Source organism: Pelophylax lessonae, assembly GCF_965119305.1.
Source record: "Pelophylax lessonae genome assembly, chromosome: 5".
In the NCBI taxonomy this organism is placed as follows: Eukaryota; Metazoa; Chordata; class Amphibia; order Anura; family Ranidae; genus Pelophylax; species Pelophylax lessonae.
Window position 1 is genome coordinate 433,069,531 of NC_138772.1, and position 288,358 is coordinate 433,357,888.

Genomic DNA, 288,358 nt, shown 5'->3' on the forward strand with positions numbered 1-288,358 from the left:
GTAATTTTTCTTCACAAATTTTGGCCAAAATTTATACTGCTACTTATCTTTGGTAAAAATAACCCAAGTAAGTGTATATTATTTGGTCTTTGTGAAAGTTATAGAGTCCACAAGCTATGGTGCGAATCATTGAAAATTGATCACACTTGATCACACCTGATGTACTGAAGGCCTATCTCATTTCTTGAGACACTAAAAAGTCAGGAAAGTACAAATACCCCCCAAATGACCCCTTTTTGGAAAGTAGACATTCCAAGGTATTTAATAAGGGGCATGGTGAGTTTTTTGAAGTTGTAATTTTTTCCCACAATGCTTTGCAAAATGAAGATTTTTTTTTTATTTTATTTTTTTTTACAAATTGCCGTATTAACAGGTTATTTCTCTCACACAGCACATGTATACTTGCAACTACACCCCAAAACACATTCTACTACTCCTTCTGAGTATGGCGATACCACATGTGTGAGACTTTTTCACAGCCTGGCCACATACAGAGGCCTAACATCCAACCAGCACCGTCCGGCATTCTAGGAGCACAAATTTCACATATAATTTCCTGACAACCTATCGTACTTTTGAAGGCCCTGGAGCACCAGGACAATGGAAACCCCTATAAAATGACCCCATTTTGGAAAGCAAACACCCCAACGTATAATTTTTGAGGCATAATGAGTCTTTTGAATATGTCATTTTTTTCCACAAGTTTTTGGAAAATGTGGAAAGAAAATGAAAACACATTTTTTTTTACACAAAGCTGTCCATTTATGCAATATTTCTAACACATAGCATGTACATAGCAAAAATTGCACCCCAAAATACATTCTGCTATTCCTCCTGAGTATGGCGATACCACATGTGTAACACTTTTTCACAGCCTGGCCACATACATAGGCCTAACATCCAAGTAGCGCTTTACACAAAGTTGTCCATTTATCCACTTTAAGACTGGGCCTATTTTTGACACTTGGTGTTTACAAGCTAAAATCATTTTTTTGCTAGAAAACTACTTGGAACCCCCAAACATTATATATTTTTTTTTAGCAGAGACCCTAGAGAATAAAATGGAGATCGTTGCAATATTTTTTATCACACCATATTTGCGCAGCAGTCTTCCAAATGCGATTTTTTTTGAAAAAAAATCACTTTTTTGATCTAAAAAATAAGAAAACAGTAAATTTAGCAAATTTTTTTTCCATAATGTGAACGATAATGTTACGCCGAGTAATTAGATACCCAACATGTCATGCTTCAAAATTGCGCATGCTCACAGAATGGCGCCAAACATTGGTACTTAAAAATCCCCATAGGCAACATTTTAAAAATTTCTGCAGGTTACTAGCTTAGAGTTACAGAAGAGGTCTAGGGCTTAAATTATTGCTCTCGCTCTAACGATCGCGGCGATACCTCACATGTAACACCGTTTACATATGTGGGCGGGACTTGCGTATGCGTTTGCTTCTGCGCGCGAGCTAACGGGGACAGGGCGCTTTAATTTTTTTTTTTTTTTTTTTCCTATTTATTTTATTTATTATTTTTTTATTTTTACACAGTTTAAAAAAAAAATGTTTTGATAATTTTTATTCCTATTACAAGGAATGTAAACATCCCTTGTAATAGAAATAGGCATGACAGGTCCTCTTTATTGTGAGATCTGGGGTCAAAAAGACCTCACACCTCACAACTACACTAAAAAAGAAAAAAAAAAAAAAAATTGTTGAAAGAGGAAAAAAAAAAAAGCAAAAAAAAAAAGCGGCCCTTTAAACCGGTTGCTAGGCAACGTCTTTTGACGTAGCTCCGGTCCTCCAAGACCATAGAGTTGAGTGAGGGCCATCTTGCCCTCACTCGACTTCCTGTCTCTGAGGATCCGGGACCGGATAGTTCTCCCCGCTGCCGGCGGGTCCGGTAAGCTGGGAAAACGTCTGGGACGCGGCAGGAGGGGGGAGGCACCTCTTCCCCTGCACCGTAAGGGTAATTCCGCGGCGAATCCGCCACTGGGACCACCCTTATCTGAAAGCCGACCGCCCGCCGTTTCAAAAAATACCGGGGTTATGGGGGCTATCTTCTGCCATAACCCCAGTATTTAGCTTTTAATGGCCGACGCATATAGTCGTTAGGCGGTCAGTAAGTGATTGCATGTATATGGCAAACAGGTGACGATGACTGATGGGGTGACAGGTGACGATGACTGATGGGGTGACAGGTGACGATGACGGATGGGGTGACAGGTGATGATGACTGATGGGGTGACAGGTGATGATGATTGATGAGGTGACAGGTGACGATGATTGATGAGGTGACAGATGACAATCACTGACCGGGTGACATGTGACGATCACTGATGGGGTGTCAAGTGACGATCACTGATGGGGTGTCAAGTGACGATGATTGATAGGGTGACAGATGACGGTGACTGATGGGGTGACAGGTGACGATGACTGATGGGGTGACAGGTGACGGTGACTGATGGGGTGACAGGTTACGATGACTGATGGGGTGACAGATGACGATGACTGATGGGGTGACAGGTGACGGTGATTGATGGGGTGACAGGTGACGGGGCGATGGTCACTGATGGGTGACAGGTGACGGGCGATGGTGCACGGCGGTACTGATGGCAGTCTCTGGTGATCGGTGAACTTTAGGCTACATTCACATGTGAGCGTAGCGATCACGGGCAGAATCACTGCGATTCTGCCCGCGATCCAGAAATCATTGCAAATGGCGGGGCGCCTGTGCGTTGCCCGCTGTGCGATGTTGCTGCGATTTCCGCCTGCCGAATCGCGGTAACATCACGCAAACAACGCATGACGCCCCAAATAAACTCTTGTACTTTTTTGGGCGTCATGCGATGTTTGCGCGATGTTACTGCGATTCGGCAGGCGGAAATGGCGGCAACATCGCACAGCGTTTGGGGTGCTATTGCAAATCACGGGCAACGCACAGGCGTCCCGCAATTTGCAATGATTTCCGGATCGCGGGCAGAATCGCGGTGATTTTGCCCGCGATCGCTGCGCTCACATGTGAACGTTATGGGTGTCAATTTCTGGGCACTGATGAGGTGACTGTTGGGTGACAGGTGACATTGGGGGGGCTGGGGACTGTGTGGGGACCTTTATTACTGTGATTTTAGTGTGATTTTACTTTTTACATGTGTACAGAGCAGTAACTCACTATTTCTAGCTCTTCTCCCCTCATACTGGAAACTGTGTGAGGGGAGAAGAGCTAGTAACAGTCAGTTACTGCTCTGTGTTTACATTTTGTGATCGGCTGTGAATGGATTCACAGCCGATCACTTAGTAAACAGTCACTGTCAGTGACTGTTTACTACCGCCGGTGACAGCTGTGTTCCTACGGAACACAGTGCCACCGACATGACCGCGCTGCGCGCTCCCGATCGCGCATGCGCGGTCATCTCCCGGCCGCCTCCATTGTGATCGGCTGTGTCATTGGAACACAGCCGATCACGTGGGAAACAGCCATGCCTATTGGCTGTTTCCCCCCTGCCGGTGACCGGCTGTGTCCCGGGGACACACCGACACCGGCAGTGCACGGCGGCGCGCCCGCGATCGCGCGCCTGCCGTGCTTGAATGGGCGGACGTCATATGACGTCCGCCCAGGATAATAGCCGCACCGTCCCGCCGTCATATGACGGCGGGCGGGCGGTAAGTGGTTAAGGTAGGATCAGACAAAGTGTCAGCCAACTGCCTATATTCTGTACAGAAAAAAAGTAATGTGTAATTAAAGAGTTTCAATTAAAACAAACTTTGTACTGATGCATAAACATGCAAGACTGTTCATGAAATTAAATGGCTTCTGTCTGTCATTCCCACAACATCAATTACCCCAATACTACAAAGACATAGAAGGAATAACGTACAGATCCATAATGGGCAATATTACATTATTTAACCACTTCCTGACCGCCAGCAGTACATATACTGCGGCAAATCGGCTCTGTCCCACAAAATGACGTAACTGTACGTAGTTTTTTGGAACCGCTAGTGGGGGTGCACGCACACACTGATTGGCTACAGGGGGACCCAATCAGTGCATCCGGCGGCCGCGATTCCTGCTGGGCACTCCCGACCGCTCCCCGTGGAGACAGAACTGCGGTCTGCCATTCTAAACATGGCAGGCCACTGTACTGTCAGTGATGAACACAGGGATCCTGTGTTCCGCCTATTTAGGAACACATGTCTCTGTGTTTATTCCGCAAGCCCATCCCCCACATGGTTAGAAAGCACCCCCTAGGGACACATTTAACCCTTTGGTGTTAACCCCTTCCCTGCAAGTGTCATTAGTACAGTAACAGTGCTTATTTTTTTGCACTGATTACTGTAGTAATGTCACTGGTCCCCCCCCCCCCCAAAAGTGTCAAAAATGTCAGTTAGGTGTCCGATCTGTCTGCCATAAAGTTGCAGTCCCGTTAAAAATTGCAGATCACAGCCATTACTAGTAAAAATAAATAAATAAATAAAAATGGTATCAATTTTTCCCCTAGTTTGTAGACGCAATAACTTTTGCACAAACCAATCAATATACCCTTGTTGCAGCAGAATACAGAATACATAATTTTTTTTTTTATTGAAAATGTCCAGAATTGTCTCTCTTTTTTTTGTTTATAGCGCAAAAAAAAAAAAAAAAAAAGTACATCAAATATCACTAAAAGAAAGCTCTATTTGGGGGGAAAAAAAGAACATCAATTTTATTTGGGTACTGCGTCGCACGACCGCGCAGTTGTCAGTTAAAGTAACGCAGTGCCGTATTGCAAAAAAATGGCCTAGCCATTAAGGTGTAAAACCTTCTGGTCCAGAAGTGGTTAAATACCATCCTCATGTAGCTAATTGTTTAGCAAGAATTTTAAAATCCACCTAAAAAAAAAGGAATATTAGTCTATAGGACTCAGGAAGGAGCAGTTTTTTGTCGGCCTTAGGAATTAGGATTAACAACGCTTCTTTCTTTACCAGTTCTATTTTAACTACAGAGTGTCTCTGATAAGTAAGTTTGAGGTATTTTTTGCTTTGCTATATAGAGAGCAATTCATGCATTCCTTTCTTCAGCTACATATTGAAAAATGGTGACCTCTAGTGGTATTTTTATAGTATGCAGAATTGCAAAGTAATGCAAATTGCTAACATTTTTGTTTCTTAAAAATATTATTTGCAAGTACATCACAAAAGCAACCTGTGTATTGCATCCTTCAAAAATAATGGAAATAAATATTTAAAACTGATTTCATCTAAATCTAAAAGTAATAATGCATTGCTAAGGTCATCAAAAGTTCAATATGCATCAAATGTAAAGTTAGATAACCAGACTCCAATGAATGGTATCCCTAATACCAAACTAGAGCTACCAAGCACCTCCTACTGTCCACATGGAACCCAGTACTAATATATTATACCTTTAAGCTGGTGCTGCGCTATAAAGTGCTAACTATCAAACAATCTTGTGCCTTGGAAACAAAACATATGCAATAATGTGCAACCAAAATACACAATAAAGCATACCTCCCAAAAGTTTTGAGATGAGAACACGGGAGACCTATTAGCAAAAGTATGTAGGCATAGGACACACACCCTGCCACGCCCCATAAAAGGAGAATTGTACAAAAAAATAATTAAGTAAACCCACAAGTACTTTTTTTAACCACTACCATTCCTTTATACTGGCTTCTGAAATTTACAAATGCAGCAATTTAAAAATTGGATGGAATGACATCGCCAAGAGCTAATTGAAGTGAGATGTCAGACAACTGGAGTCCAATCAATGAGATGAGATTGGAGGTGTTGGTTACAGCTGCCCTGCCCTATAAAAACACACACCAGTTCTGGGTTTGCTTTTCACAAGAAGCATTGCCTGATGTGAATGATGCCTCGCACAAAAGAGCTCTCAGAAGACCTACAATTAAGAATTGTTGACTTGCATAAAGCTGGAAAGGGTTATAAAAGTATCTCCAAAATCCTTGCTGTTCATCAGTCCACGGTAAGACAAATTTTCTATAAATGGAGAAAGTTTCGCACTGCTGCTACTCTCCCTAGAAGTGTCCGTCCTGTAAAGATGACTGCAAGAGCACAGCGCAGACTGCTCAATGAGGTGAAGAAGAATCCTAGAGTGTCTGCTAAAGACTTACAAAAGTCACTGGCAAATGCTAACATCCCTGTCAGCGAATCTACAATACGTAAAACACTAAACAAGAATCGATTTCATGGGAGGATACCACAGAGGAAGCCACTGCTGTCCAAACAAAACATTGCTGAACGTTTACAGTTTGCACAAGAGCACCTGGATGTTCCACAGCAGTACTGGCAAAATATTCTGTGGACAGATAAAACCAAAGTTGAGTTGTTTGGAAGAAACAAACAACACTATGTATGGCGAAAAAGAGGCACAGCACACCAACATTAAAACCTCATCCCAACTGTGAAGTATGGTGGTGGGGGCATCATGGTTTGGGGCTGCTTTGCTGCATCAGGGCCTGGATGGATTGCTATCATCGAAGGAAAAATGAATTCCCAAGTTTATCAAGACATTTTGCAGGAGAACTTAAGGCCATCTGTCTACCAGCTGAAGCTCAACAGAAGATGGGTGTTGCAACAGGACAATGACCTAAAACATAGAAGTAAATCAACAACAGAATGGATTAAACAGAAGAAAATACGCCTTCTGAAGTGGCCCAGTCAGAGCCCTGACCTCAACCGGATTGAGATGCTGTGACATGATCTCAAGAAAGCGATTCACACCAGACATCCCAAGAATAATGCTGAACTGAAACAGTTCTGTAAAGAGGAATGGTCAAGAATTACTCCTGATCGTTGTGCACGTCTGATCTGCAACTACAGGAAACGTTTGGTTGAAGTTATTGCTGCCAAAGAAGGTTCAACCAGTTATTAAATCGAAGGGTTCACATACTTTTTCCACCTGCACTGTGAATGTTTACATGGTGTGTTCAATAAAAACATGGCAACATTTCATTCTTTGTGTGTTATTAGTTTAAGCAGACTGTGATTGTCTATTGTTGTGACTTAGATGATGATCAGATCACATTTTATGACCAATTTGTTCAGAAATCCATATCATTCCAAAGGGTTCACATACTTTTTCTTGCAGTTGTAGTATAGGGCAAAATATACAAAATGGTTGTGAGCTATATATACAGTATATATACAGTTTATACAAAATTTGTAGGTTTAAGATTTCTGTCACATCACATGAGGAAATTAATGGTAATAAATGAATGGCATTTTTTTTTAAGTTAAGGCATTTTGTGACAACATTACCTCAGCCAATAAGATCTGAGGAAAACTTGTTTCCATTCAAGCGTCTGTGTAACTCGCTGATTAAGTCAAAACATTGCATTTCCCAGATCTACAAAATACTTACAACGATGGCCAAACCCAAGATACCGCCATACATGGAAAGATGGGAAAGGGAACTAGGAGCATGTTTGAATGAGCAGCAAATAGGAAATATTTTGAGAAAGGTACATAGCTCAACAGTAGATTTAAACATGGTTGAAATGAATTATAAATGTCTGGCAAGATAGTACATAACTCACAAAAATATCAGCCAGAAAAATCCCCTCTGTGTTGGTTGTTGGAGAGGATGTAACCTGGAGTGAACTATGGCCCATCTATGGTGGGAATGTCCAAAACGAAAGAAATACTGGCAGAAGATACTGCAACAAATATGGGAGATCACGGGTATAGACATCCTGGATGATCCGTGTTTTTTTTTTTTTTTTTTTATTTCATAGTGCAAAACAGCACAATAAAACGCTATAAGAGTACAGCGATATTACACTTGATGAACGCAGCAAAAGGAGCAATACCAAAAATGTGGCAAGAACCAGAAAACCCTACAATAAAAGTCTGGGTCAAAAGAGTAGAATATAGATATAAAATGGAACACTTGCATTGTAGTGGAGAAGATGAGATAGAGAAATTTTCTGACATCTAGAAAAGCTTGGTAGAGTTTAAGAACACAAGGAAATATGCTGAAACATGGGGTGTATGGGAGATGAAGCAGAGAAGATAAAAAAAATCTAAGGGGGGATAGGAGGGGGCGGGGGAAAGGAGAAGGGTGGGGGATGGAGCGGGAATAGTGGGTGGATTGTTGTAAAAATGTTTTTAATACTATAGAAAATTACTCAGAATCCCCAAACATTATAAATCTATCTATCTATCTATCTATCTATCTATCTATCTATCTATCTATCTATCTATCTATCTATCTATCTATCTATCTATCTATCTATCTATCTATCTAGAGAGAGAGAGAGAAAGAGAGAGAGAGAGAAAGAGAGAGAGAGATACCTATATATATCTATATATACATACATATATACATATACACTGTGTATATATATATATATATATATTATGTTATCAGAGACCCTAGAGAATAAAATGGCGGTTGTTGCAAAATGTATGTCACACTGTATTTGCACAGCGGTCTTTCAAATGCAATTGTTTGGGAATTTTAAAAAAACTAAACTGTAAAGTTAGCCCAATTTTATTGCATAATGTGAAAGAGGATGTTACGCCAACAATAATGATTTCTATTCTAAGCAAAAAATTGTTATTCTCATTTCTCTCATTTTTTTTTTTTTTACTTTACTTTTATTTGCATATACATTTACAAAAATGATTCCAAAAGTGGGATTTCACATATACACATTAATTTATAAAGAAAAGCAATATTCAATAACTGTAAACCTATAATATTTCCCCCTTTTCTATCCCTTACCAGTCCCCTCCCCCAGGGCTCCCTCCCCTTCCTGCCTGTAACTTCCTTCCTCCAATATTTCTACAAAGTGGTCATGTTTAGTCGTTTATTTCAGTATATTTAATAGATTTTTTTAAATCTATCCATTTTCCCCATTTTTCTTTCATGTTTATTGGAATCTCCTCTTGCGTATTACAGCTATATTCCATATTAAAGATGTTGTTTATTTTATTACACCATTTCTTTAATTTTGGACTGTCAACTTCTCTCCACTTTTTTGGTATTATTCCCTTTGCTGCGTTTAACAAGGTTGGGACCAGAGTCATTTTCTATTTTTTTAATGGCATTGTTGTTTTGTGAAATAAGCATACCCATGGGTCATTTGGTATTGTTATTCCTGTGATTTCCCCGGTCAATTGTCGGACCTTTATCCAAAATTCTCTTATTTTTGGGCAATCCCAGAACATGTGGTACATTGTTCCTGTATTACCACATTCCCGCCAACATGTATCTGTCTTGTCTGGTTGATAATTGTTTCTTAATTCTGGTGTAACATCAGAGGCGTAACTAGAACCTTCAGGGCCCCGATGCAAGAAACCATGAAGGGCCTCTCAGTCCCCTGGCCGGGGCCCTTCCCTTCAAGTCCGGGGCTCTTCCCACTAATCCTGGGGCTCTTTACTCTTGTTGCATGGCCTTTTATTACAGTCCCGCAGCAGTATCCTTTCACAAAGGGCCCCCTTCCTGCAATCTTGGGGCCTCCCCACAGTGGTGCAATGCCAGGGCCCGGTCCCAAGTGTGACCTTTGAGATCCTGGAAGTTCACCCACTGGTTTGCTACTGGGCCCCCTGGAGCATGGGGCCCGGTAGCAATTGCAACCCCTGCAACCCCTGTAGTTACGCCCCTGTGTAACATACCATCCTAACAGACATTTGTAATTTAGTTCTATTGTACTCACATCTTTGGCTATGGATCCTACCGCCTTCAGTACAACCTCTGATTCCTGTTTTAACAATTGTGCCCCTATTTCTTTCTCCCATTTTACCATGAGTGGAGGGTTCTCCAAGCTGTGCCACTCTGTCAGCATTTTATATATTTATGAGACTCCATGGTTTTGGGTGGAGGTATAACTTAATTTCTCGATGGTGTTGAGATTCTTTTCTGATCTATTGTTATTCTCATTTTATCCAGAATCGTGCAGCTCTAATGCTAGTGGATAGACAGAGCAGGTGATATTTGACCAATATGGCAGGTTGCCCTTCAATTTAAAGGCAGCAAAGTATAAACCATCTTCCCACCAATGTCATCATATCCTCTTGTTAAAACAATAGGTACACAAGGGACTCTTTTGGGCTTTTAGATTGTGACATTACATTAACAAGCAATTCAGCATTACTGTATAAGGCACAGGTGGTATCATTCTAATTGAGAGTGTCATTTGCATGCCTTTGGCATTCTTGTTCATTATCTCTGGGATATGAAAATGACTACCTATCCCCTCACTTTTGTCTATTTTTATTACTATTTTAACCAAATTACAATTAATCTAACCTAACCAAGGATATTGTGTTTTGGGTTTCCACTGCAAAAATATTAAAATGGTTGTAAACCTCAGACATGAAATATGAACAAGTCATATCACTCTATAGTGCGTACTTTTCTCAGTTAAAAGCACTAAGTGTTATTTCTGTCTGCTGTGTCCTTCCTCTGCTATCAGCAGGAATCAATTCTGACAAGTTTTGCTGACACCAAGAGAAAAATGGTGACAAGGGGGGGCCCGCCAGCTGATGGACAGCCTCAGCTCTCTTCCTGTGTGCTGTGTGGAGGGGGGTGTCCCTTCCCCCCAATTAGCTCTCAGAGCTCTCCTCAGTGAGCTCTGCAGTGTGTAACTTCAGATTTATGTCCCCTTTTCTCTGACAGCTCAGACAAGCAGTCCCCAGGTACACCCAGATGAAGATGCGAAGACCACTTATGTGTACAGAGGAAAAATGACAGGACACAGAAAGAAATCAAGGAAACAAACCGAGGTCAGGGCAGGCAGCAGGCAAGCACAACCAGTAGAGGAAGCCTGGGTCAGTACACAGGAAGTCAGACACTGAATACAAGTAATAATAGACAAACAGGAGCTCAGAGAACTAGGAAGTTGCTCAGGCAACGCAAGCTGCACTGAGCATGTGATATATAGGGAAGCAAACTGGGAGGCAGGCCAGGAAGAAAGAGAAGGGAATAAAGCAGGCGATGCCCATAGGTGAGCACAGAAGCCAAACAACACATGTGAATAGAGTCACTGGTCTAGCAGAACCACTGCAGCAAGGAGGTAAGAATTTCACAAGCAGGAAACTGCAAGCTAAACTGTGACACTTTTGACATGTTTTTGTTGTTATCACCGCAAAGTCCCATGGTTTTGATTTATGTGCCTAGTATAAATCATTTGGACCTGGAAACATAAAAATGCAAATAAATTTTAGTTAAAAACTTCTGCAGAGCTGCAGCATATACTGTAAGAGTGCAGAGCCTGCAAGGGCTATGAAAAATCTAAGCCATGTTAAAGTGTTACTAAACCCACAAGAGCAAAATCTGTCTGTAGATGCAGATTAGCATGCTTGTTATACTCGCTGTGTAACTTAGGTGATTAATCCCCGGCATTGTGTAAAAAAGTCCAGATAAGTGCAGTAAGTGTAGTTCAGCTGCACATGCTCAGTTTGGTCTCTATTGCTGGATAGAACATTTCCTGGTTTGAGCTGAGCTATTCAAGCCATATGGTATGAACATCACACATGTGGGCGTGTTTACAGATCCTAAATGACAGCCCAGTCCCTCCCTCCTCCTCCATCCCTAAAAAAGAACACAGTGAGTGGGATGTCACATCTTGATTGATGGATGATCCGCCTCCCATAAAAGCATGAGGACACAGGCTGTAGTGGATTTCAAGAGGTAATGATTCCATAAACGAGATAACACCACTGTACATGTTTTTGCAGTGTTGTTTTTTGACTTCTCAACAGCATCGGTTACAGCCTGCAGACGTGCATATTGAAGTCATAGGTATTTCTAAATTTTTTAAATTACATTTATTTCCCAATTTCTAATTCCATAAATAATACATATCATGCCAAAAATATGTCATGTTTTCTTTTTTTATATTTGTGGTCCTTCTTTCTCTCTTTCTGTGTCTTTCCTCTTTTTCTCCCTCCCTCTCTCCCCTGTCATCCTCATCCCACCTGGTAACTAACACCCCACTCCCTGCCATCCTCATCCTCATCTTCATTACACCTGGCAACCCCTGATACCTTGCTAACATCCCACCCCCTGTCATTCTCATCCTCAGCGTCATCACACTTAGCACCCCACTGATACCTTACTAACACCCCAACACCTGTCATCCTCATCACACCTGGCACCCTACTGATAGTTTGCTAACACCCCACCCACTGTTATCCTCATCGCACCTGGCAACCCACTGATACCTTACCAAAACCTCATCCCATGTCATCCTCATCTTTATCACACCTGGCACCCCACTGCAACCTAGTAAACACCCCACCCACTGTTATCCTCATCACACCTGGCACCCCACTGCAACCTTGCTAAACCCCCAATGACTGTCATCCTCATGTTCATCACACCTGGCACCTCACTGCAACCTTGCTAACACCCCACCCCCTGTCTTCCTCATTCTCATCACACCCGGCACCCCACTGAAACCTTGCTAGCACCCCACCCCCTGTATTCCTTATCCTCATCACACCTGGCACCCCACTGCAACCTTGCTAAACCCCCAATGACTGTCATCCTCATGTTCATCACACCTGGCACCTCAATGCAACCTGCTAACACCCCACCCCTGTCATCCTCATCATACCTGGAAACCCACTGATACCTCATTAACATCCCACCCCCTGCCATCCTCTTCCTGATCTTCATCACGCCTGGCAACCCACTGCAACCTTGCTAACACCCCACCCCCTGTCATCCTCATCACACCTGGCACACCACTGCAATCTTGCAAACACCCCATACCCTGTCATCCTCATACTTATCCTCATCACACTAGGCACCCAACTGCAACCTTCCTAAAGCCCCACCCCTGTCATCCTCATCACACCTGGCACCCCAATGCAACCTTGCTAACACCCCACCCCCTGTCATCCTCATCATGGGAGAAATGAAAACTCCTCCTACAATCATTCAGCATTCACTGATACAAGTCACAAGATTGCTCTAATTGCTACAGTATATACAGCTGATGAAAAAGGAATACTTTTTCAGAAGATTAAAACATATATATATATATATATATATATATATATATATATATATATATATACGTATATACAGATGCCCAAGTTAGGATGAAATTGTGTAAATATGTTTTCTTTCACACTCCTTGCCTCTTTCCCTCCCTCCATTCTTTCCTCCCTCCCTCCATATTAAGACTTAAAAGAATCCTGAAAAATAGAGTAGCTAAGTTGATGTCAGAAACTGCAAAATCATGATCTGAATGTCTCCCAGTAGTCTTATATAGACCCTCTGCCTTTGACAATTTACTTTAAGTGTTACTAAACCCAGATCCTGCATTCACTATATCTGGTCTCTTACAGTACACAGATCATGGAAATGCAATTATTTCCTAAATATAAACTGATAAATACCTGTTTTTGGTAACACTTTAGCTGGCTTGGCAACACTCTTCAATGGACTTTGGAGGGCACACATAAAATAGAAGGCGCTATAATTTAAAGCAACTCTGGGGAACCCTGGTGCTTTCCAATGCTCACTTACTAGGGCAGCCATAACTACTTGATTGATTATGCAGTCCATGTTTAAAGCTGGCCATCAAGGGAAAAAGTGTGGCTTGGGTACTTGTTCTTTGAGTTTAATTAAAGCAGAGCTCCGCCCAAAAGGGGAAGTTCCCTTTTAAGCACTCTTCCCCCCAGCCCAACACCCCCCCCCCCACATTTGGCATTACAGCAGGATGACTCTTGATTACTGGATCCTGCTAGTGTGAGAAGTACACCACAGGCTTATTTTTTCCACTATGCTTGTGTGTGAGAACTTGTTGCATGTTCTTGATATTCATAATAAAAAAGAATAAAAGATTCCCTGTAATTTGGTACGCGTAGTGCGGGGGAAGAGATAACGGCCTCTATTAGTATATGCATCTGTTTTTTGCTCTCACTAGTAAACCTGAAAGACTGATATGCCATCACAGCATTACCCATTAATTGAGAAGCATTTGGAGTCCATTCCGTGCAAAATGCCAACAGACTTAGGAAAGCTCTGAGCTGTCTTTTTTTTTTTTTTGTACAAGTTCGTTTTGATTTCCTTTTCCTTGTCTTTAGTGATCCATTTTGTACCTTGTGAAATTTAGATAAAAGAAAAGGCAACTTTTTACAGACTAATACACCACCATAATAATTTTTTCTTGTTTAGCTAGATGACACAACAAGCTCATTGATACTGTCACATAGCTCACTGGCGTCACAGCATAGCAATAAATCATCCACATATACTGTAACAACACCATGTGGATGTGCTAATGTGTCCAAAGACCCAAAACTTTTTTGAGCTTACCACTCTACCCAGAAGGGCAGAAAACACATACCTGAGGCAGCTAAGCACACACACATATTGCTTAGATCAAAAAGCAAACGCAAAAAATGCATTCTGAATGCAGAGGAACAAAGGACGTTTGCCAGATCATGAGGATTTGACATGATGTGTGAGTCAGCATCTATAATTTTGTTTAATTCTCTCAAATTCTGAACCATACAAAAGTTATTTTCAGACATTTAGATTTTTATTTTTATAGAAATGTTTTCCTTTATCCCATTATATCAAAGGTTAAGATCACCTTTCTCAACATTTTACATGATGCACTCATATTTAGGGTGCCAACATTCTCTCCCTTCAGTGTGTCTCATCAATGACCTCTACTTTCTCAAACAGCCCCCACATTTTTTCCTTGCCAGTGGGCAGGGCCAAATCAGGCAGCGAATTAGAGTTCTCCTCTTCCTCCACACTGTCCTATCAGAAGGCCGCCATTAGAAATAATGAAGCCTTGTATAAACTTCCTGCCAGGGCCTCTTCTTAGATACCCAGAGGAAAATGATGAGGCTTGCATGCAGGGCCGCTGATAGGGGGGGACCACCAGTCCTCCTGTAGGGGGCCCCGGCACACAGAGGGGCCCGAACAGCAGGGGGAATCAGTGTGGTCGGGTGGAGGGGCAAATACAGAAGGATGCCCCATGTAGCTCTCTGCATGTTTCTGCTGCAGGGAGAGACACAAACGCAGGGCATTTTTCCTGTAATTGCTTCCTCTGCCCCCTCCCTGTTCTACCTGTTTCTGATCCCCCGTCCAGTAAAAAAATAGCAAATTGTAAAGAAAATAATTTTTAAACATTGTAATAAATAATTAAAAAAAATTGTAAAATAAAATAATTAAAAAAATGTAAAAAACAATTAAAAAATGGCTAATTCACACAGGTCAACTGTTATGTTTGTGTCTGCTAATAATGATTTTAATGTATTTCAAGTGAAAATATTGCTTTGACATATTCAGGAAGGGGGTGGGGGGGCCTGCCAGGTTGGCTGTATGGGGTCCCATTATTTCTAACAGCAGCCCTGCTTGCATGTGGGTGTGGCAAAATTGTCTTAACAGTGTGAGAGACTAAAAAGTGTAGTTGCCAGGTGTATGTAATGTACAGGGTGCAGGAGTCATGAGTGGATAGCACACAGAGTGCAGGTGTCAGCAATGTGTTATGTACAAAGTGCAGAGGTCAGAACAGAGTAACGCACAGAGTGCAAAGGTCAGGAATACATAATCTATAGAGTGCAGGGATCAGAAGTGCATAAATTGCTTGGTCATTGACTAGTCTTGAAAGGGTCAGTGCTTGCAGACAAATACTTTTGCCCCTTAGGACATCTTTCACATGGTCGAAGGGCAGTAAAAAAAGACAACTAAGCCCCAATTTTACTGCCCCTGGCCACCTGCCTAAAGTCTAAAGTCCAGCTAGAGGAGGCTGTTCACATGCTTTGGTCTCGACAATTTGCATTACAGCAGTGGATTGTCCTAACATTTCAGGACTTCAAGAAATTAGATAGGCCGTCAGTACATCAGGTGTGATTAGGTCAAAATTTAAAATATCAAATTTATGAAACAAAATTACTTATTTTCAAAATTTTATAATAGAAACTAAAAACAAGTGAGTTTTTTTTCAACATTTTCACTCTTTTTTTCAATTATATCGCAAAAAAAAAAATAAAAAACCCAGTGGTTATTAAAGACCACCAAAAGAAAACTCTATTTGTGTGAGAAAAAAATGATAAAAAATTTGATTGGGTACAACGTTGCATGAGTAATTGTCATTCAAAGTGTGACAGTGCTGAAAGCTGAAAATCGGTCTGGGCAGGAAGGGGGTGAAAGTGCCCCGTATTGATGTGGTTAACATGGTCACTGTAAGCTGACACCTATGCTGAACAGGTGTCAGGTTGCTGTCACCCTGTTAAAAGGTCAAGAATATGGGTGGCTTTACAATGTTTTTAATGGAAGGAGCAGGCTTTTTACACAGTACAGGCACTTCTAGCAGCTGACAATTTTTCCTTCATTTCTACTGGGGCAAAACACATTCTTGCTCTCTTCTCCCTCACCTTCATCATTGCAGGAGCTTCACTTCACTTCACTGCTTCATTCAATTAAAGAGATTGAGTGCAAACTTCTCCCCGAATCAGAGCCATTATATCCAACACCCGCACTAACACAAGAAGCCCACAGGATTAAGATTTATTTACAGTGATGGACAGCGCACTTTTCATACCCATTGGCTGAGGGGGCAGAGGGAGGCGGTACAGGCAGTAACACCCCCTACTGCCTCCTCAGCCAATTAGTAGCTTAGTCCCCATCATATATCCCTCCCTTCTAACATCACCAAAAATCTTCCAAGTACCAGCTTGTCTACTATGTACATTATAATATGGGAATGTGCGCCGTTGATGAATGCCCTGGGGGATGTGGACCACACCCAAACCTGGAAGGAAAACTTTACACCCTATGTGATAAGGTAATCTCCTTACCAGATCTAATGGACCACTAAATTATAGGTGGTCAAACCAGGCATAACCTCTATCCATGAGAAATGGTCATCCAATGTTTCATCAAATTGATCATAAGGTGGTGGATAATCAGGCAAGTAAACAAACTTCCATTCATAAACACTAAGGGTGGTAATTAATCCTCACATTCATGGATCATAGAAAAGAGAAAGATGCTCCCATGTGTAAGATTCTGGTACCTTTGGTACCCTTACTGCCCATTTTCCATTTTATATTGCGTCCCACCTTTTTAGTTAGGTGGAACGCATATACCTTTAAGCCGGATGACATCATCGCTGAGCGCCGCTCTGAGCGGCTATTTCAATCGCCGGCTTTCTCTCTCACATTGTTCGTTCAATGTTACCGCATGCTCACAAGCCTTGTCTTATGCTGCCGGAGCCTCCAACTATTCTCTTTACCTGGAACAGACCGGAACCTCGCTACTGATCCCGTATCTCGCTACCGGATCACTCCCTCACTACCGGACCCCTCTACTTACTAACCTTACTAGTGATAAGTACCCCACAGGGGATTCCTCCATCTGGTGTTTCAACACATCTCTACATGACTACTGAGTGGAGATTCTGCAGCTGCAAATCCAGCTTACTATAAAAACGCAGGAGCGTTACAGATTGAACGAACCCAAAAAATGGATTCAGCAGAATTACCCACTCAAGTGACACAATTAACACAACAAGTAAATGCATTAATACTTGCTCTTACTGAAGTAAAAGATGAAAACCAGACTCTGAGACAGCAGGTAACCCGTCTTTCACAGCTTACTGCTGCTCAGCCCCCTGAACCTAAAATAAACCCTCCTCTAGTGTTTACAGGTGATCGGAAAAAATTTAGTGAATTCAAAAACGCATGTCAATTGCTTTCTTTGCTAAAACCTTGTACTTACCCTACTGATCAAATTAAAGTTTGTACCGTTATTTCATACTTAACTGGTGATCCACGGGCCTGGGCAGACTCTCTCTTTGAGAAAGATGATCATCTTCTCAACTCCTATCCTTTATTCCTAGCGGAACTCGCTAGCTTATATGAAGACCCCAATAGGCAGAGTACTGCTGATATCCAATTGAGGGCTTTAAAACAAGGAAGGAGACCTGTTGAAGACTTTGTAGCAGAGTTCAAAAGATGGACCCTTGATTCAGGGTGGAATGATACATCTCTGCGAACTCAGTTCAGACTCGGGTTGTCAGAAGCTGTTAAAGACGAGCTCGCCCGAGCGGATTTACCTGGCACCTTGGATGCCCTAATACAACTCAGTATCAACATTGACAGGCGACTGCGAGAAAGAAAGGTTAAGAAAATGGGAATGCCATTGTCTAGTCCTTCTCGGATTTCGGCCGTTGACCCTACTCCTATGGAGGTAGGAACCATACGCCCACCTTTATCAACTACTGAACGAGCCAGGAGAAGATCCAGAAACCTCTGCATGTACTGCGCATCCCCGGATCATTTGATAAGCGTCTGTCCCCTTGTCCGCAAAAAAGAGGGTGAGTGTTCACATGTCTTGCTAGGGGGATTAACGACTTCCTTTTCTAATCCCTATCTCTTTGTTCATTTAACATTACAGTGGGACCAGACTAGGATTACCACCAAGGCTATGATCGACACAGGATCTTGTGGGAACTATATCGATACACGTTTTGTTACTTTAAATAAAATACCTATTATTTCAAAACCTAAACCTGTCTCTGTTAGTTTCATTAACGGTATTCCGTTATCTTCTGGTCCAATCACCAATCAGACACAAGCACTCCTTGTCACTGCTAACGAGTCTCATACGGAGACCACCACCTTTGATTTACTATCATCACCCCATTTTCCCATTATTTTGGGACTTCCCTGGTTACACACACATCAACCAACCATAGATTGGGAAACGCGGACTCTAACTTTCCCTTCTCACTATTGTGAGATTACGTGTAACCTCCCATCTTATGGAAAGATCCTGTCTGTGGTGTCAGATGAGATTGCACCACTATGCTATCAAGATCTGTCTGAAGTTTTCCTTGAGAAAAATGCTCAAGTGTTGCCTCCCCATAGGGATTATGATTGCACTATCGATCTACTCCCTAACAGCAAATTGCCTTTCGGTCATGTTTATCCTCTTTTACAGGATGAACTCTCTCATCTCAAGGAATACTTGGATGAGAATTTGACAAAAGGGTTCATCAGACCCTCTACTTCTTCCACAGCTGCAGGACTTTTCTTTGTCCGCAATAAGGATTCAAGTCTTAGGCCTATTATCGATTATAGGCAATTAAATACCATTACGATAAAGGATCGCTATCCTTTACCGCTCATCCCTGAACTCATTGAACAAGTGCATGGGGCTACCTACTTCTCTAAATTGGACCTAAAATGGGCATACAACCTAATCCGAATCCGTGACGGAGATGAGTGGAAGACAGCATTCAGAACCAGATACGGATTATTCGAATATCTTGTGATGCCATTCGGGTTGTGTAATGCTCCCGCAGCTTTTCAACGGTTCATAAACGACATCTTTAGAGACTTACTTGATGTCTGTGTTGTGGTATATCTGGACGATATACTTATCTATTCTCGATCTTTGTCTGAACATATAAAACATGTAAGACTTGTGTTATCCAGATTACTCGCACACAATCTATACGTGAAATTAAAAAAATGCCTATTTCATAAAGAAGAAATATTATTCCTAGGATACATCATATCCAAAACCGGAATCAAGATGGATATGAGCAAGATATCCTGTATTCTGGATTGGCCTATACCAACAACTCGTAAGGCATTACAGCGATTCCTTGGATTTTCAAACTTCTATAGGAAGTTCATCAAGAACTTCTCTGCTATTGTGAGACCTCTCACACAACTTACAAGTATAAAGAAACCATTCAAATGGTCAGAAGAAGCAAATGGAGCTTTCCGCTTGTTAAAATCAAGCTTTACTTCTGCTCCCATACTACGCCATCCAGACCCATCCCTCCAATATATTCTGGAGGTAGATGCGTCAAACATGGCAGTAGGAGCAGTTCTCTCCCAACGACCAACAAATACTTCACCACTCCACCCAGTTGCTTTCTTCTCTAAATCACTAAGCAGCCCAGAGGTGAATTACCCAGTGGGTGAAAAGGAGTTGCTTGCCATAAAACTGGCAATGGAGAATTGGCGACATCTACTTGAAGGTACCCGATTACCAATACTCATATATACAGATCATAAAAACCTTCAATACCTCCAGACTAACAAAACTCTTTCCCACCGGCAGGTACGATGGTCATTATTCTTCCTAAGATTCAACTTCCTAGTGACCTACATGCCTGCAGACAAAAATAAAAAAGCGGATGCGCTATCACGATTAACCGAAGATAACTGCGCCGAAATCCCTTCTATTCCTATAATACCCTATGAACGTATTATTGGTGTTGTTCGTTCTCTGAAGGAAGAGATTTTGCACAGTATAGGATTGGATTCACCTCCACCACAACTAAGTACTGATGCAGAAGGCTTCCTCTATTACAACGACAAACTCTACATACCCCCTACTATGCGCACCAAGATCTTGGAATTATCACATGATGTGCCTATGGCAGGACATATGGGTATGACGAAAACCCTTAATTTGCTTACCAGGCAGTTTTGGTGGCCTGATATGAAGACGTCTGTACAAAAATGTGTTTCTTCATGTGACAACTGTGCAAGGTCCAAATGTGACACTACAAAACCATCTGGTCTACTCTGCAGTCTACCAATACCCCAGGTTCCATGGGAAGTTGTGTCCTTAGACTTTATAGTAGAACTACCACCTTCCAAAGGATTTAATACCATTCTAGTGTCAGTGGACCATCTGACAAAGATGGCACATTTCACTGCTATTCGCAGACTACCTTCATCTAAACAAACAGCGGAACTACTAATGAAACATGTGTTCAAGTTACATGGAATTCCAAAGACTCTTTTATCCGACCGTGGTTCACAGTTTATCTCCAAGTTTTGGCAAGCTCTATGTCAAATACTACGGATTGAGCGAAAGCTCACTTCTCCTTACCACCCTCAGACCAACAGACAGACTGAAAGAGTCAACCAGTGTATAGAACAATATCTGCGTTGCTACACATCATACCTACAGGATGATTGGGTGGACCTCCTCCCTTTGGCGGAATTTGCTTATAACAACGCAACCCACAGTACTACTAAGCAAAGTCCGTTCTACTTGAACTATGGGTTTCATCCCACACTTCTTCCACCACGCATCCTACCATCAAGTAACCCAGTAGCCTCGGATTATCTTACCCAAATAAAAGACTCTCTGGGTTTACTTAATACCACCATCTCACACGCTCATAGTCAACAAAAAAAGTACTACGACCTTCGTAGAAGACCTTCTCCGCAATATGCTATTGGGGACCTCGTTTGGCTATCGACAAAAAATTTAAGGTTAAAGATCCCTAGTAAAAAGCTTGGACCTTTATTTCTGGGACCCTTCCCAATTAAGAAACTCATTGGTAAAGCTGCAGTGCAACTCACCTTACCGGCAGATCTCAGAATACATCCCATCTTTCATGTGTCGCTACTGAAACCACATGTTCCTAACCAAGGAATAAGGCCTACCATCTTCCCTCCACCTCCAATACAAGTTGAAGGCGGAGAAGAATATGAGATTAAGGAGATTTTGGATTCTCGTATCCACAGAGGAAGACTCCAATATCTCATAAGATGGAAGAACTATGGACCCCAAGACGACACCTGGTTGGATACTTCTGATGTTCACGCACCTAGGCTTATACGAAGGTTTCACTCTAAATACCCGGAGAAACCAGTACTATGGGCCTTAAGGGGGGGGTACTGTAAGATTCTGGTACCTTTGGTACCCTTACTGCCCATTTTCCTTTTTATATTGCGTCCCACCTTTTTAGTTAGGTGGAACGCATATACCTTTAAGCCGGATGACATCATCGCTGAGCGCCGCTCTGAGCGGCTATTTCAATCGCTGGCTTTCTCTCTCACATTGTTCGTTCAATGTTACCGCATGCTCACAAGCCTTGTCTTATGCTGCCGGAGCCTCCAGCTATTCTCTTTACCTGGAACAGACCGGAACCTCGCTACTGATCCCGTATCTCGCTACCGGATCACTCCCTCACTACCGGACCCCTCTACTTACTAACCTTACTAGTGATAAGTACCCCACAGGGGATTACTCCATAACTAACTTACACTATCTACCTCTGCACATTAAGGACTGTTACTATCTATGCATACTAATTCTATCATCTGCACTGTTACATAGATTGCTAGCTCTTGAGTCTACTACCATCGATCCTTGCACTGGGTTAGTCTATCCTGTATATATCATCTGCTGTCCTCACCACCTGTTACCATACATGATCACTAACCTATCTGCATTCTACCTATTACCATCTACTACTCTCCTGAACATTTCTATCAAGTGCTTATCATTGCTGTCACTGCTCACACCTGTCCCTTCAGCACATCACCTCCATACTGTCATATACATCCCATCACTCCAGGAACATCTTATTGAGTGTGTGTATATCTGTATGCTGAAGCAGACAGGCCCACAGTGATGAGTCTGGAGAGTTGGATCTGGTGTTTCAACACATCTCTACATAACTACTGAGTGGAGATTCTGCAGCTGCAAATCCAGCTTACTATAAAAACACAGGAGCGTTACACCATGGTGTATTAAAAGATATGCCATTTATTTAAAATAGATCAATTGCACTTACAGCAAACTGGGCATGTGCAGGCATACAAGGATGATGTCACTGCGGTGTTCCTGTAGGCTTCACTCAACTAAACCGACTTCTGGGAGGAATGCCAGCAAGTCTCCAACCAGAGTCGAGAGACGTGATGTTGTCACCGCCGTAGACCACGCCCTACATGTTTTGTCATACATGAAGTCGTTGGGGAATTGGTCTGGGTCTTGAACCTGACTATTTTAATGGACATTTAAAATTTTTGATTATTTAATAATTTTATTGATTATGATCACTTTGATAATCATGTATAATTAATAGTTCTTTATTTTACTGTTATTAGCGCTGCAGTATTTGTAAGTCTATATAAAGGTATCCAGGGATTTTTTTCTCAGAAAATAGGTACTGGAACTCACTCATGCCCCCTTGCTGAACCAATGGAACAGTGGGTGTGGCCATATTTCACTAGCAGTGGGAGGATTTAAAGATGCAATAAATACCAGGAGTGCATTATGAGCAGAGATCAAGGGTGCGCTAACTACAGATTGCAGTGTTCTGGGGTGCACTACATACAGTGCAGAGTTCAGGGGTGCACATGTGCAAGGTGCAGGGTTGAGGAGTGCACTATGTAGCAATATTTCCAGGCATTGGGCCTGAGGTGGGTCTGCCATTGTTACCGGAATCACTTCCAACACATTTAAGTGTGAGAATTGAGACAATGACCATTCCAGCATCTTTGGTTTTTGTTGTTTATTTTATAATGGGGATGGGAGAAGGGAATGAGTGGGATACTCCTCTGGCTCAACTAGGTTTAACTGAGACACTTTGTAGAAAAATGCCTATTAGCGCTGCCCAGACGCCAGCTGAATGCCAACCAACGCTTCCTGGAGCTTTAAATACTGTTCTGCTGAAAGTGCTGAAACTTTGATTTTAACTCCTTGGTGAACTCAGAAGATCCAGGACTGTAATGATCCTTGACTCTTGACACTCTGTCTAGCTCAAAAGTCCTGTGTGTGACTCCCTCCAACCCTCCACTGACTGAGGTAGCTCCTTGTAACTGCTTGTACTGCTGCAACTCTTAACACTGCACACTTGACTCTTCAGGGCCCAACCGCTGGCGCCCCCTCTACACTTTCAGGGTCCTCTCACTAGGCAACCCCCTTAACACTTCAGGGTCCTTTCACTAGGCAACCCCCTTGACACTTGCAGGCTCCAGGATCCCTGGGACCTTCACCGGAGTGGTCCCCTCTACACTTGGCAGACCCCAGGGGCAGTTCACAGTACTCACAACCTTGGAAGGCTTTCCTGGAACTGAACCCCTCTTCCTCCACTGGTCCTCAGCACACCGGATCCTCTCTGCAGCTCAGCTTTCCCTTCTGGATTCTCAGGCAGCCACCCAAGACACCCGATCCTTCTGACAGGAGGAGAGACAGCCGTACTCTCCCTCCTGGGACTCTGCTTCCCACCAAAGACGCTGGCTCATGCACTCCCCTCAAACTTATACCCACTCCCAGAATCCTCTGTGGCAGAATCTGCCTTCTGGGGTAGATACAGGCCTGAATGAGCCACTGATTGGGTTTCCTCCACTGCCCAATGATAATCCTCCCTTGGAGCCAGTGGGGAGACTCCTCTCTCAGCAGCCACACCTGGGAGACATGACAGTCCAGCTGAAAATCATGGCCCTGCTGTTAGGCAGCCAAAGCCCATTATGCTTTTACCTAGCACCTACCAGGTAGGGTGCTACAGCTACATACAGAGTACAAGGTTTTAGGGTGTGCTATACACAGTGTGCAGGGTTCAGCTCTCTTTCATAGGCGGGCCCCATCTCACCCCCCCCTCCTCGGCTCTGACCTCCACACCATTCTCCCCCATCCCCTACCTCTGCACACATTTCCCTTCACAGCCCTAATCTTTTCACCCCCCAAAAAAATCTTCCTCGCATCTCATCTATCCACCCCAACTCTAGTACCTCTCGGCAGTGTAGGCAGTGTTGCCTCTCTCTCTCACTTGCAGATAGATCATTGGTCAGCATCGGTGCACCCAGGTGCAGATGGGGATCACAGTGCAGCTTACTGTGTGCTGCTTCATCCCACACTGCATCTGCCTCTATAGCTCCCTCCAGCTAGCTCCTCCCAAGTCCTTGAGTCATCGAGCCTACCTGAGTCACCTGACCCCAAAAAAAACACACAGGCTATTCTAACACAACATAAATCTTATCACTAGTACTCTAGCAACGCTAGGGTGTGCTACCCAATGCTAGGGTGTGCTACACAATAAATAGCCTTGCCGGCTGGATTTAGCCCGCGAGCCTTGTGTTTGACACATGTGCTCTAGTGGGTCAGGTGTTTGGTTTTGGATCATTGGGATACTATTGCCCTCTTCTGGCTGGCTTGCCAAGTTACTGTCATGGTACTTAGCCTAAAGAATGCAATACTGGCTCCTAGCTGCCCTTATCAAAATCACCGCAGTGAGTGAACAGACAAAAACACACTGGAAATGTTTATAAACCTGTTCTAAAGTTTATTACAGCACATTTATTTTTCTTGTACGCATGCTCATGTGAAAAGGAAGCCATGTTACAAATGTAATTTTAAGGTTAAAATGAAGTAATGTTTCAACTAAGCAATGCAGTACATGAGTATAGGCGGGACAGTTCCAATAAAGAATGTAGGAATGTGTGTATATCTGAGAGTTATTAGTGTTGTGTGCACAGTCAGTCAGTAAAGGGTAAAATATACAAAATAGTTGCGAAATATATACTGTACATACAAGCAAAATGCAGATTTGAATTTTATTTCACACAATACAACTGGTCAAACAAAGAAGTATAAACTATTGTGGGCAAATATTGTATGTACAAGTACTGTGAATTGCACAAGCATTTCAAACATTCTAGTGCTTTAATACAGTGTGTGATTCTAAACACAGAATGGTCTAATAGGTGAGCTACCCTCACCTCAACATCTCAGGGTAAAAAGGTTAGCTTTAATGCCTGCATTGCCTGATCCTATTTGACCCTCTCCTTTAGTGCAGTGTGTTGTTAAATTATGTGACTGTCTAGATCCACTGGGTTTTAGAATTATTCCATCATTCTGTAAAATGTTTTAGATAATTCCCAAATGTGAAGTCAGTAAGGGCTCACTGAAAGGCCTCGTTCATACAGGGGTACTGACACACCCTCATGCAAAGGGCTGCTTTTCCCAGCACAGGATGCACAGGTGCTCCCTGCATCTGCATGCAGGCAGTCTCATTCTTGTCTATTGTGATCCAGTGGCTGCACAGACACAGCCGCTGCTCACAATTTGACATAATTGCAGGTGCAAGGCAAGTCCCCAATTTCACATGGTATGCATCCAGGGTTATGCACCTGAACAGATGTCAAGTTGGGAGCAGCAGCAGCATCCCAATAGCCACAAATGTGACTGCCTACATGCAGATGCAGGGAACCCTGCCCTGTACATTCCTGGCAGGCAAAGACAGCCCTTCACACGGGGAAGTACTCTTCTTCAGTACACACTTGTGAACGAGGCCTCCCACTGTGAGCTACCGTGTCTGGGAAAGGAAGTATGTAAGATAGGTATGTATAAATGATTCATTTGGCTCAGTCAGAGGATGGAAAAAAAGTTTTTTTTATTTTATGATGCTTGTCTATCACTTGGTAACTGGATTTGAGACTTCTTTAGGATGTCATACAGGAGTCTTTATTACTATATGTTTCAGGCATAGCACATGGGAAACTTCCTCATCATTAGATGGCCCATCATCAGATATCTTTTATACAGTTCCTTCTACAATAGGCTTCCTGGTGCAGGGAATGTTTTTCTGGGTAATTAGCCTAAATAAAGGTTAAAAGAGAAGTATGAGATTTGGCTTTATACCCCAGTTATACTTGCTTAGGTGGGTACACTGAGAACCGAGCGATCGAACACCACCGATCACTCGGTTCTGACAGCTCCCGAGCAGAGAGCTGCTGACTGTCTGCCTCCTCCTTTCTCCCTGGAGCGCTGGGCTGTGGAGGGGCGGGAAGCGGCTAACTCAGCCTCTCAGTGGCTCACTGAGAGGCTGAGCCAGGTGTCGGTCCAGGCACCTGTCAGGATCAAACTCCGTGGTCATGACGATGCGCTGCCCGGATTGAGATCTGTGACTTCAGCAGAGAGCGGACTGTACTCCTGTAATCCATAGGAGATGTACAGCCAAACGAGCTTTGGCTGTATATCTCCTTTAAGTGAGTTTCTTATTTATTTCCTGCTTGAATAAGTCATTAATGTTTAGCTATGGCTAGAAGTTCAAACATTTTATCTATTAACCACTTCTGGACCAGAAGGATTTACCCCTTAATGACCAGGCCATGTTTTGCGATACAGCACTGTGTTACTTTAACTAAAAACTGAGAAGTCGGGCGACACTATACCCAAAAAAATGTATGTCCTTTTTTTCCCACAAATAGAGCTTTATTTTAGTGGTATTTGATCACCCCTGCGATTTTTATTTTTTGCGCTCTAAACAAAAAAAGAGCGACAAATCTGAAAAAAAATTAAAAATAAAAATATTTTTTACTTTTTGCTATATAACATTCCCCAAAAAAAAAATGTTTTTCATCATTTCAGGCCAATTTGTATTCAACATACATATTGATGAAATGTGTGGTCGCCGGACCCACTAATTGGCTCCCCCTGTGGCCAATGGGTGCGCACGTGCCCCCGCTAGCAGTCTCGTGAAGGTACGTCGTTTTGCAGGACAGGGCTGACCTGCCTCAGTAAAACTACAGAGGCTGGTCGGCAAATGGTTAAAATAGGTATTTGCCATTTTGCTAGGGTTATATGAATGCAGTTTACAGAAGTGAATGTATAAGCTTCCAGAGGGTGTCACCCTAGAGATGGCCTGAATATAGTTTACAGCAAAACTATTTTTGACCAGTGCCCACTTGTGGCAATTTTTCCAGTCTGAATAAGTAAGGGTCCTTTTCACACGGGCGATCTGATCAGGTACACCTGATTATAAGGTTGATGCATTCCAGTGGACTGGAAGATGTAAACAGACTTAAATCCGTTTACACCCACCTACCTCAGATCAAAGAACAATGGAGTTCCCCTTGGGGCGGGACTTTTAAGGCACTATGTAATATCAAGATACACAATTTATTTGAAAATTTTATTGAAAAAAGTATATACAAAACAAGAAAAAATGTTAAAATACTGGCAAGTTATACAGACATAACGTACAGCAGTGAAATGCACCACAAATAGACCGCGGGTAATTGACCCGACGCGTTTCGGAGAGGAACCCCGAACTCCTTCTTCAGGGGTGCCCGCAGGAAGTGGTCTAGAAATAATTAGTATGTAAGTCATGTGTCACTTAGACAAAATTAAATACAATATAGTATTTTAACAAAATTTTCAAAGCACTTACATATTCACTGTAGAGAATGAAGAAAACTTGCCCGCCTGTAAAGGCTAAAACCAAGAGGTCAGACTGCCGCAAGGTGCTAAACTGGGATGCCGTAAAGAAGTGCTCGATGTTGGACCCAAAAGAAACCTTCTCTGTGTGTCGCAGGTGGCTGAAAAACTGCTTGCAACCCCAATTCCCCAAAAGGGAAAGAGGGGGTAGGAATAGCTGGAACCCCCAGAACACAGTCCTGCTGAGCAAAAACCAAATAATTAGAAAAGATCCCCAATTTAGCTGAAAACGCAATAATGGTAGTAATTGCTTTTTTTGGAAAAAATCCCAAAAACCAAAAATTAATAAAAATCAGAAAACTTGTAAAATAAGAATTATTGTTTTGGGGGGAAAAAAAGGCCATCGTCTGTTGCTTAGGTAGTAAGAAACAACACAGATTAATTGTGATTGGAAAAATTGCACTGCGGGATTTTGCAAGTCCCAAAACCTATGGTTGAAAATACCAGAGGAGAGATATAATGAGTGTCCTCTTGTAAAAAATATGAATTCAACAAGAAAGAAAAAGAAAAAAAGAACAGAACTTGCCATCAGCATTATAGTACATCGGCAGACTGTTTAGCAAAATTTCTCAAAAAAAAAAATATAAATACCTTAGAGTCACTTGTAACGGGCAGACAAATCCAGCTTGGCAAAATAGATGTTATCTCATGCTCGGCAGTGGAACAAATGAGTCCAATGTCGGGCATGTAAGATATATAAGGAGCCTTGTCAATCAGCTGAGACTTGTCTTAGCCGAGAGACAATTGCAAACAGCTGGTTGCCTATGGCGTTCCCCGGGTCACATACGCCGGGCCTGCCCCCTGCCGGAAACATCCGGCGGAAGCTGGGCCGGCCTGTGCGTCCCACCGACACGGTGAAGGACTTCCGCCTGCGTGAGACGCAAGGCGGAGTCCACTGGGCATGCGCCTATAGCTCAAACAGAGCTAGATGGAATTGGGCTGTTGCCGCTGTTGCGGGCGCCATCTAGTGGCGTCCGCTTACCGTGCCGGGCTATTCCAGAGCCAGGATGGGAAACAAGTGTCTCCCCATCGTGCAGCTTCCATCCATCGAGACATCAGAGAAGGTTTCGGTCCTGTAAAAGAGTAAAATAAAGCAATAAATACCAAAAGACTGAATGCAAATGGTTGTCAACAAAGCATTATCCGAGTATAATTTTAGGAAAGGATATTTTTCAAAAATAAACAGTCGGCACCATAGTCGGTCAGGCTGACCTACCTGTGTACAAAGATTTAATTCGTGCATATGCTAAATTGCAAGATGTTATAGAATCACTCAATATTCACCATTACATGAAATAGAATTGCAAAGCATCTAAACAACCCTCATATTAATTTCATGTCAATAATTAGAAACATTGGATAACAATAAAAATAAAAAAGAGAAATTTGTGGGTCCGATACATCGATGACGTGTTTATGCTCTGGCATGGGTCACCTGAATCACTCAATGCTTTCATGGACAGATTAAACAAAAATGAGTTCAATTTGAAATTTACTATGAACTTTGACCCCTGCCATGTTACCTTTTTGGATGTAGAGGTGTCCAGGGGGGAGGATGGTGTTCTCCACAGTGGGCTTTTTCGAAAGCCCACTGCTGGCAACACCATCCTCCATGCCTCCAGCTTCCACCCCGAGACACTGGTGCGTTCCATTCCGTTTGGCGAATATCTTCGGGCCAGACGGAATTGCACGGACCTCACTGTTTTTCAAGGAGTTGCCAATGATCTGAGGAGTAGACTCCGAGCAAGAGGCTATTCCCCGACAACCCTCAAAAAGGCATACAGAAATGCCAAAGGAATAGACAGGAACACACTACTGGCCCCAAAAATCAAAAAACCGGATGATCACACCCTCAGATTAATTGTTAGGTACTCAGAGCAACATATGGAAATCAAAAAGATTATGACCAAACATTGGCATATGCTTGCATTTGACCCAATTGTAGGTAAACATGTCCCAGCATTTCCACAAATTACATATAGAAAAGTTCCAGCTCTTAAGGATCAATTGACACACAGCGAATTTGCTGCCCATGGAAACAGGGACCCCTGCAAAGCCAGGGGAACCTACATGTGTGGGGCATGCAAGTATTGTAAGTTCATGCACACTACCAAGAATCCCATTCTTCCGAATGGACAAATTTTCAGGCCCATGCACTTTGCCAACTGCCGCACCCACGGGGTGGTATATTTACTTCTCTGTGGGTGCGGTTGTTTTTATGTGGGCAAAACAAAACTGGATTTCACCAAACGTGCCTGCCGGCACATAAAAAGTATGAGAACCTGCGACCCTGAGCTTCCTCTCGGACGTCATACCAGTTTGGTACATGCAGGGAGGTTTCCCAGAATTAAGTTTCTGATCCTTGATAGAGTCCACCCCAGCTCGAGAGGGGGGGATTGGAACAAGACCCTCCTCCAGCTCGAGCTGAGGTGGATCTATCGCCTTAGAGCAACAGAGCCACCAGGACTTAATGAGATGGTCTCATACAAACCCTTCCTCGAAGGCTTCACATCCGGTGGTATGGAAATCTAATGACTCTGGTTTTCTGGATATGTCGCATTTCCCTTTTCTTTTTCTGCAATTCTTTTCTTTTTTTTTCTCTTTTTTATTTTTATTGTTATCCAATGTTTCTAATTATTGACATGAAATTAATATGAGGGTTGTTTAGATGCTTTGCAATTCTATTTCATGTAATGGTGAATATTGAGTGATTCTATAACATCTTGCAATTTAGCATATGCACGAATTAAATCTTTGTACACAGGTAGGTCAGCCTGACCGACTATGGTGCCGACTGTTTATTTTTGAAAAATATCCTTTCCTAAAATTATACTCGGATAATGCTTTGTTGACAACCATTTGCATTCAGTCTTTTGGTATTTATTGCTTTATTTTACTCTTTTACAGGACCCAAACCTTCTCTGATGTCTCGATGGATGGAAGCTGCACGATGGGGAGACACTTGTTTCCCATCCTGGCTCTGGAATAGCCCGGCACGGTAAGCGGACGCCACTAGATGGCGCCCGCAACAGCGGCAACAGCCCAATTCCATCTAGCTCTGTTTGAGCTATAGGCGCATGCCCAGTGGACTCCGCCTTGCGTCTCACGCAGGCGGAAGTCCTTCACCGTGTCGGTGGGACGCACAGGCCGGCCCAGCTTCCGCCGGATGTTTCCGGCAGGGGGCAGGCCCGGCGTATGTGACCCGGGGAACCCCATAGGCAACCAGCTGTTTGCAATTGTCTCTCGGCTGAGACAAGTCTCAGCTGATTGACAAGGCTCCTTATATATCTTACATGCCCGACATTGGACTCATTTGTTCCACTGCCGAGCATGAGATAACATCTATTTTGCCAAGCTGGATTTGTCTGCCCGTTACAAGTGACTCTAAGGTATTTATATTTTTTTTTTTTTGAGAAATTTTGCTAAACAGTCTGCCGATGTACTATAATGCTGATGGCAAGTTCTGTTCTTTTTTTCTTTTTCTTTCTTGTTGAATTCATATTTTTTACAAGAGGACACTCATTATATCTCTCCTCTGGTATTTTCAACCATAGGTTTTGGGACTTGCAAAATCCCGCAGTGCAATTTTTCCAATCACAATTAATCTGTGTTGTTTCTTACTACCTAAGCAACAGACGATGGCCTTTTTTTCCCCCCAAAACAATAATTCTTATTTTACAAGTTTTCTGATTTTTATTAATTTTTGGTTTTTGGGATTTTTTCCAAAAAAAGCAATTACTACCATTATTGCGTTTTCAGCTAAATTGGGGATCTTTTCTAATTATTTGGTTTTTGCTCAGCAGGACTGTCTTCTGGGGGTTCCAGCTATTCCTACCCCCTCTTTCCCTTTTGGGGAATTGGGGTTGCAAGCAGTTTTTCAGCCACCTGCGACACACAGAGAAGGTTTCTTTTGGGTCCAACATCGAGCACTTCTTTACGGCATCCCAGTTTAGCACCTTGCGGCAGTCTGACCTCTTGGTTTTAGCCTTTACAGGCGGGCAAGTTTTCTTCATTCTCTACAGTGAATATGTAAGTGCTTTGAAAATTTTGTTAAAATACTATATTGTATTTAATTTTGTCTAAGTGACACATGACTTACATACTAATTATTTCTAGACCACTTCCTGCGGGCACCCCTGAAGAAGGAGTTCGGGGTTCCTCTCCGAAACGCGTCGGGTCAATTACCCGCGGTCTATTTGTGGTGCATTTCACTGCTGTACGTTATGTCTGTATAACTTGCCAGTATTTTAACATTTTTTCTTGTTTTGTATATACTTTTTTCAATAAAATTTTCAAATAAATTGTGTATCTTGATATTACATAGTGCCTTAAAAGTCCCGCCCCAAGGGGAACTCCATTGTTCTTGTATCTTTATTTGGGATGTGGCACTCAAGGGACCACCCCACATGAATCAAAGTTTCTTTAACCTACCTCAGATCAGGCTAAAAAAAATGGAGGAGGCCCTCTTCTGTTGGAGCCAACCAGATCGGAGGCAGTTGGGTGTAAATGGACAGTGGCCACCCATAGACCAGATCGTAACGCAAACTGCCAGTGTAAAAGGACCTTTAAAAGCATTTTGCAAGGGTGAAACCATTATCATTATAATCAATACCAGCTCACTAGAACTGCCCTCTTAAAATACAGATAAACCCAGCAGCTGGGAACAATCTGCCTCCTACAGCAGAAAGAGATCAACTGTACATTCATAGCCAGAGTTTACAGGTGGAAATTTATCCTCAGAAGAGTTAAAAATATTTCTCAAACAAATTCATGTCCGAAAAAGTGCATATATGCACAGCTGAAGACTAATTTATAAAGTTGGAGGGGAATATATAAGAGGGACCACATGAGTGAAATCAGAAGGAAGTTTTGACACGCTGCACATATAGCACTACAGTATTAGGAGAATTGATTTTTGAATAGAACATACCACACCATATATTTCTGTTCTCTTTGGAGATTCATCACCTAGAGAAAAAGGGATTAGCTTGCAGATTGAGACTCCACAATATAAAGGAAATCAAGTAAGCAAGAGACATTTGGAGTTTGCATATATGCACTTTACCCATCCTGAAAACTGGAAAAAAAGCAGGTCTTCTTCTTGTAGGCAAATTTGAGGGTAAATGTGAAAGACCACCAATACTTGATGTCTCTTTGGGAAAGGACAGTGAGGAGAGGCTTCTGCTCCTTTGAATAGTGGACATTCCTAGATTCGCAAAGATCTGCACCAGTTGGCCTTGGCAAAGAAGCTGTGGTTGTGTAATTGATATTTTCATGATTTCCTCCTTGACTACGTAGAAGTGAGGTTTGACTACCACATCTTTTGGCGTTCCATTCCGCTGGGGGGGGTCCTAGAGCTCTATGAGCTCGGTCCAGCTCTAGCCTGTGCAGCGAAATATCCGGAGGGGGTCTTTAATGAACCACTGCCGGGACGTCTTTAATTGACTCAGGGAGGCCTCTAACCCTGAATTTATATCTCCTCGACCTGTTCTCCAGGTCGCCAATTCTGGAAAGAGCAGTGTCAAGCTGGTCCTGGAGGACCTGAATCTGCTGTGTATTCTGGATTGGCTCCCGCTACTGTAGTGTCCAATTTATGTTCAATTGCTTCAATTGTAGATCCCAAGTTCTGGAATTTAATGTCTCCTGTAAATTTAGCTGCTTTGCGGACTAAACCCCTGTCTAGCAACTCAGACAGATTTTGGAAGAGGTCTGCCGTATTCAAAGTCTCATTTGAGCTATGGCCCTCTGGCAGTGAAGAGGTTACAGGGTGGGCAGGGTTGACTCCTATCGGAGAAAGCATAAAGTCCTCCAATGTGTGCCTAATGAGCAATTCTGTAGAAGCAGGGGAGAGCCCTATAATCTGGTTATTACTTACATAGTCTGGCTGTATCATCATTGAAGTGGGTATCAAAGAGGGTCCCAGCTCTGTCTGTTCTTCCTCCATAAGAGCACATGGTTGTGCTGCACTCGAAATCTTGGAATCCACCGGAGCGTTGCTGGAGGTGAATAGAGGCCATAGGACCCTCCGGGCTGATCCCCCGTGTATGTTCTGGTGCGGGGGAGCTTCGCCTAGCTAGAGCTGCTGAAGACGCTCGTCTTGCAGGTTGTGATCAGTTGTGGGGTGTGCTGGACAGCCGGGACAGTGCAAAGCCCCAGCTTAAGCAGGCATCTTGGAAGCTCCCACATTTTTTTTTTTTTTTAATTACCTTTACGATCACTTTAAATTCTTTATTTATAGTGACAGTAGGAACATGATATGTAAGATAAAATCAGACATTCAATCAACAACATTGGTTTAGCATCATTAAGGGTTACATGGTACAAATAGTATGAAAGAGAATTTACCCAAAGCAGGATCATATGTATGGACCTGCAGAGGAATAATTGTGTAACAATGTTTCTCATCCTTTTTTCAGGCAAGGCACCCTTTTAAATTATGCACAATCTCAGGAAACACCAGACTAAGGCCTCATCCACATTGGTGTACTTAAGCATACACCTAAGCGAGGGCCACATCTGCCTGCACAGGATGCACAGGTGTCCAATGCATCTGCGTGCAGTCAGTTCTATACATGTAAATTGGGATGCATCTGCCGCTCCCAAATTGACATCTATGCCGGTGAGTGTCTCCAAACTCACACTGCCTGTGAAGACACACACCCACGCTGATGTTAAATTGGGAGCAGTAGCTATGACTGTACAGCCACTGCATTTATAGGTAGTTCCAAGGATTGGGTGGTCTCTCACCAACATACGGCATAAGTTCTGTAACCACAGAAACACTCTCAAAAGAATAGGGGACATAGCTTGTTCAAAACATACCCAGTTCTTGAAGTCTTCGTGTTTGCACCAGTCCAGATGAGTGGCTTAGTGATAATGCACTGGGTCAGGGAAACCTATTCCCCCTGATTGTTTGGACAAAATAAGGGTGTCTGTCTTTATTCGGTCCACAAGAATTGTACAAATTCTCTTTTCACTTGTTGTAGAAACTTAGGTGCGACAGTGATTAGGAGGGCCTGGAACAGGTATAGTAAATGGGGGAGCACAGTCATTTTTGGAATACTCCTTCTGAACCAGGTATGGGAAACCATTCACCATTTCCATTAATCTTTATGGATAATGAAAAGCAAGGGAAGAAGATTTTCCTGAAACCTAATTGTCAAGGTCTGGTTAAGGAAAATTCCCAAGTATTTTAGTTTCCCTGCTGCCCATTTGAAGGGGAAGTTTAACTAGTAGTCTGGGTGGAGGAATTGTAACGTTCAAGACTTGTTTCCTTATAAATACATTTTTTCATATGTATGCAACAAATTTTACAGGGAGAGGGGATTTTGATCTAAAAAAGCAGACCTTGCATTTTACATTTTCAACCTTGCTTTTCCATTATCTGGAATTCACAGCCTTTGCCTTCTGTGAGGAGAAATACCACTCACCAGGAGAAATGAGAAAGAAACAAATGTATTTAATTATTTATTTATTATCTTTATTTATTTATGTATGTCAGAATGAAGGTTATTTATGTATTTCAGGAGGAAAATATCTTGCAATTGTGCTGAGTACGATAGAAAACATGTCATCGTATTTTCGTTTCCCCAAAAGTCATCATATTTGCATTTCTGCCTTTATGTGTACCTCTGAACTATGACTCCATATAATTTCCTGGGGACCCTTGTTCTCATTTGTTCCTCCATTTCAAACATCCCCATAGACTTCCAGCAGTGTGGGTATTCACTCCTGTCTCTGAATTTTAAATTGGTACTTAAGGTTGATCTTGAAGTGACTGAATCCTCCCTCTAGTCTGCAGGAGCAGTTTGCCCTCTCCAATCTGAACAGAGGGTGGACCCCACTTTAATGTTCTCAATTATATGATGTTGGGGAGTAACCATTGACAGGAAATTTTTCCAAAAGTTTTTCTTTTGGAAAAATGTTTGGTGATTATGATAGACCCTTTTAAACCAAACTCAAATATAGTCTCAGAATAACTGTTTCACGTAGGAATCTTGAAAAAACGAATATTCATTTTTAGTGATTATAATGTGTTTGATGGCATAATGTTTCCGGCACCCTGCATGGGTTCAACAGTCATTGACCGAGCGCTCTGATCAGTTGGTCGGCTGCTGGTTTTCCAGCATGCCCGTTTGACAGCAGCTGGATGTTAGGCCGGCTTCTGTGGGACAGGCTGCTGTACACACGGGCCAAATGTCAGCCGGTTTCTGTTGAACCGGCTGATATTTGGCCTGTGTGTACCAGCCTTAACTTTAGATTGTTCGATTAAGGTTTGACAAGAAAACCTGGAAGCTGAAAATTCCAGTGTATAATGCATCTTGGTGCAGCGTCTAAAAATAATAAGCCAGCATTGATGGATTTCAGTTGCCCTAATATAGTTTGCACATTGTGACAATGTCCCAGAAACCATGTTTGCCATTGACTGCACCTATATTTTTTTGGAAACAAAGTCTAAGTGTGAATGCAGAATGTGAATCTTCAGCGACATGTTGCAATTCATGTAAGAAGTTTGCAGCAGAATGTAGTTTGCTGCTTTGTAGTTGCCAAGAAAATTCTCAACTACATCCTGAATGTTTTCCAAACAATTTTCTCTGGTCCCACTAACAGATCTTTGAACTACTTTTATATTGATTATGTATCTTGTGACAAACCCACAAACTCACAGGATACTGCAGGCTAGCCTCTTGCCTACTGACTATGGGCCCTGGCATTTAAGGAAACAGTACTCTTTGTGACGTGTATGCTGGGGGGGATCTTTGAAGTAATTTTACTTTGGATTCAAGTCCATGTCTCCCCAAGACACACAGACTCTGGGGCTCTAGGCCCAGGATCCCTGTTAGGGCCTAGCTGCCCATTTCCAATAAGGACTACTCCACACAGTCAGCCTCATAGAAGATGCTAATATCATCAGCTGAACCATCTGTCTTCCACACATTGTTAATTGTGCTAATTAACTCACCTATTGTCTGCTAAGGGATGTGTTTACACTTATAATAATATGTATTATTTTTGGGAGCTTGATGCCTGCAAGTCTGACCTGGAATGAGATCCCTGATTGTCCAGGTGGTTAATAGTGTCACCTACTGGATGCCTGCTAGAATTCTGTGTACTCCACCTAGGCTGGTTTAAGTGCGGAGTTAATTAGCATGTTAATTATATCATTGTCAGCTAGTAGTTGCTAGAGTGGGAGTAGCCATGAGTCTGCCCTGCCTAGTTATCTAAACCATTGTTTGATGTTTTGGGTAAATATTTGGGTGGTCACTGACATACTTCTTAAGTGTATTAGGCCATATGGTGAACTAGGAAAAAGTGGCTAGAAAATTATTTTCGTTCCCACACTTGGGCACTACTTTTTAAATGCATTTTTGTATAGACAACACCCCTATGGGCTTTATGGTAAAAGTTCTCCACAAAATATTCTGCAGTTTTTTGTCACGATCCATAAATGTATGTACTTGTGAACCAAAAATAAATAAATCTTATGGTGCTAGTTTTGCTTGTAACTTTATTTATAATCATTTTAGCAACACAAAATATCTCTCAAACTGACATTTACACATGTGCGTAACATTTACGACAGGTATTGGTGAATTAGTATACTCAAGGGGGAATGAAGACCATGACATATGGCAAAATTGTAGAAAATACGCTTCAATTTCACAGATTGGCACCAAGCAAACTTTAACATTCACATTGTAAATATATCAAAACTGAGATGTATTCATCAAAATTTTCAGTAGCACTGTGTAATCAAAGAAAGTGAAAAAAGCAGCATACTTTGCCACAAGTTGGCTGAAATTACTCAAAATGCAACCCCCCCCCCCCCCCTTAAAGCAGTAGTATACTCTGCTTTTTAACTACAGGTAAGCCTAAAATAAGGCTTTCCTGTAGATAAAATTAATATCTCCTAAACCTGCACGGTTTAGGAGATATTCGCCCTGCATGCAGCCGCTGACACCAGAGGCGCATGCGCTCTAAAGGTCCGGTGAACTTTCAGAGCTCCTTGCTGGCTCCTTGCCTCCCCCTTTTTTGAAGCTGCAAGCAAATCTCTCATGGTTTCTCTAGCTGCCACTTCAGCTGCCACTGTCCCAGAGCTAATCCATACAATGCCATCTTGGTGTGTGTCAAAAGGATTCAGCATGGAATCAAGGGTGGAACTTATTCTGGTCACAGCCTTTTCATCAGCATAAATTTGTGTGCTGTCAAGGTCTTTTTGCTTCCTTGTATGAGGACATTTACCTGCCATTGCCTCACATTGTCTTGCTATGGCAGCCCTTTCATTTTGCGACAATATTCAGCGATATACTGCAGCTCGATTCTGTGTTAACCCTATCCAACCACCCTTTGTCTTGGAACCCAATGGCCTGGTCACAAGCAATCGAGGCAAATCCATGGACACTTTGACATTGGACAGTTCACTGGCCTTTAACACTAAGCTCACTATGGCAAGAAGGATGTGGGAAGGGGAGGGCAAATTGACCATTTCCAGCCAGTATGCAGGTAAATACACAATCTTTTCCAAAAAGCCATGGCATCATCAAGCACACTGTTGACAGGTTAAGCTGCCAGTCTCTCACAAACAGGAAAAGTATTTATACCATGTCAATATATGAACTCCAAAAGGCAAACGTTGGGTTCTCTGCAATTCTTCTTTTCCCAAAGTCTACATATTTGGAACAAATTTTGTCAACTTTATCATTTGCACACAAAACATCTATTGTTCTGTCCTGAAATGCACATTTGATCTTATTTATGACACCCATACATTAATTTCCCTCCTCTGGTGGCAAAGAGTCTAAGAAGGTGAGAAGTCTGATGCATTGCAGACTCTCAGAAGATTGTGTGCCCTCATGCTTTGGCTGTAGTGATTACCATTGATCACTCCATTGATGGATCCTGGAGCAACAACTTCAGATTCATCGAGTATGTCTTGCAGTCCTGCACCCCCAAATCTTTTTCCTAGAATGCCCAGATAGGACGTGCATGTGTGAAATTCACCTAGTCTATTTACTACATGATGAATAAGGTCATTCCAATGGATTTGCTGAGCTTCGGCATGTATATCAAAAACTAACACTATATGGTCCAATTCTAGCTGATCAGCAATTTTGTCAGTTCGCTTCAGGATTGTGTTTACTGCTGACATCTCTTTCGGTGAAGCCTCAACGACTGGAAGATAATACAGCGCACCTTGAAGCAATGTATGGAAACCTGTCCAGCTTGGGATTGTACATCTTTCAGCATCTATGGCCTTTACAAAAACATATGCCAGTTCAGTTTGTGCAGCAAGCATGGTGTTGTGTGTACTTTGTTTTTACCTACCTGCTGACAATGTTTCTGCTTGTGAAAGAGTGTCGTTATGGCGTTTGCCTGCCACAGTATGGTACTTGTCCATTTTCTTACAAATTACTCAAAATGCAGGAAGCACGGGACCTTCACAAACTACTGGCAGGCCCATCCTGGACCTTTTTCTTTGTTGGACATTTATTTGTTGAAGTACTACTACCCAATGACACAGACTGACTTTTGTGATCATTATTAGCTTCAGGACACTGTGTAACCTGTTTCTCTGCTGCATCCAAGTGCTTTTTGTCAATGAAACGCTTGTAGCAAGTGGAGTGAAACCCAGCGTCTTCAGGAATATTGCTAATCTCCATTTCTAGACAATGCTTGTATGTTTCTGCTATTCTCTGACTCTCGCCCTGCAAGCCAATCCACTGTTTGATGCTGTTTCTGAATGTATCCCACCGTGTACAGGTAAAATCCTTTATTTCTTCTTTCTTTATGGACGTCAGATGCATATAACGTTGCTTATAATCCTTTTTATGGAGTTTTGAAGGAGGTCTGAATGTAATTTCCTCCTCTTCGCTACTCAGTATTGATGACAAGGTCACAGACATCTTTGACTTATGTTTAAATGTCATTCCAAATAAAAAGCGGCCACCTCATTGGTCTATAGCAGGAAGCACATGATGATTGTTCTGTAAAGCCTCATCACTCATGATCAAAATATGATTACGCAAGCAGGGAACTATTGCAGACTTTGAACACTGATAAAAAATAAACTGCAGGATTACAGATGGAGAACTCTTATTTTCTCGCTCAAAACCAATGGATCTTTTTACTGGAATTCACCCTATGGCCTATATAAAAAGCCGGTATTCCTGTTCAATAAAGAGTTCCAGATTTGCAGCTAAAACGAGTTCTGCCTAGTTCTTGGTTGCAATAGGCGGCTATAATATCTGATATCTATGTTCAAGACTGGAGGAAGCAGTATACTGATGGAAGCACTCAAGCACAGTGTGGGTCGGTTTCATCAAATATCTGATCTCTGGACCAAAAACTGGTTCCCTCACATATCGGATAACTGGACCGACAAAAACCTTCCTTAATCTTGGAAGCATTTGTCTCAAAATAGGAAAGTTCATCATTCCCACAAAATTTTTCATGAGTCTGACTTTTATATGGAGTGGAGGCAAAAATATTTTTTTTAGGTCAACAGGTGGTTCATGTGCCATGTTTTTCTATCCTGAAACCACATGGGATAGCAGGCAGCAACCTGACAACACCTTACTACACATAATAATCTAAAAAAATTCAAACCAAACACACCAAAATTGGCATTGAGCCCCGGTTCACACTTGTGCGTGTGCGGGGTTCGCATGTAATGTCGGAGCGCACTGCTCCTTCATTACATGCGATCGGCTGTGCGGTGCGAGTTTAGCCATACACTTTGTATGGCTAAATTCGCACCGCAGCTGCACCAAACACGCACAGGGACCCTTTTTGGAAGCCGCATCAGGATCGGATCGCACAGCGGTTCACACTTGTGCGATCCGATCCTGTGCGAACTGCACGATCGCACTGCGATATGCGATCAAACTGGGGGTGTCGTTAAGAGTACATTGACACCCCCAGCGTATCGCATATGGCAGTGTGAACTGCCGGGGGTGCGTGTGCGATGCGGGAACAGGCTGCGGATTTGCAGCCTTCCCGCACTCGCATAAATGTGAACCGGGGCTGAAAAGGCCACGGCACTTTATTGGTATTTGGAAACTTTTACAACCCAGTTCATCAAATTATTTGCTGTTAGTAAACATACAAATAATTTTAATAATATCATAACCAATAGCTCAGTTTTGAGAACTCGAGCTTAAAATTTAGAGCAATTACAACAACACCCCCCTTGAAATTTCAAGGTGGCAGATAACAACATAAAGTACCTGCAACAGGCAGGAGGAAGGGAGCTTTCTTAAAGTGATTGTAAACGATCACATTTTAAAACAACCAATTCAGCTTAAAATAGAAATGAAAGGCAAAACATTTGTGTATAGATATAAAAAACATTATAAATACATTTTTTCCCTTTTCTATAGGTAATCACATTCCCTCTGCTCTCAGCTGCATAGGAGCCGGGGGAGGAAAAGCAGCAGCACACTGACCTTCCCAGTGAGGGTGTTGTGCAGCAGGGGCGTGTCAGGACAAGTCTGGTCATTGAAAGGGAGCAGATTGAGCTCCCAGCATAGCTAGAGAACTGACAACGATATGCTCTCCTGCTTAGTGGGGTCAGTTTTTAATAGGAAACCAAGGGAACTAGCAGAAACACCAGGGATTTCACATAAAGGAAGCAATACAAAGAGAACAGGATACTCATACAAGTACATGGTACAGCTGGCACAGATCAGGAATATGAAGTGTTGGGGTAACAAACGCTTTAAAGTAAGAGGTCCAGCATGAGGAAAAAAACATTCCCCCAGGAGCTTATATATGGCCAGTGACCCTCCAGAAAATTCTAGGAATTCCTATTGGCTGGAATTCCTTCTGCAAAAACGTGTTCATTTTGGTAAAGAGTAAATGTCTCCAAATTAACTTCAACAATTTAAAACACCTTTTTACTAAAAAAAAATTAATAAAAAAAAACTTGAAATAAAGTAGGGGCGCCCACTATGCCATACAGGTGGGCCCAAAGGGGTTGTGCCCCCCCTTTTATATGGCATAGCAGGCTGCAACCCGCCAACACCTTACTACACATAATAATATAAAATAAAAACCAGCACACCACAATTGGCATTGAAAAGGCTGCGCCACTTTATTAGTATTTGCAAACTTAAGGCTCCGTTCACATCTAGGCGTTTTGGGGCGTTTTTGGGGAGTTTTTCTGCTCTAGGATCAGCTCTCAAAACGCCCAGCAAGACAAATCCTATTCATTTCAATGGCCCCTGTTCACATCTGAGCGTTTTGACGCTGTAAGCAAAACGCCCAACGCTCAAAAAAGTACATGAGCTTCTTTTTGGGCAGATTACAGGCGTTTTCCATTGGTTTCTATTCAATCTAAAAACGCCTGCACAAAAAAACGCCTGTAAAAACGCCTGTAAATAGCGTTAAAAATCGCGGTTAAAAAACGCGCGAAAACGCTACGCTCAGGTGTGAATGTAGCCTTAACCACCCAGTTCATCAAAATATTTTTTGTTATTAAACATACAAATCATTTCAATACTAACATACAAATCATTAATAACATAACTAATAGCTCAGTTTGGAGAGCCCAAGCTTAAGGCTGCATTCATACTTGAGCGTAGCGTTTTTTTACCGCGATTTTTACCACGATTTTCAGACGTTTTTTTCGGGCGTTTTTGGAGGCAGGCATTGACATCTATCAAAAACGCTGGTAATCACCCCAAAAAGAAGCTCATGTACTTTTTTCAGCTACAGGCATTTTGCTTAAGGCGTTAAAATGCTCAGATGTGAACAGGGGCCATTTAAATGAATGGGGTTTTACTTGTTGGGTGTTTTGGAACGTTTTTTTTAGCGTTTTTGGAGCTGAAAAACGCTCAAAAACGCCCAGGTGTGAATGGAGCCTAAAGGGGTTGTAAAGTCAGAAGGTTTTTATCTTAATGCATTCTATACAATAAGATAAAAAGCCTTCTGTGTGTAGCAGCCCCCCTAATACTTACCTGAGCCCACTCTATATCCAGCGATGTCCACAAGTGCCCCAGCCATCTGGGACTCTCTCTCCTGATTGTCTGAGACACAGCAGTTAGCTAATCAGGAGAGAGAGGAGGTGGGGCCGAATGGCAGCTCCCTGTCTGAATTGATACACTGAGCTACAGCATGGTTCGGGTTCCCCCACAGCAAGCTTCTTGCTGTGGGGACACTCAACAGGAGGCAGAGGCTAGGAGCGGCAAAGAGGGACCCGGGAGGAGGAGGATCGGAAATGCTTGGTGCAAAACCAACTGCACAGAGTAGGGAAGTATAACATGTTTATTTTAATAGAAAACAAAACGAGACTTTAAAATCACTTTAACGTTTACAGCAATTACAACACCGCCCCCTTTGGAATTTCAAGGTGGAAAATAACCAAAGAAAGTACCTGTGACAAGTGGGAGGGAGGGAGGTTGCTTAAGGTAAAAGGTCTGGTGTGAGGAAAAATTAATTCCCTCTGGAGCTTACTGTATATATGGTCAGTGACCTTCCAGAAAATTCCTATTGGCTGGAATTCCCTCTGCAAAAACATGATCATTTTCTTAAAGTGGAAATGTCCCCAAATAAATTCAACAATTGAAAACATCTTTTTTACTGAAAAAAACTTTAAATAAGGCAGGGGCGACCACTATCACATACAGGTGGGCCCAAAGGGTTGTGCCCCCCTTTTTATATTCCTTCAACGTGGCCATTTCTTTTCAATGTAATGTGACTCTCTTGCACAGTTATCCCAATTGCATATGTAATAATAGTACTTGGTATATCCAAGCTACATTCTACAGATATTCCAGTTGTATTTGGTGTACTGGATGTGCTTCAACAACAGTTCCATGTTTTCATATGTTTCTTTCATGTGTGCAGCATAGCCAGCAGGTATTGCAAATGCAGAAGATTTCTAAAAAAAAAGGGTATGTAACAGGTTATTCTCATGATTACCAGCCAAAAATCTAAAAAAAATGTGTTGTTTCTTGCAAACTTCCCCCTCACCATTGTGGGAGCACACTACCTGCATGAATTTTCCTGCTCCTTAACAGCCTCATAGGTTCTTGTCTGCCTTCTTATACAATTCCATGATTCCATTTGGCCATCAGACTCTAGTTATGTGAGAGGATCTCTTTAACACCAAGGGCAGTTTAAGAAGCACAACTGCAGCAATGGTATTTTATTCGTGTTGTGGAATAAAACATATAATCTGTGTTCGGTGTATTTCTAAATTTGTGCTGTGATTGCCTGTTAGCATACAAGGTTTGTATTTAATCAGCAACAAATACTATATGTCATTGTTGTGTGCCTATTACATTGTATGACCACTGGATGGCAGTGTTACATTTGTGAGTTCATGTTTTGTCTATGCTTCAAAGAGTAATAAAGAAGAGTTCCTGCTCAGAACAGGAAGCAGTGTTCAGTGAAACAACAGACTGTCTGCCTGTGTATTGTTTTAGCCCCAAAAGGTTATATCTAACAGGTTATGGGCCCAGGACATGTTACAGAAGCCCAGGATATAATACAGATTACCCCTGGATATAGCCAGATACAGTGAGCTAAAGCAAGTGAGTACAGGAGACAGCAAAAAAAAGACAAACAGCAGAAATGGCTGCTGCCATCCCCTCAGCAAAGTTCTCCATTGCAAATCTGACAAATCAGAACTACCAATCTTGGAAATTCAAGATGAGAATGCTGCTTATAAGAGAAGGTACGTGGAAATGTATAAATGAATCAAGACCTGCACAGCCCGCAGAGGAGTGGTTAGACAGAGATCAGAAAGCACAGAGCACAATCTCCCTGTGCATAGATGATGATCAAATCATACATATATGTAACTGTCAGACTGCTAAAGACATGTGGGAAGAGTTACAGAAAGCACATGAAAGAGTTAATCTCAGCAATAAACTGTATTTAATCAGAAAGCTCTATCAGACTAAGCTACAGAAAGACCAGGACACGCAGGACTATATAAAACAGACCTTAGAGATGGTGGAGAGACTGAGAGGGATTGGAGAAGAAATAAAAGATTTCCATGTTGCAGCACTGTTATTAAGTGGACTTCCTGAAAGTTATGAGACACTTGTCACAGCACTAGATGCACGTCCAGATGATGATCTGACACTGGAATATGTTAAAGGCAAGCTTGTGGATGAATACAAGCGCAAACTGAAAGCATGAGTAATGTGAGTGTGTGTTCAGAGACAGCTTTAAAGACAAAATTCAAAAATAAACACAGTAACTTGCAGCTAGAAAAGTGGGAATGCTTTGTGTGCAAGAAACCAGGACACCTAAAAGCAGATTGTAGAATCTGGAAAGCTAGAATGCAAAAACAAAGTGCATTGCAACAAGCTAAGAATGTCATAGAAACAAAGGAGTATGCATTCGGATCCAAAAATGGTGTCACCTCTGTGCAAGCATGGTGTGTGGACTCAGGTGCTACAAGTCACATGACAAATGACCGAAGTTTCTTCACTCAGCTTGATGAAAGCAAAACAGAAGGGATAACTACAGCTAATGGACAATTTATGAAATCAGTGGGAATAGGAGATGGCTTTCTATACTGTCCTATCTCTCCAGATATCACTAAAAAGATCCATATGAGGAATGTTCTGTATGTGCCAGATCTTGAAAGCAACCTTTTGTCAGTAAAGAAACTCACTAACCAAGGCAATGTAGTCACATTTCAGGGTGACAGTTGTATCATAACAAAAGGGGATTGCTTGCTTGCAAAGGCTAACATCATAGATGCAAAATACAATTTAAGGGGCCATAGACAACCCCTTGGAACGGCTGCAAAAAAGGGATGCTCAAACCAACTCAGTGAAAAAGTGAAAAACTTTATTAAGGATCAAAATTGAGACATGATCTAAAATAGCCCCATTATGGGGAGTACATTACAAATGTCAACAGGCTCAAAGATAGCAACAGAAGACATATATGACACATAAAAACAACGACACACTCACACAAGGCCGGCCTCACACATACTCCGGAAGATCAAACCAATGGGAACCCTGGCAAGCCGCATGCACTCCTTACGGAGTTTGTTGATGCGGTGAGCTCAGGGATCCATAGGTTAATCATGCCACAATATAAACTTGATCAAGATGTAATAATAAACTGAAAATGTACCACCAGATAACAAGGGATCATGACCTTCTTACATATTACCATTTTAGCAACTCAGCACTATACGGCTATCATTATATAATCAAGAGGTTCAGTCATAGACTATACAATTCACTATTAAATTTCAGCAGTGTGCTTAATAGCAGACTAAACTCTCATATCAAAATTGCGGATGCTGATAAATTTAGAATTTTCCCATGGGGGAGGCGGTGTCTAAAGGAATATCTGCAGACCAAGTAAACTGAATTGAAGTACATAGAGCCAATCCCGTTTTGATCGGGGGCAAATTTGTTATTTAGGAGGTGTTATACAGTTCCTCTTGTAAATGGGGCAACATTGTCGAGCCAACAGACGTTCCTCTGGAGCAGAAAGTCACTTATATTTTCAGAAATTGCAAGGTGCGGGAGCAGGGGAGAGACGCAGTACAAAGGATTTTCTGCGCGGGCTCACACCATTACTAGGCTGTATCTCATGGGAATGAATTTAATCATGGGCCAAATACTGGCCTTCCGTTAGTTAGCAGGTATCACCTGAGTGTCCATAGACAGCTTGGTGGTCATGGCCTTTTCTCTATCCCCCTATCAATGTATGATTTTATGCTCACCGTTCATTTAGGGCGTTTAAATCAGGTAGCCTTCTGCTCGTTTTTTCTGGGTAGCGTCTTGGTAAGGGCCCGGCATCTAGCTGCGACAATCTCACACGGGAAGAACGAGCAGCGTTACGTGATCTGAAAAAGGCTAATGATATAGTTATCAAAAAAAGTGATAAAGGAGGCAATGTGGTGCTGTTAACTGCTGATAACTATGAGAGAGAAGTAAGACGTCTCCTATCAGATGACAGCACCTACATAAAACTCCAACACAATCCGCTACCAGAACTAGTCTGTAATATAAACAAAAAGCTCCAATTTGCATATGAAGCTGGGCTAATTACTACCAAAGAAAAACAATATCTCCAGGTACAAGAATATAACATTCCTACTTTTTATGTTATACCAAAAATACATAAAAATCCGGTGGACCCCCCGGGCAGACCTATAGTGTCGGCCTGTGGAGGCCCACTGGACAAGATTGGAAAATATTTGGACTCGTTGATCAGGGATCTTGTTCTGGACCTTCCCTCGTATGTGAGAGACACGGGGGACGTCCTGAACAAGATCCAGGACCTCGAGTTCACCACTACAGTCCTGCTTGTTGGTATAGATGTTGAATCCCTCTATACCTCTATTCCCCATCCTTGGGGTTTACTATCAGTCTATCATTTCCTAGAGCAGAAATTCCCACAATTGGGCTCACAAAATGAATTTCTCCTGGAGTTACTCGAATTCTCCTTGCTTAACAATGTTTTTCAATTCTGTAACAGCTTTTTCCAGCAAATTAGAGGAACAGCCATGGGGGCCCCTTGGGCACCGTCATATGCCTGTCTGCACCTTGGTATGTGGGAGGAAGAAGTGGTGTACACCTCACCTATGTACCTCAGCCATGCTCTGACCTGGCTGAGGTACATAGATGATGTGCTCATGGTCTGGGCAGGTACACCACTCGACCTGGAGCAGTTCATGCTCGAACTAAATGCCAATCAGCGAAATATTCGATTAACCTATACAGTCGATAGGAAAGTAATTTCCTTTCTGGACTTAAATATTGAGCTAAAAGATGGAAGATTAACCACTACCACTTTTCGTAAACCAACAGCGGCAAATACCCTTCTAAGGGCCGACAGCCATCATCCTACTAGCCTAAAAATGGGGATCCCTGTGGGACAATTTTTTCGCATAAAACGTAATTGCTCATCCGGTGTGGATTACCTACAGGAATCTAAAGAGCTATATGCGAGATTCCGTGAGAGAGGGTACTCACACCGGATGATCAAACGAGCAAAGAAAAAAGCGGCAGCTAGGGATAGAAAGGAGCTTCTGAATCAAACTAAATCTAAACCAGAAAACCCTAATTTACCGCGCCTAATTACAAAATATGGCTGCCAGTGGAATGATGTGAGACAAATCCTCCAATCACACTGGCATGTCTTACAAAATAATGAACTATTAAAAAATATAGTAGGACCACATCCACTGCTAACGGCTAAAAGAGCTACGAATCTCAATGACCATCTGGTACATTCTGAGTTTACACGTGCTACGAAGTCAAATTGGCTCACTGAACTACAACCTCTTAAAGGAATGTACCCGTGTGGCCACTGTCAGATTTGTCCTCATGTAATAAAAACACAAACCTACACTGATTCACAATCTAAGACAACGTACAAAGTTGAATCTTTTATAAATTGCTCCACCTCCCGAGTTCTGTATATTATAAAGTGTCCATGTCATAAAATGTATGTAGGAAAGACGAAAAGGCAACTACGTATCAGAATAGGGGAGCACCTCAAAAGTGTACGCCTCAAGGAGGAGACTCCTATTGGCCTACACTTCGCTGAAAAGCATAGGAGTGACCCAACAGGCCTCAAAGTAATGGGCTTCTGGGCTTTAAAAATATCACCCAGAAGAGGCGACTTTGATAAAGTTCTTCTTAAAGAAGAAAAAGCCTGGATTTTCCGCTTAAAGACTTTGACTCCCCTGGGACTGAATACTGATATGAGTCTCAGTATATTTCTGGAACCATAGATATACGTAATCATACACAGCCCCCAGGACTAAGGGTGGGTTATCAAGGGCTAAATAAGGCAGATGATGAGGGAAAAACAGAGAGAAAAAGATCAGGCTATATATGAAAATGTAATGGAGAGTAATTTTAAAATCCACTACCCTGAATGTGACCACGCCTATATTGCCATTGTCCCACCAGTACGTTTTGATAGTCCATAGGGCACCCCCCTTAAAAAACAGCTACTTGGCCCGGGTCGATATACTCATTGGTTAAGTTCAGTATACACCTTTGTCCTTGGTGGAGTTTACCCCGACTTGGGACAACTCTACCATCACCTTTTTGTACTTGCCTTATTGTGTGATCCCTCTATCTACCTATGATTTCTGTCACAATGTAACTAATGGCAATGTTAAAAATTAAGAAATTTAATGAGATAGAGTTGATATCGTCCAGTGTTTTAAACTTGTTATGATAAGTCCCATGTAGATTGACCAGAAATTGGCCTTGTATCTTTAGCTGGGATCCTGAAGCCCAAGTGATCATCGATAATAGTCCTGGAGCCACGCCATAATCTAGTTGTGGATAAAAGTTTGAAGAGCATTACCTGTTTTTTACCACTAGATGGAGATTTTCCATCCGGTTTCTAATTGAGGTGGAAGGTGGTGATAGAGGAGTCCTTGCAGTGCCTCCACCTGTTGGCATTAGCCAATCACGCTAACTCCCTATTTATCCTCCCCTCAAACCTTCCAATGACGTCCTGACGAAGCGTGCGTCACGCACGCGAAACGCGTTGACGTCACACGCCGGCCCCGCACAACCCGGAAGAGCCACCAATGCGCTCCAACTCCTACTCACGGCGCGGAAGTTCAGTCTTAAACCTGGAACACGCCGTCCCCACGAGGTTGGCTGGAGTCGCAGCTAGATGCCGGGCCCTTACCAAGACGCTACCCAGAAAAAACGAGCAGAAGGCTACCTGATTTAAACGCCTTAAATGAACGGTGAGCATAAAATCATACATTGATAGGGGGATAGAGAAAAGGCCATGACCACCAAGCTGTCTATGGACACTCAGGTGATACCTGCTAACTAACGGAAGGCCAGTATTTGGCCCATGATTAAATTCATTCCCATGAGATACAGCCTAGTAATGGTGTGAGCCCGCGCAGAAAATCCTTTGTACTGCGTCTCTCCCCTGCTCCCGCACCTTGCAATTTCTGAAAATATAAGTGACTTTCTGCTCCAGAGGAACGTCTGTTGGCTCGACAATGTTGCCCCATTTACAAGAGGAACTGTATAACACCTCCTAAATAACAAATTTGCCCCCGATCAAAACGGGATTGGCTCTATGTACTTCAATTCAGTTTACTTGGTCTGCAGATATTCCTTTAGACACCGCCTCCCCCATGGGAAAATTCTAAATTTATCAGCATCCGCAATTTTGATATGAGAGTTTAGTCTGCTATTAAGCACACTGCTGAAATTTAATAGTGAATTGTATAGTCTATGACTGAACCTCTTGATTATATAATGATAGCCGTATAGTGCTGAGTTGCTAAAATGGTAATATGTAAGAAGGTCATGATCCCTTGTTATCTGGTGGTACATTTTCAGTTTATTATTACATCTTGATCAAGTTTATATTGTGGCATGATTAACCTATGGATCCCTGAGCTCACCGCATCAACAAACTCCGTAAGGAGTGCATGCGGCTTGCCAGGGTTCCCATTGGTTTGATCTTCCGGAGTATGTGTGAGGCCGGCCTTGTGTGAGTGTGTCGTTGTTTTTATGTGTCATATATGTCTTCTGTTGCTATCTTTGAGCCTGTTGACATTTGTAATGTACTCCCCATAATGGGGCTATTTTAGATCATGTCTCAATTTTGATCCTTAATAAAGTTTTTCACTTTTTCACTGAGTTGGTTTGAGCATCCCTTTTTTGCAGCCGTTCCAAGGGGTTGTCTATGGCCCCTTAAATTGTATTTTGTACTATTGCATTTGGCTGTGGTGGCCCCCCTCCTATTTTTTGAGACCAATTAGATTTCTAAAAGGTCTCTTGACGGTTATGTGTCCAGGCTACACAGGACACAGTAGTCTCACATTTTGGGTGCCCCATTGTTTCAAAATAGTCTTTGATCCACTAGGGATCACCTTTTTTTATACCCAATAAATGAGACACCGTCTCTAAAATGGATCATAATTGACGCATGGTCTAGGCAATTAATTGGTGTAAACCACCGTAAATGTAATACAGGTGTGGACTGCAATTAACAGAATACATCTGACTGGTAGGTAATTGCTCTTCATTCTTTCTTGTGCTGACTGGAAAGCTATATATCCACTGATTGTAGGTGGTGAATAGGGCATGGCTCCAGGACTATAGATTGGGCTAATATCTATTTTCTATTTTTTGTTTTTTGATGTTTGACTGCAAAGTTTGATTTTTTGAAAATGGCGTTTATGATAGGAGATTCCCTGGACGCTGAGATTAGAGCGACTTTTGACAATAAAGATACAGAGACCAATGGAGACTTAAAAAGTCTATTTCGGGACCACAAGCAGTTACTTGTGAGGTCCCTTAATAGAAAATGGGATGTATTGTCACTGGAATCTTACATCTCACAAGGTATTATACCTAGGGGCTTACGTGAAAGAGTAATTCCAGCCATGCACCTACACACAGAACGCTTCTTGGCGAAGTGGAAAACTGAGTGTATAGCTCACGGTATAAGGGTCATGGCTCTAATAGTGGAGGAGGAAAAAGCGCAATTAGAAGAAATACAAGAGGAGACAAGGGGTATACTGGAAAAATTAGAACCACTCAAAGAATTAGATGAGTTCCAGAAGCAGAATGAATACCTCAAAAAGGAAATAGAGAGGACCCAAAAAAGTCTGAAAAGTATTAAACAATCTAAATTCCAAAGGGATCTGGACGACTGGGCCCGAGGGGAAATTTTTGATCTAGCCTCAAAAAATAGACGCAATAGGTCCAGAAGAAGGGGAGGTAGTTATAGAAGTTACTCCAGTTATGAATCAATGCCGTCAGGGAGTGACGATGAAGACCGATCGGTCACTTTTTTAAGGGAAGGCATGGCGGAGGATGTCTCTCCGCCTGTAACCCCAAAGGGGATTTTGAAGAAGGGCCCCAAAAAACAAAAAGGAGGCAAAGACAAAGAAAGAGAAAAAACAGGAGGGCAAGGAAATGCTTGGGAACAAAGAACCAGACCACGCAATCGTCGGTAATATTTGAATCAATGCAGTCCCCAAATGGTGAAGAAATTCCCTCTACCCCCATTTCCACCACCAAAGGATTTGATGACCCTAAAGTCATCAATCTTTCTAATTTTGCTCTTAATGAATTTCATATTTCTGTTTTGTCCAAGGGCCTTTCCTTTTCACCCACTTCCAGTATGGACCACTTTGAGGTGTACAAAGACCTGTGTCTCTACCTCCGGAAAGTGTATTACAGATTGATACATGCCGGAGGTAGTGGAAGCAGTAATGACGTACAGCTAGACCCCAAAGAAGTAGAAGCACTTTCAGCCTTGGAGTCACTGTTAGACGAAGCCGGTGAATTCTCGGAGGAGGAGGAGTCTCCTATAAATAGCGATAATTTAAGAAAAAGTAACATCTACATACGCTCCACTAAGATGCCAAAATTTTGTGCCAACAAATGGTTAAATTCCTTTTTATTATTGGTAGAAGAAGACCTCAAACAGGTAAATTGGGACTCAGTCTCCTCCGACAATCTCACACGGGAAGAACGAGCAGCGTTACGTGATCTGAAAAAGGCTAATGATATAGTTATCAAAAAAAGTGATAAAGGAGGCAATGTGGTGCTGTTAACTGCTGATAACTATGAGAGAGAAGTAAGACGTCTCCTATCAGATGACAGCACCTACATAAAACTCCAACACAATCCGCTACCAGAACTAGTCTGTAATATAAACAAAAAGCTCCAATTTGCATATGAAGCTGGGCTAATTACTACCAAAGAAAAACAATATCTCCAGGTACAAGAATATAACATTCCTACTTTTTATGTTATACCAAAAATACATAAAAATCCGGTGGACCCCCCGGGCAGACCTATAGTGTCGGCCTGTGGAGGCCCACTGGACAAGATTGGAAAATATTTGGACTCGTTGATCAGGGATCTTGTTCTGGACCTTCCCTCGTATGTGAGAGACACGGGGGACGTCCTGAACAAGATCCAGGACCTCGAGTTCACCACTACAGTCCTGCTTGTTGGTATAGATGTTGAATCCCTCTATACCTCTATTCCCCATCCTTGGGGTTTACTATCAGTCTATCATTTCCTAGAGCAGAAATTCCCACAATTGGGCTCACAAAATGAATTTCTCCTGGAGTTACTCGAATTCTCCTTGCTTAACAATGTTTTTCAATTCTGTAACAGCTTTTTCCAGCAAATTAGAGGAACAGCCATGGGGGCCCCTTGGGCACCGTCATATGCCTGTCTGCACCTTGGTATGTGGGAGGAAGAAGTGGTGTACACCTCACCTATGTACCTCAGCCATGCTCTGACCTGGCTGAGGTACATAGATGATGTGCTCATGGTCTGGGCAGGTACACCACTCGACCTGGAGCAGTTCATGCTCGAACTAAATGCCAATCAGCGAAATATTCGATTAACCTATACAGTCGATAGGAAAGTAATTTCCTTTCTGGACTTAAATATTGAGCTAAAAGATGGAAGATTAACCACTACCACTTTTCGTAAACCAACAGCGGCAAATACCCTTCTAAGGGCCGACAGCCATCATCCTACTAGCCTAAAAATGGGGATCCCTGTGGGACAATTTTTTCGCATAAAACGTAATTGCTCATCCGGTGTGGATTACCTACAGGAATCTAAAGAGCTATATGCGAGATTCCGTGAGAGAGGGTACTCACACCGGATGATCAAACGAGCAAAGAAAAAAGCGGCAGCTAGGGATAGAAAGGAGCTTCTGAATCAAACTAAATCTAAACCAGAAAACCCTAATTTACCGTGCCTAATTACAAAATATGGCTGCCAGTGGAATGATGTGAGACAAATCCTCCAATCACACTGGCATGTCTTACAAAATAATGAACTATTAAAAAATATAGTAGGACCACGTCCACTGCTAACGGCTAAAAGAGCTACGAATCTCAATGACCATCTGGTACATTCTGAGTTTACACGTGCTACGAAGTCAAATTGGCTCACTGAACTACAACCTCTTAAAGGAATGTACCCGTGTGGCCACTGTCAGATTTGTCCTCATGTAATAAAAACACAAACCTACACTGATTCACAATCTAAGACAACGTACAAAGTTGAATCTTTATAAAGTGTCCATGTCATAAAATGTATGTAGGAAAGACGAAAAGGCAACTACGTATCAGAATAGGGGAGCACCTCAAAAGTGTACGCCTCAAGGAGGAGACTCCTATTGGCCTACACTTCGCTGAAAAGCATAGGAGTGACCCAACAGGCCTCAAAGTAATGGGCTTCTGGGCTTTAAAAATATCACCCAGAAGAGGCGACTTTGTTAAAGTTCTTCTTAAAGAAGAAAAAGCCTGGATTTTCCGCTTAAAGACTTTGACTCCCCTGGGACTGAATACTGATATGAGTCTCAGTATATTTCTGGAACCATAGATATACGTAATCATACACAGCCCCCAGGACTAAGGGTGGGTTATCAAGGGCTAAATAAGGCAGATGATGAGGGAAAAACAGAGAGAAAAAGATCAGGCTATATATGAAAATGTAATGGAGAGTAATTTTAAAATCCACTACCCTGAATGTGACCACGCCTATATTGCCATTGTCCCACCAGTACGTTTTGATAGTCCATAGGGCACCCCCCTTAAAAAACAGCTACTTGGCCCGGGTCGATATACTCATTGGTTAAGTTCAGTATACACCTTTGTCCTTGGTGGAGTTTACCCCGACTTGGGACAACTCTACCATCACCTTTTTGTACTTGCCTTATTGTGTGATCCCTCTATCTACCTATGATTTCTGTCACAATGTAACTAATGGCAATGTTAAAAATTAAGAAATTTAATGAGATAGAGTTGATATCGTCCAGTGTTTTAAACTTGTTATGATAAGTCCCATGTAGATTGACCAGAAATTGGCCTTGTATCTTTAGCTGGGACCCTGAAGCCCAAGTGATCATCGATAATAGTCCTGGAGCCACGCCATAATCTAGTTGTGGATAAAAGTTTGAAGAGCATTACCTGTTTTTTACCACTAGATGGAGATTTTCCATCCGGTTTCTAATTGAGGTGGAAGGTGGTGATAGAGGAGTCCTTGCAGTGCCTCCACCTGTTGGCATTAGCCAATCACGCTAACTCCCTATTTATCCTCCCCTCAAACCTTCCAATGACGTCCTGACGAAGCGTGCGTCACGCACGCGAAACGCGTTGACGTCACACGCCGGCCCCGCACAACCCGGAAGAGCCACCAATGCGCTCCAACTCCTACTCACGGCGCGGAAGTTCAGTCTTAAACCTGGAACACGCCGTCCCCACGAGGTTGGCTGGAGTCGCAGCTAGATGCCGGGCCCTTACCAAGACGCTACCCAGAAAAAACGAGCAGAAGGCTACCTGATTTAAACGCCTTAAATGAACGGTGAGCATAAAATCATACATTGATAGGGGGATAGAGAAAAGGCCATGACCACCAAGCTGTCTATGGACACTCAGGTGATACCTGCTAACTAACGGAAGGCCAGTATTTGGCCCATGATTAAATTCATTCCCATGAGATACAGCCTAGTAATGGTGTGAGCCCGCGCAGAAAATCCTTTGTACTGCGTCTCTCCCCTGCTCCCGCACCTTGCAATTTCTGAAAATATAAGTGACTTTCTGCTCCAGAGGAACGTCTGTTGGCTCGACAATGTTGCCCCATTTACAAGAGGAACTGTATAACACCTCCTAAATAACAAATTTGCCCCCGATCAAAACGGGATTGGCTCTATGTACTTCAATTCAGTTTACTTGGTCTGCAGATATTCCTTTAGACACCGCCTCCCCCATGGGAAAATTCTAAATTTATCAGCATCCGCAATTTTGATATGAGAGTTTAGTCTGCTATTAAGCACACTGCTGAAATTTAATAGTGAATTGTATAGTCTATGACTGAACCTCTTGATTATATAATGATAGCCGTATAGTGCTGAGTTGCTAAAATGGTAATATATAAGAAGGTCATGATCCCTTGTTATCTGGTGGTACATTTTCAGTTTATTATTACATCTTGATCAAGTTTATATTGTGGCATGATTAACCTATGGATCCCTGAGCTCACCGCATCAACAAACTCCGTAAGGAGTGCATGCGGCTTGCCAGGGTTCCCATTGGTTTGATCTTCCGGAGTATGTGTGAGGCCGGCCTTGTGTGAGTGTGTCGTTGTTTTTATGTGTCATATATGTCTTCTGTTGCTATCTTTGAGCCTGTTGACATTTGTAATGTACTCCCCATAATGGGGCTATTTTAGATCATGTCTCAATTTTGATCCTTAATAAAGTTTTTCACTTTTTCACTGAGTTGGTTTGAGCATCCCTTTTTTGCAGCCGTTCCAAGGGGTTGTCTATGGCCCCTTAAATTGTATTTTGTACTATTGCATTTGGCTGTGGTGGCTCCCCTCCTATTTTTTGAGACCAATTAGATTTCTAAAAGGTCTCTTGACGGTTATGTGTCCAGGCTACACAGGACACAGTAGTCTCACATTTTGGGTGCCCCATTGTTTCATAACATCATAGATGAACTCTATCAGCTGAACTGCAGTGAAATGGTTAAAATAGCCAAAGAGGATAAACATTCAAACTGCATCCACACTTGGCACAGACGATTGGGGCACAGAAATTCTGATACAATAAAGAAAATAGTTGAGAATAACTATGCAAGTGGTATTAAGATTAATCCATGTGATCACATAATGATTTGTACCAGCTGTATTAAAGGAAAAATGGCAAGGACACCTTTTTCCAAGCAGACCAACAGCAAATCCCAAAAACCTCTGGACTTAATACATTCAGATCTTTGTGGTCCAATGAAAACTATGACTCCAGGAAAGAAAAAGTACTTCCTGGCCTTCATTGATGAATACTCCAGGTATACCACAGTATTTCTACTTCACAATAAGGATGAAGTGCCAGAGAAATTAGAAGAGTATCTCGCTCAAGTAAACAATATTTTTGGCGGAATGCCCAGAGTACTACGAACAGATAATGGCTTAGAATATACAAGTGGTAAAACACAAGCCATTCTCAGGAAGCATGGAATTATGTTCCAGACAACAGTTCCATATAACCCAGAGCAAAATGGAGTTGCAGAGAGAATGAACCGCACACTGTGTGAAAGTGGGAGGAGCATGCTATTTGATGCTGATATGCCAACTACATACTGGGGAGAAGCTATCACAACTGCATGTTATCTTCAAAATCGTTTGCCGGGAAAAGCAACAACAAAAACTCCATATGAACTGTGGAACAAAAGGAAACCAGATTTAAGACACATCAGAATTTTTGGAAGTAAAGCCTATGTACACATTCCAAAAGAAAAACGTACAAAATGGGATGCATGTGCAAAAGAAGGTGTGCTTGTGGGGTACAGTGAATCTCAAAAAGGATACAGGATTTTACATCAAGACACGAACAAAGTAACAGTCAGCAGAAGTGTGATTATTGATGAAAGTTCTGTGTGCTCAAAGTTTGAACAACAGACTCAAACTTTTCAAACTGAGAAAGAATCAACATCAGTCACTCAAGAAAATAAGGAAAGTGATACAGAAATAGAAATAACTGCAGAAAAATCAAAACCTGAAACTGAACCAGAAATACCTTCAGTCAGAAAATCAACCAGAATCAATAAAGGTGTTCCAGCTGAACGTTTATCTTACATAGCTCGCAGAGCTGTTCAAACTGAACCAGGTTCATGGAAAGAGATGCAGAAACTGCCAATGCATGAGAAACAAGTATGGTATAAAGCCGCTGATGAAGAAATGACATCACTCAAAGATCTCCAGACATGGACACTTTCAGAGCTACCTCAAGGTAAACATGCCATAGGATGTAAATGGGTTTTTAAAACCAAATGTAACTCTGAAGGGAAAGTCTGTCGGTACAAGGCAAGGCTGGTTGCTAAAGGTTACTCACAGAAGTTCGGTGAGGACTATGATGCTACTTTTGCTCCAGTTGCTAAACAAAGTACTTTCAGAACACTAATGACAGTGGCTGCCATGAGTACAATGATTGTGAAACATCACGATATTAAGACAGCTTTTCTTAATGGTGATATTGAAGAAGAAATTTACATGTCACAGCCAGAAGGATATTTAAAAAAGGGACAAGAGCATCTTGTCTGCAAGTTGAATAAATCTCTTTATGGCCTTAAACAATCAGCTTGAGCATGGAACCTGAAGATTAATCAAGTTCTACTAAATGAAGGATTTACAAGAAGCAAAGCTGATCCGTGCCTATATGCTAAACAAGTAGACACTGAGTGGATGTATCTGCTAATTTATGTAGATGACCTGATCATTGCTCACAAAAACGACAATGAAATTGCTAAGTTAACAGGAGTACTCAACAAGCACTTTGAAACTAAAGACCTAGGTGAAGTGACATATTATCTTGGAATTGACATCCAGCGTGAGAAAGATGGAAGTTTCCTGTTGAATCAGAGTGCAAAAATTGAATCTATTCTTCAGCAATTCAACATGACAGAGGCGAAAGGAGCAAGCACACCTATGGATACAGTCTATCCAAAGTTAGAAGGAGAAGATGATTTTCTCGCATCCAATGAACAATACAGACAAGCAGTGGGGGCACTTCTCTATATTGCAACCACTACACGTCCAGACATTGCAGCCAGCATGTCTCTTCTTTGCAGGCGAGTTGATAAACCACGTCAAAGAGACTGGAATGCGATCAAAAGAGTTATGAGATATCTGAAACAGACAAAAGACTTAAATTTGAAACTATCAGCAAGTGGTGGTTTAAACCTCGTGGGATATGTGGACTCCGATTGGGCAGGTGATCACAGCACACGCAAATCCACAAGTGGTTACATATTAAAATTAGGAGACAGTACTATATCATGGTCCAGCAAGAAACAGATGTCAGTGGCATTGTCCTCTACAGAAGCTGAATACATATCTGCAGCTTATGCCAGTCAAGAAGTTGTGTGGTTACAGCAATTACTCAAGGATCTTGGAGAAGCAACATCAGAACCTACCGTCTTGTTTGAGGACAATCAGGCTTGCATTAAGCTTGCAACAAGTGAGAAAATTAATGGAAGAACCAAGCACATCGATGTCAGACATCATTACATTCATGACTTAGTTGATCAGAAAGTGATTGTACTTGTGTATTGTGAGTCGGAAAAAATGATTGCTGATGCTTTGGCAAAGCCACTAGCTAGAACCAGATTTGTGAATCTTAGATCAGAAATGGGATTGACATAGATAGAAGTTGTTGAGTGGGGGTGTTAGCATACAAGGTTTGTATTTAATCAGCAACAAATACTATATGTCATTGTTGTGTGCCTATTACATTGTATGACCACTGGATGGCAGTGTTACATTTGTGAGTTCATGTTTTGTCTATGCCTCAAAGAGTAATAAAGAAGAGTTACTGCTCAGAACAGGAAGCAATGTTCAGTGAAACAACAGACTGTCTGCCTGTGCATTGTTTTAGCCCCAAAAGGTTATATCTAACATTGCCAATAGCCGATCAGCAAGTATACAGCCAAAATCATTGGCTGTAACCTGCTAACAAACTCATGCTGTGGCAAATCACAGCACAGATCAGCAAGGAGCGCGCACACACCTTTGCCCAAAAGGAAGTGGATTGCGATGTACCCATATGTTGCTGTGCGTTGCTGTGCCTGGCTGTGCCACCCACTAGCAGTAAATGTACTGTTAGGGGGCGGCAAGTGATTAATTTATACATGCGGTAATGTTTAGGATTTGGTGAAGAGGTGTTATGTCAGCTCCTCACCACCTGTTTTAACTGCTAAAAACCTCTACTAAAATCTTGAATGGGTGATGCTTGGCAGGTAGTTTATATCTTTCCACAGACATGAAGCAAAGCATTGCAACCGCAGCATGTGTACAGGCCTTTGCAACTTTTGCAACCCAAAAGTGGAACTTCCGCTTCAGGTAGTCCTAACCCCCTGACATTCCACATTTGGCATGTCATTTTTTTTGGGGGGGGGGAGCGGGTACCCAGTTTTGACAGGTATCCGCTCCCACTTCCTCTCAGAGCACCGCGGCGCCCTGAGCGGAAGTTCTCCTCTCCCCCTCCCTCCCTGCAATCTTCTGGGACATGTCAGAGGTCCCAGAAGATTGCCGGCCAATCAAGACGTGCAGCACAACTTGCGCAGTGCGTACCCGGCTGTGAAGCCGCAAGCTGTCACAGCCGGTGATGCTGGCGCTGCCGAGACCAGAGGGAGAGGATCGAGGCTTCAGGCGGCCGCATCGCTGGACCGTGGGACAGGTGAGTGTGTGTTTATTAAAAGTCAGCAGCTATACTTTTTGTAGCTGCTGACTTTTAATAAACACAGAAAAGGCTGAAACTCCGTTTTAAAGTGATTGTAACGTCTCATTTTTTTTTCTATAATAATAACAAACATGGTTTACTTACCTGCCCTCTGCAGTGGTTTTGCACATGGCAGCCCAGATCCTCCTTTTCTCGGGTCCCTGTTCGCTGCTTCTAGCCCCTCCCTCCTATTGAATGCCCCCACAGCAAGCAGCTTGCTATGGGGGGAACCCGAGCCGAAGATCCATGTATCCATTCAGACACGGAGCCGCGGTTGGGTTCTGCCCCCTCTCTCTCTCCTCATTGGCTAACTGAGTTTGAGTGACAGCAGTGGGAGCCAATGGCACCACTGCTGAGTCTCAGCCAATAAGGAGGGAGAGTCCCGGAAGGTCGAGGCACTTGTGGAAATCCCTGAATCGAGAGGGGACTCAGGCAAGTATTAGGGGGGATGCTGCCCACAGAAGGCTTTTTATTTTACTGCATAGAATGCAGTAAGATAAAAAAAACCTTCTGCCTTAACAACCACTTTAAGAGGTAACAGTAAATACACGGCTCAATAGCGTGTTTTACCATCCCCCAACCACAAGTGTAATATAATCTTCCATAGTCAGTAATTTAATCAATACACTGGATTAATCCTTTAGCTCCCATTTGCCTGACTACACTAAACATGCAGAATCCCATTCTCTCTGACATTTTTTGCATCTGCAGAAGTCCTTTTCTAGAACTGGTCTCCCCATGCTTAGCTCAGGAAGCAAACACCTGAGGCCTTTTACAGTACATGTGCAAAAAGGCTTGTTTTCTTTAACCACTTATGGACTGGAAGATTTTCCCCCTTAATGACCAGGCCATTTTTTGCGATTCGGCACTGTGTTACTTTAACGAAAAATTGCGCGTTCGTGCGACACTGTACCCAAATAAGATTGATGAGTTTTTTCCCACAAATGGAGCTTTCTTTTGGTGGTATTTGATCACCTGTGTGATTTTTATTTTTTGCGCTATAAACAAAAAAAGAGCGACAATTCTGAAAAAAAATATATATATTTTTTACTTTCTGCTATATAATATTCAGATAAAAAAATGTAAAAATCAAATGTTTTCATCATTTTAAGCCAATTTGTATTCTGCTACATATTTTTGGTAAAAAAAAGATCCCAATAAGAATATTTTGATTGGTGTGCTCAAATGTTATCGTGTCTACAAACTAGGGGAAAGATGTATGTCATTTTTATTTTCTATTTTTTTTTTACTAGCACTGGCGGCGATCTGCGATTTTTAACGGGACTGCGACATTGCGACAGACAAATCGAACCTCTAATTGACATTTTTTACACTTTTGGGGGGAACAGTGACAATACTATAGTAATCGGTGCTAAAAATATACACTGTTACTGTAATAATGACACTAGCAGGGAAGGGGTTAACTCAGGGGTGATCAAAGGGTTAAGTGTGAGCCTAGGGGAGTGTTTTCTAACTGTATGGGGAGGGACTTGTGAAAAGAACACAGAGACCTGTGATCCTATATACAGTCAGGTCCATAAATATAGGGACATCGACACAATTCCAATCTTTTTGGCTCTATACACCACCACAATGGATATGAAATTAAACAAACAAGATGTGCTTTAACCACTTAAGCCCCAGAAGATTTTACCCCCTTCCTGACCAGGGCCTATTTTGCGATTCGGCACTGCGTGACTTTAACAGACAACTGCACGGTCATGCGACGCTGTACCTAAACAAATTTGACATCCTTTTTTTCCCACAAACAGAGCTTTCTTTTGGTGGTATTTGATCACCTGTGCGATTTTTTGATCATGCGCTATAAACAAAAAAATAGCGTCAATTTTGCAAAAATAACAATATTTTTCACATTTTTTTATATGAAATTCCCCCCAAAAAAATGTAAAAATCAAAATTTTTTAACATCTTAGGCCAATTTGTTTTATGCTACATATGTTTGGTTAAAAAAAAAAAAATCGCAAAAAGCGTATTTTGATTGGTTTGCGCAAAAGTTATTGTGTTTATTAACTAAGGGAAAGATTTTTGTAATTTTTGTTGTTTTTTTTTTTTTTAACGAGTAATGGCGGCGATCTGCGATTTTTTTTGCGGGACTGCGACATTGCAGCGGACAGATCGGACCCTTAACGGACATTTTTGACACTTTTGGGGGTACCAGTGACATTACTGCAGTAATCAGTGCTATACATATGCACTGTTACTGTAAAAATGACACTGGCAGTGAAGGAGTTAACTTTATTGGAGAGGGAGGGGTTAAGTGTGTCCCTAGGGGCATGCTTCTAACTGTGATTGGCTGTGGCTACTGGTGTAAGACCAGAGATCAATGGTCCTACATAGTAGAACCGTGTGATCTCCATTCTTACACAGGGAAGAATGACAGGCGACTTTGTTTACATTAGCCACCTGCCTTTCTTCCGGTGTAACGGTCGATCGCGAGTCACACGCGTGGGGGGGTCCGTGACCGCGCGGGAGCGGGAGCGCGCCTCCGGCGGCGCGCGCTCGCTCCCTAGAGCCTCACAAGCTAGCGACGTAGTACTACGTCGCTTTGCCTGTGAGGGGCTGACCGCCGCAGTAAATAGTCGTGCAAGCGGTTAACTTCAGACTTTAATTTGAGGGTATTTACATCCAAATCAGGTGAACGGTGTAGGAATTACAACAGTTTGTATATGTGTCTCCCACTTTTTAAGGGACCAAATGTATTGGGACAATTGGCTGTTCAGCTGTTCCATGGCCAGGTGTGTGTTATTCCCTCATTTTTCCATTTACAAGGAGCAGATAAAAGGTTCAGAGTTCATTTCAAGTGTGCTATTTGCATTTGGAATCTGTTGCTGTCAACTCTCAATATGAGATCCAAAGAGCTGTCACTATCAGGGAAGCAAGCCATCATTAGGCTGAAAAAACAAAACAAACCCATCAGAGAGATAGTAAAAACATTAGGTGTGGCCAAATCAACTGTTTGGAACATCCTTAAAAAGAAAGAACGCACCGGTGAGCTCAGCAACACCAAAAGTCCAGCGATACGGAAATCATTGCAAATCGCGAGACGCCTGTGCGATGCCCGTGATTTGAAATGACACCCCAAATGCTGTGCGATGTTGCCGCGATTTCCACCTGCCGAATGGCGGTAACATCGTGCAAACAGAGCAGCGGGTGTCAGCGGAGATGTCTCCCCTCCATAGAGCTGCATGGAGCATCCGATCCGGTCCACCTGAAAAATTGACAGGCGGATCGGATCGGAAAGCTCGTGTGAAAGGGGCCTTACTCTACATTCTACATTAAGCTCCATGGTGTGGTGCACACACTTGAAACTAACACCAGGTACAATAAAAAAGTGAGCACATAGAAAGTGCACAGGGTATACACATCATCCTCCTCCAAGGAAAAAGAACCCTGGCCCTGATCCCCTAGGGCAGTGATGGCGAACCTTGGCACCCCAGATGTTTTGGAACTACATTTTCCATGATGCTAATGCACTCTGCAGAGTAGTTGAGCATCATGGGAAATGTAGTTCCAAAACATCTGGGGTTCCAAGGTTTGCCATCACTGCCCTAGGGTGCAAGACTCCTGACAAGGACTGGGATACCTGTGGTCCACCCAACTGAAATCAAGCAGACTATATTGTTTAGGGGACTTTCCAATGCAAAGTCCACCCAAGCGCTAGCTGGGGTCCCCCTGAATGGAGACCTAATGAAACCTGATCGAAAGCCACATGCCCAGCCCCCCATAGTTGCCAACATTTGAAAAAAAATTCCAGGGACACTTTGTAGCACAGCTATCAATTACTTACCACACCCACTTCCCTGAAGCCCCGCCCCACTCCACATAATTAATCTCTGCCTACTTATCATCAGATTATAGGGTCTACTCAATAAAGCGAGAATTACAGGAAATTGAAAAGGGAATTTTAAACTTGAGGCCAAAGTAGCAAAGTTGGAATAATTCTCCCATTCAGCTGCACTACTTCTTCCTAAAGTTTAAAGTTCTCATCACAATTCCCTGTGTAGCGGGGTTAAACATGCCTAAAGACACTGTTTGATATGTGGGAAGGAACTAGGCTCCCTCTAGTGGTAGCTGCATGGAATTTCCCGGGCTGTGACTTCCTTTTCACAAGATGAAGAAACTACATCTCCCAGGCTGCTTTGCAAGATCCAGGAACTAGGCTCCCTCTAGTGGTAGCTGCATGGAATTTCCCGGGCTGTGACTTCCTTTTCACAAGATGAAGAAACTACATCTCCCAGGCTGCTTTGCAAGATCCAGGGTGCACGGCTGCACCGCACGGCACTATGGGGGAGGTTATTTAAAGGAGAGAGAAGCGCGCGAAGGGGGGGCCTTTCTGCGCTGGACTCTGAGGAACCAGCGAGCGAGAGTGAAGGACTGACATTGGATATTGGGCCAGAGCCTTTTAGCCTGGAGGGACGACGTGGAACCGTCCCATCTCAAGCACGAGGCACATTCCTGGAGGTCATACTGCTGTTTGCCGAGACCGGAAGTCATCCGCCAGAAGGACCCCGCGCGGCTGGCATATAGCCAAAGGACTGAGACCGCAGTGGAAGCGCGCGAAGGAGAAACTTCTGTTGGTGAGAGGGCACATGCCCAATAACTGACTTTATCTGCTGAAGAGACAGTTTTATCTACAGATAGCGGTAGCGCAGCAGGAGGTGATAAAACCCCGGGGTTTATCACCATACTCTCTCAGGAGACTCATAGACAAACAATAAGGTCTGTAAAGGAGTCGCCAGAGGCTTATCTCTCTCGCAGAAGTTATTGCTCAGTTACGCAGACACCCTGCGGTGACAACTAACAGCTCGTTGTTTTCTCTCTCTTGATCTTTATTCCTAATCTGGATTACAAATGAGCTCTATTCAATAACCTTGCTAGCGAAGATCAACAAGAAAGAAGAGAACTCTGGGGGAGGGACTCAGATAGGCCCACCTACCTGGTACTGTGTCTAGCCTTAATGCAGGAGGAGTGTGGGGGTATTCTTTTACCTTTTTAAAGCTGTTTTAAATAACCTTTTATGGACTTGTATTGTATTGTATTGTATCTCCCCTATTCAATTTGATATATAGTAAACTAAGTTTGGTTAATTACAATCTTGTGCGTTGTTCCATTGTGTCACCCAGAAGGACTACTATTCAAGAAGGTAACAAGGTATTGTTGCATAGTGAAGTATTGTATTCCAACCTGTGTATCTATTTGATAGTCCAGTCCTATTCTGGGTCAGTTGTGCCTGAGGAGGGATCGAGCCAATTTGATTGGGTTGTTAGGCAGGGTGTAGACCCAATAATATAATCAGCAGCTCCTGCGGGGGTGGTGCTACACGTGGGGGCTCGTCCGGGATTTCTACAGTCCTGCAACACAACCCTCTCAGCCCCAGAATCCCCTCCCCACGCAGAAATGGATCCTGTCGCTGCTGCTGAGTGGTGCAAGGAAGAGAATGTCATAGTGGAAAATGGCCTGGTGGTTGAAATCAAGGGAGAAGCCTGGACTGAAGAAAAGCTCCTCCCTGTTTTAAGGGCACTATCCACAGACAGGAAATTCTGGGTGATTGACATAAAAACTGACACCACTGCCCCACACACGTATGCACTGTGTGAGTGGAGGAAAGGGGTCCCTGATTATTTCAATGGAAACAGTGTAAAAACTATTGACCAAACAGAACTTTTCCTGATACATCCAGGAGTTCCTACTGCGGGTCCCTCATCCACCACCCCTGGGGTATCCAGCCAAGAAAAAGGTGTCCAAGAAGGGCATCCTGAGTCATCACCTTTGTCGACTTTTAGCTCAGAACTGTGTGCTGTTCTTGGGGAGATTGTGGCAAAATGTAGCAGGGACTCCTCGAGCTATCTGATGACTGGATATAGGAAGCTCCGGACATTCTCTGGGAAACAGCCTGTGCCTTCAGCAGAAGATGGGTTCGAAGAGTGGCTAGATACCGCCACTCAGGCTTTGGAGGAATGGGAGGTACCAGAACAGCACAAGAAGCAGAGGATCACAGAGAGTTTAAGGGGACCTGCATTAGAGGCTGTACGTAATCTAAAGCTTAGCAAGAAGAACTGCACTGCACAGGATTATTTGGACATTCTGCAAGATGTGTTTGGTCGGACGGAGAACGCGGCTGAACTTCTCTACCAGTTGGACCACTGTTATCAAGAAGAGGGGGAGAAGTTGTCCGAATTCATTAAACGTCTGGATAGGATTATCCACCAGATTCTGTTAAAGAAAGGAATAGACCCCCGGAAAATAGATGAGACTCGTGCACGACAGGTTCTGAAAGGGGCTCAACCTTTAGATCCCATTGCCATACTGTTACGAACTCGTCGAGATGGCGGCATTCTAGAATACCCCGATCTGATTCGAATGGTCAGAGAGGAAGAGGTCATGTTGGACAACAAGAAGAAAAGTCGGCAGTTTGACTCAACTGCCCGGGTTGGAGTGATAAGTGTGGAAGAGGGTGACTCTCAAGTTGAACTCCTAAAGACCCAAGTGTCTCAGTTGATAGAAATGGTGTCCATCCTGACTGGTCAGGTATCCACTCTACCCAAGGGGAGTATATCGGAGAGGCCAGATGAACCTGTTAGTCTCAGCACAGATCCAGAGCCACGGCCTGCAAGATTGTTAACTTGTTTCAACTGCGGGGGAGTTGGGCATGTTAGAAGGGTATGTCCCAGCTCAGGAAATGCTGCCGCGAAACCTCGCGAGCCAGCGGGAAACTTCAGAGGACACCGGTGAAGGAGTCAACCGGGTGTCCGCCAGTCTTAAGGGACTCCAGAAGTGGTGCAGGATCAGGGAAACTGAGTCAGGGGGTCAGACCCAAATATAACACCCCCAGTTCTAGACTCCGGGTTACTGAGGGAAGGAAAGTCAATGCACACCGGATTCGGCGGGGGCCTAGATCAAGGAAGAAAAAGGAGAAGAGGGCCAGGGTACAGAGAACTGAATCAGATAACAAGGCTACATCAAGAGAATTCCCAACTAACTTGGTCGGGCCCTCCCCAGTGGTCTCGGTTCAGGTGGAAGGAATTTACACAAGAGCCCTCCTTGACACAGGGGCCCAGGTGACTCTTTTGTATAGAGACTTCTATGATAAATATCTTACCCATCTACCTTTGCAGAAGTTGGAAGATCTGGAGATATGGGGTATTGGGACCCAAAGTTTTCCCTATGACGGGTATCTGCCAATCAAGTTGACCTTTGATCCATCAGTGGCTGGTGAAGCGGAAACCTTCGACACCTTAGCGGTGGTCTGTCCTCGTCCACCAGGGGCCAACAAAAGCTCTCTCATCGTAGGAACAAACACTGACCTGGTAAGGCGCCTTCTGATACAACTGGTCCAGGGACAAGATGCTCAGGCGCCAAGGATCCATCCCATGCTACGGCAGGCCTACCAACGATTAGTGTTGGAGCAAGAGACCCCCGCAGAAGGAGTTGGACGACTCTGGAAGCTGGATAGAGCAGAAAAGGTCTTACAGCCAGGAGAGGTGGCCTGTTTTAAGGCTTCTGTTAAACTCACATGGCAACAGCCGGGTCCCTTCATTATCTTTGAATCAGGTCAAAAGGAGAGACAGAGAGGGATAGAAGTGATCCCTGAGGTGATCCCTTTGAAGGTGTTACAGGAAAACCGTGGAAGGGTTTTAGTGAGTGTCAGAAACACCTCTATTACACCAGTGAAGGTACCGGCCAGAGTGCTCCTGGGCCAAGTCAACCCGGCTACCCCAGTTGCCCCCATTGATTTCAAAGAAAAGGAACAGGGTGAAGCGGTTATAGAGGAGCTTTGCTCTGGAAACGCTGCCCTCCCACCGGAATGGGTGAAGAGGGCCAAGGCACAACTTGCTCGATGGAGGGAAATATTCTCTAAGGACGAGTTTGACGTGGGATGTGCCAGGAGCGCCACTCATAAGATCCGCCTGAGTGAGGACAAGCCTTTCAGGGAGAGAGTCCGGCGAGTCCCCTTAGGTGACTTAGAAGATCTACGTCAACAGCTGGCAGAGCTCAAAAAGATCGGGATTATCCGAGAATCCAGGAGCCCGTATGCTTCCCCGATAGTGGTAGTCCGGAAGAAAAATGGATCTTTGAGGCTTTGTATCGACTACCGAACGCTGAACAGAAGAACCATCCCAGACCAGTATACCACTCCTCGAATCGAAGATGCCCTACAGAGTCTGTCAGGGGCGAAGTGGTTCAGTGTGATGGACTTAAAGAGTGGGTATTATCAGATCCCCATGCACCCTGAAGATCGGGAGAAAACAGCCTTCATCACCCCTGTGGGGTTCTTTGAGTTCAATCGCATGCCTCAGGGGTTGTCCGGGGCCCCTGCTACCTTCCAAAGGCTGATGGAGAGGACCGTTGGAGATATGAATTTGATAGAGGTACTGGTATACTTGGATGATGTTATCGTGTTTGGCAGAACTTTAGAAGAACATGAGGAGAGGTTGGAAAAGGTCTTGAAGAGGCTACATGAAGAAGGTCTGAAACTTTCTCCTGAGAAGTGCCAATTCTATCAGTCCTCGGTCCATTACCTGGGCCATATCGTGTCTGAAGAAGGGGTGGCCACTGACCCGGACAAGCTGGATGCTGTTGCTTCCTGGCCGAGACCCACAAATGTGACCGAACTCCGGTCATTCTTGGGCTTTTGCTCCTATTACAGGAGGTTTGTGGAGGGGTTCGCCCAGATTGCCCGACCCCTAAATGAGCTCCTGAAGAATGAAGAAGATGATGTCCCTGAGTTGGTAAAGCCGGCGAAGTCCACCATAGGCCCCCGGAAGGCTAAGGAATCCATCCAGGATCAGTGGACCCCGGAATGCGAAGGGGCCTTTGTCCAGCTGAAGGAAACCCTAACCACTGCCCCTGTGTTGGCCTATGCGGACCCCACAAAACCATATGAACTGCATGTTGATGCCAGCCGAGATGGGCTGGGGGGGGTACTTTATCAGGAGCATGAGGGTCATCTGCGACCTGTTGCCTATGTGAGCAGAAGCCTACTGCCTGCTGAAAGGAATTATCCTACTCACAAACTTGAATTCTTGGCCTTGAAGTGGGCAGTGGTTGACAAATTGAAAGACTACCTGTACGGAGCTGAATTCATTGTCAAGACAGATAATAATCCCCTCACCTATCTGTTGACTACGGCCAAGCTGGATGCAACAGGACATCGATGGTTGGCTGCCCTCTCTAGCTTCAATTTTAGCCTGAAGTATCGGCCAGGAATCGGAAATAGGGATGCAGATGCCCTATCCAGAAGGTTGCATGTTCCACAGGAACCTGCGGAAGAATGGACTCATTTGGCTCCAGAAGGGGTGCGTGCCCTATATCAGGGAACTGAATTTCGATCCCGAGGAGGGTCAAGAGCAGAAGAGATTGGGGTTTCGGCTATCGGAGTACCCAAATGCTACTGCCAGGTGACCCAAGTTGAAGGGGAGGGTTTGCCCCGGCTGTCCAAAAGGGACTTGCGGAAGGAGCAGTTGGAAGACCCTTTGGGAAAACTTCTCTTGGAAGCCCTGGAGATCCAGAGCCCTGAGTTGCTTCTAACTGACTCCCCTCAGGGGGCCCGTCTGTTGCATAGAGAGTGGACCCGGTTACAGATCAGAGAAGGAGTGGCCTACCGGAGAGGTCCATCTGAAGATCTGGAGGAGAAGTGGCAACTGTTCTTACCAGCTAAATACAGAGAGGGAGTTCTGGCCGCTCTTCATGATAATCATGGCCATCTGGGGCCCGAAAGAACCTTTCAGCTTGTCAGGGACAGGTTCTACTGGCCTTGTATGAGGGCCGAAGTTGAAGGATACTGTCATTCTTGTGTCCGGTGTATACAGAGGAAGACTCTGCCACGTCAAGCAGCCCCAATGGGCCATCTACAAAGTCAGGGACCCATGGAGCTGGTGTGCATTGATTTCCTTTGCTTAGAGCCTGATCTGAGTGGCCAGGGGAATGTCCTTGTGGTAACAGACCATTTTACCAGATATGCTCAAGCATTCCCAACAAGGGATCAGAAGGCCTCAACGGTAGCCAAAGTTCTTGTAGAGAAGTTCTTTGTACATTATGGGTTACCACAGCGCCTCCATTCTGATCAGGGAAGGGACTTTGAAAGCAGACTGATCAAGAGACTGTTAGATATGTTAGGCATTCAAAAGACTAGAACCACTCCCTACCATCCACAGGGGGATGCCCAGCCTGAACGATTTAACAGGACTCTTTTGGATATGTTGGGGACTTTGAGCTCAGAGAAGAAACAGCATTGGGGCAGGCACGTAGCTGCCATTGTGCATGCCTACAACAGCACTGTCAGTGATGCTACTGGATATTCCCCTTATCGGCTGATGTTTGGAAGGGAGGCTCGGTTGCCAGTGGATTTGGCCTTTGGCATTTCGCCTGATCATACCTCTTCAGCATCGCATAGAGGATATGTGGACCGACTGCGGAAGAGTCTGAAAGCGGCCTATGACAAGGCTCAGGCCACATCTGATCAACGTGGACTGCGGAATAAAAAAAATTTTGACCTAAAAGTTCGGATCCATGACCTGCAACCAGGGGACAGGGTTTTGTTGAGAAACTTGGGTGTCCCGGGAAAACACAAGTTGGCAGACCGCTGGAAGTCCCAACCTTATGTTATCTGTAAGCAACTGCCAAACCTTCCTGTGTACCAAATTCGGCCTGAGGGAAGTGTGGGTCCATTGAAGGCTTGGCATCGGAACCATTTGCTGCCTCTCTCTGAAGCGGTTCGTATGCCCCCTGTGGAAGACTTGTCAGCGGCCCCTTCGACTTCTCGCCGGTCCAGACCAGTTACCAGATCTCAGACGATGCTCCCAGATGAGGGAGAGGGAAGTTCTCCATCTGAAGATTTGGAAGATGAAGAGGAGGTACCCGACTGGTTGTGGTCATCTCAGTTGCCAGAACCCACACCTGCCTCCCTGTCTTCGTCTGACTTGGCTGATAGAGGAGCCCTTCGGGCAGAAGCCCCTGAATTCATACCCTTTCATATGCTTCCAGAAGAAGCAGCTGAGGATGAAGATCCTGAGGAGGAGGTTGCACCCTTCTCTGAAGAAGAACTGACCTCTCTTGAACCATCAGGTGCCTCTGTGTTGGAACATGAGGAGGGGGACATGGAAGAATCCTCAGAAGTGCCTGATCCTAGTACCTCTGAGAGCATGCCTCCACGGGAACAGAGGGAAAGGAGAGTCATTCACCCACCTAAGAGACTGACCTATGATCAATTGGGTGAATGTTCGGAAGAAGCTGTTTTTATCTCCAAAAGGTCTCCTGACCAGCCTAGTTCCTCCACTGTAGATTTGGTGGGGGACAACCCTAGCTCACCCCCAGGCACAACTGTACAAGCCACCCAAGTTTTGGGGGGTCTGTGAGAGATCATGAGAACAAAGTATTGAAGTAGAAAACGTTTGCATTTAAGTTTGTACATAAGGATATTGGGTTTGGCCATTATAATAAGCACAGTTTTTGATGTTCACAATTTGGTTTACTTTGTGAGTTAATGTTTGCGCACATTTTGTTGCTCTGACCTCACTATATGTTTTTTTCTCTTTCTCACCTTTTGATGTTTTTTTTTCAACACAAACTTTAAGATGTAAGTGTTTAAGAAATTGCAAAGGCACATGTGCTTTTTAAAGGAGCACTATATAAAAGCACTAGAAATCAGCACTATATTAACACTGTAGAAATCACTTATTTGCTTATTAATTGCACTTTATCGTTTTACTGTTGCACTGCTATTAGAATACAAAATTGGATGTATTCAGATTGACTTATTTCAGCAAAATGTTAATGTTTTTGTTGTATAATGCCAACCTATGCACTAGGGTACATACTGTTGACCTCTTTGGGGACCAAAGTTTCTCAAGTGGGGGGAGTGTGTAGCGGGGTTAAACATGCCTAAAGACACTGTTTGATATGTGGGAAGGAACTAGGCTCCCTCTAGTGGTAGCTGCATGGAATTTCCCGGGCTGTGACTTCCTTTTCACAAGATGAAGAAACTACATCTCCCAGGCTGCTTTGCAAGATCCAGGAACTAGGCTCCCTCTAGTGGTAGCTGCATGGAATTTCCCGGGCTGTGACTTCCTTTTCACAAGATGAAGAAACTACATCTCCCAGGCTGCTTTGCAAGATCCAGGGTGCACGGCTGCACCGCACGGCACTATGGGGGAGGTTATTTAAAGGAGAGAGAAGCGCGCGAAGGGGGGGCCTTTCTGCGCTGGACTCTGAGGAACCAGCGAGCGAGAGTGAAGGACTGACATTGGATATTGGGCCAGAGCCTTTTAGCCTGGAGGGACGACGTGGAACCGTCCCATCTCAAGCACGAGGCACATTCCTGGAGGTCATACTGCTGTTTGCCGAGACCGGAAGTCATCCGCCAGAAGGACCCCGCGCGGCTGGCATATAGCCAAAGGACTGAGACCGCAGTGGAAGCGCGCGAAGGAGAAACTTCTGTTGGTGAGAGGGCACATGCCCAATAACTGACTTTATCTGCTGAAGAGACAGTTTTATCTACAGATAGCGGTAGCGCAGCAGGAGGTGATAAAACCCCGGGGTTTATCACCATACTCTCTCAGGAGACTCATAGACAAACAATAAGGTCTGTAAAGGAGTCGCCAGAGGCTTATCTCTCTCGCAGAAGTTATTGCTCAGTTACGCAGACACCCTGCGGTGACAACTAACAGCTCGTTGTTTTCTCTCTCTTGATCTTTATTCCTAATCTGGATTACAAATGAGCTCTATTCAATAACCTTGCTAGCGAAGATCAACAAGAAAGAAGAGAACTCTGGGGGAGGGACTCAGATAGGCCCACCTACCTGGTACTGTGTCTAGCCTTAATGCAGGAGGAGTGTGGGGGTATTCTTTTACCTTTTTAAAGCTGTTTTAAATAACCTTTTATGGACTTGTATTGTATTGTATTGTATCTCCCCTATTCAATTTGATATATAGTAAACTAAGTTTGGTTAATTACAATCTTGTGCGTTGTTCCATTGTGTCACCCAGAAGGACTACTATTCAAGAAGGTAACAAGGTATTGTTGCATAGTGAAGTATTGTATTCCAACCTGTGTATCTATTTGATAGTCCAGTCCTATTCTGGGTCAGTTGTGCCTGAGGAGGGATCGAGCCAATTTGATTGGGTTGTTAGGCAGGGTGTAGACCCAATAATATATTCAGCAGCTCCTGCGGGGGTGGTGCTACACCTGCAATTCTAAAGTGTCAAATATGCTCAGGTGTGACCATACAAAAAATGTAATTATAAAGAAAGTACAAAGTGTAAATAAGTACATAAGTAAGTGCAAAGTGTAAATAAGTACATTGCCTGGACAATGTAAATTACCCGGGACAGGCTCCTATTTGCCGGGACTGTCCCGGCAAAAACGGGACAGCTGGCAAGTAAGCCCCCCCCCCCCCCCCCCAGACTTTCAGGTCAAGTCCAAGTACCTACACACTTCTAATCAGCGGAGAGTATAACTAAAGGAAACCATTTTTTTTATAGTTTTGGATAGAGTGGATAGGGATTAGAGCATGTGTTTTTTTTGCGGTCTGTGCCTGTCAGGGAGATTCTTCCTCTCTATTTGTCCTGCTTACGATTATCATTGAAAGTGAAATAAATAGAAAATCCCAAAATGTGGGTTGTCCCCAAAAAGGTAATCGAGGGGAAATCTTCCAATGGGGACACTAGTTCTGGTGACCTGGGGGTCCCCAAGGAATCCCCCTAATTTGTAGGAATTTCCCCTCACTTCCTGTTTGGCTATGGGGCAGGAAGTGAAGGGAAATCTCCCCAATAGTACACAGATGGTGAAAAAAAATCTGACAGAGGTTATAACCCTCCCTTGCTCTATCCAAAATAAAAAAGTTTTGCCAATAGTTTTACTTTAAGTGCATCATGCTGTGCAAAATAAACAAGAATAAATAAAATAAATAAAATAAATAAATATTAATACTTTAGGGTACAGAAAAGCTTGTAAAACAGCTGCTGAGATGTGAATGCAGGATTAGCTGCCAGTATTGCTGGGTGGAGGAAACAGTAAATCAGAGTACAAAAATCACAGCAGGCAGAATGGAATGCTGGGTAGAGGCAGGCTGAGCAGAGGGGCGTGGTCAGCATTACCTGCTTCTGCCGTACACTAACCTATTAGCCAGCCAAGACACAGTTCTGCGCATGCGCGCTAATTCTTGCTTCCGAGGAGGGCCGTGCACGAGCCCGTGGTTACGTCAGCGCGTCCGCAAGAAGCAGTGACGAGCAGGCAGGAGTCCGGACATGGCGTACGCATATCTCTTCAAATACATCATCATCGGTGATACCGGTAAGAGGAGATTGTGAACTGCCCAATGAGCTTCGGTGTGGTCAGCCCGAGCTGACGCTGTGTCTGAGGGCTCCGGTGTGGCGGGGCAGGGCTGCCAGCAGTGCGGGCGGGGCCGGCCGGTCCCTCATTTCCGCAGTGTTGGAGTCGTTGACGTGGTGGGTCGAGCTGTGCCAGGCCCGGGCGGGGGGGACATGGGAGGCCGTGTTGTCTCCCCGCTCGCCCGCCTGCATTCGTAGTGAGTGGAGGAGGAGTGCGGCCTGCCAGCTGGTGACACACTACAAGTCCCAGCATGCAGCTCCATCCTCAGCCAGGCCTAGGCAGTGCCACAGTCTGCAGCCTGGACAGGCACACACTGCTCAGTGTATTCACAATAAATCGGACGATTTCTGATCGGGGACACTGTACAGGACTCAGCATGGGGGGGTCACTGATATAATCAGGGGGTGTACAATGTGGGCTGATCACAGCGATCTCTGTGTCCCTTTGTGTTACATGAGTGTAGACCAAGCCTACCCCACACTACAATGACACCGTACCATCCCCATCAGACTGACCATACGCCGTACAATCACACCGTACCATCTCCATCAGACTGACCATACACTACAATCTCGCACCGTACCATCTCCGTCAGACTGACCATACACTACAATCTCACACCGTACCATCCCCATCAGACTGACCATACACTACAATCTCACACCGTACCATCTCCGTCAGACTGACCATACACTACAATCACACCGCACCATCCCCATCAGACTGACCCCACACTACAATCACACCGTACCATCCCCATCAGACTGACCATACACTGTCCAATCACACTGTACCATCTCCATCAGACTGACCATACACTACAATCTCGCACCGTACCATCTCCGTCAGACTGACCATACACTACAATCTCACACCGTACCATCCCCATCAGACTGACCATACACTGTCCAATCACACTGTACCATCCCCATCAGACTGACCATACACTGTCCAATCACACCGTACTATCTCCATCAGACTGACCATACACCGTACCATCCCCATCAGACTGACCATACACTGTACAATCACACTGTACCATCCCCATCAGACTGACCATACACTGTCCAATCACACTGTACCATCCCCATCAGACTGACCATACACTGTCCAATCACACCGTACTATCTCCATCAGACTGACCATACACCGTACCATCCCCATCAGACTGACCATACACTGTACAATCACACTGTACCATCCCCATCAGACTGACCATACACTGTACAATCACACCGTACCATCAGACTGACCATACACTACAATCACACCGTACCATCCCCATCAGACTGACCATACACTGTCCAATCACACCGTACCATCCCCATCAGACTGACCATACACTACAATCGCACCGTACCATCCCCATCAGACTGACCATACACTGTCCAATCACACCGTACCATCCCCATCAGACTGACCATACACTGTCCAATCACACTGTACCATCCCCATCAGACTGACCATACACTGTACAATCACACCGTACCATCAGACTGACCATACACTACAATCGCACCGTACCATCCCCATCAGACTGACCATACACTGTCCAATCACACCGTACCATCCCCATCAGACTGACCATACACTGTCCAATCACACCGTACCATCTCCATCAGACTGACCATACACTGTACAATCACACTGTACCATCTCCATCAGACTGACCATACACTGTACAATCACACCGTACCATCCCCATCAGACTGACCATACTGTACAATCACACCGTACCATCCCCATCAGACTGACCATACACTACAATCACACCGTACCATCAGACTGACCATACACTGTACAATCACACCGTACCATCTCCGTCAGACTGACCATACACTACAATCACACCGTACCATCTCCATCAGACTGACCATACACTACAATCTCACACCGTACCATCTCCGTCAGACTGACCATACACTGTCCAATCACACCGTACCATCAGACTGACCATACACTACAATCACACCGTACCATCTCCGTCAGACTGACCATACACTACAATCGCACCGTACCATCCCCATCAGACTGACCATACACTGTACAATCACACTGTACCATCCCCATCAGACTGACCATACACTGTCCAATCACACTGTACCATCCCCGTCAGACTGACCATACACTACAATCACACTGTACCATCCCCATCAGACTGACCATACACTGTCCAATCACACTGTACCATCCCCATCAGACTGACCATACACTGTCCAATCACACTGTACCATCCCCATCAGACTGACCATACACTGTACAATCACACCGTACCATCTCCGTCAGACTGACCATACGCTGTACAATCACACCGTACCATCTCCGTCAGACTGACCATACACTACAATCACACCGTACCATCCCCATCAGACTGACCATACACTACAATCACACCGTACCATCAGACTGACCATACACTGTACAATCACACCGTACCATCTCCGTCAGACTGACCATACACTACAATCACACCGTACTATCCACATCAGACTGACCATACACTACAATCACACCGTACCATCTCCATCAGACTGACCATACACTGTACAATCGCACCGTACCATCTCCATCAGACTGACCATACACTGTACAATCGCACCGTACCATCTCCGTCAGACTGACCATACACTGTACAATCGCACCGTACCATCTCCGTCAGACTGACCATACTGTACAATCACACCGTACCATCTCCGTCAGACTGACCATACACTGTACAATCACACCGTACCATCTCCGTCAGACTGACCATACACTGTACAATCACACCGTACCATCTCCATCAGACTGACCATACACTACAATCACACCTTACCATCCCCATCAGACTGACCATACACTGTACAATCACACCATACCATCAGACTGACCATACACTACAATCACACTGTACCATCCCCATCAGACTCGCCATACACTGTACCATCTCCATCAGACTGACCATACACTACAATCACACCGTACCATCCCCATCAGACTGACCATACACTGTACAATCCCACCGTACCATCTCCGTCAGACTGACCATACACTGTACAATCACACCGTACCATCTCCATCAGACTGACCATACACTGTACAATCCCACCGTACCATCTCCGTCAGACTGACCATACACTGTACAATCACACCGTACCATCTCCATCAGACTGACCATACACTACAATCACACCTTACCATCCCCATCAGACTGACCATACACTGTACAATCACACCATACCATCAGACTGACCATACACTGTACAATCACACCATACCATCAGACTGACCATACACTGTACAATCACACCGTACCATCAGATTGACCATACACTACAATCACACCGTACCATCCCCATCAGACTCACCATACACTACAATCACACCGTACCGTCAGACTGACCATACACTACAATCACACCGTACCATCCCCATCAGACTCACCATACACTGTACAATCACACCGTACCATCTCCATCAGACTCACCATACACTGTACAATCACACCGTACCATCTCCATCAGACTCACCATACACTGTACAATCACACCGTACCATCTCCATCAGACTCACCATACACTGTACAATCACACCGTACCATCTCCATCAGACTCACCATACACTACAATCACACCATACCATCTCCGTCAGACTGACCATACGCTGTACCATCTCCGTCAGACTGACCATACGCTATACAATCACACCGTACCATCTCCGTCAGACTGACCATAAGCCATACAATCACACCGTACCATCTCCGTCAGACTGACCATAAGCCATACAATCACACCGTACCATCCCCGTCAGACTGACCATACGCTGTACAATCACACCGTACCATCTCCGTCAGACTGACCATACGCCGTACAATCACACTGTACCATCTCCGTCAGACTGACCATACACTGTACAATCACGCCGTGCCATCTCCGTCAGACTGACCATACACTGTACAATCTCACCGTGCCATCTCCGTCAGACTGACCATACGCCGTACAGTCACACCGTACCATCTCCGTCAGACTGACCATACGCCGTACAATCTCACCGTGCCATCTCCGTCAGACTGACCATACGCCGTACAATCACACCGTACCATCTCCGTCAGACTGACCATACACTGTAGAATCTCTGTAGAATCTCCTATCTACTCACCTTGCAATCTTTACATCAACGGATAAGTATGTAGTATAAGGGCCTGCCTGATTGGGTAGATCCAAAGCTTATAGTGTGATCATCTTCTAACGTGTTTGGTCAGTCTCTACCTTTTTTAAAATGTATCTTCAGCCTGCCTTGTGAATTGGAGGCACCCGGATGGCAGTGGAACCATTATGGTGCAGATGTGCCCATTGGCTCTGCCTGGTCTTCAGGTCTTGGCAGAGTACATCACCACATGTGCCATGGAAGGTCTCCAGCGTCTGGATATCGGGTGCCCCATTCACACGTGCAGACATCCTGCAGACCTCTCTCAGGATCAGCATCCCGTGGCACATCTGTGCCCTCACCAGTAACAAAGCCTTACCTAGGCATGCAGAGTGGAGAAAAAAGTGCTTGAAAAAAAAAAAGGTAAAACAAAGTCCATTAGGGGAGAAAAGGGGGAGGAGTCAGGGTAGGACAAATTCACATTTAGGGTAAAAGTCTGCTTTAAAAAAGTACGGGGGGAACCCCACACATACCTATATGGCAGAAGAATTGGTCTGATGCTGCAGCTGTCCTCTGTTGGCTCTAAGCCCCAGAAACGAGTGATCACATGACCACGGATCGCTCACTTCTTGGTCTTCACTGAGCAGAGAGTTGTAATTGTTAGTCGCCGGCTCTCTGCTCTGCCTCTCCAGCGTTCACTGGAGTGCTGGTCTGTGGAGGGGGGAGTAGCTGGCTCAGGCTCACAGTGGTGTGCTGAGAGAGGCTTAGCCAGCTGATGGTCAGGTATCTGGGCGGATACATCCAGGGACTGAAGTGGCTCGGTAACAGCAGGCTTTAGCCCATTGTTGGCTGGCTTGAGGTCTCAGGAGAACAATGTATGTGCATTTCTGTGACCCACAAGGGAAGTATAACCAAAATAATTTTGAACTTAGTGCAAGTGGCACATGATGAGAATTTATTCAGTTGTTTAGGTTTTGTCCTCATATTACATGGTCTTAGTAACTAATGGTGGCTATACACAAGACAGTCTGATTGTACAATCTACTTTGCATTTACCAAAACTATGCAGCATTAGGACTTGCCTGTACAACTTATTACATTTGTACCAAATTAGGCAGACTCTTGTAAAACCATAGTTGATAGTACAATTTTTTTTTTTTTTTTTAGCTCTAACATCAGATTGTTAATTGTGTCAGCCAGTCTGACAGAAGCCGGCTTCTGTCGAAGGGTGATGACCAAAAAAGGTCTGCTGACTGGCTCATGATCAGTGCTCTCAGCCAATGATGGGGGGGGCGTCCCCCTGTCAGAACACTATAGAACTGCGGATGGGATTGCTGTACTAACATTGAATTGTTAGTACAGCAGCTCCTCCTGAGCTGTCAGGTTTTTTTTTGTTCAACCCGCTGGGTTGAATGAAAAAAACGTGTTGTGTGTGTGTGAGGCTTAAAGCCCCGTACACACAGAAATGTCAAGACATCGGCTGGTTAAAAAAAATGGCAAATATCAGCCTGTGTGTATGGCACCCTGTCCGACAGAAGCCGATCGTTTGGCTTCTGTCGAACGAGTATGCTGGAAAACCAGCAGCCGACCGACTCCTGATCAGCGCTCTCAGCCAATAGCGAAGAGCGCTGATCGGAGTGTTCTGGTGGGGGGCTGTCCTACTGTCAGAACACAACAGCCTACTTAACTTAACTTCGGATAGTTAGAATAGCAGCTCCACTTGGTTGAACAAAAAAATAGTAGTGTGTACAAGGTTTAAGGCTTGCCATACACACTAAAATCTGATTGTATAATCTAATTCACCCAATCCTTCTATCAATTTCTATCCAAATTCATTGGTCCTTGTATTACAAAAATGTTGTGAATCTAAAGGAGATTGTAAAATCTTTGTACAGTTAAATTGTAACTTGTTATATTAAGTCTTGGTAATATCGGGAACATTGTATAGGGTGCAATATGTATCCTAAGTAGGCCGCTGGTAAACAGAGTTGTTTTCCCCTGCATTAGGCCATGTGTTTTTATGAGGTCATATGACCGAGCCCAGGAAGTGCATTGGGAAGCACAGCTGTGTTCTGTATTGAAGACTACACACAGGCTTCCCTGCGCTAATATATGTCATGTGCCATGCACGGTATATAGGTTGTGTGTTGAGTCTGGCTGTAGAATGCCAGTCTCTTGGGCACATTTTAGTAATGTGCCAGTGGTAAAAGTGGAGCTGGCTGCTGGTCAGCAGAAACAGGCTCATGCAGATTTTCTCCTGGTGAATGGATTCTTTAATCTTTCCTTTGTCTGGTCCAGTGTAAGTGATATGTGGTGATCCAGCTGCTGAGCAACTACAGGTCAGATCATGTTTTTTTCATACTTGGGGAGTGCTGAGGCTTCCTTATTCATTAAAAGCATTGTCCTCCTTTCTGACCATGTTACCAATTTTTTGGGAGTAGCGCTCTTTCTCCATCCTGCCCACCCTTGGACCGTGCGTCCATTCTTCACTTACCTGAATTACAGGGTTCTTCTTACTGCAATGTCCTGGTTTTCATTTTAGTTTAGCATCAATGTGCGTAGCTCCACCCACACAGCCATGTCATTCGTTCAGAAACCTGTGAGTGGAAAGACTACAAGGCTCATCTACTACAGCACAGTCTTTGATCTAAATAGAACACAATGATATCCCCACACTTGTTTTTTTTTCTCCAGTTTTGTAGTTGGAGGTATGGACTGGGAGCTGGTGAAAAATCTGCAGTAGTGTGCAGCCTGTCCATTGCACTGTCAATGCATTGATTGCGGTTGCAAAACTTTGCAGGCTCCAAGAAAAACAAAATAAATGCAGAGTTTTTTTATTAATGTGTTTGCATTTAAAGTGATTCTAAAGTTAAACTTTTTTTTTCCTAAGTTGTCTTCTAGGGCAGCATCTGAGAGAGAGGGCTCCTCCTGCCTGTAAACAGGAAACCCAATGCCCACTATTATAAAAAGTTTGCTCATCATACCTGCATGCCTCAGTTCTTGTGTTTCCTCCAGACCAACAGGATCATCACAGTTTGCTTGTTTATTTTTTCCTTTCCATGTGCTAGTTGCAGGGACTCCCTGTCCAGCTGTCTTCAGGTACCTCTAAGGGGGTCAGGTAGCGCAGTACTAGGGCACCCAGAGACCTCTTCAGAGTTCTCCTTTCTCATCCAGCGTGAGGTTTTTCCCCACTGGAAGGTAAGAAACCCCCGAGCCGACAAGCATCTTAGGATGTCTCCCTGTGTTCCCCCACTTTACCCTGTGGTGCACAGAGGAAGGTGTTAAGGCCCAGATCATCAAGCAGTACTGTGCCGTCCTGCAGTCTCTGGCTGCCATTCCTTCTCTCCTTGGTGTGTCTGGCTGGGTGCAGCAAGATGGCAGCGACCGATTTCCGGGACCTCGTTTGCATCACTTCCGGTGATATGTTTCCAGTTGGCGCCATCATTTTAAGTGGGTGCCTGACTACTGAGGGGAGTGGGTTGCACTTCTGGGCATGGCGACGACGTCCCTTCAGAGTCCTTCAAAAATGCATACCTTTCAGCTGGAAGCAAACTACAGGGGAGCTGGAAACCACATTGCTACAGGTATTTGTCCACCCATACCTCTAACAGGGAGACTGAGGGCAGGGGCGGAGCTGAGGACAGAGGAGCCTAAAGAGCAACTGTGAGAAGGATGCTGCAGATCCTCCAAGCCAAGACAGCGCCAAGGTATGCCAGAGCATGCATGGGCCATCTTTGTACTTGCTTAACCATTCTGTGCCTGAGGCTATCATAGTGGTACGCATTGGTTCCTTTCTACCTCTCGCCTCATTTTTGTTTATTTCACAGACAAAAGCCTCAGAAGGAAAAAAAAGGCTGTGACCAGCAGTAAAGCATGTGCTTCAGGCAGTCACAAATTAACAGATTGGACGAAACCCCTATGCCAAAATGTATCCGTAAACTGTTGGCAAGGAATCGCAAGGGTTTTCTAAAGGTCTCATGTTGACTTTTAAACAGGAAATGTGGGACCCTTTTAACCACAAAATCTTCAAACCCCAGGCCATGAAGCATCAGGGAGCAACCTCTCCCACCAGTCAGGCACCCACCCCGTCCTAGCAACCTCTCCCACCAGTCAGGCACCCACCCCGTCCTAGCAACCTCTCCACCAGTCAGGCACCCGTCCCGTCCTAGCAACCTCTCCACCAGTCAGGCACCCATCCCGTCCTAGCAACCTCTCCACCAGCAGGCACCCATCCCGTCCTAGCAACCTCTCCACCAGTCAGGCACCCATCCCGTCCTGCAGCAGGAAAGATCACTGCAGATCTGATAAGGAGGATTCAGATGGCTCTGATTAAGAATCTGATGTAAACCTATGCTCAGACTCAGATGGCAAAGAGGAAGATCCTCAGAGCCTTCCTGGCAGAGGATACAAGGGACCTGGTGAGAGGGAACACAGATACCCTGGGAATAAAAGAACAAAAACCTGAATTGTCTTTATATGATAAGATGTAAAAAAAGTCTGCAACCCAGGACCTTCCCTGTCCATCAAACTTTAAAGGACAGTATCAAAAAGGAATGGGAAGAACCCAAAAGGAAACCATTTACGCCAGTGGCAAGAAAACGCAGGTATCGGATCGCTGAAGATGACACTCAAACCTGGACTAAATGCCCTAAAGAAGATGCATTACTCTCGAAGATGGCTAACAAGTCGGACCTCTTTTGAGGATTCCAGAACCATAACAGATCCATTGAACAAGAAAGCAGAATCCCTGCTAAAGAGGGCACGGGAAGCAGGGGCGGCGATTACATGGACTGCAAGAACCCTGCTACATTGGTTAAACCAGTTTCAAAACCTCCTAAAAGGGGGCACTTCTAGAGAGGAATTACTCAAATCCATTCTAACATTGACATAAGCGGTGGCTCTTGTAGCAGATTCCTCCGCTCAAGCAGTCAAGACGACGGCCAGGATCACCGCTCTGATAAATTCCGCCTGGAGGGCCTTATGGCTTAACCGCTTCCAGGCCGCCGCGCGTACATGTACTGTGGCAGGGCGGCCCTTCAGCGTGAAATCCCGTACCTGCACCTAATTTACATGCGAGCCACCGACGACCCGCTCCCCTGTGATTGGACATAGCGGAAGCTAATTAGTGGGTCTGGTGGACCCGATGTTTGCCAACACCCGGCGATCATTCCCGAGAGGTGCAGAACGGCAGTCTGCCTATGTACAGATCACCTTTCTGTGAGTGGGAAAGATGGAGATTCTGTGTTTCTGCTAAGCAGGAACACGGATCTCTGTTTTCCCACAGTTAAAGCATCCCCCACACAGAACTCCCATGGAACTAATTTAAACCTTTGATCGTCCCTGATGTTAACCCTTTCCCTGTCAGTGTTATTGGTACAATGATGGTGCATATATTTTATCACTGATCACTGTATTAGTGTCACTGGTCAAAAGAAGATTTTACTTGGGGTTAATTTACTAAAACTGGAGAGCTTCCAGGTTTTATTGACAAAGCTTAATTAAGAAGCTGATTGACTACCATGCACTGCTGCACCAAATTTTCCTCTCTCCAGTTTTAGTAGGTCAGTCCCTAAGACCCCTCTCTCAAACTGTAGTCCGGCGGACTCAGTTTTTCTCAGTGGTGAATCGATCCGCCGATCCCCCTCTGAGCAGGCGCATGGCAGCTCGGTCTCCGCGCTGTGTGCGGAGACAGAGCTGTCTGGTCCCCATTCTTCTCTATGGGAGAATCGGATGAGAACAGACCATCTGTCTGTTCTCATCCGATCCGCCAGACGGATGGAAAATAGAGTTTCCATTTGTCCGGATTTGATGGATCAGATCGGATGTCAGCAGACATGTCTTCGCTGACATTCGATGCCCCATAGAGATGCATTGGACATCCGTTCAGATCCGCCTGAAAAAGGACAGGCGGATCTGAACTGTCCACTTGTGTGAAAGGGGCCTAAGTGTCTGTTTTGTCCGCCGCAATGTCGCTGATCGCTGCCATTACTAGTGAAAAAAAAAATTCCTTAAATATTCTAGTTTGTAGGCGCTATAACTTTTGCGCAAACCAATCAATATATGCTTATTGGGATTTTGTTTTTACCAAAAACATGTAGCAGAATACATATTGGCCCAAATTGCTGAAGAAATTTTTTTTTCCACTTGCTGACCAGCCTCTGCAGTTATATGGCGGCAGGTCGGCAGGTTCCCCCAAATTGCTGTACCTGTACAGCGGTCCGTGGGAATGATCCTGGAGGCGCGCGCGCCCACTCGCTAGCGGAAATGCCGATCCACGGGGCTGGCGGCCGCGATTGCTGCCAGGCACCCGCGATCGCTTCGCATGAAGAGAGAACGGTGGTCTGCTGTTGTTAACTCAGCAGACCGTTCTCTCTGGAATCGATACAGAGCTCCTGTGTTCTTCCTATTTAGGAACACAGGTCTCTGTATTGATTTCACAAGTCCATCCCCCCCAGAGTTAGAAAACACCCCCTAGGCTCACACTTAACCCTTTGATCGCCCCTGGGTTAACCCCTTCCCGGCCAGTGTCATTATGACAGTAACAGTGCATATTTTTAGCACTGATTACTGTAGTAATGTCACTGGTCCCCCCACAAAAGTGTCAAAAATGTCAGTTAGGGGTTCAATCTGTCCGCCGCATTGTCAAAGTCCTGCTAAAAATCGCTGATCGCTGCCATTACTAGTAAAAAAAAGAAATGACACAATCTTTCCCCTAGTTTGTAGACACGATAACTTTTGTGCAAACCAATCAATATATGCTGGTTGGGATTTTTTTTTACCAAAAATATGTAGCAGAATACAAATTGGCCTAAAATGATGAAAACATTTGATTTTTTTTTTACATTTTTTTTTTTTTTATTGGGAATGTTCTATAGCAAAAAGTGAAAAATATTGTGTTTTTTTTTTTTTTTTTTTTTTTTTTTTTTTTAATAAAAATCGCAGAAGTGATCAAATACCACCAAAAGAAAGGTCCTATTTGTGGGGGAAAAGGACATAAATTTTCTTTGGGTACAGTCACACTGTACAATTGTCAAAGTAACGCAGTGCTGAATAGCAAAAAATGGCCTGGTCATCAAGGGGGATAATCTAATTTGATGTATTTCATAGCAGAAAGAAAAAAAATAAAAAATTATATATATATATATATATATATATATATATATATATATATATATATATATATATATATATATATCCTTTTTTTGCGCAAAAAATAAAAACCGCGGAGGTGATCAAATACCACAAGAAGAAAGCTCTATTTGTGGGGAAAAAGGGACATTTGATACAGCGTCGCGCGACTACGCAATTGTCAGTTAAAGGGATGTCGTGCCGTATCGCAAAAAATGGCCTAATGATAAAGGAGGTAAACCTACCTGAGGTGGTTAAAGCGGAGTTCCAGCCCTTTCTGTGTTTATTAAAAGTCAGCAGCTACAAAAAGTGTAGCTGCTGACTTTTAATAAACACACACTCACCTGTCCCATGATCCAGCGATGCGGCCGCCCGAAGCCTCGATCCTCTCCCTCTGGTCTTGGCGGCGCCGGCATCACTGCTGCGGGCACCCGGCTGTGACAGTTTGCGGCTTCACGGCCGGGTACGCACTGTGCATGCGCGAGTTGCGCTGCGCTGCGCTTTTTGATTGGCCGGCAATCTTCTGGGACCTCTGACGTGTCCCAGAAGATTGCAGGGAGGGAGGGGGAGAGAAGAATTTCCGCTCAGGGCGCTGCGGCGCTCCAAGCGGAAGTGGGAGTGGGTACATGTCAAAACTAGGTACCCGCTTCCCCCCCCCCCCCAAAAAAAATGACATGCCAAATGTGGCATGTCAGGGGGTTAGGACTACTTAAAGCGGAAGTTCCACTTTTGGGTGGAACTCAACTTTAAAGAGCGGACAGGGGATGTTACCTCAAAGCACCAACTTTGTGGTATCGCCTTTACAGGAAAACCTTATTTTTTGGTCCAGAGCTGGAATTGGTACTGGATAGATCAGTGGACAGAAAAAACGTTTCCCCTCAACCAAAGCTCCCTTTCGTCAACAGAAGATGGGTTACAAGCAAAATTAAACAAAAAGCGCTGGTCCTTTCAGAGGCGCAGGTGGCAAACGGACTTCATTCATAAAAAAATGGCGAGACATCACTCAAAACAAGTTAGTCCTTCATACAATAGAACAAGGCTATGCTATAGAATTTTCAGGCACTCTGCCAAACAGGTACTTTGTAGCCACCTTCCCCAAAGACAAAGAGCAGGTAGAGGAGTTTCTATCCTCCGTAGAAGACTTATTGGTGCAAAATGTTCTCTTCAGTTCCACAGGATGAACAAGGTGAAGGTTTCTACTCAGACATCTTTACCAGGAGGAAACCGTCATTGGAAATGCAGGCTCATTCTGAACCTGAAATCTCCCAACAAGGAGATACAATGCAAAAAAATTGCGGATGGAATCCAGCTACACAGTGAGAAACTCTTACTACCGCCAGGAGTCTTCATGGCAATGGTAGACCTGCAGGTGGCCTACTTGCACATAACAATAAAAGATCATCACCACAAGTACCTAACGTTTGCGATACAAGGACAAAAGGCCACTATGCATTTCCAGTACACCTCCATACCTTTTTAGAATCTCTTCAGCACCCAGAATTTTCACCAAAATCCTGGCAGAAGCATTGAAGAGTTTAAAACTGAAGGGTATAGGAGTTGTGCCATACTTGGACGACCTTCTCTTCTTTGCCAGCACAAAAGAAACCCAGACAGACCTATTAAGCATCAGTTACTTAAAAAGTTTAGTTTGGATCATAAACAACCAAAAATCCTGCCTAACCCCCAGTCTAAAGGTAAACTATCTAGGCTATGTGCTGGATGCAAAGGAAGCCAAACCATATGAATTAAGTTAGAGTTCACTGAGTAAAATAAGTATTTGATCCCCAAGGAAAACATGACTTTGTACTTGGTAGAGAAACCCTTGTTGGCAAGCAACGAGGTAAGACGTTTCTAGTTGTTGTAGTTGATGACCAGGTTTGCACACCTCTCAGGAGGGATTTCGGTTCACTCTTCACAGATCTTCTCTAAATCCTTAAGGTTTCTTGCCTGTCCCCTGGCAACTTGAAGTTTTAGCTCCCTTCATACATTTTCTATAGGATTAGGGTCTGGAGACTGACTAGACCACTCCATGACTTAACGTGCTTCTTCTTGAGCCACCTCTTTGTTGCCTTCGCTGTATGTTTTGGGCCATTGTCATGCTGGAAGACCCATCTTCAGTTTTGTGGCTGAGGGAAGAAGGTTCTCTTCCAAGATTTTACAATACATGGCCCTGTCCATTGGCCCCTCAATGCGGCAAAGTTAACCTGTTTCTTGGAAGAGAAAAACCCCAAAAGCATCATGTTTCCACCTCCATGCTTGACTGTGTGGATAATGTTCTTAGGGTCATGGTCAGCATTTTTCTGTCTAGTCAAAATCAAACTTTCCGTAGGAAAGTTCTCCAGGCGATGGACCCTCCCTAGTAAGTATTTTTCTACATTCCCCCCCCAAAAAAAAGTTTCATTCTTTTGCTTGAGTAGAGAAGACATTATAATCGCCTGTTGTTCCTTCAAGACTTTTATATTACGGAGGCATGCAGGTATGTGCAAACTTTTTAGAATGGTGGAAGTTATGACCCTGGAGTGGGAGGATGCTGCCCTGGAAGACTTCCCAGAAAAGTACTTATTGTAATACTAAAATCTTGTGTTATTTTTAACAAAAAAAAAAAAAAAAAGCATGTTTATACTTGCCTGCTCTGTGCAGTGGTTTTGCACAGAGCAGCCCTGATTCTCCTCTTCTCGGGTCCATCATTGGTACTCCTGGCCCCTCCCTCCTGTTGAGTGCCCTCACAGCAAGCAGCTTGCTATGGGCCACCCGAGTGGAGCCGCAGCACCCATTCATACATGGAGACACGGCCCGGCACCGCCCCCCTTTCTCCTCATTATCTCATTGACTTTGATTGGCAGCAGCGGGAGCCAGTGGGCAGCTGAGACAAGGCTACATCGGACAGGTGGTGAGGAGGCAATATACCTCCCCACTGCCTGTCAAATGCTCTGACGAGTGATCCAAATGCTGACAGCTCTTCAGAGAAAAAAGCACATTTCATTTTTTTTTTTAAACTTTTTTTATTTTTACCTGCCCTGTTGTGGGTCCTTTGGTGAAATATCAGAGGTCGAAACAGACCCCTGAGGTCTCACATTTGAGACAGAGAAAGGGACTTAGGACTGAGCTGCCCCAGTCCCTTTCTTTGCAGCCTCAGCTACACAGGAAAGTAAATGAAAAGAAAGTGCTGTGTGGAGCGCAGCTTCCTGTTCATTCACAAACTGAGGCATAGTAAACAGTTTGCTATGCTTCAGTGATGAATGGACATAGGAACAATCATTATCACTTATTGTGTTCATTCAGGAAAGGAAAGGGCTATAAAATAGGACATGCTGCACGCATGGGAGGAGTGGAGAGAAGCCGGCAGTGCTGCATGGGAGGAGGGCGTGACAGAAGGTGGAAGGTGGCGCAGATCCTTGATCCTGATGCAGCATAGCTGGTAAGTGAAATATCTTTCCCCTCCATGCACAGAGAGAGAAACACAGGGGTGGGCTTCAAAGTGATTGGCTACCACAGTGATCAATCAGAGGCTAACACAGCAATCGGGTGACCCGGAATCATGAGTTCCAGGTCCCAATCATTAGTAAGGGAGACTTGGAAACAAAACAAGAGCAATTTACAGCGCACACAAATTTTGGTAGCACAATTATTAATGTGGAATGTATGTTCCTTGCTAAAGAACATATATATTTTTTTTTTTTTCTTTTTTTTTTTTTATGTTATGGGCAAAGTTTGAGTATAAGGAAACCTAATAACTGCAGTAATAGAGAGGGACATGGGTTGCACAGAGGAACAAAAAGCAGATTAGTCTGTATACGTCTACACCACAGACTGCTTTTGTAGCAAAACTTATTGGCTTCTGTTCCTCTAATTGTGTGTGCTGCTATAACTTGTGCTTCAGTGTTCATGGCAAGTTGTTTGAATTTACATCGTAAGCCAACTTTGTCATCGCAACAAACCTTTGACAAATTTCAATACAAAAAAACGTTCATACCATTTCACTTCTTAGAAAATATTGAATTGTGTGCGTAAATGTTGCTTGTTTTGATTTTTACATCATAGGCCCGCTTTTGTCATTCCATGTGTTTCTGCGAACAAATAAGATGGAAAACATTCATGCCATCTTATCGTCTTGGAAACTGAAATGTGTGAAATAGATGCTGCTTGAAGTGTGTGTTTTTGCTCAAGTACTGTAGTGCGCATCATCACATGATGAATGAGAGTTGTGTAAGAGGTCATGTGTAAAGGTGGGACTTACAGATGCAACAAATTGTCACTGAAGAGTGGTGAGCAGAAAATACACCATGTGCCTTGTAGAAGTCAGCTTTTTAGTATTCCCTCTTTAACTTAATATGCTGTGATTTTTTTTTTTTTTTTTTTTTTATTATTATTTTAAAGCCATAAAATGAGCAATCTTTTTTTCTTAATGGGATTGTAAAGGCAGTGCTCATGATCACTGTCGGCCCCTCTGCTAAGGTAACATGTATTATACAGTAAAAATTAAAAATTCTTCTTTTAAATACCTTATATCTCGTCGCCGATCAGCTGTCATGTGACTAACCGTCGCTCTCTTCCTCCATTGTGTGTACTGCAGAGGGAGGGGCCCAGATCTCCCTCTCTGATATCGGGTGGTCACGTGATTGGCAAGAAGAAAGAAGGTATTTAGAAGAAGAATGAAAAAAAAAAAAACGACATACTGTATAGTACATGTTATCTTAGCAGAGGGGTTGGCAGTGATTGTGAGCAGTAATTTCTATACTGCTCGGAACGGTGCTGGGAGGAGAGGGGCAGCGGGAGAGGACAGAAATGAGCTGATGACAGAGGCACTTAAATTGACCACCTTGTCAGGGCTCAGCAGCCATGATAAACCGCGGTCAGCTTACAGGGGGGAGGGCAGGATCAGCAATGCATTTTAGGTGATAGAAGGGGCAAAATTACACAGCACAAGCACTGTGCTGCTGTTCATTTTTTAACCACTTACCCATCAGGCCTATTTCGGACACTTTTTGTTTACCAGTTAAAACCAGTATTTTTTCCTAGAAAACTACTTAGAACCCCCAAACGTTATATAATATTTTTTTAGCAAAGACTCTGGAGAATAAAATGGCGGTCATTGCAATATTTTTTGTCACGCAGTATTTGCGCAGCGGTCTTTAAAACGCCATTTTTTTTGGAAAAAATTTGAAAAATCACATTTCACTGCATTTAAAAAATACTAAACAGTAAAGTTAGCCCTTTTTTTTTTTGTATATTGTGAAAGATGATGTCACGCCGAGTAAATAGATACCCAACATGTTACGGTTTAAAATTGCCCCCCCCCCCCCCCCGGGGGATGGCGACAAACTACGGTCAATAGAGATCTCAATAGGCGACGCTTTAAATTTATTTAACGGTTACCAGTTTAGCGTTAGAGTGTAGCTCTTTTTTTTTTTAATTATTGCTCACACTCTGGCGATCGCGGCGATACCTCACGTGTGGTTTGAACAGCGATTTCATTTGCGGCTCGACTTCCGTATACGTTTTTTTTTGTGCGCGAGCTAACGGTGACGGGGGCGGCTAAATTTATTTTTTTTCCCATTTATTTTATTTATTTTATTTATTTTAACTTTATTACAGTTTTTTAAAAAAAAAATCTGATCACTTTTATTGCTGTCACAAGCAATGTAAACATCCCTTGTGACAGGTACACTTTATGGAGGGATCGAGGGTCTAAAAGACCCTAGACCCCTCCACTACACTTCCCTGTATGCAAAACGCCGAAAACTGCGTTTTTGCATACAGCCGTTTTTCAAATTTGCCGCACAAAAAAATCACAGCTGTCATGGATGCCGCCTCCGGGTTACGTCATCGGAGACCCGATCAAAGCCGTTTCCGGCATTGATTGGGACTCCATCCAGCCGGCGGACGTGCCGGCTGGGTGCTCGGGGCTCCCGGTGGGACGGGAGCCCCGGTAAAAGCCGCGGGAGGGGGGGACGTCCCCTCCCGAGCCGCATCGGTCGGTACAGACGGAAAGCCAACCGTCGGCTCTAAACCACGGTACCTGGATGATGCCTCTAGCTAGAGGCATAATCCCGGTATACCCCCGCCAAGTTTACGGACCTCATATGACGTCCACCCAGGGAGAAGTGGTTAAAGAAACCGGATCCTTTTTTTTTTTGTTAGGGTAATGCTTTAAAGCGGACTTTACTCAAGTAACATTGACTATTTTTATTCCTTATGTTGCTAGCTTTAGTAAATGATAATAAAGATAGGAATGTATATCCTATTTACTTGTGTTTAAACACTTATTGTTTTTTTTTTTTTTTTACATTTCTTTAGTTACATCCTGGTTCCCAGGCTTAGGCAAAGTCTTACATCCCAGGAGTCTTCAGGAGGGGAGGAGGGGTTTTCTCAGCTAAGCACACCATGATGCTCCGGAGACTGACACTACACCGGTGTGAACTATGGCCATTGGAATACATGGAAAACATTGTCCATGCGTTTTTTCATGCAGAAAAAAACGCACTGGACTGCATCTGGTGTGAACCAGCGCTTAGTGTATGTCAGGTCAAAAGATGGCTTTAGGGTTACTGGTAACTCTGTTTCCAGTAGTCTTCCAGGACAACCTCTGAGATATGGAGCTCCTCCCCCAAAGCAAGAAACACATTTCCAGATTAGGAATTAAAAGGCGGCGGCCCTCCTTGTGCACACTTCAGTATAAAGAGAGCCAAAAGATGGCCCTAAAAACAAATATAATACCAACAAAATGACAGAGCCGAAACTTGGCTGTCCTGGAAGACTACTGAAAATAAAGAGACCTGCAAGTCTAACTCCAGTTTTCCCCGTAGTCTTCCAGGACAGCCCTGAGATTTGATCGGATTGCATGGGACCACGATTTGGAGGACCTTACACCCAAAAGTCTGTTCTTGATTTAACCGGTCTAACTGGTAGTAGGAAATTAATGTAGAGAGACGAGACCAAGTGGCGCCTTACACATTTTTCCTGGGTAGCACCAACAATTTCTGCCCACAAAGCTGCCAAGGCTGTGGTAGTGTGCATTCACCTAGGAAGGACAACTTCCAATGTGCCAAGGTAGATTTGGAGGCCCTTTTTCACCCTCAAAGAGTAGGAACAAAGCTTGTGAAGAATGAAAGTGTTGGGTTGTATCTAGGTAAGAAAATAAACATCTTTTCCTAATAAACCTTCTCCTCTTTCTCTGTCATTTTGACAGATTTTTTACAGAAGGTTGATAGAACAATGTCTTGCGTTTTTACAAAATGTTAATGAAATCTTAGGAAGGAATCCTGGATCTTTTTAATCTTCTAGGATTGTTAGAAAAGGTTCCTTTATGGAGAGGATTTAGAGTTCACTTATCCTGCAGGCAGAAGAAAAAGCAATCAAGAACACTGTTTTAAGGCTGAGAAATTTTAATAGACAACTCTGTATTTAGCTCAAATGGAAATTTGCTGATGCCTTGCAAGGCTAGGGATAAATCCCAGTTAGGATACCACAGAATAAGTGAGTGTTCAAGTAAGGATCTGTATATCAATGCACTGAGGGCTGCAACTTGCACATTCAAGATACTGAAAGCTAGACCCTTGTCAGCCCCATTGTGTAAAAGTTTCAAAGTGGTTGAGATGTTAAAAGAAAAGCTATTGTCCTTTTTTCCATCCATGCATTGAACTTTTTCCATACCTTCCAGTACAGTATATTGCCCCTTGTAACTGGTTTACAGTTGTCTGTTAGATTATTAATAAATAGCTCAGAAACTCCCTGTTGTCTTGAAGTCCTTTCCTCGGAAACCAAGCAGCCAGTTTCAAGAATCTGTGGACACTGAAATGTAGAACTGTCTGGCTTCTGTAAGGAAGAGAAGTGTAAACCAAGGCCCTCTTTGGTCTCAAAAAGGGGCAATAAGTTGTAGGCTTGTCCTGCATACATTTCTGAAGAATCTGGATTAGTAGTGCTATAGGTAGTTACGCATAAGAGTCTGAAGGGCTGAGGGTTTTGTAGTGCACCTTTCCCCAATGTTGCTGCTTCAACCAAAAAAAAAAAAGGACCAGTCTTTGCATTCCTTTTGGATGTGAATAGATCCACTTTGGGCTGACCCCCAACGATCCCCTCAATGACTTCTGGGTAATGTGACCACTCGCCTTGATCTACCTGATGGCGACTCAGTCATTTAAATGGATTGCAGAGAAGGAGACTAAAGTCCTTTCTACATGAGAGAGAACGTACATTGCTAATGCCATCAGTGAAGGACTCCTGGACCCTCCTTGGCGCTTGGGTAATATTGTCTGAAAGACTCTACAGATAATAATCACTGACCTCCTCTTGGAAGGCCTGAAGCGTGGTTGTAATCACACATCGCTCTCTCCAGTTTGAGGTTTTGTTCATCTCTTCTATTGACTTTGTGCTAGCTTCTGTGCCCCCAGCCCCATGTGCTGGCATCTGTAGGCAATTTCATTAAGATGAGCCATCTCAAAAGTAGTCCCACCAAGGTGAGCGCTGTTTTTTTACCATCACAGTGCACATTTTATTCTGGCCAGGAGGACCATCATCTTTAGAGTACTGTTCCGCTTTCTAAAACAGTAGGCAGAAATGTTGGAGCGATCTCTGGTGAAAACGTACTCGGGACACCAGTGGAAAACTTGCTGTCATGAGACCCAAAGCAGACATCACAGTTCCCACTGAAATCAGCTGACTGAGTTGGAGACTAGATATGATATTTAGAACCTTTTCTGTTAGGAACTTTGAAGAGGAGATCGTCCAAATACAGACTGATTGTTCCCTCTAATCTCAATGGCGCCCACCCTTTCACCTTCACTTTGGAGAATATTCATGGGGCTGAGGACAGGCCAACAGGGAGGGATCTGCACTGAAAATGATTTGTTGAAAATGATTTGTTAAAACCAGGCATTAAACTTTGAGAGTTGCTTCTTTTTGGAACATGTAGATAAGCATCTTGCAGAGCAAGAGTTGCCATAAAGCAATGTTGTTGGAGAATAGATCTGACTATGAAAATGGATTCCATTCTAAATCTTTTGTTTCTGATGACCTTGTTAAAAAGTTGAGATTCAGTATAAGGTGAAATTTCTCCAAAAGTGTCTTTACCATAAAGGCAGAGTAAAAACCTTTCCCTGTTTCTTCTTTTGGTACTGGGACCAGTATATTCTGATCCATTAAGTCGCCTATTACAAGGGGGAAGGGCCTTGGCTTTTTCTGGATCCCTTGGAAGTTCTGACACTAGGAACTTTAATGGCAGCTGGCAGTTAAACTCCAAATTGTGTTTTACTAGATTTAATATAAATTTGCTATGGGTGATTTCTTTCCACTGGGGGAGGAAACCACCTATACCTTTCTCCATCCAGAATCTGCTGGTCCTTGCGATTTACACGTTTTGTCAGTTGGCTTGAAGAGACTACCCGTTTTCCCTTTTACCCTTGTGCCCTTCTAATGTTTTTTGGTTTGTTGTTGTTATCCTCCCGCTGCTGTTGCCTGTGGCGTCGTTGGGGGGAGTCGTTTTTAAATGACTACTTTTTTTCTCTCTCTGGAAAGGCTTTTGGGGGGTGGTAGTTTTTACATTTTTTTTTTTTTTCTCTCTCTGGAAAGGCTTTTGGGGGGTGGTAGTTTTTAAATTTACTACTTTTTTTTTTTTGGTCTGGAAAAGCTTTTTTTTCTATCGGTTGTATGCTGATGCTGCATGGACCAAGTCTTGAGCCATAGAGCTCTGGGAGCCAAATTGGGCAGCACAGACGTCTTGGCTGCCATTTTTACTAATTCTGCAGAGGCATCTGCCATGTAACCCACAGCCTTTAATACAATAGACATGGAAGTGATCTCTGAGTGAACCAGCTTCTAGAATGGCTTGTAACTGCGAGAGCCAAAATTTGAAAGTTCTTGTCACACGTCATGGCTAGTGCTGCATTCAGATTGGCCAAATCCTGGGCCTGGTTAAGAAGCATGTTGCCCTTTTTGTCTATTGGATACCTGAGCATAGCTTCAAAAGCCAGATCCGTGTGTTGTGTGTTTTTTTTTTTTTGTTACCATTTGTTCAAAACCAAAGATGAGGAAATCTACGTGTTAAATTATTAGCGAAAAATGGTTTCCTTTCTGGATTTTTCCATTCTTTAAATACTGAATCCAACAGTATTCTATGCACTGGAAAGACTCTAGATCTTTGCCTTTGCAATCCCTCATATATTTGATCATGTCTGGAAAACTCCAGAGAGAATTTAAATCTGGAAATCTTAGAAGACTGATCTTCAATAAATGATCCAGGTCTAGAGAACTTAGGGTTGCTGTCATTATCCCTGACCTCCCTACCTCCCTTTCCTGCAAAAAGTCCCCATTACTGATAACCCAAGTACAGGGGATTTTGGTACTATAGGAGGATGGTCCGGTGTAGAGACTGGGTTCTGCATAAAAATTGTAAACAATTGAAAAGTGGATTCCAGCTATTTTTTTTTTTTTTTTTTTTTTTTTTTTTTTACCAAAACCAATAACTTACTAGCGTGTAGTAGCGTGTTTGGCGCTACTACACTCCTTTTTATATGCTTATCAAGTCTGTAATCCACTTTTTAGTTGGCTGCCTTCACTAACTTATTCATATTTATATATTTATATGGTTATATTGTTCTTACATTTGGTTCAGCTGTCCGAGCGCAGATATCTCCTCCCCTTTTAATAACTTACTACATGCTGAAGCTGACGTCATTCAAAAGACCTGCAATACATCTGAGATAGGTTCTAACTGGATAAAAACACTAACTTGCCAGAAACTAACTTCAGCAGCCTCGGCCTGCAGCAGGAAGAAACAAAAAACAGAATCTAGGTTGATCTCAGAACTACTGCTCACAGTACCTAGTCAGCTAGTATCCAACACCGATGAGTGCAGGGTGATTTGAACCAGGAAGAAAACCACACCGGAGCAAGAGACAGCAACACAATAATATGCTTTTACAAAGCTGACATCTAGAGACCCACTACTCACAGCGAGCAGTCAGCTAGCATCAACCAACAAGGAACCCCAGGTGACTTGAACCAATAGAAACAACTCAATGAGCTAGGGCATAGCAAAACAATACATGCCCCTACCTTGGTAGAACAGGTGCCTGCTTCCACGAGAACATGCTCTTTCCTGCCACTGAAAGGACACCAGTTTAGGCTTCTCTTCCCATGCATCGCCTCAGGCTGGAAACACCATCTCAAGCTCCCAGTGTTGACACAGTTCCTCCTGGAAGTGATGCCCAGTGTCCTTTTTTCTGTTCCTGCAAACCCAGCTACTTTGGAATTACCCACTAGGCACTGGAAAGAAGAAAATGGGTGCCGTGCTTCCTACTGACCGGCACCCGACGAACGATCCCCCCCAAAAACCATGCAAAGCCTGACACAAATGCAACTGGAACTAGATGCCTAGCAAATCGTGCCGGGAGTAGAAAGAGAATGGACAGCATCACTGGTACTAAACTTCCCCAGGTATGGAAAGGGAAAATGGGTACCCCCTACCAGTAATGAGATGGGATCCTTTGGCCCAAGAAAGAAGAGAGTAAGATCTCTAATTGCACTGTACACGGTCGTCTTCCTGGATCCTGCTAAAACATTATCCTTATTAGGATTTAAACAGTTCAACAAAAAACTGACATGTCTGCCTGGAGGACCGTCTTTTTCAATCCATGTCTGGCAATATGATACCTGTCCTGAGGGAGGAGCTCCATATCTCTGAGGCTGCCCTGGAAGACAACTGGGGAAAAAACATTTTGTACATACAGTATCTTCAAAATATCTACATTACCATCTAAGAGTTTTTTTTTTTTTTTTATATATATTATTATTGGCAGACACCACAAACCGTGGGAGTTCCACATTCTTACCACTTTTGACAGTAGAGAACCCCTTACGCAGTTTAGGGTTTAACCGCTTCTCGTTCAATTTCATTGAGTGGCCACGTGTCCTCTTAAGCGACTGGAGACTGAATTGTTTCCTCCCTATGCTATAATTCCCATTGAGATATTTGTATATCGCTATCTTATCCCATTTTGGGCGTCTCTTCTCCAGGGAGAATAAGGTTAAAGTCTGTAGTCGTTTCTCATAACTGAGGTCCTCCAGTCCCCTTTATTAGCTTTGTTGTCCTCCTCAGGACTATCTCCGGTTCCAGCACATCCTTCATGAGGGACGGCAGACTCAAGATGTGGCCAGACTAAAGATTGTGATAGAATTACAGTGTTATGTCTTGAGTAAATACCCTTGTTGATTCATGCTAATAGGCTGCTAGCTTTGCACTGCATGCTGTTGCTGAGCATGTGGTCTATTAGGACCACCAGATTTTTTTCCATCCTGGATTCCCCCAAAGGTTCTCCTCCATTGAGTAACTTTCAATCATGCTAGACTTCTCGCATGTATAAACATGTCTTTAGTTTTGTATGGGTACATATTATTTTCTCCTTGTTTGTTCTAAGACTGCAATTGGATTCTGCCAAACTACACATCTTGGGTTCAGGTACTGTAGTTACACTACCAGTAGCACCCTCAGACTTTTGCTGACTGCTGGCTATAGCTTCCTCTGATCCTTCCCCACCACCACCTAGTTTAAAATTTCCTCCAACTGTTTGTCCATCTCCTCTCCTAGCGGAGCTGCACCCCTCCCCATGTAGGTACAGTCCATCCCTGCTATCGAGCTGGTAACCAACTGAAAAGTCAGCCCAGTTCTCCATGAACCCAAATCCCTCCTTCCTTTAACGGTTCCTCTGCCACTTGTTAAGTTCCCTAAGCTCCTGCTGCCTCTCTGGTGTGGCTCAAGGTACGTGTAGTATTTCTAAGAATATTGCCTTGGAGTTTGTTTTTTTTTTTTTTTTTTGCCCCTAAATCCCTATATTTTACATTTATACATTTTTTAGGGCACTCCCATCTTCCTCTAACTTTGTGCTTGGTACCAATATGTACCGTGCCAGCTGGGTCCTCACCAGCCCCACCCAACATTTTGTCCACCTGATCTCTGGTGTGCTGAACCATAGCGCCCAGTAAACATACTGTTTGGCGATCACGGTCTTTGTGACAGATTTCCTTATCTGTCCTAATACTTGAGTCCCCTACCACCAGTATCTGCCTTTCCTTCCCTTTAACCTTGTCCCCATTTTCACTTAAGGGGTTGTTCCCCTGGCAGGTAGGGGAGTCACTCTGCTTTAGCAATGAAATGCCTCTACTGACATCCCCAAATTTCACACAACCTGGCATATTTATTGGGATGTATCAGCTCAGTACTGGCTTTTCCAACGCTTTTCCCTCTAGCGTGTGTGTCACCCATCTACCTTGCTCTGGTGCCTACATCTCTATACTGGCCCCTGCCAGCACATGATGGGTACAGTCCAAACTCTTTCAGGTTGACAATGCTTCACAGTGTTTTACCAGCTGCTTCCTTAGTTTCAGGGTCTGGGTTTCCATAGAAACCACTTGCTTACATTTTGCACAGCAGTATTCGCCCTTCAATGGTTGTTCAAGGAACGCATACAGGGCACACAATGTTCACCGAGTCACAACATCATTCCTATTGGACATAGTACCCACTATTGTAATGGGGATAATCCAAGAAAGATTAGAGATTATATTTTACACAAATTTGTGTTAGTCTTCCTTCCTAACTCTATTTTATTCTGAGCACTAGGTGTTCCCTAGCTGTTTGGTATCTCCTGTTCCCTATTCCAACAGCCCCCAGCGTCCTCTCCTCCTGTTCCCTGATCAGACGACCCCCCCCTCCCCCAGCGTCTTCTCCTGTTCTCACTCACTGATCGTTTTCCCCCTGCTTGCTGTCCACATGGGCCCAGGCATCAACTCCACCTTTTCCCTGTCTCGCGGCCCTTGGCATCCTCTCTTGTTGCTCCCGCTCACACAGCCTCCAGCATCTGCTCCTAATGCTCCTGCTTGCCAATCACCCGATTCCCCTGGCGTCCCCTCTTCTTGCTCACAGTGCCAAAGTACTATGACTGACCGTGCCTCGGTACTCGGTGCCCCAGTCACTCACGGCACCTAGTTAGTTCTCCGTGCTCCCAGTGTCCCAGTTGCTCGAAGTGTGCACTGCTCACAACTATTGACGGAATTGTTTGCGTGACTATTTTTAAAATAGTATTTTTAGAGATAAAGTGCTAATTTTATTCTGTAAGTTAAGATATTAATGACACTAAATTTACACTTCTAGTTGAAGGAATGGTAAAGTTTGTTACAAATATATTTTTTGGCTTAAAGTACATACTGTATAACATAAGAAAGAATTGCACAAGATTACTGACAAATGAAAGCCTTATTTGTTACAAAAAAATGTATATACATATTAGTTTGGTATTATAAGACATGACAGAGTTATTGCCATATCAATATTGCTATGTACTGCTATGCAAATGTGTGGGAGTTTAAGGCTCCGTTCACATGTCAGCGTATGGATCGCGGCACGATTCCGCCTGCGATCCGGAGATTATTGGAAATCGCGGGACGCCTGTGCGTTGCCCAGTATTTGCAATAGCCCCCCAAACGCTGAGCGATGTTGCCGCGATTTCCACCTGCCGAATCGCGGTAACATTGCGCAAACAAAGATCGCGGGACGCATTACGCCCAAAAAGTACAAGAGCTTCTTTGGAGCGTATTGCGTCCCGCGATTTTTTTTTTGCGCGATGTTACCGCGATTCAGCAGGCGGAAATCGCGGCAACATCGCTCAGCGTTTGGGGGGCTATTGCAAATCACGGGCAACGCACAGGCGTCCCGCGATTTGCAATAATCTCCGGATCGCGGGCGGAATCGCAGCGATTCTGCCCGCGATCCATACGCTGACATGTGAACGGAGCCTTAGACAAATTTCTTTCTGAAAATGACAGCTGGTGGGACATCATCTTGGCCTTACAGTTAACTCACCTTGGACCAGTCTAAAGGATGGATATGGCACACACATTGTAAAAGTTGTATGACTCCAGTCATATGACTGGATGTTCTCAATACTTGCAAAGATTGTTTATTGGTGTATGTGTAATGTAACTAGCCTATAGAAAATATTTACGTCCTTTTTTTTTTTTTTTTCCTCTCTATAGGTGTTGGTAAATCTTGTCTCCTATTACAGTTCACAGACAAGAGGTTCCAGCCTGTCCATGACCTGACAATTGGTAAGATATAAAAAAAATTCCACTGTCATTAAAAAAAAAAAAAAAAAAAAATTATTAGTTGCTGCACATACCATTTTCTAAACTACTGTTAAAATTTTACATTTTCATTTTTCAGTCTGCAGACTAAATTTTTCTGGTAAACAGGCAAGGAGGTTCAAACTCAGTTTGGGTGCATTCTGTACACAGTTCATTCATGGACTAATTCTCACTTCCTGTTTGTGTAATTGGTTCACTAACAGTCTGCAGAGTTTGAGGCCAAATTTCAGGCATCCCCAACTTTTTTTTTCCTTTTTAGCTTTACTGAAGTATGCTGTACATGTTTTGGTGAATATTTTGAGTTAGCTGTTTTTGGTGTTGGGGATCTATTGTTTCTCTTGTTACAACACTTCTACTGAAAAAGTGATGACTCAGTGAATTGGAATACGTTAAAGCGGTAGTAAACACGGCCATGTAAATCCTTGAAATCCATATAGCCAGTATACAAAAGCTTTTTACATCATTCTGCCTTAATAACTATCCCTCTTGGTTATTACTATTTTGCAGCTTATTTTGTTTTTCACCCTTCCCAGCCTAAGCCGGCGCCATGTTATCTGTTGTCTTCAGCCTCACCTGTGTATATCACTTCAACTCTCTCTGTCAGTAATGGCTGTAATCTCGCACATGCACACTATTTTTTTCTTTTCCCGCCATACCCTCCAATTGGAGGAGAGGTGGGGGCCTCTTTTATAACTTGGCTCTATTTGGGGATAGTGCCACAGTGTATTTTTCAATACAGTGTCCTCCTACCTATTCACCATTTCTTAGCCAGGGCTCGTTTTTGGGTTACTATGGCAGCCATGTCCAGCATGTCTATTACACACCTGCACCTGGTTTGTGTTTTAAAAAAAAATAGTATACGGCTGGCAAGTGATGTACATTATCTCCTCATTTTCTCTTGTCCTGTTGTTGACACCCTCGCCAATGTTAACACCCTCTTGTGAAATAGCTAGTCACATGGGGTGTTTTAAAAAGTTGTGAATGAACCTGTACTCTCGTGGGATTTAAATGCAATGCCACAGAGAGTTGACACAGGTATGGCAATCTTCCTGAATTGACTGATGGCACAAAGAGCATGCCGTGAATTTCCTACAATATGCAAATGTGCTGGTGATGTCATTAACGTGAACATTGCCCGATTTTTACGCAGTGGCAAAGGTTAGGTTGAATGTAAAGACAGCACCATGTATATTGTTTAGGAATGATTTTAATGGAGGAAAGTTAGAAAGTAGAGTTTACTACCACTTTAATGAAATGACGACTAATTCCAGAGAAAAAAAGATAAGCATTTTCAATGAAAATGTACTGAATTGTAATGTCACTATATCCATTTTAAGATAAAATCTATCAATACCACAGTGTTGATTCACTTGGTATGATCAATTAAGAGCAACTAAAGACTCTTGCATAAAAATGTAAATAAATTCCAAATACTATTACTGTGTGATGCACAATTATAAAGGAAAAAACTATTTCTTTACCTTTCCTGACTGAGCCAAGTCCTTCATTTAAGGGTTAATCTTGTTTTATGGCAGGGGTCCCCAAACTTTCCAATCAAAGGGCCAATGTAATATCTTTTGGACTTTTAGGGGGCTCAGATTTTGGCCAGTAGGTGTAGAAAATACCCTGGTGTTAATGGGAGCAAACAATGGTAGGGGGTCAGTGAGAGTAAATATATGCTGGGGGTTGGTGATCAGCAGAAGTTTTAAAGAAAAAAAACATAGTACCTGTGATCATTAAAAATACATTGTCCCGCCTCATGGAGGCTAATGTTAAAATTTTGCTGCGATGGTACATGGTCCCTTCTCGCTTGGCGACAATTTTCCCTAGCTCGTCCCCGGTCTGCTTCAGAGGCTGTGATCTTATGGGGAGCCTGTTACACGTTTTTTGGGAATGCCCAAAAATCCGTTCTTTTTGGAATCGGATGTTCCACACAATACGACGCGTTACGGGGGTTTCCCTTGAGCAATCACCTTTATATGCTCTCCTAGGTCACCATCCTCCCAGGGTCCCCAAGCACACTCGGACTCTCATTTCTTATATATTCCTAGGAGCTAGAATCACAATAGCTAAGCATTGGAAACAGTCTAAGGTCCCCTTCCTGGTTGCGAAGCGTAAAATTTCATGGATGATGACACAAGAAAAGATGTACAGTATCTTGAATGATTCTAGGGCTATATTTGAGTCAGTCTGGGAACCCTGGGCGACATTTGTGAATGTAACACTCTAAGATGGGCTCGGTCGGAAGGACGCCTTTTTCCTTGGGGTTTCCCCCTTTTCTTTCCGTTTTGATACTCATCTATGGGTTGGGTGGGGTCGGACCATGGGATTGTTCTCCTCAACTCTTTCTTTACTCTCTCCCTTTCATCCCCTTCTTTTCTCCTTCCCCCTCTGATATCTCTCTTTCTACTCTTCTTCTTCCTACCACTTGTTCTATCCTGTTCCACGTTTAAGTCTGTTTATGAGGCATATGTGGTACCTCGTACCATAATTACACTAGTAGTTATTGACTAATACATGTTTTTTATTGGGGTTTGGCGGATGTTGCCTTTCCTCCCTTTAGGTTTTCAGAGACAAAGGCGGTTTTCTCTCAGCTGTCTTTAGCCACTTCTCTTTGGGGCACAGTATGAGCCCATTAGGGGTGCCCCGGGGCGATCGGCTCTCTATCTATCTTGGAATTCAGCCATAATGAGAATGTTTTTTATTGATCAGCAGTTTTTCCAGCACTTGCTGGCCTTGTTTTCTTGCCATGTCTATTAGTTCTTGTACTGTTCTGCACAACAGTTCATATGTAAGCAAGTTATTACTATGCCTCGTTTGTTATTGATCTTCTGTTATCTTTTTGAAAATTTCAATAAAAATTATTGAATAAAAATACATTGTCCCATCGGTGGTGGAAAAAATAGGAGGAATAGTGCCGAGTCGTTGGTGTGAGGAGAAATAGTGCCCCATGGTTGGTATCAGTAGATGAATGAATAGTGCGCTATTGTTGGTATACATAATAGTAGGTATTGTGCTCCATTAGTGTCAGTAATGGAGGATTCGTAAGGGAAAATTACTGTCCCATCGTTGGTATGAGTGGGAAGAGGAATAGTGCCCCATTGTTGGTGTCAGTGGGAGGAATAGTTCTGTTGTTGTCAGTGGAAAAGATTGTTTATCACTGGTAGGGGTAGTGCCCTGCTGTTGGTGTCTTTGAAAGGAAATATACCCCATCCTTGGTGTAGGTAGGAGGAGTAGTTCCTCATTGTGTCAGTGGGAGGAAAAGGGCCCCAGGGACCAGATATTGGCGAGCAAAGGCTATACCGGCAATGCAGTTTGGAGACCACTAACTAAAACTTTATAAAATGTGTAGTGCTGGCCATAATACAAAAATGCACAAAACCCCTGTACTTTCCCTTTAAAAGTGCATACTGATTTGTAGCTTGGGCAGACTGACTTCATAGTGTATTAAACATTGTGCAAAATATTTCAAGCTAGGAATGCCCCCCTTTTTTGTTACCTTTGTTAAAAATGGTAAACTAAAGTTTTTTTCAGCTGCCTGCTGGAATCAAAAGCATATCCATCACCTGTTAATTGGGAGGCCTTTCCCTCTGCATTTGGAATGCTATTGTAGGAAGCCCCAGTATATTTCTGTGGGTTGTGTTTGCCCAGTGGCTTAAAAGTTTGAGACCTTGGAATGCCTTAAATGAGTTGTAATGGCAGAAGGTTTTTTCTCTTAATGCATTGTCTGTGTCTCTATCCAGCGATACCCATGAGTCCATTTGCTATCTGGGACTCTCTCTCCTGATTGGCTCAGACACAGCAGTGGTGCTATTGACTCCCGCTGCTGTCAAAGTCAGTTAGCCAATCAGGAGAGAGGGGGCAGGGCCGAACAGCAGCTTTGTGTCTGAATAGACACACGAAGCTGCTGCTTGGCTCTGGTGCCCCATAGCAAGCAGCTTGCTGTGGGGGCACTTGACAGGAGGGAGGGGCCAAGAGCAGCGAAGAATGACCTGAGAAGAGGAGGATCCAGGCTGCCCTGTGAAAAACCAACATGTTTAAAAAAAACAGAAGACTTTATAGTGAGTGGTGCCCATTTCCTATATGCTTGTTCATATGCTACGTTTGTGAGTATATTGTACACTACCCTTCTTTGATTTTAATAAACTTTTAAGTGGTAATGCTTGTTGTTTTCTTGTAGTGCCTTTTTGATACCCTTGGTCCTGAGAGGGGAGCAAGACCACTTCATTTGTGTCATAAAACCGCCTAGAACATTCCCCTTACTGCATACCACTCGAGCGCAGGAGAGATGGTGTTGTTTTTTTGGAAATCATGCAACAGCAGGAGCCATTGGCTCCCAGTGCTGTCAGTCACAGCCAGTGAGGCAGGACCTGGGGGGGGGGGGGGGGCTGAGCTGTGCTCTCTGTGTCTTATGGACACAGAAAGCCGGCTTGGGAGCAAGCATGCACTAGTGCCTCCTTAGCAAGCAGCTTGCTATGGGGGCACTCGGCAAGGGGGATGGGCCCAGAGTGCAGGAGAGGGACCCAAGAGGAGGATCAGGGCTGCTCTGTGGATAACTACTGCTTTTTCAAAGCTTTATTTTCAATAACAAAACCCCTTATAACCCTCTTATGTAGCCCTGATGTGTATCTTTATAGACACAGGTTTACACGGTTATGCCTCTCAGCTTTTTCCTATTAACCTCCTCAGGATCCTGAAAAAAATGAGTACATTTAAAATCATAATAAGTGAGGTATGCTAGGGACTTGTAGTTCTATCACAGTCTGCAATGGAGGTACAGCACATCTGGCACTTGTGTCCACAGTGTACATACACCCAGGAGGAATCCCTGTATCATTGGCAGCACACAGGTTTGTATTTGCCCCGTCATACATGTTACGACACCCCTCCAGCCCAGTGTCCAAACCCCTGCCCAATCATCTGCCCCTGGGGCCCCTCAGACCTGCTCTCTTCCCCTGCTTCGCTTCTCAGGGACTCGGCTTCACCACTAACATCCAGTCGGAAATGTGCGCCTGGCCTAGTACCCCAACCTCAGCCAATTGCCGCCCTGCTACTCCAGACTGGTGGGCTGCTCAACCAATGGCGAGGCGTGGTGAGTGGGCGCTGACAGTAGCCTCAGCACCAAGCTTGGAGCATGGGAGGTGGTGTCAGCTCAGGCTGTGTTATCCCAGTGAATGGGCTGACAAAAGCCAAGGCGCCAGGGTGCAATTTCTATTCGTCATGGCGACCGGTCACCTGGAGTTTGTTAAATCCTAGTTCAAGCATAGACGTGTATTGAGCTAATCTGAGAGTTTAGGCAACTTTAGCTTGTTGGTGGAATATGCACCTATTTGAAAAACTCTTAAAGAGGAGGTCCAGCCTCCTTCATAAAAAATTAGGTCAGCAGCTAATACTGTTGCTGCTAACTTTTAATAATAGAACACCTGTCCTGGAATCCAGCAGTGTCTTCACCCCAGCCGATTTTTCCATTGGCTCTCAGTTGCTGGCACCGCCATTGCTTGTAAGGGAAACCGGCAGTGCTGGTTCCCCACTGCGCATGCGCGAATTGGGCTGCGAATTGTGAATGACCCAGTGGAGGGGGAAGAAGGAGGGGGACCGAACATCTGTCAAAACCAGGTACCCGCTCCCCTCTAAAAGGTGCCATATGTGGGGGAAGAGGCAGATAAGCGGCTTCCCCTTTTGGGTGGAACTTCGCTTTTAATTGTTTTTATCTAGTTTTTACCAATGAATAAAGATATGTTGGAAGTTGTATTAAAGTGAATATAGTAGGTAAGTTCTGAGATGCTAACACTCCATAGACATGTAATAGCAGGCACATCCAAGGTTGTGCACATCTGCTCAGGTTTCATATTGGGAACCCTGATGCATTGCTCTGATATGCAAAATTCATAACTGCTGTTTTTGAGAGGCTTGCCCTACCTCCCCATTGGTAAATGAGGCCATCTGTCATGATGGTGGGCCATTAGCAAGCTTTGGGGCGGAGAGAGGACACCAGCTTGGCCAATGGAGGTCATAGCAATTTACATAGCACCCAGACACACCTAGTGTGCTTCACTAAGTCAGAAAGTACCTGGTAGTTTTGGTTATTGCACACCATCTGAGCATTAGAAATGACGACTTGATTCAAGTACATTTTAGTAAGAAACCAAGGCTCTGTTGTATTTTGCCATATCAAAAAAATTCCTGTGTTTAAATAGGCCATCATCCATAGTGTGTGTGTGTATATATAGAGAAGAAAAAATGGTGAACTTGGATTTTATAGGCCACAAAAGGAGAGGTGCTAACAATTGAATAAATATACGTTTATTTAGTCAAAAGATAAAATACATAAGACAAGACGACACAAATAAAAACATATATTCCTAGTTGGAATATTAGAGGAATAGCAAGATCCACATGTGAAGTTGGGGTCCTCTAAGCCAATGCGTTTTGCCACAAGCTTTTTCAGGGCAGTGTGGACCCTACATTGTGTATCTACAAAAATATACATACACACACACATATCATTCACAATGCAATTTGTGTCATGTGCTGCTACAGTAAAGGATGTGTAACGACAGACCTGATCGGCTGCACGAGCAAGGAGATATTCCTCTTTCTTCTTGCTCGTGCACCTGATCAGGTCTGTTGTTACACGTCCCTTACTGTAGCAGCACATAATGGATACATAAATTGCATTTTGAATGATATTTATGTGTATGTATATTTTTGTAGATACACAATGTAGGGTCTACACAGCCCTGAAGAAGATTGTAGCGAAACCCGTTGGCTTAGAGGACCCCAACTGCACATGTGGATCTTGCTAATCCTCTAATATTCCAACCAGGAATATATGTATTGTCTTGTCTTATGTATATGTATTTTACTCTTCTGACTAAATACATTTGATATATTTTATTCAATTGTTAACCCCCCTCCATTTGTGGCCATATTTTGCCATAGCCACAGTTTAACCTAAGACTGCTATGCATGAGATTTGCAGCAGTGTTGATTTCTATTAAAGTTGAAGTAAACCCGCCTATTGTTTTCAGCCAAAGAAGCTGCCATCTTGGCCTCTGTTTAACTGCTTCCGGACCGCCCGCCGCCTTTTTACTGCGGCAGTGCGGCCCTCCTGCACGAACAGACGTAGACCTAAGCACGCAGACAGCTAGGGGGCGAGCGTGCACCAACCCCGCCACGCTCCCACCCCCCACTTGGCAGCGAAGAAGCCAATGCACGGTGCAGGCGGCTCCGATTACCGCCTGACACCCACGATTGCTCCTCTCTGGGAGAGAAGGATGGTCAGCTGTTGTAAACACAGCTGACCGTTCTCCCTGGAATGATTATAGAGCCCCTGTGATCCTTCTATATAGGATCACAGGTCTCTATGATCATTTCACAGGCCACGCCCCCACAGTTAGAAACACTCCTCTAGGCTCACATTTAACCCCTTGATCACCCACAATGTTAACCCCTTCCCTGCCAGTGGCATATTTTTAGCACTGATTACTGTAGTAATGTCACTGGTCCCCCAAAAAGTGTCAAAAATGTCAGGGGTCCGATCTGTCCGCCGCAATTTAGCAGTCCCGCTAAAAAATCGCAGATCGCCGCCATTACTAGTAAAAAAAAAAAAAAAATTGTCGCTCTTTTTTTGTTTATAGCACAAAAAATAAAAATTGTACAGGTGATCAAATGGCACCAAAAGAAAGCTCTATTTGTGGGAAAAATTTTATTTGTGTACAGCGTCGCATGACCGCGAAATTGTCCGTTAACTACTTACCGACCAGCCACGTAGACCTACATCAGCTGCCTTTAAGTGGTTGTACTGGGGTGATGCCTCTAGCTAGAGGCATCACCCTGGTACTGTTTTTTTTAGAGCCGCTCGATTGTTACCCCAGCGAGGGTGGGGGGGGGGGGGGGGGGTTTCAGTGAAAACTACATGCAGCGTCAGACAAGCTATTTACTGTGTAAAAGAGACCTGAAATCAAAGTAGGGCTAAACCAATAATTGTACAGGTAGGTTTAATCATTTTCATTGATGCTAACTGATGATACTGCATCTGCTCAAGGAAATGGAAATCAATAACTCCGGTTTTTGGAAATGGTTATTTTCAAGTGAACTAGGCATCTGTATAATGTGTAACATTTCATTGTGCTTCAATCGCACAACCTTTGAAGGGCATTCCTGCTGCAAATAGTAGTGTCACATGAATGGTTTAAAAGTGTTTCGCAAAGCAAGTCCTAGCTCTCAGTCAATGGAATGTGCATGTTGAAATAAGGATCACTTGTTGTAAACAACTTGATTACTTCTTAGTGGGACTTTGAAGATTGGAGTCCCCTTGCATTAAAGTAAAAAGGTTGTTAAATATCTCAGGCAACCTTCATGGCCAGTATTTATACTGTGCTTACAGCCTGTGCTTTTAATTTTATCATTGTGCTCTCATTTGTCCTTTTTTGATATGTTCAAGAAGTACCAAAGACTGAAAGTGTTTGTATGTGGCATTTGGCTAACAGTCTGGGTGTATCAGTATCCAGAGTCATGTACAAATGTTAGCTCCTTGCCTGAATACTGCTGCTGCATCTCCCTCACACCCACCTGCATGGAAGCTATGCACATCCACAGACACATGGGTTTCTGGGAAGTGTCATTAAGCCCAGCCCAGGGCAGGGGCAGCAATAATAAAGTTCCCCTCTTCATTGTTCTTAGCATAGGCAGGTTAAAAAACAAAACAAAAAAAAATTTTGGTGGGTTGGTGTCAACTGTAATGAAGCCCCCCTTTTTTTGATGATCTGGTTAGTGAGAGCAGCAATAAAGAACCCTGCTGGTGTGAGCCTTAACGATGGTCGTCCCCAGTTTATTGGTATCAGCCATAATAAAGGCCCCCAATTCATTGGTGTTGGTGTCTGCTTTTATAAGGACCCCCCTTTGTGTTGGTGTCAGCCATAATTAAAATCCCCCATTCTTTGTGTCAGTATGAGCAATATTAAAAGTTCCCCCTTTACTGGTATTCAGCTGGGTTCCCCCTTTACTGGTATTCAGCTGGGTTCCCCCTTTACTGGTATTCAGCTAGGTTCCCCCTTTACTGGTATTCAGCTGGGTTCCCCCTTTACTGGTATTCAGCTGGGTTCCCCCTTTGCTGGTGTTCAGCTGGGTTCCCCCTTTGCTGGTGTTCAGCTGGGTTCCCCCTTTGCTGGTGTTCAGCTGGGTTCCCCCTTTGCTGGTGTTTAGCTGGGTTCCCCCTTTGCTGGTGTTCAGCTGGGTTCCCCCTTTGCTGGTGTTCAGCTGGGTTCCCCCTTTGCTGGTGTTCAGCTGGGTTCCCCCTTTGCTGGTGTTCAGCTGGGTTCCCCCTTTGCTGGTGTTCAGCTGGGTTCCCCCTTTGCTGGTGTTCAGCTGGGTTCCCCCTTTGCTGGTGTTCAGCTGGGTTCCCCCTTTGCTGGTGTTCAGCTGGGTTCCCCCTTTGCTGGTGTTCAGCTGGGTTCCCCCTTTGCTGGTGATCAGCTGGGTTCCCCCTTTGCTGGTGATCAGCTGGGTTCCCCCTTTGCTGGTGATCAGCTGGGTTCCCCCGTTGCTGGTGTTCAGCTGGGTTCCCCCTTTGCTGGTGTTCAGCTGGGTTCCCCCTTTGCTGGTGTTCAGCTGGGTTCCCCCTTCATTGGGAACATGCCTGTAAACGCAACCATGCTGCTTCCTCTTCCTTTCCCAACCAGAAGTACACCATGCCTGTCAGGCAGGCAGACCAACAGGCAGTCTGCCATCATTCAAGTGTAAGGTGCTGGAACACATAGAACATCCTTACACTAGGCACCCCACTGCCACTCTGTATTGTCTGCTGGGACCACTCTGGCCACCATTTCAACAGTGCTGTTCCAAGACCGGTGGGATCATTTTCCATGTTGCTATAGACTGCTAATAATAATTTCTGATATGTTATAAGAAACTATGCTGTGATAAACCAATGCTTACTTATGAGCACTTCTAAAGGGGGTCTTCAAAGTAACCTGTTAAGAACCGGTGGCAATTTCAAGAGCCTGCTTGAGGACTGCTAGCATGTTACACAACACGAGGTGAGTGTGCTCAAATGGTCAGAGCTATGTGGGCGATGCTTCTATGCATTTCCCTATGTGCTCAAGTCACTAATGATATTCCTTCCTCCAAGGGCTTGATAGAAACAAGTTGTCCTAGTCAAATCGCATTCTCCTGTATGTTCTACATATTTAATATATTGATACCAAGCACAAACGGGCCATATGTAAAGTTGACGTGCACTCCAAAACATTTTGTTTTAACTGCTTCACACATTGGGTAACAGACCCAGAGCAGGACTTATGACAGCTGTTCACATTTAACCACAAATACAAGTGATTGCATGCATCCAGGGCCATTCATCTGTCCCTAATCTCGTGAATGCTCAGATTTGTGATTACATGTGAACAACTCAAAATTTTTTCTTTGTGCTCTGGTACATATAGTGATGTTCCTCCATCCCAATGTATACAAAAAAAAAAACATTCATACCCATGGGACTTCATAGTGGATATATCATTGACATATACAGTGGATATAAAAAGTCTACACACCCCTATTAAAATGTTAGGTTTCTGTGATGTAAAAAAAACGAGACAAAGATAAATCCTTTCAGAACTTTTTCCACCTTTTTAATGTGACCTAAAAACTGTACATCTCAATTAGAAAAACAAACTGAAATCTTTAAAAGGGGGGGGGGGTAATAAAAAAATAAAATAATGTGGTTGCATTAAGTGTGCACACCCTCTTATAACTGGGGATGTAGCGGTGTTCAGAATTAAGCAATCACATGTTAAATAGTAGTCAGTACACACCTGCCATCCTTTAAAGTGCCCCTGATTAACCCCAAATAAGGTTCAGCTGTTCTAGTAGGTCTTTCCTGACTTTTTCTTAGTCTCATCCTAGAGCAAAAGCTATGGTCTGCAGAGAGCTTCCAAAGCATCAGAGGGATCACATTGTTAAAGGTATCAGTCAGGAGAAGAGTACAAAATAATTTCCAAGGCATTAGATATAATGGAACACAGTGAAGACAGTCATCAAGCGCAGAAAAAATGGCTCAACAGTGACATTACCAAGAACTTGAAGTCCCTCCAAAATAGATGAAAACACGACAAGGGAACTGGTCAGGCAGGCCGCCAAGAGGCCTACAGCAACATTAAAGGAGCTGCAAGAATATCTGGCAAGTACTGGCTGTGTGGTACATGTGAAAACAATCTCCCGTATTCTTCATACAGTATCTCACAAAAGTGAGTACACCCCTCGTGTTTTTGTAAATATGTTATAATATCTTTTCATGTGACAACACAGAAGAAATTACACTTTGCTGCAATGTAAAGTAGTGAGTGTACAGCTTGTATAACAGTGTAAATTTGCTGTCCTCTCAAAATAACTCAACACATAGCCATTATTGTATAAACTGCTGGCAACAAAATTGAATTCACCCCTAAGTGAAAATGTGCAATTTGGGCCCAAAGTATCAATATTTTGTGTGGCCACCATTATTTTCCAGCACTGCCTTAACCCTCTTGGGTATGGCGTTCACCAGAGCTTCCCAGGTTGCCACTGGGGTCCTCTTACACTCCTCCACGATGACACCATGGTGCTGGTGGATGTTAGAGACCTTGCACTTCTCCACCCTCTGTTTGAGGATGCTCCACAGATGCTCAATAGGGTTTAGGTCTGGAGACATGCTTGGCCAGTCCATCACCTTTACCCTCAGCTTCTTTAGCAAGGCAGTGGCCATCTTGGAGGTGTGTTTGGGGTTGTTGGAATACTGCCCTGTGGCTCAGCCTCTGAAGGGAGGGGATCATGCTCTGCTTCAGTATGTCACAGTACATGTTGGCATTCATGGTTCCCTCCATGAACTGTAGCTCCTCAGTGTCGGCAGCACTCATGCAGCCCCAGACCATGACACTCCCACCACCATGCTTGACTGTAGGCAAGACACACTTGTCTTTGTACTCCTCACCTGGTTGCTGCCAACACGCTTGACACCATCTGAACCAAATAAGTTTATCTTGGTCTCATCAGACCACAGGATATGGTTCCAGTACTCCATGTCCTTAGTCTGCTTGTCTTCAACAAACTGTTTGCAGGCTCTCTCCTGCATCATCTTTAGAAGCAGCTTCCTTCTGGGAGGACAGCAATGCAGACCAATTCGATGCAGTGTGCAGCATATGGTCTGAGCACTGACAGGCTCCCCCCCCCCCCCCCTTCAACCTCTATGACGCTGAGCACGTGCACTCAACTTCTTTGGTCGACCATGGCGAGGCCTGTTGTGAGTGGAACCTGTCTTGTTAAGCCGCTGTATGGTCTTGGCCACCGTGCTGCAGCTCAGTTTCAGGGTCTTGGCAATCTTCTTATAGCCTAGGCCATTTTATGTAGAGCAACAATTCTTTTCTTTTTTTTTCAGATCCTCAGGGAGTTCTTTGCCATGAGGTGCCATGTTGAACTTCCAGTGACCAGTATGAGGGAGTGAGAGCGATAACACCAAATTTACCGCACTAGCTCCCCATTCACACCTGAGACCCTGTAACACTTCGGAGTCACATGGCACCGGGGAAGAAAAATGGCTAATTGGGCCCAATTTGGACGTTTTCACTTATGGGTGTACTCACTTTTGTTGACAGTGGTTTAGACATCAATGGCGGTGTGTTGAGTTATTTGGAGGGGACAGCAAATTTACACTGTTATACAAGGTGTATACTCACTACTTTACATTGCAGCAAAGTGTAATTTCTTCAGTGTTGTAACATGAAAAGGTATACTAAAAAAATATTTACAAAAATGTGAAGGGTGTACTCACTTTTGTGAGATACTGTATGTCTGGGCCATGCGGTAGAGTGGCAAGACAAAAGCCTTTTTCTTATGAAGAAAAACATCGAAGCCCAGGTACATTTTGCAAAAACCCATCTGAAGTCTCCCAAAAGCATGTGGGGAAAATGTGTTCTGGTCTGATGAAACCAAGGTTGAACTTTTTGGCCATAATTCCAAAAGATATGTTTGGCGCAAAAACAACACTTCTAGAAAGCTGAACATGAAAAGGAACTTCATCTTTGAGCATGACAACGACCCAAAGCATACATCCAATGGCCCAGCTAGAGCCCAGATCTGAATCCAATTGAAAATCTGTGCGATGATCTGAAGAGGGCTGTGCACAGGAGATCCCCTTGCAATCTGACAGATTTGGAGTGTTTTTTTGCACAGAGGAGTGGGCAAATATTGCCAAGTCAAGATGTACCATGCTGATAGACATCTACCCAAAAAGAGTGCTGTAAAAGAATCAAAAGGCGCTTTAACAAAGTATTCGTTTTTTTTTTTTTTTGTGTCCATATTTTAGTTTTTTATTTTTACTTTCCTCCACCTAAAAGATTTAAGTTTTTTATTTAACTTAGTTGTACAGGGTATAGGTCACATTAAAAGGTGGAAAAAGTTCTAAAATGTATCTTTTGTCTTTCTTTTTTTTTTTTTTTTTCTACGTCACAGAAGCCTGACATTTTAACGGGTATGTAGACTTTTTATATCCACTGTAACAACCTTTGTATTAGGTTATGTATTTTATTACAAAATACAGTAAAAACCTGTAGAGTTTATGGTTAACATGTAGTTAAAATGTAATGCAATTTGTTACACCAGGGCTTGACAAATTTGCTTTAAATCTAGGAGCCAGATAAAAAAGTTAGGAGCCAGGTTTTTTTAACTAACAAAGCTTCAGATGAATGGCACAGGTTTACACAAGTGTCGGTTGGTGAAGAAGCATAAAAAAAAAAAACTTTAGCTTTGCTGCGTTCATCGCTGTGACACTTTGAATGACATCTGCATGCAACACTGTACCTATACAAGACATTTTTATGTTTTTTTGAGACATTGATGGGCACTTATAGACTGCACTGATGTGCGTTGATGAGGTGGCACTGATAGGCAGCACTCATGGACACGGATAGGCGACTCACCTTGCTGACATTTGTGCAGGAGCCAACTCAGAATTTCGCACCGCTCCACCCACAGAGTTTATCCACCCCCCCCCCTCCCTCACCTTGTGCAGCCGATCCCTTCAGCAAAACTCACTCGCTCCCCCAACTCGCAGTCCCAACTGGATCTCTTCTTCAGTAAGGCAGCAAACAGGCTGAATCCCCAGCCAGGTCCTTACTCCCATCTCCTGTGATCAGCGGCATGGACAGTAAGGGCTTGCACCAAGAGGCCGGGGTAGGTTGAATCCCCGACCGGGGTCCAGATCCTGGTTCCCTCCTGCAATCCATGTCACACTGCGTAGCCGGGCTCGGCTGAATCCCTGGCCAGGTCCGGATTCCGGCTCCCTCTTGTGATCAGTGGGAAGGTGGTCTGTCACACCAAACAGCCGGTGGTGCGCGAGTTCAGCGGCTCCCTGTGAATGCAGCTCCCTGTGAATGCAGCTGCCAGCAACATGCCATACCCAGGCCAGCTAGGCTGACAAAGATCAGTTACCAGAACGCAATTTCTAGTCGCCATGGCGACCTGGTGCCTGGGATTTGTCAAGCCCTGTGTGTTACACTATCTTCATGTAAAGACAAGTCACATCACACAGTACACTTAGTATTACTTTCACTGGATTTGCTGCAAGATATTTACAGAGGTCCTCCAGATTAGGATGTCTTTCTTAGGGCCTGTTCACACCTGAAGGCAGTTCGGGAAACCCGCCTTCAATGTGCATGTCTGGCACCGTGTTCAAAAAGCACTGCATTTGCCATCTGTAGCGGTAGTCAGTGCAATGCGAACGACACCTCAAATACAGGTTGCCAGTACAGTGCATTTATCCTGTACTGGATCGCATGGTGCAGAAGTGCCATGCAATCTGGTGACAGTGGGTTTTTTTAACCACTTCCGAAAAGTTTTACCCCTTCATGACCAGGGCATTTTTTTACTATTCTGCACTGTGCTTCTTTAACTAGCTATTGCGCAGTCATGCAAAACTGTACGCCAATGAAATGTATATAATTTTTTTCACAACTCTAGAACTTTCTTTTGGTATTTCTTCACCACTGGGTTTTTTTTATTTTTTTATTATATAAATGAAAAAATACTGAATTTTGGGGAATCCAATTTACCATTGGGTTATACTGCCCACCTACAGGAGTAGGACACTAGGCAGGAAAAAGCTTGACCTACGCCTATGGGCAGTCCCAGGGGGTATACACCCTCCCACACCTATAGGCACTCTTTTTTTTCTGCCTAGTCAGGAGTAAGGGCCTAGCTCTTTGCTGGGATCTCTGGTCCTTGCAACTTTTTAATTTTAAATCAAATTCTTTTTTTTCCTCCTATTTTGTTCCTGCGAGAACTACAATCAAGTGCGAGACTGGTCGATGGACTAGATAATATAGATCCTTAGGGTCCCCCCAGTCTGTCCAGTGAGCGCATGCAGACCGCAGCTCTGCAATAGGTCGGCCGCGACATAGCCCCACTGGAGGGAGGGGGTGGGTGTAAATGTCTTGCGAGGACACGTACAAACTGCCTTCAGCAGTCGCAGCATTTCCCTCTGGCCGACAGCACCCACATTGCGATGGAGCAGTGTCCTGTCCAGAGCGGTGCCCACCCTGTTCCCAGTGTGGCAAGTAGCTGTCCTCCCACTACCCCTGCAGGGTTTGGGGTGGGCGTGGGCCCCTCCTAGGGATGGTCTGACCCCCGGGTTTCCCTCCCTTCCCCCCCAGCCCCTCTAAAAGTTTGGTCACTATGGGTCTTTCGGCTTCCTTGGATGACATTAACGGTCTCTTGGGGGGGAAGCATACCCTTCTTCCCCAGGCTACCAGGGGCAAGGAGCCCCATGTAGATGTTGGCCATACTCGGCGCCTATGCGGCCTCTTCATCCCTCAAGATCCCAAGATTAGGGATCAAAACTCAGGGCTTCCACCAGAGGTTCCAAGAAGACCTGGTCTGGCAAGCCACGAGCAGGCTCTTCCAGATCTGTGGACAAGGCTGCCTCTGCATGAAGGGGTGCCCTCACCCGTATCTGGGATTTCGGGGAAGTCTTTGCTGGTTTCCGGATGCGTGGACCTCCCTGGTACAGGTTAAGTGGGTCCACAAAGAGATCAAGTTCGGTCTTGTCTTGTCCTCCTGAAAGGTTTTTTCCCTTCTAACCTGCGCTTGTCCCTAGATCACTTACTGGGTCTCTTTGGGGCAGTGCAAGACTTGTTATTTCAAGGGGTAATTGTTCCGACTTCGGAGCGTTTTCAAGGGTTTTTTTATGCAAACCACTTTATAGTCCCCAGGAGGGAAGGCAAGGTACATCCAATTCTGGACCTCAAGGGGTTAAGTTGCTTTGTGCGAGTTCAGAAGTTCTGCATTGAGTCCATTCACATGGTAGTGGAGTCCTTGCATCAGGGGGATTTAATCTCGCTTCTTTCGACATCAAGGATGCCTACCTGCACATTCTAGTATGTGCTGGTCGCCAGCGATTCCTCCGTTTTGCCATGGACGAGGAGCATTATCAGTTTATGGCGCTGACCTATGGTCTCACCTTTGCACCTCAGGCCTTTACAGGAGTGTTGGCACCGGTGCTGGCATTAAGTCAGCAGGGGATCTGGAATACTTGGATGATCTTCTTCGAGCACAGTCTCCGACTGCTCTGTTGGACTACTGGAGATTGCTCTGCGAACTCTGAGGGAGTTCAGTGGGATCCTGAACATTCAGGAATCTGCTTTGGTTCTGTTCACAAAAAATGGCCTACCTGGGTCTAAATCTGGACTCTGCCTCAGCCAGAGTGTTTCTTCCTCAGGAAAAACTCCAGACATTGCAGGAGGCAATTCAGCTTCTGTTTTTCAGATGGTTATCCCTCCGACTTGAATGCGCGTGCTGAGCCTGTTCCACACGATCTCTGCTAAAGAGATTCTGGGGAAATGGGTCAGAGATCCACGGTCTTTAGAGGTGGCTTCATTGTCTGGCACTTCGACAGGGAAACTCCTTCTCCTGTACTGGACGGTTGTCTCCATGGAGGCCAGCCTGTCCGGGTGGGGAGGCCTTCTCAGCACAGGCATGCTTAGGGGGTCTGGACCCTGGCAGAGCCCGGACTGCCGATTTAGTGTACTGGAAGCGATCAGACTTTGTCTGGCTCATTAGACAATCGTCTCAAGGGGTGTCCGGTACAAATTAATTTGGATAATGCCACGGCCATTGTCCATGTCAATCACCAAGGGGGCACAAGAAGTGTCCTGGCAGCTCAATAAGTAGCGGGCATTCTAATGTGGGCTGACTGATTCGTTCCAGCCCTCTCAAACTTCTGCTACGACTCCTGTGCAGGATTTAGGCAGAAGAGATTCCGGTCATTCTAGTGGCTCCAGACAGGTCTTACCGGTCTTGGTATGCTGATCTGGTACGGCTGGTCGCTGATGCTCCTTGGGGACTTCCTCTCAGGGAGGATCTGCTGTTCCCAGGACAAATCTTCCATCCTGCTTTACGGTCGCTGGCTTTAACGGCTTGGCTGTTGAAAGTCAGGTGCTGAAGGTCGGAGGTTTGTTTGAATTGGTGATTTCTACGCTGCCTCTAGGAAGATCTACCATCGTACGTGGAAGACGTACATTGCGTGGTGTGAGTCTCTTGGAGTTCATCCTCGCTCCTTCTCGGTGGATCGGATCTTAACCTTCCTTCAGTGCGGACTCCGCTGCCGCCCTGGAATCTTAATGTGGTTCTTTCAGCTCCTACTGAAGCTTCTCTTTGAAAATATTCGGGAGATTTCTCTGCTTACGTTGCCCCAGAAGATGGCCGCCTTTGGTGGCTGTCATCTCTGCATGCAGGGTGTCGGAACTGATGGCGTTATCCTGTTCACCTTCTGGTGCTTCATTAGGATAAGGTTGTGCTTTGCCTTTGTCCGTCATTCCTCCCTAAGGTGGTCTCTGACTGTCATTTGAATGAAGACATTGTGTTGCCTTCCCCTGTGTCCCAGGCCTAATCATCTGAAGGAAATTGCCTGGCATGTCTTGAATATTGTCCAGGCAATTAGGCTAAACCTGGCAGCCACGGAGTCTTTTAGAAAGTCACTCTCTATTTGTGCTCACGGACGGACCTCACAAAGGGTTGTTCCCTTCTGCTACCATTTCCAGATGCATCAGGCAGAAGGTGGTTCAGGCCTATTGCATCAGGGGTCAGGTTCTTCCTTTCCCTCTTTAGGTGCACTCTTCTAGGGCACTTAGCATCTCTTAGGCTTTCCGTCTTCAAGCGTCAGTGATGCAGGTTTTGCAAGGCGGCCACCTGGTTGTCGGTGCACACTTTTACAAAGTTTTTTTGTAAAGTGGTTGTTTTGGCATCTGCAGATGCTTTTAGCCGCAAGGCTTTGCTGGCTGCTGTTTAGAGAACCTGGTCCTCTTTGAGAGTGTATTGGTTTTGAGATGAGCTCCAGTTGTTTATGGTTGAGCTCTGTTAACTGGTTGGCTATGGTTAGCCTTGGGAATTTTTTTCTGAGGTTTTCCCACCCCTCATGTTTAACACTGCTTTGGGACGTCCCAATGGTTAAGAAGAATCAGAAGCTGTGTCTGCCAATGAACGAAAGGGAAAATGGGATTTTGGAGTTGGCTTTCTTCTGACACTGCTTGTAACAAAACTGAGTGCCTATAGCTGAAAGTGAATGTATACCCCCCCTGGGAATGCCCATAGGCGTAGTCAAGCTTTTTCCTGCCTAGTGTCCTACTCCTCTAGGGGGCAGTATAACCCAATGGTTAATAATCAGGAGCTGTGTCTGTCAATGAACATCCGAGAAATGGATTTTACAGTAAGTCAAAAAACCCATTATATTCTTCTAAAAACAAAACCAAATATACCGGTACTTCAATTTTTTTGGAAAATATAAAAGATATTACGCCAAGTAAATAGATATTTGTCTTGCTTTACCTTACATGTTACGCTTTAAAATTGCGCGCTTGCGGAATGGCGTCAAATTACGGTACTTAAAAAAATCTCCATAGACGATGCTTTAAAAAAATGTACAGTTTACCACTTTAGAGTTACAGAGGAGGTCTAGCATTAGAAATATTGCTCCCACTCAAACATTCACAGCGATTCTTCACGTGTGGTGCGAACATTGTTTGCTTATGTTTGTGCGAGCCTTCATCTTTTTAAAAAAAAAAAAAAGTGATCTTTTGCTTTTAACTACTGTTTTACTTCTGCCCTAGACCGAAAGTGACATAATGTCGCTCCAGTCCACCGAGGCCATAGAGGCAATCGGAGGCGATCTAGTCTTATTGCCTCTGTGACCAGCTGACCGCACCGTGTGATCGTTTTTTCGGGCTTGCTGGTGGAGGCGGAAAGTCGTAAAACACTGGTGGGGGGCTCCCCTCCCCCTCTCCTCCCCTATCCCTCTCCTCTCCTCCCCTATCCCTCTCCTCTCCTCCCCTATCCCTCTCCTCTCCTCCTCCCCTATCCCTCTCCTCTCCTCCCCTATCCCTCTCCCCTCCCCCTCTCCTCCCCTCCCCCTCTCCTGATCGCCTCCATGCCACGCCGCATTGATGCAGTTATTCATGCAAAAGGAGCCTTGACCAAGTACTGAGTGCATACTATACTGTACATGGACAAACTTTTCAGTAAGCAAGCCAACATCTCTGTATTAAAAATCCTTTTTTTAATTGGTCTTGTGTAATAATCTACTTTTCTGAGATATTGAATTTAAGGTTTTTACTAGCTGTAAGCCATAATCAAAATTAAAAGAAGAAAAAATGCTTGAAATTTATTATTCTGTGTGTAATGCATCTATATAAAATACATGTTTCACTTTTTGAATTGAATTACTGAAATCAACTTTTTGATGCTCTTTGATGCACCTGTACGTATTGCAGTCGGCAAGTGATTTAATATATCTTTACCACAACAGGGCAGTTATATATATACACAGTATTAGTAAAAGCTGTGCCTTTTGTGTATACACTTTTCACCTACAAAGATTAGAAGTATAAACTATCTAACTTTCTGTGCACTGCATAAATACAGTTGTGCTCATAAGTTTACATACCCTGGCAGAATTGATGATTTCTTAGCCATTTTTCCAAGAATATGAATAACACAAAAACTTTTTTTTCTCTCATGGTTAGTGTTTGGCTGAAACCATTTATTATCAATCAACTGTGTTTACTCTTTTTGCACACAAGTTGACACAAAGGGGTTTGAATGGCTATTAAAGGTAACCATCCTCACCTGTGATCTGTTTGCTTGTAATTAATTAGTGTGTGTGTATAGTCAATGAGTTTCTGGACTCCTGACAGACCCTTGCATCTTTCATCCAGTGCTGTACTGACGTTTCTGGAGTCTGAGTCATGGGGAAAGCAAAAGAATTGTCAAAGGATCTGCGGGAAAAGGTAGTTGAACTGTAGGAAAGGGTTATAAAAAGATATACAAGGAATTGATAATGCCAATCAGCAGTGTTCAAACTCTAATCAAGAAGTGGAAAATGAGGGGTTCTGTTGAAACCAAACCACTGTCAGGTAGACCAACTAAGATTACAGCCACAACTGCCAGGAAGATTGTTCGGGATGCAAAGAAAAACCCACAAATCACTTCAGGTGAAATACAGGACTCTCTGAAAACATGTGGTGTGGCTGTTTCAAGATGCACAATAAGCAGGCACTTGAAGAAAGATGGGCTGCATGGTCGAGTCGCCAGACGAAAGCCATTACTACGCAAATGCCTCAAAGTATCGTGCTTACAATACGCCAAACAGCACAGAGACAAGCCTCAAACCTTCTGGCACAAAGTCATTTGGAGTGATGAGACCAAAATTTAGCTTTTTGGCCACATCCATAAACGCTACATTTGAAGAGGAGTAAACAAGGCCTATGAAGAAAGGTACGCCATTCCCACTGTGAAACACGGAGGTTGATCGCTGATGTTTTGGGGATGTGTGAGCTACAAAGGCACAGGAAATTGTCAGAATTGATGGCAAGATGAATGCAGTATGTTATCAAAAAATAGTGGAGGAAAATTTGCATTCATCAGCCCGGAAGCTGCGCATGGGACATGCTTGGACATTCCAACATAACAATGATCCTAAACACAAGGCCACGTTGACCTGTCATTGGCTACAGCAGAATAAAGTGAAGGTTCTGGAGTGGCCATCTCCGTTTCCTGACCTCAATATCATTGAGCCACACTGGGGAGATCTCAAACGTGCAGATCATGCAAGACAGCCCAAGAATTTACAGGAACAGGAGGCTTTTTGTCAGGATGAATGGGTAGCTTTACCAGATGGTAAGAACAAAAGACTTCTTCAAGCTGTCATTGATGTTAAAGGGGGCAATGCACGGTTTAAAGAACTGGGGTATGTAAACTTTTGACCTGGGTCATTTGGGTAGTTTCTGTTGTCATTATGATTTTTTAAAAAAAAGTAAACACGGTTGATTGATAACAAATGGCTTCAGCCAAACACTAATCATGAGTGAAAGAAAGTTTTTGTGTTCATATTCTCTGAAAAATGGCCAAGAAATCATAAATTCTGCCAGGGTATGTGAACTTATGAGCACAACTGTACTGATGTGCTGATCCTCCTTTCTCTACTTCCTTTGCGTTGTGCCAAGGTTTACATTTGTAATTGCTGTGATTTGGCCAGCTCAGTGATCACAAGGTACAGAGCTACTCTGGCTGTTTATCTGTGATGTTAAATGACAGCACCCCTGACCACCCGCTTAATTACAATGACCGTTCAGGAGGTAAGTAAAGAGGATCTCCACCCTGAGGGAAAAAAATGTAAAAGCTGGTGGATAAAAATACTGTAACTACTGATGGTGACATTTAATAAAGACAATTGCCCATCCAGGGATCCAGCACTGTCCTCTCCCCGACCTGTTCTTTGCCAGTCTTTTGGTCCCATTGCAGCCATGTTTACTGTGGGAAGCTGACTTTGACTCCCTGTGGCTTAACCCCTGCATATACATGAGCCACGCTGCTCTCTGTGAACAGACCTCATGGGACGCCATTCAATTTTGAGAATGAACAGGAAGCTGCTCAGCACAGAGCACTTCCCATTCATTCATTCACTGTCCAGTGCAGCTGAGGCTGCAAAGAAAGGGACTGGAGAATCTCTGTCCCCAGTCCCTATCTCTGTATCGAATGTTAGACATCAGGGATCTGTTTAGACCCTGGATATTTCACCAAAGCCCCCCAACTGGGTTCCAAAAAAAAAAAAAGGTAAACAACTGATGCCATCTACTGCCCTACCAACACTGTCCACTGCTCTACTGACTGACACTGTCCACTTTTAAGGTAGTGTAAGTTTTTGTATGTTTTTACAGTGACATTTGTTACACTTTTCCTTTTGATTTAGTTAGGCCTTGCTAGTTTTTTTTCTTTAGAAAAAAGGGCACCCAACCCTGTTGATCTTTGATCTTTTGTTTAGGTAGATTAAGATTTTCCCCCTCGCAAAATTTACCTACCCCTGATCCAGATTACCTTTGGTGGCTGGCCAATTGTAATTCATCTCTGTGGTTACTAAAGGTATGACCCATTTAGTTTGCTTTGTATTGACCTTGTATCGAACAAATCAGAATACCAGTGACAAAGCTCACTTTGTTCTCTCTTGAACAATATTTTGTTAGTGTTTCTTCTACAATGTCAACTGAATGTGTAAACCTGGTATTGTGGCATTTGGAAAATACAACTGCTGTCAATAGATATATTCTGCTAAAAGCGTGTAGGGTGGCAGGATGGCTTATTGCAGATTGGGAGGCTGATGGTTATGGAGAGGTCAGAGGCACCAAACCAAAGATGTCCCTAAAAATCCACTGCAAAGACTAAAATATATAAAAATATAATCAATTTTTTTTGTCTGATTTGTCTTTGCCAGGGGTTGAATTTGGGGCACGAATGATTACAATTGACGGCAAGCAGATAAAGCTTCAGATTTGGGACACAGTAAGTACATATTCAAAACCTGTTATGTATGAAATGTATTCTAATTTTTATAGGACTCTTTGGAAACTGTACGTTTATGCAATGGAGTACAAACACTTCCTCTCAAAACCTCTCCAGCTTTCATAGCTAATGGGCGGATTAGGAGACCTAATGGGAATTTCCCACTGAGGATTTCACATTGTGCGTTCACTTCTGCTGAGCTCTGTTGCTTTTCCCTAGCTATAGCTTTCTCCCATACACCACACCAGTGCAGAGAGAGACTATGTTTTATATTACTGTAATAATTTAACGGAATTTGTATCTATTTTTTTTTTTTTTTAACCTGGTAATTATTTGCTGTTTTTCTTTCCTGCACTTCTACACTGTAACACACTGTATATACTAACCCCCCAACACCACAGTATTCCAGCAGCCAACTAGAATTCACTGCGTCATGTGTCTGAGGCTATAGGGGGAGGTGGAGTCAACCTCTCCATAATTTCACAGCTTTTGGGCCTAGCGATTGGCTGATGAACCATTAAGGCCTCATGCACATTGGACGTGTTTACAGCTACTCCTAGAGGCGTCAAGCATTTTGTTTCCTGCCGCTAATTTCCCCCTGCATGTTAGCCTATGTGTGCTATAGCCTATAAGCTTTTAGCAGTGTTTAATTGCAGGAGACTTTAGAGGTAGGGAAAACCAAAAACCACTGCCAGTAAGTCCAGGATCAGCAGAGTTTGGGCAGATAAAACACTTGACGCTGCTAAATGCACCTATACCCTGGGCGCATTTAGCGCTTGAGCTTTAATTAATTTTAATGGTCAGAATAAATTATTTCAACACTTACAAGCGTCTGCATTTTTTCTGCAAAATCGCTGCTGGCTTCTAGGAGAGTTAAATAAGCGTCCTGTGTGCATGAGGCTTAAAGCTAAATCGCAGGAATTCAGCTAATTTATAAAAAGTGCAGGCATACAAGATGTTAAAGTCCAGTCAGGTGCATGCCACTTCCTGGACTTGTCTCTATCATTTATGTCTGACGAATTTATTGCACTCCCGGAGGATATACTTGGGGCTGTGGGAGTAGAGAAGCACACAGAGCAGCTATGCTGAGCCCTCCACTCTGCTGATCATTAGCAGAAGCCTTTTGTATTTTTTGAATGATTTCATATAATACAAAGGCTTCTGTGATTGGGAAGGAAGTGGGGAGGGGAAGGGAGAGGCAAGTATAGCAGCTGCATTGACTCTACACTTGAAAAAGTAGTGGTAGTGTCCCCCCTCCCTTCTGGTGGTTTTTCAGGGTGGAAGTGAGCATCTCCTGCTCCCTGGGTTGGTCGGACCCCCGAATGTCCTTTCTTCCCTCATGTCGCATCCACTCACTATCAAGGTCCCTCTGCGGACCACCCCCCATATACCCCCTCTACCCCCTCCAAAGGGCCACGCCTGTTTTTTGTTTGGGGGTGTCGAGCGGGTGCTGGGGGCGCCCTCGGCTGTGTAAATCACATTTTTTTGGGGGTATGGTCCTGAGAGGGGGTCCCTAGCGAGGTTCCCCCCTTACTGTCCAAGTATACCTGGGGATCCCTGGAGCCGCATGTATGCCACCATTTTGCAGTGGATGACTGCATGTGTAATCGGCGGCCATATTTGTGTAGCCCGACAGCCATTTTCTTGTAGTTTCCTATTGCTATCTCACGGCGGCCATGTTTTTGAAGCCTATGGAGCAGAGAATCTGCAGTGGGCCTCTAGAGTTGCAGTTTCTGTACTTCCTCTTTCTCTTTGATCGCCACATGACGTGCAGCCTGGCTCTATGGCTCTGCATCTGAGTAGGGTGTGGTGAGTCCCTGTGAGTGTTAAACGGCTCCCTCTTTCTGCTATAGATATTTGGTGTGCTGGCACTTGTGATGCCACTGGTGCAGCAGTGGGGGAATTTTTAACAGCAATTTTTACACTTTTTGCTGGTGGTCCCCAGGTTAACCATGGAGTCCCTGGAGCACGTCACCACCTGACCCCCTCTCAGAAGCTGCAGGGCCCGCCGGGTCCCAGTCTGCCTTGTCTGCTATGACGGCAGTCCTGAAGTCACTGGTGTTAAAAGTAGATATGGCCCTTCAAAATAGAACGAACAAAAAGTGTAGTCTGCCTTCACCTGCATCCTCTGCCGCCTCAAGTTCTGAGGATGATTTGGCCTCCGCGGATGCGAGTCACCCCACTGGGTCTAGAGTTGGACGAAAAAAACTTCTGGAACTCGAGGGGTGTTTTAGGGAGAAAAAGGCCTGGGGGACTCAAGGGCTCTTAAAGTGAAGCTACTCTTTACCTCCATTACATAGACATGTGTAAACTGCGGCGCTGCAGAGTGTCTGCTTCCCTTTTTTTTTTTTTTTGCTTACTATTGTCTGGCAAAGGCTTCTTGCCTAGAACATACAAATACAGTAGGTGTAGAAATCTTTATTCTTCAACCCTGAAAAACGATGGTGTACTCGCGCCTAGGTATTTAGTTATGGTATTTTGGGAAGCAGCAAGTATTCAAGAACACTACCGAGGTAGTGATCTTATAGGTAAATGATGGATATATAAAAGACCGCGCTACCCTAATAATTTCCTGTGACAGTATAAATAAAAATATAAAAGGTGCCTGTGCAATCTTATAACCAATGCTCATATAATAACTTAGTAAGATGGATAAACAATATATATATTACTGTGAGATACCGTGATTCCTCTTATGGTGCAACGTGCTGATGATAAATATACTGTATAATATACCACTCAGAAGATAAATAAATAAAAAAAAAATAAATAAATAAAAAAAAATAAAAAATAAAAGTCCAATGCAAGCAAGTCCATAGAGTGAATACAAAATGGTAAGTGCAAAAAATGTGCTCAAACACTGCCGGTGTGGGGATAAAAGTGCTGCGTGCCGGTGATCCTTGGGTTCTCACTCTGTGCCCAGGGGTAAGGTAGCACACTTACCGGAAGGTGTGGATTCCAATGGCATACGCCAAGAGGAATCAAAATCGCTTTGTCTGCTGCTCCTGTATAGACAGACAAAGCGATTTTGATTCCTCTTGGCGTATGCCATTGGAATCCACACCTTCCGGTAAGTGTGCTACCTTACCCCTGGGCACAGAGTGAGAACCCAAGGATCACCGGCACGCAGCACTTTTATCCCCACACCGGCAGTGTTTGAGCACGTTTTTTGCACTTACCATTTTGTATTCACTCTATGGACTTGCTTGCATTGGACTTTTATTTTTTATTTTTTTATTTTTTTTTTTTTTTATTTATTTATCTTCTGAGTGGTATATTATACAGTATATTTATCATCAGCACGTTGCACCATAAGAGGAATCACGGTATCTCACAGTAATATATATATTGTTTATCCATCTTACTAAGTTATTATATGAGCATTGGTTATAAGATTGCACAGGCACCTTTTTATATTTTTATTTATACTGTCACAGGAAATTATTAGGGTAGCGCGGTCTTTTATATATCCATCATTCTTCAACCCTGTCAATGCAACTGACTCGATTCATCACACCCTATTAACTTGATCAGAAGATTTTACAACAGCACCACCTGCTGGTGAACCATGTAGAATGCAATTTACCAAATAGTATGCACAGGAACAAAAAGTGCCAAAAAAAGATGGTAAAGCTAAGCTTTTTCAGATGTCCTCACTTATTAAACCACATAAAGACCAAGCTTATTTCTGACACCATGTTGTTTACAAGTTAAAATCCATATTTTTTTGCTAGAAAATTACTTGGAAACCCGATAGACAGATAGATGGATAGATAGATGGATAGATAGATAGAGAGAGAGATAGATAGAGAGAGAGATAGAGAGATAGAGAGATAGAGAGATAGAGAGATAGAGAGATAGATAGAGAGATAGATTAGATAGATTAGATATATCTATCTATGTGTGTGTGTGTATGTATGTATTAGATATATTTTAGCAAAGACTCTGGAGAATAAAATGGGTGGTCATTTTAAATATTTTGTCACACAGTATTTCAAATGCAATTCTTTGGGAAAAAATAGACTTCACCGAATTTTTAAAAAAATAAACAGTAGTTAGCCCATTTTATATTGTGAAAGATGTCACGCCAAGTAAATGGATGCCTAACATGTTACGGTTTAAAATTGCGAATCCGGCTTTTTTCGGGACTCTAACCAGCTGGCGGACGTTCGCCTAATTGCTAATTTCTCCCGGTGGGACAGGAGACCCGGGCAGAGCGGCGGGAAGTGGGGGGGGGGGGAGGATGTACGTTGCTCGCTGGGATAACAGCCGAGCAGCTGCTGAGCCGAATCGGTTGTGATCACCAGAAAGCCGACCGCCGACTCTAAAAAAAATCAGTACCGGGTTGATGCCTGCAGCTGCACCCGGTACAGCCACTTCAAGCCAATGTACAGGTACATCAGTTTGCGGAAAGTGGTTAAAGAGATGATCAACTTATCAGATGTAATTTTGTGAGGATTTTGCTTTTTATTTCCAGGCAGAACACTAGGCCAGATCCTTCCCAAATAATGTAAATTATTCAACATGAACTCTACAACTAGCATTTTCACAGTTAACACACCTTGCGTTTTATGCTTCTATTCAAACAAGGTAACTGGATATTCCTAGCCATTACTGCCAATAATAACTCTTAGATGGGCCCAAAGATTTGACGTATTTTTGTTTCTCTTACGTCCTCCGACAGTCGCCGCCTCTTCATATTCGTCATATATGGGGTATTAGACTTTGCTCCGAAGGAGTAGCTAGGCAACAGAATATGTTAACATTAAAGCTTTTAACATATCCCACCCTCAAGGGGTGGTCCCCTCAGTCAATACCCTCCTACTTCCTGCAACCATATCTCAGTTTCAATGTCTAGCTTGTCAGGAGTGGCTGGCTCTCTCTGTGCTGGGGCTTTGTGCCCCAGACTCTTTCTTCTTTTTTGATTTTTTGTTTGAGTTTTCTCTCTACCTTTACTTAGCTGTTCTTTTTGTCAGCGTTAGTTCTTCGGATGAAGAGGATCATGCGGGCTGGGTCTCGGGCTGATCCCCCTGGTCGCAGGTCGTGGGTCAGTGGCTTCCCAGCCTGCCATCGAGCGTTCAGCCAGGTAACGCTCCTGGCACAGTGAACGACCCATCCCTGTTCGGTGCAGGGATGATTGGTGAGGTGGCTACCTCACTGGACGCTGTGCGGTTTCTTAACCCCCATTCTGTGCGTCTTGTATGCGACTCTCCCTGCCTCATGTGCAGCGGCTTGTTCGCCTGTGCGGGTCCCCCACGCCATTGTGAGGTAAGTGTATCTATGTGGGGACCTGTCTGTCTGGGGGGGTGTCAGTCTGGGACTGTGTAACCTGCCTCTGTTCACACTGTTTGTCTCCCTATCACTCGGCTGCATGCTGTGGGCTGCAGGGGGGGGGGGGGGGAGCTGTGTGACACTGTGTGTGTCAGCCTTGTCAGTGTGAGAAGCTGTGTGCTGTGGGGCATGTTTTTGGGCATGTTTGGGCACTATACAGCGATCGCTGCGGCGATCTGACATGTTTTTTTATAATGACATGTGTGCATTACTGTACTGTGGAGCGGCGGTTTCGGCGCCAAACGGCGCCATTTTGCCTACACTCGCTCCGGCCGCATTTTCTACATGCATGGCGGCCATTTTCTTGTAGCCTCCCATAGGCTTGCATAGAGCGCCCTGGCAGCATCACTTCCTCTTCTCCAGGAACACAGATCGAGGCAGCAGCAGCGGCGAGGGTCTCCTCAGGTTATATCCTTCCTATCCATTGCCTGTGTCAGTTTTATTGTCCCTGTGGTGGTCTCATTGTGCTTGTGTGTGGTGCGGTGGGCTGCGCTCGCCGCGCTTGTTAAAGGGGCAGTTAACCCTTTCTTATCCGGCATTTGTAATAGGGGCAATGGATTCTCAGGAGGGCAAATTTCCTACCGCCTTGGTGGAAAGCCAGGGGACCGCTGTTTCCCCCCCAGGGGGGGATTTAGCCACTATTGTGGCTGACCTTGCTGCTCAGGTGCAGATGCTGGTGGCTGCTCAATCTACTAAAAGACCCAGAGTTTCTCTTTCCTCTGATTCTGAGGGTGAAGGTGATGGGGCTGTTATGGCGGGGGCCTCCTTATCGGGGTCCCGCTCCTCCCTGGATCTAGTGGGGTCCGAGGTGGAGGCTGAAGTTGAAGGGGTTGATGATTCTCCCCCTGGCTCGCCTGAAGAGCTTGCAATCATGGATGAATTGATTGCTTCCATAAAACAAACGCTGCGTTTGCAGGATGAAGTGTGTCCCCCCGCTGCCTTGGCGGCTTATGGGACGCAGAGAAAACGCAGGACGCCGCAGGTTTTTCCCTGCAATGATGATTTTCAGCGCGCTGTTAAGGAACAATGGCGCAATCTGCGCAAACCTTTTGCTGTACCAAGTAGGTTCAAGCTGCGTTATCCTTTCTCGCCTTCCACTGATGAAAGGTGGTGTGTACCACCCCCAGTGGATCACGCAATTGCGGTTTTAAACAAATCCACTGCGATTCCTGCAGAGGATTCCCCTGTGTTCCGTGATGCCACGGATAGGAGATTGGAGTCTCTTGCCCGTCATACTTATTCTGTTACGGGTTCTATGCTTAAGGCTCTGTTTGCCTCTCTCATGGCGGCCCAGGCGGTCGCAAGTTGGACGCAGATGCTTAGGCGCGTCCTAGTGGCCGATTCGGCCTCGCCGGCGACCCTGGATATGGTGGATCAAATCCACCAGGGTGTCATGTATCTGTGTGATGCGGACTTGGACCTAGTCCCGTTGGCTGCACGTGTGCACAGCGTGGCGGTGTTGTCTCGCCGCCTGGTTTGGTTGAAATGTTGGTCGGTGGACCAGTCTTCACGTAAGACCTTAGCCAATCTGCCTTATGATGGGTCTCGCCTTTTTGGGGAGTCCTTGGATGTGTTAATTAAGGGGATCACCGGAGGTAAGAGCACTCTCTTGCCCCATTTCCCCAAGGCTAAGGGGGCTTCTGGGAAGAAGCATGCTAATTTTCGGCCCCCTCAGGGGTCCTTTCGTGCCTTTCGGTCGCACTACAAGGGCAAGCCGTTCAAAGGTCAAGGCTCTCAGAAGAAGCCCTGGTCTGCAAAACAGAAGTCCGGTCAATCCGGATCCGCAGCCCATAACAGTGCGGCCTGAAGGGGCGCCCTCACCCAGTTTTGGGGTGGGGGGGACGCTTGCTCGGTTTTCTTCAGCCCTGGTTGGCCCGCGTGCGGGACAGATGGGTTCAGGAGATCGTTCGATCTGGTTACAAGATCGAGTTTCTCTCGCAAGTTCCGCATGGAATCCCTGCGGTCGGTGGTGGCTGCCCTGGTTCCGGGGGAATTCATGGCCTCCATCGATTTGAAGGATGCGTATCTTCACATCCCCATTTTCGAGGGTCACCAGAGGTACCTTCGATTTGCCATTGCGGAGGATCACTACCAGTTCGTGGCGTTGCCCTTTGGTCTCGCCTCGGCTCCGCGGGTCTTCACCAAGGTGCTTGCACCGGTTCTGGCATTGAGGGCCCAGGGCATTTCTGTCCTGGGGTATCTGGACGACATTCTGGTTCGGTCTGCGACCAGCCAGGGTCTGGAGAAGGACCTGTCGGTCACGATGCAAACTCTGCAGGAGTTTGGTTGGACGATAAATTTTCCAAAGTCGACACTGAGTCCGTCGGTTCGTCTTCCCTACCTGGGAATGATTCTGGACTCGGGGCAGGTGAAGGTCTTCCTGCCGGAAGACAAACTCAGAACTCTTCAGGAGGAAGTCAGGTCCCTCAGGGACGTTCCACACTCGTCTCTGCGGACGTGCATGAGATGTCTGGGATTGATGGTCTCTGCCTTCGAGGCGATTCCCTTCGCCCAGTTTCACATGCGGGGTCTCCAAGCAGAGATCCTGTCCATGTGGGACGGGCGACCTCAATCTCTGGATCTTCAAATCTCGTTGAGTCATCACACCAGAAGAGACCTTCTGTGGTGGCTCCAGTCCCCGATGGTGTCCGGGGGCAAGTCGTTTCGTCCTATCTCGTGGACGGTGATCACCACGGATGCCAGCCTGTCGGGCTGGGGTGGTGTTCTGGGTGTTCTGTCCGCCCAGGGAACTTGGTCGGAGGGGGAGTCTTCCCTTCCGATCAACATTCTGGAATTGCGTGCGATAAATCTCTGTCTTCATCGCTGGACGGACCGGCTGCAGGGCTGCCCGGTTCGGGTGCAGACGGACAATGCCACGGCGGTGGCCTACATCAACCACCAAGGGGGCACCAGGAGTGCCCGAGCGGCTCGAGAAGTGGCCGACATTCTGTCTTGGGCCGAGACTCATGTCCTGGCGATAACGGCGGTTCACATTCCGGGGGTGGAGAACTGGCAGGCGGACTATCTGAGTCGCCAGACCCTGGATCAGGGGGAATGGTCTCTCCACCCGGCTGTCTTCCAGTTGTTGTGCGCGAAGTGGGGTCTTCCAGATGTGGACCTGTTCGCGTCTCGTTTCAACAACAAGGTGAGAAGGTTCGTGGCAAGGACGCGCGACCCTCGGGCAGACGCGTTAGTGGCCCCGTGGCATCAGTACAAGCTGATGTACGCGTTTCCACCGATTCAGTTGCTGTCCAGGTTCCTTCGCAGGTTACACTCGGAACGCAGCACGGTGATTCTTGTGGCACCGGACTGGCCTCGCCGGTCCTGGTACGCAGACCTCGTGAATCTGGCGGTCGACGCCCCGTGGCGTCTGCCTCTTCGAGACGATCTCCTGTCTCAAGGACCGATATATCATCCTGCTTTACAGTCGCTGGCTTTGACGGCCTGGCTGTTGAGACCGAGGTCCTGAAGGAGAAGGGTCTCTCCCCAGAGGTCGTTCATACTTTGATCAACGCGAGGAAGTCTTCCTCGGGGAAGGTTTATTACCGTACTTGGAAAGCCTATTTTGCCTGGTGTGAGTCCAGGGGGTTTTCACCCCGCACGTACTCGGTTTCCCGAGTGCTGTCCTTCCTTCAAACGGGTGTCGATCAGCGTTTGGCGCTGGCTACGATAAAGGGTGAGGTGTCTGCGCTGGCCGTTCTGTTTCAACGTCCCGTGGCTTCCAACTCCTTGGTTGGCACTTTTGTTCAGGGGGTGCGGCATCTGGTTCCTCCTAGGAGGGATCCTCTGCCCCCGTGGGACTTGAATCTCGTTCTGTCTGTGTTACAACGTGCTCCTTTTGAACAGATCAGGGAGATCTCGTTGTCTATGTTGTCCAAAAAGGTCGCCTTTTTGGTTGCGATCACTTCGGCTCGCAGAGTGTCGGAGCTGGCGGCTTTGTCCTGCAAGTCTCCGTATCTGGTTGTTCATTTGGATAAGGTGGTCTTGCGACCTAATCCTTCTTTTCTTCCGAAGCGAGTTTCGGAATTCCATCTTAATGAGGATATTGTCTTGCCTTCGCTGTGCGCGAAGCCTAAACATCCAAAGGAGGTGAGATTACATTCTTTGGATGTTGTTCGGGCGATAAGGGTTTACCTTAAATCGACTGAGTCTTTTCGAAAGACGGACTCCTTGTTTGTTCTTCCAGAGGGTCCTCGGAAGGGCATGGCGGCGTCGGCCTCTACCATCGCCAAATGGATCAGGCAGACCATTGAACAGGCCTATGCCTTGCAGGGGAAGGTTCCCCCTGTGCCTGTGAAGGCGCACTCGACTAGATCTCTGAGTACGTCTTGGGCCTGTCGTCATGGGGCTTCTGTAGCCCAGGTGTGTAAGGCGGCGACTTGGTCGACCGTGCACACTTTCACAAAATTCTACAAAGTAGATGTTCAGGCATCGGCGGATGCTTCCTTTGGCCGCAAGGATCTTAGTGCGGCAATTCCCTAGGGTCCCTTGTTGGGGACCTCTGGCTGTTGGGATAAGTTTTTTATCCCCTGGTTATTTGTCTTTTCCATGGTTGTTGCTCCTGTTGAGCAATTATTTTTCCTGTAGCCCAGCTGGTTTCCTTCCTTTGGTAAGGTTCCTTTCTTTGATGCGGAGACTGCGTTGCCTTTCGGCGCGGATGCTTTTCCCACCCCTCATGTTTGCACTGCTTTGGGACGTCCCCATATGTGACGAATATGAAGAGGCGGCGACTGTCGGAGGACGTAAGAGAAAACTGAATTTTTGTAAAATCTTACCTGTAAAATTCCTTTCTCTGAGTCCTCCGACAGTCGCCGCCCCCGCCCCTCTTTTGGGGTTTGGTTGTATACTCTACTGCTATTCCACTGAAACTGAGATATGGTTGCAGGAAGTAGGAGGGTATTGACTGAGGGGACCACCCCTTGAGGGTGGGATATGTTAAAAGCTTTAATGTTAACATATTCTTTTGCCTAGCTACTCCTTCGGAGCAAAGTCTAATACCCCATATGTGACGAATATGAAGAGGCGGCGACTGTCGGAGGACTCAGAGAAAGGAATTTTACAGGTAAGATTTTACAAAAATTCCGTTTTTTTGCAGTTACTCATCCCATGCTTATGGTGTTTGTACATGTGTTGCACACTGCTGCTTTTCCTGGAGAAGGTTGAGACGAGAAATAGTCCCAGACCAACTTTTTCTCTCCTCATCCATCTCCATTTCAATTTGAAAGAGACAAAAAAGATTAAACAACTGGCTTGCTGAAGTTGCTGGCACCCTTTTGTGGGTTGGTTGCTGACACCTGGCAGTGTGGGTGTCTTGCTGAGTTACTGGCACCCTTGTGGGTCGGTGGCTGACTCCTGTCAGTTTGGGTGGCTGGCACTGTTGTGTGTCGGTGGCTGATGCCTGGCAGTGTGGGTAGCTGGCTTGCTGGCACCCTGTTGTGGGGTGGCTGACTGGTGTCACCCTGTTGTGGGTCAGTGGCTGATGCCTGGCAGTGTGGGTGGCTTGCTGAGTTGCTGGCACCCTTGTGTGTCAGTGGCTGACACCTGGCAGTTTGCCCTTTTTGACGCCTGGCAGTTTGGGTGGCTGGCTGGCATCCATGTTGTGGGTCGGTGGCTGATGCCTGGCAGTGTGGTTGACTTGCTGGCACCCTGTTGTGGGTGGCTGCCTGGCTTGCTGAAACACTGGTGGCTGGCTTGGTGTCACCCTGTTGTGGCTGGCTGGCTTGGTGTCACCCTGTTGTGGCTGGCTGGCTTGCAGGAACACTGGTAGGACTGGCTTGGTGTCACCCTGTGGTGGGTGGCTGGCTTAGTGTCACCCTGTGGTGGGTGGCTGGCTTGGTGTCACCCTGTGGTGGGTGGCTGGCTTGGTGTCACCCTGTGGTGGGTGGCTGGCTTGGTGTCACCCTGTGGTGGGTGGCTGGCTTGGTGTCACCCTGTGGTGGGTGGCTGGCTTGGTGTCACCCTGTGGTGGGTGGCTGGCTTGGTGTCACCCTGTGGTGGGTGGCTGGCTTGGTGTCACCCTGCGGTGGGTGGGTGGCTGGCTTGGTGTCACCCTGCGGTGGGTGGCTGGCTGGCTTGGTGTCACCCTGTGGTGGGTGGGTGGCTGGCTGGCTTGCAGGAACACTGGTGGGTGGCTGGCTTGCAGGAACACTGGTGGCTGGCTGGCTTGCAGGAACACTGTGGTGGGTGGGTGGCTGGCTGGCATGGTGTCACCCTGTTGTGGGTTAAAAATGTGCAATAAATAGAAGGAAAAAAAAGCAGGGCGGAGCCTTCCCTGCTGCTTGGTGTATCTTCTCAGCTGTGCGATCTCATTGTTACAAGCATGACTCCAAGTGGCTGTTTGTGAGTATATTGATTTTAATAAACGGCTGTTACCAGCTTATCCGCACGGAGAGCATTAGATTTATTTTTGCTTCTTTACTTATGTGGTGATCTCTATGTGCCCTGTGTGAAAGCGGCACCATCGCGGTTACATTGTCCCTGTGCATCCGTCTGAGACCTCCTTACCATTTGGTGACATCTGCCTGTGACCCCAGAGGGGTAAAAAAGCGTTTTTTTGACTCAGTGTTCTGGGTCAAATCTTAAGGTGAGAGGCTTTGATCTCTGGTGGCGGTGGAGTGAAGCACAATACCATATATTAATCACTTCTGTGGTGGCCATTACTTTGAGGATTGGAATGCACCTATTTATGGACATTTAATTTCGTGATTTTGAGTGTATGCAAATATTGATTTATTGACATTTATTTTTTGTGTTATATTGGGAAGCACTTATGATTTAAGGTCATTGAGTTTGCTTATTATTTACACATATTGTCATTATACACATCATTTTTTTTTTTATATATTCACTATTCATTTTTCTGATGCAGCACCTGTTTTGGGACGTCCCAATAGTTAAGATCAGGAGCTGTGTCCGTCAATGAGGGAAAGAGAAAAAGGGACACAGCACCCACCCCTCTGTGGAGTTGTAATTCTTCATCCACCAATGAGGACCCTCATTGGTGGATGTCGGACGCATTCGCAGTTGAGGAAGACGGCGGCCATCTTTCCGGTTGGAAACAAACCATGGTGAATGACCATCTCTAAATGCTGCTGCCACTCTGCAAGAATGTGAGTTTCTCTCTGCTTCTTAATAATAAATAGTCTTTTGACATATTACATTATGAGAGGCCCCTTTTTGTCTTTTCTGAGAGAATAACTTAGAGTGGTATAGCGGCTCATGAAGGAAGACAGGTAGTGGAAACAGTCTTGGGTGTAGATCAGTCTCCTATTGATTTGTGCTATCTGCTATATACTGCCTGTGTGATCTTTGGATACGGTAAGGGTATTTTTGATACCTCTGTTGGTGGCGGTTCTGTTTCACCCTGTCTTTCCTAGGAGTGTTGGTGTGGGTCATCTTCAATATCACGTGGATTCCAACCAGCTTATATGTGGATTTTATAAGGACTTTTTATTTATTTATTTACATTCATGCAGAGCTTAACTTTGAATCTGGAGCAGTTGTGCATGGTAACCAATCAGCTTCTGTTTTAGTAAATCTCTCCCATTGTCCTGATGGGGAGAAATAGTCTTGTGACAACGATCTAAGATGGGAATTCCCCTCACTTTTGAAAAATTTTCCTGTCGCTTATCAATAGACAGAAGTGAAAATAATCACCCTAACAGGATTGAGACGGCCAGAAAAACTAATAAGGATTTTAACTCTTCCCTGCTCTAAAAAACACTTGTGACCGGGGCATAGACAAATGGTGTCTTTACAACAAAAAAGTGGTCTGAGGGTTGAATTTGCCACAGGGTTACTTTTAGAAGCAGTGGGAGGGGTGCCCTCCTGCTGCTTCCCGGTGCTTCTTGGTGGTTCCCCGGCTTACCTTACCAATTGGTGAAGCCCAGGATCCATTCGGTGCCGCCTGTGGATTGCAGTAAAGATGAGTGAAGGCAAGATGGCCTCCGCTCATCTCTATGGCCTTGAAGGACCGGAATGACGTAGTCGAAGCAAAGGATCAAAAACTTTTTTTTTTTTTTTTGATCTTTTGCTTTTAACCGCTTGCCGACCTCCGCACGACTATTTACTGCGGCGGTTAGCCCCTCACAGGCAAAGCGAAGTAGGACTACGTCACTAGCCTGTGAGGCTCTAGGGAAAAATGTCAGTCAAGGGTCCGATCTGTCCGCCGCAATGTCGCAGTCCCGCAAAAAAAAAAAATCGCAGATCGCCGCCATTACTCGTTAAAAAATAAACAACAAAAATGACAAAAATCTTTCCCTTAGTAAACGCAATAACTTTTGCGCAAACCAATCAAAATACGCTTTTTGCGATTTTTATTTTACCAAACATAGGTAGAATAAAACAGATTGGGCTAAAATGGTAAAAGATTTTTGATTTTTACATTTTTTGGGGGGGAACTTCATATAAAAAAATGTGAAAAATATTATTTTTGCTAAATTTACGCTCTTCTTTTTTTGTTTATAGCGCATGATCAAAAAATCGCACAGGTGATCAAATACCACCAAAATAAAGCTCTGTTTGTGGGGAAAAAAAAGGATATCGAATTCATTTAGGTACAGCGTCGCACGACCGCGCAATTGTCCGTTAAAGTCACGCAGTGCCGAATCTCAAAATAGGCCCTGGTCAGGAAGGAATCTTCCGGGGCTTAAGTGGTTAAAGGTAGAGGAGAGATTTGGGGTCTTATGGCACTTTTCCACTGCAAGTACCGGCTCGGCCCTGCTTGGCCCTGTTTGCTTTTCCACTGCTGGTACCGCATGGTACGGTGTTGGAACGGTTCGGTACGGTATGGTTTGCCTTTCCACTACAGTTAAGTGGGTGGGATATCAACGGGGTGGGTGGGATTCTCTGACCAATCAGTGGCTAGTAGTGACTGCATGCAAAGGATTGTGGGATATGGTACCGGTTATGGTACCTCTTGGAACCACAATCGAGTAGGTACTGTTTTTGAGAACCGTACCGTTCGGTTCCATGCAGTGGAAAAGCGCCGCTGTATCGTACCGTACCAAACCGTTCCTACACTATACCATGTGGTACCAGCAGTGGAAAAGCACAAAAGCGAACCGAACCGTTCGGTTCCATGCAGTGGAAAAGCGCCATTATAGACACCAGATCTCTCCATAAGGAGGACCTGTCATGCTGTATTGCTATCGCAAGGAATATTTACATTTCTTGGGATTAGCAATAAAAGTTGTATATATAAAAAAAAAATTGTTAAAATATAGTGTAAAAGTGTGAAAATAAAAAAAGTAATAAAAAAACACAACTTTAAAATGCCCCTATCCCCCCATGCTCGCACCCAGTGGTAAACGCATATTTAGGTCACGCCTACAAATGTAAGCCGTGTTGAAACCACACATGCGAACGTCTAAGCAAGAGCAATAATTCTTGCACTGGATCCCATCTGTAACTCTAAACTGGTAACTTGTAGAAATTTGAAAGCGTCTCCTATAGGGATTTTTCGGTACCGTGGTTTGGCACCATTCCACAAGTGTGCACACAATTTTGAAGCATGATATGTTGGGTATCCATGTACTTGGCGTAACATCATCTTTCATAGAAAAATTGTGTGTGTGTGTATATATATATATATATATATATATATATATATATATATATATATATATATATATATATATATATATATATATAAATATATATATATATATATAATATATAATTTTTTTTTTTTTTTTTTATTCATTTAAGTGTATTAAAAAAAAATTGTTTGAAAAATCACTACGTACAAACCGTGCGACATAAAATATTGCAACAAACCCTATTTTATTCTCGAACGTCTCTGCTAAAAAATATATAATGTTTGGGGGTTCAATACGTGTGTGAATTGGCCCGGTAGGCAAGTGGTTAAAAGTTAAACCCATTTATTGGCTATTTATTGATTATCCTGCTAGAGTATTGGGAGTCTATGCCAGTCGTCCAAAGCTTGTTTGTTTTAAAGATGCAGTGCTTTTGTTTCTCTTGGGACCCTACTGCCTATATCTGACACCTTTTTTGTCATACTCTAGGAATAGGAGCCCCCATTGCATCTGTTTTATTATTCTTCCCCTTGAGAAAGTGATGTGCTAAGCTGCCCAAAGGGAGAATGGCTTCCAAAAAATAAACCTTAGTAGGTTTGCAGAAAAAATGTTTTCCTTTGTGAAAATGATTGTATCGATCAGCGCCGCTTAGCATCTTTCTTGCTATATAAATATAAATGCTGTTAGGGGGCTATCCATTTAGAGATGGAAAGCTAACTTAAAGTGGCTGATATTGTAACGTGTGTTCTGGATTCAGATTTAGATGGTAAATCTAAGAGTTTGTACAATCAGGTTGTATAGTATATAGTGAGTCTTTAGACATTTGGGTTTTATTGCCACCTTTAGAAGGTTGGGACACTAGCCAACACAACATATTACGCCAACTCCTGTATAGCCCTGCCTATAATCATAATGCCTATTTTTGTTTCCCCTAGTAAATTAGACACCCTTATTTCAGCTCTGCCTAAAAGTGTAACTATATCTTTTGCTAGTCTTGTTTACACCGCAATACTTTGCGTTCAATGTGCAGTTCTGCATTCACCTTTACATGCATTTGTAATGTGTTTGCTGTGCAATATTTTGAAGGCCTTATTTGTGGGGGATTTCTTTTCTGAGTTGTATTTTTCCAGAATTTGCGATAGATTCCTGGGCAATCCCGTACGTTTCAGTGCAAAAAACTGAAACATGCTGTACTTTTCATTATTTTTCCATATATGTTCGTAGTGGGTTTAAAATCCCGTTCAATTGTAATTTGTCTAAACGAGCTCTTAAAATATTTTTTTCTCAGTCAAATTATACACTACAGATTTTGTCTTTGAATGACTTAGTCTTCAAACAGCTACCCAGATCGTTGCACCCTCTGCAGTCATTTTGGAGGCATTACACCAACCCCACGGGACTAGACTGGAATGTGACCTTTTGGGCAGTGGGGCTCTTCATTGTGACATTTTTCCAGATTTTTTTTGTTCTTTGTTGGTTTAGATGCTGAACACACTCAAATATCTTGGCACAGCCTCCGGTGAGTAGGCCTCAGGATGTAACCAGGAGCTCTTGGCTCTGCATTGCTGTCTTTTCAGTACCTTGTGTTCTGTATACCCAGTCTGAGGACTTGCCCATTGAGTAGGGTCGGTTGGGCTGAAGCTATGGGAGCTACCACACGTGGCACCATTTTAATTCCTGCTACTACCATCTTACAGCAGTAAATGTTAAGGCTGAGGGAGCTCAGCACTGGCATATGTTGGGTGGAGTGTTTTGTGGTCTGAACTACTTCTACCATTCAGCCTAGAGGAAGAATCTTCCCACTGCCAATTTTGGCTTCTGAAACACTTCATAGATTAACTGATCTCCAGTCTCATTCCACTGCCAGCCTTCAATGACTTGGTCACCTCTAGCCGTTGGAAGCCGCCTTCAGCATCAGCTACTTTGGTTTGTAAGAAAGCTTATCTTTGCCCCACTTTGGGCCTGGTTGTTTTTACCACTATGCAGTGCAACAAGATGGCAGTCCCACTGTAACAGTGACCTCAGTCCATACTCCTTCATTGTCCCCAGGGGCAATTTCTCGGTGTCCAGACATATATAACCTAGATCCTGGGACTCCTGTTACTATAAGTTCATCCTCATCAGAATGTTCTGTAGCTCTGCTGAAGAAGCTGAGATCTCCCACCTGTCCACAAGACCCCTAATATCTACTTTGTGTTTGTGATCAGTCTGTGCATAATGATTACTAGAACAGTCTATTGGCAGTGGCCCCTAAGCATCTGCCACACCGTTCACAATAGAATAATTTTGTGACCCCTTTTTATATCCCACCTCTAAATGTGATCAAGGCCCTTGTATTCTCAGAGCAGTCTACTCCTGAATGGGTTATGTTTGAGCAAGTTCCTTATGATTACAAGGTTTTGCTTCTAACCTGATTGATGCAGTGCATTCTACCCTGCAGTTGGAGCATTAGCTTGCTATTCCAGGCATAAGATCAACTAAAAAAAAACTAAACCACACGGTATATAGAACATTCCTCCGAGGACTGGGAGCAACTTATAGAATCATGGATTCCTCCTGACAATGTGCTTCTTTTTACCTTGAAAGTGATTTTATTGATAAGTGGTCTCTGCCCACTGTTGACACGCCAGTCAGTCACCTTAACAAGTACTCCACCTAACAGTTTGATCTTACCATTAGGGATTTCACTGATGGCTCAGTTGGACTCCCTACTAGGACCTCAGTTTGAATTATTTTGAGAGACTCTGTCACATTGTCCCTCATCATGTGCTCCCTGCAGACCTTTTCAGTTCTCCTGAATTAGAGAATCTGACATTTGACCAAGAAGTCCTTTTAATTGCTGCATTCTACTTGAGTGGGGGAATTATCACTTTCCCTCATCTTTGGCAGTTTACTCCCAATGGAGCGACATTTTACAGATATGTCCTCTTGTCTACTCTAAATCTGTTTCTGTGGAACAGACTGCTTTCAAAGTCATTGGGGAATGCCCTAGTTTTTTTGTTTAATTTGGTCTCTGCTGGACAAAACCTAGAGACTGCTAGATCTTTACATCTGGAGCAGTTTTGAGAACTCCCCCTTAAGCACTGATCAGTCTAGGGAGGAGGTCACCAGTTAATTACTATGCCCATACTGTTTTTTTTTTTTTTTTTTTCTTCATGAAACCCAATTTCCTGAAGACCCTTCCTTATCTTTGACTAAGTTACATAGTTACATAGTTACATAGTTAGTGAGGCTGAAAAAAGACACAAGTCCATCCAGTTCAACCTATGATGTGTGTGTGTGTGTGTTTGCTTTTAACCGTACATTGTATACCCCTGTATGTTGTGGTCTTTAAGGTGTCCATCTAATAGTTTTTTGAAACTATCAATGCTCCCCGCTGATACGACTGCTTGCGGAAGAGAATTCCACATCCTTACCGCTCTTACAGTGAAGAACCCCTTACGCACTTTAAGGTTAAACCGCCTTTCCTCAAGTTTTAGTGAGTGGCCACGTGTCTTATTGTATCTCATTTCTCAATAGTTTGTTCCTTATGCTAGGGTCGCCAGTACAGTATTTGTACATTGATATCCTATCCCCCCTCAATCGTCTCTTCTCCAGAGAGAATAAGTTCAGTGCTTGTAGCCTATCCTCATAGCTGATGTCCTCCATTCCCCTAATTATTTTTGTTGCCCTTCTCTAGACTTTCTCCAGTTCCAGCACATCCTTCCTGAGGACCGGTGCCCAGAACTGGACAGCATACTCCAGATGTGGCCGGACCAGAGTTTTGTAGAGTGGAAGAATAATCTCTTTATTTCTGGAGTGAATCCCCTTTTTTATACTAAGCAACAGAGGATTTTGCCCCATACAAGGCAAAGTTTTGAATCTTGGAATCCTATAGTTTACGAAGTGTCAGACAGGTTTGCAGTGTGGCCACTACACCCATTAAAGAGTTTGTTACCCTAAAAAAAAAAAAAAATATATAACATACGGCTTTCTTAAAGCATGTTATACAGCACAGTGCTTGTGCTGTGTAATTTGGCAACCCTTATCACCTAAAAAAAAAACCTGGCTGATCCTGCCAGTTTCAACCCTCCCCTCTGTAAACTGACCACGATATATCACGACTGCTGAGCCCTGACACCGTGGTCTGTGTACGTGTCTCCGCCATCTGCATCCCTTCTCTCTGTCTCCTGTGTCCTATCCCCTCCCATCCCTGCCTGTCTGCTATGTCAGCACCTGCCCCTCCACTCCTGCTGCTTTCAGTGCTCCTGTGCCTGTCTTGTAGAAAGAATATGCCAATCTGTACCTATATCGGAGCGGCTCCCAATGATCACGTGACCGCTCGGCTCTCTCTCTCTCCTCTCTTCCCCCCTCCTCCCCAGCTAACGTCAGTTGCAATGCTTGGCCACGCCCACTGGAGCTGTCAACCGGACAGAGAAGAGAGCCGAGGGATCAGCTGATCACAAAGAGCCGCTCTGATATAGGTACAGATCGGCATATTTTTTCTGTAAGACAGGCACAGGAGCACTTAGTGTTCTATTACAGAGTGGATTTGATTATTTTATAGTAGTGGCTTAACAACCATTTTAAGCACATTTGAATGTTGGTTGCAAGGACTCCTCATCTTTCTGGTTGGAATGTCTTTCAACATATTTGCATTATGATCTATCCTCAGCCATTCCTGCCCTTTTTATATTGTGTTAATGTTGTTCTCCCTCTCTAATTTAGCAGGATTTAGGGTTACTATTACCCTTCTAATTTCTTTTTTTCAGCTGAAGTGTTTTTTTCCCTCTTCTCATTCATAATTTCTAGTGAGAGGATTATCAAGGATTATGAACCTCTTTAAAGTTAAGTTATGCCTCTAGCTGTTGTCTGGTCAAGCCTTCTTTTTTTTTTTTTCCTGGGCATGCATTGTCTGTCTGAACTTTTTCACTTAGTGGTTCTAAAGCTAAAATGTTTCTTTATCTTAATGCATTCTCTGCATCAGGGTACAAAACATTTCTCAACTTCTTGTGCTCCCCCACCTCCCTAAATCGATCCTGAAACTATCCCATCACTGTGCACAGCTGCATCTCTTCCCTCCTTCCTCTACTCACAGGGACCGAAGAAGCAGCGGAAGCCATTGGCTCCTGCGGCTGTCAAATGCTATGAGGGAGCTGGGGGCAGGACAGAGCTACGCAATGTGTGTCTATGGCCGCACACAGTCTGTCTCGAGATCAAGCCCACACATCTGCCCCATAGCAAGCAGTTTGCTATGGGGGTAGATGGAAAAGAGAAGGAGCGGACTGCGCCAGTGGGGGACCCCAAAAGAGGAGGTTCGGGGTCACTCTGGAATACCATTGCACAGATTAGGTAAGTAAAGGATGATTTTATTTTAAAAAACAATGCCGTTAGAAATGCTTTAAATCAAATTTTAGATATACAAGGCTTAGACCTTATGGTCCAGGTGTCCAAATTTTTTTTTCACTGGGAATATGTGTCAAACATCCCCTTATGACCCGTGTACATGATCAGAAAATTGTACGTAAAATTCCACTTTTTAAGTGATCGTATGATAATCTGATCATTAGTACACAGCTTTTGAGTCATTCATGGCAGTTCCTTGGGGGTTGGTCTAAGTTTGTTTCTACTTGTTCAGCTAGTCTGTTTTTGTACCGGTTTCCATTATGATGGATGATTGGTTGTCCTCCACATTGCTAATTGAGGCCAATTATTCTTTAGGTAGCCGTTGCCCTTAGTGGTAATCTACCCATCCTCATCCCATTCACTAGGTTGATATTCAGTGCCGTCACTTGTTCATGATGTTCCTTTTTTAGTTTGTCCTTCATTCAGTTGCTAATTCCTTCAGGTAGGGTGGTCTGTACAACTGTCGGATCCCTTAGTGACTGTTGCCCACCCCTCAGTTGGACTGCTTTTGGAAACCCATAATATCTAGGAATTACTGGGATCCCGTGTCACTCATTTGGATAAAAAAGAATATAAGATTTATGTATTTTCATTAAAATTATTTTTTCTGGAGTCACACAGATCCCACCTCTCAGTATCCTTGGCTTTATGTACTGCTTGCTCACTAAACTGAGTCATAACATATGGAGGTGGGGTTTACAGGGACTTGCTTAAAGTGGTTGTGAAATGACTGGCCACCGGTGATACAGAGATGAAACGTATGCTCCTACATTTTTTTACGTTTTATCTAGTCTTCTCTTCATCTATTCAAAGTGCAGATTTTTTTCAGTGCCGGTTCACATTTGTGTAATTGCGGAGATCGCATGTAACTCGGAGCGCACTGCTCCTAAATGACATGCCATCTCATGTGCGGTGCGAATTTCAGCCATACACTTTGTATGGCTGAATTTGCACCGCATCCGCAATAAACACGCACATGAGGCTTTTTTTCATCCGCAGCAGAATCTGATCGCATAGTTCACACTAGAGCGATCCGATTCTGTGGGAACTTGCAGATCACACTGCGATATGCGATCGCAACTGGGGGTGTCGTTAACTTTTGACACCCCCTGCATATCGCATATGGCAGTGTGAACTGCCAGAGGTGCGGATGCGATGCGGGATCATGCTGCATATTTGCAGCGTTCCCGCATCGCACAGATGGGAACCGGGACTTGAAGCTTGTCTAAGCTGTCAGAAAAAGGGGTTGGAGAGCTAAAGTTATACTCTGCAGATCTTAGAGAGCTGATTGGAGGGAAGGAAACGCACACAGCTGAGACTGTCAAACTGCTGGAGAATTCCTTCCCGTCACCTTTTTTCTCTTGGTGTCAGGAAAATGTGTCAGAAGTGACGCATGCTGATATCAAAGGGGCAGACAGAAATGACACTTAGTGCTTTTAATTGTGACAAGTAACGACTACAGAGGGATATGCTTTGTTCGCATTTCATGTCTGAGGTTTACCACCACTTTACCATTTTTTTTTGGCAGTGGATTTTGGGGAGAACGTGATCTCCTCCCATTTGAGACCTCGGGTCTAGCCAATTAGTCACTGAGCCCGAGCAATGTCACATGACAGAGGGAGTGGTGCCGCTGCACCCCTTTGGATCTAAAAACAGCTGGGGATTCTAGGGCTGGTGTTCCGTGAGAATCACCTACCCCATGAGAAAAACCTACCCTCGTCACTTTCTGCCAGGAACAGCTGAGCAGCGCAGCAGTGCGCATGCTCACAGCCCCGGATACGTAATGGAGCAGCTGAGGAGCCGACTAGTGCGCATGCGCGTTAGTATGAAATGATCACGGTGTTCCGTGAAAAAAAACCTACCCACGCGGCGGTTACATTAAAACAGCTGTGCTGCAACATGAGTCATCTCCGCTCCTTCCCCTGTCACTTCCCTGATCTTGCCTAGTAAATATAAAAGCGGCTCTAGGCTCCGTGATTTATCTTTTCATACATCCGCCGCCGCTTTTATATTTACTAGCCGAGATCAGGGAAGTGACAGGGATAGGAGCGGAGATGACTCATATTGCAGCACAGCTGTTTTAATGTAACCGCCGCATTACACACACTGCCGTGCATCGGAAGTGACGAGGGTAGGTTTTTCTCACGGGATAGGTCATTCTCACGGAACACTGGCAATGATGGAGGAACTTGCATGAAGGGATCACGGACAAGGTGACCATCATTGGGAAAAAAGAATCCCACGTGCACACAGTGACTTCTGCCCTTAATGGGTGTTTTTAAAACTGTCAGAAATTATTTAGTAAATGAGAGATAATCCAATGTGCACTAGTTATGCACCTGATTTTATTGTTATCTTGCATGATATATCTTCCTACATCCTATTTTAGGAAGGGAAATTTTCTGAAGGAGAAAAGGGTGCTTCCCACAATTGTGTGGATGAATCTTTCTTATAATCTGGTTGCTTTAAAGGTCCACCTCTCCTAGTGTGTTAGCGTTTCTGCCATTATTAGGATGGTCACTTCTAAGAACATCTGGAAGGAGCATCACGCAGCAGTACGTTTTATCTTTTCTGAAAGATGTTTTATTTTACTGAAGAGTCAATAAACCCATTTAGGTGACGTGCACTAGTAACCAGCAGAACAATTTGGGCTGTCTCTGAATTTTGGCATTCTGTTTTTAGCCTACAGAGATTAAATGGGAAGCGCTGACAACATTAGGTTCGAAGACTGCTGAAAGGCTGGCTGCTTCTTCCGATATAACGGATAAAATCTGCATCCTTGGCCTTCCAACAACCTTTACACCAGCAGATGGTGGGCGTAAAGATGTCATTCATCATTTATTTACAATGGGCTTTATTTATTCTAGTGTCAACAGCTGCCTCAGGGAGCAGGTTATTGAATTCAAATGTGCAGCTCTGGGTTATTTGCTTCCTTTCAGATCTGTCTTCTGTGCTCAGTTGCTAGGAGTCCTTTCTGTGTTCTAATAATGATTCATGTATTGTGAAGCCATTCAGTAAATTGGGATGTCAGGGATTGCCAAGTATAATTTTTAGAGGGTTGCTTGTTCCTAGAAAAAAAAAACACAGAACTCTATATCGAGCTACCTGTTTCTAAAATTAGCTTGTTTGCACTGTTCTAAAACTGTATACAGAATGTTATATCTTGATATATAATGCTATATCCTTTAACATCATGAATGAAAAAGACAGGCTGTTATGGGATGTCACTGAAAGTACACCGAATTTTAGTTGCTAGTGCTGTACATTTGTATATAAAGTAGAAAATACATGACTGATCTGTGACTGAGCCATATTACATTTTAAGGTTTGTTGACACACTGTAGTGTAAACAGTTGTTTTATTTCCTTCCCTACGCTTTAGGCCCCTTTCACACACGAAGTCCGTCCGGCGGACTCCGTTTTTGTCAGCGGGGGGATCGATCCACCGATGACAGCTGTGTCTCTGTGCTGTGTGCGGAGACACAGCTGTCAGGTCCCCATGCATCTCTATGGGGTAATTGGATGGGAACGGACCGTCTGTCCGTTTTCATCCGATCCGCCAGACAAATGGAAAATAGGGTTTCCATCCGTCCGGTTTTATCGGAGGTCAGCGGACATGTCTCCGCTGACATCCGATGCCCAATAGAGATGCATGGGGCGTCCGTTCAGATCCGCCAAAAAAACTGACAGGCGGATCTGAACGGACTCCCTGTGTGAAAGGGGCCTAAAGCGTATGTAAAACCTAACTGAAATTCTCGGATTTGCTATCTTTCGGTCTGTTTAAATGGTTGAATGTACCTAGTTCTACACTATATTGTCAAAAGTATTGGGGCAAATTAACTTTAATGGCATCCCAGTCTTGGCCTGTAGGGTTCAATATTGAGTTGGCCCACCGTTTGCAGCTATAACAGCTTCAACTCTTCTGGGAAGGTTGTCCACACGATTTAGGAGTGAGTCTATGGGAATGTTTATTCATTCTTCCAGAAGCCCATTTGTGGACAAGAAGGCCTGGCTCGCAGTCTTGGCTCAAATTCATCCCAAAGATTGGGTTAAGGTCAGGACTCTGACGTTAACATGTAAAGGCAGGCGTCACAATGCTTTTGACAATACACAAACATGGTGTATGTTTGTTTACATTGGTTGCATGGATTTTTGAAGTTGTCCGACTCTGTTGTTTAATGAATATGCCATCATTATGGAAGTCTTCTTTTTTGAATGATTAACCAAAACATTTTTCTTTCTTGTCCATTGTGGGGCAGTAAGGAGTGTAGTAATTCATAGACATTTGTGTTATACTGTTGTCTTTTAAAGAGGAAGTAAACCCTCCTCAGGAAGTTGTACCTATAGGTAAGCCTATAATAAGGCTTACCTATAGGTACTGTAAATATCTCCTAAACTTGTACTGTTTAGGAGATATTTACATTCGATGCATCCAGTGACGTCACTGGCGCATGCGCTATGAAGGAACGGCCGCTCGTGCCGTTCCTTCAGAGCCCCGTGCCGTGACTGTCGGTGCGCGGGAGTGATGTCACCGCGGCTCCGGCCAATCAGATGGCCGGATGCCGCGATCCCGGAAGACGGGCGACATGTCGGTGAGCGGACGGCACGGCGGGGGCTCGTTGTAAGGTAAGTATTTCATAATGAGCTAGTATGCGATGCATACTAGCTCATTATGTATTTCTCTTTCAGGTTGTAAAAAAAAAAAAAAAAAATGTTTTCTCGAGTTTACAACCTCTTTAAGAGGTTTGGATATTGGCAAACAGGCATTTAGCCAGTCCCATAAACTCCATCTTTAACAGCAATGCCTCAATTTTTTGGTATGGTCCTAGGAGATTGGTTGCCTTTTTCTCCAGCTCAGATATTTTTTCTTGGGTGCTTAATGTCAATTTTTAGAATTCGGGTGTCACATTCCCAGAATGATGTAGCTGGGAAAAAAAAATAATGGAGCGCTTTCTCCACTTAGGCTGGTTCAAGTTCCTGCTGAACCGGCCGCTATTCGTACTGTTAATGGGCAGGCATAAAAAAGGTACCAAATTGATCAAGCAACTTGGGTACAGCCAGCCTGCCGGATTCACTTCTGATTATTGCAAGTGGTTGTGGTAGTAGCTAGCTATAATCACTGGCTTTCCTCGCCATGATTACAGGAACTACTGTCCTCTTTGGAAGATTTCCCCTTTATTAGTATACTGAAGTCAATACAAAGTTTGGAATTTTCTTTTACTGTCACTTTCAATGATAAAGGTAAACAGGAAGCAGGGTGAATCTGCCTAAAGGGGGTCCAGGCAGCAATAAAACATGACAGGTGTACTAATCCCTCTCAATTACATGCAAAACGTAAAAAAAAAATGTTTTGCCTCAAGTAACACTTTAAACTTACATTTAAAGTGAATCTAAACCCAATCAACAAAGCATCATCCTGTAATCTTTACCCTGTTTCCAAAAATGTTTTGTCTTTTTAAATATGCACCACACATGTTCCACTGAGATGCAAAATAGCCAGACACCTATCGTACTAAAAGGTATGAATTGAGAAATCGCAATGCTGATTATCTGCACGGAGCAAGGTAATCCAAGCATTTAGTGAGAGAGTAATGGAATAACAGTCCCGGTTCACACTGCTGCGACTTTGTCATGCAGCTTGCGAGTTCAAAGTCGCATGACAAGTCACTCCCCATTATTGGGGATGGAACCGTTCTAATCAGTGCGACTTAAGTCGTTCTGACTTAGAAAAAGGTTTGTGCACTACTTTGGTGCGACTTCAACATGCCTTGCATTGACTTGCATTGGGGTTCCATCCAAACAGAGATGTAACTTGTCATGCGACTTTGAACTGTCAAGTAGCATGACAAGTTGCACTGGTATGAACTAGGGCTAAGAGCCGGTTCACATAACGCGACTTGTCAGCCTGACAAGTCGCGCTCCCTCGCGGTGCATTGACCGCTACAGGACCCGTTCTAATAGGAGCGACACAAGTTGCTCCGACTTAGAAAAAGGGTCCTGTACTATTTCGGGGCGACCTCGGAGCGACTTGCATAGACTTCCATTATATGAAGTCCCTGCAAGTCGCTTCGAAGTCGTGGTTCAATGTAATGCACAAGTCGCCCCCGAAGTAGTACAGAGTCGTGTCGCCTCAGTGTGAACCGGCTCTCAGAGATAATATACTACAGGTTGCAACCTAAAAGGAAGCCCAGTAAGAACTCCTAAAAGAACCATTAAAACAACATAGAGATAGAAGTGCAAACCCATAGTGTTTGTAAATAATGCAAGTTTATTAATAAATAACGGGTTTAATACAAAACAGACACTGTAATAATGCCCATGCTCCCTGAGTGGAAGTGTATCTTGGTCCTCTGTTTACGATATTGAAGGCTGATTTGATTGTTGCCGTGCACTGCTGCTCCAGATTTTATCTGCTCTCGTCTTGGTAAATTCCCCTCATTTCTCTAATTTTCCTAGGCATCTATCATTTTGGGGAGAGGGAGACAAGAAATTATTTTTGCAAGACAGCATCACAAAAAGAAAGCCTTGATGTCCTTAAAAATGACATTTTGTATTGCTTTATCTTAAGAGAGAAGTATAGGATTTTTTTTAATCATACTTACCTAGGTGGGTGCAGCTTCGGTCACTCGTCGGCTCTAACGCTCAGAACGGAACGATCAAACACAGCTAATCGTTCAGTTCTCAGTGCTCCCTGAACCGAGAGCTGGTGACTGTCAGTCACTGGCTCTCTGCTTCAGCCCGCTGTCTGAAAACAGGTCACAGGAGTGCAAAATGACCTATCTTCACTTCACCTTAATGCGTTCTTTGCCAGTGAGGAGGGGTTAGACTAAACTCCGTGGGGCAGAGGGAAATGCGTTGGGGGCATGGCCTGGCTGGAGTCCAGGCTGAGGTTGACACTTTCACACTGATTGTAGGGACTGCACGAATGTTTGGCTGCAGGGATCCTCTCCTTTTGTACAAGTCCTAGCAGGATCTGGGATGAGATCCATCCTGCCCCAGCATTCCCAGCAGTGGATGCACAAGATTTATATACCCAGCTTCAAAAGCGCCTGAGCGGCTCACTGTGTGCGTTGGATCGCAGGAGGGGTTGAAGGGGGGGGGTTTGAGCCATAATCGGTATGCCTTATGGACATATAAAGCGGGGCTCGGAAATGAGCACGATCGAGTGCCCCCATTAGCAAGCGCCTTGCTAAAGGGATGGGGGCATTCAGTGGAGAGGATTAGCTCAGAGTGCCAGCGGGGTACCTGAGAAGAGGATCCGGGCTGCTCTGTGCTAAACCACTGCACAGAGCAGGTAAGTATGATGTGCTTGTTATTTAACAGAAAAAAAAAAAAACTTAAGTGTTACTTTAAGGAATGACAAAGTTAAAGTGATAACCTGAGACATGAAATCTGAACAAAGAACATCCTGCTTTACTGTGTATGTACCTCTATGCAAAGTTCAGAGTGTGATTTGTCTCTACTGCCTCATTCCTCTGTTACCTGCATGAGTCACTTCAAAAAAACAAAAGAAAAATGGTGGCGGGGGAGGAGAGCTCCAGCACAAAGCCTGTGATTGACAACCACAGCTGTGCTTGTGCTGTGTGTGGTGCGAGAAGAGGGTGTGTTCCTTCTCTCCAATCAGGGCTCAGAGATCTTCACCCTTAGCAGTCTAGTGTATGAATTCAGATCATTATTCATACACTAGACTATTTGTAGATGTCCTTGGCTGCCACTGATAAGCCAGTTTAAGAAGTAAGACACCCAAAAGTGGAACTTCCGCTTTAAGGCCTCCTTACCCATAACATGCCACATTTGGCATGTCATTTTTTTGGGGGGGGCGGGTGGTACCTAGATTTGACAGGTACCTGCTTCCACTAGGCGGCCCGTGCAGAAGTTCTCCTCTCCCCCCTCCCTCCCTGCAATCTTGTGGGACTCCTCACAGGTCCCAGAAAATTGCCCGTCCACTCAGGACGCGCAGCCCGACTCTCGCATGCGCAGTGCGCACCCGGCTGTGAAGCCTCAAGCTGTCACAGTCGGGTGCCCACACTAGTGATGCCGACGTTGCGGGTAGAAGAGGGAGAGAACCGAGGCTCCTGATGGTCACATCGCTGGATTGTGGAACAGGCGAGTGCGTGTTTAAAGTCAGCAGCTACATTTTTTGTAGCTGCTGACTTTTAATAAACACAAAAACGGGTGGAACTCCACTTTTAATTTACACAAGGGAAATCTTGTTTCTACGGTGTCTTGAAAAAGTATTCTTACCCCTTGAAACTTTCCACATTTTTTCATTTTACAACCAAAAATCGAAATGTATTTTATTGGGATTTTATGCGATAGACTAACACAAAGTGGCACATAATTGTGAAGTGGAATAAAAATGGTTTTCAAAACTTTTTACAAAAATATCTAAAAAGTGTGGAAAAGGTCAAGGGGTATGAATACTTTTTCAAGGCACTGTATGACCAAGCTACTTCTGGCCACCACTAGAGCGCTGAAGACCTGGTCCATGTTGATCTGGAAATGGGGCTTTGCTTCAGAAAATTTTAGTACGAAATTACAATTATACTTTAAAATGAAATATGAAGAAAGTATGGCAATCATATCTTTTGAAAGCAATCTTTACTGGCATGCATTTTATTAATCCTTTTTTTTTTTCTAGGCAGGTCAGGAATCATTTCGTTCAATCACACGTTCATATTACAGAGGAGCAGCTGGTGCATTATTAGTCTATGATATCACAAGGTGAGTTCTTTGGGCTATTTCTCTGAAAGTGCCTTAGAAATAATAGTTTTCCTGCCTTGCTAATTTTGAATCCCGATTTGGAATACCCACCAGCATGGTTATTACCTCAATTCTGTAGAAAGAACTAGATGGTAATGTCATTGCTTTATGGCAAGCTTGACTATACCAGGTAGCAGTCTTCTTGCAGATTCCCGTTAACTCTACAACTGCTGGCCGTTGCTATTTTGATGGAAGATTTGGACTGTAGAAATTTTATGGGATTCTAAGCTACTTGGTTGAGCCCATCCCTACTCATTGTGTGGAACAAGCGGGTCCAATTCTTGATTTTTCACAATGCTTCTGTGCAGCCAAGGGCTTTCCATGACATGGACAGTGGTGACAATGGATGGCAAATTTACTGTTCCCTGACTGCCCAGGGGACCTCAAGTCTTCAAGGTCACCCAGTCTAGAATAGAAGTCGGACAATGCCACACCAGTGGCCTATATAAATCATCAAGAGAAGCACTGGAAGTCAAGTCTGGGATACTGTTTGGTTAAAACTCACATTCCAGTTCCCTCGGCCGTCCATATCCCTGTAGTGGAAAATTGACAATGCCTAGACCTGGGGGAGTGGTCTCTGCACCCAAAGATCTTTCAAATTCCTGATTGGCTATGTTTAGCCTTGGGGAAGTTTGTTCTGCTGTTCCCACCCCTCCTGTTTGACACTGCTTTGGGGCACCCCTACAGTCACGAAGATGAAGAGCTGGGTCTGTCAATGAGCGAAAGAGAAAATGGGATTTCCCTTTTCGTTCATTGACGGACGCAGCTCCAGAATCTTCTTAACCATTGGGTTATGCTGCTCCCTACAGGAGTAGAACATTAGGCAGGAAAAAGCTTTACCACACCTATGGGGCAGTCCCAGGGGGTATACTCCCACCTCCTGCTATAGACATTACATTTTTGTTCTACCTAGTCAGGAGTAAGGACCCAGATCCTTGCTGGGATCTCTGTTCCTAGCATTTTTGCCTTTTTTTTTTTTTCCCTTTTTTTGTTTTTCTGTTCCTGTGACAACTACAATCAACTGCTGGACTGGGCAACTGACTGGATATTATAGATCCTTATGGTCTAAAGTCCAGCCAGCGAGCGCGACCCGACCTCCGCTCCGTGCTGGTCGGACACTGGATGGGGGCTGGCTAGCGATGGGGGCCAGGGGGTGCCACTGGTTGCTAAAAAAAAGGGGGGGAGGTCCTGGTGTGGGCTCCTGCCAGGACCCCTACTTACTGCCAGTTCTGGGGGTCCAGGGTGCCACATGTAGCTGCCATTTTGTGGAAGATGACTGCTTTTGATATCGGTGGCCATGTTTGTGTAGTCCGGCGGCCATTTTCTTGTAGTTTCCCATTGATATAAAGCGGTGGCCATGTTTTTGAAGCCTATGGAGCAGTGATTCGGTGGTGGGCCTCTAGTGTTCCTTCCTGGATTTCCTCCTCTCTGATTGCCGAGCAGCGTGCAGCCTGGCTTTCTACTCTACTCTGAGTCGTGGTGGTGAGTCCCTGTGGGTGCAAAACTGCTCCCTCTTTCTGCTACAGCAGCAGTCTTGTGCGCTGGTACTTTTGGTGCCGCTTGTGCAGCAGTGGGGGGGGGGGGGGGGGGTTTCGCAGTGATTTTTCCTTTTTTGCCACTCGTCCCTGGCTTAACCCATGGAGTCCCTGGAGCATTTGTCACCACCTGATCCGCTCTGAGGCTGCGGGGCCCACTGGGTCCCAGTCTGCTTTGTCTGCTAGGATGGCGGTCCTAGAGTCACAAGATGGCTACGGTCCTGCAAAAAGCGTCCCCCGCCCTCACCTGCATACTTGTCTCCCTGATTCTAAGGTTGATTTGGCCACCGCAGACGCAAATCTCCCTACTGGGTCTGCGTCCCATCACCCTGAGTGCTCTGATAATGAGGATGATTCCTCTTCCACTACGGCCACGCATGAAAAAGCGATAGTGGTTGTACTGGCTGTATCAGTGGAAACTTTAAAACTGGAGGACGCAGCTGCTGCTTTTTGGTACATTTTGGTACCCGCAGATCCTCAAAGGGGGCAAAGATTTTCCCCTTTCCTGCCTAGTTTAACAGTCGGTGGGGTTTCCCTAAACGCTCTGTCAGGGTGCCTAAGCGTTACACTAGAAGGTATCCTTTTGAAGAGTCCTTGTTAAAAAAAAAAAAAAAACGCCTGTGGTGGATTCTCAGGTTTCCAGGTTGAATAAAGCCACCCTTCTCCCGGTGGAGGACTCTGTCTTTTAAAGACCCTGAGTCTCTGGTCCGACACATTTTTACCCTGGCCGGTTCCATCTTTGGACCTGTGTTTACCATAACTTTGGTTTCTCAGACCTTAACGGAATGGACTAAGCTTTTGCACCAGGATTTGGAAAGGGAGCAGATTCCCTCTAACCTCCTGGAGCTGGCGGACAAGTTGGTCCAGGGGTTGCAGTTCATCTGTCTGGATGTCTGGATGCGGCTCCCTTAGTAGTCTGCAGGGTATCTGTAACAACGGTGATCCTTCAGCGCATGATATGGCTTAAGTACTGGTCTGCGGACCAGGCTTCAAAGAAGGTCCTTTCTGATCTCCCTTTTGTGGGAGATCACCTGGTCGGAGCTTCCATGGATGAGATCATTAGGGGTCTTATAGGGGGGGAAGAGTACTCTTCTCCCGCAGGCTACCAGGAGTAAGGAGTCTTGTCGCAAACGTGGCTCTTTCTTTTCGGCTCACAAGCAGCACTTTAGTTCTAAAGGATCTCTGGACAAGGGATCGTCGAAACCAGTTTGAATCCCCTCAGGAGGTTTAAAGAGGCCGTGGTCTGGTAAGCCGAGGGCGGGTCACTCCAGACCCCCAAATAAGCCTCCTTCAGCCTGAAGGGGCGTCCTCATCCGTATCTGGGGTGGGGGGACATCTTCGCTTCTTTCCAGACCCGTGGACCTCCTTGATTCAAGACAGACAGGTCCACGAGCTCATCTGATCTGGTTACAAGATCCAGTTTGTCTTGGCCTTCGGCAAGGTTCTTCCCTTCCAACCTGGGTTTGTCCCCAGACGGCCTACGAAGTCTCCTCTGGGTGGTGCAAGATCTGCTCTTACATAGGGGCATTGCTCCAGTTTCAGAATCGGAATGGTTTCAAACCTATTTACTGTTCCCAGGAAGGAAGGCAAAGTTCGTCCAATCCTGGACCTCAAGGCCTTAAACCGCTTTGTGCAGGTACAAAAGTTCCAGATGGAATCTATTTGCACGGTAGTGGCATCCCTTCATCACGGGGATCTTCTGGCCTCTATCGTCATCAAGGATGCTTACCTTCATATCCCAATATATGTTGGGCATCAGTGTTTTTTTTGCTTTGCCGTGGATAAGGAGCATTATCAATTCGTGTTGTTACCCTTTGGTCTCTCCTCAGCTCCCCGGGTGTTCACAAAAGTGTGAGCCCTGGTGTTAGCATTGTTGCAACAGGGATTGCTTGTGGATCATCATCCACAAGCAGAGTCTCTGACTGCTCTACAGGACAACCTGGAAATTACTGCAAGTTCGGGTGGACTCTGAATTTTCAGAAGTCTGCTCTGGTTCTGTCCATCAAGTTGGACTATCTGGGTCTGACTCTGGACTGGGCCTCAGTCATGGTGTTTCTCCCGTTGGACAAGTTCCAAAAGCTGCAGGATGCCATTCGACTTCTGTTGTCCAGCAGTGAGTTGTTTCTCCGGATTTGCATGCGGGTGCTGGGCCTGATAATGTCTACCTTTTGAGGCGGTTCCGTTTGAACAGTTCCACACAAGACCTCTGCAAAGGGAGATTTTTGCCAAGTAGGACAAGAATCCACAGTCTCTGAACAATCTGATCCTGTTGAGCCGAGGTACAAGTGTGTCCCTGATTTGGTGGCTTCGCTCTCTGGCTCTTCGACAGGGAAAATCCTTCTTTACCCTGTACTGGATGGTGATCACCACATATGCCAGCTTGTACAGGTGGGGTGGTGTTGTGGGCTCGGACTGTGCTCAGGGGGTTTGGACTCTGAAAGATTCCATGCTACCGATCAAAGTACTGGAACTTGGAGCGAACAGAGTTTGTCTAGCCCATTGAACAGTTCGGCTTCAGGGGTGTCCGGTATGGATTCAATCGGACAATGCCACAGCCATATGTCAATCATTAAGGGGGCACGAAAAGTGTCCTAGCGGCTCTGGAAGAAGCCAGCATTCTAAGGTGGGGTGAAACAATTTGTTCCAGCCCTCTCGGCTGTGCATATTCCGGGAGTGGAAAATTAGCAGACGGATTACCTCAGTCGACAGGCCCTGGACCAAGGAAAATGGTCACCCGGAGGGGTTTCATCAGCTGTGTCTCCGGTTCGGAACTCCCGAGGTGGATCTGTTGGCCTCTCATCTCAACAGGAAGGTGTAGAGATTCGTGGCAAGGTGTCGGGATCCTCTAGCCGACGCCACGGACGCACTGGTGGCTCTTTGGGGTCATTGTATGCCGACCTTGTATGGCTGGTCGCAGATGTCCCTTGGCGACTCCATCTCAGGGAAGACCTGTTGGCCCAAGGGCCGCTCTTCCATCTGGCTTTAGAGTCGCTGGCTTTAAGGTCTTGGCTGTTTAAAGCCAGGTGCTGAAGGATAGGGGGTTGCCTGACTCAGTGATTCCCACACTGTTGAAAGCTAGGAAATCTACCTCTATGAAGATATACTATCGCGTCTGGAGGTCGTACATTGTGTGGTGTGAGTCTCTGGGGGTTTCTCCCCGACCCTTTTTGTTGGCTCGGATTTTGGCATTCCTCCAAAGAGGTGTGGAACTGTGCCTGGCCTTGGGTACCATCAAGGGCCAGGTTCCGGTCTTAGCGATTTTCTTTCAACGTCTTTAGGCTACACATTCCTTGGTTCGTACCTTTGTTTAGGGGGTTCGCCACTTGGCTTTCCCTGTGCGGTCTCTGTTGCCTCCATGGGACTTGAATTTGGTACTGTCGGTTCTTCAGAAACCGCCTTTTGAAAATTTTAGTGAGATACCTCTGCTTCCATTGACCCAAAAGGTGGCCGTCTTGGTGGTGATTATTTCCGCACGCAGGTTGTCCATACTGGCAGCTTTGTCTTGTCGTTCACCTTATCTGGTGGTTCACAGAGAGAAAGTGGTGCTTCGCTCGTGTCAGTCGTTCCGTCCTATGGTTGCCTCTGGTTTCCATCTGAATGAAGACATTGTGTTGCCCTCCCTGTGTCCTAAGCCTAAGCATCCTAAGGAGATTGCCTTGGATTCTCGGGTGATCAGGGTGTACCTGGCGGCGACCGAGTCATTTAAGAAATCAGACTCACTTTTTGTCCTTGCAGACGGACTTCGCAAGGGGTTTGGGCATATCTGCTGCAACCATTTCCAGATGGATCAGACAGATCCTATTCAATCAAGGGTCAGGTTACTCCTTTCCCTGTTAAGGTGCTTTCTACGTGGGCGCTTAGAGCCTCCTGGGCCTTCCGTCATCAGGCGTCAGTGGTGAAGGTTTGCAAGGCAGGCCCACATGGTCATCTGTGCACACTTATACAAAATTTTACAAAGTAGATGTGTTGGCATCTACGGATGCTGCTTTTGGCTGCAAACTTTTGTAGGCTGCTGTTTGAGAGGAATTGGTCCTCTTTGAGGGTGTATTGTTTTCAGGTAAGCTTCAGTTGCTGGTTGAGCTCCATGTGACCTGGCTTGCCAAGTTTAGCCTTTGTTAATTTTTTCTGCGGTGTTTTTCCCCACCTCTCATGTTTGACACTACTTTGGGACGTCCCAATGGTCAAGAAGATTCCGGAGCTGTGTCCGTCAATAAACGAAAGAGAAAATTAGATTTTTTTTCTTACCGTAAAATCCTTTTCTCTGATGTTCATTGACCGACACAGCACCCACCCCTCTATTGAGTTGGGTTATTTTTCTTCTGACACTGCTTGCAACAAAACCGAATGCCTATAGCAGGAAGTGGGAGCACACCCCCCGGGACTGCCCCATTAGGTGTGGTAAAGCTTTTTCCTGCCTAGTGTCCCTACTCCTGTAGGGGGCAGCATAACCTAATGGTCAAGAAGAAGATTCTTGAGCTGTGTCGGTCAATGAACATCAGAGAAAAGGATTTTCTGGTAAGACAAAAATCCAATTTTTTGACTTACCATAAAATACATTACACTGATGTTTGACGGTCACAGCACCCGCCCCTCTTTGGAGTTGGGTTTTTTTCTTCTGTCACTGCTTGTTAAAAAACTGAATACCTATAGCAAGAAGTGGGAGTATAACCCCAGGGACTGCCCCATAGGTATGCTCAAGCTTTTCTCTGCCTAGTGTCCTACTCCTGTAGGGGGCAGCATAACCCTACAGCTGTGTCTGCCCATGTAACATCAGAGAAATGGATTTCTCAAAAATCCCATGTTACCTAAGGTGATCTTTGTGTGTCTTTTTTTTTTTGTGCTCTTTCTTTAACCCTTGTTTTCTTGTGGGCCTGTTGTTGACAGTTCTGTTTTCTATGTTGTTGCCCACCCCTTTTGCTTGAGTGTGTCCTCTGGTCTATTAATAGGAGTCCTGTGTCTTATACGACTAAGATAATGTTTTGTTATCCTCGATTACACTTTTGGACACAGGCCCCTCCCGTCTGTCTTGATCATTGGTATTGCTTAAAAAAAAAAAAAAAAAAAATGGAGCCTCATGGAGTGGGTGGGGTTTTATGAATATGCTCTAGATGTGGCCTTGGCTTTTTTTTTTTTTTTTCTCCAGTGTTGGTCACCTGAAGGTAGCCTGCATATATAAACCATGGTCTATAAATAACAGTCCTGTACTGTATGCCAAGAAATCAATTTACACTGGAGTCAAATTCCAATTTTTTTTTCTTTTTTTTTTTTTTAACTATTGCAATAATATTTAAAGTTATATTTGTTTTTGCATTCAGGAGAGACACATTTAACCATCTAACAACTTGGCTTGAAGATGCTCGTCAGCATTCAAATTCAAATATGGTGATCATGTTAATTGCCAACAAAAGGTAAACTTTTTCCCCTTTTATTGCTACTGCTGCTGTTATTCAATCGTTGTATATATTTTTACCACATGAGTGTACTGTTTTATATTTATTGGTGCCACTTACAAATCCTTCTGTAGCTTATCCGGTTAATTGGTGTTCAAAGAAGAGCTCTGGATTACACAGAAATGTTTCTAAAATTACAGCTATTGGATGCTAACCTGTCAACAATTAAAGTGGACTTTACGATAAAAAATACATTTAAATATATCTGGCCCCATACGCCTATCAATAGATGCTTTAAGGTAAAAGAAACATTGAAGGAAAAACAATACACATTCTTATCTTACCCCAGTTTCTGTACTGCAGAATGTTACATAGTCAGTAGGGCTGCTGAATATAATCGCCGAATCGATGCATCGCGATGCGACCCTTCGCGATTCTGCATCGATTCGGGGTGATTGAAAAATCGATTACTAATGACGCCAGTTCCGGGGGCGGGGACAGAAGTGACATGGCGGCGCTGGGCCGCTGGCCGGGCTTGTGGAACACGGAGCTTCTCCGTGATAGAGCTGCTGCTCGGGTCCTTCCGTGCGCCAGAGGGCGCCATCACACGGAGACTGCTACTGGATAGCGTCTCCTATAGCGGGATAGAGTGGGAGCGGAAGTCCTGGCAGAGTCCTGGCACAGTGTCTGAGTACAGCGTGAGACATGAGCACCACCGGGCAGGTGAGCTGGTGGCAGTGGGAGGACAGAGCCGTCTGTATATACATAGAGCTGTGGGCACGGTGCTGATAGTCTCACTGATTATCTATAGGAGAGCGGGGCTGCTCTGTCTGTGCAGTGAACTTGAACTTGTTGGCGCTCAGCACTGAATTGGCCCTAAGTAATGATTGTAGAAGACAGGATGCTGAGTACTGTGCATTATTATAGATATGAGTCTTATGGCAATAATAATCATGTTAGGTTGTGTGCTATGACTTGTGTATGGAGTGGAGGTGATATAGAAGAGTCCGGATATCAGACCATTGTGTAGTGACACTGGAAATATGTAGTGCTGTGTAGACATGTCTATGGGGAGCTCCCCCAGCATGTAGACCCCCCCTGCTCTAAGGGGGGGTATGTAGAAGGGGGACCCTGGCCTGCTCCAAGGGGGCTCTATTGGTAGGGGACCCTGGCCTGCTCTAAAGGGGAATGGGATCTATGGGGGGACCTGCCCTGGCCTGCACTAAAGGGGGGGCCTGCACTAAATGGGGATCTATGGGGGACCTGCCCTGGCCTGCACTAAAGGGGGGGCCTTCACTAAATGGGGATCTATGGGGGACCTGCCCTGGCCTGCACTAAAGGGGATCTATGGGGGGACCTGCCCTTCCCTGCACTAAAGGGGGATCTACGGGAGACCTGCCCTTCCCTGCACTAAAGGGGGATCTACGGGAGACCTGCCCTTGCCTGCACTAAAGGGGGATCTACGGGAGACCTGCCTGCACTAAAGGGGATCTATTCCATAGATCCCCCTTTAAAGCGGGGTCCCCATAGATCCCCCTTTAGAGCTCAGTTCCCCTGGATCCCCTTTAGGGCAGGCCCAGGCTCCCCATAGATACCCCTTTAGAGAAGGGTCCCCATAGATCCCCCTTTAGAGAAGGGTCCCCATAGATCCCCCTTTAGAGAAGGGTCCCCATAGATCCCCCTTTAGAGAAGGGTCCCCATAGATCCCCCTTTAGAGAAGGGTCCCCATAGATCCCCCTTTAGAGAAGGGTCCCCATAGATCCCCCTTTAGAGAAGGGTCCCCATAGATCCCCCTTTAGAGCAGGGTCCCCATAAATCCCCCTTTAGAAAAGGGTCCCCATAGTAATCGTGATGCATCGCGGAATCGAATCATATCGAATCGCGACCCTAATAATCGTAATCGAATCGTGAGGTAAGTGAAGATGCGCAGCCCAAATAGTCAGGTTGAAAAAAAGTCCATCTAGCTCAACCAATAAAAAAGAAAACCCAACCATACAATCCCATATACACAATCCTATACCACAGTTGATCCAGAGGAAGGCGAAAAAACCCAGCAAAGCATGATCCAATTTGCTACAGCAGGGGAAAAAATCCTTCCTGATCAGAGGTGATCAGATATTCCCTGGATCAACTTTACCTAAAAATATTAGTACCCAGTTATATTATTTACACCTAGGAAAAAAATCCAGGCCTTTTTTTTTTTTTTTAAAGCAATCTACTGAGCTGCCCAGAACCACCTCTGGAGGGAGTCTATTCCACATTTTCACTGTTCACACTTTTTTACCTTTCCGTATTTAACCACTTTACTACCAGTCACGTAACCTCTACGTCGGCTGACTTTGAGTGGTTATACCGGGATGATGCCTCTAGCTAGAGGCATCATCCCGGTACCGTTGTTTGAAGCCGACGGTCGGCTTTCCGTCGGTAACGATCGATGCGGCTCGGGAGCCGCTCGATCGTTACCCGGGGGGGCGGGAGGGGACGTCCCCCCCCCTCCCGCCGCCTTCCGCGGCTTTGCTCGGGGCTACCGTCCCACCGGGAGCCCCGAGCACCCAGCCGGCACGTCCGCCGGCTGGATGGAGTCCCGATGAATGCCGGAAACGGCATCGATCGGGTCTCCGATGACGTAACCCGGAGGCGGCGTCCATGACGTCACTTCCGGGTTACTGTGCTGCAAAAGGCGGCAGATTTGAAAAACGGCTGTATGCAAAAATGCCGTTTTCGGCGTTTTGCATACAGGGAAGTGTAGTGGAGGGGTCTAGGGTCTTTTAGACCCTCGATCCCTCCATAAAGTGTACCTGTCACGACATATTGCTGTCACCAGGGATGTTTACATTGCTTGTGACAGCAATAAAAGTGATCAGATTTTTTTTTTTTTAAAAAAACCTGTAATAAAGTTTAAAAAAAAAGAAAAAATAAATAGGAAAAAAAAAAAAAAAAAATTTAGCCGTCCCCGTCACCGTTAGCTCGCGCACAAAAAAAAACGTATACGCAAGTCGAGCCGCAAATGAAATCGCTGTTCAAACCACACATGTGAGGTATCGCCGCGATCGCCAGAGCGTGGGCAATAATTTAAAAAAAAGAGCTACACTCTAACTCTAAACTGGTAACCGTTAAATAAATTTAAAGCGTCGCAGATTGAGATCTCTATTGACCGTAGTTTGTCGCCATCCCACGGGGGGGCGCAATTTTAAACCGTAACATGTTTGGTATCTATTTACTCGGCGTGACATCATCTTTCACAATATACAAAAAAAATGGGCTAACTTTACTGTTGAGTATTTTTTAAATGCAGTGAAATGTGATTTTTCAAATTTTTTCCAAAAAAATGGCGTTTTAAAGACCGCTGCGCAAATACCGCGTGACAAAAAATTTTGCAATGACCGACATTTTATTCTCCAGAGTCTTTGCTAAAAAAATATATATAATGTTTGGGGGTTCTAAGTAGTTTTCTAGGAAAAAATACTGGTTTTAACTTGTGAACAAAAAGTGTCCGAAATAGGGCTGGGGCTAAAGTGGTTAAAGACTAAATCTCTTTTCCTCTAGACATAGAGTAGTGATTGACCGATATAGTTTTTTTTAATTCTGATATTTTGGTCATCGGATATCGGTATCGGCCAATATTTTCAGACATGTAAAAAACTATTTTTTTTTTTTTTTCAAAAGGTACTCCTTGTGGAGGGATCTGGGGGTCTAAAAGACCCCAAACCCGTCCTCACACTGAAAAGCATTCAAAATGCCAAGTTTGGCTGTTTTTGAATGTTGTCAGTTTTTTTAATCCGGGTACTCGGCGCCGAAAGTGACATCATGACATCACTTCCGGGTTTTTTACATGGAGACCCGATCAGAGCCAAATGCAGCTTTGATTGGGTCTTCTCTTCGGCGGCGGTGGAGGTAGGATGCCTGGGTCTCCCGGTGGGACAAGAGACCCGGACGAGCTGCGGCAGGAGGGGGGAGACGTCTTCCCCCCTCCCACTTCTTGTAATGACAGCCGAGCTGCTTCTCAGCCGCATCGGTTGTCATTACAAGTCGGCCAACCGTCGGCTATGGGCACCGGTACCGGGGTGATGCCTCTAGCTGCTGGAATCACTCCGGTACATGCACTTTCCCGAAATATCTGCAATATCGGTAACCTCCAGGGCCGATTCCGATATATCAGGGAAAGTGCATATCGGCCCCCGATATATCGGTGTTGCCGATAATCTGTCGATCCCTAGTAAAGAGTGCCCCTTTGTCCTCTGTGATGACCTTAAAGTGAATAGCTGAACAAGTTCACTATATGGACCACTTATGTGTTTATACATGTTGATCATATCACCCCTTAATCTCCTCTTCTCAATAGAGAATAAATTCAGTTCCTATAATCTTTTCTCATAGCCGAGCTCCTCCTCTTATCAGTTTGCTTGCCCTTCTCTGCACTTTCTCCAGTTCCCCAGTTATCCTTTTTAAAAACTGGTGCCCAAAACTGAACTGCATATTCAAAATGAGGTCCTACTGATTTGTACAGGGGCAAAATGATATCTCTCTCTGGAGTCCATGCCTCTCAATACAAGAAAGGACTTTGCTTGCTTTGGAAACCGCAACTTAGCATTGCATGCTATTATTAAGCTTATGATCTACCATTACACCCAGATTCTTCTCCACTATGGAATCCCCCAGTTGTACTCCCCCTATAGTATGTATGATGCATGCATATTTTTAGCCCCCCAAGTGCATAACTTTACATTTATCAATACTAAACCTCATTTGCCACATAGTTGCCCAATGAAACCGTGCATTGAGGTTGGCTTGTAAGTTGGAGACATCCTGTAAGGAAGTTATTCCACTGAATATATGAAAAAATCAGGTGCGCTAACCCAAATGATATAGTACAACATATACAGTGATATGTGAATAAAATCACCAATAACAAAGAAAGGTATACTAAAACAAAAATGGTGAGAACGAAAGGGTAAATCCAAAATTCACACTAGTGGTTCACCAGTGAACAATGCTATTAAACGTTCATGACATAAAATCAAAACATTCCACTGAATAGCATGGTGTCATCTGCAAAGACTGAAATTTTACTTTTAATCCCAGACCCTATATAATTTATAAAGATATTAAAAAGTAAGGGTCCCAACACTGAACCTTAGGGTACACCACTGATAACCTTAGACCATTCAGAGTACGAATCATTAACCACTACTCTCTGAATTCTATCTTTTAGCCAATTTTTTATCCAATTACAAACTGATCTTTCCAAGCCTGTAGTCTTTATTTTACACATTAGCTGTGTGTGGGGAACTGTGTCAAGCGCTTTTGCAAAATCCAAGTATACTACGTCCACAGCCCCCCCCCCTCTTGTCCAAGGTTTTACTTGCCGCCTCATAAAAGGAAATCAGGTTTAATTGACAACTTCTGTATTTCATGAATCCATGCTATCTGTTCATTTAGAATATTTTTTTCCAGCAAGAACTCATCTATGTGGTCTTTTATGAAACACTCCACTATCTTCCCGACTATAGAAGTTAAACTAACAGGTCTATAGTTACTTGGTAAAGACTTTGATCCCTTTTTAAATATAGGCACCACATTGGCCCTACACCAATCCAGTAGTACTATTCCAGTCCTTAACGAGTCCCTAAAATTTAGAAACAATGGCTTTGAAATGACAGAGCTCAATTCTTTTGGGATCCTTGGGTGGATGCCATCTGGTCCAGGTGCTTTATCCGCCGTTATTCTGTCAAAATATTTTTGGACCATATTACATTTGAGCCATTGTGGATCGTTTGGGGCTGTGTCAATACCATTCTCATTGTTTATGAGCTCCCCCTTACTCCTTTGTATACACAGAGCTGAAGAACGTATTTAATACATTTTACCTGATCTTTGTCCCCACTCACCCACTCCAGGTTATTTTGTAAAGGGCCTACATGCTCAGACCTAACTTTTTACTATTAATATATTTGAAGAATTTTTTGGGGGTTGTCCTATCTTTTGCATTCTGTCGTTAATTTAGAATTTTTGCATCCTTGATTTAATTTTTACATATTATGTAATTTTTTTACATATTATGTTATTTGTAACAAATAATTAGTGATAGTGTTCCTTCATTTTTATATTTTTTTTAAAAGCTCTTTTTGTCATAATTCTACCTTTTTGAACTTTGGCCATTAGCCACATAGGTTTTATTTTTAGTCTTTTAAACTTAATGGGAATATACTTTGCATGGGAATATACTTTGCAGTGAGCTTGCATACAGTTTTTTTTTTAAGAATTCCCATTTCTGTTCTGTGTTCATCGATGCCAATATTCACTTACAGTCTAAAGCCCCGTACACACGTACCGATTGTCGGCCGAACGATCGGCCGTCTTTTGTCCGGTGCTGTCCTGTCGGCTGAAAAGTGATAAAGACTGCACATGAATTTTGTCGGCCAACAACAGCCGACTGCAGAAGTGATGTCATGTGATGGTTAACTTTCCGTGTGTTTTTTCTTCTCTGAGCATGCCCAGTCTTGCTCATCTGCTGTTTGTCGGCCGAATTCTGTACTGACTGAGGAACAATCTGGTGTTGGCCAACAAAAATTTTAAAGTCTGCACGCCAGATTCTGTTCGGCCGAAAAGTCGGTCGGTTGTCGGAAGCATCATACTAACAAGCCGAAAATCGGCCGATCAGTCGGTGGCCGAATATTTACGGCCGACAATCGCTACGTGTGTACGGGCCTTAAGTCTTGGAGAATTTGCTCTGTTAAAGTTAAGAGTGTTTATATATCCCGTATGCATTTGTTGCCTACAGCTGACATTAAATGAAATCCTATTTTGTCTATCGTTCATTGACGGATGCATTTCTCTCTGATCCATATCAGTAGGTGGTACTGCCCCCTACAGGAGTAGGACAATAGGCAGAAAAAAGTTCTGGCTATGCCCATGGGCAGTCCCGGAGGGTACACCCTCTCTCTTCCTGCAAAGGATGTCAGTTTTAATCTGCCTAGTCAGGAGTAAGGACCTAGTTCCTTGGTGGAATCTTTGGTCCTGGCATGGAAGTAATTTTATGTAGATTTTTTCTTTTAGCTAGTCTTTTTTTCTCCAGAATGTTTTTCCTGTGAGACCTTCAAGCAATTATGCCCGGCTGGGCGACAGACTGGTCACCCCAGTCTGGCCAGCGAGCGCGTGCAGGTCTTAGCTCCGCACTGCGTTGGCCGCGACATAGTCCCACTGGACGGGGACTGGCCCCGCGAGTAAAGCGTCTTGACCAGGACGCACACGACAGGGTCTAGGCTTATGTCGCAGCGTTCCTATTTAGCCGACAGCCCCCCCCCCCCCCCCCCTACTCCAGTGGCGTGGGGTCCTGTCATGAGATGGCTCCTGCCTGTGTTCCCAGTATGGTAAGTAAACGTGTGTGTCCTGTCCCAAACCCCCCCCGGCAGATTTTGGGGTGGACGCGGGCCCTCACACTGCTGGGTTTCCCTCTGTCCTGTTGTGACCCCCCTCCTGCGTGGGGGGACTGTTTGGGGCCCTACCTAAGGCTGGGGCCTGGTGTGCAAGCCGCATGGGGGTTCAGTTGATGGTGCGGGGTCTCGGTCGGGACCTCCAGGGCTGGGTGAGGTAGTAGGGCTGGGGGGGGGGGTCGCTTGCAGGCACTCTGTGGGGCAGTTCAAGCTCTGGTTCCACAAGCTGGACTTTCTGGCCCTTTGATGGTTCCGTGCGGATCATACATTCAAGGCGGTATCGGATCGCACGATGGTGGCTTCCCTGCATCAGGGGGATTCCTGGCCTCCATAGACCTCAAGATACCTACCCTTCACATCCCATTGTGTTCAGTACTCCAACAGGTTCTCCGATTTTACAGTGGGGAAGACTCTCCATCGGTTTGTGGCGTTTCCCTTGTTCTCGCTTCTGCTACTCGGGTCTTCACAATGGTGTTGGCTCCGGTCCTGGCGCTGTTGCGGCAGCAGGGCGTATCGGTCCTGGGTTCCTGGCCGATCTGCTGCTCCATCTGGAGTCCCCTATGGTGCTGACAAACAAATTTGGAAGTCACCATGAGAACTCTGGAGGAGTTCAGGTGGGTTCTGAACCTTCAGAAGTCCCTGGTCCCTTCCATGAGACTGGACTATCTGGACCTGACTTTGGACTCGCCCTCAGGGTGTTTTCTCCCTCCAGGGGAAAAAACTCTTGAAACTTCAGACTGCGGTTCAACTGTTACTGTCCCACACATGGTCGTCCCCTTCGGACCTGCATACGAGTTCTGGGACTGATGGTTCCATCTTTCAAGACGGACCCTTTCGCTCAATCCTTCTCAGGGATCCCCCAGAAGGCGATCCTTCTCTAATGGGACTAGAATCCAAACTCTCAGGACTTTCGGATCCGGCTGAGCTGGCTGACCAGGAAGTCTTGATCTGCAATCCTTCCTTCCCTTTTTCATGAACAATTATCACCGTCAATGCAAGCCTGTCCAGGTGGGGAGGAGTCCTCGGCAGGTTCTTTGCTTTGGGGGAGGGTGGTCCCTGGAGGATCCAGGTTATCGATCAATGTCCTGGGTCCTGGGGCTGAGAGCGATCTGGCTTTGCCTGGTTCACTGGTTCAGCTGCCCGGTGCACCTTCAATCAACTACGCCATGACCGTGGCTTTTGTCATTCACCAAGGGGGCACCAAGGGTGTCCTTGCGGCCTTGGAAGTGTCAATTCTTCGTTGGGCAGTGCGCCTTGTTCCAGCTCTTCCACTGTTCCCTTTCCAGGCTTGGAAACCTTGGGGGGCGGGATTGCCTCAGTCGACAGCCTTGGATGCAGGGGAATGGTCCCTTCCGTGATTTTTTTGTTCATCATACGAGACAGCTGTATATTGCGTGGGCTCCCCCTCGCTCTTACTCGGTGGCCCGGATCTTGGCTTCCTTCAACGGGGAGTTGATCAAAAGTTGGCCTTGAGTACTGTCGAGGGTCAGGTTTCGGCTTTGGCAAAATTCTTCCAAAGGCCGTTGGCCGCCTGTGCCCTGGTGCGTGACTTCTTCCAGGGGGTTCGACACTTAGTACTTCCGGTGCGTGCGACCTCCATCACCAACTGGGGACCTTGACTTGGTTGCTGTCACTCTGCGCGCAGGTGTCGGCACTGGCGACTTTGTCCTGTCGTTCTCCTTATATCATGGGGCCAAGTGGTAGTTCGTCCGGATCCATCCTTCCCTCCGAAGGTGGTTTCTGGTGTTCATTTGCATGGGGACATTGTATTCCTATCTTGTGTCCTGAGCCCTCACATCCTAAGAAATGTGCATTGCTTACTCTGTTTAGAGTGCGGGCACTCAAGGTGTAGTTGGCGACTACTGAGTCTTTTTGTAAGTCAGGCTTGCTCTCTGTACTTGCGGATGGCCCGTGAATGGGACTGCCTGCGTCTGCTGCGTCTATTCCCAGATAGATTGGACAGATCAGGTGCAGGTTTATTCAATTAATTAACCTTTCCCTGTTTCGGCGCATTCTACTCTGGCGTCTAGTGCTTCCTGGGCTTTTCGCCTTGTAGGCATCTATGCTCCAGGTTACAAGACAGCTACCTGGTAGTCTGTTCACACCTTTGCCAAATTTTATAAGGTGGATGTGCTGGCATCTGCAGATGCCTCCTTTTGGCCGCAAAGTTTTTTTGCAGGCTGCTGTCTGGAGGGCTTTTGGCCTTCCTTGAGGGGGTTTACTGTTTGTTTCAGGTGGGTCTCGTCTTTTGTTCTGCTGAGTCCTATGTTGCCTGGTTGGCTGTTTAGCCTTGGGGACTTGTTCTTTTCTGCTGTTCCCACCCCTCATTTTATGACATTGCTTTGGGATGTCCCTACTGATATGGATCAGAGAGAACTGCGTCCGTCAATGAACGATAGAGAAAACTGGATTTTTGACTTACCGTAAAACCCTTTTCTCTTAAGTTCATTGACGGACGCAGTACCCGTCCCTCTATTTTGAGTTGGGTTGGTGTTACTTTCTGACACTGCTTTGATACAAAACTGACATCCTATGCAGGAAGAGAGAGGGTGTACACTCCGGTACTGCCCATAGGCGTAGCCAGACCTTTTTTTTGCCTAGTGTCCTACTCCTGTAGGGGGCAGTATAACCTACTTATATGGATCAGAGAGAACTGCGTCCGTCAATGAGCTTAAGAGAAAAGGATTTTACTGTAAGTAAAAAATCCAGTTATAGTCACTGCTACCCAGATGTTTTTACATGAATTTTGGTAATAAGCTCTGCATGGTTTGAGATTAACAAGTAGAGCATCATTCCTAGGTGGGGGCCTCAATAAACTGTACCATAAAATTGTCTTGTAATAATTTTCTTTAAATGTTTGCCCTTTTAACAGTTCCAGCAGTGCCATTACTCCAGTCAATGTCTGAGTAGTTAAAATCCCCCATTATTAACACTGTCCCAGCCCTTGCAGCCCTTTTCTATCTGTGCCGGGAGCTGAGTCTCAACCTCCTCATTAATACTGGGAGGCCCATAACAAACTCCAAAGATGACCTTTGCATTACGCACACCCATGTACATTTCCACCCATACTGCTTCAGACTCGTCTCACTCTCCATCAACTAGGTCCTCTTTCACACTCAATTTGAGATCACTTCTCACATAGAGACAGACACCACCACCCCTCCGTTTTACCCTGTCTTTCCGAAAGAGAGCATAGCCAGGAATAGTAATAGCCCAGTCATGTGAAGAAGGAAGCCAAGATTCAGCAACCCCAATTAATTCAGTTCTCCTCGTGCGCCAGAGCTTCCGACTCGCCTATTTTGCTTGGCAGACTTCTAGCATTGGTAACAAACACTTTAACTAATTGTTACATTTTTCACACTAATTTTGCATATTTTTTTATTTTAGTATGAATCGTACCATTTCCAATGGTGGTTTGTAACATGGGAGCTTTCTTATCCTCTGCCATAGCTCTCCCCCAATCTTTGCCCATTCCACCCACAAATAGGGGCTGTCTTACCTTTATATTCAAATTCACCCTTCCCCTTAAACCTCTCCCCCCAGCACAGCAGACCCCCCTTCCATTTAGGTTCAAACCATCTTTAGCATATAGGTTGCACCCCAATGAAAAGTCAGCCCTGTGCTCTAAAAAGCAAATCCCTCCTTACACCAGTTCTTTAGCCATGCATTCAGCTCTCTAAACTCTGTCTTTTTGTGCTGCGCATGGCACAGGCAATATTTCAGACAATATAACCTTGGAGGTCCTTCCCTTCAACTTGCAACCTAGTTCATTAAATTAGTTCTTAACCCCTTAGCGCCGACGGAACGCAAATATGCGGCCTCAGCTTCACGGGGTTGTACTGGGGTGATGCCTGCAGCTAGAGGCATGACAACGACAGCTGCTCAGCTGTCATTACAAGGAGCAGGAGGGGACATTTTGTCCGTCCCTCCCACCAAAATCCCCCCTCCACACAAATCCCTCCATTAAGAGCACCTGTCGCTGCCTATTACTGTCTCAGGGAATGTTTGCATTCCTGGTGACAGCAATAAAAGTAATCAAAATTTTTTTTTTTCTTTTTTCAATCAATTGATAGTGTAAAAATAAAACATTTTAAGCGCCCTGTCCCTCTGCGCTCGCGTGCAGAAGGGAACGCATACGCAAGTCGTGCCCTCCTCTAACTCGAAACAGGTAACCATTAACATTTTTTTTAAAGCTTCGCCTATGGGGATTAAGTACCGAAGTTTGTCGCCATTCCACGTGTGTGTGTAATTTTAAAGCATGACTAGTTGGATATCTATTCTGTGTAACATGATAATTTTTTTTGTTTTTTACCGTAATTCTTTAAAATACCGTGACATAAAATATTGCAACGATCGCCATTTTCTTCTCTAGAGTCTGCTAAAAAAATGTTTTGGGGTTATAAGTATTTTTTGCTAGAAAATTACTTGATTTTAACCTGCAAGCAACATATGTCAGAAAAAGGCTTGGGCTCCAAGGGGTTAAGGAGCCTCCACCATCCATATATTCTGTCATTGGTTCCAACGTGGACCAAGACACCTGGGTCATGCCCAACCCTATCAACCCGGTCAACCACAATGTGACACAATTATCCAGCAATATCTCAGAGAATGCAAGGTACCTCAAATCTTGCAAGAAAACATTCCAGCACAGTGCAGGCAGATAGAACAGCAGTGTGCAATCTGAGTGTAGTATATTAAAAGATTTGTTGTGGTGGATAGACAAATGGCAACTCCCATTGTGACAGGTAAAAACAGGCTCATCATAGTAAGGGCTTCTGATGGACAGTTTTACACCAACAGGGAACCTCCGACCAAGATTGGAGTATTGGGTGGAGTACTGCAGAACCAAGAGAACACACTGGGGGGCACCAAACTAAGTGCAGCAATAATAGTACTGAGAAATACTTGTAAAATAGTAACTCACATGGGGAGAAGAAGAAATGGCATTTTTTGTATGTAATCCGTAAACAGTTGGCTCATGCATCTGGGATGGGTAGCCTCTTCCTACAACTTGCAGCCTGGAGAGTCCGGACGTCAAGCTGGATGACAGCTTAGATGATGATCCCCACTACCTCCTTCTCCACACAAAGTGCTCCCAGAAATCTCCACCAAGTGAAGCAAAACAATTCAAAAAACGTGCGCACCCATGAAAATTTGATATACCAGCATTAAACATGGAAAATGGGTCTCACTGTCTGTGTACTCAAGTTCACTTGCCCTACCTCCTATTTCAGTTTCGGCATGCGCTCCACCAGCTGTAAGTGATATCAGCGGAACGGACGCCAGACTTTAGCCCCATCCAAAACATTTTGTCTATATTTTATCATCAGGAACAGATGGTCCCTGCACGTCTCCTATATATACTCTACATCTGTTACATGTTAACTACACTTTAATGGTATCCCAGTCTTATGCCCCGTACACATGTGCAGATTATCTGAAGACTTTTGTCTTCAGATTTACCTTTTCTATGTAGTGCAAGGGCCTGCCGGATTGCATACAAATTGAAAGTGTTTAGGTTTGACCTCATATTATATGGTTTTGGTAAGTCTGCAGACAAAAGTCTTCAGATAATCTGCACGTGTGTACGGGGGGAACAGTCTGTAGCGTTTAATATTGAGCTGGCCGACCCTTTTGCAGCTATAACGGCTTCAAACTTTTTGAGAAGGCTGTCCACAAGGTTTAGGAGTGTGTCTATGGGAATGTTTGACCATTCTTCCAGAAGCGCATTTGTGAGGTCTTTGCTCTAATTCATCCCAAAGGTGTTCTATTGAGTTGAGGTAAGGACTCTGTGCAGGCCAGTCATGTTCCTCCACCCCAAACCCTCTTCTCCATGTCTTTATTGACCTTGCTTTGTGCTCTGGTCCAAATCATTTGTTGGAGGGGGGATTTGTTTTTCAGGGGTTGGGCTTGGCCCCTAAGTTCCAGTGAAGGGAACTCTTAAGGCGTCCGCATACCAAGACATTTTGGACAATTTCATGTCCCCAACTTTGTGGGAATAGTTTGGGGATTGCGCAACAGTGCACAAAGCAAGGTCCATAAAGACATGGATGAGTGAGATTGGGGTGGAGGAACATGGCTGGCCTGCACAGGGTCCTGACCTCAACCCGATAAAAAACCTTTGGGATAAAGCCTGGCCTTATCGTCCATATCCGTGCCTGACCTCACAAATGTGCTTCTGGAAGAATGGTCAAACATTCCCATAGACACACTCTAAACCTTGTGGACAGCCCTCCCAAAAAGATTGAAACTGTTACAGCTTCAAAAGGATTGGGCCAACTCAATATTGAACCCTATGGACTAAGACTGGGATGCCATTAAAGTTCATGTGTGTGTAAAGCCAGGCGTCCCAATACTTTTGGTAATAAAGTGTATATTGAAGATGTTAAATTTGGGGTTAAAGATCTCTACCAATATTGTTTTTTAGTTTTTTTTTAATTCATAAATCTAAATGAATGAATTGGGTTTTAAAAAATGTATGTGGTTGCTACAGATTCGGTGATCGCCAATAGGAAGCATGATTATTTCAAAGTTGAATTTGTTTCTTCATATATATTTTTTTCCTCATCATCATGCCACAGCCACACAGCCCAAGGCCCCTTTCACAACGGGCTGTCTGATCAGGTCCGCCTGTCAGTTTTTCAGGCAGACCTGATCGGACCCTTCAGTCTCCTCTATGGAGCTGTAATCTGCCACCATCTGATCCTGTCCGCCAAAAACAGACGGATGGTGGTTCTATTTTCTATCCATCCCGTGGATCGGATCATATGGCATCGGATGGAAACAGACAGACAGTCTGTTTCCATCCGATTGCCCTATAGAGGAGAGTGGGGTTCTAGTCGTCTTTATGTGTAAATTTACTAGATTTCAGGCAAATTTGTCAAGCCCTGACATACAGTATGTATGTGATGGTGTATTTATCTGTTTATTCTGCAACCCACCCTGCACACTGAGGATCGAGCAAGTTCTAGGGTTGGGCTGTTTAAAGTCAGTCTGATAGTTTTTACTGTGCACTATGAAAGTAAGTACAAGAGAAAATGTACTGCTTTTTTTTTTTTTTTTTTACGGTTCTTAAACCTGTAGTTAAATGTATGGAGAATCAAGCTCAGTAGTGCACCATGCATCATTAGCATCTTTTATCCATTTTGCTTTACGTTCTAGGAATGAGTAATGATATGTATTTATTAGAGGAAAGATCTGTCCTTTCATAGCTGTTATTACTAATTAGCCCAAACCTTTATCTGGCAGGCCAGAAAAAGCCACAGCCTTTAGTAGACTCTCAGCCCCCACCAATGCTGCTCATTCCCCCTGTTGCTGTGATGTCACTGCTAATTGTGCTTTAGCTGATCCCATTAAAGGTATTAGTTTGAAAGATTGCATGACACTAGGCAGGTAATAATTCTATGCCTGTATTAGTGTAAAAGCAGCTGAGCTGCACTTTTTCTGCACAAGATTAATCCTAATCTCATGGCCCTTTTTGTACATATACAGAAATGCAGTAGCGCATTGACCATGCAGCAGATTTTGTTACACATGTGCCATAACCTTGTATTGCCTCTCACCTCTCTGTTTAACATGGAAACCACATATTTGTATTTTCCAAAAAAAAGTGTACAGTTCAGGGTTTTTTTTTTTTTTTTGTGTATGTCAGGTGGACTTCAGGTATTGACAGTTAGGGGGGGCGAACTGTCAGTGTAGCTGGCAGTGCTCTGGGGGTCTCAGCTCAGTCTACAATGATCATAGTACAGGCAACCACATGAAGTCTACGGTTCCACTAGTGAGACTAATCAATGGCACCAGTTCTCATCTATGCGACTTTAAAAATCAGCGACTTTGAAAAGATACTTGCAGTGCTTTGATCTAGAGAGTTTAAAGTTGGAGCAAAGTTGCACTCTAAATCGCAATAGTGGAAACGTAGACTTAAAGCTCTTGTTTCCACTAGTGTGACTTGTTGTTCGACATTGGACACACAGTCTCATGACAAGTCCATTAATTTCAATGGCACCCGTTCCCATCTATGCGACTATGAAGGGGGCAGGGCTGGGCAGGTCTAGGCATGCCTGTCTAAGAAAGACTGACAACCTTTTCAGGAGGTGAAAGACCGCTTAGCGAATTCCGATAAAGGGAGATAGCGTTGTCGGGGAAGAAGTTCATTGTCCAGTTTAGATAAGACTTTCTAAGCTACACAAGCAGCTAGCCAGAAAATCAATAATAGCAAAGAGAAAAATATTTAACAATAATGGAAAAATTTCATTTTTGACTGGAGTTTCCTTTTAAGTTAGTGCTTCTATATCTGCTAATACATTTAACACTCAAAAGGCTGCAATCAATTCTAGCAGGTGAATCTCCACTCTTCTGTGGATGCAGATTTCGGAGCCTTCCACAAAGTGTATGCAGTGGCGCTCTCTGAAGTCAGGTCTTTTGATCCTTGTTGGGCTTGTTTTGTTTACCCTGTTGTATCCTAATATTGCCATTATTTGCTTGAGGATGTCCCAGGGCCTATGAATATTTTACCCGTGCCCTGTATTGTATGATTAAGATACAATGAATTTTGACTTGCCCAAAAATTTCATATCTTGGGAATGTGGGACACACTCCCTTCCATTGGTTGGTCTGAATTGCTTGCTACAAAATGCAGACTTGCAGAGTGGGATATTGTTATAGGAAAGGTGCAAGGAACTATGAATTCTTTGTGTCCTGTAGTGTGCTCTAAGATATGGAATTTAGGGGTAAATTAAAATTCCTGTTTTTTTGCTTTCATCACACTGAAAGCTTTCAATAGTAAGTACAGCACTGCACAAATGTGTATGTAGCTGAAAACCACAACTGTAGGAACTGTTTTCATTTAAATTGTATCTTTTTTTTTTTTTTCATAGGCTAAGCCTTTTTATTTTCATGAAATTACTTTCATTGATTGTGTTGGCATTTTTAACTACATTTTGTATGAAAGATTTCCATAATCCTCACAAGCTGCCTGCATCCTAGCAACAATGAGACAAAAGATGGCTTCTACTGCCTTCACCTTAGCAACAAAATGACACTAAGCAGTTTCCTTCACAAGCCACCTGCATCCTAGTAACAAAAGAATGCTAGGCTGCAGAAGTCACTACTTGTTGGCTTCAAGTACCTTAAAGGGAGCCATACTGCAGGAAGGTGGTCATTTTGTGACACTGGCTGCAGGTGGCTTGAGAAGGAAAGTGCTTAGTGTCATTGTGTTGCTAAGGTGAAGGCAGTAGAAGCCATCTTTTGTCTCTCTGTTGCTAGGATGCAGGCAGCTTGTGAGGATTATGGAAATCCTAAATACAAAATGTAGTTAAAAATGCCAACACAATCAGTGAAAGTAATTTCATGAAAACAAAAAGGCTTAGCCTTTGAAAAAGACGATACAATTTTAAAATAAAAACAATTCCTGCATTTGGTGATTTGGGGATTTTCAGCTAAGTTCTTATAAAAATAAATTTTTTTGCTTTTCCCAGTCTTTTGAACTTAAGGGTTTTCAGGGGGGAAGGCGGGGGTAGAGATATGTCCTCATCAGTGCAAATTGACTCCTTCCTTGTCCATTGACAGATTGAAATAGGGATTTTACCTTTCTTTCTGCCATCTTCATGTGTTGTATTCCTTGCGTTCTGCTTTAAAATATCACAAAAAATATTTACCTGTTAGGCCTCTTTCACACGGTCCGCATTCCGTTGGGGACCGTGCTCTGCTCAGCGGGGATCGATCCGCCGATCCCCGCTGACCCGGCGGATGACAGCTCCGTCTCCGCACACAGTGCGAGATGGAGGTGTCAGAGCCCCACTGCTCTCTATGGGGAATCGGATGAGAGCGGACCGCTTGTCCGCTCTCATCCGATCCCCAGGAAGGATGGAAAATAGGGTTTCCATCCGTCCGGATTTCACGGACAGGATCGGATGCGGATGGCAGCAGGTGTCAATGGACATGTCACCGCTGACATCCGCTGCTCCATAGGGCTGAATGGGGCATCCGATCAGATCCGCCTAAAAAAACTGACAGGCGGATCTGATCGGAACGCCGTGTGAAAGAGCCCTTACTGTACTGGATTATCGCCAATTTCATATTGTGTTTCTGTATGAATGCAATCAACAAAAAAAAAAAATCCTATACTCGCCTCATTCTTCACATAAAGCATGATCACCACACCAAACAATAAAAACTGAAACCTACATAGCAGCAGTGCTACTCTACCAAGCACTGCTTTAAAAAGCATTAAATATGCCAAAACCAGTAAATACCTACCAGTTCAACATTTTCTGTGGAACCCAAAGTGTGTGAGGGGAAAAAAGGTTGTTTCTGAATGATTACATCCCTGCATGTATGACCACTCGTGGCAGATGAACAACATGATGATTAAAAATGTAAAGAATGAATCTCACAAAATACCTTGAATTTTATGCTTTTATTTTAACTTTTTCTTTCCAGGGAAAATATTTTTGTCTTTGATCACATGTGGTGAGGTCTGTCTGACATGTTTTCTTTGCCTGCAGCGATTTGGAATCAAGGAGAGAAGTAAAGAAAGAAGAGGGAGAAGCATTTGCCAGGGAACACGGCCTTATTTTTATGGAGACCTCTGCAAAGACTGCCTCAAATGTGGAGGAGGTAACACATAACACTTTGTTTTCTTATGGTACTGCTGCAGCACGTCCCTGAATACAGGGATATGGAGTGAAATGTACTAATCTAATATTTAATGATAGGTATAGCAGATTACAATTATACAATTTTTTTTTAATCCTTTTGACTTGACACAAATATACAACAGCTGTATCTTTTCCAAGTTGTTATATTGTACAATTTGCAAAAAGCTGAAGTATAAGGCCCCATTCACACTTGTGCGACTTGTCGTGTGACTTTAGATTCCAAAGATGCATGACAAGTCGCACTTATTTTTCCCAATAAGTACCGTTCATATCTAAGTGACTTAAAGTAGTTCCAGCACTACTTTGGTCTGACTTTAGTGCGACTTGAGGACCATAGACTTCAAAACCCTGAAAAGTTGCATGAAAGTTATATCTGCATATGCATGCGATTTTGTAGAGCACAAACAATCACATTGGTCAAAGTCACAACTAAGTCGCACTCATCACAGCCTTGTAGGAAATAAGACTCTATTCCTCAACATAGGAGTATACAGCCATCTACTAGAGGTTAAGACGCTGCAAATCAAGAGGGACAAGCTCTCTCTAGTTGCTCTACCCCTGCACATGAGCTTAGTTTAGCTTGGTGTCCCAAGGAGGTAAGACATTCTGCCCAGCTCTGCTGGATCTAGACCAGCCTTTTTCAACCAGGGTGCCTTGACAAAATGGCTAAAGTTTCCCAAAACCTTTATACAAGCCAGCAGATGGATGAGCCTGCCTTTTAGTTACACAAAGCCTCAGGTTTTCATTGTGCACCATTTCGACCTTCTAGCCGTCGGTGTCCTAACCAATGACCCTCCCCTGAACCTCTTTGTCAGTGCTGGGATCACATTAGCTGAGTAATGGAGAAGATAAACATTGGAATACTAGTCAGTAACAGTGTGCCAATGGTGTATTGGATTTGGAAGAATAAATCACCTCTAATTATGGTTGTCCTACGTGTGTAGATGTTGATGTATTATGTAAAACTATTATAATAGTTTTTTACATATTAGAATGGGGTGCCTCGAGACTGTACATCATTTTATAGGGTGTCTTTACTGAAAAAGGTTGAGAAACGCTGATCTAGACATTCACTTCCAAAGCGGGAGTTCCATTATGCTTTATGTTTATCAATTTAAATTCTGTTTGCCTTTGGCAATATTTTATTATTGAATTATTGTAAATAAGTATCTAAGCTGTTTTAGCAAATAGGTGCGCAGAGAACACAGTACAGAAAATGACTGTTTACTGCCACACCAAGGCCATAACAGAGCAAGCATACTACATGGTAACATTCTAGTAAAATGTAGTTTTGTATGTATACCAAGGGCCTAAATAGCTGTGACCGACAGCAATGGTTGCCTCACATAAAGACTTGCCAATGTGGTGTTATCCCCCACCCCACCCTTATCCCCCATACACGTCTCTCATGCACACCTGTTCTCCTGCGTACGGCTTTGTTTTCCGTCCCAGCAAAGGCCGAATGAATCACCACAGTGAGAATCTCTTTGATATTTTGCACGTATTATGTTTGATACACATGACTCTTCATCATACCTGTTTGGAAGATTTTGTGCCTGTTTGTCATTTTCTTGCATGTGGATTTTGTTCCTTCTTACTGTTCTACTAAATCACTTCTCTGCTTGTGGCTTTTGCATCAAGCAGTTTTAGCATTAGGACTTTCTGTATTGTGTTACAGTTCATCATTTGGCAGGTAAGCTATAAAGAAACAATTGCTGAAGGCTACCTTTTAGAGAAAACTTTATATCGGTTGTTGATCCCCCTATTCTGCACGGATGTAAACCTTATCATGTTGGAAGAATGAGCTACGAAGATTCAGCTGACAGGAAGTGACTAAGAAATCGCATTTCTGGCAGGATATAATACATTTCTTTCGTGTACATGCAAAAATATTGGTTGCATGAAGAAAAATTAAAGTGAAGGCAGCCAATACATCTGATGACTGTTGAGCTCCAATATACTACATTTTTGTTCTAGGGTTTAGATATACTTTAAGACAGGCCACCTTAGATTCTTTATCAGCAGCCCTCTAATTTGAAGAGCTGCTTTTCATGAAGAGGAATACATTTTTGGCACAATAGTTTTTATTTAGGGATAAGTTCACCTTTACAAAAATAAAGAATAAAAGCACATTTCTCTATCGCTCATTGACAGACGTAGTCCTCGGTGATTCAACACCCTCGGGTTATGCTGCCCTCTACAGGAGTAGGACTAGACAGGAAAGAAAACGTTCTGGCCACACCCTAGGGGCAGTCCCAGAGGGTATATCCTCTCACTTCCTGCTCTAGCAAATCAGTTTTTTTCTGTCTAGTTAGGAGTAAGGACCTAGATACCTTGCTGGGATCTTCGGTCCTGGCAGGATTTTTTTCTTAGAAAAGATTTTTTAGACAGCTTTTTTTCTCCAGTGTTCCTGTGAGATCTTCAAGAGTCAGTGGCAGTACTAGAACTTTACTGTGATAGTATAAGGTATCCTACCTGTCAGAAGCCACAGGGCGATGTCTATACATGTATACTGCATTCCAGATCATTCCTCCAGCTAAGCAGATGCCTCCCGACGGCCACGGACCGCATACGGCCCGCCAGGGTCCGGTACCGCCGACCACGCTGACCACCATGAGGGTGAAGGGTTGTGAGGCCGAGATCCTTCTGCAGACATGCCGCTATTCTGTGCAGGCCGCCGCCATTGTCTGGTAGATCGCACGAGGCCGCCATTTTGGTGTAGCCTCGTGTCTTCAGCATGGGGGCGGCCATGTTTGAGGTGACTCAAACACCTCATGGAGCCAGGGGGAGGCGCCGGCAGGCGTGTTAAGGGGCGGAGCCGCCTCCTTTACCCAGGAAATAGGGCCAAAGACTTCCTGTCTGTAACAAGACAAGCACTGAGCAAGCTGATGAAAACTTCTGTGCATCAGGGATGAGCCTTGGGGTCTCTCTCTCTCTCTCTCTCTGGTCCAAAAAGGCAGGTAACACTGAGGGGCGCTGTTGCGACTGGGGGACACAAAAAAAAAAAAAAAAGTTTTTTACTTTGTCATTTTTTTGTCGCTGGCAAGTGTCTTGTATAATCATTGACCCTGCCGCATAGGTATCCCCACCTGATCCCCTCAAGGTGGCCGCAGGACCCTCCAGTACCCCACTTGTTTTTAATGCATTATCGGCAGTTTTGGAGTCTTTGGTATCCCGGGTGGAGGTGGCCTGTCAGGGACGGGGGTCAAGAAGCGACCCCCGCCTACCCCTATTGTTTATCAGATACTTCAGGGGCTGTTGTCTCAGGTAATATCTCCTCAGCAGTGAGGAGCACGTTTCTGCCTCCGCCATAGCACAAGAGTGGTGGATGCACTAGTTGTGTCCTTCCGGGAAACCTTTAGTCTTGAGGTTACACCGGCAGAGGTAGCTGAGACTGAGATTCCTTTTTGGTACTTGTTAGCCTACCAAAAGGGCGAAGGATTTTCCTTTACCCAAATAGGGTCGTTTTGAAACGAACCCCTGTTATTGCCAAACGCATGGCTTGGTGCTATCCGTTTGAGGAATTCCTCTTTATAGGATAGACTGTACCACCTGCTGTCTTGCCACAGACTGTTAGGATAAAAGGACCTCGTAACAACGAGGACCTTCCTTTTCTGCTCATAAAGAGTTGTTCGTTCCCCGAGGGCGGGCGATAAGGCGAAACCCTCCAAAGCCCCTTTTAGAGGGGTTTCAAAGGGCGCTGGTCAGCTAAACAAAAAGTCCGGCTCAGCCAAGCCTGAAGATACAGCCTGATGCGCCCCTACCCATCTCTGGGGTGGGGGGGATGTCTTCACCGGTTTCTGGAGGACACAGGATCGAGTTTCGATCACTTTCACCGGTGCGATTCTTCCCTTCTAACATTGAACGGTTTCAGGGGTTCTATTTGAACCTATTCACAATGCCCAGGAAAGAGGGCAAGGTGCGTCCAAATCTGGACTTGGGAAGAAATAGAGTCCATCCGTACAGTGGTGGCCTCCCTGCATCAGGGGGATTTCCTGGCGTCCATAGACATTTAGGAGGCCTATCTTTATATCTCCATCATCGCAGGACATCAGCGTTTTTTCGCTTTCCCAAAGATCATCCCTGGTTCCCACCAGGAGACTGAACTATCTGGGCCTAAAGTTGGATACATCCTGGGCAAGAGAGTTTCTCCTTGCAGAGAAACTCCAGAAGGTTCAGTCAACGATTCGGATGTTGCTGTCCGTCAATTGGCTGGGACTGATGGTGGCCTTCTTAGAGGCAGTACCGTATACCCAGTCTCATACCCGAATTCTCCTGAAGGAGATTCTTTTTTAATGGAATCAGAATTCCGATTCCCTGGACAATCGGATCTGGTTGAGCGAGCGGACCAGGAAGTCTCCGATGCTCAACCAGGGGAAGTCATTTCTTCCGATAGTATCCAGATTACCAATAAGGGTATCGGAACTGAGAGCGATCAGATTTTGTCTGATTTTACTGGATCGAGCAGCTCTAGAGCAGCCCGATTCGGATCCAATCGCATATGGCCTCTTCATCCAGAGGTTTTTCACTAGCTGTCCCTTCATTGGGACATCCCGGATGTGGATCTGTTGGCACCTTGGCTTAACAGGAAGGTGCGGAGGTTTGTAGCTCGCGCCGCGATCCTCTAGCGGACGCAGCAGAAACGCTGATCGCCCCGTGGGGGCAGTATCAGCTATGGCATGCCTTCCATCCTCTCAAGTTGCTGCGGGAACTTCTTCGCAGGATAGAGGTGGAGGGAATTCCAGTTATTCTGGAAATTCCGGACTGACCTCGTCGAGCCTGGTACGCCGATTTGGTGAGGCTAGTCGCGGACGCTCCTTGGAGACTTCCTCTCAGGGAGGATTTGCGGTCTCAGGGACCGATCTTCCATCTTGCTTTACAGTCGCTGGCTTAATGGCCTGGCCATTGAGACCCAGGTACTGAAGGACAAGGGAGTGTCAGCTTCAGTTATTCCTACCTCCAGTTAAAGCAAGGAAAGTGACTTCCAGCACATGGAAGTCTTATATTGCATGGTGTGAATCTATTGGATTTCCCCCACATACCTATTCAGTGACCCGAATTTTGGTATGTCTGCAACAAGGGGTTGAGCAGAAACTATCCTTGAGCACGATCAAGGGTCAGGTTTTCGGCGTTAGCAATCTTCTTTCAAGAAACCTTTGGCTAATCATTCCTTGGTGCGGAATTTCATCCAGGGGGTGCGACATCTGGCTCCGCCAGTGCGCGCACCCTTACCGCCTGGGATCTTAATTTAGTGTGGTCGGTTCTTCAGAAACTTCTCTTTGAAGATATTAGGGAGATTCCCTTGCTTACATTATCCCAGAAGGTGGCCTTCTTGGTGGCCATTACTTCTGCACGCAGGGTGTCAGAACTGCACGCAGGGTGTCAGAACTGGCCGCATTATCTTGTCGTTCCACATATCTGGTGGTTCATAGGGATAAGGTGGTTCTTCTTCCGAATCCATCCTTCCTTCCTAAAGTGGTTTTCAGAGATTCTCATCTGAATAAAAGTATTGTGTTACCTTCCCCGTGTCCTAAGACTAGCCATCCTTGGGAGTTTGCATTACACTCCTTGGATGGGGTTCAGAAGGATACACTTGACTACTACGAACTTGTTTTCGTAAGACGGACTCACTTTTTGTGATCACGGATAGCCCATGAAGGGGGTTGCCTGTGTCTGCCGCGACCATATCTACATGGATCAGTCAGACGGTGGTACAGGCTTATTCTATTAAGGGTCGGAATCCTCCGTTCCCTGTTAGGGCGCACTTCACTCGAGCGCTCAGTACTTCCTGGGCCTATCGCCATCAGGCGTCAGTGGTCCAGGTATGTAAGGCGGCCACCTGGTCGTCGGTACATACCTTTACAAAATTTTATAAGATTGATGTGATGGCATCGGCGGATGCCTCATTTGGCCGCAAGGTTTTGCAGGCCACAATTTGAGGAGACCGGTGGTCTACCTCGGGGGTTTTTTTCTGTTGAAAAATTTCTGTTGAGTCTCATCATTGAGGATGAGCATTGTAAACTTCTAGTTGGCACCGGTTGGGCCTTCTAGATTGGATTTGATTTCCATTTTCCCACCCCTCATTTGTGGTACTGCTTTGGGACGTCCCGAAGGTGTTGAATCACCGAGGACTACGTCTGTCAATGAGCGATAGAGAAAAATGGATTTTTGTAAAATCTTACCGTAAAATCCTTTTCTCTTAGCTCATTGACAGACGTAGTACCCGCCCCTCAGTTTTTGAGTTGGGTTGGGTTAAATTCTCTAAACACTGCTTTGTGACATAACTGATTTGCTAGAGCAGGGAGTGAGAGGATATACCCTCTGGGACTGCCCCTAGGGTGTGGCCAGAACGTTTTCTTTCCTGTCTAGTCCTACTCCTGTAGAGGGCAGCATAACCCGAGGGTGTTGAATCACCGAGGACTACGTCTGTCAATGAGCTAAGAGAAAAGGATTTTACGGTAAGATTTTACAAAAATCCATTTTTTTTTTTGCAAGTAAAAAATATGCATTTATTCTTTTTTATGATGGACCTGTAAAGCATTGCAACCACGATCAGCAGATTGTGGGTGTTATGCCATGGTCCTGCAGACTGTCTATCTGTCTGGCCGTACCTCCGATACGGCCAGGCAAGTACACTGTGACAGGAAGACTTAATGAACTGCCACGGCACTCACCTGCTCCATGGTAGTTCATTGAGAACTACAAACCGACAGCCATAGAGGCTGTCAGACCTTGTAGTTTTCCCATTCACAAAACACTGTGAATGAATGGCGCAGGCGGTGCCCCGCACAGCCATGTTTTGTGCAGATTGTGATGGGGGTGGGGGGAGCAGGGTCGGTGCATCTGTAACATGTTACACCCTGAATATGGGTGTAACATGCTAGAAAAAGTGAACCTATTATTTAAGAAAAGGGTACAGTGGGTGTGCTTTGTATTTTGTTTCTTTAACCCTTTGACTGCCCATGAACTGTGCTCTACTTTTAAACTCAGCTGGCCAGACCATTTTTGCAGTTTTCCATTGCTTTTTTATTTTTCCCTTAGTCTTTTGTTCATTGACTGATGCAGCTCCAGAATCCAGAAACGCCTCATGAGGTCGCATATGACTGGGTCTCTGAGTCGCAGCGTTCTTCCTGGCAGCCCCCCATTTTGATGGCGAGGGGTTCTGTCTGGAGCGGTGCCTGCCTGGTTCCTGGTATGGTGAGTAGCTTTCCCTCCTCTCCCTCTGGATGGTTTTGGAGTGGACTGGGCCTCTCCTTGGGATGGTCGGACCCCCCGGGTTCCCCTCCTCCCTATCAGGCACCACCCTTCATCTGTCCCCCCATCCTACCCCCTCCACTTATGCTGGGGCTGTGTGTGTGGTCTGGTCCACCTCCTGGTGTGGGGGGCAGGGCGCTATGCTGGCCATGGGGGCGAGGGTGGTGCACCGCTGGCGACCGGACAATCGGCTGTGTGGTGGGGGCTCCTGCCAGGGCCCCCAGTCCTGCTTGGGCCTGTCCTTGAGGTCTAGGGATTCCTCCTGGGTCCCTAGGAGCCTCATGGTGCCGCTATTTTCTTGTAGCCTGTGTGCTCAGTGCATGGGGGCTATGTTTGTCTAGTCCGGCAGGCATTTTGCAATGGTTTGCCATAGAAAATAGCGTCAGCCATGACAGTGGAACCCTCTGGGCAGTGATTTTGGCAGTGGGAACCCCTCCTCATCCCCTTGTGCTGACTCCTGGATTCTTTAATTTCCTGATCTCCGCTCGTGCAGTGCAATTTCTCCTGGTGGCTGCAGTGACTAGTTTCTGTCTGGTAGTGATTCTGGTGGGGTCCTCTCCTTCTCTGCTGAAGATCGATTGGTGCTCTGTGGCTGGTGCTGCAGGTGGTGCTGCCAGAGTAGTGGGGGTTGTCCCTTAGCAGTGTTTACACTTTTTTGTGGGGACCTCCTGGTGACTAGTGTTTGGAGCACATCTCCCTACCTGATCCCCTCTCTGAGGCTGCGGGGCCCTCCGGGTCCCATCTATCCATCGATGCACTGACGGCAGTCCTGGAGTCCCTTGTGTCCCGGGTGGAGGTGGCTTTTTGGCAACGGGCTGGCATAAAGCACCCCATGCCTTCCACAGCCTCCCCTGGCTCCCCAGATTCTGAATCTGATTCGGATGCCGTGGATGTGGGTCACCCTGCTTGGTCTGCAACCGCACATCCTAAATCCTCAGATAGTGAGGATGATTCCTCCACTTCTGCAACCTCGCATGAAAAGGCGCTGGTGGAAACACTGATTCTGTGCTTGAGACTTAAAGTTGGAGGACACAGCCGCGACTGCAATGGAGGCGTCAGTTCCCCTTTGGCACTCACAAGCCATCCAGAGCAGCAAAGGATTTCCCGTTCCCCTCCTATTTTGACAGAATTGTCACTGAGGAGTGGGGACGACTAAAGCGTCCCCTTGGGGTCCCTAAGCGAGTTGCTAGACAATACTCCCTATGAGGAAGTGGACTGTTTCACCTGTGGTGGACGCTCCCGTTTCCAGATTAAACAAGGCAACCATGATTCTGGTTGAAGAGTCCCAGGCTTTTAAGGACCCCGCTGGCAGAAAGGCAGAGGCCGTGGCCTGCAATTTGTACACCATGACTGGTTTGGCACTGAGGCCAATTTTCACCATTGCCCTGGTGTCGCAGACTCTGACCGAGTGGGCTAAACTTTTACGCCGTGACCTGGAGGGGAAGTAGCTTCCCCCTGCCTTTGCTGTGCTGGCGGACCAGTTGGTCCAGGGGCTGCAGTTTATCTGTGATGCCTTTTTGGATGCCCCTAGGGGCTCGGCTCTATGTTTCGCAGTGATCCTTCAGCGTGTCAGCATTATTATGCCAATGGAGGAATCGCTGTACTGGGCTACTTGGATGTCCTCCTTTTGCAAGCGGAGTCTCCTACCGCTCTAGTGGAAAACCTGGAAATCACTTACTAGCTTGAAGGGGCTGAATTCTAAATTTTCAGAAGTCTGCTCTGGTTCCCTCCACAAAGCTGGACTATTTGGGTCTGACTCTGGACTCGGTCTTAGCCTCTTGGAACAAGAATCCGCAGTCTCTGGACAATCAGACTTGGCTAAGCCAGGCAGCGAAAGAGTCCCTGATATGGTGGCTCGTTCTTCAGCGCTTCGGCTGGGAAAATCCTTCCTCCTCTTGTATTGGACAGTAGTCACCATGGATACGTTGGGAAGCGTCCTCCGAAAATATGCCGCTCTGGGGATCTGGACTACTGATCAAGGTCTTGGAGCTCTGAGTGATCATACTGTGCCTAGAACATTGGACAGATCGTCTTCAGGGATGTCCAGTGCATATCCAGTTGGACAATGCCATGACTGTGGCTTATGTAAGTCACCAGGGGGCACAAGAAGTGTCCTGGTTGCTCTAGAAGTAGTCGGGCATTCTAAGGTGCGCAGAACGGTTCGTTCCAACTCTCTCCGCTGTAAACATTCCTCAGGTGAAAAACTGAATTACCTCAGTCCGCAGGCGTTGGACCAAGGGGAGTGGTCCCTTCATCCGGAGGTGTTTCATCAGTTGTGTCTCCAGTGAGACATCCCCGAGGTGGATCTGTTGGCTTTCCGACTCAGCGGAAAGGTGCAGAGGTTTGTGGCTCGGTCAAGGGATCCTCTGGCAGATGCCACAGATGGGCTGGTGGCCTCGTGGGGTCAATATCGTCTGATTTACACTAGTGATCAACCAATATCGTTTTTTTAATACCGATATTTTGGTCATCGGATATCGGTATCGGATGATATTTTCAGACATGTAATATATATATTTCAGGGCTTGACAGATTTGCCTGAAATCTAGGAGCCAGCTAAAAAAGTTAGGAGCCAGTTTTTTTTTTTTTTTTTAACTAACAACCAAGCTCTATTTAATAAAACGGATACTAAATTTACACATAAATACGACTAGAACCCCACTCTCCTCGATAGCACAATTGGATGGAAACAGACTCTCTCTTTCCATCCGATGCCATCTGATCCGATCCACGGGGTGGATAGAAAATAGAACCACCATCCGTCTGTTTTTGGCAGACAGGATCAGATGGCGGCAGATTACCGCTCCATAGAGAAGAATGAAGTGTCCGATCAGGTCTGCCTGAAAAACTGACAGGCGGACCTGATCAGACAGCCCGTGTGAAAGGGGCCTTCGGCTGTGGCATGGCGTTGAGGAAAAAAAAAAAAAAAGATATATATATATAATTTTTTTAATAATTAAAAAAAAAAGAAAAAAATTATTTATTTTTTTTTAATTTAAAAAATAAATTAATAATAATAACCACACTCCCTATCCACTTACCTTTTAAGCAAAGGTAACTGGACAGGGAGATGAAGCCTGCAAAAACTTCCCTCTCATCTCCTCTTAGGAAGGAGATGGGAATGCATTAACAGGCAGTGGAAACAGTCATTACTCCCGGCCACCACAAGAGGGCGCCAGTTCCCCAGCCTCTCATCTCACAGAAGAAGGCCGAAAAGCCGGGGCCTCAATTTACGGACGGCGCGGAAGTCCGTGCACTTGGGGAGGAGGTGGGGGCGCAAAAGGGACAGGACACCTCCTGCAGGGCACCCCAGGCGCCAGGTCGCTAATTCTAGTCGCAAATGCGACCTGGCGCCTGGGGTTTGTCGAGCCCTGATATATATATATATATATATATATTTCTAAAAGTACTCCTTGTGGAGGGATCTGGGGGTCCCCAAACCCCTCCTCGGCACTGAAAAGCATTCAAAACGTCAAGTTTTAATTCGACGCCGAGTACCCAGAAGTGATGTGAGAAGATGCCCCTGTGACATCTGGGAGCCTGGGGGGGGGGGGGGTGTATTTGTAACATGGTACATGTTACACCTTGGATATGGTGAACTTTTCCTTTAAGTGACACTGTCCTAACTAAAAGCTTTTATGTTTTTTCTTAAAGTACAGGTGCATCTCCAAAAATTTCAATATCATCAAAAAGTTAATTTATTTCAGTATTTCAATTCAAAAAGTGAAACCTATATTATACGGATTCATTACACACACAGTGATGTTTTTTCAAGCATTTCTTTCTTTTAATTTTGGCTTACAGCTAGTGCAAATCCAAAATTCAGTATTTCAGAAAATGTGAATATTGTAGACTCATGGTGTCACACTCTAATCAGCTTATTAATTCAGAACACCTGTAAAGATTTCCTGAGCCTTTAAATGGTCTCTCAGTCTGGTTCAGTAGGTTACACCATCATAAGGTAGACTGACTGTCTTCTGGACAACTGTTAAATCAGCAAAGTCACAAAAGATCATTGCTAAAGAAGCTGGCTGTACACAGAGTGTTGTATCCAAGCATATTAATGGAAAGTTGAACGGAAGGAAAAAGTGTGGTAAAAAGGTGCACAAGCAGCAGAGATGAACCAGAGACCACGTCAGAAGCGTCTTACCTTTGCTAAGAAGAAAAAGGACTGGACTGTTGCTCAATGGTCCAAAGTCCTCTTTGCTAATGAAAGTAAATGTTGCATTTCATTTGGAAATCCAAGGTCCCAGAGTCTGGAGGAAGGGTGAAGAGGCACAGAATCCAAGTTGAATGAGGTCCAGTGCGAAGTTTCTATGGGCAGTAAGGATTTGGGGAGCCATGTTATCTGCTGGTGTTGGTCCACTGTGTTTTTTTATCAAGTCCAAAGTCAGCACAGCCCTCTACCAGGAAATTCTAGAGCGCTTTATGCTTTCCTCTGCTGACCGGCTTTATGGAGATGCTGATTTCATTTTCCAGCAGGACTTGGCGCCTGCCCATACTGCCAAAATTACCAATACTTGGTTTAATGATCATGGTATCACTGTGCTTGATTGGCCAGCAAACTCACCTGACTTAAACCCCAAAGAAAATCTGTGGGTTATTGTCAAGAGGAAGATGAGACACCAGACCTAACAATGCAGATGAGCTGAAAGCCGCTATCAAAGCAACCTGGCTTTCCATAACACCTCAGCAGTGCCACAGGCTGATCGCCTCCATGCCATCCCAAGTATTCAGTGCATGCTATACTGTACATGGACATACTTTTCAGTAAGCCGACATTTCTGTAATAAAAATCCTTTTTTTTTTTATTGGTCTTGTGTAATAATCTAACTTTCTGAGATACTGAATTTTGGGTTTTCACTAGCTGTAACCGTAATCATCAAAATTAAAAGAAAGAAATGCTTGAAATAAACAATGAGGTTCACTTTTTGAATTGAATTGCTGAAATAAATGAACTTTTTGATATTATAGTTTTCTGAGATGCACCTGTATAATGTGCAGGCACCAACCTGCAGTAAATTTCATTGTGCCCTCTTTGCCTGAAGGCTGGGTCATTCTGGTCAGGAAAGGTACCAGCATTTACTGGTAATATTGACACTTGCCCTTTCCCCTTGTTACTCCACCTTGGAAATTGTGGAGTTCGGAGTTTAGATACTCTTTTTTTACATTTTTTGATGTGCAAGACCTGCTGATTTTAACTTCAGTAGTAGACAAAGAGGGTTAATTTACTAAAACTGGAGAGTGCAAAATCTGGTGCAGCTCTCCAAAGAAACCAATCAGTTTCCAGATTTTTGTGTCAAAGTTTAACAAGCTGAAGTTGATTGGTTACCATGCACAGCTGCAACACATTTTGTATCCTCCAGCTTTAGTACATCAACCCCAGAATGTTTTCTGCTGTCCCTATCCTGTCGGTATCAGTCGGTCATAGCTTAGAATTGGATGACCCTAGTGTTTTTGTTCTATTTTTCCTTTTTTATTTAAAAAAAAAAACAATCAGAATTTCATGCTAGCCCAGTGAAACATGCACAATTATTAAGATTATTACATAATGTTTGTGGAAAAAATGTACCTGAAGGTAGAACACCATGCACTTACTGGTTTTGTATTCCAGTGCATGGTCTCCTTTAAAATGAATATGTTCTGTATGTGGCCTTGATCAAATTGGGAACATATATTGTACTAGACAAAAATGCGTATAGATATTTTAAAATTACAGAAATAATTAAGAAGAGCTATGCTTAATTGCAAGTGGCATCCCATTAATTAGCTACTCAGAAACTTTCCGCTTCCTTACCTTTTAATTTTTTTTTTTTTCCTTTTTGCTCTCTCGCTACAAGGGAGGCTTGGGAGGGAATGTGGAAAGTCAGCCAGCTTAGCAGGATCCCCCATCAACATGACAGCTGAAGATTAATTAGCAGTTCAGTAATAATGGAGATACATCTTCTCACCAAGCTTTAGCTTTCGATAGCAGATTTATCACTAGAACACAATCAGCAGGGGGTCATCCCAGCAGGTATGTGGAAATGTGCAGGGGTCACTTGGACTTTCACAATGGCATCTTCAAGTACCTTACACACTGCCTACATTTCTCCCTAGTGATATTGGTGAGATGGTAACATTGATGTGGGACAAAATCTATACACCACTGGTGCTGCATCATAGTGCATACCTGATAATGGCTTTGGCTGCATATAATACCCTGGCAGCTGCTTACTATAAATTTCATTGTCTGCATTTATACTTGAAATAGTCAATCTCTTAGGCATGGTTTAGAGCCGTGCGTGTCGGGAACGTGAGCAAATTGCACACTTTCCGACTTACACAGAGCTTTAACTTTAATGTTTAACATTAATTTCTAATTAACCATGCACCTCAAATGGTCAGGAACTTCTTTCCTTGTGGTGTAAGACAGCCCACTGAAATGAATAGGCTGCCTTACATGCTGCATATGTAGGTATGATCTAGGCCTTAAAGCTCAACTCAAACTAAGGGTATGTATTCCAAAGATAAAGCTATAATCCTGCCACTTTATGGTCTGCCCACATCTGGAGTATTCTGTCCAGTTCTGGTCGCCAATCCTCAGAAGGGATGTGTTGGACCTGGAGAGCGTCCAAAGAAGGGCAACTAAATTAATTAGGGGATTGGAGGGCCTTAATTATGAGGAGCGATTACAAGCACTTAATTTACTCTCCCTGGAGAAGAGACGCCTGAGAGAGGGAACATGATAGCAATTTACAAATAACTCAATGGTGATCCCAGCATAGGAGAAAAACTATTTAGTCTCAAGGAGTGTAAGAGGACATGTGACCACACAATGAGATTAGAGGAGAGGTGGTTTAACCTTAAGCTGCATAAGGGGTTTATCACTGTAAGGGCGGTGAGAATGTGGAACTCTCTTCCACAATTAGTGGTAGCTACAGGAAGTATGGCTACTTTTAAAAGACTCTTGGACGTTCATCTCACAGACCACAACATTCAGGTTTATGGGAAATGATCATGTCACTGACACACCTGTACAGGTTGAGCTGGATGCACTGTTGTCTTTATTCAACCTCAACTACTATGTGACTGACCTTAGTTTAAACTAGCTAAATACATTTCCGGTGCTTCAAATCCAAAGATGTGCAGTTTTTCCTTCGTTCTTGTCCACAGCCTGAGTAGAAAAGCCTCTCAGCTGCCGGGTGCTGCAGAGTGGCACCCTTGCTTTCTGTGGGGAAGAAGTGGTATCACAGAGGACCAATATGCCCACTGCGGAGTGACCGCTAAAGGTTTCTCAGTACAGAACATGAGTTTTGCTGATTGCAAGCTTCAGGGCTGCCTCTGTTGACAGGCAGTTTTACTGGTGAGATCTGACAGGCCCCCTACTGAGGCAATGGGCTTTTCTACTCCGGTTGTGGCTGCTTAAAAAAAAAAAAAAAAACTGTGAGACATTGAAAACCTTTTTTGTGTTGAAGCACCTGGAATTTTTTATTATGCATTTAAACTGAAGGTACGATTGGGTTTTAATGTGAACTTCAGCCTTGCTTTGGCATAAGTAAATAGTCCCTTAAAGTGTAGAAAAATGCTAATCTATGGCCATATGATTTCTACTAAAGGTGGGGATCAGTGAGTCTATACTCTAAGGCCCCTTTCACACATGCTGAGCATTCACTTCGTCAGTTCATTCACGTCAAAATTGATGAAGTATGTATCAGTTTTTCATCAGTGGTCATCACTTTTTCATCAGATTTTCATCAGTGGTCATTATTTTTTTATTTTTTTTTTGTTTTTTACATTCACTACCAATGCAAAAACCGATGAAAAACGGACCATTTGTCAGTTTACATCCGTTTTCGTCCGATCCATTTTTGTAACAGAAGAAAAGTAGAGCTTTGATCAGTTTAAAAACACGGATGATGACGGATGCGGATGTAAACTGATGTGAATGGATGTTCATCCATTTACATCCTTTTTTCTATAGAGATGCATTGGTGTCCGTTTTTCATCTGTCAACGGATGGATGAAAAATCGGACTGCATGTGTAAAAGGGTAACTCAAAGGGTAACTCCACTTTCGTGGGGGAAAAATAGCAAATAAAGAAAAAACAATATAGCATATACAATTGCTACACAAATCATATTGTAATTGAATGTTATTAAAAATTACCTTTCCTTTTCAATCTGCAGCTGTTGTAATTTTCTGGAAATGCGATATGGCTACCTGGAGCTGTTCTGTACACAGAATGTGTACTGACCACACCCCAGAAACATTTCCTGCTTGTGTGATTGGCTCACCAATTTTCCCAGAAGTCTGCCTAAGATACAAGTCCGATTTCTGACATCCCCTGCAACAAAAATGTCATTTTTGGTGAGATACTCCCAATAGGAACAGGTCTAAAGGGATGCAGGCCCAGCAGCTTTCCTCTTTAGAGCCCTGCAGTTGCCACAGCTTACAGATAATTATGAAAACACTCCCATTAGACCCACTCAGCACAGAGAAACAAATGAATCTGCAACAAAGTTTTTTTTTTTAAATCCTTGTAATGTACAGAGATCACCCAGAGGGGAATGTTTTTTCGCAACAAAAGTGGAGTTACGCTTTAAGGCTTCTCTTAGTGTAAGTCCAGACAAAATGTATTATTCAGAGTGGGGAAGGATTAAAACGCCTGTCTAGTTTTACTGCTCTCTGATTATGTTACAAAGACTTGCTGCCACGATGACCACTGTTTCCAGATGGGCAGTGAGGGAAAAAAACTACTTGTGTTGAAGTTGGAGACTTACCCTCACTCCTTTCTGGTGCAATTTGTGTCACTGGGAAAGTAAATGAGGGAAAATCTTTCAGAGGGAGTCCCTAATTACATTAAAAACCTGGCAGGGGTTCTAATCTTCTTTCCCCACTCATCTAAAATGAAGAAAATAGTTTTTTGGTTTGACAAACTTTAACTGCTTGCCGACTGCCCTATATCACATATACTTCTACAGGGTGGCCGCGCTGCACAGGTTCTCACACACACAAGCGTGCGCGCGCTCCTGCCCTTCTCGGTATTGGGCACGAGTGCGCGCCACCGACTGCTCGCTTCTACTGTGAATCTATACTACAGCAGGAGCTGATCAGCGAGTCCCTGGGTACAAGGCAGATTGCCGTTCTGTCAGTACAGAAGGCATGGATCCTGTGTTCCTGTAAAGCAGGAACCTCAATTCATGCCTTCCACTAGTAATAAAAGCACCTCCCCCACTACACTGAAACACCAGTTACACACATTTTAGCCCCCTTTGATCGCCCCTGATGTTTAACCCTTTCCCAGCCAGTGTTATTGGTACCGTGAGAGTACAAATTTTTAGCACTGATCACGGTGTCAATAACACTGGTTCCCAAAAAAAGTGTTGGATATCCGATTTGCCTGCCGCAGTCCTGCTTTAATTGTATCCTATAGTTTGTAAACACTATAATTTGGGGGAAACCAATCCATATATACGCTGCTTAGAATTTTTTTTTTTTTTTTTTTTACCAAAAATATGTAGCAGAATACATATTGGCCTAAATTGATGAAGAAATTCGATTTTTTTTTTTTATTGGATATATTTTAGAGCAGAAAGTAAAAAAAATATTGCTTTTTTTTTTTTCAATATTGTCGGCCTTTTTAATGTTTATAGCGCAAAAATGAAAAACCGCAGTAGGTGATCAAATGCCACCAAAAGAAATCTCTATTTGTGGGGTGGAAAAGGATAGATTTTGAGTACAGCGTCTCGCAACCGCACAATTGTCAGTTAAGGTGTAACAGTGCCGTAGCACAAAAAATGGCCTGGTCAGGAAGGTGGGTAAATCTTCCAGAGTTCAAGTTTAAAGTCTAACTGCAGCCAATCTTTTTTTATTTTAGTTTAGGAATCAGTAGGGGAAAGGGTTAGAACTTCTGGAAAGTTTCTTTTGTGACTCCCCTGGTGACCTTTCAAGTCTCTTTAGGGGGAAAGGCACAGACAGCCGTAACCTCACAGTGGTTGTAAAATTTCCAACTACAAGAAAAAGGTGTCACTATCCCCGTTTTGGAGCTTTTTCCTGGCTTCCTGTGCAGGTCAGGAAATGAAACCAAATCTCCCCAAGGAAAAGATGGTAAGAGAGATCTAACAGAGGTTCTTGCCCTTCTCCAGAACAAAGTTTTGGCTGGGATCAAACTTTGAGTAGCGATCGCATGAGGATATGCTTACACTTCTGTTATGTAAGCAGCACTCAGGAATATTAAAGGGGTTAGTTCAACTTTACCCAAAAACACCATATACAGGTAGGGTGCACCTTTTTTGTTAGATAAAACAAACTATTCAACTTTAGTCAGAGCTGCACAATGTCCTTGCTATGGGTGTAGATAATTTACGTACATCCTGGAGCTTGCCTAGAATACTCCAAGGACATCGCTAGGTAAGGCTTTGTTATTACTGTTCACCTTCACTGTCACAGGAGTGAGTTTTCAAATGCTGAGCTCAAAGCAACTGCATCAGGTGAGAGAGGATGCATGTGAGGAGGTTTAAGTCTAAGAAAGAGCACACTCGTGATGGTGGAGGTGAGCAGAAACGACTAGGCCTCACTTAGCAATGTCCTGGGAGTTTTCCAGGCAGGCTTCAGGAGGTATGTAAATGGCCTACACTTATTGCAAAGGCAATTTCTCAACTTTGGTCAAAGCTGAACATTTTGTTTTGTATCTACAGATACCCCTTATCTGCATAGGCAATTTTTTTTTTTTTGTAAAGGAGAACTTTGTTTAACCACTTGCCGACGGCCACAAGTACATATACTGCGGCGGTCAGCCCCAGCCAGGCAAAGTGACGTACCGGTACGTCACTAGCCTGTCACCGGCTTGTGTGCCAATAGCGGGCGAGCGCGCGCCCGCCCCGGCTCGTTCCCTAAGAAGTCAGTGCGTGTGACCGGCGGACCCGATGTCCGCCAGTCACTCGCGATTGTTCGCCGGGAAGGGAGAAAGGCAGGCGGCTAATGTAAACAAGCCGCCTGTCATTCTCTCATTCTCCCCTGTGTAAAAATGGAGAGCACACGATTCTACTATGTAGGACCGTTGATCTCTGTTTTTACACTAGTAGCCATGTCCCATCACAGTTAGAAACACGCCCCTAGGACACACTTAACCCCTCCCTCTCCAATACAGTTAACCCCTTCCCTGCCAGTGTCATTTTTACAGTAACCGTGCATGTGTATAGCACTGATTACTGTAGTAATGTCACTGGTAACCCCAAAAGTGTCCCGCAAAAAAAAATCGCAGATCGCCGCCATTACTCGTAAAAAAAAAAAAAACACCAAAAAGCTTTCCCTTTGTTAGTAAACGCGATAACTTTTGCTCAAACCAATCAAAATACGCTTTTTGCTATTTTTTTTTTTTTTTTTTACCGAACATATGTAGCATAAAACAAATTGGCCGAAAATGTTAAAAAAATTTGATTTTTACATTCTTTTTGGGGGAATTTCATATAAAAAAAAATGTGAAAAATATTATTTTTGCAAAATTTACGCTTTTTTTTGTTTATAGCGCATGATCAAAAAATCGCACAGGGGATCAAATACCACCAAAAGAAAGCTCTGTTTGTGGGAAAAAAAGGACGCCAAATTCGTTTAGGTAAAGCGTCGCTCGACCGTGCTATTGTCCTTTAAAGTCTCGCAGTGCCGAATCGCAAAATAGGCCCTGGTCAGGAAGGGGGTAAAATCTTCCGGGGCTTAAGTGGTTAAAGGGCAGCATTTACGAAATAGATTTGTGTAAATTTCAGCTTGCGCTGTTTGTCCACAAGGTGGCAGTAGAGTACATGAAATCCAAGTGCGACGTACATTTATTTACAAGTCTTAGAATCACAATGGTGTTGCTGGTTCACATCCAGTCCTTTTTAATTCTGATCTGTACATATGGATTGGGTTTATTGAACGATATGTACTTAGGCTCATACTTCCCTTATGTGTAGCTGTGGAGGCTTAATGGTTCGTACAGCTTTTAAGTTTTGGCATAGGTGTTTATGCAATGTTAATACAAAGCGAGTCTGCCTTGAGTAAAATGTGAATTATACGGTTTGTATTTAGCATGATAGTATGAAAGACATAAAATTGGGACATTGAAATCCTTGAGGAAGAACATTGACAAATTTTACTTGCATGATATTTGCAATGTAATAGTAATATTCTGTGTGTATGAACCTGCCAGTTCTTAGACTAGACCAGTTGGCTTTTGCAGTCTGCTACTAGTGATGGCTATATAGAAGAGAACCCAATTTATGTATTCTGATGCCCATTTTTTTATTATCTGCTTTTGATCAGATCACTATTGACTCCTAAAAATGCAAGTTCATGCATTATGTAGTTTGTGTTTTTAATTTAAGGTGTTAACTATGCTCTAGTGCCATTGTATAAATAAGCAGAGGACTAGAACTGCATGATGAGACTTTTTTTGTCTAGAGTTTCTCTTTAGGAAAAGCATACTATAGGTTTGCCCACAGACTTCAGGAGCCTAATGTGAATTGAATGTAATGGACTTCTCTTATGAGAGGGATCCTTGTATTGTGAACATTTGTCTTCATATCAATCCCCAGTATGTCTGGTTGTTTCCCCAGTGAGCAATGTAAATAGTTGGATACCCCTCTAACGTTTTTGTCTTTCATGTATTTCAGCTATATAGTGACATTTAACCGGGAGGTATGATAAAGGGCTTAAATAAATCTATAGATGCAATTATTTTTGTGCAGTGTGGTAATAACTTTGTAATGCATCATTAAAGTGTATCTGAACACATGGAAAAAAGAAATGTATGTATTACAGCTTACCATTCCTTTTATTTTCACCTGGTGATCCTGCCAGGAACACACTTCCTATTCTGGGGGAACAACAATACTGTGTTAATGAAGAGCACTGTTGTCACACTAGGGAGAGTTAGGGCTGTATAACTCCTCTCCATAACCTAGGGGGAGGTGTTTTGTAGTCAAATGAGATAGCTGGGAATAATGCTGAGAATTGAGCACATCAATTTATCAGCCCACAAGATTTTTTATTTTTTTTATTTTGGTGTACAGATGTAACAAAATGTTTTCAATTGTATATTTAATTTGTTACTAAGCCTACAATAGTAAGTTCCGTATGTATATTCCATATAAGCATGCTTGTTATGCTCACTGTGGAACCTAAGGGGTTAATCCTCTGCATTGTGTAAAAAGGCTGTTTTATGCTGTGTTCTCTGATCCTCCCCTTATTCCACAGTCCCCAATCCATCTCTTGATAGAACAGAGGCTAGGGGACAAGCTGCACATGCTCAGTTTGATGTGTATTGCTAGAGTGTTTTTTTATTTTCTTTCTTGTGAGAGTGCATGTGATCAGCACTGTCCAGACAGAGGGTCAGGGGTCCTGCAGCCTCATAGAACAGTCAGAGAACAATTAAAACTCCTCCTACAAGCTTTAACCAGACACTGATAGAAGTCACAAGACTGCTTTATACTGCTGAGGAAAAAAGGCATTTATCAGTTTATATTTACTAAAACTATTGCATTTCCAATGCAATACTGTGTACTGTGGAAGACCAGATATAGTAAATGCTGGGTCCTGGGTTTAGTGATACTTTAACAGAACATAAGGGAGCATTGTATTGTTGGTGATAACGGTGATTTAAGGTTGTATAGAGAAATTAAATACCCAAACACATTTGTACCTAAAACATCTACGGTCTCATTCAATAAACATTGCCAATTCTTTGGTGCAGTGATTTTTGATAACCCCTCAACTGTTATCTTATCCTGGTGTGACTTCAGCAGAGAAAGGCTTTCTGGCCTCAAAAAAGCGATCCACAGTGGATCATTTTTCAGAGGGCCGTATAGCAGCAGCTGACAGGCGTTCAGGAGGCTCTACTGCTGCCTCCTGAACATTTTTTTTTTAATGAATGGCAATTTTACTTTGTAGTTTTACTTTGTAGTGTGGCTCCATTGAACTCAAAGGGGAGTTCAACAGGCAGTGCTGCTTGTCAAACGCTGCGCCAGAACCAAAATGCCGTGAAGCAAAGCATTGTGGCTGCGGCATGTGTACTGTTCTACTGTATTGTTACAAGTTAAAGCAGTAGTAAAGGTCGTTTGTTGATCTATCCCTACAGGCTTACCTGTAGGTAAAGTAAGTATCTCCCAAGCATTCACAGGTGATGTTGACGGTGCGTGCACACTGCGCTCTCAGTGAACGGCATACCGTCCATTGTGAGAGCTGTGCCACAGCCGAGACTGCCACGTGCATGCGTGGGACTGACTTTATTGCAGCTCGATTCAATCGCATTCAAATGGCTGCCACCTGCATAACTGGAAGGAAGACTGAGTGAAGATGGAAGCCCTGTCAGCGGTGACAGCTCCCTGCTGGGGGATTTTATTTTGGCCTCTTGCGCACTGCAGCTTAAAGCGCAGTACAGCTTTTTTTTTTTTTCTCAGCTAAAATACAGCGCATTCATTGTAATGTGCCTATGCACACAGGCACGTAAACGAGTGCCGTGCATTCTTCAGTAAGAACAAAATAGAAAAATCTGCATTTTTGGGCAGTAATTTACGCCTCCTGCGGGCAAATGCGAGCGAATGTGCACAAATAGCCATTTACATAATGCAAAAAACAAAACAAGAACATGAGAATAAGTTTCCGTGAAATTGCACGAACGCATATGCGTGAAAATACATTTTTAAAAAAAATGATGAAAAAGTAGATGCTCAAACAGGAGTATCGTGTGCAAGAGAAGAGGCCTTACTGGTAAATCTTTTATAATGTGCTAGTGTGCCATGCATACTAGCACATCATGCTCTTAACTTGCGGTCTGTTAAACTGCCGCCCAGCCACCTGTATTTACTGCCGCCCATCTGAAAGAGCCCTAAATCCGGAAAAGTTTTTATGCCTACTGTGTTTAGAATTACCAGTCTATTGAATGATGCTGAAGATGTCCTTTTTGTAGGACTTTTATACTTGAGAGGGAAGGCTGTGGAGACTGAAATAATTCTGATGCACTATGGAGGGATGTAGTGGTAGGTGCCATTTCCTAGGAAGAGAGATTTATATACAGAATACCTTGGGGAAAGCTAGTGATAAATGTTGCTGTCATCTACATTGAGTTTCCCACTAGTATTTCAACTTCTCACTAATCATACAGCCTTTTGTGCTATAATGCTTATTTCAATACCAAATGTCACATATCCTGGTGCTTGATGTACCACACACTGAATATGATGTTTATACATTATTTTTTACTTTACATCTTTCATTTTACCTATTACATTCTATAACTTGATTAGTTTCACTGTATATTTTCTTGTTATCTTTGGAGCAAATCTTCTCACACAACTACAGTCTGTTCAGTTGTAAAATTTCTTGTGAAGTTCTCAACAGCTATGCAGCAAATAAATATAGTGAATTTCTTAAAGTGGAGTTCCACCCATTTTTAATAAATTGGATTACATAGATCTATGTAATCCCCTTTAAAACGACTTTTACCAATGGAAAGTTTTGTTTTTTTTTTTGTTACTAGTAAATACCTGATTTTCTGCTTTATTTATCCTCTTCTCACTTCCGGGTCTGGTCGGCGATTACGTCATTTGGCAATTCGCAGTGTGTGCTGGGATGGCATGAAATCTCGCATTATTACACAGGAGATGAGCTGCACTGTGTGTTCTGCCCCGCCTCCTCTCAGTGAGCTGTATGTATGTAGTGTATTCAGGCCGTGCTCCGCCCCGCCTCCGCCCCACCTCCTCTCAGTGAGCTCAGTGAGGATGTAATGCTTTCAGTCCTCGCTCACTGAGAGGAGGCGGGGAAGGAAGGCGGGGCGGAGTACGGCCTGAATACACTACATACATACAGCTCACTGAGAGGAGGCAGGGCAGAACACACAGTACAGCTCATGTCCTGTGTAATAATGCAAGATTTCATGCCCTGAGATAAATCCCAGCACACACTGCGAATCGCCGAAAGACGTAATCGCCGACCGGACCCGAAAGTGAGAAGAGGATAAATAAAGCAGAAAATCAGGTATTTACTAGCAAAAAAAAAAAAAAAAACTTTCCATTGGTAAAAGTCGTTTTAAAGGGGATTACATAGATCTAAAGTGAAAAAAAAATGGGTGGAGGGAGAACGTTAGTGTTTAAAAGAGAGAGTTATTCCTTACAACACTAAAAATAAATTTTGGTTGGAATCTGGCACGTTATTCCTTATACCAGGATATTCTTCTCTTGCAGTGTCCCAGCTTAGATATTTGCTAAAGAAGATTGTACCATAAAATAGTAGTGTGTTTCCAACTTTAGTATGTTATAGTCCACCCAATGCTAATTTGGCTTTTTTTTTTCTCCCTACATTGATGTGTTCTATTTCTCCATAGCTCCAGTGTTGATATTTCTTAGTTGGAGGCCCTTTGTTTTCCTCTATGGCAGAGATGTCCACATTTTGACCTTCCTGGGCCACATTGGTAGAAGAATAATTGTCTTGGGCCACACACAAAATACATGAACAATATGGATAGCTGATGAGCAGTTCCTACTGTGGCTCTTAGCGGGTAGGCGTGGCCACCGGGCCTGTTCACTATGACAGGTTGTTGGCAGCTATACCTATTCATGGCTTTCTTCACAGCTCAGGTGAAGTGCGTCCAGCAGTGATCACCGCAAGTAATAGCTGGCTGTGTAGAGAGCTGCGAATAGTTGTTGCTGCCAGCGAACTGGTAATTATAGTGAATGGGGCTGGCAGCCGCACCTACCTGCTGAGGGCCACATGAGGAACTGCTGCTACAATTCGTACCGGCCTTGATCGCTGTTGTGAATGTAGCCTATGTATGGTGGGGGCGGGGGTCACAGTCCACCAAAGCACCGGCCATGCGGCATTTACTTCCCTGCTGCCGGTACTATTGCAAAGCCCTGGCATCCCTCCAGGCATGCATTTATGTGGCTTGTCAATATAGGCTGCTGCCGCTGTTATGTTTGCACTACATCCCTGGTGTCCTTGTATACATGCATGGGCCAGGCTTCTCTCTGTCAGCCACCGTGGTTGCTGTGCTTGCCTCCCTCGCAGGCCCGGCCCACATGCTAAACTCTAGACGCAGTTTGGACTCCCCTGCACTATGGCATAGACATCACCTCACTTCCTGCCCTGGTGACACCCTGGCAAATTGAATGTTGCCAGGACAGAAAATGCGCAGAGAATAGTTTTTTGGTGGACGTCTTTAGTGGCTTCAGGTATGAGCAAGGTTTCTGAAGTGAGCCAATAACCGTCCATGTGGCACACTCAGCTTTTTCAGGATTTTCAGAAGGCCCTCTTGCTTGGCATTTACATTTTGAAAGGTCCGTTTCTAGTTTAGCTTTATCTCTGTGCAAGAGTGTACATCTGGAACCCTGTGTTAGATAGAAGGGACCCACCGGTACTTGTGTCCATGTCTGCTGAAAAAAATTGAATTGGTAGTGCAGGTGGCCTCCCTTTGAGCTGGAAATAGTGTCAGGGTTGTTTGTAATATTCCAGGAAAAATCAAAAGAGCAGTGGTACTTAAAACTGCATATGTCATACTGATGAAGATATAAATGATCAATGTGTGGGCAACGCTATGCTGCAGGTCCTCAATACACATCTTTCTATTTTAATTCATCCTTCTACCGTCAGACATTTTATTCTTGGCAGAAAAGATGTATTTTAGAACTTGGATTAATCTGATTTCCAAAGTCACTGGAGAAGTAAGTTAGGGAGGCTTGTGGTTAACTCAGTAATGGCTGATCCCTGAGCTAATAAACACTCCTCTATGGGCTTCTGCGTTTATTGCACATAAAGCTGTTATTAACTCATAAACTGCACTCAATTCCCAACACAGTCATAGGCAGACCTTCCCCATGTGAAGCCTGAAATGCTGTGGGATTGGGGGGTTAAAAACTACAGACTTAAATCACTTATATACTTGGATTCATTTGCTAGAGTCTCTGCTGGCTCTTAAATGTAATATGCTTTGGCAAGGGTTAATCTTTGCATTTCCTGAATGTTTTTCTTAGAGGATTATGGTAACTTAGTTGAAATAAATAGTCTGTGGTGTCTTTTGGCCTTCGTTTTAGGGCTGAAGGTAAACATATCCTGTTTATCCAGTGGGTTTTGTGCTACGTCTCATTATTTCCAGTCACGTTCCATGGTGTAATTTAGTTTGATGGAGTAATTCTACAGGATGCAAGAATGTGTACAGTGAAGAATATGGTGTACATATAGTGGCACCGTTTTCAGAGTACAACACTCGCTGCACATAAAGCTCTAAGGCAGTGGTTGGTGCAGCAATGTTTACAGCTTTACATATGATGAAACCTCACATTGACAGAGATTCATGGCTTGCACAGAGGAGATTCCTTCAGGGGCTTGCCATTAAGGAAGAGTTTAATATAGAACTTTCTACCTAAAATGATTACCTTCATATCTAGCAGGATAGAGTAGAAAGAGGATTGATTGGTGTCATTGCTGTTGTTCTCTGTCTTTATTATAAGAGTGGCTGCTGTTTGGTCTGCTGTACACTGTTTACTTTGGGCTTGTCTATACAATATCCAATGTAAAGAAAGGCTCTCTTCACAATTATGTATTTGGTGTGTAGCTGATTCAGTGCTTTGTGAGTTTACATGCATTAACATTCATCCATATGTAACATGCTTTGCTGGAAACTACATCAAATATGCAGTGAGCATGACGTTTCCAACACACCACACCTGCAACACACCGAGCCAAACTTTAGGCTGGATTCAAACCTTTACATTTCCACTTGATACATTTTCCTCCATAACCCCATACAATAATAAAATATGACCTGATGCACCCCCACTTAAGGACCAAGCCTTCTTGCACTTTTTGTTTACAAGTAAAAAGCAGTATTTTTTGCTAGAAAATCACTTGGAACCCCCAAATATATATATATATATATATATATATATATATATATATATATTTTTTTTTTTTTTTATAAATTTGCAAAGATTACAAACAAAATTCTTTCACGTTGTCATTATGGGGTATTGCTTTTAGAATTTTAAGGAAAATAAATATTTTAATCCATTTTGGAATAAGGCTGTAAGGTAACAAAATGTGGAAAAAGTGAAGCACTGTAAATACTTTCCGGATGCACTGTATTAACCACTTACCGCATACTAACGTACCCATACGTCGGGTAACTTTGCGGGGTTATACCGGGATGATGCCTCTAGCTAGAGGCATCATCCCGGTACTGTGGTTTGAAGCAGACGGTCGGCTTTCCGTCAGTAATGACCGATGCGGCTCGGGAGCTGCTCAATCGTTACCCGGGTGAGCGGGAGGGGACGTCTCCCCCCCCCTCCCGCCTCCTTCCGTGGCTTTGCTCGGGGCTCCCGTCCCACCGGGAGCCCCGAGGACCCAGCCGGCACGTCCGCCGGCTGGATGGAGTCCCGATGAATGCCGGAAACGGCATTGATCTGGTCTCCGATGACGTAACCCGGAGGCGGTGTCCATGACGTCACTTCCGGGTTACTGTGCTGCAAAAGGCGGCAAATTTGAAAAACTGCTGTATGCAAAAACGCCGTTTTCTGCGCTTTGCATACATGGAAGTGTAGTGGAGGGGTCTAGGGTCTTTTAGACCCTCGATCCCTCCATAAAGTGTACCTGACACTATATATTGGTGTCACAAGGGATGTTTACATTGCTTGTGACAGCAATAAAAGTGATCAGATTTGTTTTTTTTTTTAAAAAAAACTGTAATAAAGTGAAAAAATAAATAGGAAAAAAAAAAATTTAGCCGCCCCCGTCACCGTTAGCTCGCACACAAAAAAACTGTATACGCAAGTCGAGCCGCGAATGAAATCGCTGTTCAAACCACACATGTGAGGTATCGCCGCGATCGCCAGAGCGTGGGAAATAATTAAAAAAAAAAAAGAGCTATACTCTATCTCTAAACTAGTAACGGTTAAATAAATTTAAAGCGTCGCCGATGGAGATCTCTATTGACCGTAGTTTGTCGCCATCCCACGGGGGGGCACAATTTTAAACCGTAACATGTTGGGTATCTATTTACTCGGCGTGACATCATCTTTCACAATATACAAAAAAAATGGGCTAACTTTACTGTTTAGTATTTTTTAAATGCAGTGAAGTGTGATTTTTCAAATTTTTTCCAAAAAAATGGCGTTTTAAAGACCGCTGCGCAAATACCGTGTGACAAAAAATTTTGCAATGACCGACATTTTATTCTCCAGAGTCTTTGCTAAAAAAAAAAAATATATATATATATATATATATATATATATATATATATATATAATGTTTGGGGGTTCTAAGTAGTTTTCTAGGAAAAAATACTAGTTTTAACTTGTAAACAAAAAGTGTCCGAAATAGGGCTGGGGCTTAAGTGGTTAAATGAGTTGGCTGACTACTAACCCTTACATTGTCAAAAGGAGCAGGAAAAGTGCAGCATCTGTATAGCAGTGAAAAGCAAATATGGCTGCCTCTATAGATATGTTATTACAAATTGTATGTAGAAGCATTATTTGTAAAGCATGTAATATACATTAAGATTTTTCACATTGAACAGAGCTCGCAATGATATTAAAGACAGCATTTTTTATACCATATAATAATGGTATTAAAGACCTTTTTTTTTTTTTTTTTTTTTTTTTTTCTTTCCTTGCCCAGCTCTGAGTGTTGCCGTTCAGAGCACTGCACCTCAGCCAGTAGGAGAGGGACACAGCCGCTGAGGAAGAAAGGGGTAGTGTGTGCTGTGTCCCTCATACGCTGACTGTATGTGCGGTGCTCTGAAAGGCTACATGTAGAATCACAGTACTCCTTAGGTGTCAGCAGCAGAGCACACACGGGAATATAGTAGTGCAGCCAGGGGGGTAGTTGAAAAAGGAAATGCCAATGAAGAAATTAAAAGGAAAAAAAATTAATGCCTGTGATTTTATTGCCTTTCTAATGCTTATGATTTCTAAAAGACTTCATTGATATTTTCATGGTTGTCTCCTAATTGGAGGCATAAGTGGTAGGTCATATCATGCGTAAGAACTTGATAGATGTAAACAGTGTTGCCTGCAACAGGCTTCGAGTATGCAATTATTTCTGGAGGATCCTAAGAATCTTAGTAATATACAGGCATGTAAAATAAACATTAAGACTTAGTAGAGCACTAGAGGTAAAGTGTGATTAAGTCAAGGAATTGAAAGTCCATTCTCAGTGGTTAAAATGAGTAAAAGTGTTGACAATTACCCATATTTGTAGTGATTGGCATATCAATAGGTTGGTATAATAACCACTGGCAACCAATTAAGTTTCATATTTTTCATCTTACTAAGGCAACCTGAACAGCGGTTGCTTTCTTTGAATTGTTTTATTGATTAGGCTGTTGTGTTTCTAGTATAAAAGGTGCATTTATATTTATTTTCTAAATGGGTTCCACATGTACTGCAGAATTTATATAACGAGTGTTCCCAAAGATGGAACTGAACTGGGGGCCGACACATATTTTGAGAAATTCTTGGTATACAATATAAAAGTGCTTTCCCAGCCCATTATTTCATGTAAAATTTGCCCCCCTTCATCTTCATTTACACCCTCTTCCCTGCCACACTGATGACCCATCTCTGTGATGGCAGTACTACTAGTGGGTTTTGTGGTAGTAGGTCCAAGCTCACAACCTGGGAAGCTTGTCAGTATTTCCATACCAGAGCGCCCTGAGATTCAGAGCACCCGCTGCGTTAAATGGTTAATATGACGTCGCCATCTGGAGGTGCTGCTGTGGTAGCAAATTTACATTTCTGTGAAACTACCATAGTTTCCTGTAATGTGAAATTGCTTAAAGTGGAAGTTCACCCTTGCACTAAAATCTCTAAATCTACTGGCATCCACAATCTAAGACTAATCTATCTAGCCCTGTAAAGAAGAAATCACTATACATATATTTTCTTAAGTTGCTCTGGTCTCCAGCAGTGAAAGCTCTGCAGAAGAGACAACTGACTGGCTGGGAAATGCCTGGGAAGAGACGTCACCCATAGAGTTACTATGGGGCTTCCGCTGTTGGCTGCCTCCTCTGCACCCGCCTCCACAAAGAAGCCATGCTGACAGCTCAGGACCAGACCGGAGCGGGCAGCTTCAGGAAAGCAATGTATAGTGATTTCTTCGTTACAGGTCTAGATAGGTTAGTCTTAGATTGTGGATGCCAGTAGATTTAGAGATTTTAAGGATTAAGGTGAACTTCTACTTTAAAGGAGGGGAGTGCAAAAGAACAACCTCATTAGGGTGGTAAACCTTTATTGCCCAATCAGCAGTCTGTGTGTAAGAAGGTGACTAGCATGTAATGCTTTATTGTAGTATAGTAGAGCAGGGCCTTTTGCCTGTCTGGTTGGGGTGTAACAAAAGTAGCAGCTCTGAATCAAAACTTTTTTTTTGAAAACCCGAATAGCGTGCCCCCCTATTCTTACATGAGCCCTATCTTGATCAAGCACTGTGCACGGGAGCAGTAGCTCTCTCCCTCCTCTTTGGCTCAGAGACAGCAGCGCGGAGGCCATTGGCTCCCGCTGCTGTTAATCACAGCCAGTAAGGAGGGAGAAGCTCAGAGTCAGAAGTGAGCCCGCACAAGTGCCCCTATACCAAGTGGCTTGGTAGAGGGAGGAGCTAGGAGTGCTGGCAGGGGATTTTACAAGAGGAGTATCGGGGTTGTTCTGTTCAAAACCACTGCACAGAGAAGTTTACTATGACATGTTTTTCATTTATGGTTTTGCAATCACGAAGACCAGTTTCTATTAAAATGTTAATGCTTCTATATCTGTGCCATATTTGAAATGACTCTGCCTGTTAAATACTGCAGATTTTAGTTTGACGTCCATAGACAGGTTGCAGTATCCTTTTTTTTTTTTTTTTTCTTTTAGGGAAGCGCTGGTCAAATGCCCCAGGGTAGTTGGATCATTCGTCATGTCTAACCTCTCCATCTGCTTGTCATACCATATTTAACCCCTCAATGTCAGCACCTCCCGGCCCTTTATGATGTTTCTGATGCTGGGCGGTTCTGATCATGTGACTAACCGTGATTGGCTGTGGCAGCGGTCACGTGATCAGAGAGCTCCAGATCACAAGTAGAAATCGGGAGCTTTCCATTACACTGATAACTGTGTCGGGAGCAGTCAGCGACATATCCGGCCTCTCTAGATTAAGGCCCACCCGCGGAGAGGCCGTGTATATATGCGTACCACCAGCTTGAAGAGGTTAATTGACTTCCTCACCATCTTAGTCTGCGCTAATCTGTTTGTCCATGTAATGAAACTGCTTCAGGTTTGGCAGCTGCTGAATACACCTCTACACAGAATATGCAAGTAATAGATGGGCCATAGGATGGCACCAGTAATTTCTAATATATGATTATATTAACCTGGAATTAAATATTATTTGCAGATGAGATTGCAATATAAACAAGTCAATTTATGTGGCTTACGAAATGGGTGCCTCTTTTGCTTGCCAGTGGTACACATAACCAGAATTTTTATCAATGCACCCCAGCCAGCCTCGAAGTGAGGCATAGCACTAGATAACATTGAGCTGTCATACATACATAAGGGTGTATGAGGGAGAAAAAGATATCTGTTTTTCCCAGAATGTTCCCATTTGATTGTGCTTTACAATTGTCTGTGTCCTGGCAGCTCTGGTCTCCAGGCCTCGCTAGTGTGCCAGCTTGGTGTTCTTTTTGCTCGAGCCAAAACGTACAGCCCAGGCAGCACATAACAAATTGGAAATTTACTAGCCAAGAGGAAAAGTAGGCAAGAGCACAAAACCAGACACAGCACACACATGGAAAAGTATATTTTTGTAATTTAACTTGATGCGTGTTGAAAAATTGAATATATAGCCCTGAACAGTAGGGAAAAACACTAAGGTATGTTAGAGTAACTGGTGCATATGATTTTAAACATCTGGAGCCCTGGACTTACTGCAGCATTGGGAATCATCTGTTACTTGTTCTTCTAACAAAGCTGGTTTGCTTAAGCCAGCGACAACATAATGCGGTCTAAAAAGAGTCTTCTTGTCATTTTTGATGTCCATCATTGAAAATTAGAACTGTCTGATGTTTATTTGCGGGTAATTGTGGCCCATCGCTATATTGCTCTAAAGTTACAGTAATCCTTTCTTGGCACAGTCACACTTACAGTGCGAGAGCGATAGACCCATAAATCAGCATATAATTTCTCTTGACCTAAAATAAACTAAGCCCTTAGACTAAATTAACTGATTTTCCCCCGTAATGAAACAAGGAAGGGAGGACGTCCAGAGAGCTCTAATGCTTCCCTCCATGTGCCAGTTGTTAAGTGCTTGTTTACATGAAGTTATCATAACACATTTCAGGATTTCATGGCTCTGTTTAATGTTTTACTTAATGTGAACAACTGAACACCCCATAAGGAATCCCAGCTGGTTGGATTTGCGCAGCTTTTGACCGCCGTTTTCAATTAGCATGGTTTGTTAGGCCATACCGATAATTGGTATGTTAATCACAAGCGCATGAATTTTTTTTTTCCCCCTTATTTGAAAATTAAAAACTTCCATTTCTGAGGGTTGTGAATCAATTCGCAGCTGGCTCTGAGCCAGATTTTCTTCAACCGAACGCCACGTCTGGAAGAACGCACTTGCTTCCCTAAGTGCTTGACGAATGTGTGATGATTAATTCTTCTCATTATTTTGCTGCAAATTCTCCTGACCCCACTATGATGATTCGATCACCCACTTAGAGCCCATGCATATTCATATTGGCCCTGCCATTGCTGCACCCACCTCGCTCTCCCTTATTTAGCTGCGGCCGGAGCTCAGTGCAGTAATTGAGCTGCAGTAGATTGATTGCTCTGGGGAGCTGTAAGGCCTTTAAAGGTGAAAACATATCAGTCCTGTTAATTAGGAAACAAAGCTCTGGTGGCAAGTTCAACAGTCAAATGCTCCTACAGTTAAAATGAGGAGGACCATGATGAGTTTTTCCTCCATGGACCATGTTTACTTTTTTAGATGTGATTAAGATCCCTCTGTACACATGCATTTTCATTTCCAGTGCATCTCAGATTAAAGCCATAACAGTCATTCATAGCAATTTCTGAACTGGAAATTAGATCAGGTTTAGAAAAAAAAAAAAACCTGACAGAATTATAGCTTTACGTTCTTTTTTTTTTTTTTGCTGGCTGTAGCCACAACTACTGTAGATCTAAAGGCATGTTTTTCAACACTAGTGACCATAAATATGCCCATCATCTTAAGGCCCGTACACACTTGACGGAAATTGGACGAAATATCTCTCTCTCGCTCAGCGTTCATAACCGTTTTTAGTTGACAGTGCATAAATGTTCACGAAATTTCTCGTCCGATTTTTTTTTTTTGGGACATTTTTTCCTAGACTTCCGGGTCGTCAGCAACTTCAGATCATGCGCGGTCTTTCATATCCGGTTTTTCACAGACGTACTGCATACACATTAAACGAAAATTGGTCGTCTGGGAACGGACGATAAAAATTTTGGTGTTTGTCCCTCCTTTTTATTTCGTTGAAAATGTCGGCATCGGCTGCTTAGTTGTGCACACCCTAGCCGAAAATCATAGGATTTTACCTCGGACGGGAATTTTCGGCAGATTTTCTACTAGTGTGTACCCCACTTTAGTCTTTGGGGCTTATTAATCTGATGTCTAGTGTTACCTTTCACTGCAAGTAAAGGATTGTTACCACTAATGCAATGTGCTTATGAACTAGGGCAACACTCAAGCTTATTACTTACACGTTAAAGCAAAACTGGTTACATAGCCAACATTCAAATTGTGGGCTCTGTAAAATGAGAAAGAGGTTAAAGGGTAGCTTTACTTTTGTTAAAAAAAAAAAAAAAAAAATTATATATATATAGAGAGAGAGAGACATTATATAGAAAATAAAATTACACAAGGCTAATACATTTTAAAGTGAACATTTTTTATTTTTGAAAATTTATATGACAAATATTCAGAATTGCACAGAGCGGCCCGATTTTCCTCCTCCTCTGGTCCACTTCCGGCGCTCCTGGCTTTTCCTCTTCTTCTCTGTGTGCCACTATAGGCAGCCGCTTCCTATCATGGCAAACCTGTGGGCTTGATCTTCATACTTGCTGCCTGCGCCCATAGACCCAGACAGGTTGGCTCAGCACTGCTCCCTCGCCATCAAAATTTGACTGACCACAGCCAACCCGCCTCCTCATGAAAGCCTGTGGGAGCAGACAGGCACAGCTCTGGATCGAGTGAGAACTCGGGTAAGAGGGGGGGAGGAGGAGGAGCCAGTACTGTTACCTAAACATTTTATCACTTTCTTGCAGGGAATTAATTAAAGCGTTTGTTACCACAACACTTCGTCTTCCTGATATGCGGCTGCAATACCATGTATAGTAAAACCTTGGATTGAGAATAGCTTGGTTTAAGGGTGTTTTGCAAGACAAGCAAAATTTTTAATAAATTTTGACTTGATAAACAAGCGATATCTTGATATATACGGAACATGTCACAACTTAAGTATAAAAGTTATTATTCATACTGTAAGTCTTTCAGTTTATAGTCCATATAAAAAGATTATAGCAATGTGATAGGTTGTGTAACAATAAAATGTCCATCCACAAATGGCAGCCTTCACAGGGGGATTAGAAGCAAAATCCAACAGGAGATACATCGTATAAAAGAGAAGAGATGTGCCTCTAAGTGTAGCAATATGGCTACATTTAATGAAGGTACAACATTTAGCAACTCACATGGTTGATGATTAAAACAGGCACATCTAAGTATGCAGGCATCCGGGGTAAAGCTGTCCACATAGACCATCCGCCGCACTGCCATCAACACCATCCCTTTCACACTGCGCTCCAGGAGCGCTTTAAACCTTGCTTTCAAGTCGCTCTACTGCAGAGTGATGGCGGTGAGAGCCGGCGGTGCGGAGGATGGTCTATGTGGACAGCTTTACCCCGGGTGCCTGCATACATAGATGTGCCTCTTTTAATCCTCAACCATGTGAGTTGCTAAATGTTATACCTTCATTAAATGTAACCATATGGCTACACTTAGAGGCTCCTCTCTTCTCTTTTATACTCTGTAGTTCTTGCTGGATTTTGCTTCTAATCCCCCTGTGGATGTGCCATTTGTGATGGACATTTTATGGTTACTGGTTACACAACCTATCACATTGCTATCTTTTTATATGGACTATAAACTGAAAGACTTACAGTATGAATAAATGGTTGTGGAACAAATCATCTAAGTTTCCATTATTTCTTATAAGGAAAGTTGCTTTAATATACAAGTGCTTTGGATTACAAGCATGTTTTCGGAAAAACAAATTATGCTCGCAGTCCAAGGTTTTACTGTACTTGTATGAGAAAGTATCCAGTTCTCTTTGTATTGCTTCTTTTGTGTAAAATTCCTGGTGTTCCCGTTAGTCCACTTGCTTTCCTAATAAAAATTGACCACATTAAGCAGGGGAGAGCAGATCGTGGTCAGTTCTCTAGCTATGCTGGGAACTCGATATACTCTCCTCTAATCAGACTTGTCCTGACACCCCCCCCCCGCACAGCTATTTACTGGCAAGCTCAGTGTGCTGCTGCTTCTTCTGCTCCTGTCCCCCAGCTTTTATGTAGCTGAGGACAGGGGGAATGTAATAATTTATGAAAGGTTTTTTTGTAAAGAAAAAAAAAAGTTTTGCCTTTCATTTCTAAACTTTTTTTTTTTTTTTTTTTTTACAAGGTGATCGTTTACACCTAGAAATAGAAAATGTTTAGGCTTTAGATCAACTTGTTATAAATTTTAAAAATTACCTTTTCAGTCTGCAGCTACAATTTCTGTGTAATTTGGCAACCTGGAGGCATTCTGTACACAGTTGGTATACAGAACTTGCTGAGTAATGTAATTTCCTACTTGTGTGATTTGACTCACTGTTGTTCAAACATTTGCACTAAGATACAAGTAACATTTTAGGCATCCCCTGCAATAACAATTATACTTTTGGTGACATACAAAGGTTAATTACATCTAAAGGGAAGCAAACATTGCAGCTTTTCTGTGGTCTGATGAGACTAAGATAAACTTATTTGGTTCAGATGGTGTCAAGCGTGTGTGGGGGCAACCAGGGGAGGAGTACAAAGACAAGTGTGTCTTGCCTACAGTCAAGCATGGTGGTGGGAGTGTCATGGTCTGGGGCTGCATGAGTGATGCTGGCACTGGGGAGCTACAGTTCATTGAGGGAATTATGAATGCCAACATGTACTGTGACATACTGAAGCAGAGCATGATCCTCTTCTTTCGGAGACTGGACCGCAGGGCAGTATTCTAACGTAATGACCCCAAACACACCTCCAAGATGACCACTGCCTTGCTAAAGAAGCTTAGGGTGAACGTGATGGACTGGCCAAGCATGTCTCCAGACCTAAACCCTATTGAGTATCTGTTGGGCATCCTCAAACGAAAGGTGGAAGAGCGCAAGGTCTCTAACATCCACCAGTTCCGTGATGTCATCATGGAGGAGTGGAAGAGGACTCCAGTTGCAACCTGTGAAGCTCTGGTGGACCCCATGCCCAAGAGGGTTAAGGCAGTGCAGGAAAAAAATGGTGGCCACACAAAATGTTGACACTTGTACCAATTTGGACATTTTTTTGCTATGGGTGTATTCCTTTTTGTTGCCAGTGGTTTAGACAATAATGGCAGTGTGTTCAGTTATTTTGAGGGGACATCAAATTTACACAGTTATACAAGCTGCACACTTGAAAAGTGTCATGTCTTCAGTGTGGTCACATAAAAAGATAAAATTAAAGTTTTTTAAACAAAAAGTTCCAGAAAGACCTGGTCTTCACGTGTTTAAAGTTTATAAGGGTGAGAGTGATATTAGTTTAAGTCCAGTAAATGTTATTATTATTTGCAATAATGAGACAAAGCCAACGTGTTTTGGGTGCTCAAGACTCCCCCTTCATCAGGCCTGAGAAAGATGATACAAAATAATTTAGTACAGAATATCTAGCAGTAAGCCCATAGTATACTATTTAAAGTGCAGCGTAAAAAAAAACTGTTTAATAAGTCATGAGTAAGTTCTACTAACATTCTTTTTCATTAAATGTGTTCTTGCTGTTGTGTTCCTACATCAACATGAATATAGCTTATTAAGGTGCACCACGAAAAGAACATTATAAACTGTGCTATTCAATACAAATCATAAAAATCTGCTACTAATATCCCTAACAAATGTATTAAAAACTATATATCAAAATTTCTAATGGCATGTCTACTATATGCATATGATGTCAGTATTATGGATAACATTACATCCATTCGACTGTACGTTCTATTTGTGATAAAAGATAAAGAAAAGTCTGTGTGCTTGGAAGTATTAGTGCACCATATACATTATGTGCTCATAGTTTTCGATACTTTATTTTAATTCAATTTTCGGGATTGTTTTACTAAAACTGGAGGGTGCGAAGGCTGGTGCAACTGTGCATGATAGCCAATCAGTTTCTAATTTCAACTTGTTCAATTAAGCTTTGACAAAGAAAAAACCTGGCTGATTGTGTTCTCTATCGTTCGGCTGACATTCGGTATGTGTGTACGGGGCTTTAGGCTCGATTCACATCTAAGCATGTTGCATTTGAGCTATTCAGAAGTTATTTTTTGCTGTTCCTCCTGCGGTTTATTTAACCACGTTTTTACTACGAATTGCCTTTTTTGTTTTTTTTTTTACATTCACTGTATATATCCAGTTGCTAAGAAGTGGGTGGGCCGGGAAGCCAGCTGCCGCGTCCTAACAACCGATGAGTCATCTGCTGTCAGTGGGTCCCTGCTGACAGCTGAAATAAAAAAAAATTTAAAATGCCAGCAAAAAAAAAAAAAGTGTGGAAAAAAAACATCACGGAGTCTTCCCCCAGGTACATGCCAGGCCCTTCGGGTCTTGTATGGATTTTAAGGGGACACCCCACTCCAAATTTAAAAAAAAAAGCGTGGGGCTCCCCCCCCCCCCCCAAATCGATGCCAGATTTTTCTGAGCATGCAGCCTGGCAGATCAGGAAAGGGAGGGGGGCGGGTTCTGCTGCTGGGGGGGTTTATCGGTTTACCCCCCCAGATCCCCCCCCCTATGTTATGGAGTATGGGGCACATTACCCATTCACCAAAAAAGGAGCGTGACAGTAGACCGTTTTTGACAAGTCCTTTACTAAAAATGTTGTCTTCCTCCTCCGCTCTTCTTCTTCCTCCTCCGCTCTTCTTCTTCTTCTTCCTCCTCCGCTCTTCTTCTTCCTCCTCCGCTCTTCTTCTTCCTCCTCCGCTCTTCTTCTTCCTCCTCCGCTCTTCTTCTTCTTCCTCCTCCGCTCTTCTTCTTCTTCCTCCTCCGCTCTTCTTCTTCTTCCTCCTCCGCTCTTCTTCTTCCTCCTCCTCCGCTCTTCTTCTTCTTCCTCCTCCGCTCTTCTTCTTCCTCCTCCGCTCTTCTTCTTCTTCCTCCTCCGCTCTTCTTCTTCTTCCTCCTCCGCTCTTCTTCTTCTTCTTCCTCCTCCGCTCTTCTTCTTCTTCTTCCTCCTCCGCTCTTCTTCTTCCTCCTCCGCTCTTCTTCTTCTTCTTCCTCCTCCGCTCTTCTTCTTCTTCTTCTTCCTCCTCCGCTCTTCTTCTTCTTCTTCTTCTTCCTCCTCCGCTCTTCTTCTTCTTCTTCTTCCTCCTCCGCTCTTCTTCTTCTTCTTCTTCTTCCTCCTCCGCTCTTCTTCTTCTTCTTCCTCCTCCGCTCTTCTTCTTCTTCTTCCTCCTCCGCTCTTCTTCTTCTTCTTCCTCCTCCGCTCTTCTTCTTCTTCTTCTTCTTCTTCTTCTTCTTCCTCCTCCTCCTCCTCCGCTCTTCTTCTTCCTCCTCCTCCGCTCTTCTTCTTTCTCCGGTTGTGGTCTTCTGCCGCTCTCGCTGCTGACCCGCTAGAAAAAAAAACCTCCGACACTGCGATCTGCCGCTCTCTCACACATTTCTTATATACCTGTGGGGTGTGGCCATCAAATTGCATCTTCCAGAGACCCCATCCCCTTGTGGCGTCACAGACCCATCATGCCCCGGGCGGTGGCGTTCACAAGGGGGGATATACGAATGGCATCATCCGCAGCGTCAGAGGTGGTTTGTTTTGTTTTTTGCGGGAGCGGCGACGAAGAAGAACACCTCCCCAGAAAGAAGAAAACTGAAGGAAGAAGTGTATAATTTTAATAAAGGACTTGTCAAAAAATTTTGTCACACTTTTATGGTGAATGGGTAGGGGTACAATGCACCCCATACTCATTCACATGGGGTGGGGGCAGAATTTGGGGGCCCCACCTGCAGACCCCGACAACCACAGCCCAGGGTTGTCGGGAAGGGGCCCTTGTCCCCATCAACATGGAGCAGTGCCCCCCCACCTCCCTTTCCTGACCTGCCAAGCTGCATGCTCGGAAAAAAGTCTTATCGATTTTGGGGGGGTACCCCATGCTTTTTTTTTTTTTTTTTTATTCTGCTCCAAAGCACCACACCCCCCCATCTTGAGGTCATGTGGCCTGGTATGGTTCAGGAGAGGGGGCGCTCACTCATCCTCTCCCTTTCCTGACCTGCCGTGCTGCATGCTCAGGTAAGGGTATAGTATGGATTTTGGGGGGGATGTCCCCTCCAAATCCATGCCAGAGCCGATGGACCTTGCGGAGGACCCTTTTTTTTTTTTTTTTCACACATTCTTTTTTGCTGGCATTTTTTTTTTATATTCAGCTGTCAGCCGGGACCCACTGATAGCTGATGAATCATCAGTTGTTAAGGACGCGCCGGTTGGCTTCCTGGCCCGCTCCTTAGCAACCATCTATACACAGTGAATGTAAAGCCAAAAATAAAAAACACGCAAATTGTGGTAAAACTGCAGTACTTGCGTTTAGGATGCAGGTCTATTAAAGTCTATTGCATGCAAAACGCAGCATTTTGTGGGGAAAAAGTCCCCAACCTTTACCTAAAACGCAGAGGCACAAAAATGCATTGATGTGAACGTGTTCCATAGGGAACCTATGTTAAAAAAATGTAATACATTTCTGCAAAAAGCATTAAACGCATTAGTGTGAAATGAGCCTTAGTAAACCTCTTTGTGTTTCCTTTCTCCGCCCTGATGAAGAGGGAGCCTTGTGCCCCCGAATAGTGTTGAATTTGTCTGATTTTTTACCAAGAATATTAAACTTTTACTGGACTTGCACTAACCAGTGTTGCACTGATCCTTTGACGCTTTGCCTTGGAAGTACCTAGGGACCCTCAGGTCCTTTACAGAACAGAGAGCTGTCTCCCTTGAATTGAAGATCAAATGTGTTTTTGTTTTTTTTTCTCTTTTGGATCCAGCACCCCTAACACTTTTTGCAAGTATAACATTTTTAAGCAAGTGTATAATTTTGAGCATAAAAGTGTACCTGTCACCTCAGAATTATTCTTCCACTAGTATGCAAAGTTTACAAGTGCTACAATGCAGCACTTGAAGCTCTCTGTACCATATTGTGATGTCCAAATCTTGATAAATGTAAATATTCGGAGTGTGGTAACTATCCATTGTGGCATCTTCATAATGGGGTAGGAAGATATGAGAATTTCATAGCTTTTTCCTGCCCAGTCGTTGGCATTCATTTCTACAGGTCACAAAAAAGATTTTGGGGGGCACACCCTAAACACACAATTCTAAGATTGGTGCTGCTAAAAGACCAATATACAAATTGAACAACATAATAGCGCACACATACACAAAAAAAAATTGCTTTCAAATCTTGAAAGGCTACTTAAACGTTCCTGCAGGTCTTCATTAATCTCCGTGGTGACCAGAGGTTCTTGCAGGGCAAACTGCATGTTAAATTGGCACCATATATCAGCGAACCAATAAAGCTCAGAACCAGTTCCTGCAGTGTAGACTCTGCACATCACATAGAAGATCTGTGTAGATCCACGTACAAACACTGATGTCTATCCGTTTGTGCAGGAGGACAGTTTGGGATTTTTCAACGCATTGTAATGGCACCCTAAAGAGAAAATGTCGATAAAATCTTTTACTTAATATGAAATGATGGTAGAAGTTGAATGCTGAGTTTTTAGTAACCTTTGTATATAAAGCATTGTATGCTGATACATTTTTAATAGGCTCTCGGTATCCTGCCAGATGGTTAGAAAGGCAATATAAGGGCAAACAACATGTAGTAAAACATACAATGTTTGGATCAGTCAGGCATGTTTGGAAATGCTGGGAATAGGACAGGAAAAATGATCTATAACACACTACAGACTCCTCACAGAGGATTATGCTGAAGAGGCAACTCAAACTTCAGAGATGAGAGACCAAACCGCAAGACATCTAATCCTCTGAAGAATCTGAAAAGCATCTGTCTTGGTGTATAGATTGATTGATTGGCCTGGCTGCGTATTGTCTGTCAGCATTTGTGTATTATCAGTCAGAGATCATTTACATCTCGCTTATCTGACCAGAGTTAGAAATAGGAAGAGAGGGGAAGCATATTTACTCCTCCTTTGATTCACTCACCCTTCTGAGTGTGGGCATTAACCCTGTGATTGCTGAGACATAGAATGATTGCAATTTACAGGATTACTCATATGGAATATGTCAGTTACAGCAGTAAGACTTTCTCCATGTCTAGAGCACACTGAATTGCTGTTAGTTATAACTTTTTTAATTTTTAATCCCTATCTAACATTTCATTTTAGGCCAACATATGTGTGCCCTTTAACCGGTTGCCGTCCACCGCACGACGATATACGTCGGCAGTCAGCCCCGGCCAGGCAAAGTGACGTGTATATATACGTCACTAGCCTGTCACTTGCTTGGGATCCAATAGCGGGCAAGCACGCACCCGCGGAGGCGCGCTCCCGCCCCGGCTCGTTCCCCAGCAAGTCCGTGCGTGTGACCGGCGGACCCGATGTCCGCCGGTCACTCGCCGATAGTCGGTGCAGAGGGAGAAAGTCAGGCGGCTGATGTAAACAAGCCGCCTGTCATTCTCCCCTGTGTACTATGTAGGACCGTTGATCATTGTTCCTACACTTCAAGCCACAGCCAATCACAGTAAGAAACACGCCCCTAGGGACACACACCACCCCTCCCTCTCAAATAAAGTTAACCCCTTCACTACCAGTGTCATTTTGCAGTAACAGTGCATATGTATAGCACTGATTACTGCAGTAATGTCACTGGTAACCCCAAAAGTGTCAAAAATGTCAGTCAAGGGTCCGATCTGTCCGCCGCAATGTCGCAGTACCGCAAAAAAAATCGCAGATCGCCACTATTACGCATTTAAAAAAAAAAAACACCAAAAATGACAGAAATCTTTCCCTTAGTTAGTAAACGCAATAACTTTTGCGCAAACCAATTAAAATACGCTTTTTGCGATTTTTTTTTTTTTTTTTTTTTTTTTTTTTTTTTTTTTTTTTTTTTTTTTTTTTACCAAACATGTAGCAGAAAACAAATTGGCCAAAAATGTTAAATTTTGATTTTTACATTTTTTTGGGGGGGGAATTTCATATAAAAAAAAAATGTGAAAAATATTGTTTTTGCAAAATTTACGCTCTTTTTTTGTTTATAGCGCAAAAAGTAAAAATCGCACAAGTGATCAAATACCACCAAAAGAAAGCTCTGTTTGTGGGAAAAAAGACGTCAAATTCATTTAGGTACAGCGTTGCACGACTGCGCAATTGTCCGTTAGTCATGCAGTAAAAAACCCCTGATCAGGAAGGGGGTAAAATCTTCCGGGGCTTAAGTGGTTAATGAATGAATAATTGTGAGGGTTGGTGCAGGTATAATACCATTAGAGTTGTGAGAGGGGTGCAGCTTTAATTCCATTAAAACTAAAGGCATAGCTTTCTGTTTCAGATTCAAATGGAGTGGTGAGGGGATAGAACCACTGTCAGGTTTCTATTACTATTGGTGTCCCAGTTATGGAGATCCACCCTCTGTAATTGTCCCATTTACCTAATGTCACTGGTAGTAAAGGTTTCAGTTTCAGAATAGTTTATTAATCCCCAAGGGATTAGGGTCAATCATAAGCTTTGAATTGCCACCAGAACAGAAAAAGGGAAAATATTCCAATGGGGATGTTTATTCCTTAGAAAACTATCAAAGACGATTTTCCCTCTCCTATCCTCTCACTTCCTGTTAATTATACAGGACAAAGTGAAGGGAAATCTTCCTAATGAGATAAAGATGACCAAAAATGGAGGCTGTATGTGTCATATCCGCAATAAACAGTTAAAACATGCCATAAAGAATATTACGGAAAACAAATGTATATTTTAATAGGAGTTTGGCGGAGAGGAAGTGTGCAGGACAAAGGCCAAAATAATTGGAGGGAGTGGATCATAGAAAAATTAGGTAGATAATGATGGCTGACCTATGAGCTGAAGAGTGGGGAAAAGAGGGCCTTTGTGATGGAGAACATGACTGTGTGTTAGCAGGACTGCATAGTGGATGAGCAACAAGTAAGTGCATTGTGTGATGTTGGATGGTAGACTGCAAGGGGGGAAGGGGAGAGAGAAGATCACAGCAAGGTTCGAACGAATTCGGCAGGAGCAGGCCATGGCCAGGAGGGGAGAGAGAAGACAGGTGTGCAGATTGCATAAGGGAGAAAATGGAGTGGAGTACAATACCTGAGGGTGGGAATGGGGCTCACAGGAGTAAAGGAGAACTAAGAAAGGGTGATATAGAATAGTTATCTGGGCTATTTCCATTCCTGGACTGTAGCAAAGCTACCGTATTTTTCGCCTTATAAGACACACCAGCATATAAGACGCACAAAATTTTAAAGGAGGAAAATCTAGAAAAAAAAGATTCTGAACCAAATACTGCATTAAAATATTTTATATCAACAGGTGAGGATATAGGCATGGCACAGGTGATGGTACAGGCATGGCACAGGTGATGGTACAGGCATGGCACAGGTGATGGTACAGGCATGGCACAGGTGATGGTACAGGCATGGCACAGGTGAGGGTTTAGGCATGGCACAGGTGATGGTTTAGGCATGGCACAGGTGATGGTTTAGGCATGGCACAGGTGATGGTTTAGGCATGGCACAGGTGATGGTTTAGGCATGGCACAGGTGATGGTTTAGGCATGGCACAGGTGATGGTTTAGGCATGGCACAGGTGATGGTTTAGGCATGGCACAGGTGATGGTTTAGGCATGGCACAGGTGATGGTACAGGCATGGCACAGGTGATGGTACAGGCATGGCACAGGTGATGGTACAGGCATGGCACAGGTGATGGTACAGGCATGGCACAGGTGATGTTTTAGGCATGGCACAGGTGATGGTACAGGTATGGCACAGGTCGGCTTCAATCACTTACCTGCTCTCCTGGGCTGCCTGCGAGACATCCACGGCGCTGCTCCTCTCCTCTCATCCTCTTCTTCTGATGGCGGCGGGATTCCGGGAACGGTCCGCGGCGCTGCTCCTCTCGTCCTCTTCTGTCTTCTTTGACGCACGCATCGGCACCGCCCCCATTGCGACATCAGCAGGCAAAATGTGTATTTGTCGTATAAGACGCACCAACTTTTCCCTCCCAGTTTTGGGGAAGAAAAAGTGCGTCTTATACGGCGAAAAATACGGTAATTGCGTTGTTTCAGAGGTAACAGCTCAGGCTATTAGGAACAGAATAGGGCAAGCCCATATTGTGTCATGGGAGCCAAGATGTTGTTGGTTCTGACCTGGTGTTACACATGTTCACCACTATTAGAAGCTTAACAGTATTACAGTGGGTAAGATTTTTTTTTTTTTTAATTAAATTTGGTTTATGTACGCAGGTAGTTTGAAGAATTTGCTTTGAAGAATACATAATTTCGTTGGTGTGTTATTCCAATTCGTAGATAGGAGAGGACAATGCTTAGCTACATACATCTATTCCTCTGCACATATAACCACTAAGTGGTGCTGCTCGCTCTAGAACATAAACCATTGAAAGTGTCATCTTCCCTTAGTGCACTCTGTTGAAGCGTAACATCTCTAGTGTCTGCTGCCCAATGTTAGTAAGGTCACCATTAATATTTAATGGCTCTAGTTCGGCAGCAGGCAGCTCGTAAATGTCTGCCTGCTATCTGTTACTGCAGTGACTTCATAGCTGCTCTGTAATTTCACCATTGGTTAATATAGCCACCTGCCCCGGCAATTCAGAAATGATTTCCGGACTGGGTAATCAATGCTTCCAAGCCCAGTTTAATGCTTTCCCTGTTAGAACCTGTACTGAAAAAACACACTGGCTGGATAGCACTACGGGTTATAGAACCATTAGTTTGCTGCATGCGTACGCTGCCTCTAGTCTACAGAGAGGATATGCTGCTCTTCTAGTGTGTGACTGTATTTCTAGTTTATAACTTGGCTGTTATGAAATGTATTTTTAAGTTCTGTATGTATGTTTGCTGTATGCTCTACGATTATAACTTTTACAAATGTACATTGTAGAAAGTTAGGTTTATTCAGATTTCACTATGATCAGTTATTTCTTATTTTTATAGCATTTGCTTTCAGGGATAATCAAAATTTTTCAGATTTATGCAAAATAAACTATAATTAACAGTGCCAATTATATTCTAGCTGTTGGAACTTTAGGCAGATATAAAACTCCATTTAGCACAGTTATGTATTTATTAAAAAAAGAAAAAATGATTTTTGAATGCGGCCTGCGTAAGTACTTGAGTAAGGCTTAGAAAGGACATGGGAGGGTAGCAGTAGAAACTAACAGGTGTGTCTCAGTGCACATACAGTATACTGGCAAGGAACCTGCTCACAGGTGGAGAGAGGAGAGGTGATTTAATCAGTCTGCTGCTGCTCCTTCATTATTTAGTTGGGGGCTGGAAGATGATACAGCCAAATTGCTTAAAGGGATATTAAAGCTTCATTTTTTTTACAATTAAAATAACAAACCTTTTATACTTCATTGCTCTGTGTAACGGTTTTGCACAGAGCAGCCCTGATCCTCTTCTTCTCGGGTCCCTCGCCAGCGCTCCAGGCTCCTCCTCTTAAGGAAGCACCCCATGGAAATAGAGCTGCACGATTAATCGTATGAAAATCGCGATCTCGATTCACCCCCCCTGACGATCTAAACCTGACATATTCTCGATTCTTTGCATAGCTGAGGGAGCAGAGAAAACAGCTGTGGAAAACTCCCAGTAACTATAAACAAAATGATTACATTGTATCTTTCCTCCCGCAAACGCCTATCAGCATAAGTCTCCCAGTAACTATAAACAAAAATGTTTACATTGTATCTTTTCCTTCCCTCTGCCAGGGAGAAAGGAAGTTTAACCTCTTAAAGACTAGACCTTTTTCTGACATTTGTTGCTTGCAAGTTAAAATCATTTTTTTTTGCTAGAAAAGTACTTAGAACCCCCAACATTTTATATATTTTTTTAGCAGAGACCCTACAGAATAAAATGGCGATTGTTGTAATATTTTATGTCACACTGTATTTGCGCAGCAGTCTTTCAAACGCAGTTAATAAACTTTAATGAATAAAAAAAAAAACGTAACAGTAAAGTTATCCCAATTTTTTTTTGTTACACAGAGAATCGTGAGAGAATCGTGATCTTTATTCCAAGCTAAAAAATCGTGATTCTCATTTTGGCCAGAATCGTGCAGCTCTACATGGAAAGCAGCTTTCCATGGAGGCACCCGTGTGTGCTCATTCCGAGCCGCATAGAATGCATTAAAGTGAAAAACCTTTAGGCTTTTGAATCACTTTAACTGCTGCAAAGGAAATTCAGGTCTCCAGGCTGTCTTAGCTCTCGGGTTTAAACTGTGGAGCCTGAAGTAAGCTATGGAGTACAGGCTATGTGATATTTAACACTTGTAGGCGTTTATTATTTCTCCGGATCACAAAAGTCCCCCTCACATTTTCTTCACCCTTTCTCACCAGCAGGCCGGACCATTTTTGTTAAGGATATTCTAGAACACGTTATTCATCTCTCATGGTGCATTGGACCTGTAAAGGCACAACTCACCATTATAGTCCTGATTTATATCAATGTGTGTTCTATCCTAGGCCTGATACTGAAGGACTGGATGTCAGATGGCAGTCCTGTGACATACAGGGCTCATGCTATTTTTCAGTTTTTTTTCTCTCACACGTATTAATACTGTTACATTAAAAATAATAGGTAAAGTCAAGCAAGCCATATCCTATGTTTCCTGTTTTTATTAATTTGTTTTAAGGCATTTTCCAAATTGTGAGTTCTGCTTAGCTCGTGTATGCCAGAAACTAAGGAATATCGCATGTATGCATACACATGTAACCAGAGAGATGAAAGCAGGCTATAAACTCATTCCTATATGGCTCCTACGCATTTGTGTTTATGATGACTGTCATAAAGTATGCACTCACTCACCTGTGTACCAAAATATTGGCGAGAAGAATCATTCTGATGGTTGTTCTGTTTTTAAATAGGCTTGGGGTTTAGGTTTGCACACCCATTCGGAAAACACCTATTTAGGCCATTACCATTAGTGGCCATTAGGCCATTGAGGTAGATTGATATTTCTGAAAACCCAAATTGATGTCCCCTGGTAGACCTCGCTCAGGAGAAAATCTGTTGGCTTAGATACATTTTTCTGTCCAATAGCTGTTGTTTTACCCTCAGTTCTCCCTCACTCCTTGCCGAGTGCAAATGTGTGCTTTTACAATGATAAACCACATGAACAGTTTTTCTGCACCCAGAGTGTGAGCGCGTAACTGGGAGCCAGAAAGACCTTGGCTTCTTAAAATGATGATCATAAATGCACCAGTTGGAGATCAGCTGCCTGGTGCCTTGTTAGCCTGAGATCACACCAAAAATGCATGTGCCAACATGTTGCCTTTCCCACATGTTGACATGCATTGCAATTTAGGTTTTGACTGGATTTACGCTTTAAACTCTAACTAAATCTAAACCTTTTCTATCTACACTGTAAAAGGGAAAGGTGGCCTACACTTATTTATTATGAAGTCGATCTGGTCTGCTCACATGATCAGGTCTCAGCACCAGCGTCAATGTAGAGGACAGCTGACCACGGCTGCCCCATAGTAAGCCTATGGGTGATGTCAGCACCCAGGCCTTGCAGCCATTGTTGCCGCTTTCTCTTCTACGCTGTGGCCGCTGTTGGAGACATCCTGTGACTGGACCAGGGTGACTTCTAAAAAGGGAATAACAGGCAACTTTCCTTTTACAGGGTAGATAGAATAGACTGAGAATGGGGAGGGAGTCGATTATTTAAAGAGGTTCTTTAACCTAGAAGCAAAAAATACAAATAATGTAGCTGCTAACTTTATTAATAATAGTACACAACTGCCAGCCCAGTCTTCACCTGAGCCGGCTCCAGGCTTTGGGAAGCCGGCTCCAGGCTTTGGGAAGCTGGCTGTGACTGCTTGTGGCTTCACACTCAGCTTCCAAATGCATATGCATGCACTTTGTAAATGGTCCCAAAGCTTTCTGGGACTTGTGACCTGTTCCAGAAAGCTGCAGGGGAAGGAGGCAGGGGCTGAACTTCCGCTCGAATTGCTGCGACAATCCCACTGGAAATTGAAGTAGTTACCTGTCAAAAACCAGGTACCCACTACCCCCAACACAATTGAAAGACCGCAAGTCATCGTGGGAATGAGCCCTAAGCCCCGGTTCACACTTGTGCGTGTGCGGGGTTCGCATGTAATGTCGGAGCGCACTGCTCCGACATGACATGCGATCAGCTGTGCGGTGCGAGTTTAGCCATACAGTTTGTATGGCTAAATTCGCATCGCACCCGCAGCAAACACGCACAGGAGGCATTTTTGCTGCCGCATCAGGATTGGATCGCACAGCGGTTCACACTTGTGCGATCCGATCCTGTGCGAACTGCACGATCGCACTGCGATATGCGATCAAACTGGGGGTGTCGTTAAGATTACATTGACACCCCCAGCGTATCGCATATGGCAGTGTGAACCGCCGGGGGTGCGTGTGCGATGCGGGAAAAGGCTGCGAATTCGCAGCCTTCCCGCATCGCATATATGTGAACCGAGCCTTATTGTTATACTTGTATGATTTGCAGTGCTATTTGACTTACCACAGAATTAGTGTGGTAGGAAACTAGATGGGAAGACTGGAATGGGGACCAATGTTACTGAGCAAACAATACTCTGCAGAAAACGCTTTAATATATCAAGATCAAGTCAGTATAATTTCTAAATTATTATTGGTTTTTATAGATTTACTCCATATAATTATTTGTGAATTAAGACGATTCATGTCACACAACGTAATTTATCGATTTGTTTAATTTTGAAACGTATTCTTTCTGTTTTAGGCGTTTATTAATACAGCAAAAGAAATTTATGAAAAAATCCAGGAAGGAGTCTTCGACATAAACAATGAGGTAATTTTGTTTCTTTTTTACCTGAAGCCAGATGTTGAACATTGCTTTACAATTATGGTTTTAGAAAATATATGTTATAAGTTAAAAGATTATCTCAAGTTCAGCTGTATTGGACCTGTTGCTACATATGAGATTGATCTGAGTTTTTGAAAAGATGACCTTTATCCCACATGTAAAGCATTAGCAATGTATGTTAAAAATGTGTAAAACATTTTCTTTGAAATTTGGAGTATAACTATTTCTAGGAAGGTTATCATATACGGTCAGTAAAATGTCCTGAGATCAGGTAATGCCTTCTGTCCTTTCAGAGATACAATGACCTGGGTAAAGTCCTACTGCATGGTTGAATCTAACCGGTTGTACAGCATTTTAAATATGCTATTACAGCCTGAGTTGGGTATAAAATTGTGCCTAACCTTTTTTTTTTTTTTTTTTTTTTGCATTTATAATATAGTTTTCTTCATTTGTTGGGGTCTCTAAGGACACTATAGACACAGGTTTGGCTAGAACAGTTCTAGTGTGTGCTGGGAATGCTGGTTTCCTACATTGTTACTATGAGCATTCTCTGTACATAGAAATTAGCTTTTCACTCTCAGTGCATAAATTATAAAAAGATGGCAGCCTCCTTCTGGAAGACTCAGCATAGAGAGACCACTGTACAAGAGTAGACCATGTTAAAATGTGTTAGGCTTGGTTCACATTAGTGTGATTTCAAATGTGATTTGAGTCACATAGAATTACATAACAATGGAAATCATATTGTTAGTGGTTCCCATTCACATCAATGCATCCCAGCATGGCACAATTTTGAAACCGGTTGTGTGCTACTCTGCTGCGATTCCAGCATGATGTATGCCCCATAAAATGTCAACCACAGTGTGAACTTAAGGTGACCATAGATTGATCGAAATTCGTCCAGTTAAAGTGGAAGTAAACCCTCCTCTGCAACTTGTGCCTATAGGTAAGCCTATGATGAAGCTTACCTATAGGTACTGTAAATATCTCCTAAACATGCACATTTTAGGAGATATTTACTGTGCATGCAGTCAGTGACATCACTGGCGCATGCGCTCTGAAGGAACGGCCGCTCGTGCCGTTCCTTCGGTGCCATGAACGTTTGCTCCCACGCGCATGCGCAGGAGTGACGTCATCTCGGCTCCAGCCAATCAAATGGCCGGGTGCCACAAACCCGGAAGAAGGGCGACTGAACATGTCACCCGTGAGAGAGGTGAGCGGGCGGCACTGCAGGGCTTCGTTCTAAGGTAGGTATTACATAATGAGCTAGTATATGATGCGTACTAGCTCATTATGTGTTTTAAAGCGGTAGTATCATCGATTTTATAACATTGCAGTATCCTAATGATCTCTGTCAGAATTATCTTACCTACCTTTTACAATGCCTGTCACTGCAGCCGTTCTCCTTCGATTTCGATCGCTGCTGTCATCTACGTCACTTGCGCATGCTCAATGTTAATTTCTTTTCCGGCAAGATAATTAGCTTGCCGGAATATTGCATTGTCTATTGCGGGGCTGCGTCATTTCCTCTCCTAGACGTCAGCCCCGTGCTCCCGCGAGACTTCGACCTTCCCCCATTAAAAAAATTATCCACTACCCCATGTGACTTGCAACGTCACAGGGGAGTGATAGTGGAGTAGTGAATGAAACCAAAACGAGGCTTGGTTTCGGCGATTACTGCGCATGCGCGGGATTTGGGAATAATACTCGTACTGTGGGCGGAAATACAGCGGCGATCTGCAGGAGAAAAACCACAGCAAGGGTGGCGGCGCTGTAATTTCAAGAAATCCGAACATAAAATATGAAATTATAAAGGTTAGCAAAACGTGCAATTGATTCCTTTCACTCAATTACATTGAAAATGACATGTTACTGCTGTTGATGTATTTAAATGAAATGCTCTGAATGAGTTTACTACCGCTTTAACTTTCAGGTGTTTGTGTTTTTTTTTTTTTCCCCTGAGGTTTGCAACCTCTTTAAGCAGGGACCTGCCAAATTTGTATAATTTGATGGCCCTCCCCAGAATTTGATTGTTAAAGAGACCTAAACATGCAGGAGAACTGTTGTCAGTCAGCAACTGCAGCCTATGATCAGTGTATATTGACAGCACTTAGTTCTGCTGTCAGCATACAGTGTCTGGTGAGGGGATTCCTCCATCTATCTACTTTGTGTGTATGAAGAAATTTGTTCGTTTTTTTTTTTTCCAGCCAGGAAAAAAAAAAAATCACCCATGGCCAACTTTAGCAAAACTGCAGTATTCATATCTACAAAGTAAAAGGAAGCTAAAAAATGTTGTTGTTTTTTTTCCATTTGCAACACATCCTATTGAGGAATGGGAATTACAAATGTTAAAAAAAAAAAACAGTTGCAAGCATAATCCAGTGTGGTAAATGTGAGCAGTTAAGTGAATGATCAGTTAGTTCTTCATTTGCTGCTATATGGATATATCCATATTAGTAATGTGGTGTATTGTGTGTGTTAGTGAACACTTCTTGCTGTTTATAGAAGGACCACAAGGGGGTGCAATGGAGGTGCTGTGTCTCTGTTTGTGATGTTTGTGTGGGTCAGGGGTTGCAGACTTTGGCAGAGCATTGTGGGAAAGTTCCAGCAGCCCTGCAGCTGCTTACACTACATGTGGCCTGTGTGTAAATGGAGGACTAAAATTTCAAGCACTAGCTGTTCATAAAGCATGGATACTGCAGGGGTCGCCACCTGGCTCAGCTCTCACTGCCACAGGACTTGTTCTCTTTTGTTTTCTGTTATTTGAAACAAGGTTGACTGCTGCTTTTGGATCATTAACAGTTTGCAGTCTGTCCAAATACATTTTCCTAGTTAGACTTTAGATCTTTGAAGTTTCTTTATAAGTTCATACCTATTTTCTTTAAATGTATTGTCGGTCTGGTTGGTTTTCAGCTGCTATGCTAATACATTATGATTTATAAGGTCACTTCTAACCCCACTGCCTTTGTCCTTTTCAATAGCCTTAGATTTACCAAAATCAACCAGGTTTTTATTTGGTTGGTCTGGATAACTGATCTTCTCTAAGTTCAGCACAATAGTTTTCAGGTATAAGAAACCAACTCTGCCTGCAATGCCATCAAGAAATAATTTTATAAACTGGATTGGTTTGTCCTGAAAAATGTTGTTAAACACTTAGGGGGCGTATTTACAAAGCAATAAATCTGACCATCGCTGCAGGTTAATCTTCCAGGTGCATGTGTTTTAAATAAGATGGATTCTCAACTATAAAAATGTGATAAGTCACATTTGCTGCTTCATAAATATATCCCTTTCATATCTCCGACAGTTTATTTTGTGGCATTTTATGGTTTGGCATACACCAGTGTATAAAATAATGCAGGCAAAATAACAAGAGATCTGCATTGTTAATGATTTGTACCGAGCGTTATTGGTGTCTTGATTGTCAGGCACTAGAGTATTATTTCCTCTGTTACATTTAAACTGTTTTTTGGTTTTCACATGTGCAGAAGATTTGACTCGCCTATTTGATTTTTCACCTTAGGTGTTTTCCTAGATTGTCCATAGTTAATTTAACTTAAAGTCCAGGATCATTACAACTTTGCATTTTCAGATCCCTCTCCTCAGGCTTGAGTAAAAAATCTAGCATACTGTAATATATAATTATTTAGCTTTTCTGTCCCGCTGATGTTATCCCCTCCTAGAAATAAAGCTGCTTTCTCATGCACGGGGAGGATGACTTTCTCTTGCTGGACGTCATGTCCCTGAAGATAAATGGCACTACATTTCCCATAATGCAAGAGAAAATGCATGGAAGGGGAGGGTGTGTGGACGGAGGGCTTATATCTACAATACATTAACAGCCCACACTTAAGTCACTCAAATGACAGTTATATAGTGGGACTTTTGAGTCTGAGCCGCCTTGTCCCACCAACTGCAGAGAGTGGTGATGTAACTAGATCACTGCTAGCTGAAACAGAACTACTGCGGGAAAGTTACAAGACTGGTGGCCACTGCTATGGAGGGCACAGCGGTCACCAGTCTTTCAAAACAGATTTGCAGAGGAGTGAGCCATTGTATTCAAAATACAAGTGTGGCTTTCTCACTGACCGTAGGTGGAAACAAGCACATTCTGACAAGGTAAAAAAAAGCACCTTTACAGATGTTTAATAAAAAAAGTTTTGTCTGAGTTCTCCTTTAAAAAAGCCATTTAGCTGGTTCAATTTTGAGCTGTGGGTGCCCCTGTCGGTACCACTGGGAGCGAATTTGGTGGCCAAAAAGCTCCTGCATCCAATAAAATGCAGGCACTGTTTGGGTGTTCTGACATCTTTTGGTGGAGCCAGCTGTTAGAATACAATAGGCAGAGGGGGGAGAGAGGTGGCGCAAACAGACAGTACGGGTGACTGCAAAAGTATACTGTGGGCAGATGGTGGAGTGTAATCCGATAGCTGGACACTTGGATGGCTGCAGGCTTGTAGAGGGTGAAGCGACCCTGTATGATTTCAGGAGAGAGAGAGAGCCAAGCGCCGATCTAAGTGTAGCACAGCAGTAATTTTAATGACACACAATAAAATCGTTACTCACAAGAGGTCCATAAAAGCAGGCATTGGTAAAACCAGTAAGGGGAAGGTCTCTGGGGTCACATCCGAGGTGGAAGATCCAGTCAGGCGGTAGCGCTGTGATGAGGGAGGACAGCCTTTGGCCTCATGTCGGAGGCGGGAGACGTGCAGATCCTCTGTGGTGGTAAAGCAGCGTGGGACCGCCGGTCGGATGGCTGTGAAGTCACTTCCGGAGACAGCAGGGAATCGAACGGCGACGCGTTGCTCCGCTCCTTCTTCACGGCCTGAAGAAGGAGCGGAGCTCCGCAACGCGTCGCCGTTCGATTCCCTGCTGTCTCCGGAAGTGACGTCACAGCCATCCGACCAGCGGTCCCACGCTGCTTTACCACCACAGAGGATCTGCACGTCTCCCGCCTCCGACATGAGGCCAAAGGCTGTCCTCCCTCATCACAGCGCTACTGCCTGACTGGATCTTCCACCTCGGATGTGACCCCAGAGACCTTCCCCTTACTGGTTTTACCAATGCCTGCTTTTATGGACCTCTTGAGAGTAACGATTTTATTGTGTGTCATTAAAATTACTGCTGTGCTACACTTAGATCGGCGCTTGGCTCTCTCTCTCTCTCTCGTTAGAATACAATAGCCAGCAGGAAATTCGTGCATGTGCGCTGTTTAATGTGGCTGGAGGAGTCTATTGGATTTCTTTCCTTCATCCTGCAGGCTGAACAAAAGAAATGTAAGTATATGGTCAGCTTTAGAAAAATCCAAGCTAATGAGACCCTTGTAGTGACAGCAGGGCAGAGCTCACAGCAGCACAGATCATGATATTTGACATGTTTAAGAGTATAAGATGATGGTGGATGAGCTCTGCGAGGTACATCCCACGACTGAAATACCAGTTTTGGTTGATCTGAGCCTTTTAGTATCATCTTTATTTCGGATGTCGTCACTAATTTTCATTTTGCACATTTGTTCCCCATGTTGTAATTTATTCCCTCATTGGTGTGCTTTTTGTGTTCTTTGGGCTTGCTTTTCTTTCTTATTTAGGGTTTGCACTAGAAAAACACAGTTGTTCTTTTATGTGCCATGTTCACACCTAAACAGTCTTTGGGTGAGGTGTAGTATGGTCTGCTTTTTTTCTATCCCGAAGCAGAAGCAGCTCCATTTCTAACTGATTCAATGCACCGCAGCTGTGTTTCTGATTGCGTTTCTTCACATCGCAGCTCAGTTGTGGTGTATAGAATATTCTGGATGACCTTTCAATAAATTAAAATAAAAAAGTGCTCTGCACTTTAAAAGCTCAAGGCATTTCTGGCCAGAACCAACACTTTTTGGATTATACCATGTAGATCAGGGCTTCCCAAACTTTCTTGGGCTGAGACCCACTTCTGAATACAGTTATTTTCCAGGACCCACTTGCTTGTAATTGAATATTGTTAAGTGCTACAGAATTTGTTGGTACTATATAAATACAAATAATAATAATGCATATTTTAACGGGAGGGGGATGTTAGGGCATAAAATTGGCACAACATGGCAATAAGCTTTAGGGGCATAGAATTTGCACATGGCACAAAAAAGGCATCAAATTTGCAAAACATTGCATAGAAAGAGTGTAGATTCTGACAGACAGAAGTGCTGTGTCCTGCTCTTTCGTCCACCAGGCACCACATGTGATGCAAGGGCTGCGGACATGGTGCAGGGGCTATGGGCATGGTGCAGGGGCTATGGGCATGGTGCAGGGGCTATGGGCATGGTGCAGGGGCTATGGGCATGGTGCAGGGGCTATGGGCATGGTGCAGGGGCTATGGGCATGGTGCAGGGGCTATGGGCATGGTGCAGGGGCTATGGGCATGGTGCAGGGGCTATGGGCATGATGCAGGGGCTATGGGCATGATGCAGGGGCTATGGGCATGATGCAGGGGCTATGGGCATGATGCAGGGGCTATGGGCATGATGCAGGGGCTATGGGCATGATGCAGGGGCTATGGGCATGATGCAGGGGCTATGGGCATGATGCAGGGGCTATGGGCATGATGCAGGGGCTATGGGCATGATGCAGGGGCTATGGGCATGATGCAGGGGCTATGGGCATGATGCAGGGGCTATGGGCATGATGCAGGGGCTATGGGCATGATGCAGGGGCTATGGGCATGATGCAGGGGCTATGGGCATGGTGCAGGGGCTATGGGCATGGTGCAGGGGCTATGGGCATGGTGCAGGAGATGCAGGGCTGTGGGCATGGTGCAGGAGATGCAGGGCTGTGGGTATGGTGCAGGAGATGCAGGGCTGTGGGTATGGTGCAGGAGATGCAGGGCTGTGGGTATGGTGCAGGAGATGCAGGGCTGTGGGCATGGTGCAGGAGATGCAGGGCTGTGGGCATGGTGCAGGAGATGCAGGGCTGTGGGCATGGTGCAGGAGATGCAGGGCTGTGGGCATGGTGCAGGAGATGCAGGGCTGTGGGCATGGTGCAGGAGATGCAGGGCTGTGGGCATGGTGCAGGAGATGCAGGGCTGTGGGCATGGTGCAGGAGATGCAGGGCTGTGGGCATGGTGCAGGAGATGCAGGGCTGTGGGCATGGTGCAGGAGATGCATCGCTGTGGTCATGGTAGAGGAGATGCAGGGCTGTGGGCATGGTAAAGGAGATGCAGGGCTGTGGGCATGGTGCAGGAGAGGCAGGGCAGTGGGCATGGTGCAGGAGATGCAGGGCTTTGGGCATGGTACAGGAGATGCAGGGCTTCGGGCATGGTGCCGGAGATGCAGGGCTGTGGGCATGGTGCAGGGCTGCACACATGGTGCCGGAGAGGCAGGGCTGCGGGCATGGTGCCGAAGATGCAGGGCTGCGGGCATGGTGCCGGGGATGATAGGCTGTGAGCATGGTGCAGGAGGGGTCTGTCTTACCCATCCCTGAGGTAACTTCCATTTAAAAATGGCGCCGCCCGGCTGCTGGATCACTGCGCATGCGCCCCCTGCCCAAACGTGTACGGGCCTTCCCGAGCAGTGGCGACGGCGCATGCGCTGTGGACATGGGCGGGCCGCAGCCGTTTTTTTTTTTTTTACGGAAAGGCAGCGGCTCCGGCTTCCTATAGTTTGAGCGGGTCCGCTCAGCGCGACCCACTGAAACTGAGCTCGCGACCCACAGTTTGGGAACTCCTGATGTAGATCGTGTGAACCAGCCTTTTATTTTGCTTCTGGTTCTTCTCCCTCTTTTTCAGGCGTTCCCAGTCTATTTTGAGATTATTTTTATTACAGTTACTTGTATTGTGCTGGCACATCACATTCACATCAGTCCCTGCCCTCAAGGAGTTTACTCACATTCATACATACACATACTGGGGCCAGTTTAGACAGGAGCCCAGTAGCCTACCATCATGTCTTTGGAGTGTGGGAGAAAACTGGAGTTAACTCTTATTATTTTTTTGATAATTTGTGTGCTCCCTGTTTTACTGTGTGTTTGCCTGTTCCTGTTTTGGGAACGCTTTAATCTTCAGCTCTTTGGCGTTTTCTTCCTCTTTTGGCCGGTTCACTATCTCACTTTGCCTGCTTTTTTTCTTTTTCTTTTTTTTCCCCCTTCACAGCTGCTCAGCTCTTTTATGTAAACGGTCATGCTATGTCTTATATTTTGTCAGCGTGAGTGTGGTGGTTTTGTATTTACACTACTCCAGGCTATTTTATCCTTGGTTTGCGTGTACCTCGTCCCCTCTTTAGATTAGGCCTGTAATCCCCCAGGCCTCATGGTGCTCCACTTGTCCACTCTCCCTCAGCATCATCCTGCACTGTCACCACCACACCCCTAGTGTCTTTGTACTCCTCGGAGCTCTCCCTCCCTGTCTCTCAGCTATTATCTCATGCTCTTTGTCTTTCTGAGTGAGAGGGGATATGACACACGGGGGAGGGGAGATCATGTATTATTCTAAGCCAGTAACGCGAATATAAAAAGCTGTAGGAAAGTTGGGCAGGTCGTGGTTCGTTTGTTGTAGAAGTTCCTTGTTCATGTGTAGCTTAATACAGCACCTGACTGCTTCACTGTGCCTTTATGGAGCTCTGATTGCAATCTGCTGTAAGAGCCAGCCGTCTGTGCTACTTTACTGGCGTAAAGCCAAGTCTGGCTCTTAGAGTCCTCAACAACTTGCTACCAGCCAAGAGGGGGCAAAACCAATGAGCCATAGGGCATGCTTTTTATTAAAACAGAGTTGCAGAAAGCCCAGAAACCACATCAGCTGCTGTCGATAGCAAGCCATTGCCAGAAACCCCAAGGCTACTACAGTTGCAGAACAACTGCCAAGCACTATAAATCTGAGATTTAGTGTGACGCAAAGTTTCCTTAAGAGCTTAATTTCTGAAAGCTACTGTATTACTTCCCTCCTCCCTCCTAAAGTGCTGTGTTCTTAGGTGAAACCCACTTGAGGCAGCCAATGTTAAGATAGAAGTGTGATCTTGATGAATGAAAGGAGCTGCTCCGTGTGTGGGTTGCTGGCGAGCTGCCATGTCTTTGGGGTTCATAGAAATTATTGATGACACTGAACACTTGTATGCATCTCCACAGCTGATTCAACATGGAAAATGCAGGCTGGAGAAGGGAAGTTTTTCTATTCGTTTACATTCCACAGAGTTTGATATCACTGTTTAGGAGGGGGAGTTTTCATGGAGTTATTTGCTTCTGGTATAGCTTGACTAAAATATGAAGGCGCTTCTTAGGCAGTGTAGAAAATTGCTTAATTAATCCTTATACAATGCGTGTATTTATTTTTACTGGCACGCTTCCAGGGCCTGAGAGGGAAAAAAACGGCAAAGACGCACAAAGCCTGTATATTATAAAACAAACAATTCTGTATTGTGTGCTCTGACATCCTGCACCAGGAATTGCTTGGAGTCTAGTATCAATCAGACACCATAACTTTTTATAGGCTTCTGTTAAGAAAATTGTCAGGCAAAAGAATTTTCAGGTAATCTGTACTGCCCCACAGTAACCAAATGCTGCCATTGTGGCATGGTTAGGCAACAGCCGTTTAAAAAATGTTCTTGTATGAGGTAGGGAAAATGGCGAAATAAGTATTGACTCCATCCAAAACTGATCTGTCAGATGTTGGAAGGTACAGGCAAAATGACTCCCCTTCTAGCTGCTGTGGCCCGGCTTAAAATTCAATTCTGTTTGTGTATTGTACACTAAGGCTCCATTGTACACGGGACGCTGAAAGTGGCCGTTTAGGAGCAGTTGGGCGTTTTTTTTAGAAGCCCCTGAACCCATCTACATTTTATCTTATCTGTCCATATACACCAGGTCGTTTGCGGGCAGTTGCGTTCAGGGACTGGTTTTAGAACGCAATTATTTGCGTTCGAACGTGTGTTTCCCGGCGTTTCAAACGCAGAAACGCGACCGAACGTGATGACCCGCGTTTGGCGTTCGTGTTTTTTCATTTTAAAGGGGAATAATTTTTTTGACCTCTAGGAACGGTTCTAAACGCAAACGCCCGCTAAACGCGGGTACAAACGCGACCGAACGGATGTTTCAAATGTCCTAAAAATTCCAGCATTCAAAGGGACTTTTAACAACGTCCTGTGTACATGGACCCTAAAGCTCCTATGTGAATGTAAAATGACCGTTTAAAAAAGTGGAAGTTCTGCTTGTTTGCCTCCTTCCCCCATCCTCCTCTGACAATTGCCACTTTTTTGGCGGGGGGGTAGCAGGTATCTGGTTCCCGCTCCCATTTCCACCCAGATCACCTGGGTAATCTAAGCAGAAGTTCACAGCCATTTTCACTTCGTTAAGATGCTGGCACATGGATCCGTAACTGCTCGGGTGAGGACAGTGCTGGATCCCTGGACAGGTAAGTGTCCTTTATATTAAAAGTCAGCAGCTACAGTATTTGTAGCTGCCAACTTTTAATTTATTTGTTATTTTTTATTTGGGGGGGGGGGGCTCCTCTTTAGCCCCCGTTCACACGGGGGCGATCCGACTTCCCCAGGCGACCACAGAGGTTGCGGCGCGCTGCTCGCACCGCGACCTCTGATCGGCCGGCACGGACTTCATAACATTGAAGTCTATGCAGGTCGCTCCGGGTCACCCCAAAGAAGCTCCGGACCTTTTTTCTAAGTCAGAGCGACTTGTCGCTCCTATTAGAACGGGTTGATAGCTTCTGTATGGGAGGCTTTTTTTTTTAAAGCAGCTAGCTAAAGTGTAGCTGCTGACTAAATAAATGAATACCTGTCTCACGGTCCAGCAATGCGGCCGCCCAAAGCCTCTTCTCCCTCCCTCTCTGCGGTGTCAGCTTTGCAAGTGTGGGCACCCAGCTGTGAGCTGCACAGCGCCTCCCTATTGGACAGACAATCTTCTGTGACCTGTCCCAGAAGATTGCAAGGAGGGAGGGGGAGAGGAGAACTTGAATGGGAGCCAGGAACAGAAATGAACAGAAATGGGAGCAGGTGCCTGTCAAAACTAGGTACTTGTTTCTCCCCCTCCCCCCCCCCCCAAAAAAAAATGACATGCCAAATGTGGCATATCTGGGGGGGGGGGCATACTTAAAGCAGAACTTCCCCTTTTGGGTGGAGCTCCACTTTAAGTAGAACACAGTTTCCGGTGGCAAGAAGACAGCACAATGTGAAAATTGGATTGCCAGCTACCAAGCAAAACTGTCTGTTGTGGGCAGAGTTTGCCTTTGATCTGCAAATGACCTTACACACATGTACAGTGGGTATAGAAAAATATCACCCCCCTCTTAAAAATAGTCAAATTTTGTTGTTTTGCAGCCTGAAATGAAGACAAGCATTTGTTATTTTATCCAGCTGTTTACTAGTGCAACTTATAACAGCCGAGTGAAGTATTTAACACCAACATGTCAAATCATTCCAAAGATTTTCAATGGGGTTTAAGTCTGGGCTCTGACTAGGCCATGCAAGGACATTAACCTTTCTCCTTCAGCCCCTCTGTGGTCATTTTTGCTGTGTGCTTTGGGTCATTGTATTTTATGTGATAGACCAACACAAAGTGGCACATAATTGTGAAGTGGAAGGAAAATAAGTGGTTTTCCAAGTTTTTTACAAATATCTGATCCGATAAGTGTGGCGTGCATTTGTATTCAGCCCCCCTGAGTCAATAGTTTGTAGAACCACCTTTCACTGCAATTGCAGCTGCAAGTCTTTATGGGTATGTCTCTACCAGCTTTGCACATCTAGAGTGAAATTTTTGCCCATTTTTCTTTGCAAAATAGCTCAAGCTCTGTCAGATTGGATGGAAAGTGTCTGTGAACAGCAATTGTCAGGTCTTGACACAGCTTTCCAATTGGATTTAGGTCTGGTCTTTAACTGGGCCATTCTAACACACATTTTCTGTGATCTAAACCATTCCATTGTAGCTCTGATCCGCTTCCCTGTCCCTGCTGAAGAAAAGCATCCCCACAACATGATGCTGCTGCTACCACCATGTTTCTAGGTGGGGATGGTGTGGTGCAGTGTTAGTTTTCTGCCACACACACAGCGTTTTGCTTTTAGTCCAAAAAGTTACATTTTGGTCTCATGTGATAAGAGCACCTTCTTCCACATGTTTGCTGTGTCCCCCACATGTCTTCTCGCAGACTGCAAACAGGACTTCTTATGGCTGTCTTTTAACAATGGCTTTCTTCTTGTCACTCTTCCATGTATGGCTCCTGTCACAGGCGGACTGCATTTCATATCACTCCGCCTGTGACAGAGCCAGAACTATACAGGAAGCATTGGCTCTGTCACTGACTGCAGACATCCTAAGTCTCCCGTGGCAGCCCGGGAGATCGCACGGCACTTGCAATCTCTAGTGCGTGCCCATCCAATGCAGCCTCACTAGTGCGTGCCCATCCAATGCAGCCTCACTAGTGCGTGCCCATCCAATGCAGCCTCACTAGTGCGTGCCCATCCAATGCAGCCTCACTAGTTTGTGACCCATCCAATGCAGCCTCACTAGTTTGTGACCCATCCAATGCAGCCTCACTAGTGCGTGCCCATCCAATGCAGCCTCACTAGTGCGTGCCCATCTAATGTAGCCTCACTAGTACGTGTCCATCCAATGCAGCCTCACTAGTTCATGCCCATGCAATCCAGCCTCACTAGTGCGTGCCCATCCAATGCAGCCTCACTAGTGCGTGCCCATCCAATGCAGCCTCACTAGTGCGTGCCCATCCAATGCAGCCTCACTAGTGCGTGCCCATCCAATGCAGCCTCACTAGTGCGTGCCCATCCAATGCAGCCTCACTAGTGCGTGCCCATCCAATGCAGCCTCACTAGTGCGTGCCCATCCAATGCAGCCTCACTAGTGCGTGCCCATCCAATGCAGCCTCACTAGTGCGTGCCCATCCAATGCAGCCTCACTAGTGCGTGCCCATCCAATGCAGCCTCACTAGTGCGTGCCCATCCAATGCAGCCTCACTAGTACGTGCCCATCCAATGCAGCCTCACCAGTGCGTGCCCATCCAATGCAGTCTGCAATGAAGAGAGAGGAGAGCCGCTGGATTACACCGAGCGGGGATCTCCTGCTTACCCTGCGGCCGCTGTCATATGAAGTTCTGCCTCCTGGTCTGGCACCTATGATAGACGTCACCAATGTGCTGTCTATCATAGGAGCCAGTTCAGGAAGCGGGGCTTTGTATGGCAGCGGCCGCCGGGTAAGCAGGAGATCCCCGCTCTGTTTGTAATCCAGCAGCACCCTCCCCTCCGAGGCAGCATCTGCCTAGAGTTAGTTGAAAGCTGCTGTGGCTCTGCCTCCGACTCGACTTCCTTCCTCCCCAGCAAAAAAAAAACAATTGTCAGGGGGGCAGTGGGCCGCATTGCCTGCGGTTCTGGGCCGCAGGTTGGACATGCCGGTTCTAAGGTAAGTATTTCATAATGTGCTAGTATGCGATGCATTTTAGCACATTATGCTATTGTCTTGCAGGGTTTAAAAAAGTGTGGTTTACTACCGCTTTAAAGTATTGAAACCATTAGGTCAGCCAAGCAAGCAACTAGTATTTTGCGGAGAGGTTAACAATAACCTAATGAATGTATGTTCAGTCTAGATTTACTTTAGACAGGATACAGTGTAAAATGTATTGTCCTAATTGAACAGACTTGTCTTATAACTGTCTCTGCTATCTCTTGTTTTAGGCAAACGGCATTAAAATCGGACCACAGCATTCAACGCCTGGATCACCTGGGTCTCATATGGGAGGACAACAAGCTGGGGGCGGGTGCTGTTGAGCCTCATCATTCCATCTGAAAAGCCGGAAGTGGCTATTTCTTGTCCATAGGCTATTGTACTTTTACCTTCTCTTCTCCTCCTCCAGTTTCAATGTTCACTTTAAAGAAGATTTTTGAAATTGTATTCATACTGTACCATTTGCTTTTGATTTATAGGTTTGATTGTGGTTGTTAAATGTTGTCTTGTTCCCCTAAGTAAAAAAGCAAAAACTGAATTGACACTAAGACATTTTCATAGTATTTTAAATGGTTTGTGTAGGTAGGATTCACGGATCTGTGGTGACCTGTGCAAAGGGACATAAAATTAAACAATAAAACCATTGATTATACCTATTTTCTGTCTACCAATATATATATGTATGCATGAAGGAGATTGACATGTTATGGTTAACCAGAAGTGATGAAATTGTATTGTAAAACACAGGCAGTACAGATCACAATGCGTGTCCTCACCTTGGATCTAGTGCCATGGTGGATGATCTAATGCAGCTGCTGGGCTATTGAATTGCTTGTTTACATACAAGTCATAGTAGGTCTAGTATGCTCGGTTAGCCCTGATTTGATCAAGTAAGGAAAGATTTTACAAAAGATTGCATGGACCTATGCTGAAGGACTTTGTCAGTATCAACTGATGGATAACACATCGCTAGTGGCAGAAACGCTTAAGTGCAGCAACCACTTCCCTTAATAATGGGCATCACTCCCTCGCTATCCCAGGGCGCCACAGAAACTTAGTCGCTAGCAAGGGAACAGCGATAAAGCTTTTAGTTGATCTGGCCAGCAAGGGAGCAAAGCCAAAGAATAAGGTAGGTGGTCACTGTCATTAGGATTTGGATCGCTCATGTGAGGCCTCATAGTGGAGAGTACAGTGAAGTAATATAGTGCATTTATCTTGTTATACTCTTTACTGCTAAGAGTCTTTGCCTGTTGGGGAGCGACTTATAATAAAGTATATCAACATGCAACATATGTTTAAATGCCCATTAGCACTAAAATGGTCATGGCCCTTTTTTCCAAATTCCAGCTTACCACAGCCCATAGTATGTGTTGTGGTGCATTGTGCTGTACTGTACAAAGTGTTGTGGTGCCATTCACAGTGAAGGGCTTTGCAACCCATCACACATAGAGCAGATGTGTTGTGATTAAAAGGCACACGATGTAGTGAGTATACATTTTAAGTCATTTTATATGTGACTGATGTGTTTTTTTTACATGCTTCATGTGCTGCATTACCATTTCACCTACAGATGTGTAAGATCCTTCTCCCTGTCAGACACATCAGTCAGCATCCTTCCTAAAGGACTGCTGAAATAAAACCAAATTGCATAAGTCACCTAGACATTCTGGTTTTGGCAAGTCTGAGTAATTGATAAATTGCCCTTGATAGAGGGGAATAGTTAGGCACGGTCATTGTGCATTACTATTGCTCAGGAAGCATGGAATGTATATAATGGACAATTATGACTGCCCTGGTGTAGATTTGATTACATAAGTTTTTCAAGATCTTACACATTGGCAGGTTTACTTATTAGTGTATATATGTATATACATATTATTGTGTGTATGTATATATAATTGTGTTTTTTGACCTAGGTTTTGAAGAATGGCTCATTTCAGGTTTTCCATGTATATGTGTGCTAATGCTTTCAGCTGCCAGTAGTCTATTATAGACTTTTTTAGGGACATGATCACATTTCTTTCAGGCAGAGTATGACACAGATTCATTGTCTGGAATTGAGGATAATTTATAACCAGGTTTCACCACAGAGCTTTACCCAAAACTTGTTCTGTTAAAGATGCGACAAGCTTCAGTAGGGCTCTCTCTATATTCCGCTAGAGAATGCAGAGCACACCATTGGAAGGTTATTGGGCATAAAATTTACCCTACACAGAGTATTAGTTTTGCGTAGGACTCTACTACAACTGTAAAGAGTCAAGTATAAAATGAGAATCAAATTTTAAAATATTGGTAGATAGGAAATTGTGTATAATCAAAGTGTTTATGTATTATATTTACTCATGTACAGTGTGTATATGATGCTACAATATGTGAGGAACATTGGAGGGAGAAGAGATCTTCATGTTTTATTAGAACTAATTTACTGGAGACGATAACCATAAACCTGCTCTATTCCTGCTTTTGTCATGAAGTAAAACACTCATATTGTCATGAACTGACCTAGTAAGAACGTTCATTTGGTTTTCATTTTATTCCAGATTTATGTTGCTTTCATTGCACTGTTCTCAGTTTTGCACATCATTTTGTGACTGTTTAGTGGCTTTTGTTCACAGTGTAACATTTTAGCCTATTGTTGGGATATTAAACTGATTTTTGTTACAGGCCTGAAAATGACTTTGTGGTTTGCAGATGCGTCATACAGAGACTACAGGGATTACCCAGTAGTTGCTTTTCAAGTACAACATATTTTGGAGGAATGGCAGTCACCTGCCCAGTTCTCCCCCGATGCACATGATTACATGGAGTGCTCCTTAGGCCCTTTGCACACCGATAATAGTATGTGTCCCTGGTGCCTCCACTCTTAGTAGATCCAAATCCATGTGTTTATACAGCCTGTCTTTACCTCTTCTAACTCGTAAAGCATTTCACCTTGGTAAGAATACAGGTAATCCTAAAAGTACACTAGAATCCACACATACCAAGATCTATAGTGACATGACACACACCAGATGTCATCACTTGCTTTGCCATAGCGACAAGCACACTGTATGTACACATGGATTTGTGTTAATCAGCAGTTGCGACACCTGAAGCGAATGTGTCTGCAGAAAAATGTACTTTCTCTTTCGTTCATCGACAGACACAGCGCTCCATACATCATAACTAGTGGGTTATATTGCCTCCTCCAGGGGTAGGACTAGGCACAACACAAAACACCTGGCTACGCCCATGGGCCATCCTCAGCTGGTATATAACCCCCCTCTCTGCTCTATGTATCGGAATTGGCGGCATTATCCTGTCGCAGTCCCTATTTAGTGGTCCATAGGGATAAAGTGGTTCTTCGTCCCTGTCCATCATTCCTGCCTAAAGTTGTGTCTGATTTCCATTTGAATGAGGACATTGTGTTGCTTTCCTTGTGTCCCAAGCCGGCTCATCCCAATGAATTTTCCTTGCATACCTTGGATGTGGTTCGTGCAATTCAGGTGTATCTGGCAGCTACAGAGTCTTTTTGGAGGTCAGATTCGCTTTTTGTGGTTCTGGACGGACCAAGAAAAAAGGGCTGTCCGCTTCTTCGGCTACCATCTCCAGATGGATCAGACAGATGGTGACTCAGGCCTATTCCATTAAAGGTCAGGTTCCACTTTTCCCTGTCTCGGCGCATTCTGCTCGGGCGCAGAGTATTTCTTGGGCATTCCATCAACAGGCTTCAATGTCGCAAGTTTGCAAGGCAGCCACTTGGTTATCGGTGCATACCTTTACAAAATTTTATGAGGTAGATACTTTGCCTTTGCAGATGCTTCTTTTGGCCGCAAAGTTTTGCAGGTTGCGGTTTGAGAGGGGCTGTTCTCTCTTGAGGGGTGTTTTTTCTTTAAACCTTTATTTTTTAGACAGGGCTCCTGTGGCCAGGTTAAGACTCCTGTGTCCTGGTTAAGGGCTCTTATGTTTAGCCTTGGGTTATTTTCCCCACCCCAAATTTTCCTTTTGCCACTGCTTTTGGACATCCCACTAGTTTTGATTTATGGAGCGCTGTGTCCATCCATGAACGAAAGGGAAAATGGGATTCTTGTACTTACCGTAAAATCCATTTCTCTGAGTTTATGGATGGACACAGCACCCACCCCTCTATGGAGTTCTTATACTTCTAATACTGCTTGCTACTAAACTTATTACCTAGAGCAGAGAGGGGGGTTATATACCAGCTGAGGACGGCCCATAGGTTTAGCCAGGTGTTTTTTTTTTTTTTGCCTAGGCCTACTCCTGGAGGAGAGAAAATAACCCAGTAGTAAGAAAAGAGAGAAAATAACCCAGGTAAGTACAAAAATCCCATTGTGTGCAAAGGCCCTGAATACTTGACCTGTCTATTAAGCAGTTTTTCTGCAAGTCCACACATCAGCTGTACAATGCACAATGACCTGAGTGCACAACAATGGTTGTACAAGTTTCTCATGACATTAGTTCAGTATGCTGATAAATGTCTCTTGGCTATGTTAAAGGGAATCTGCCACAACTCTGTGATTAGGCTGTGGTTGCAGTACCCACTTTGGCTTGTGTTCACAAACTAGTTTTGGTGCAGTGAACTTAACCTATGTACTGAGCAACTGCCAAATAACTTTTGACAGGTTTGTCAGAGTAAGGAAACTTTCCAGAGTGTTTTTTTTTTACCATTCTCACAGTCCATGTCACTTTGATAGGAAGTGACCCAAATTTCCAACAAATCAACAGACTGATAATCCATACACAGAAGTTCTGGCCTTTCCCACTCTAAAGAAAAAAAAAATGATGATGTGTTCTAATAGTGCAGTTTCCTGTCTGCGCGACAATTTTGTCACAAAGACCAGATGTAAGGGGACATCTCTCAAATGGACCAAAGACAGCAGTAAAACAGTGTAGGGCAGGCTTTTAACCCTTCCCTACTCAAACCAATTCTATTGAAAAAAAAAATGCCTGCTGTTCTACTTTTTATTCACCCAGAGTCCCTTTAAGTGATTGCCACCAGCAATATTTGGACTAAAAATAAAGTGTAACTCCACATTTTATGGGGGGAAAAAACCCCTCTGCATGCCCAATGTACATTGCAAGTATTTTAACAAACTTTGTTGCAGATTCCTACCTTTTTCTGCTTTGAATATATGTCTTTGTCTCACCATGTCCTTTCCTGACTGAGGGGCCTTCAGCTGGTATGCTCAAAATGGGCCATTTGGGCAGTATTTCACCAAATTGAAATCCGTTTGCTGGGGACGCCTAAAGTTTCTCTTGTATCTTAGTGCAGACATCTGGGAAAATCAGTGGGCCAAGTCGCACAGGCAGGAAATTATGTATTCTGTACGCAAATCATTTACAGAACACCTCCATGTTGCCATATCGCATTAAAATGTTTTTAACCGTTTAGAAAATTACAACCGTTACAGATTTAAAAATAATTATAGATTGTAAAACTGCCACACAAGCTTTTTTTTTTTTTTTTAATTTTTAAAAATGTACTTTTCAATTTTAAAGGTCATGTCAACTAAAAATGACCAGTTTTGAAAGAGTTTATACTGAGTGTGATTCCTCGCCAAGCCGTTTAAAGGTCTTCAGGGAAATCTCCAGCAGCTCTGGGGCTTCTGTAACCGAGATTATTCGGCTTTATGCAGACTTGGAGTACCACTTGTCCATGGCCTTTGGGGATGAATAACAAAAGTCATTTCTCTGCAAAGTGGCGGCTTTGTTGAAATATGTAGGGGGAGATATCCGTGTTGGGTCCCAAAGAGCATTTCCAAGTGGTGGTGATTGGATATAGATTACCTATTCCTTACATCATATGTAATCTCCATCTCTACCTAGAGTTAATTTAGTTCAAGCTGCAACCATGTGGGGTACAAAATTTGCATAGTACAAATAGAAATATTCAGTGGTTTATATTTGTTTGACGTGTTCTGGTTTCTAGTTGTTAATGTGGCCTTTTCTGTGAAATGCTAAGGTCCTGGCAGTTACAAAAGGGTGCCATGAGAACATAACCGCAGAGAAAAACACAACCTGGGGATATCTGTAGTCATGAGATTACAGAAATACATAATGAAATTATAGGCTCTATTTTCCTTTTAAAGATTACAATTTTTCTTTCAGGTTATATGTCATAGGTGATCCCTATTTCTGAAAATGTGTGCATCATAGACAATGATGACATAGCATCATAGGACGTGGGCAATGTGACATCATTGCTCTCCAGACCTAGGGCTTGGCCTGGATGACATCAAGACTTCCAGATCTGATGGTTTCTCACATATACACAGTTAGGCATTTACACCAAGTTGTGGATCATAGGAGTACAGTTCATACTGCACTCCTATGACCTGTTTGAGCAGAGAGCCATGGCTGTCAGTCACCGCTGTCTGCTGAAGAGTTGCAGGGAGAACTGAGTGATCACTAGTGTTTGAACGCTCAGTTCTCAGCCTCAGAGTCCCTTCTCTTTTAAGGACAGGCATTTGCAGTGAATATATTATATTGTTGAACCAGATTGTTGTACAGGTTCACTTTGAAGTGAAATTTTTTCATGTCTTAAAACAGGCAGGAAATATAGCTGAAGAGAATGCCACTACAATTATGCCAGTGTACCTTTCCAGTTGCTTTAATACATGTGGCAAGTTGTCTTGTATTTCTAATTTTGTTAAGAAGACTAATTTGTTAGGAAAATATATATTGGCTGCCATTATTGACCATTGTCATGTTGACTCTTTGGTTTTAGTACTTTGAGTTAGGGACTAGAAACCAGGATATAGAATAGGAACTGACTTTCATTTGCTGAATGCCTATTCCTAGTCTATGACTTTGAAGTATTGGAGCCAAACAGCCAGGAAACTAGCGCTGTAACAAGCCCAGCAGTGGTAGCCATCCTTTTTCTTTCCTGACCAGTGTACCATTGTAGACCTGACACAAATAACATAGAAACTTAATTTTAGGTGGTGTTAGCAATACATGTGTTTAATGTAGCAAAAGTGTTAGGTTCTTTCATGGTTTTGCTCACTCAGGAGTGCTGTAATTAACTTTCAGTATGCTGTCCTTCCATGCAGCAGACAAGTATATTTTGCATGGTGAATCATCTTGTTTGAACTCCTATTCATTTGCAGTTGTATGAGTTCCTTCTAGTTCCACTGACATGTATAGTGCCCTGTTCTTACACTAAAGGATTTCTACTTCCAGTATCTTCATAACATGTAGGTTTCTCATAAGTAATACTCCCCAGATTACCCTCATCTACATATTTTACCATTCCGATATCGTTTACACAGGATCTCCACTTCTCTTACATCCCAGGCAGTGATAAGCTGTTGGGAATCAGTGACTTATTCTACAGAGTTAAAGAAGTTCACCTATTGTTACATGTTATGTTATACCCATTTTCTGGGTGTAACATGTTACAGATGCACCAGGCCCCATTGATCGCATCTGCAAGCCTTTTGTAGGCTCATAGTAAAAAAATAAATGCACATTTTTACAAAGGTGAACTTATCCTTTATTGCTTATACAGTGTGGAGACCTCTTTAAACAGAGTCTACCACTTTCTTTCTTGCCTTTCTCAGCTTGTGTTACCTAATATGCACCTAAAACTGCTGGCATATCGCTGTGCACAAAGCTACATATGTATGGTTCCCAGGAGTTGGATTATAGTAGCCTTGATCGCAAGTCAAAACTCTTTATCTAAGGCCCTCTACACATTTTACATGCATTGCACATTTTTGGTACACTTACAGTAGGTACGGAAAGTATTCAGACCCCCTTAAATTTTTTACTCTTTGTTATATTGCAGCCATTTGCTAAAATCATTTAGGTTCATTCTTCTTCCTCATGAATGTACACATAGCACCCCATACTGACAGAAAAACACAGAATTGTTGACATTGTTGCAGATTTATTAAATAAGAAAAACTGAAATATCACATGGTCCTAAGTATTCAGACCCTTTGCTCAGTATTTAGTAGAAGCCCCCTTTTCATCTAATACAGCCAGGAGTCTTTTTGGGAAAGATGCAACAAGTCTTTCACACCTGGATTTGGGGATCCTCTGCCATTCCTCCTTGCAGATCCTCTCCAGTTCTGTCAGGTTGGATGGTAAACGTTGGTGGGCAGCCATTTTTAGGTCTCTCCAGAGATGCTCAATTGGGTTTAAGTCAGGGCTCTGGCTGGGCCATTCAAGAACAGTCACGGAGTTGTTGTGAAGCCACTCCTTCGTTATTTTAGCGGTGTGCTTAGGGTCATTGTCTTGTTGGAAGGTAAACCTTCGGCCCAGTCTGAGGTCCAGAGCACTCTGGAGAAGGTTTTTGTCCAGGATATCCCTGTACTTGGCCGCATTCATCTTTCCCTCGATTGCAACCAGTCGTCCTGTCCCTGCAGCTGAAAAACACCCCCACAGCATGATGCTGCCACCACCATGCTTCACTGTTGGGACTGTATTGGACAGGTGATGAGCAGTGCCTGGTTTTCTCCACACATACCGCTTAGAATTAAGGCCAAAAAGTTCTATTTTGGTCTCATCAGACCAGAGAATCTTATTTCTCACCATCTTGGAGTCCTTCAGGTGTTTTTTAGCAAACTCCATGCGGGCTTTCATGTGTCTTACACTGAGGAGAGGCTTCCGTCGGGCCACTCTGCCATAAAGCCCCGTCTGGTGGAGGGCTGCAGTGATGGTTGACTTTCTACAACTTTCTCCCATCTCCTGACTGCATCTCTGGAGCTCAGCCACAGTGATCTTTGGGTTCTTCTTTACCTCTCTCACCAAGGCTCTTCTCCCCCGATAGCTCAGTTTGGCCGGACGGCCAGCTCTAGGAAGGGTTCTGGTCGTCCCAAACGTCTTCCATTTGAGGATTATGGAGGCCACTGTGCTCTTAGGAACCTTAAGTGCAGCAGAAATCTTTTTGTAACCTTGGCCAGATCTGTGCCTTGCCACAATTCTGTCTCTGAGCTCTTCAGGCAGTTCCTTTTGACCTCATGATTCTCATTTGCTCTGACATGCATTGTGATCTGGAAGGTCTTATATAGACAGGTGTGTGGCTTTCCTAATCAAGTCCAATCCGTATAATCAAACACAGCTGGACTCAAATGAAGGTGTAGAACCATCTCAAGGATGATCAGAAGAAATGGAAAGCACCTGAGTTAAATATGAGTGTCACGGCAAAGGGTCTGAATACTTAGGACCATGTGATATTTCAGTTTTTCTTTTTTAATAAATCTGCAACAATGTCAACAATTCTGTGTTTTTCTGTCAGTATGGGGTGCTATGTGTACATTCATGAGGAAGAAGAATGAACCTAAATGATTTTAGGAAATGGCTGCAATATAACAAAGAGTGAAAAATTTAAGGGGGTCTGAATACTTTCCGTACCCACTGTACATGCATTACCATTGATCTCTATATGATGTGCATTTTGTTAGGAACCTGAGCAAACTGTGTAGAAAACATGTCACCGTAAATGGGTCCTAATATAGGTGGCAAGGTTAATTATTTCTTTCAGATAAGCAACTTGAACAGATCCATTTGTCAGCTTTTCAGGCAGATCTAAACCAAAGCTCAGTGTTAGTCTATGAGCTGTTGGATGTAAAAGGATGTGCCCCTACCTCTTGAGTCAGGGGGGGAAAAAAAACAGGTCTGCATTTTGTTTTTTCGGGCCTAAATGTGATGCAACAGAGGTAATAGAACGTAAACGGATGCGTGTCAGTTTGCCCTTAGATCTAGCATGAGTCCATTACAAGATGCAAGAAAAATTTACCAGACATGGATGTCACAATAGTGACATCTGTTCTGCTCTGATTCACTAAGGGTCCTTTTCATGAATCCCCTTCTGATCTGATCAGACGCCCCCCATGTGAATAGGCCCTAGACTTGGCCGTACATTATACAAATTTTGCCTCTCCCTACCTTCCCACCCAACAATCTTAAAATAAATTGAAGAAGCTAAACAAATTCATCAGCTGAACAGTAGCTGCATCAAATCAGATGAAGCCATTGTTCATGTATTCTGAGAGCCAGTGGTGCTGTCAGAATACGTCTGCAGTGAGATATTTGTCCATCTCCACTGTATAGCATGGATGGAGGAATCTGTTGGATTTTATTTTCATTCCGCCTGTAGGCGGAATTAAAAAATGTGTGTGGCCAGCTTAAAGCTGAATTCCAGCTTGTGTTGTACATAGTTTGTTTGGGCCATGGTGGCGAAAAATAACGATGCCCCCCACTAAAGTGAGGCAGCAGGATGTGCTGTATAAATTTGCATGTAGCTGAGACTACATACAGCATACCTCACTGTGCTGGGTGCAAGCCAAGACTTTTGTCTCATGCCTGTAACACAATAGAGCCTATATGATTGGCTGAGTCAGAGGTTGTGACATCATCAGCCTGCCTCTGACTCTACCAATCAGAGGAACTTTTGTATTCTATTCATAGAACCATCACTTTCTATGAACAGTTGATTCGTGTAACAAAAGCTGGAGTTCAGCTTTCCCGTGCTTTGGGATTTGTGAGAGCAATATGTACAACAATTTTTTCCAAAACTTCTAATTGCTTTGTTGGAAGTCTTTAAAACAAGCTTTAGCTCTAGTTAAATGCCGATCTTAATGGGGCTGCTGACTGCCATTTTAAAGACACTAAAGCCCATATGTACAAGGCCTTAAGAGAAAGGCTTGACTAGACCAGTGTGGTACTGTTAAAGCTTGCTGGAATCTACCAGCTTTTCTTGGTACATAAAAAGTGTAATTTTACTAAACCTGATTTTGCATTTAATTTTGAGTGAAGTTTTTTTTCTTTATAAATTTTAGCATACTGGCAACCACTCAAGATCTGCTATTTAGTGTCTGCATGGTGCTCTGCAGTGATATGTAACTTTGTATCGTGGAATGTGGTCTTTTTTCCTTTCTGTAATCTGTGGGTTAGTTATGTTCAAACCAATGCTAAATGTTTACAATAAACATAACTCGATAATCTGTGGACAATTTGTATTTCCACTGGAGCCAGAGTGTGCAAGCAACCATTTTGCAGTTTGGACCGATATTCTGTCTGACATCGAAACCTTAGTGATGTAGATGAAATGTTTTAAATTCCCCCTGAGCTTTGGTTCAGCCCAGTATGGTTTCCTCCACTATATGAGCTGACCGTTGACGTATCGGTGGTGGCATAAGGTACAAATGGCAATTCAGCTCTAATGCGGGCTTTTGTTCCTTACCAGTAGAACACCTTCATGAGTAAATATGTGTCCCTTTTTATACAACTATTTTAAGATGCTCTTTTTTCGCAGATTAAAAAAAAAAAAAAAAAGAAAAGGTTAAAAAAAAAGCTGAATAATTCTAAACAATGCTGTATTTATCTTTAATGTTTTGTATATAAGCTATAACGTGCCTTGGTATATACACCAAGCTAAAGTTGTTTTAAATTACCATTCATCCTATGCTAGCTAGAGCTTATCAAGAGCATTGTTTCAATCCTACATTTTCAAGTGTACCTTTTTTTTTATTTTATTTTTATTTTTTTGGCATGTTCATCCCAGCCCGGTTATTGCTTTAATATACAGTATGTTGATATAACATACACTTTATAGTACCCCTTTCCGTGCCAATGGTTTGGGAAACCTGTGCCGGTTTGAGGACTGGCCGAGTAACTCTTTAACATATTGCTATTCATCTGTTCAGGCATGATTGCTGCAAGCTTTTCATATAGAAAACTATATATATATATATTTTTTTTTTTTTTTTTGTTTAACACAATCTGAGTTTTTCATCTAGATCTTTGTTCAGGTGGACTTCGCATTGTGTCAAAATATGATGTCATAAATGTAAAAAAAACTAAATAAAATTACTTTTTCTTAATATTGTAAACTATATCTCTAGCAGCTGTGACATTTTTTCTAAGTGATACTTGCAGCAACACTGTATCAATTTTGTGGCCTTGCTCACGTGGGTTTTTAATAGCAAACGGCTAGTAAAATATGATAAAAATACATTTTACAAGTTAGTATTTACATATACTGTTGGTATTGTAAAGCTGAACTTCAGGGAAGTATAAAAGGCCCAAACTAATGTAGCTCTGTTTTCTAGCTCTGTCTGCTGTCATTATTACAGCATAAAATGCATTTTTCTTTTTCTTTTTTAAACAAGCAATGTAAGCACTTGAATGTGAATTTGTTTTAGCTTGCAGGCCTTGTACAGCAGAACTCACACTGGAAAAAAATCTGTGCTGCATAGTAGAGAAGTGTACACTGATTATCCATACCTGTATGATCACTGACAGATTAGGTGAATATTCTCTCGTTACAATGGCACCTGAAAGTTGATGGGATATATTAACCATTTCACGCCTAATGCGCCGTACACACGGGCCAAATTTCATGAGACATCGACCTGTTAAAAAAAGAACAGTTAACATTGGGGTCATGTGTATGCCACCCTGTTTGGCAGAAGCCGGACGTTTGGCAGACAAGCATGCAAAAAAAACAGCAGCCAATCAGCGCTCTCGGCCAATGGCAGGGATTGCTGATCAGAGTGGTCTGGCGGAGAGGGGGTTGTCCCCTGTAAGAACACAACCGCTCAACAGGGGAGATCGCTATACTAACTTTGCATAGTTAGTACAGCCAATCTGATCAAAGCTTACTGTTTTTCTTTCGTTCAACCCAGCAGGTACCAGGCTTTAGGGTAAAACAAATAACGCCTAAGCACAATTTTGCAACTTTTAAATGTGTACATATAACAACTACTTTTTGTGTACCAGGTGGATTATACCTTGGTTTTTTTTTTTTTTTTTCCAGGACAAATTGGGCTTTCATTTGATGGTAAATGATAATGGATATCTCCTGATTTTTTTTATTTATTATAAAGGAAAACTGTCCTAATTAGGGTTGAGCGGACACCTAGATGTCCGTGTTCGACGGGTTCGGCCGAACTTTAAAAAAAAGTCCGGGTCCGTGTCCCGGACTTTTACCGAACTTTTCCCGGACACCGAACCCCATTGAAGTCAATGGGGACCCGAACTTTAAGGCACTAAAATGGCTCTAAAACACCAAAGGAAAGGGCTAGAGTGCTGCAAATGGCAGCAAAACGTAATTAAGAGCATGGCAAGTGCTCTGCAAACAAATGTGGATAGGGAAATAACTTAAAACAACAAAAAAAAACAGAAAAATAAAACAATGTTCTTCTTCATCTCTGAAGGACGAGGCCCATATGGAGTAGGAGGGAGGTTGAGGTGGTGGTGGATGTGGCGGTGACATAGGCGTGCGCACAGGGTGTGCTGGGTGTGCCTGGGCACACCCTAATCACCTAGGGCACATAGCATTGCCAGTGAGGAGATGGGAAAGATCTCCCTGGGACCTGCTCTGCTCTATTTCTCCTTGCCTACAGGTACATGGCCCCGATACATTACTCTCCCTGCTGGCAAACACATGCATGTGTATTTCAACTTTGGGGTGCACACCTTAATGCAATAGGCTGCGCACACCTATGGGCGGTGTAGGTGGAAGCGGCGGTGGAGGAGGACCAGGGCCGGATTAACAGCATCATGGGCTTGGTGCTGAGGATTTTGAAGGGCCTTAAGGGCCGTGCCTTGCCATGCACCCAGAGGAGGAAGGGTGCAGCCATGCATGCCTAATTCAACATGGGATGCTGTCTCTGAAGCCCATAAACACATCCATGCATCGCCAACTGTCCCTCCTTGTCCGGCCTTCACGCTGTGTGGGGAGGTTCTGAGGGTGCTGCCTGGGGAAGCGAGCATAGAAGCCAGACTTCTGTGTTTACAAGTGACAGAAGAGCGGTAACAGTGAATATGGCCAACCCGGGGCCTATATAAAAGGTAGGGGCCTGGAGCTGCAGCTCCAATAGCCCCTACATTAATCTGGCCCTGAGGAGGAGGACGAGGTAGCCAACACTGCTTCTTTTCAAAAATTTTAAATGAGGGTACACCCCAAAAGAGTGAGAGAGAGCAAAAATGGAACAATGGGTGGGTAAGGTCGGTATCCATTGCTATTCTGCATAAGGTACGGAAAAGTCCCGTGGGATCCATGCCTGGTTCATTTTAATGAACGTGAGCTTGTCCACATTGTCTCTGGACAGGCGGCTGCGCTTGTCTGTTATAACGCCCCCAGCCGTGCTAAATACCCGTTCAGATAATACACTGGCTGCAGGGCACGCCAGCACCTCCAAGGCGTAAAGGGCAAGCTCAGGCCATGTGCCCAATTTGGAGACCCAGAAGTTGAAGGGGGCAGACCCGTCATTCACTACATGTAGGCGTGTGCACACATACTGCTCCACCATGTTGGTAAAATGCTGCCTCCTGCTAAGACGTTCCATCTGAGCTGCTGGTGCTGCTGTTTGTTGTGGCGTGCTGACAAAGCTTTTCCACATTTCGGCCATGCTAACCCTGCCTTCTGAGGTGCTGGCGGTGCCCTGGTTGCGTTGGCGACCTCCTCCTCCTCTGCCTTGTGCTTCCACTGTGGCCCCGCTGTCAGATGGGAATGCCAGCAGCATGGCGTCTACCAGCGTGCGCTTGTACTCGCGCATCTTGCGATCGCGCTCCAGTGAGTGAATTAAGGACGGTACGTTGTCCTTGTAACGGGGATCCAGCAGCGTGGCCACCCAGTAATCAGCACAAGTTAGAATGTGGGCAACTCGGCGGTCGTTGTGGAGACACTGCAGCATGTAATCGCTCATGTGTGCCAGGCTGCCCAGAGGCAACGAAAGGCTGTCCTCTGTGGGAGGTGTATCGTCCGTGTCCTCTGTATCCCCCCAGCCACGCACCAGTGATGGCCATGAGCTGGCCTGGGTGCCACCCTGCTGTGAACATGGTTCCATCTCCTCCTCCAGCTCCTCCTCCTCCTCATCCTCCTCATCCTCCAGAACTGTGCCCCTGCTGGACAATTGCGTCCCTGGCGTTTGCGTGTGCAGGAACCCACCCTCGGAGCCCCTTGCGAATGACTGCCCTGAAAGCCTTGGAAATGTTACCTCTTCATCCTCCTCCTCCTCCTCATCCTGTGCCACATCCTCTTCCATCATCGCCCGAATTGTTTTTTCAAGGAGGCATAGAAGTGGGATAGTTAAGCTGAGAACGGCGTCATTGCCACTGGCCATGTTGGTGGAGTACTCAAAACAGCGCAACAAGGCACACAGGTCTCGCATGGAGGCCCAGTTAAATTAAATAGCGGAATAGAAAATATGATCCAAAAAAAGTGTATGTATATCACACGTACACAACCACACTGGGCCCCAATTACTATTGTTTGTACCCCTAAAAGGCTAGATGAGGAGTAGGGGGAGTATGGAACAGGCAGCACCCTCAAACCTTCAGAAGTATGAGATGAACCCCAACAACTTGGAAAGGTGGATCTCTCTCACACGTACCAACACAGACTATCCCCCAATTTAACTGATCCCCAAAGGTTTTTGATTAAATAGCGGAATAGAAAATATGATCCAAAAAAAGTGTATGTATATCACACGTACACAACCACACTAGGCCCCAATTACTATTGTTTGTACCCCTAAAAGGCTAGATGAGGAGTAGGGGGGGTATGGAACAGGCAGCACCCTCAAACCTTCAGAAGTATGAGATGAACCCCAACAACTTGGAAAGGTGGATCTCTCTCACACGTACCAACACAGACTATCCCCCAATTTAACTGATCCCCAAAGGTTTTTGATTAAATAGCGGAATAGAAAATATGATCCAAAAAAAGTGTATGTATATCACACGTACACAACCACACTAGGCCCCAATTACTATTGTTTGTACCCCTAAAAGGCTAGATGAGGAGTAGGGGGGGTATGGAACAGGCAGCACCCTCAAACCTTCAGAAGTATGAGATGAACCCCAACAACTTGGAAAGGTGGATCTCTCTCACACGTACCAACACAGACTATCCCCCAATTTAACTGATCCCCAAAGGTTTTTGATTAAATAGCGGAATAGAAAATATGATCCAAAAAAAGTGTATGTATATCACACGTACACAACCACACTAGGCCCCAATTACTATTGTTTGTACCCCTAAAAGGCTAGGAGTAGGGGGAGTATGGAACAGGCAGCACCCTCAAACCTTCAGAAGTATGAGATGAACCCCAACAACTTGGAAAGGTGGATCTCTCTCACACGTACCAACACAGACTATCCCCCAATTTAACTGATCCCCAAAGGTTTTTGATTAAATAGCGGAATAGAAAATATGATCCAAAAAAAGTGTATGTATATCACACGTACACAACCACACTAGGCCCCAATTACTATTGTTTGTACCCCTAAAAGGCTAGATGAGGAGTAGGGGGGGTATGGAACAGGCAGCACCCTCAAATCTTCAGAAGTATGAGATGAACCCCAAAAACTTGGAAAGGTGGATCTCTCTCACACGTACCAACACAGACTATCCCCCAATTTAACTGATCCCCAAAGGTTTTTGATTAAATAGCGGAATAGAAAATATGATCCAAAAAAAGTGTATGTATATCACACGTACACAACCACACTAGGCCCCAATTACTATTGTTTGTACCCCTAAAAGGCTAGATGAGGAGTAGGGGGGGTATGGAACAGGCAGCACCCTCAAACCTTCAGAAGTATGAGATGAACCCCAACAACTTGGAAAGGTGGATCTCTCTCACACGTACCAACACAGACTATCCCCCAATTTAACTGATCCCCAAAGGTTTTTGATTAAATAGCGGAATAGAAAATATGATCCAAAAAAAGTGTATGTATATCACACGTACACAACCACACTAGGCCCCAATTACTATTGTTTGTACCCCTAAAAGGCTAGATGAGGAGTAGGGGGGGTATGGAACAGGCAGCACCCTCAAACCTTCAGAAGTATGAGATGAACCCCAACAACTTGGAAAGGTGGATCTCTCTCACACGTACCAACACAGACTATCCCCCAATTTAACTGATCCCCAAAGGTTTTTGATTAAATAGCGGAATAGAAAATATGATCCAAAAAAAGTGTATGTATATCACACGTACACAACCACACTGGGCCCCAATTACTATTGTTTGTACCCCTAAAAGGCTAGATGAGGAGTAGGGGGAGTATGGAACAGGCAGCACCCTCAAACCTTCAGAAGTATGAGATGAACCCCAAAAACTTGGAAAGGTGGATCTCTCTCACACGTACCAACACAGACTATCCCCCAATTTAACTGATCCCCAAAGGTTTTTGATTAAATAGCGGAATAGAAAATATGATCCAAAAAAAGTGTATGTATATCACACGTACACAACCACACTAGGCCCCAATTACTATTGTTTGTACCCCTAAAAGGCTAGATGAGGAGTAGGGGGAGTATGGAACAGGCAGCACCCTCAAATCTTCAGAAGTATGAGATTGTGTTCACTGTACCCCACAAAGATTGAGTTCACTGCACCCCACAATGATTGTGTTCACTGCACCCCACAAAGATTGTGTTCACTGCACCTCACAAAGATTGTGTTCACTGTACCCCCCAAAGATTGTGTTCACTGCACCCCACAAAGATTCTGTTCACTGTACCCCACAAAGATTGTGTTCACTGCACCCTAAAAGGATGTTGTTCACTGCACCCCACAAAGATTGTGTTCACTGCACCCTAAAAGGATGTTGTTCACTGCACCCCAAAAAGATTGTGTTCACTGTACCCCCCCAAAGATTGTGTTCACTGCACCCCACAAAGATTGTGTTCACTGCACCCCAAAAAGATTGTGTTCACTGTACCCCCCAAAGATTGTGTTCACTGCACCCCAAAAAGATTGTGTTCACTGTACCCCCCAAAGATTGTGTTCACTGCACCCCACAAAGATTCTGTTCACTGTACCCCACAAAGATTGTGTTCACTGCACCCCAAAAAGATTGTGTTCACTGTACCCCCCCAAAGATTGTGTTCACTGCACCCCACAAAGATTCTGTTCACTGCACCCCACAAAGGATTTTGTTCACTGCACCCCAAAAAGATTGTGTTCACTGCACCCCAAAAAGGATTTTGATCACTGCACCCCAAAAAGGATGTTGTTCACTGCACCCCAAAAATGATTTTGTTCACTCCACCCCAAAAAGATTGTGTTCACTGCACCCCACAAAGATTGTGTTCACTGCACCCCAAAAAGATTGTGTTCACTGTACCCCCCAAAGATTGTGTTCACTGCACCCCACAAAGATTCTGTTCACTGTACCCCACAAAGATTGTGTTCACTGCACCCCAAAAAGATTGTGTTCACTGCACCCCAAAAAGGATGTTGTTCACTGCACCCCAAAAAGGATGTTGTTCACTCCACCCCAAAAAGATTGTGTTCACTGCACCCCACAAAGATTGTGTTCACTGCACCCCAAAAAGATTGTGTTCACTGCACCCCAAAAATGATTTTGTTCACTGCACCCCAAAAAGGATTTTGTTCACTGCACCCCAAAAAGGATGTTGTTCACTCCACCCCAAAAAGATTGTGTTCACTGCACCCCAAAAAGATTGTGTTCACTGCACCCCACAAAGGATTTTGTTCACTGCACCCCAAAAAGATTGTGTTCACTGCACCCCAAAAAGGATGTTGTTCACTGCACCCCAAAAAGGATTTTGTTCACTGCACCCCAAAAAGATTGTGTTCACTGCACCCCACAAAGGATTTTGTTCACTGCACCCCACAAAGATTGTGTTCACTGCACACCAAAAAGGATTGTGTTCACTGCACCCCAAAAAGATTTTGTTCACTGCACCCCAAAAAGATTGTGTTCACTGCAGCCCAAAAAGATTGTGTTCACTGCAGCCCAAAAAGATTGTGTTCACTGCAGCTCACACACAGAAAAATGGATGTGGATCACTGACACCTGCCTATCTCCAATCCCACACCACACAGCAATATCGATTGTAGTTTGTAGAACACAGTTTCCCTAAAATTCAGCAGACTCTGTCCCTAACAGGATTGAGTGCAGATTCACCCCACCCCCCACACAGCAATATCGATTGTAGTTTGTAGAAGACACTGACCCTATAATTCAGCAGACTCTATCCCTAAAATGCCTACAACTCGCCCTGCCTAAACACTCCGACCTGTCCCTCAATTCTATCCGGACACAAATGGTTTTTTCCTGCCTATCTTTCCCTAATCAGCAGCCAGCACATTGATGTGTGCTCTGTCCCTTAGCTAAGCAGCAGAATGACGCTGCTGCGGCGGCTGCCTCGAACTTATAAAGACTTGGTCACATGCTTCAGACGGCCAATCACAGCTACTAAGACATTTGCAGGCATGGCTGGGATGGCTTAAGGCACACCAGTTAAACGATTGTTGATTGGCTGTTGAAAGCCCGCCATGAAAAGAGCGCCAAAGCATGCAAAACCCGGAAATAAAACGACCGAACACGGATTTTTACCCGAACATACAGTAAAGTGTCCGTGTCCGTGTTCGGGTAAAAAAAATCCAATTATTCGGTACGAACACGAATAATACAGTCCGTGTTCGCTCAACACTAGTCCTAATGTAATAAAAAAAAAAAAAAAAATTTAAACCTAGCTGTATACAGGTGGATCTAAAAAAATTTAAATATTATCAAAGTTAATTTATTTCAGTAATTCAGTTTAAAAAGTGATACTCATATATTCATTACACAGAGTGATAAATTTCAAGCTTTTTTGTTGTTAATTCCCCTTTCACACATGCTGTTCAGTTGTCTGTTTTTCATCCATCCGTTGACGGATGACAAACGGACATCAATGCATCTCTATGGAAAAACGGATGTAAATGGATGATCATCTATTTACATCAGTTTACATCCGCATCCATCATCATCCATTTTTTTAAACTGATCAAGGCTTTAGTTTTCTTCCGTTAAAAAAAACGGATCGGGCGAAAAACAGATGTAAATTGACAAACGGTCAGTTTTTCATCCATTTGTGCATTGATAGTGAATGTAAAATAAATGGATGAAAAACTGATAAATACTACATCTATTTTGATGTGACTGAACTGATGAAATGAGCGGTCTTGTATGTGTGAAAGGGGCCTATGTCTTACAGCTAGTGAAAGCCCAAAATTCAGTATTTCAGAAAATTAGAATATTGTGAAAAAGTTAAATATTGTAGACTCATGATGTCACACTCAAATCTGCTAATTTACTCAAAAAACGTGTAAAGGTTTCCTGAGCCTTTAAATGGAGACCGTTTTTCCATAGAGATGCATTGATGTCCGTTTGTCTGGTTCAGTAGGTTACACAATCATAGAGGAGAATGCAGAATTGACAGTTGTCCAGAAGACAGTCATTGACACCATTAGGTAAAACAAGGTAATTGTGCAGGCCAGTCAAGATACTCCATTCCAAACTCGCTCATCCACACTATATTGCCAAAAGTATTGGACCACCCCTCCAAATCATTTAGTGGAGGGGGGATTACGGTGTGGGGTTTTTTTTTTCAGGGGTTGGGCTGTCAGCATACCAAGACAATTTCATGCTCCCAATATTGTGGGAACAGTTTGGGGATAGCCCCTTCCTGTTCCAACATGACTGCGCACCAGTGCACAAAGCAAAATCCATAAAGACATGGATGAGCAAGTTTGGGGTGGAGGAAACGTGACTGGCCTGCACAGAGTCCTGACCTTAAACCGATAGAACACCTTTGGGATGAATTAGAGTGGAGACTGCAAGCCAAGCCTTCTTGTCCTACATCAGTGCCTGACTTCACAAATGTGCTTCTGAAAGAATGATCAAACATTCCCATAGACACACTACTAAACCTTATGTTCCTAGAAGACTTGAAGCTATTTTAGCTGCAAAGGGTGAGCCAACTCGATCTTGAGCCCTATGGACTTATGCCTTGTACACATGCAACGATTATCGGCCGACTGATCGTCCGACTTTTGTCCAGAGTTGTGTTTTGTTGGTTGGAATGTGCCTAGACTGCACACAAATTTTCTCGGCCAACAAAAATCTACTTCAGAAGTGATGTCATGTGCTGGTTTACTTTCCGTGTGTTTTTTCTTCTCTGAGCATGCCCAGTCTTGCTCATCAGATTTTTGTCTGCCGAAATCTGTACTGACTGACGGAAAATCGGCCATTGTGTTGACGGCCAACAAAAATTTTATAGCCTGCACACCACATTTTATTCGGCCGAAAAGTCAGTCGGTGGTCGAAAGCATCATTCTAACAAGCCGAAAATCGGCCGATCAGACGTTGGCTGAAAATTCCCGGCCAATAATCGATGCGTGTGTACGAGGCATAAGGCTGGAATGCAATTAAAGTTCATGTGTGTGTAAAGGCAGGCGTCCCAATACTTTTGGCAATATAGTGTATATTTGTTGTTTGTACCCGTAGTACAGCCCAAAACAATTGTGAGCATTTTCCTTTTTTTTTTTTTTTTTTTTTTTAATTCTACCTGAAACACACACTGATATTAATTTTTAAAAAAATGCAGTTTAAAAAAAAAAATAATTCTACCCAAAATATACTGACCCTAAACTTTGACCCAAACACTAACCCTGGCACTGACCAATCACATTTTGATCTAGCTATATTTTTTTTTTCTACATTTCACAACGTATCTCTCCTCTATTTACAGAGAGAAACAAAGGCGGGCTCCACAATGACTAATTCACTGTGATAGCCAATCAGAAGCTATCACAGCAATCAGGTGATCCAGAACCAGGAGTTCCCGGTACTGATCGTTCGTACAGGACACAGGGCTCCCGCTGAGACCCCGGTCTCTGCACTGTGAACGTTCGGTGTGCGGCGCTCTCCCAGCATAAAGATACGCATATATTCTTCCTGAAGTTGTGTTAAAAGCTGAAAAAAAAATGGGCATTGCAGTTTGTTGTAAATATAGCAGTGTAGCCACAGACCTGTCAGGGTGCCCATGTCCACAGCCAAAATTGCCTACAATGGGCACATGAGCATCAAGACTGCATCACAGAGCAATGGAAGAACGTGGCCTGGTCTGATGAATCACGTTTTCTTTTACACCATGTGGATGGTCGGGTACGTGTGCGTCACCTGGGGAAGAGATGGCACCAGGATGCAGTATAAGAAGAAGGCGGTGTGATGGAGGCAGTGTGATGCATTGAGCAATGTTCTTTCAGGAAACCTTGAGTCCTGCCATTCATGTGGAGGTTACTTTGACATGTGCCACCTACCTAAACATTGTTGCTGACACCACTTCATGCCCTAATGGCAGTGGTCTCTTTCAGAAGGATGCGCCCTGCCACACTGCAGAAATAGTTTAACAATTGTTTGAGTAACACAATAAGTTTGAGGTTTTGACTTGGCCTCCAAATCTCAATCCAATCTAGCATCTGTGGGCTGTGCTGGAAAAACAAATGCAATCTATTGAGTTCCCACCTCGCAACTAGACAAAGTGGTTATAAAGCCTAAACATTTTTTGCTTTAATGCATTCCTTGCATTAAAAATACTTACTGAATCCTCACTCAATCCAGTGCTGTTCCCAGCTTGTCTTCTCTCTCCCTCTTCACACAGGGACTGCCAAGCAATGGTGGGAGCCATTGGCTTCTGCTGCCATCAGTCCAATTTAATAAGGCATGAGCAGTGCTGTCTGTGTCAATGGTGGCAGGCAGCGCAGCTCAGGATTTAGCCAGGAGTGCCGGCGGGAGACCCAAGAAGAGGTTTGGGGCAGCTCTATGAAATTCCATTGCATAGAGCAGGTAAGTATAACATGTTTATTATAAAAAAAAATGACAATCACTTTAACCACTTTACGACCGCCCACCGCAGATATACTGCGGCAGGCAGCCGCTCCTGGGCAAAGCCGATGCGTGTGTCAGGCGGCTCCGATTGCCGCCTGACACCCGCGACCGTTCCCCGCTGAGCGAGAACGGTCAGCTGTTGTAAACACAGCTGACCGTTGTTCTCCCTGCAATAATCATAGAGCCCATGTGATCCTTCTATATAGGATCACATGTCGTCATTTCAGAAGCCCCCCCGCAGTTAGAATTACTCCCTTAAGCCTCGTACACACGCAACAATTGTTGGCCGTGAATTTTCGGCCAACGGCCGATTGTCGGCTTGTTAGTATGATGCTTCCGACAACCGCCTGCGACTTTTCGGCCGAACAAAATCTGGTGTGCATGCTATAAAAGTTTTGTTGGCCGTCACCAGAACGGCCGATTGTTCGTCAGTCAGTACAGATTTCGGCAGACAAAAATCAGATGAGCAAGACTGGGCATGCTCAGAGAAGAAAAAACACACGAAAAGTAAACCAGAACATGACATCACTTCTGCAGTTGGTTGTTGTTGGCCGACAAAATTCGTGTGCAGTCTAGGCACATTCCAACCAACACATCAACACTGGACAAAAGACGGCCGATCGGTCGGCCAACAATCGTTGCGTGTGTGCGAGGCATAAGGCTCATATTTAACCCCTTGATCACCCATAATGTTAACCCCTTCCCTGCCAGTGTCATTATTACAGTAACTGCATATTTTTAGCACTGATTACTGTAGCAATGTCACTGGTCCCCCCAAAAGTGTAAAAAATATCGGTCAGGGGTCCGATCTGTCCGCTGCAATGTCGGAGTCCCGCAAAAAATCACAGATTGCCGTCATTACTAGTAAAAGGAAAGAAAAAAGGAAATAAATCTTTCCCGTCGTTAGTAGACGCAATAACTTTTGCGCAAACCAATCAAAATTTGCTTATGTAGCAGAAAACAAATTGGCCTAAAATGTTAAAAAATTTCGATTTTTAAATTTTTTTTTTTTTTTTTTTGAGAATGCCATATAGCAGAATGCGAAAAATATTGTTTTTCTTTTTCAAAATTGTCGCTCTTTTTTTGTTTATAGCGCAAAAAAAAAAAATCGCACAGGTGATCAAATACCACCAAAAGAAAGCTCTATTTGTGGGAAAAACAGGACATCAATTTTATTTGGGTACAGCGGCGCACGACCACGCAATTGTCTGTTAAAGTAACACCGTGCTGAATCGCAAAATAGGGCCTGGTCAGGAAGGGGGTCAAATCTTCCGGTCTTAAAGTGGTTAAAGAACCTGCTACTGACAGTTTGGTGCCTCAACAGGTCAGGACTGTTTTGGAAGCAAAAGGGGGACTTAATATTAGGTGAGTGGTTCTAAAATGATGGCTGATTGGTGTAAACCTCAGTGCTGAAAGGACAGAAATATAAAACCTTTGGAAGGTAGAACAACTTCTGTGTTTCATCTGTGTATTTAGCTGATTGTGGGAAGCCTTTGGGAAGGTTTCTTCAAGGGTGTTTCGGCAAAATTGCCCAAAAATGGAATACAAGCTGCCATGTGGATAAAGCTGCTTTTTAGATACACAAAGCCACAGGTTTTCATTGTGCACCATTATAACTTTCTAGCTACCGGCGTCCTAATGACCAATGGCATCACCAGTTGATAAAGAGGATGTCAGGCACCCAAATAGCATCCTTGTTTGACCCTCCCCTGCCCCTCTCCATCACCATTGAGGGCACTCTAGCTGAGTGATGGAGGAAAAACTTAGGGAGAAGAGAAACATTGGAGTACTTGTCAGTACCAGTTTACAAAAGTTATTTGCTCTGGAAGAATAAATCACCTCTGATGTTGGGTGTCCTACTTGTGTGGATGTTGCTGCATTATGCAAAACTATTAATAGTTTTTACATTTTAGAATGGGGTGCCCCAAGGCTGTCCATAATTTTAAAGGGTGCCTTGACTGGAAACAAAATTGAGAAACACTGGTGTAGAGTTCAGGTAGGTATATAAGAATAATCTCACCTAACAGATGAGCTTAGCATAGCCTCCTGGCCGTTATATGCCGCAGATGACCTTCAGGGTCCATGTCAGCCCCATCGGCTTGGTACTCTAAAATTTCAACGTTGGAGTCCTTGCGTAATCTGCAGATTGTTTGTGGTAAAAATTACGATACAGCAGAAAGCTAACAAGTTATGGCATTCAAATACTGGTTCATAGCTGGTTATATCTTTGTAAACCGAAACATTGTAGCTTTCAAATGTATACTGGACTGCTTGATTTTTAATAAATTCTTTGGATTTTGTATGGACTTCATTGAGTTTTTTTGGGGTATATATAAGAAAAAAAACATTTAATTCTGTATTTAAGAGCCCTTTCACACTGAGGAGTTTTTGGTGTTTAAAAAAAGTGCCTGAAAAGCTCACGAAAACTGCTTCCTATTAAAATCAATGAATGCTTTCACACTGGGGGGTGCGCTGACAGAGTGGTGAAAATCTGGCATGCAGCATCTACGGAGCTTATTTGGAGAGCTAAAATAAGCGCCTCAAAAATGCCCATTTCCATTGAAATGAATAGGAAGGAACCGAAAAGCGCCTCAAAATGTTTTTTGGAGAAGTTTTTGAGTCATGTTTTTGAGTCATGTGTCCTTTCAGTGCCAGTTCACACTTCCGCGTGTGCGGCAATCGCATGTAATATCGGAGCGCACTGCTCCTTCATTACATGCGATCGGATGTGCAGTGCAAATTCAGCCATACACTTTTTATGGCTAAATTCGCACTGCACCCGCACAAAAGTCGCACATGAGGCATTTTTCAGCCGCATCAGGATCTGATCGCACAGTGGTTCACACTTGTGCGATCCGATCCTGTGCGAACTGTCAGATCGCACTGCGATATGCAATCAAACTGGGGGTGTTGTTAACATTTCATTGACACTCCCAGCCTATCGCATATGGCAGTGTGAACTGCCAGATGTGCGTTTGCGATGCGGGAACAGGCTGCGAATTCGCAGCCTTCCCACATCGCACAAGTGTGACCCGGCACTCAAAAGCGCACCTCAAGTGCCTGAAAAGCGTTTTATGTTTTTTGTTTGCTTTTTTCCCTGGATATTTTCCAGGGTTTCTTTCTGTGTTGATTCTTGTGGTATCACATCCTGTCCTAGAGTGAAAAAGGTTACTCACCGTACTGTATTTATGGACAGGAAGCTGTTGTAGCTAAAGAACATTCTCCTGATCTCTGTAAGATGTGGGGAGGTGTTCTCCAGTCCACAGAGAGGGTTGGGAACAATGCTAACTTATCCGAGCGCTGCAGAGAGCACAGGAATGCATCAGCTCACTAGATTTTTGGCATAATAATTTTTTTTTTTTTTAATTACAGATTTAACAAAACACATTGAGTTGTATATTAAACGCCTATTTTCAGCAGACCAAAAAGGGAGCAAATAAGAAGAGATCATTTTTTAAGGTTTACATACACACTTATTTACCTGTATGCTGTTTAATTATTCTAACAAGTATTTCATTGTAAGCATGCACTCCCCGATGACATGTCAATGGGATCAGAAGTGCAAGAGAAGTTTGGCAGTTGGCCTACCTACCAGTTTTGGATGATTTTACCTAATAGTAGTAAAGAGAACCTGATAGGCATTATTGCCGTTAGCCAAATCCAATGTACACTGCTCAAACAAATTAAAGAAACACTTTATAATTAGAGTACAGCATCAAGTCAATTAAACCCCTGGGATATTGATGTGGTTAGTTAAGTATTGGAGGGATTGTTCATCAGTTTCATTAAGGGCTCTTTCACACATGCGGACCGTTCAGATCCGCCTGTCGGTTTTTTTGGCGGAACTGACAGCTGTGTTTCCGCACACAGCGCGGAGACACAGCTGTTATCCTCCTGCTCAGCGGGGATCGGCGGATCGATCCCCCGCTGAAAAAAACGTGTGTGAAAGGGGCCTTAATGAATTTAACAGGTGAACTAGATGGGCAACAATGAGATAACCCCAAAACAGGAATGGTTTTACAGGTGGAGGCCACTAAAAAAATTTTCCCTGCCCATTTTTTTTTACTGTTTTTCACTAGTTTTGCATTTGGCTAGTGTCAGTGTCACTACTGATAGCATGAGGCGATACCTGGACCCTATAGAGGTTAAAGAGGCAGTCCAACTCTTCCATGATGCTATATTAATACATGCCATTGCCCGAAGATATGCTGTGTCTCCCAGCACAATCTCAAGAGCATGGAGGAGATTCCAGGAGACAGGCAGTTAATCTAGGTGAGCTGAATGGGGCTGTAGAAGGTCCTTAAAGTTGTTAACCCACACTGTTAAGTTTATATAATCATCTTTTTTTTCCTAATGCTACGTGCTCCTGTCACTGTTAAAAAAAAAAATGCAGTTGCTACCTGTTTTCAGAGCGCCAATCAGCCGTCACGTGACCCGCTGCCTCTCTCTTCCTCCCCGCCTGACAGCTGCAGCGGGCGGGGCCGAGATTCCTCTGCTGACGTCAGTCAGGAGGGAAGGAGGAGAGAGCTGGCCGGTCATGTGATGGCCAAGCGGCGCTCTGAAAACAAGTACAGATGGCATTTTTTTAATAAAACACAGACAGGAGCACCTAGCATTGGGGAAAAAAGAGGATTATATAAGGTATTAAAAGGTTTTTCAGCAGCAGGAGGGGCGGGCGGGCCATGACACAGGAGCAGAAAGCAGGGAGCGAAGGAGGACATGGGGCTGCGGATGATGGAGGCTCGTAAACTGACCACGGTGTCAGGGCTCAGCAGCCATGATACACCATGGTCAGTTTACAGAAGGAGGGCAGAAGCTGGCAGGATCAGCCAGATATTTCAGGTGATACAGGGGGCCAAATTACACAGCGCCGTGCTGTATAACATGCTTTAAAGGAACAGGATCTTTATTTATTTATTTTTTTGGGGGGGTGTAACAAACGCTTTAACTCCTCAGCAGGACTGGTATCTATTCCTTTGTGCAAGGAGGAACAGGATGAGCACTGCCAGAGCCCCACAAAATGACCTCCAGCATGCCACAGGTTTGAATGTCTCTGACCAAACAATTAGAAACAGACTTCATGAGGGTGGCCTGAGGGCCCGACATCCTCTAGTGGGCTCTATGCTCACTGCCTGGCACTGTGGAGCTCGATTGGCATTTGCCATTAAACACCAGAATTTGCAGGTCCGCCACTGGCACCCTGTGCTTTTCACAGATGAGAGCAGATTCACCCTGAGCATATGTGACAGACGTGAAAGGGTCTGGAGAAGCCCTGGAGAATGTTATGCTGCCTGTAACATTGTTCAGCATGACCGGTTTGGTGGTGGGTCAGTGATGGTCTAGGGAGGCGTATCCATGGAGGGACGCGCAGATGAAATCCTTGGACCCATTGTCAAACCCTGCGCTGCTGCAGTGGGTCCCGGGTTGCTCATGCTGGTCAACAATGCCCGGCCTTATGTGGCGAGAATATGCAGCCAGTTTCTGGAGAATGACGGAATTGATACCGTTAAATGGCCCCCACGCTCGTCAGACCTAAATCCAATAGAACATCTCTGGAACATTGTTTCAGTCCATCCGACGCTGTGCCAGGTTCCACCACAGTCTGTTTAAGAGCTCAGTAATGCACTGGTCAGATCTGGGAGGAAATACCCCAGTACACCATCCGTCGTCTCATTAGGAGCATGCCACGACATTGTCAGGCATGCATACAAGCACGTGGGGGCCATGCAAACTACTGAGTACCATTTTGAGTTGCTGCAATGCAATTTCAGCAAAAAAGACCAGCCTGCTGCATCATTTTTTTTCACTTTGATTTTTGAGGGTGTCTTTGAGTTCAGCCCTCTGTAGGTTGTACATTTTCATTTCCATCAAATGATCTGGCATCCTTTTGTTGCTTAAGCCCCGTACACACGTACTGATCGTCGGCCGAACGATCGGCCGTCTTTTGTCCAGGAATTTTGTCGGCCAACAACAGCCGACTGCAGAAGTGATGTCATGTGATGGTTAACTTTCCTTGTCTGTTTTCTTTTCTGAGCATGCCCAGTCTTGCTAATCTGCTGTCTGTCGGCTGAAATCTGTACTGACTGGCGAACAATCGGCCGTTCTGGTGACGGCCAACAAAAATTTTAATGCCTGCACACCCGATTCTGTTCGGCCGAAAATGCGCTGTCGGCTGTCGGAAGCATCATACTAACAAGCCTACAATCGGCCGATCGGTCGTCGGCCGAATATTTACGGCCGACAATCGGTACGTGTGTACGGGGCTATACACATTACACAGTCCATATCAGTATAGATATCCAGCATGATATTTTTCCCCATTGAGATCTGATGTGTTTTCAAAGTGTTCCTATAATTTTTTTGAGCAGTGTATATCACAATGCTTGAAATCAATGATCACAGATGGGCCAGTATCATAAATACAGCACATTGTGTTTCATATAATTGTATGTATATATATAGGCTAACATTCAGCAAAAGACAGTGATTCCTGGTTCTAAGAACACTGATGTTCACACGAGGCTTCTCCTGTATTTCGTCATCAAAAGACGTCTTCCAAGGGTTTGTGTTTCATATAGTTACATAGTCTGGTTGAAAAAAGACACAAGTCCTTCCAATTTAACCAAAAATAGGGAAAATAAATATTTACAGAGGGTAAAATAAGTATTGAACACATTTTTCTATATAAATATATTTCTAAAGGTGCTATTGACATGACATTTTCACCACATGTTGGTAACAACCAATGCAATCCATACATACAAAAACTAAAACAAGTCAAGAAATTAGGTTGTGTGTAGTAAAATGGAATGACACATGGAATAAGTATTGAACACGCTAAGTGAAATTTATTTAGTACTTCCTACAAAATCCTTTGTTGGCAACGACGGCTTCAAGACACCTCCTGTATGGAGAAACTAGTCGCATGCATTGCTCAGGTGTGATTTTGCCCCATTCTTCCACACAATGTTCAAATGTTGAAGGTTCGGTGGGCCTCTTCTTTGAACTCTGATCTTTAGTTCTTTCCATGGATTTTTTTTTTATTGGATTCAAGTCAGGTGATTGGCTGGGTCATTCTAGCAGCTTTATTTTTCTTTCTTTGAAACCATTGGAGAGTTTCCTTGGCTTTGTGTTTGGGATCATTGTCTTGCTGAAATGTTCACCCTCGTTTTATCTTCATCATCTTGGTAGATGGCAGCAGATTTTTACCAATGAATGTCTTGGTACAATTTTCCATTCTTCCTTCCTTCAACGATATGAAGTTTGCCAGTATCATATGCTGAAAAACAGCCCCACATTATGATGTTCCCACCTCCAAATGTCACTGTTAGTATGGTGTTTTTGGAGTGATGGGGAATGCCATTTGACCTTTAAGCATTGTGTGTATTATGGCATCCAAACAGTTCAGTTTTGGTCTCATCTGATCAGACTATATTCTAGTATTTCACAGGCTTGTCCAAATGTTATGCAGCCTATTTTAAATGAGCTTCAACATTTTTCTTTAGCAATACAGTCTTGCGTGGTAAGCGTGCATACAGGCCATGGCGGTTGAGTGCATTACATATTGTTTTCTTTGAAACAATTGTACCTGCTAATTCCAGGTCTTTCTGAAACTCTCCACACATGGTCCTTGGCTCTTCTGATAATTCTTTTCACTCCTCTGTCAGAAATCTTGCGAGAAGCACCTGGTCGTGGCCAGTTTATGATGAAATTATGTTCCTTCCACTTCCGGATTATGATCCCAATAGTGCACACTGGAACATTCAGAAGTTGAGAAATCCTCCTGTAACCAATGCCATTAGTATGTTTTGCAACAATAAAGTTGTGAAGGCCTTTTTTACCCATCATGAGATGTTTCTTGTGTGACACCTTGGTAATGGGACATCTTTTTATAGGCCATCAATTGAACCAGCTGATATTAATTTGCACTGATAAGGGGCAGGTTTGCTTTCTAATTACTGATAGATTTCAGCTGGTATCTTGGCTTTCCACGCCTTTTTGTACCTCTCTTTCTTCATGTGTTCAATACTTTTTCCGTATGTCATTCCATTTTTTTACACATGTATTACAACTTAATTTCTGAACTTATTTGTTTTGGTTTCTTTGTATGTATGGATTGCATGGGTTGTTACCAACATGTAGTGAAAAATTAATTACAATAGCACCCTTAGTAATATATTTACCTAGAAAAATGGTGACGTGTTGAATACTTATTATGCCCGCTGTAAATATAATCCTATACCACAGTTGATCCAGAGGAAGGCAAAAAACCTCAATAATAAAGCATGATCCAATCAGCTCCAGCAAGGGAAAACATTCCTTTATGATCCACCCAGAGGCAGTCAGATGTTCCCTTGATCAACTCTAGCTATACATATTAGTGTCCAGTTATATTTTGTGTATCTAGGAAAGAACCTAGGCCTTTCTTAACCACATAACGACCGCTCACATTGCTGCTACTGCAGCAATGTGGCTCGTTATCGTCCAGCGACGTAGACCTACGTCGCTGGACTCCCCCCCCCTTGTGGGCGGCGTGCGCGTGCTGCCGACGGCTCGCTCCCGCTGCTCTTCCCCGATCGTCGGGGAATCGAGTGTGGAGATCCGCCTGCTTGTGTAAACACAAGCGGGCGGATCGCCTAAGTGACAGGCAGGGTCAGATTGCAGGGTTCAGCATAGCTGAACATGCGATCTGTCCCTGTGTCACTCAGTCACCTCCCCCCACACATGTCAGTAAGCACCAGGCATACATTAACCCCTCCCTCTCCAATAAAATTAACCCCTTCCCTGCCAGTGTCATTTTTACAGTAACAGTGCATATTTATAGCACTGATTACTGTAGTAATGTCACTGGTACCCCCAAAAGTGTCAAAAATTTCAGTCAGGGGTCCGATCTGTCCGCCGCAATGTCACAGTCCCGCAAAAAAAACGCAGATCGCCGCCATTACTCGTTAAAAAAAAACACCAAAAATGACAGAAATCTTTCCCTTAGTAAACGCAATAACTTTTGCGCAAACCAATCAAAATACGCTTATTGCGATTTTTTTTTTTTACCAAAAATATGTAGCAGAAAACAAATTGGCCAAAAATGATAAAAAATTTTGATTTTTACATTTTTTTTTGGGGGGGGGGGGGGAATTTCATATAAAAAAATTTGAAAAATATTGTTATTTTTTCAAAATTTTTGCTGTTTTTTTTTGTTTATAGCGCAAAAAGTAAAAATCGCACAGGTGATCAAATACCACCAAAAGAAAGCTCTGTTTGTGGGGAAAAAAAGGACATACATTTTGTTTGGGTAAGGCGTTGCACGCAATTGTCAGTTAAAGTCGCACAGTGCCGAATTGCAAAAAGTGGCCTGGACGTAAGACAGCAAAATCCTCTGGTGGTAAAGTGGTTAAAGAAGCCCACTGATCTAGCCAGAACCACCTCTGGAGGGAGTCTATTCCACATTTTTACAGCTCTTACTGGGAAGAAACCTTTTCTGTATTTGGAGATGAAATGTCTTTTCCTCCAGATGTGAAGAGTGCCCCCTTGTCCTCTGTGATGACCTTAAAGTGAATAACTCAACACCAAGTTCACTATATGAACCCCTTATGTATTTATACATGTTGATCATATCCCCCTTAATCTTTTCTCAAGAGAGAATACATTCAGATCCTCTAATCTTTCCTAATAGCTGAGCTCCTCCATGTCTCTTATTGGTTTGATTGCCCTTCTCTGCACTTGTTTGACAGGCATTGAAAAAAATAAATTATATGATCAGTGTCCTCTTCTGTGCTGTTTTTCATGGGAATACAGATGGGATGAGAACGTTTTGAGCTTGTAGTTAGCAGTACGGTGAGGAAATGGCTTCATGAAGGATGATGACCATACATCCAATTCAAGCATCTCTAGGGATAAGAGATTTATGTAGAATATGTGGAATGGCACAACCATAATGTTAGTCTCCAAAATATTAAGGCAAACACTTAACATCTTCTGCAATTGACCTCTGCGTCAGACCTTTTCCAGAAGAAGATGGGAAGATCTTTTCACTGTGCATCTGTTGAACTAAAAATGTTCGCATTTTTTTGACTATTTAGCTTGCCTAACACAGTGCAGTCAATTTAAAGTATACCACATCTTGTAGTCAGTGGCGGCTGGTGCTCGATAATTTGGGGGGTGGGGGGGGCAAACCAACAAAAACAACACCACCACCCCCTGCAGGAGAGGGATGGCCTCCATACCTTGGGAGGCAGATGTCCTGCCCATGATTACTCTTTCCCCCCTCCTCCTCCTCTCTCTCCTGTCTGAGCCGGGGGATGCTGGATGGCTGAGCCGCTGTGGGTGAGCCATCCCTGGATGGAAACAGTGGTGGCTGGTGGGAAGGTCTGTGCTTCCAGTGCCCTGACCGTGCGTCTCCTCCCGCCTCCTCCTCCTCCTCCTTGGCCAATAACATCGCGTCTCCTTTCGGCCAATCTGGAAAGGGGTCTCACGATCAGCTTCCTGATTGGCTGGGAGGAAAATCAGTGAGACAATAGTGAATATTCATTAGCTATTGTCACACAACTGGGTGCCCTCAGGGCGCAGTGCTCTGCGCCCAGAGCCCACCCTTTTTTGAAGCCTATTAGAGCCTCTGGCTCTAATCACGTGCTTAAAAAAAAAAAAATCCCCCAATGGAATCCAAGAATCTGGCACCCTGCATGTAGATTAGGGGGGCAGATGCATGGATGGGGGGGCGGCACCCCTGTGCCCCTAATGGATGGGCCACCACTGCTTGTAGAATGCCAAAACAAGTTTAGAAGACAGAGCAGTATCATATATATGTATTATAGCAAAAAAAATATGAAGGAATGTAACAAGGTTCTCATTGAGTGCAAAGGTAGTGGAATCAAACTCAGGATCACCATACTCTGATAGTCCTTTACTCAATCAGCTTGGCTTAACATGTTTGAAACATGGTGTATAATTGTCACAGAACTTCCTGCTCATGGCGGGGCCTCACGCGGAAAACTTAACTCAGTGTCTGATTCCCAAAATCTTCGACAACCTGGCCTAACTATGCAAGAACGGTCACTCCATTGTGGCTTCACTTTAATGTTAGTAGTTGACTAGAATGGAATCTGACATAGTTTTATGGAGGCTTTCAAGGTTGGACACACTGCCTATTAGGGATTTCCTTCTGCACAAAACTTTTGTTAAAAAAGATTTTCTTAAGCCCCGTACAGAATGGCCGACTGTCGGGAGACACCGGCCGTTTAAGAAAAAAACAGCCGACATTCGGCTCATGTATGTCATCCAATCCGACAGAAGCTGGCCATTTGGCTCGGACGAGCATGGTGGAAAACCAGCAGCAAATGGCTGAGAGCGCTGACTAGAGCGTTCTGTCGGGGGGGGGGGGGAGCCTCCGCTGACATCTGCCGCTCCATAGGGCTGCATGGAGCATCTGATCCGGTCTGCCTGAAAAACTGACAGGTGGATTGGATCGGAAAGCCAGTGTGAAAGGGGCCTTGGGGGGGTATTTGTACTTTTCTAGCTTGTTAGTGTCTCAGGAATTGAGATGGGCTGGCAGTACATCAGGTGTGATCAATTTTCAATGATTGGAACCATAGCTTGTAGACTCTATAACTTTCAGAAAGACTAAATAATATATACTTATTTGGGTTATTTTTATCAAACAATACGTAGCAGTATAACTTTAGGAAAAATTACTAAATTTGCAAATTTTAAAACTTAAACAAAGAAAAATGCATTTTTTTCTTTTTTTTAAATTTGCGGTCTTTTTTTATTTATAGCACAAAAAATAAAAAAAAACCCAGTGATTAAATACCACCAAAAGAAAGCTCTATTTGTGTGAGAAAAAAGGACAAACATTTCCTATGTGTACAGTTTTGCATGACTGAGTGAGTGTCGTTTAAAATGTGAGAGCACTGAAAACTGAAAATTGGCCTGGTTAGGAAGGGGGTATAAGTATAATGATGTTCCATAAAGGTTTTTACATTAACATTTACACTTAATTTTAAGGCTGGGTTCACATATGTGCAACTTGGATGTGGGTTTCTCCGCATCCAATTTGCATGACATGCGAGTGTGACTGGCTCTCAATGGAGCCGGTTCACACATGTCCGGGCGGCCGCGGTCTCCATTCCAAAAGAGTCCTGTGTGTGTTTGGGTCTGGTTCAGGTGCGAATTCAGGTAAAATCGGACCTGATTCGCACCTGAACCGGTGAACAGGAATGCACCGGACCCCATGCTAGGAACCGCGGCCGCACATATGTGAACCCGGCCTAAAAAACCTTCCTACAAGCCCTATACCGATTTCCCTCTAGGCAGTTTGTCAGCAGAACTCCCTATGGCTCTATGCCTGCTGTGACCTAACCCTGTTATATAGAAAGAGGGCTGGCTTATCCAAAAGCCCCCTTAATTGGCTTGTAACCAAGCTGGCCTAAGTTCAAAGGTCAGGCAGTGCATTATGGTTACAAATAATTCGGTCTGACAACCTTCTGCAATAATTTCCCATTGAACAGACAAGGACTCACTGCTCAAGGTGGTGTAATTGCCTGATGACTCACACAGGTGCATGCCCCGGCTCGCCTCCGTGAAAACTTGATAAAAGAAAAGGAATTGGCAGCACTCCAGGTTGAGTCAAAATCCAGATTTATTGACTGGACATCCAAATATGACAATCGTGACAAGGTAGACGCGTTTCACACACTGACTGTGTGCTTAATTATTACGGTGTGTGAAACGCGTCTACCTTGTCACGATTGTCATATTTGGATGTCCAGTCAATAAATCTGGATTTTGACTCAACCTGGAGTGCTGCCAATTCCTTTTCTTTTATCAATAATTTCCCATGACTGAGAGTTTTGGACCTGCTGGATCCATGCAAACCTTTGGTAGTGATGAATCCCAACCTCATCACTAATAACGAGCAAGCATGGCTGCCCTATGGGCATATTTACAGTATTTACATCTAAATACATACATGGATATCTAAAAAGCATTAAATAAATTATAGTCCCTTTTAAAAGCATTGTAAACCTTCCTTTAAAAATTTGTTCATGCAAAGCTCACACTGCTGAACACACCACTCCCATGCAGAGTAATAATCCCCAATCTAAGTTTCTTCTGATACCTGCTCTCCTGTAGTAACATGGGAGCGGAACATCAGGCACAAAAAAAACAATATTCTCGGTTCTGTAAGAACCTTCGAGCATTTCTCTGCATTGAAACAGTGTTTCTTTGGTTCTTTTTTTTTTTTTAAATAGTCACTTGTGTATGGCCCACTTTAATTGCCACACTGTTAGCATTTTCCCAAATAAGTGATATATCAACTGGCTAAATATATAGTAAATAAACAACACTAGTAACATGAGCCAAAATGAAAAGCATCATTAAATCTATTTTTTTTTTTAAACAAGTTGGACCACAACGGAAACCACTCAAATATAATTAAATAATAACGTAGCATACTTGACTTAATCGCTAGAACTAACAGATTATAAATATCAGATGTCCTAGGAGCTAATTATTAAATGTAACGATCTGTAATCAGTGGATCTTTCATGCCAGGATGGCGCACCGCTGTTCCTTTTTAATATTAATAGGGGAAATGGCTATTTATCTTAAAGTCAACAGTCACGCTAATGGCACGTATAAAATAAAAATTGTCATTCAGAGTCTAATTAGGACAGCTCTTTTAGTGTGGATTGTGCTGTCAGTCGATGCCGTCCTTGGAAGCTGTCTTATATGGGATCATCTATCATGAAAACAAATCTTTAAATTAAAGAGCTAATGTGGCACGGAGAATGTCAATGCTGTGGGGTTCTGCTGACAGCTGGTCATTTCTGACCAAACAAATACACATGCGCCTCTGTCCTTTTTTTTTTTGTAACATCTATTTGTTCCATCATTAAAGGAAAAATAATAGTCTTTTTATTAGTTTTTAGGATATAGAATAGCAAGTGTGTGCCTACATGGGTACAAGAGAAGCTAGGATTATAAAAGCTATCTGAGGAACAACAGACATTGGTTGGGTATATTGGAACAGTGGGGAGTATGTAATATAGAGCGCAGTGTTTAGACTGGTACAGTGTGATGTGGAAAAGAAAAGGGGACAGGGATAGCAGCTGATGGTGGTGAGGTACAAGTGGGGTGTCTGATACCGCAGCAAAAGCTAACTGTGGATAGTGGATCAGAGGATGCAGTGGGAGGTGATTGTAGAATTAGAAACAGAGGATGCAGTGGGAGGTGATTGTAGAATTAGGAACAGAGGATGCAGTGGGAGGAATTGGTGAAATGGGAAACAGAGGACAAAGTGGGAGTCAATAGTGAAAGGAGGGATAGAGTACATTGTGGGAGCCAGTCGTTAAAAGGGGGGAAAGAGGATAAAGTGGGAGCCAATGGTGGAAAGGGGGACAGAGCATGCAGTGGGAGCCAATGATGGAAACGGGGGACAAAGGTTGTGCTGAGGGTGTGGGCAGAAGACATCAGGACTGATATGCAAAGGACAAAAGAAGAAGGAAATAAAAACAATAGCTGATGGCGGTGGGAGGTTGGGGGGGGGGGGGTTTGGGGGCAAAGGGATACATAATAACGAGTGTAGCAAAGAAATGGGGACCTAGTACCAGAAAAGGGTGGGTAAAGGACACAGAATCTCTTATTAGATGGGCACAAAGAAGTGACTGGGAAAGGAAGTGGTTGGGATCACTGATAGGTAGAGAGTGTGCCTGGAGTACCGAGTGGGTAAGGTGGAAAGGGATCATAAAATATATTTTGTCTTTCATTCATTGACAGCCACAGCTCTCCAATATTCTGAACCATTGGGTTATATTGCCCCCTACAGGAGTAGGACACTAGGCAGAAAAAATACTTGGCTACCCCTATTTGCAGTCCTAGGTGGTACACTCCCCCTCTCTGCTATAGGCCTTCAGCTTTGTATCAAGCAGTGTCAGAAGTAGGCTTGTGACGGTATCAGATTTTCATGCTGCGATTAATTGATTAAGGTTTTGCCACGGTATACGGTATTATCACGGTATTCTATTATTAAATTTAAATTATTAAATTTCCACCTCACTTCAATTTCATTGCTGAATTTAGGGGCTTTGGTTCACTTATGCACATTATTATATAGTCAGTCAGTACAGACTCTGTGAACCAGGCCTAAAATAGGTCATCAAGCAGTGTCTGGCCTAACTGGTGATAACTGGTTCTGGCGCTCGGCTCCGATCCGATGGCCTGGTCATTAAGAGGGCAAATCCTTGTGGTCAAGAAGTGGTTAAACCTGAAGGAGGTGTTGTTTATAAATTACTTTACTATTGCTTTAGGCCTGGTTCACATGTATGCGGGTTGGTGGTTCACATTTGCACAGGCATAGCAGCCCATTGATTTGAATGGGCTGCTATGCCCTCATTTTCCGCAGAAAAAAGGTGCATGCAGCATTTTTTTAAAATTCAGTGGCCTTGAAATCCATCCTGCTTTTGCACCATGCGACTAACCTGCAGTTCCTGCTCTGGCAAGCTTTCTGCATTTTTTGTATACGTGGGCACGGCATTTAAAAATAAACAGTTTGCGTGTGCAGCAACGGCAGGTAAGTCGCATGGTGCAAAAGAAGGATGGATTTCATGGCCACTGCATTTTTTTAAATTCTGCATGCACCTTTTTTCAGCTGAAAACGCAGGCATAGCAGCTCAAGCCCATTCACATCAATGGGCTGCTATGCCTGTGCAAATGTGGGCCCCCAACCCGCATACATGTGAACCAGGCCTAAAGCAATAGTAAAGTCATTAATTGGTTAAACCTGCAGGAGGACCGGTGTTTTTATCTATTAATGACTTTACTATTGCTTTAGGCCTGGTTCACATGTATGCGGGTTGGGGGCCCACATTTGCACAGGCATAGCAGCCCATTGATGTGAATGGGCTTGAGCTGCTATGCCTGCGTTTTCAGCTGAAAAAAGGTGCATGCAGAATTTAAAAAAATGCAGTGGCCATGAAATCCATCCTTCTTTTGCACCATGCGACTTACCTGCCGTTGCTGCACACGCAAACTGTTTATTTTTAAATGCCGTGCCCACGTATACAAAAAATGCAGAAAGCTTGCCAGAGCAGGAACTGCAGGTTAGTCGCATGGTGCAAAAGCAGGATGGATTTCAAGGCCACTGAATTTAAAAAAAATGCTGCATGCACCTTTTTTCTGCGGAAAATGAGGGCATAGCAGCCCGTTCAAATCAATGGGCTGCTATGCCTGTGCAAATGTGGGCCGCCAACCCGCATACATGTGAACCGCCAACCCGCATACATGTGAACCACCAACCCGCATACATGTGAACCAGGCCTAAAGCAATAGTAAAGTCATTAATAGATAAAAACACCGGTCCTCCTGCAGGTTTAACCACTTCTGGATCGCAAGGATTTGCCCCTTTAAAGACCAGGCCATCGGATCAGAGCGCCAGGACCAGTCATCACCAGGTAGGCCAGACACTGCTTGATGGCTATATAATAATGTAATGTGGGCTGCTAGGCGTGTGTGTGTGTATATATATATTTATTAGAGCTGCACGATTCTGGCCAAAATGAGAATCACGATTTTTTAGCTTGGAATAAAGATCACGATTCTCTCACGATTCTCTGTGTAACAAAAAAAAAAAAAATTGGGATAACTTTACTGTTACGTTTTTTTTTTTTTTTTTATTCATTAAAGTCTAATCATTGCGTTTGAAAGACTGCTGCGCAAATACAGTGTGACATAAAATATTACAACAATCGCCATTTTATTCTGTAGGGTCTCTGCTAAAAAAATATATAAAATGTTTGGGGGTTCTAAGTACTTTTCTAGCAAAAAAAAAACTGATTTTAACTTGCAAACAGCAAGTGTCAGAAAAAGATCCAGTCTTTAAGAGGTTAAACTTCCTTTCTCCCTGGCAGAGGGAAGGAAAAGATACAAATGTAATCATTTTTGTTTATAGTTAGGAGACTTAATGCTGAAAGGTGTTAGCTGAGTGAGTGAATGAGTCATCCAGCTCACTGAAATGTATCAATTCACAAGTCAGGCAGACTTGACAGAGAAACTCGGTATTTTAAAAATGCCACAATAACAATACCGTGGCTATGCAATACCGCGATATATCGAATTACCGAAAACCGGCATATGTCTAGTCAGAAGTATTACAACTCCATAGTGGGGTGGGTGCTGTGTCTGTCAATGAACTCATCATATCATGTGATAGCAAAGAGAGAAGGGAGAAAGAGAAGGTATTGCTCCCTAGCAACAGGTATGTTGAAATAGAGAAAGTATCCGTAGCAAAGGTATATCTGTTTTCTCTGTCGCTCATTGACAGACGCAGTCCTCTTGATTAATATCAAATTGGGTTATACTGCCCTCTACAGGAGTAGGACACTAGGCAGAAGGAAAATGTTCTGGCCACACCTTAGGGGCAGTCCCAGAGGGTATATCCTCTCTCTCTCTGCTACAGGATGTTAGTTTTTTTCTGTCTAGTCAGGAGTAAGGACCTAAGTTCCTTGCTGGGATCTTTGGTCCTGGCAAGATTTTTTTAGAAATTTTTTTTTTTTTTTAGGCAGCTTTTTTCTCCAGTTGTTCCTGTGAGATCTTCAAGCAATTATGCTGGAGCTGGGCGACGGGCTGGATGTTAAGATCCAGTGGTCACCCCAGTCAGCCTACAAGCGCGTGCAGGCCCTAGCTCCGCGCTGGGTCGGCCGCGACATAGTCCCACTGGACGGGGACTGGCCCTGCGAGTTAAACGTCTCGCCAGGACGCCGACGACCAGTTGGAAAACTGAGTCGCGGCGTCCGTATTGGTCAACAGCCCCCCCACTTCGGTGGAGAGGGGTTCTATTAGGAGGGGGTGCCCGCTGGTTCCGGTATGGTAAGTAGTATGTTCCCCCTGTCCCCTGTCGGGTTTTGGGAATAGACACGGGCCCCCCTGTGGATGGTCGGACCCTTTTGATCCTGGGTCCCTCCTCTATCCTATAGCAGGTGTCACAGATCTCCCTCTTGAGTGTGATTTGGTGAATAAGAACCAGGAGGCTTGGTTTGGGAGCTGACTATCGGAAGTCACTGTATGAGTGGAGGACTACAGTTCATCTGTGACGCCACCCTGGACGCCACTCCCTTGTTAGGGCGTGCATCGGTTTTAGCAGTGGTCCTCAGACGCGTGTTGTGGTTAAAGTGCTGGTCGGCGGATCAAGGTTCCAAAAAAGCTTTGGCTAATCTCCCTTTTCAAGGGGATCGCCTGTTTGGGGCCACCTTAGATGAGATTATAAAAGATCTCACTGGGGGCAAGAGCACTTTTTTGCCACAGACTGCTAAGGATAAGGGACCTCGTAACAGGCGAGGACCTTCCTTTTCCGCTCATAAAAAGTTTGTTCGTTCCGCTGGGGCGGGCGATAAGGGAAAAGCTTTGCGGGGGGCAGTAATGGACTTGATGCAACAAGGAGTGGTAGTTCCCGTTCCTTGAGCAGAATTTTTCAGGGTTCTGTTTCCAAGGTTCTATTCAAACCTATTCACAATACCCAGAAAGGAGGGCAAGGTGCGTCCAATTCTAGACTTAAGAGCACTCAATCATTTTGTCCGGGTACAAGAATTCAAGATGGAGTCCATCTGAACAAGGGTGGCCTCCCTGCATCAGGGGGATTTCCTGGCGTCCAGAGACAGCAAGGATGCCTAATTTCAGATCCCCATCTTCGCAGGACATCAGCGTTTTCTTCACTTTTCCCAAAGATCATTCCTAGTTCCCACCAGGAGATTGAACTATCTGGGCCTAACTTTGGAGACATCCTTGGCAAGGGTGTGTCTCCTTACGGAGAAGCTCCGCAAGATTCAGTGAAGGATTCGGATGTTGCTGTCTGTCAACTGGCCTTCCCTTCGGACTTGCATGAGGATCCTGGGACTAATGGTGGCCTCCTTAGAGGCAGTACCGTATGCCCAGTCTCATACCCGAATTCTCCAAAAGGAGATTCTTTTTCAAATGGAATCGGAATCCCGATTCTCTGGACAATCGGATCCGGTTGAGCGAGCGGACCAGGGAGTCTCTGGTCTGGTGGCTTTGGTCTCCGATGCTCAGCCACGGGAAGTAATTTCTTCCGATAGAATCCAGGTTACCGATAAATGTATGGGAACTGAGAGGGATCAGACTTTGTCTGATTTACTGGACCGAGCAGCTCCAGGGCAGCCCGGTTCGGATCCAGTCGGACAATGCCACGGCCGTGGCTTATGTCAATCACCAAGGGGGCACCTAGAGTGTTCTAGCGGCCATCGAAGTGGCCAGCATTCTTCGTTGGGCGGAACGGTTTGTTCCGGCTCTCTCCGCGGTATTCACTCCGGGGGTGGAAAATCGGCAGGCAGATTATCTCAGCCGTCAGATTCTGGATCAAGGGGAATGGCCTCTTCATCCAGAGGTATTTCACCAGCTGTGCCTTCATTGGGGCACCCGGAGGTGGATCTGTTGGCAGCTCGGCTCAACAGGAAGGTGCGGAGGTTTGTAGCCCGCTCCCGAGATCCTTGAGCGGACGCAGCAGACGCGCTGGTCGCCCCGTGGGGACAGTATCAGCTACTGTATGTCTTCCCTCCTCTCAAGTTGCTGCCGAAACTTCTTCGCAGGATAGAGGTGGAGGGAATTCCAGTTATCCTGGTAGCTCCGGACTGGCTTCGTCGACCCGGGTACGCCGACTTGGTCAGGCTGGTCGCGGACGCTCCTTGGAGACTTCCTCTCAGGGAGGATCTGCGGTCTCAGGGACCGATCTTCCATCCTGCTTTACAATTGCTGGCTTTAACGGCCTGGCTATTGAGACTCAGGTGCTGAAGGACAAGGGATTGTCAACTTCAGTTATTCCTACTTTAATTAAAGCAAGGAAAGCGACTTCCAGAAAAGTCTATCATCGCACATGGAAGTCTTATATTGCGTGGTGTGAATCCCTTGGATTTCCTCCACGTGCCTATTAGGTGACCCGAATCTTGGCTTTTCTGCAACAGGGGGTTGAGCAGAAGCTGTCCTTGAGTACTGTCAAGGGTCAGGTTTCAGCGTTAGCAATTTTCTTTCAGAAACCTTTGGCTACCCATTCCTTGGTGCGGAATTTCATCCAGGGGGTGCGGCACCTGGCTCCGCCAGTGCGCACGCCCTTACCGCCCTGGGATCTTAATTTGGTGATGTCGGTTCTTCAGAAACCTCCCTTTGAAAATATCAGGGAGATTCCCTTGCTTACGTTATCCCAGAAGGTGGCCTTCTTGGTGGCCATTACTTCTGCACGCAGGGTGTCAGAACTGGCCGCATTATCCTGTCGTTCCCCATATCTGGTGGTTCATAGGGATAAGGTGGTTCTTCGTCCGAATCCATCCTTCCTTCCTAAGGTGGTTTCAGAGTTTCATCTGAATGAAGATATTGTGCTACCTTCCTTGTGTCCTAAGCCCAGTCATCCTCGGGAGTTTGCGTTACATTCCTTGGATGTGGTTCGGGCAATCAGGGTATACTTGAAAACTACGGACTCGTTTCGTAAAACGGATTCACTTTTTGTGATCACGGATGGCCCCAAAAAGGGGTTGCCTGCATCTGCCGCGACTATCTTTAGATGGATCAGACAGACGGTGGTACGGGCTTATTTTATTAAGGGTCGGAATCCTCCGTTCCCTGTTAAGGCGCACTCCACTCGGGCGCTTAGTGCTTCCTGGGCCTTCCGCCATCAGGCGTTAGTGGTCCAGGTTTGCAAGGCAGCTACCTGGTCGTCGGTTCATACCTTTACAAAATTTTATAAAGTTGATGTGTTGGCATCGGCGGATGCCTCTTTTGGCCGCAAGGTTTTGCAGGCCGCAATTTGAGGAGACCGTTGGTCTACCTCGAGGGTTTTTTTCTGTTGGGATTTCTGTTATCCCACCCCTCATTTGTGGCACTGCTTTGGGACGTCCCAATTTGATATTAATCAAGAGGACTGCGTCTGTCAATGAGCGACAGAGAAAAATGGATTTTTGTAAAATCTTACCGTAAAATCCTTTTCTCTTAAGCTCATTGACAGACGCAGTACCCGCCCCTCTACTTTTGAGTTAGGTTGGGTTAAATTCTCTGACACTGCTTTGTGACATAACTAACATCCTGTAGCAGAGAGAGAGAGGATATACCCTCTGGGACTGCCCCTAAGGTGTGGCCAGAACGTTTTCCTTCTGCCTAGTGTCCTACTCCTGTAGAGGGCAGTATAACCCAATTTGATATTAATCAAGAGGACTGCGTCTGTCAATGAGCTTAAGAGAAAAGGATTTTACGGTAAGATTTTACAAAAATCCATTTTTTTTTTTTTGGGCCACATGCAGCCCTTCTTTGTGACTCCCAGTGGTATAAAATCATATATTAGTTAAAGCTGCATGAGACTAATATCAGGACAGATTAAGATAAAATAATTGTATATATATATATATATATATATATATATATATATATACACCCTTTTGCCAGGTGTTGCATTGCACCACAGGTCCTCTTCATGTTCCTCTAGGGGTGGACAGTGTTCCAGTAAACAATGCAAGGTCAAGTCAGAAGCAAATTCTAAAGAGTAGTTAAGGTACAAGGCAGAGTTCAGCAAAAATGAATGCCAGATAGATAGTGTCTGCTACCTGGCCTCCTATCTGTCTATCACGAGCTTGTAATGTTCAAAAAGAACTCCAGAGTAGCATGACCAATCAGGAGAGAGGAGGCAGGGTGGCCCGAACCATTGCTGCTCAGTAGCAGAGCACTGCCAGAGATGACACAGCTGAGCAGAGAGCAACCACTGGCTGCATAAGAGTGTGACCTGTGCTCTGAGCATTGGACACAGGAGGAGAGTGAGCACATCCAGTTCTCTTAACAAAGAGTTAAAGTAGAAGTTCAGGCAAAACCTAACTAATGCTAAACCTGCTTTCTGCCACATTCTAACTCTAATCTATCCAACCCTGTGAAGCAAAAATCGCTATACTTGCCTATTTTGCAGCCGATCCAGTCTGGTCCCAGCATCAGCTGTCAGTGGCGGTGTGTAGGCAGGTGCAGGAGAGGCAGCCGACAAAGAAAGCTCCATAGTAACTCTATGAGTGACCTCACTTCCCAGCCATTTCACAGCCGTTGTCGGTCCTCTCCTGCACAGACCTTCCGCCTTGGAGACCTGATCGGCTGCAGAATAAGTAAGTATAGCGATTTTTGCTTTACGGGGTTAGATAGATTAGAGTTAGAATGTGGCAGAGAGCAGGTTTTGTCTTGACTTACACTTTAACTACTCGTTTTGTTTAGAGGATGACGAAAAAGGTGATATACTTAAAGGAGTTGTAAAGTCAGGAAGGTTTTATCTTAAAGCATTCTGTGTGTAGCAGCCCCCAGCACCCCTAACACTTACCTGTGCCCCCTCTCTGTCCAGCGATGTTCACGAGTCCCTCGGCTGACCTGGGACTCTCCCTCCTGATTGGCTGAGATACAGCCGTGTTGCCATTGGCTCCCGTGGCTGTCAATCAAAGTCAGTGAGCCAATCAGGAGAGAAAGGGGGTGGGGCCAAACTGCAGCTCCGTGCCTGAATGAGCACACGGAGCTGCAGCTCGGCTTGGGTGCCCCCATAGCAAGCAGCTTGCTGTGGGGGCACTCGATCGGAGGGAGAGGTAAGGAGCAGGAACGAGGGACCCGAGAAGAGGAGGATCTGAGTTGCTCTGTGCAAAACCACTGCACAGAGGAGGTAAGTATAAAATGTTTTTATTAAAAAAAAAAAAAAAAATTGAGACTTTAAAATCACTTTAACCTATTTCTTGCTCCCTCAGTAGCCGCCGCTTTCTTCCACTGTCCATCAGCCTGCATTGTTGATTTTTCCTTCTATACAATGCAGGACTGCTGGTCCTACATCTTACGAGATGACATCGGAGAGCTGTGACCACAGGTTTTTGGGGACCAGTCTCAAAGAGTAGGAAGCTTGTGAGAGCAAGGAATAAGGTAAGTGTATATTCTTATTCATCAACCCCAAGGCAAAACAAAATAAATAACCATTTCAGTGGGGATGGGGACTCTGTAGCTGAGTTGTACAAATGGTGCTTACTGTACAAACTACATAGTGTCCTCTTAATTTACTCTGGGGAGCCCAATGCTCCTCCCTCAGTAGCTTTAGCAAGGTATGTATAGGTGCTAAAAGTGTACTTATATTTTAAACATTTATTTGTAAGCAGTGTGTAAAACTTGCTGCACGAAAGAAAACTGATATATGTGTACTGCCTATTACAATTGTTCCAAATAATCATTTTCCTTGTTGATTGGGAGGGGGGGGGGGGTTCCTCCTTGAATTTTTCTGTTCTGTCCAGCCAGTGGAACATATTGTCACAGGCCTCGTGTGAAACTGTATTCTGTTCATTTTACAAGCACTATGTTAAGTGGCATGAACACAGCAGTGATTGAGAAGTGAGGTGTGAACCGCATCATTCTCATGGAAAGTTAACTGTGGGAGGCATGGAAACCCTATACATCTGTTTTCTGCTGACTGGAACCCGGCTGTCAGTGTGATAACAGCTGTAATCAAACCAAGAGGTGCCTGTGGAATTCCAGACTTCATGCCCAATTTCCATTGCAAAGGTAAAATTATTCAATGGTAATTTAGTCTAAATTGTGTTTATGACAGTTTGTGGCAGCATGCAGCTTTGCAGAGCACAACACAAATAGGCTGAGTGATGGGACAAATACTCCCTGACAGGGCTTTGGGAAGAGTGAGATGTAGAAATGCAAGCATTAGTGTTATCGGCTTTTAGCAACTGAATAAATCTCATTTTTCTACCTACTGCCGCCACACCTGGGAGAGAATTCCTCTGCATAAATATATTTGAAAATATTCTTTGTCTGAATGTATTCAATGCACCCTCATCTCTAACAGCAAGCATAATTCTCCCCTTATTCCCTCTAATAGAAGATTGACTGATGCAAAACAATGTCATATTTATCCATCAGAGTTGGAAACCGAAGGAGCCGGTTGTCTTTTAGCACCAAGGGCAGTGCTGTCCCTCCACACTATCCAGAACATCCTTCAGCTGCCCTCTGCTGATTGGCTCATAGGGTTCAAAAGGACTTAAAGCGCATCTTCACTGCACTTGAGCACCACAAACCAAAAATGCTATTTAATTCATTTTTAATATTCAATGCAAACTCCCCCATCTGTCCATGTCTCCGTTCTTTATTTCTTTAGGAAATCACTTTAAAAAACATTCCCCTAGCATTTATAGCTGTGGCCATCTTGAGTAAGAGCAAATGATTCATGTAGCATTTATTTCCTGGAATCAATTTGCGCTTAGCTCAAGCATGCATGCAGGAGTGTGGCTTAGCTGAGAAAATCAATCCTCCTTTCCTCCCCTCCTGAAGAATCCTAGGATGTATGACATTGTTTGCCTAGGGAAGAAACAGGGAAGTAACAAAGTAAGAAATAGAAAGTTTAAAACAAATAAATATAATATACTCAAAAATTAGTAAGTTATAGAGTAATGGGACTGGGAATGAGAACATAAACAGAGTAAAAGTATATACAAATTTTTATGTTATAAAAAAGAAAATATATCAAAATAAATGTTTAAAAACACGTTTGTAGAAAAAAGCTATCCGGCTAGTTCAGAGCTACATCAATATAATATATACATGCACTTGTACAAGATCTACGCGTTTCGCTTCAGGACCGTACATGTATCGTAGATACGTAAAAAATAAGGCTAAAGAAAAAAGAATAAAGAAATATAAATCACTTCATAAAAACAATAATATATGTCACAAAACATAATTACAGGTACAAATTGCCTTCAATGATTATAGCAGAGAGGGGGGAGGAGGGAGGCAAGAGGGAGAAAAAAAAAAGGAACTTATTATAACAAAATATGTACATATCGGAATATGTGGCAAAATGGTTATCAATTACCTAAAGTCCAAAAAGGTTGATTATTCCATCATAATAAAGGAAAAAGTCCAAGTGAAACAAAAATTGATCACATAAGACTATTACACAAATCAAAGGAAGATATAGAGATATGATGAAGGTAAAGATGTGCTGATATTAAAATTAGTCGTCTAAACCTCTGTATTGTTATACAAAAAAAAAATATATATAAATAAGAAAAGGAAAATACAACAAAATGAATGTTAAAAAACACTTTTGTACAAAAAAGTTCAGAGCTACATCAATATAATGTTTTTTTGTTCTTGTTTTTTCCATAAGGTTTTTATTGAAAATAAAGGGGGAGAAGCGCAGCAGAATGTATTGCAGAAACACAAAGTACAAGATATGTGGTATAAGACATGTATCAATGACATTATAACTATAAACCATTTAACATCAGAAAGAAACAAAAAAGTTTGGTATGGGTAAGGAACCTTGTCTCAAATAAATCAGAAACTCCCAAGTTTCCAAAGGTTTTGGATATTGGGAGAGGTACCAAAGGATGAAGTATCTAGGGGGCCTAATTGACCCGAGGCGTGTGTCGTGGAGGTTGTTTTAGGTCATTTTCAAACTAGGGTCAATTAATTTAGTATTTGACTAGGTAGCTATTGTTGAGAGTATCTGGAAATATGTTTTGAGCGTGTGAATTAGTTCATTGGATGTGGAGAGGTAGGTGTTTTAGTCATATTTTAGTCTACTAAAATCTCATACATTTTAGTCAACTACAAAGCGAATGGGTTTAGGTAAATTGTAATGCATTTTTTAAAAATTTCTCTAGAATTCCCAAACAAATTGTATACTCCTGGTGTAAAAATCGAATAATAATTATTATTATTATTAATAATGGTATTAAGGTTTGAACATGCACTACAGACACAGATTTAGCCATTGTGATATATAACGTCTTTATAAATAAAACCAAGTTTCATAAACAAATAGAAATATTGCTTTTTGACA

General features: G+C 44.0%; 1 protein-coding gene across 1 annotated transcript; it reads left to right on the plus strand.

The window, feature by feature from the left end:
• Positions 1-74,394: 74,394 nt before the first annotated feature.
• Positions 74,395-240,514, plus strand: RAB2A (RAB2A, member RAS oncogene family). The gene is made up of 8 exons (XM_082258847.1): positions 74,395-74,530; positions 100,850-100,921; positions 123,747-123,814; positions 152,707-152,789; positions 159,679-159,771; positions 177,692-177,803; positions 226,360-226,428; positions 240,089-240,514. The coding sequence occupies exons 1-8, from the start codon at positions 74,485-74,487 to the stop codon at positions 240,179-240,181; spliced, it is 636 nt and encodes a 211-aa protein (XP_082114973.1). The 5' UTR covers positions 74,395-74,484; the 3' UTR covers positions 240,182-240,514.
• Positions 240,515-288,358: the final 47,844 nt, after the last annotated feature.

Excerpts from the sequence above, each read along its gene's own strand:
- RAB2A (XM_082258847.1), top strand. The coding sequence starts at position 74,485 with ATGGCGTACGCATATCTCTTCAAATACATCATCATCGGTGATACCG. Across the intron at positions 159,772-177,691 it reads ATGTTAATTGCCAACAAAAG|CGATTTGGAATCAAGGAGAG; the intron begins GTAAACTTTTTC and ends CTTTGCCTGCAG. Across the intron at positions 177,804-226,359 it reads CTGCCTCAAATGTGGAGGAG|GCGTTTATTAATACAGCAAA; the intron begins GTAACACATAAC and ends TTTCTGTTTTAG.